Source organism: Anopheles funestus, chromosome 2RL, assembly GCF_943734845.2.
Source record: "Anopheles funestus chromosome 2RL, idAnoFuneDA-416_04, whole genome shotgun sequence".
Taxonomy (NCBI): domain Eukaryota; kingdom Metazoa; phylum Arthropoda; class Insecta; order Diptera; family Culicidae; genus Anopheles; species Anopheles funestus.
In genome coordinates this window covers 97082035-97289745 of record NC_064598.1, presented here as the reverse complement: position 1 = coordinate 97289745, position 207711 = coordinate 97082035, and the positions used below count along the sequence as shown (strand labels likewise).

The 207711-nt window shown below is 43.7% G+C and overlaps 20 protein-coding genes across 43 annotated transcripts; 8 read left to right on the top strand and 12 right to left on the bottom strand.

Moving 5' to 3' along the window:
* Nucleotides 1–13152: 13152 nt before the first annotated feature.
* Nucleotides 13153–16284, bottom strand: LOC125763434 (lipoma-preferred partner homolog). Its single transcript, XM_049426638.1, has 2 exons — nt 16197–16284; nt 13153–16116 (listed from the first exon to the last, which is right to left on the bottom strand). Exon 2 carries the CDS (start codon nt 15880–15882, stop codon nt 14032–14034), a length of 1851 nt encoding a protein of 616 aa, XP_049282595.1. The 5' UTR covers nt 15883–16116; nt 16197–16284; the 3' UTR covers nt 13153–14031.
* Nucleotides 16285–16293: 9 nt separating this feature from the next.
* Nucleotides 16294–17154, top strand: LOC125763593 (rRNA-processing protein FCF1 homolog). The gene is made up of 2 exons (XM_049426930.1): nt 16294–16410; nt 16469–17154. The coding sequence occupies exons 1-2, from the start codon at nt 16408–16410 to the stop codon at nt 17081–17083; spliced, it is 618 nt and encodes a 205-aa protein (XP_049282887.1). The 5' UTR covers nt 16294–16407; the 3' UTR covers nt 17084–17154.
* On the bottom strand, nt 17099–19669 carry LOC125763457 (T-complex protein 1 subunit delta). The gene is made up of 4 exons (XM_049426675.1): nt 19419–19669; nt 18933–18985; nt 18267–18866; nt 17099–18201 (listed from the first exon to the last, which is right to left on the bottom strand). The coding sequence occupies exons 1-4, from the start codon at nt 19522–19524 to the stop codon at nt 17359–17361; spliced, it is 1602 nt and encodes a 533-aa protein (XP_049282632.1). The 5' UTR covers nt 19525–19669; the 3' UTR covers nt 17099–17358.
* Nucleotides 19670–19917: 248 nt separating this feature from the next.
* LOC125763511 (U5 small nuclear ribonucleoprotein 40 kDa protein) lies at nt 19918–21271 on the top strand. The gene is made up of 3 exons (XM_049426776.1): nt 19918–20128; nt 20199–20328; nt 20407–21271. The coding sequence occupies exons 1-3, from the start codon at nt 20012–20014 to the stop codon at nt 21210–21212; spliced, it is 1053 nt and encodes a 350-aa protein (XP_049282733.1). The 5' UTR covers nt 19918–20011; the 3' UTR covers nt 21213–21271.
* LOC125763557 (ubiquitin thioesterase otubain-like) lies at nt 21272–22664 on the bottom strand. Its single transcript, XM_049426854.1, has 2 exons — nt 22312–22664; nt 21272–22243 (listed from the first exon to the last, which is right to left on the bottom strand). Exons 1-2 carry the CDS (start codon nt 22417–22419, stop codon nt 21521–21523), a joined length of 831 nt encoding a protein of 276 aa, XP_049282811.1. The 5' UTR covers nt 22420–22664; the 3' UTR covers nt 21272–21520.
* A 1048-nt stretch (nt 22665–23712) lies between these two features.
* On the top strand, nt 23713–24951 carry LOC125763596 (60S ribosomal protein L9). 2 transcript variants are annotated; one of them, XM_049426934.1, is made up of 3 exons: nt 23713–23804; nt 24213–24464; nt 24551–24951. In XM_049426934.1, exons 2-3 carry the CDS (start codon nt 24224–24226, stop codon nt 24880–24882), a joined length of 573 nt encoding a protein of 190 aa, XP_049282891.1. In that variant the 5' UTR covers nt 23713–23804; nt 24213–24223; the 3' UTR covers nt 24883–24951. The 2 variants fall into 2 exon arrangements, with proteins under 2 accessions (XP_049282891.1, XP_049282892.1); XM_049426935.1 differs by lacking the exon at nt 23713–23804 and adding an exon at nt 23844–23862.
* A 2190-nt stretch (nt 24952–27141) lies between these two features.
* LOC125763395 (protein aubergine) lies at nt 27142–31647 on the top strand. 2 transcript variants are annotated; one of them, XM_049426551.1, is made up of 6 exons: nt 27142–27410; nt 27497–27748; nt 27810–28921; nt 29005–29208; nt 29296–30237; nt 30647–31647. In XM_049426551.1, exons 2-6 carry the CDS (start codon nt 27593–27595, stop codon nt 30909–30911), a joined length of 2679 nt encoding a protein of 892 aa, XP_049282508.1. In that variant the 5' UTR covers nt 27142–27410; nt 27497–27592; the 3' UTR covers nt 30912–31647. The 2 variants fall into 2 exon arrangements, with proteins under 2 accessions (XP_049282508.1, XP_049282507.1); XM_049426550.1 differs by having other exon boundaries at nt 27143–27410; nt 27583–27748.
* On the bottom strand, nt 31336–34546 carry LOC125763520 (malate dehydrogenase, cytoplasmic). Its single transcript, XM_049426786.1, has 3 exons — nt 34290–34546; nt 32567–32932; nt 31336–32490 (listed from the first exon to the last, which is right to left on the bottom strand). The coding sequence occupies exons 1-3, from the start codon at nt 34290–34292 to the stop codon at nt 31855–31857; spliced, it is 1005 nt and encodes a 334-aa protein (XP_049282743.1). The 5' UTR covers nt 34293–34546; the 3' UTR covers nt 31336–31854.
* An 822-nt stretch (nt 34547–35368) lies between these two features.
* Nucleotides 35369–60900, bottom strand: LOC125763340 (E3 ubiquitin-protein ligase Ufd4). Of its 8 annotated transcripts, none has more exons than XM_049426339.1 (11): nt 60682–60900; nt 56581–57215; nt 48643–48782; nt 46994–48570; nt 46772–46908; nt 46096–46467; nt 44723–45227; nt 44259–44297; nt 43723–44063; nt 37605–43633; nt 35369–37507 (listed from the first exon to the last, which is right to left on the bottom strand). In XM_049426339.1, the coding sequence occupies exons 3-11, from the start codon at nt 48780–48782 to the stop codon at nt 37225–37227; spliced, it is 9423 nt and encodes a 3140-aa protein (XP_049282296.1). In that variant the 5' UTR covers nt 56581–57215; nt 60682–60900; the 3' UTR covers nt 35369–37224. The 8 variants fall into 8 exon arrangements, with proteins under 8 accessions (XP_049282296.1, XP_049282295.1, XP_049282300.1 ...); XM_049426338.1 differs by having other exon boundaries at nt 60725–60900; XM_049426343.1 differs by having other exon boundaries at nt 46228–46467; nt 60725–60900.
* A 404-nt stretch (nt 60901–61304) lies between these two features.
* On the top strand, nt 61305–63070 carry LOC125763493 (putative E3 ubiquitin-protein ligase UBR7). Of its 2 annotated transcripts, none has more exons than XM_049426746.1 (3): nt 61305–61555; nt 61627–61771; nt 61841–63070. In XM_049426746.1, exons 2-3 carry the CDS (start codon nt 61640–61642, stop codon nt 62933–62935), a joined length of 1227 nt encoding a protein of 408 aa, XP_049282703.1. In that variant the 5' UTR covers nt 61305–61555; nt 61627–61639; the 3' UTR covers nt 62936–63070. The 2 variants fall into 2 exon arrangements, with proteins under 2 accessions (XP_049282703.1, XP_049282701.1); XM_049426744.1 differs by having other exon boundaries at nt 61315–61555; nt 61622–61771.
* Nucleotides 63071–63166: 96 nt separating this feature from the next.
* LOC125763423 (ETV5-related protein Ets96B-like) lies at nt 63167–73157 on the bottom strand. Its single transcript, XM_049426616.1, has 5 exons — nt 72640–73157; nt 69690–70260; nt 69364–69591; nt 67414–67557; nt 63167–64256 (listed from the first exon to the last, which is right to left on the bottom strand). The coding sequence occupies exons 1-5, from the start codon at nt 72691–72693 to the stop codon at nt 63262–63264; spliced, it is 1992 nt and encodes a 663-aa protein (XP_049282573.1). The 5' UTR covers nt 72694–73157; the 3' UTR covers nt 63167–63261.
* A 3289-nt stretch (nt 73158–76446) lies between these two features.
* Nucleotides 76447–87566, top strand: LOC125763374 (gamma-aminobutyric acid type B receptor subunit 2). The gene is made up of 8 exons (XM_049426472.1): nt 76447–76721; nt 82650–83223; nt 83295–83438; nt 83696–83971; nt 84507–84572; nt 84670–84861; nt 85032–85573; nt 85643–87566. The coding sequence occupies exons 2-8, from the start codon at nt 82852–82854 to the stop codon at nt 87384–87386; spliced, it is 3336 nt and encodes a 1111-aa protein (XP_049282429.1). The 5' UTR covers nt 76447–76721; nt 82650–82851; the 3' UTR covers nt 87387–87566.
* A 76-nt stretch (nt 87567–87642) lies between these two features.
* LOC125763600 (uncharacterized) lies at nt 87643–91092 on the bottom strand. The gene is made up of 3 exons (XM_049426942.1): nt 90818–91092; nt 88828–88902; nt 87643–88753 (listed from the first exon to the last, which is right to left on the bottom strand). Exons 2-3 carry the CDS (start codon nt 88859–88861, stop codon nt 87954–87956), a joined length of 834 nt encoding a protein of 277 aa, XP_049282899.1. The 5' UTR covers nt 88862–88902; nt 90818–91092; the 3' UTR covers nt 87643–87953.
* On the bottom strand, nt 90993–113579 carry LOC125763376 (embryonic polarity protein dorsal). 7 transcript variants are annotated; one of them, XM_049426482.1, is made up of 7 exons: nt 112712–113577; nt 111816–112081; nt 107688–108180; nt 98167–98226; nt 93819–94253; nt 93343–93737; nt 90993–93259 (listed from the first exon to the last, which is right to left on the bottom strand). In XM_049426482.1, exons 3-7 carry the CDS (start codon nt 107710–107712, stop codon nt 91259–91261), a joined length of 2916 nt encoding a protein of 971 aa, XP_049282439.1. In that variant the 5' UTR covers nt 107713–108180; nt 111816–112081; nt 112712–113577; the 3' UTR covers nt 90993–91258. The 7 variants fall into 7 exon arrangements, with proteins under 7 accessions (XP_049282439.1, XP_049282441.1, XP_049282438.1 ...); XM_049426484.1 differs by lacking the exon at nt 107688–108180 and having other exon boundaries at nt 112712–113579; XM_049426481.1 differs by lacking the exons at nt 111816–112081; nt 112712–113577 and adding an exon at nt 108821–109206.
* On the top strand, nt 102370–103963 carry LOC125763471 (uncharacterized). Its single transcript, XM_049426704.1, has 2 exons — nt 102370–103717; nt 103786–103963. Exons 1-2 carry the CDS (start codon nt 102416–102418, stop codon nt 103939–103941), a joined length of 1458 nt encoding a protein of 485 aa, XP_049282661.1. The 5' UTR covers nt 102370–102415; the 3' UTR covers nt 103942–103963.
* LOC125763444 (uncharacterized) lies at nt 103961–106798 on the bottom strand. The gene is made up of 2 exons (XM_049426656.1): nt 104279–106798; nt 103961–104202 (listed from the first exon to the last, which is right to left on the bottom strand). Exons 1-2 carry the CDS (start codon nt 105830–105832, stop codon nt 104002–104004), a joined length of 1755 nt encoding a protein of 584 aa, XP_049282613.1. The 5' UTR covers nt 105833–106798; the 3' UTR covers nt 103961–104001.
* Nucleotides 113580–116996: 3417 nt separating the features above from the next.
* On the bottom strand, nt 116997–144717 carry LOC125763381 (apoptosis-resistant E3 ubiquitin protein ligase 1). 8 transcript variants are annotated; one of them, XM_049426512.1, is made up of 11 exons: nt 141476–141721; nt 140774–141059; nt 135333–136205; nt 122012–122168; nt 120739–121945; nt 120447–120656; nt 120223–120373; nt 119556–120169; nt 119292–119486; nt 119155–119222; nt 116997–119095 (listed from the first exon to the last, which is right to left on the bottom strand). In XM_049426512.1, exons 3-11 carry the CDS (start codon nt 135412–135414, stop codon nt 118993–118995), a joined length of 2787 nt encoding a protein of 928 aa, XP_049282469.1. In that variant the 5' UTR covers nt 135415–136205; nt 140774–141059; nt 141476–141721; the 3' UTR covers nt 116997–118992. The 8 variants fall into 8 exon arrangements, with proteins under 8 accessions (XP_049282469.1, XP_049282471.1, XP_049282473.1 ...); XM_049426514.1 differs by lacking the exons at nt 140774–141059; nt 141476–141721 and adding an exon at nt 141728–142003; XM_049426516.1 differs by having other exon boundaries at nt 120456–120656; nt 140774–141721.
* Nucleotides 144718–147140: 2423 nt separating this feature from the next.
* Nucleotides 147141–147694, top strand: LOC125763620 (uncharacterized). The gene is made up of 2 exons (XM_049426973.1): nt 147141–147252; nt 147333–147694. Exons 1-2 carry the CDS (start codon nt 147241–147243, stop codon nt 147543–147545), a joined length of 225 nt encoding a protein of 74 aa, XP_049282930.1. The 5' UTR covers nt 147141–147240; the 3' UTR covers nt 147546–147694.
* Nucleotides 147695–152124: 4430 nt separating this feature from the next.
* LOC125763469 (neural cell adhesion molecule 2-like) lies at nt 152125–170516 on the bottom strand. Its single transcript, XM_049426702.1, has 7 exons — nt 169189–170516; nt 159609–159974; nt 159390–159521; nt 156471–156623; nt 156183–156370; nt 155981–156100; nt 152125–155841 (listed from the first exon to the last, which is right to left on the bottom strand). Exons 1-7 carry the CDS (start codon nt 169253–169255, stop codon nt 155386–155388), a joined length of 1482 nt encoding a protein of 493 aa, XP_049282659.1. The 5' UTR covers nt 169256–170516; the 3' UTR covers nt 152125–155385.
* A 24084-nt stretch (nt 170517–194600) lies between these two features.
* LOC125763626 (odorant receptor Or2) lies at nt 194601–198156 on the bottom strand. Its single transcript, XM_049426979.1, has 7 exons — nt 197054–198156; nt 196834–196917; nt 196291–196706; nt 196102–196201; nt 195925–196026; nt 195740–195847; nt 194601–195628 (listed from the first exon to the last, which is right to left on the bottom strand). The coding sequence occupies exons 1-7, from the start codon at nt 197267–197269 to the stop codon at nt 195527–195529; spliced, it is 1128 nt and encodes a 375-aa protein (XP_049282936.1). The 5' UTR covers nt 197270–198156; the 3' UTR covers nt 194601–195526.
* Nucleotides 198157–207711: the final 9555 nt, after the last annotated feature.

Here is a 207711-nt window from a genome sequence, read left to right as displayed (position 1 = left end):
AGGACTCTCTTTATCGGACAAAACCACCAACGTACGCATGATTGCAATTCTTTCAGGTTTTTTTTCTTCTCTTCTCTGTGCTGTTGTTACATTTCGTTTTGCTAGCGCGGGAGTTGAATGTCAAAAAAGGGCCAAATACCTCTCTTCTTCAAACTTTCCCGCCAATCCCACCAGTCAGTCAGGCTGGAGTTGAATTGATAAAGTTTTTTCCACATGTCGATCACCACCATACGCCGGCACGCAATTTGTTAATCTATTTGCAAAAGGGGGACGACGGTTTTGGAAAATGCCAACATTACAAATAGAACGCATAGTACGCGTGTGTGTGTGTGTGGTTTTCGGCGCAAACAATCAATTGGAATTTAGTTTTTGAGAATTTGAAGCTTTTTAATCTTTTCCTTCGAAAAGAAATTCTTTTGTTAAGTTGGGAAAATTTGGTTTTCTTTTTTGTTTGAATTAAAATAATTCACCCATTGTGGTGTAACGAAGCGTCAATGTTTCTTCCCTTTGTCTAGTAGCCATCCTAGCAACCGTATACGCTTTATTCGCTTATAACCATAGTCACCATCGACCGTATCATCGAACTACAGCTGGAGGAGAGCGATGGAGAACGATGCAACAATGTCATTTCGACTGTCTATCAAAGCAACCCATCTATCTGTCTATCCGTCTGTCTTGAGCATAGCTGCTAAGAAACAAAACAAAAAAGAAACACACTACCTAAACTGTCAAATCAAAAGATGCGACCACCCACCATCCCCAATCTTGATGCGCAGAAAGAAAAGCAAAAGGGTGAATTTTCGAATCAAAACCGGCACTATGTAAGTGACGTGGCTGTTTCGAAACAGTGTTGTACATATGCGCTCTACAACCCCTTTAACAAATCCTCATACCAACACGCGAATTAACCTGAAATTTCCATCCCTTCGCATGGTTCCAAACCCAAACCCAACCCAGTCTCAAGCCAGCGTTCCAGACGCACCCCGGGAAAACTCCCGCTCCCGGGGTTGGAAAACACGTTGGGAAACACGGGCATCTTTCTGTGTGTGGATCGTACGGTGGCAACACGGGTGGCCACAAAAAAAAAAACCTGCACACCACCTTGCGCATGCGCCAGTTCAAATTTAATGTATGAAATAAAATATAATGTATGGAAAATATATGCGCCTGAATATATAATGTTGCACACACAGCATCCTTCTCTGCCAACCGGAAAAGGGAACGTTTTGTGCCCTTTTTGCTCGAAAAGGAAAACCTCACTGTATCTCTTTCTGTTGCTCCTTCAAGCGAGAGAGAAAGAGAATATAAAGGAAACATCGGGAATCGGAACGTGAAGCGGAAAAAGCGGATCATAAAATAAATTGCACACAACGGACGGTGTAGTCCTGGCGTTGATATGCTCGGTGCTTCTTGCGTCCGTGTGTTGTCGTCGTCGTCATCATCATCGGATCGTATCTTTGTGAGTATGTGTGTGTGTGCATGAATATGGGATCAACATCACAACAACCCGAAAGGGCTGAATGAAGGGAAAGCAGAAAAATGAGGGGGGAAAACAGACGGGAATTCAGAATAGATTTTCCAACAAACGAGAGGGTTGCAAGCGCACGTTACAAGGGTGAACCGAACCGTACAGCGAGAGAGAAGAAAAAAAAAACCCCGAAACGAAACCCCTTAACTGACAGCAATTCCCTTTTTCCCTTTTCCTTCTTTTTGGAAGTGCAAATATGCGCTTTTCCGCTCCCTGTCAACCGGCAAACCCCGGCGAACACGAACAAAAGGTATTCGAATGAGGTGAAAACCGGTGGCGAAAGGATGTAAACGGATGCAATCTGTGTGGCATTGAAAGCAGAAGAAGGGACACACACACACACAACAAAAAAAAACCATAAAAGGGTGTAATGGTTGTGGCTCGTGGCACAGCAGCATATCCCTTTTTCTGTTCGGCTGCTGTACATAAGCAAAATCGTGAAAATCGGAGGGTTAACAAGGACGACGCCACCAGCAGTCTTTGAACTGTGCACACGGCCCGTGCGACAGATGCATGCTTCGTCATATGATGATGAGATAATGAGATCCAACCAATGCGAACCACAATCTCCTTTCCGATGTCTTTTGTGTGTTTGTGTTTTTTTATGCGCTGATTTGAGAGCATTTTTTATTGGAACTACCATTTCCAAACAAGCATATAGGTAAAAGGTTGAATTAAAAATAAAATCCACCATTATGATCCTTGTTGCCAACCCTTTTCCTTTGTCTGAACGCCACCCGAAAAGGGAAGGATTATGTAACCGCCATTTGAATATAAGCAAATGATGTGAATTAAAAAAATGACTTACAGGCAAAAAACTGTTTGTGGGGTGTAATTTTAAAATGGCTTTTCCCGAAGCATCTGATTGGCTGAGGAAGCGTTAGAGTGTGATTTTAAAATGGAGATTTCAAAATGCAAAGATATCACTTTGTGTTCCATTTTTGTACTGACATGCGCTACTGAGCTACTGCTAATAGAGATGAGAATAATAACTCTATTTAGTGAATCAACTCAATGAGTAAATGAGTCGTTATTAGGAGTCCGCTCGTTTAATGATTCATTTTGGAGTCATAAGCGTATAAGTTAAGGTTCGGTCATTTTACTCACTCATGATTGATGCGACTTTGTTGAAATACATTTTTTTTCACTCAAATAGTGCTTTAAATTAAAAAAAGAATAAAAAATCAGAAAAAAAATTTAAAAAAAATTTCAACTTGAAAATTTCATAAGGCTTACCCCTTACGTTTTTTTTGGGAAATTTTGCAAAAAAATGAAATTGATTTATTTTAATGCCAATTGGTTGCAATGTGTTTCTTTTCACTCAAGTAATGCTTTAAATAAAAAAAAGAGTGAAAAATCATAAAAAAATCAAAAAATTCAAAAAAATGAAAATTTACTAAGGCTCATTTTTGCACCAAGTTTTGCCTATAACTCGGTCGGTATCCAACGAACCGCCAATCTTTAACCTGTGGTCGATAGATGGCATCAATGGCTACATTTTCTTCTTGGACAGCCATGCTCTCAGGTGTCCGTGCCAGAAGTTATTCGAGGAACAAAGTTCCTTACCCTGTTTGAGAAAATGTAAAATTTTCCTCATTTTTGAGCAATTTATCAAAACTTATAAATGTGATATATTTTCATGAAAATTTGTTGCAATGTGTTTCTTTTCACTCAAATAATGCTTTAAACTAAAAACGTAATAAAAAATCAGAAAAAAAATTTTAAAAAATTTTTGACTCGAAAATTTCATAAGGCTTACCCCTTACGATTTTTTTGGGAAATTTTGCAAAAAAAATGAAATTGTTTTATTTTAATGCCAATTGGTTGCAATGTGTTTCTTTTCACTCAAGTAATGCTTTAAATAAAAAAAAGAGTGAAAAATAATAAAAAATTCAAAAAATTCAAAAAAAATAAAATTTACTAAGGCTCATTTTTCCACAAAGTTTTGCCTATAACTCGGTCGGTATCCAACGGATCGCCAATCTTTAACCTGTGGTCGATAGATGGCATCAATGGCTACATTTTCTTCTTGGACAGCCATGCTCTCAGGTGTCCATGGCGGAAGTTATTCGAGGAACCAAGTTCCTTACCCTGTTTGAGAAAATGTAAAATTTTCCTCATTTTTGCACCAAGTTTTGCCTATAACTCGGTCGGTATCCAACGGATTGCCAATCTTTAACCTGTGGTCGATAGATGGCATCAATGGCTACATTTTCTTCTTGGACAGCCATGCTCTCAGGTGTCCGTGCCAGAAGTTATTCGAGGAACCAAGTTCCTTACCCTGTTTGAGAAAATGTAAAATTTTCCTCATTTTTGAGCAATTTATCAAAACTTATAAATGTGATATATTTTCATGAAAATTTGTTGCAATGTGTTTCTTTTCACTCAAATAATGCTTTAAACTAAAAACGTAATAAAAAATCAGAAAAAAAATTTTAAAAAATTTTTGACTCGAAAATTTCATAAGGCTTACCCCTTACGATTTTTTTGGGAAATTTTGCAAAAAAAATGAAATTGTTTTATTTTAATGCCAATTGGTTGCAATGTGTTTCTTTTCACTCAAGTAATGCTTTAAATAAAAAAAAGAGTGAAAAATAATAAAAAATTCAAAAAATTCAAAAAAAATAAAATTTACTAAGGCTCATTTTTCCACAAAGTTTTGCCTATAACTCGGTCGGTATCCAACGGATCGCCAATCTTTAACCTGTGGTCGATAGATGGCATCAATGGCTACATTTTCTTCTTGGACAGCCATGCTCTCAGGTGTCCGTGCCAGAAGTTATTCGAGGAACAAAGTTCCTTACCCTGTTTGAGAAAATGTAAAATTTTCCTCATTTTTGCACCAAGTTTTGCCTATAACTCGGTCGGCATCCAACGGATCGCCAATCTTTAACCTGTGGTCGATAGATGGCATCAATGGCTACATTTTCTTCTTGGACAGCCATGCTCTCAGATGTCTGTGCCAGAAGTTATTCGAGGAACCAAGTTCCATACCCTGTTGAGAAAATGTAAAATTTTCCTCATTTTTGCACCAAGTTTTGCCTATAACTCGGTCGGTATCCAACGGATCTCCAATCTTTAACCTGTGGTCGATAGATGGCACCTATGGCTACATTTTCTTCTTGGACAGCCATGCTCTCAGGTGTCCGTGCCGGAAGTTATTCGAGGAACCAAGTTCCTTACCCTGTTGAGAAAATGCAAAATTTTCCTCATTTTTGAGCAATTTAGCAAAATTTATAAATGTGATATATTTTCATGCAAATTTGTTGCAATGTGTTTCTTTTCACTCAAATAATGCTTTAAACTAAAAACATAATAAAAAATCAGAAAAAAAAATTTTAAAAATTTTCAACTCGAAAATTTCATAAGGCTTACCCCTTACGATTTTTTTGGGAAATTTTGCAAAAAAAAATTAAATTGATTTATTTTAATGCCAATTGGTTGCAATGTGTTTCTTTTCACTCAAGTAATGCTTTAAATAAAAAAAATAGTGAAAAATAATAAAAAATTCAAAAAATTCAAAAAAAATAAAATTTACTAAGGCTCATTTTTCCACAAAGTTTTGCCTATAACTCGGTCGGTATCCAACGGATCGCCAATCTTTAACCTGTGGTCGATAGATGGCATCAATGGCTACATTTTCTTCTTGGACAGCCATGCTCTCAGGTGTCCGTGCCAGAAGTTATTCGAGGAACAAAGTTCCTTACCCTGTTTGAGAAAATGTAAAATTTTCCTCATTTTTGCACCAAGTTTTGCCTATAACTCGGTCGGCATCCAACGGATCGCCAATCTTTAACCTGTGGTCGATAGATGGCATCAATGGCTACATTTTCTTCTTGGACAGCCATGCTCTCAGATGTCTGTGCCAGAAGTTATTCGAGGAACCAAGTTCCATACCCTGTTGAGAAAATGTAAAATTTTCCTCATTTTTGCACCAAGTTTTGCCTATAACTCGGTCGGTATCCAACGGATCTCCAATCTTTAACCTGTGGTCGATAGATGGCACCTATGGCTACATTTTCTTCTTGGACAGCCATGCTCTCAGGTGTCCGTGCCGGAAGTTATTCGAGGAACAAAGTTCCTTACCCTGTTTGAGAAAATGTAAAATTTTCCTCATTTTTGAGCAATTTAGCAAACTTTATAAATGTGATATATTTTCATGCAAATTTGTTGCAATGTGTTTCTTTTCATTCAAATAATGCTTTAAATTAAAAAAATAATAAAAAATCAGAAAAAAAAATTTAAAAAAATTTTCAACTCGAAAATTTCATAAGGCTTACCCCTTACGATTTTTTTGGGAAATTTTGCAAAAAAAATTTAATTGATTTATTTTAATGCCAATTGGTTGCAATGTGTTTCTTTTCACTCAAGTAATGCTTTAAATAAAAAAAGAGTGAAAAATAATAAAAAAACGCTATAAATTTCGAGGCGGATCCCATTTCATGTCCTTGAAGATCAGAGTAGCCCGCTTGTTCGCTCATACAGGTTTGATAGTTAGGCAGAGCGAGAAGTATGAGCCAAATGAATGGCTAATTTGGGTATGCGATCCTTAGTTTACAGTGTGGTGTCTCACCAATTATGAAGGTAACTCATCTCACTGATCCCGTGAGCTAGCTCACTATGAGCTACATAAATGAGCTACTTCACATTAGGACACTAAACATTGAGCAATTTAAATAATATAAAAACTTATACTACTACCAAACCAGAATCGAAATTATTATTAGAAACATTTCCACAGAGAAGCGTCTACTCCTCCTTCATGTTGTTTGGTTATGATACATTGCCATTCTGTCATGCTTGATCGATTCATGTAACAACAAAGAAGGAAACCATTCGAGTTTGGCTACAACAAAAAAAAGCTAAAAGAAAACATAAAAATGCGTCCCGTTTACCTCTTCCACACGATCTACCAACCGGACCGGAGTATTGATTTGTTGCAAATCTATACATTTTCCGTCTTTACAGCACACGAAAAAAAATAAGAATCGAACCACCCTTAGGACAAAACATTCAAACTATTCCCCCCAAGGGAGTCACGGTACCACCTTCACTACCCCACCCGCAAAAAGAGGGGATGCTGCTGATTGCCAGTAAATCCTTACGATGCAAACAAGTCCAACACTACCGGCAAGAAGGGCGACTAAACCAAATGTCTATCAACGCAGGGAAGGAACACAACAAAAAACCAAATCATTCCGACACGGAAAATGTGTGCCTTCCGGAAAAGAAGGAAATATAAACCAAAAGCAAGGCTCATAAAATATATATTTATGGTTGACCAGTCCGAGGTTCTTGTTCCGCTTGGATCATGGGAAGGGAAGGGGGAAGGGGGTTGGGGTCGAATGTTTTTTTTTGTTCCGTCCCATGTGGCGTAACGTTGGGTTTATACTTTCCATACTAATCGGATGCAAAGCCTCGGTAGAAGGAAAGCCCATTTCACCAAACGTGCGTCTAACGTGGCACACCATCAAGCCCAAGGATATGTCCAGGCTTTCCAACGCAGGACACCTTTCCCGCAAATCACGACCATCCAAACCTCGGTCCAATGCTGTTCGTCTATATTTCACATCTTAATGTGACATTTCGATTATTCTATGGGATTTAATGTGTTTTATGGCTCTTCACCGGACACAACAACTAGAATCCGGGACCAAGAAATTGGCAATGAGGGTCAAACTAACACCATGTGTGTGTGTGTGGCATGGTAAAAAACGATGGAAGTGAAGATCCTTGTTTTTCCTTTTTTTTGTTTGTTGGGACACTATTGGTAAAATGATTATTGCTAGTGTCGAAATATGAGTGGTTCCAAAGTGGTACGGGGAACGAATTCGAACAAATAGTGTCTACTTGTCCACAATAGCTAGAAGGGGTGGTTAAGAGCTTGCTGCGGTACGCCAATGTCCGCAATGGACATTAAAATCATCCACCTCACGTGCTCGGACACTAACCTCAAGAGGCTTTTAAGTGGAAAGAGCACAGAGAGGACACACATACAGGGGAAAAAACCTCCCCCCCGCAAAACTCCCCGAGTCATGATCTAATTTCAAGTAAATTCAAATAAATTACAACGGAAAAGCTTACCGAGCCGAAATCCTGGCAAGGAAATAAATCAAATCCTTTTTTGACTCGTTTCGCTGATCCTTTAACTGAGATTTATGGCGACTTGGACTTGGGTAGGTAGGCTCCTCAAATCTCGCCACACATCCGCCCGGTCAAGTAGCTCCACCGTGGGCAACTCTCCGTTTGAATGCTGATAAAGCTTGAAATCCCAACTCTTGAAGGGGTGCCACACCAATGGAGATTTCCCCCCATTGTGTTTGTGTGTGTGTGTGTGAGAGAGCGTTTTTTTTTGCCTACATCTCAAAGGACAAAAGGAAACTGCCCGCCGCAAGCAATGTGTCCACAAACGCCTCCTCCGCCAGTGTTCTTTGCCATCCGGGACCGCACTCAAACGAAATTGGTACACGAACTATGTTGGCCCACAACCAACACAAAAGAAAGGTATGATGGATTATTCATCCTTTAACATAATTTTGCACTAAATACACTTCGCTTTTAGAAACGTGTGTGAGACGTCCCGAACATGAATGAGTAATAAACATTAAACTGGAACTCGATGCATGCAAGGGAAAATTATGATTAATAATCAGTAAATATCAGTAACCGGATCTTTTGTGTGATCGAACCCATCAGGCCATTTTTCCAAGGGTCGAACATCACTGAGAATTAATCCCATCTGTAACCCTTTTTCTTCAATGACTCTCGTTTTGAAATAGCATGAAGTTGCGTGAATTGTTCCACCACCGATTCAGCTGCCGATGGACGAATGGAATGGATGGATGTAAACACAATCAATCATTCTACACTGAACTTATAGAGAAGACCATGGACATGTATGTTAATACGTTAAATCGTCGGGTAATGGGAGAAGATGGATAAAGTCGCAAGAATAAAAGTGGAACTCCCTCGCCGAGGACGTTCCAATGTACGGATGTCCTTATATTACACAAAAGGGTTTTAACAACGATATGAACGAGATTTTTCGAGGGCCACATTTTCTGTAGAGACTGAAAGTACTGATGAAAGTACTAGCTCAAAAGTAGTATAAAAGTTCACTGATGTTCCAAGAAAAAAAAGTGGAATTCATTTCAAGTGCGTTACATTAAAGCAATAGACAAATAGATGAAGATTATCTTATGCATCTTATCTTCAACATTATTTCCATTTTAGTTTTCACACTTTTAGAATCCCTGTGGCCGGGAAAACACAGTACTTCTTGGTGTCCATTTTCATCAGAATACTAATAACAGCCCATGCCCAGGATAACAAGGTTGTGCTGGTGATTTCTTCTCTACGATAAGGACACTCACACTGCTACCGGGAGTGAAAGATCGTCCGGTCTGTCCCAATCCAATTTACATAGTAATGAGAGTCCCTTTTTCCCCCCGTACTCTCCACTACGCTGCTGCAAGGACACGCACGTTCAGCTCATTTCAATAATGGACGTCACCTTATCGGGTCCGGCATTGTATTGCGGTCCGAATAATGAGGCCTCCCATTATCGCCCATGTCCGTCATGCTCATTACCAGCACCGTAGCGGACCGAGCGGTTTTTTCCGCCTCCGAAGCTACTCCCAATCACGTCCATGTCGAATTTGTGGACGGCTTTGAATTTAAATCCTCCCTCCCGTGCGAGTGTGTTTCTTCCCTTTCTTCGCAATCGTTCGCTCTGTTTCGTTTATAAATCCTATTCTCATCGGGTTGCATAGCAACGAGCCTTGGACTATAGGCTCGGATCTACAGGGGTGAAGAGAGAAACCTGACGCACACGCAACTATACATGCACATAATTTGAACGACATGTTTTGCTAATGCTCTTGAAAAAATAAATACATTTGTGATAAGTTCCGACGATGGTAAATGCCAACGATGGTTCACTTCGGTTGAAATAGAAAAATAACACATCCGGAAGGGAGGGTAACGAAACATTTGACGTAAATTCGATTTCGGCTTTAAAAAATGCATGTTTTTCTTGTTTTTTTGCCCACCCTTGGACACCTTGAACATCCCTACCGGCTTTACACCACCGTGCCCAGATGTGGTGGATTTTGGTATTACATATTATTGTTAGTACGATAAAGTTTGAAGATTCAGTCGATTGTCATAAATATGAAAACAGGGAAATGGCCTCCCTTGCAGTATGTCTTACCAGAAAAAGGGGAGGTGGTTTTTCTTTTTCCTTTCTTTCCCACCCAGATGGAAATGTTCGTCCGGCAATTCCCCCAGGAAGGAAGATTTTCCAGTTTTTCAATGCTTCAAATGGCTATAAAATCAAATTCCACTACCAAAAAAAAAGGGGACGATTTGAGCCGGTTCAGTCCTGTGGTTGACCCCTGGCGGTTTATGATAATAAATCCTGTTCGTATTTTTTTTCTGCTTCTTCTTTTGTTATTATCAAAGCAGCTGAGAAAACTTGCCATACTTGTCAGCACAACCCAATCAAGAAGGGTGGCATTTTATTCCTGTTTTTTTGGAGTTTATTTAACTTTTTTTACATACTGGAATTGTGTAACAATTGTCAAAATTTGGAAGTTAAAAATTAGATTCCCCGTTTGCCGTAATGAACCTTAGAAATGGTGGAAAACCCCGCTGTTTGAAGTCCACTTCCACTCGACACAATTTTAAGGGATGATTTTTGTACGATACTTGATCACATTTCACTTCGAAAAAATTTCCCAATAAATCAACCAGAACCGTCACACACACACTGAGGTTGAGGTTGAGGAAAAAGGGTGCGGAAGGGAGTTCCAAATTAATCTAACCCAAATCACTTTTTCATTAACCGGTGAAAAGGGACGCCATCTAACTTCATTCCGGACCGATGGCCACTTATTGAAAAAAGAACGACCAAAAAAAAAACGCAAGACACGATTCGATTTGTGGAGAATTTTCATTTGTCGTCTATTCGGTTGGGGGCCAATCAGTAGCGGTGAAAAACCCCGGGACTTTATCAATCGCCCTTTTTTGGCTCGTATGTCCAATTTCAAATTCAACTATTAACACAGGTATTGGCTTCAATATGGAGGGAGGAGGATCGACTCTCCCATCTCCCATCCTGAGTGCACAAGTGATTTTTCCCATTTTGACTTTTTCTTACAAGAAACACAGGAAAACCAGTCCTGTCTTCCAGGACGTTTCGTTTCGGAAATGCTGAAGTGAGCTGAAGAGCGAGCAGCTAAATAAATTTAACTAACATGGATTTTCCTTTCACATTTTCTTTCTTATTAGAAATTCCATTTCAAGCACCATCCTTCATCAACCGTTCCATTTCCTGCCAGCGTCCAAGTCGTTTGGACGGCACCGTTGACCAGTGTTGTACATATAGCCCTCTTCAGCTGGCAAGGTATTGAGATTTTCACCGAAAATCGAAATTGATCGAGCGTATGGGGTGGGTGTGGGTGGACATTTCTATCCTCCAATTACGAACCTTCAAAGGGCCCTGTCCGTTTCCAGGGCGGGGGATTGAAGGTTTTTTTTTCATTCTTTAAAACGTTCTGCCTGTTGTCTATAAAATACGCAACATGCACACAACACAATAGAAAGAAGAGAAAAAATCTACCCATCGCCCATTCTGCTACACAGGATCACATTTCTAATTTCCTAATTACGGAAACTCTTACCCTGGTCTCTTTCACCATCTTCCACACACCTGATGAGCCGATGGTCCGAGTTTCAGGCTTGTTAAAAATACGGACATTTTATGCCCGCAGGACACTCGGGCATTGTGTTTTCCCTTTTGTTGTGAACACGATTCGCCCGATGCCCGTTCAAGTGGACTTCCCGAAGCACACTCAAAAGTCTCGTTCGCTACCCTGTTACCTAAGGACACCGATACCATTTTTCCACCACTAAGAAATTCACTATCGATGCCAATTTGTCCAACTCCTGCTCGTCTTTCTACCATCGCGTTTCGTTCCGATGTCAGAAGTAATGGCCGTTTGACGGCCGTTTTCGTTTAGGACTTTCTGCTTGCTTTCTTCAGGGAAATTTAATTTCAATCTCGAGTGCAAAATTCCTTGCCTTGAGAATGATTACCGTCTTGAATGATCAAAGCTTAATTAAATTTTTCGCAGTAAAAAAGACGCAAATCTTGGAGGTTTCCTTATGAGGACGCTCTACTTGGGCAGCTCCAGTGGGAAGTTTACAACTGAAAGGACCTCCGATCGCAACTCAAACACCAACTACACTCCGTGGAGCGTTTTGGGGCAGCTCTAGGCAGCTGTTTTGCATACAAACAATTCTCAAACATGCGCATTTGAATGTTGGGTAGAAATTTAAAAATAGGAAATAAAAAAAACAGCAACTCACCTCACCAAAGTGTCGTCGTCTCACTCGTCGATATCCAATCACGTCTCCGGTTCGTACGCAACTAAATCATACGCTGGGACGATAGAACGGCCTAACCCCTTCATTCTGGACAGCTTGGTGATTGTTAAAAAACCTACCCCACACCTACCTACGGACAACCCTTCCGCATAAGGATATTCAACGTGCGTTATGTACACCGAACACATCATTGCTACACATCGTTCAAAACCTAAAAAAAAACACACACATTGAGTAACCCTACCACGAATCAGTTTCCCACTGTTATAGCTAACCCCTTTTGCAAAGTATGTAAAAGGATTGGAAAGTTTTAGCATAACACAAACACACATACACACACAGCGAGTGGGAAAAAGGGGCAAACGATATCAGGGAAAGTAAAAAAAAGGACACAACGGGGGTTGTGTTTTTTCCCTCAGAAAACATCCGGAAAAGAGACACACTGCTTATCTACTACTGCTCAGCTTATGTATTTCCACACATTTATGTACAATCTGATTTTTTCGGTTTAAATTCCACCTCGTGCTCAATTTAAATATGGAGGCGTTCTGTTGAATTCTCCCCTGTTTTTTCCGAATAAAAGTCATAGTAGGCATTGCTAAGCATTCAAAAAACAAAAAACCCACGTGCATCCAACCGTTAAATTGCCTTTTGTGTGTGGCATTATGTTCCATTTTAGGGGAAGTTATGTTTGTGTTTTATGGTTTTTAATCGTTAACATAAACGATTAGCACCTTTAATTTGTACAATAAAGTAAGCGTTTGACACGCAGCAAAAAAGGTGTGATAAAAGGTATTGTAGATTAATTTCCTCTACTCGCCGATATGCTAATTGTACGTCTGCGACAATAGGGGTAAAAGTTTGTTTAAACAACCCCTCGCGCAATGTAAATTGGACCGGATGACGATAGCAAAACAACCCTTAATACCGTGCACGATCACCTTACCATCAGCGAGATAGTATATGGTGACATGTGTGTAACATTGCCGTTTATACTAGAATCAGGTGAATGCAATTAGCGCCGTAATAACAACCGTGATTCACATTCCTTGACTCATCATATCATCATATCATCTGGTCAATAGAAAACCCTCGTACGCAAACGACACTCGTATGACAAATGCCATTTTGTGAAGCGGAAATTAATCATCCGCAACACACTTCTTTAGTGCGCAACCAACTCAAATTCTGTGTTGATGTGATGATGTCATCAGGGTTTCATCAGACTATTTGAATTATTTTTTGCCACAGTGTTTATTAAAGCGACAGAAATGCAATATCAACATCATTGTTGCCCTTTTAGACTATTACTTTTTTATGCGACGATGTAACTATCGGTCTGAACTTCAGCACACGCATACAAGAGAGTGACACGAACTGTTTTACGCAAATGTGTGTAGTTGCAACACGCAACGCTTTTTCCTTTGCTACTGACGAATAAATGCATATCTGGACAACAATCCTAGGTCGCAGGAATGGTTAGTTTAAAAGAGTAGTAGAAACACTAGTACTATGCACGGTTAATCCTGTCAACATTGAACCGTTGCTGTCTACAATTACTGATCACGCATAGGGTTTTTTTTGTTTTGTTGTCGTTATTTTATCCCGTAACCCTCCTCCTCCTAGCTAGTTTCGCTACTTCCTGGTAATGAGAATGGTGGTTAAACTTGGTTAAGAAAACAACAGCAACGTCTAGAACCATCTAGTTCCTAATGGACAGCGAAACGGGGTCCTATATATATATATATATCGCACTATATATAATAAAAGCTATAAATACGAGATACGAGAAACAGTGGAATGCATTCAAAAAGTGTGTGGAATGTGTGGAAAGATCATGAACCAGTCGATGATGATGCTTTGTGCTAATTCAATTCGTTTGGTGTGTGTGTGTGTGTGTACACACCAAAAATTTGACTAAAACTTCTTCTCGCCTTTTTTGTTTTGTTTTCGTTGCATCTGTTTTACGCATCGGCTTAATTTTGTGGCTTAACTATCTCTACTTAGCCCTGCTTAAGTACAAAGAGTTTGTTTTGTTGTTGTTTTTGCGATGCGACGAGTTCTTCGGTTTTTGCGCGAAGCCGCACTAGCGTGAAAGTGGTGTGAAATCTGTTCTACAGCTCGGTCGTCATATGGCTGGTGAGGGTTTGCACCCGTTTGGCGTTACAGCTCTTGCAGAGTATGTGATCGTCGAGCGGATAGCAACCGCGCCCTTCCGCTTCGGACGACAGCACCAACCCGCAGTCCTCGCACTTGTAGCAGTTGATGTGGAAGCTGCGATCGAGCGCCACCACGCGCACCGTTTCGTCCTCACCCGGACCGGGCATAATCGGCAGCTTGCAGACGCAGCAGCGGGGCGCAAACTTTTTGTGGAAATCATCGATACAGTGTATCTGGTTCGTGGCGTCCACCGTGAACGGGATGCCGTCCAGCGATTTGCCACAGACGATGCACGTGAAGCACTGCGGATGGTACGGTTTGCCCGTGGCACGGAGAATACGCTCCAGGATCGGCTTCAAGCAGACGGAACACTTTTCCAGCGTGTTCAAATAGTCCTCCTTACAGTACGGTTTCCCGTCCAGTCCGTAGAACGGTTTGCCCTGCAAATTGATCTGACACTGGTGGCACGTAAAGCAAGCGATGTGATAAATCTTGTCCATCGCGGTACAGCCCGTCTTTTCGCCGACGACACGCTCGCCACACTTTACGCACGTGCCGAACGATTCCTGGTCCTGTATCGATTGTACCAGCAGATCCGTGAGCGTGTCCACTTCGGCACCCTTGGACATCGTGTTACCGCCATGGCCCCGGTGCTGTTGCTGCGAGGCGCTCGTTATGATGCTATCATTCGGACTGTTGATACCGTGCGAGTTGACGTACGGCGCGTACAGCGAGTAGTTCGATCGTCCCGACATCTGACTCGGAGGGCGTGGATTGATCGGTTCGTAGATCGACTCGTACGTGGTCGACCCTTGCGAACTCATGCCGTACGTACCGTACAGTGACTGATGGTGCATGTTGTTGGCGTAAATTTGACTTCCCGGAGCCATATTACTGTATGTCTGGCCTCCCGGTGCACCGACACCTCCAGCACCGGGACCCACCAACGTGTACGTGGGTTGCGATTGACGACCCATATGTGGCAGATCGGTAGCTCGCCTTAGCTCGCTGTACGACGAGCTGACCGGACTCGGCGGTGGTGGGAATTCATCATCGTTATCCTCCAAGTTGAGTGCATTCAAAGTCAGCTGGAGTGGCATGTCCTGTGGCGGCGGCGGTGGCAATTCTTCCGATATTTGTCGCTGAGGAAACGGTTTCGATGGGTTCGTGTTGTGCATTATGTTGCTATAGATCAGTCCTTCATTGTTTTTTCCTCCCTGATGTCCGGGATGTGGCGCTCCGGGAAGATTCGAGTACGTTGCGTCCGATGCGTAACTGCCTGCGTACGATGCTGGTTGTGTATTTTCGTACACCGTGTTACTATGCTCCGGGCCTTGGCCCTGGAGTGACTTGGAGCGGTTCGCTTCCAGCGTACGTTTGTGATGTTCCAGCGCTTCTTTGACGTGCTGTAACTCGAGGGCATCATCAAGGGTGACCTTACGCGCCCCCAGCTTACCGCCACGGGCAGTGTTTGTCGCTCCGTTCGTAGCGTTCGTTACGTTTGTGTAAGCATGCTCGTCAAGGTTGGTGGCTTGGCCTTCGAGCAGTGTGGAGAACGATGGTTCACAGTACTGCTTCACGTTTGAGCTTTTCGGGACCTGAGGAGGAACTTGTTGCTGGCCATTTTTGCGCGGTTTTGGCGGCACGGCTGGCCCATTTTTCCGCCCAATCATCACCATTCCCGGTATTCCTGCCCCATTGGGTGGACAGTCCGGAAGACCGGTGCTGTGGTACGGTCTTTGTTGTCCATTCGATTGTCGCAGCACGGAGTTGTATGCAGGAAATTGTTCCTTCAAGTCTTCCATCTTCACCTTTTAGCCTGCTTGTAGAGCTTTAACTGCGAATATCACCTATTTTGCACTACGTGCCGCACCCCAAACTTTTTTTCCGAAGAACAAACTGTGCACTTTAGGGGTTGTTTGCTAGTTCGTGCACGAAAGGGATCCACTGCCTATCGACAAACGCTTACAGACGTGTGTGACCTCAGCTGATGATTAATGGCACTTCCGCACACGCAGATAAAGCGCTCGGCTGGACGGCTACGAAGAAAGAAAATGTTTAGCAAAGTTTTTTGTCTGTATTTATCAATAAATGTAATTTGCTTTCTTTATTTTTTTACCTCTGCGTCAAGTGCCAAAATGACACCTGATGTATGCACCAAGGTGACTAGAGGCTGGTGGTTTTTATAGCACCCGGGCTGGCGGTGAAATGACAGCAACAAATGTCACAACAAACACATGTTTTGGATTGTGGCTACAGCGCGTTCCGGAGCTCATCACCCCTCGATTGGACTACATTTCTCATTTTTTGGCTAACTGAAAGAGAAAATCATGGTATAACCACTTGTTTTAATTGCTTACCTGAATTGATTCACTTGAAACTTGTTTTCAGGCTAACAAAAATCAGCTGAAGAGATTGCAACAGCAACGTTCGGCGCTGCTGCGACGGATGATCAAATCTACCGATGCCCGGCTAAAACCTGCGGACCGTTCCGCAGCGAAACAGAAGAAAAAACGCGACAGTGATGAGCCAAAACTGGTCGAACGACCCCAAGGCAATTCGGCAATGTTCTTCCAATACAACACACAACTCGGCCCACCGTACCACGTACTGGTCGACACGAACTTCGTGAATTTCAGCATCAAAAACAAGCTTGATATCATCAAAACCATGATGGACTGTCTGTACGCGAAGTGTATACCGTACATTACGGACTGTGTGGTGGCTGAGTTGGAGAAGCTTGGACAAAAGTACAAATTAGCTCTCCGCATCATAAAAGATCCACGTTTTGAGCGGTTGCACTGTATGCACAGGGGTACATACGCCGATGACTGTCTTGTGCAGCGAGTTACTCAGCACAAATGCTACATAGTGGCTACCAACGATAAGGATCTGAAACGCCGCATTCGTAAAATTCCTGGTGTGCCGATCATGAACGTGGCTGTAAACCGCTACGTTATCGAACGAATGCCAGACGCTTTCGAGCCTATGGCGTCAAAGAAATAATCCACACCACGATGGTTACTTTAAGGTTTTGTTTATTAAGAGAAGATGCGAATACGAACATTACAAACAAACGATTAATGTGTGGGTGTGTTTTTTAATGATTCCGAATCGTATCCGAAAGGAAAGTGTTCTGCAAGGCGACTTAAGAAGCGTGTATAGGAAGGTGCACATAAATGCGTGTTGGGTGAGTTAAGAATGAACGCATTCGTGGGTTAGTGATGCGGTTATGTGACCGCGCCCTGACGAGTAACTGATAAATACGGAGCTGCTTCTGCTTATTGCATGGTATTCACGATGTCATCTATCTTCAGGATCGAACGCACCGTCTCGGATGCGAGCGTTATCGACGAGATGGACACCAGCAGTGGCTGTACGACGTTCTCCGCCAGGATGTCTGTAATCGCACCCTTGCGCACGTTAATTCCTGCATTCTTCTCACCCTGTGCGTGACGATTACGCAGCTCTGTAACGGTAGCTATCGGGTTCAGTCCAGCATTTTCGGCTAACGTAGAAGGAATTACTTCAAGTGCGTTCGCAAATCCGCGGAAACAGTACGCATCGACACCCTGTAGCGTTTGAGCGTAAGCTGCCAGTTGTAGAGCCATTTCAATCTCGGGAGCTCCTCCACCAGCGATAAGGGCACGCTTCTTCACCAAACAACGCACCACACACAACGCATCGTGGAGGGAACGGTCCGCTTCCTCCAGGACCAGCTTGTTCGATCCACGTACAACGATCGACACGGTTTGTCCCATATTCTGAATACCGGTCACTTTCACGAACTTTGTCGAACCACTGGCCACTTCTTCGACCAAATCCGCGTTCACCATGTTCTCGGCGACGAAATGATCCAGGGAGGCGATCGGTCGACAATGAAGCGTTTTGCAGACAAACTCAACGTCTTCACGTTCAATATCCTTAACGACCATGACCTTGATTTTGTCCAGGAAATGTTGGGCCAGATCCGAAACCGCGTCACGGAGGATTGATTTCTGTACCAGCAGTACGTTACAGCCTGACTTTTTGATTTGCTTGACAATGTTCAGGATATAGGCTCGTTCCTCCTTCAACACTCGATCCATCGCAGCATAATCGGACACAATCACGCTATGATCCATCTAAAAGATGTGGACAAAAGATGATAAGTTGTTTGTGCCTGATGCCTGATCCAATGGGTACTTACATCTGTTTTCGGTGCAGATATGCAGAACTGAATCAAACCAATCTTTGCCTTTTCGACACGCTTTGGCCCATTCATACCCGAAGAGCGTTGTGTGAACACAAGCCCATCGATAAGCTCCGTATCCTCGATAGTGCCACCAAGGCTGCGGATGATTTTTATGTTCTTCAAGTCTACCGACGCTTGGGCGTGTGATTCAGTTACTTTTAATACGGCATCAACTGCAATCGGGGCCAACATGCTGCTGTGCTGCGAGACCACCTTTGAGTTCAGCGAGGTCGATGCACTCTTGATCAGCGATTCACGATCGTTCAGTTCCACCGGGCGGGACATTTCGGTCAGAATCTCCACCGCCTTAGCGGAACAACGTTGAAACGCTTCCGAGATAGCTGTCGGATGGATTCCCATCTGCAGCAGCTTTTCAACCGCCTCCAGCAAAGCGCCGGCCACGACGACAACCGATGTGGTACCGTCTCCAGCCTCCACGTCTTGTGCACGAGACAGTTCCACCAACATCTTGGCGGCTGGATGAATGACGTTCATCTGTTTCAGGATCGTAGCTCCATCGTTGGTGATGGTAACTTCACCATTCGATGCTTGAATCTGTAATGAATTTAAAACGATTCAATTAAAACAATCTCGTACAACAGTCTTTCTCGTATTACTCACCATCTTGTCCATGCCACGCGGTCCCAAGCTGGTGCGGATAGCATCGGAAACGGCTGCAAAAGTTATAAACATAAATGAACCCGGCGTATGACATACGAAGGAACGTATCATATGACTCACAACATTGAGGTTATGTTGTCAGAAAACAGTAAAATAGTCGAAGCAAACATTGGGTAACCAACAATGGCTTCATATTTAGGAAAAGAACTATTGTTTGCCGCTGAGCATCCATAATTTTAGTAAAAATGGTTTATGAATAGAATTTGGCTGATAAATTACTTCGATTTGATGCAGTGAACATGCATAGCACAAGCGAAGAAAGCAAATGTTCTCGAACGATTGCCCAAAAACAAGTTTATTTACTCCATTTCCATAACATTCGAATGGGTTTCTTTAGCTCATATTACACAAAAGCAAAGCACGTGAGCCTTTTCCATACTTCGGCATAGTCCCATTGCTTATTCCACAGATTCCAATTACACCCACCTTTGGCAGCATTGATGTTGCTCAGACGGATGTCAGCCGGTTTGCTTTTATCCTTGTAAGCCTGTCCCTGCGGTTTCATCGCGGTCATTCCCGGTTTCACAACCATCTTCGTGCAGTTAATTTCCTGTTTTTTGGCCAATTAAAACACTAAACGCAAGAATTCAGCGATTAATTCACTGATTAAAGTGCACTGCTACACCGACTTGATTCACCAAACGCGTGTGGAACAAAATCTTCGTTTCATTCCCATCGTGTTCCTACAAACAGTCGGCTGTCATCCAACAGTCGCTGGCACAGTGTCATTTTCAATCGTTTATGGGAAATAAACAGACCTAAATTAACAATTTAGCTATTTAATTTAATTTTTAATTAACAATATTTAAAAGCAAATTTCGAATAAAACATAAAATAGGAGAAAAATTTAAATATTTGTCCGGCAAATTTAATTCAGTGGGGAGCTCTTTTTATAGCACACCAAATGTCATTTAATTGAATGTCACAACAAACCAGAGACGCTGTTTGGCCGGAAAACGTAGTGAAAACATTCTTTTCTATTTGCTGAAAATTTAGAAATTTAAGCTGAAATAACCAACATGAATGCCGCTGCAATAAAACGTCCATCAGACGCGTTAGTTCCGGTAGCAAATGCGAAGAAATCTCGCACAGATATCGTAGCGTACACGGCCAAAGACAAACAACTTCTCGAACAGGTACAATTGATCGTCCGGATTCGGTGGTTTCAATCAAATGGTATTCTAATCTATGTTTTTCCTTTCACAGAATGTTGAGCGTACATCCGGATTATTGGGACCGATTATGCTACTGGAGGGTCATGGTGGGGAGATATTTTCCACCGAATTTCATCCGGAAGGAGAACATTTACTGTCGACGGGGTTTGATCGACAAATTTGTAAGTATCACACAAAAAACAACCAGAACATTAATTTTCGACAACAGTATTAAAATGGATTGTTTCTTTGTTTATCAGTTCTTTGGAAAGTGTACGACGAGTGCGAAAATGTTGGTGTACTGAGTGGCCATTCGGGAGCAGTAATGGAAGCACATTTTTCTCCGGATGGTTCCAACATTTATACGTGCGCCACAGACAAAGTGGTTGGCGTGTGGGACGTACCAACGTGCACTCGCATACGCAAACTGAAGGGCCATACACACTTCGTAAACAGTTGCTGTGGTGCACGCCGTGGGCCGACACTAATCGTTTCCGGTTCGGATGATTCGTCGATCAAAATATGGGATGCACGAAAAAGACACGTCGTGAGCACGTTCGATAACACATACCAAGTGACTGCGGTATGTTTCAACGACACAGCCGAACAGGTCATCTCAGGAGGGATCGATAATGAGATTAAGGTGTGGGATATACGCAAAAAGGAGATTGTATATCGACTGCGTGGCCACACGGACACGGTGACTGGTCTTTCGCTGTCGCCCGATGGCTCGTACGTGCTTAGCAACTCCATGGACAACACATTGCGCATCTGGGACATTCGTCCTTATGTACCCGGCGAGCGGTGTGTAAAGGTGTTCACAGGCCATCAGCACAACTTTGAGAAGAACTTGCTCAGATGTGGCTGGTCGCCGGATGGATTGAAGATTAGCGCAGGTTCGGCAGATAGATTCGTGTACATATGGGACACAACATCGCGTCGCATTCTGTACAAATTGCCAGGACATAATGGTAGCGTTAATGATATCGACTTTCACCCTACGGAACCGATCATCGTGTCAGGATCGAGCGATAAAACATTGTATCTCGGTGAGATAGAAGCTTAATTAGACACACAAACACACTGTCGTTTAAATAAATACGAAGCATTTTTCTCACTGAAAAATTGATCAGGAGTTGTGGTTTGATTTATTACGATTCTTCCGTACATTGTATTTATATTGAGTAGCTTGCTAGTATCGACGAAGTGTAGTATAGTACTGAATGATCCAAGGTTGGCTTGCAGGAAACAAAGAGACATCATAGTAGACACGTTTCGTTGGTATGGTTGGTATGCATCCATGCAGCAGGATATTTATACGCCTTAAATTATGCACCGAACTACCGGCACCAGGCATCCTAGGTTGCGCATACCTTACGCCTGCTGACTGTTGGGGTACAAAATATCGTAATGTCCCGGACGGTACAACAGATAGACGTTCGGTTTGAAGCCATCCGGAAAATCGTGAGCAATCACCTGATCACCGTCGCCCCGATCCATATACTCGACCCGCACACCGGCATCCAGTGCGGAGCAGATAGCGATGATGTGAATGTGATCCGATTCCTTGTACATGGGCTCCACCTCCTGGTGGCAAAACTCCACAATCGTGATGTTACCGTCGATGAAGTTCTGATAAAAGTCGGCCTTCTCCTGCAGATGGCTCGAGGTAATCAATCGCAGATACACGACGACATAATCCGAGTAGCCCTGCTCGTTGAACAGCTTGTGCAGCTCGCTGAGGGCAGTAGCGATGTCATCGCCTTCCGGCTTCACCTTGTTAATCACCTCCATAAACGTTTCATAAAAGTCTTCGATCGTAAACGGTGGAAAGCCGGCCTCCGTTAACCGTTCCCGGGATTTGGATGCATATTCATAGAACTTTTGAAATTCGTCCTTGTTTCGCACCAAATATTCCAGGTAAGCGTAAGCAAATGCTCGGAAAAAGCAGTTCCCATCTGGACGGCTGCGCCGAATCGCTCGGTACTTGGAGGAGAGATCTTTAATTTTTGATATGTAGACAGGATCGTCCAGGTACTCCTGGTTGAGACTGGAGATCGGCTGCGACTCACTGACTAGCGGATTGGAATGAGCAATCTAAAACGGAGGTAGTAGAAACATGAGAAATTGTCTCACCAAGGACAGCAGTGTCGGGCGTCACATACCTCTTGTTCGATTTCGCGCTGTTGTTTTATAATCAGCTCATCCTGATTTTCTTCTGACTTTGCATTTTTGCTGCCGCTGCTGCTGCTGCTGCTCTCCGAGTTGCTCATGGCGTGTAAAGCCAGTGGGGAATCTACCCCTTTGTTTGCACTGTTCGCCTACAAAGTTCCTACTGCGAAATGATCGCAGCGCTAGGACGAGTTAATCTACGACCAGTAGAGAACCAGCAATTACACGTATAATGCCAGACAATTACACAGATAACAAACTTGCACAAATATTTCAGGCTTCAAGCGGCGGACATTTTACCAACAAATACACAGGCCCGCAAAATGGTTGTACAAGAGGTTGGTTGACAGCGAACTTGACAGCGACGGACCGGTTCGGCCATGACGGCTGTTTGCCGGATTTGACCGAGATATCCCCAACGTTTTTCGAATATTCCACATAAATCAGATTTTTTCCTTTTTCAATCACATTTTACATTACATTTTACATGATTGATTTTCGTACAATTTTTACTGGTCACTTCTTTAGAAGCGCTCAATTTGATCAAACACAAGTTGTTCTCTTAACACATAACATCTATTGCATGCGTTTATGTATGTCTTGTTAGCTCATTGATATTAGCTGTCTTTCAACTAAAGAGAAAGTAGTTGTATCTTAACAGCTCTCCTCAAGTTATTCACTAGATACTGTATTCCCAAAGATAGTCAATGCTTTTTAAATGTAGCTGGTGGAAGATCCTTAGTCAGCAGATCTGCAGGTTGATCTCCATTAGGCTTGAATCGTACGCTGAATTTGTTACATTGTACCAAGTTTTACTTCAGTAGTGTTCAGCTTCTTTGACGGCGTGTCCGAAGCAGCTGTAGCAATTGCTGATTGATTATCTTTAAGTGCCGACAATATCTTTAGCAAGAAAAATTGTCCGCAAATACCCATTCGTGCAAATTCATTTTGCAACGCCTTCCAAATGCCCAACGCAAATCGATTCTGTTTTACAAATTCCAGTTGGTAATCCGATATATTTTTGATCCGAACTGCTCTGCAATGAATATCCCACATTCTTAATTCCGCAAACCCCTTTCACCTGCTTAACCTCTGCAGATTCAGAGTCAATCTCGCGGAAATCTTTAACTTCTTCCGGCGTCATATGAATGCATGGTAGAAATCCTGTCTTCTCCAAATGGACTTCCAACCGGAAGCTCCAGTTGGCAAACATTCGTTCCGTTTTTAGCTCATTGATATTAGCTGTCTTTCAAGCAAGGAGAATAGTTGCAATTTAACAAATATTATGCTCTAAAAGCAATATAAAATTAATAAAAGCAAGACGATGGGAATCGGGAGCGTCTTTTTCAAAAAGTTTGCGTTTCCGAAACGCACACTTTGACACAACCAAAATGACCGCCACAGGAAAACAAGCAAACGTCACCGCAGCGCAGGGTTGAAGACAGAACGAACTGTCATGTTCTTTTCCGGTTTGATTCTCTAACGTGTAAGTAGTGTTATTGCCGTGTCGGTTGTTTCTTTTTAGAAAATATCGTGTTAAATAGGTAAACAGGAACGGAAAACATCGCTGAAACGAAACAGGCACTTGTTGGCTACGGAGTGAAGGCAGAAATGTGAACCGTTTCCACGAACAGACGACCCTCTCAGCTGATCAAAAATCGGTATACACAAACGAACGCGATAGACGGAGTCACCGCGCAACGGTGACGAGCGGCGAGGCGTATCTGTCAGACCAGGTCTACCGGAGTTCCCGATCGTGGGGTTGTGTGCTGAAACGTTCCAACGCCTGTAGTGTTTGGTTTCAGCGATGATGCCGGATAATGTTACCATTACGATGTTTGTGCATGCATTCATTTCCGATCGCTAATTTGTTTGTGGATGTGTTTCGTTGCAGATTAGCTTACAATGAGAACCATCAACTCTAACCAGTCGGTGATCATCCCGAAGGGTGTATCCCTGAAAGTGCGTGCCCGTGTTGTGACGGTGAACGGGCCGCGCGGGCAGCTCATCAAGAACTTCCGCCATCTCCCCATCGACGTCTACAAGGTGCACCGCAAGAAGGTGACGGTGGAAAAGTGGTTTGGTTCCAAGAAAGAACTAGCCGCTGTCCGCACCGTTTGCTCGCACATCGAGAACATGATTAAGGGTATGTTGTGTATGAAGTGGACTGTACAGCACACGTAGTGGCAACGTTTAATTAATGTGGGCTGGGTTCATTCGGTCTGATTGCAGGTGTCACCAAGGGATTCCAGTACAAGATGCGTGCTGTACATGCCCATTTCCCGATCAACTGTGTGATCAGTGAGAACAACTCGTTGGTGGAAATCCGTAACTTCCTGGGTGAGAAGCACATCCGCCGCGTGAAGATGCAGTCCGGTGTGACTGTGGTGAACTCCTCCAAGCAGAAGGACGAGCTGATCCTAGAAGGTAACGACATCGAAGCGGTTTCGCTGTCCGCTGCCCTTATCCAACAGTCGACGACTGTCCACAACAAGGATATTCGTAAGTTCTTGGACGGTCTGTACGTTTCCGAGAAGACCACAGTGGTACAGGACGAGGAATAAGTTGTAACATTGTTGTAAGCATACGGAATGAAGCAGAAAACAAAGCGTGGTGTAAACGATGGAAACTAATTGTACCGTGTTTGTGTGTGTTTTTTCTTATTCTGTTTACGTTAAGTTGTTTGATCGAAAGTTGGTGGTGTGGAAAGTGGTTACGGTAAGGAAGATTCGTATCTAGTTGATAATGTTTATTAAATTCAGTTCATACGTAGCATTTGAACATTTGATGTATACTTGCTTGGCCTCAAATATCAACTACACCGTCCGGGGTCTGTAAACAACGTCGAGAGTCCAACGCTAAAATAAACGCAGCTGTTCAACAATATAAATTTTGAGCTGATTATTGAATTTCATGCTTCATGGTTTGTGCAATCAAATGCAATGGTACTTTAGGAATGAGCGATATTTAAAAAATTTCAATTGCTATGCGAAGAATAATTGGGGCGAGTTGAATGGAACATACGTTCATTCATTAATATTCGTCTCATTTTTTGAGATAATCATTTATCTATTAATATAGGATGAACCCCGACAACATTATCTACATAACGTAGCAATGATCATTTGAACGCGCATTCTGTACAAAAGCCTGATTGTGATTGCTATCCCTTTAATTTCCATTCGAAATTCGTGGCATGATTCCACTGAAAAGGACAAATATTAACAATGAACCGAAATTTAACGGTTGTAACTTTGCTTCTAGTCATCATTCATTATTCTTTTATGGCACTACAACCTCAACAGGTCCTGGCCTGCCTGGCTTTTGTATTAAGCCGTAGCATGATAGTAAGGTCTCCATACGGGGGTTTAGTCCTGATAGGATTTGATTCCCTGTCCTTTCGTGTAGAGAGCGGTGCCGCTACCATCTCCCTCACCGGGTCGCTCCCATCCGCCGCATTCGCCTACTTAGGTAGGCCATATAGTTCGTATGGAAATTTTCTAGTCCTTGAATTCATGATAAATTTTCATTGTAACGTATAAAATGCTTTGCCAGAACAACCTCAGAACAGTTAGGAGTAAAACATATATCAAGAAACATATAAACAGCAGTAATATTTGCAAAGTTCTGTACAGAATGCACCTACTTACTCCACGAATAAATTCGTCATGTTTTTTCGCATTTACATGTTCGATTGGAGAGCGACAAAGCATGACTTTGAAGTGGTCTGAGCTTCAAATTGTACTGTTAGAATGAATAAAATTAATAGAAACTGAATTTTAACAATTCTAACTGAATATCATTAGTTAGATATGGAAAATTAACAAATGGTTCTTAAATGAAAATTTCAAATGAATTTGATATTAGGTATGGCCAGTTGTGCAATAGAACAACATAAATAGAACAATACAAACAATCATTTAAAATTTATGGTATACCCTTCGATTTCGTATGATTTGCTAAACGAAAGTTATATCAGATTGTTGTTGCGGGAACAGATCCGGGATGCGAGCTCCGCCGCCGTCCACGCGAAGTCCAGTAACTCCGGAAACTCTGGCAAGTTTCCATTTAGACTGGAATTAGGCGTTAGGCTTTTTCCTGGATTAACCAGGATTAGTTCCTAACGATGGACACGGTGTTTGAACTGTTGGCATATTTTCTGTAATAGGAGGCGATCGATTGTTTCTTGCTGTTTTACTGAATGATCAATATAAGTCTCTATTCTTGGATTGCCGATCGAATTGCCACTCAGAAAAGATTCGTAGACTTGCAAATTCGGTTACAAGTAAAGTTTATTAACAAATTTTCCTGCTTATATACTAAACAATGCATGATTGTGATATTGAATAATGCTATTGCGTTGTTCCAATCATCACTTTAATCCTACATCCATCGCCAGCGGTTTGTTTTGTCGCTACATCCTGTCTTGTCTCAAGTGTATTTTAGGTTTTATTGGTTCCAATGATTACATTTTATCATTACGTACAGCATCTACTGGTGATGCATGTGCATTTCGCGTCTAATCTTTTTCCGTGGCGCTTGTGAGTCGGTTTTCGCAAGTTTCCTTTCCTTGGCATTCGTGCGAATCACTCAACGCATGATTTTATTATTAAGCCTTATCGTTGGTGTCGCCGGAAAGACCTTTCTAAAAAATATTTTGGTCTATCCCTAAAAGGAGCCCATGCGATAAGTTACAATGTTAAGCGTTGATAACACAGATGAAAATGCATAAATTTTCCCGGGCATGCGGACATTGACGCTAGGGTAAAAACATTATTGATATCAGCCGACTGTGTCACCCTGTACAGCACGATGCGCGCATTTAGTTAGGTGATATTTTTCACTGGGCTTATTTGACAATTGGCACGCGGCTTCGGGGAAAAATGCTAGGCGGCAGAAAATACTGCAATTGGACGCTGTTTTAAGCATAGTTAATTTTCCGGTGTATGTTCAATCGAAACTTACCCGCAGCGGTGTGAAGTGTTTATCGTAAGGAAAATAGAAACTAGAATATAGCGCGTGGTGCGGAATAAGTTGTAATAGCAAACTGTACGAAATAGAGCTTCGTTGAAAAGGCGAAGAATTGCGGCAGGTAAGAATAGTGCGGCGGTGTTATTGTACACAGTTCGTACACCACATGAGTACGGCTTACAATTTGGAAATTGCTGTCGTTAGCAGTTTCCGTATGAAATTCGATGCTGTCTGCTTGAGGTGATGGTTTTGCCAACGTATTAATAAGAAGCATTGTGTGCTTGGCTTAACAGGCCGCTAAATATGGCGGACGGGAGACGAGATCCACCGCCGTATGGGCGGGATCGAGTACGCGGTTCGATAGGATCTAACTCACCGTACGAGGCTGGTCGTGGTGGTGGTCATCCGCCCTCCCGAGGAGGTTATCCACCCCAGGGGGCAACATATCATACGCAAGAGGTAAGCTTTTTTCCATTAATGTCAGTTCAGCGTTTAACAAGGGTTGTGTTTGTGTTTTTAGCGGCGCCCGGCATGGCGCAATCCATCTCCCGGTCCAAGCGATGGGCCACCGGGACCAAGCACTTCCGCTGCTGTATCAACGCCGGCATTCAGTACAAACGTTCACGAACCACCACCCCAACCAGCGGCAAGTACCAGTGGTTTGCCATTGAGCCGCCAACATCGACCAAGCGGCCGGGGACGCCGTCCGCTAGCAGATACACTGCGTACCCGTGGACCCGATGCACCTTCCAAACATGGCACCACCGGACAGCCGTTGTTGCTACAATCGAACTACTTCAAGCTGCTGAAGCGCGTCGAATGGACACTGTACCACTATCAGGTAGAATTTGTCCCCCCGTGTCCCAGTCCACGGCTGACGCAGTCGCTCGTTAACGAACACAAAAAGCTTCTGGGCGGCTTTGTGTTTGACGGCATTCAACTCTTTACTGCCTGTAAATTGTCCAGCGATGAGCTAGTGTTGCACTCGCAGCACGACCGCACCGGGGATAAGTACGAACTGCACATTCAACGTGTCGCCGTCGTGGACATGACGGACGAAACTGGCCTCCAAGTGTTGAATCTAATCCTTCGTCGCGCCATGAATGGGTTGAATCTGCAGCTGGTCGGTCGCAATCTATATGATGCGGCTGCCAAGATTCCGATCCGTGAGTACCACATCGAACTATGGCCCGGCTATATGACAAGCATCCGGCAGCACGAAAACGACGTGCTGGTGTGTTGCGAAATTGCTCACAAAACGATGCGCATGCAAACGTGTTACGATATTTTGCGCGAATGTCAGCGGCATGATCGTAACTTCAAGGATGCGTTTAGACGGGCCGTCCTCGGATGCGTGGTGCTGACCGGTTACAACAACAAAACGTACACCATCCACGATGTGACGTTCGAAACGACACCGGAAAGCACGTTCGATACGAAAAATGGCAAGATTTCGTTCCTGGATTACTATAAAAACAAATACAATCTGCGCATTCGTGACGCATACCAGCCTATGTTGCTTTCACGCGCGAAAAAGAAGGACACACGATCGGGCGACAGCGAACTGATGGCACTCGTTCCAGAGCTTTGCCAAATGACTGGTCTTACGGATTCCATGCGTTCGGATTTCAAGTAATGTTTTTAGCCCTGCAATCGTACTATTATTGGAATGGGAATTAACCTTGTTTTTTGCGTTACTTCTTTCACGTCACTAGAATGATGCGAGCGATGGCAGACCACACGCGTTTGAATCCGGATCGACGTATCGAGCGCTTGGAAACGTTCAATCGACGCCTGCAAACCTCACCCGAAAGCCAGGAAGTGTTGAAAGTTTGGCAGATGGAACTCGACCGTCGTCTCGTCGAGCTACCCGGACGATTGCTTCCACAAGAGATGATATTCTTTTCCACTACCTCAAAGTATGTGCGCGAAAAGCTTTTTGAAACACTCAAAACAACGTTATTAATTGCTCTGTTGGTTTTCATTTCATTTTTCCTCTTTTGTAGTGGTGTACAGGCAGGCGAGAACGCCGACTGGACAGCACACTTCCGCGACAATCCAATGTTTGCGACGGTGCGGCTGAGTCGCTGGTATCTTGTTGTGCCTGGCCGGTGTCAGCGTGAAGCGGCCGATTTCCTAAACTGCATGATTACGGCAGCGCGTGGCATGCGGTTCGAAATCAGCAACTGCGAAATGGTCCCGATGCCAGACGACAATCCGGGCACGTACATACGCACATTAGACGCCATCATTAACAAAGACCCGCAGATGATCATGTGCGTTGTGTCGAACAACAAATCCGACCGGTACACCGCCATCAAGAAGAAGTGTTGCGTTGATCGTGCAATCCCGACGCAGGTGATGGTGCAGAAGACGATCACGCCAAAGAGTGGCAACGTGCGCACGTTAATGTCCGTTGCCACGAAGGTGGTCATACAGATGAACTGCAAGCTGGGCGGCGTACCGTGGAAGGTGAAGATTCCGCTGAACGGTTTGATGACGATCGGGTTCGACGTGTGCCACGATTCGAAGGATAAAAGCAAATCGTTCGGTGCGATGGTGGCGACACTCGATCACGATAACCGCGGTACGCCCAAGTTCTTCTCCACCGTAAGCCACCATTCGAATGGGGAGGAAATATCCAACTACTTGCCATTGAACACGGTCAAAGCGCTGAACGAGTATCGGCGTGAGTTTGGTGAGTTACCGAAGCGTATTATCTTCTACCGTGATGGTGTTAGCGATGGGCAGCTGCAGTACATCTACGATCACGAGGTACGCTCGCTGGTAGAGAAGCTAGGCCAAATATACAAATCGGCCGGCATCGAGCAGGAGGTGCTGCTGACATTCTTCATCGTTAACAAGCGCATCAACACGCGATTCTTTGACCATCGGCTTAATCCACGCCCTGGTACGGTGGTCGACAATGTGGTGACGCTTCCTCAACGGTAAGTACTAAAAAAGGACTGCGTCGTTTAAGGGGTTTTGATTAATGTTAAGAGCAGTTTTCATTTCTGTGAAGGACTCTGTCAACATCGCCACTTTGTTTATAGTTTTCATTTTGTAATGCATTTTAATTAGGTAAAAATGAAACAAAGAATCTTTTCTATAGATCTCAAGAACAGTTTAAAAAAGGCGATATTTTGAAGATCTTTTTGTTTACATTTCCTTTGGATCTTCGTTTAAAACGTAACCAAAATGAAATTCATATCCACAGAAATGAAATGACGAGTCGTATGTAGAAATAATCCTTTACAGAAATGAAAAATGTTCTTGTTGTAAATTCGTGTAAATGCCATGCTTTCGATTTCGAGATAATTACTAACATTTTCCGGTGTTATTTTTTTTTTCAAACAGTACCGATTTCTACCTCGTGTCACAGTCGGTAAAACAAGGCACCGTTTCGCCTACTGCGTACAACGTCATCTACGACACGTCCGGGTTGAAGATTGACCATCTGCAGATGCTGTCGTACAAACAGTGCCACCTCTACTATAATTGGTCCGGTACAACCCGCGTACCGGCCGTGTGCCAGTACGCGCACAAACTTTCTTTTCTAGTAGGCCAATACCTGCACCAGTCGCCTAGCAATATGCTTGAAAAAAAATTATACTTCCTGTAGCGAGAAGGTCATTTTCTCATCCAAATGCGAATGGATGGTTTCTTTCTTTTGCTTTCCATTTTTACCTTTGTCATCAACACATTCAACCTGCAAATTACTTTTTGTATGCGAAGAAATAGCGCATACTAGTATGAACTCATGCAAAATGGTATATTAATTTGCGTTAACGAACGTATTTTGCTATTTTTTTTTACATGTCGAAAACAAATCTTATTGCAATGGAACTATTATGTTAAGAATCAAAAATGTGTAGCACATGTACAGAAGAAATGTTGTGAGACAGCTCGATAGAATAAAATCGAATAACGAAGAAAGATAGTTAGAATTAGTTTCTTTGCTCAACGACCCTGTCCCCGCGAGAAGGGGAAATGGGAAAAGGACACTAGAAGCAATCGTGCAAAATGAGAAATACTCTTAAGAGAGATGTATTAACGAATTACGATATATTTTTTTTCGCTTCTTGAATTGTTTTCTTACCTTTATTTTTTGTTTTCCTTTATCGTTTAACAATTGCTTTTTATTGGCGCAAAATGTAGTGTATATTTTCCTAAATTGTTGCAAACTCTTTCTTTCTAATGCTACTGATGGACAGCTAATAGGCCAACCTACCATTTAATAGAAGCAACTCTTTTATATCAGGTGTACGGGGTGCCGGGTGCATAATGTCCCCGATTAACGAGTACTGTAAAACAAAATTTCGAACAATGAAGAAACCCTGCTGGAACTGAAAATCAAACCCTATGGTGCTTCTTTAGTTCTCTCTTTCATCTGTCTTGTTCGTTCTACTTGATACAACAAAAAGAAAAAAAACGGAAAGAAGGTAAAGAACAATTGAACTCTACACACGTGCGTTGTACGTTCCGCTGTCTCGGTTTCTGCGTCATGCGTGATATCAGTGATAGCAGGTGTTCGCGTACAAAATTTTGCTTTACAGTTTAACTAGTCAATCCGCAGCGCACACCGCCATCGCTTCCTCCTTCTCCTCGAGCAGCTCCTTCGCCGTCACGTCCAGCTTGCTGCGCGTGAACTCATCCACCGACAAACCCTGCACGATCTTCCACTGCCGGTTTTGGATCTGGACCGGGAACGAAAACACAATATCCTTCGGCGCTCCGTAGCTTCCGTCGGAAATGACACCCATCGACACGTACTCGCCGTCGCGCGTTCCCGCGAACCAGTCGCGCATGTGGTCGCTGGCCGCCTTCGCAGCGGACATCGCGGATGACATCTTGCGTGCGGCAATCACAGCTGCACCACGCTTCTGTACCGTTTCCAGGAACTGTTGCTTCAGAAACTCATCGTCGGCAACCGCTTCCGGCACGGTCTTGACGGTACCGTTCACCTCCACCGAAGCATTCCGTGCGTCCGGGACTTGCGTGGCCGAATGGTTGCCCCAGATGATGACGTTCTTCACCTTCATGATGCGCACACCGAGCCGGCCGGCAATCTGGGCCTGGGCACGATTCTGATCCAACCGCGTCATGGCGGTAAAGTTTTCCTTGGGGATAGATGGCGCATAGTGCGAGCAGACGAGTGCATTCGTGTTGGCCGGATTTCCCACCACAAGTACTTTCACGTCCTAAAAAAAAAGAAACCGGCAAATGAAGATCAAACGTACGTGGATGGCGGGATTATGATAGTTCTTTCACACGTACCTTCTTGGCGAACTTGTCCAGAGCTTCGCCCTGCACCTTGAAGATTTTCACGTTCGCCGACAGCAGATCCTTACGCTCCATACCCTGTTTACGGGGCATTGCGCCGACAAGGAAGGCCGCATCAACATCCTTGAAAGCGACAGCTGGATCTGCGGTCGGGACAACGCTGACGAGCAGTGGCAGAGCACAATCATCCAGCTCCATCACGACACCCTCCAGCACGCCCATCATCGGTGGAATGTCCAGTAAATGCAGGATCAGCGGTTGGTTCGGTCCGAATACATCGCCCTTCGCTACCATGTACAGCAGCGAGTAAGCGATCTGGCCAGCGGCTCCAGTAACGACAACACGGATCGGTTCGGCAGACTAGAAAGAGAAGTATATGGAGCACCGGAGGATTAGAAAGTGGAGACTAAAGAAATAGACAGGGTGTTATAGTAAATAAGCTTTAGAATGGAACCTCTCCGAACACTTGTGGATCTTCACCGTCGCAGGGCATTATGTTGGGTAATTGTTTATTTATCTGTCATTTTAACACCCAGCCAACTTGATCGTCAAGGTGTAAATTTCGTATTCCAACAGCTTCATCTGTCGTCTATCGCACCTTCTAATTATCGTTTGCCCTTGAACATAAACCAACCGCCCCTTTTCACATTCCGGAAGACAAAAACAACGTAAAATGGTGGTCTTCGTTTATTTGTTTTACCAGAACTAGATTTGTGATTGATTAGCAAACCAGAAGGGGGAAAAATGAATGGAGCGGCATTTCGTAAGCCGTAAAAAATAACAACAATAAATACGACACACAGAGCCGGTGGCGCTGCGAAGCATGCGGCAATTCTATGACGACAATGACAATCGCGGAATGTCGATGATAGCACAGAACGGAGACGGGTGTGCAAGGAGGGCACAAAAAAGTCAAACCAATGACTCTGTGTATTACATAAAGTAATTATTTTCATTCTTTGCATCAATTCAGAAGCAAGCCGGCGTGCTTGGCAGACTCGCATGAGTTTGATAAGTGAATTTTAGAGCGTCTTAATCTTTACCCCAACACCATCAGTACAGGGTGGAAGAGAGAGGAAAGCAGGGAAATGTAAAGAAACAAACAGCTTTCATTATTATCGGAGCAAATGTTGTCGACAGGTCGAGTGTTGTTTCGCTGGCAGAAGGGGCCAAAGGCGACCAAAACGGATCAACGAAATTTGACAGATAATGCCCCACGGAGAAGAAGAATCGGGCAAGGGAGTTGGCATGAACCGCAGGGTGGCATGATTTGCCCCTTTCAGATTGCCGGCTGTGTCTCCATTTGTATGTTTCACCATCGATTAGAACTGACCAACCACGGTTTCTGCCGAAGGTGACCGTGGGCAGGGCTGGATTTACATCCCGTGCGAAGGGAAATTTCCACCACAAGTCACATTTTTTTCTACAACGCAATGGACGGAGTAGTGGATGCATCGTCATCTCGCGAGGAGGCCATGAAGGGTTTCGTTTTTGTCCGTTCTTTTTATTTCCTCCGTTACCATCACTACGCCAACAAACCGGGCTGCTTTCACAAAATATGAGCTCGTTTAGGTCGGTCTGTTCAATTTAATATTTCGATTGTTTTTGCTGTGTGTAAAGAAAAGCGCCATATTTTTCATTTGTCCTTCCTTTTGGCTTATTACATATGGGGCAGTCGTAATACTCGAGGTTGTAATACTACTACGTAGGAGCTTACCATTTTTCTACGATTACAGCAAGTGACTTTTAAAGGGAAATGATAAAATAACAGGCGCACACACACACACACAGACACGTAAACGGAACGGATGGAACAAAACTAATGCCGCAATGAAAGGAACGTCCTTATTGCAGGTGGAAAATATGCACAAAAAAGCAAAAACGATGCGGATTTTTAATCGTAGTAAATGCAGCACACCATCCGCTTGAAGGAACGCGAAATACTTAATTGAGTGTACGGCGAGAAGAGATTTAGTGGTTGGCGGCGCTCTCGTTTTAGTGCGAATTCATGTTCCCCCACCTCTCCGCTCTCTTTCTTTCTCACGCTCTCCATCTCTCTCATGCGTTCCAGTTACAGTGCTGTACACTGAAATGATTACACACGTAGTTAGAATAATTAATTCTTGTGAAAACTATCTAGTTAAGAGTGGGTTGATGTGTTTGAATAACTACCCACCAGTTAAAATGTAAATTTACAAATTAATTCACTGTTAATAAAAACAAACTCTCCCACAATTTGTGTATGCGCCTTTTTGCGTACCCTACTGTAATTTACTCTCTGCTTGTAATGCTCTTTATCTTCGAGAGCAAGAGTAAATATTTTTCACGTCCAATCGATGTAACAATGAAAAAAAAACATTAATTATGAAACAAGGTGGAAACACGGCACGGCATTGTTTGTGTGTACGCAGCATATGTCCATGTAACGATTCGAAATCTAATTGTTCGTACCGTCTCATGTTATCTCCGTCGAAGGTAATAAATTGTTAGCCTCTTTTAACACTCAGCCACATAGTCGGTTGGCCAACATTGTAACAAAAACGAAGAGAGGTCAAAAAGCATAAGCCATTTTCACTCTGTACCGGGCGGATACAATTTCTCGCCATGGGGAACGGAAAACTTGCGGGGGTTTATTTTTAAACTGCGAGAAAACCATCACCACACAGAAAAAGCCGGTAGTCGGGCTCCAATTTTCTCTAGACCATTCGTGAAGTGATGGGTTTTAAAAATAATTTTCAATAGTCAATCATGCGTTCAATTATTATGTGACATCTTGCTTTAAAGATAAACGACCAGTTTTTGTGTTTTATTAATTTTTTTTATTATTTTTGTCTTACTATCCTCGCATAATTCGTGTATTATAGGAGCTTTTTAAGTATGTTGTGTGTGTGTGTCTAGATTCTTGAACTCACGCAACAAGACTGAGACTGTGTGTGTTTTGTGGTTTAAGATTTTAGTGTGTAGAGCATCTGCATTTATTAATTGTGTATCATTATCTTTGAATAGAGTTATAATCAATATTCTTTTTTCTTAAATGTTCCTCATTCATCTATAACATTTTTCTGCTTTTCTTGATTTCTCTTTCTCTTTGCTGTTATATTCTTTCCTAACAGTCTACTTAATATGTAAACGTTACTCCTGTACTTGCGTTCTAGATTTTTGTATTTGCTACGCCGCTCAAACTATTTTGCCATGTGAACCTTCCATCCAAAGAATACTAATATATAAGGGTATATTATATTAATTTTTTTTAATGAAAACTTCAATTCCACACGCCCTTTGGGACAAACGGACACGTGCCGTGCCTGTGCACGAAAACGTGAGTGTTTAAGTGTACTTTGCATTAACTTTTTTTTCTATATGTTTCGAATTCCGGGGCTACGCAAGTAATTCGCCCTCCCCGGGCAGAATTGTTTGTGTTTGGTGGTGGTAGTTATATACAGAGTTGAAGACACCGTACACAGGAGGTTCCGAAACTAGCTACATATTCGTTACTTATGAATTTAGTAAATGGTGTCTCGGATGCACATGAAACCAAACCAATGTGCCCTTTCCCACTTCCTGCTTACATGCGCACGCACATACACAAAACATCTCTAATAATGCCTTGGGCAAAACAGCACACATACTCACAACACACACGCACACATTTTGGGGTTTTTATCTCTTTTGTAAAAGCAATCGTGTGCAACATTTAATGTAATAATCAATCACAAACAAAAGAACTCATAGTTAGTACCATTTTTTTGTCTATTCTGCCATTTTACTCCTTCTTTGCTTTCTACCATTCATCACATACATTTTCACACGCAAAGTTTTCTCTTTGTTGTTTTTTTGTGTTAGTTGGTTTTTTGTTCTATCTATTCGTCCGTAGAATTAGATGAAGAAGCTTTCAGTTATTCATCCATCGCAAAAGACTAACTATAATTTCACATGCAAAACCCTTAACACACTACAGATGCACACGCAGGCACACAGTCACTCATACAGAAAACTACTTTCAGAGTTTTAGTTTTATTTTCAGAGTTAGCAAGAAGGTAGCATTGTGTAGCAGCAATAAGATAAGTGCAGAAGAACCTTATAGTGTGTAACGCAAAGAAGAAATAATTTGCATCTCTGATGGTTGTTCTCTAGCCTTTAAACCTATTTTTTTTACCCAACATCGGTACTTGCAGCCATGCATATATTCAAGAACAAAAAGCTTATTGTTTCTTTTCATTTTTTGCTCTAGTATTTATCGCTTACGTTCATTCATCAATCGTGCCATCGGTTGAATTTGCTTGAACCATAAGCTGTGAGAGAAGGTTTTTAATTGTGTACTGGTTTGGTATGTGTGTATTGTTGTGTGCTCGGTTACTAATATTATAACATCTTTAGCCGGTTCAGCGGATCAAACAGAGGTGTGTAAAAGTAGTAATGAATCCCATTTCATCTAACCATTTGCTTCGCGTAGCGGCGTTTCATCTGATCGTTGCCTACATCTTCGTTTTCCCTTACGCTAAAACACAACATTGCTTAACACACGCACACACCTACTCACTACCCACGTACCCTTCTCTCCGCCCTTTTCTATCCGTTCAGTCATTTTCGCAATCTAATTATGTTTCGCATAACACTACAAACAACAGTTCATAACAACAGCACAGTTTGATTTAGTTCAGATGGAACCCTTTCTCCTTGGTGGCCGTCAACAAACGCTCGCGCAGGACCTGCTCGTTCGGGTAGTCCGGCAGCTTGAGATAGTGCACGCAGGTGTTCACTGACGGATAGGAACCCTCGCCAGCATCTACCTTTCGCACCACCGTGAGTCGCGGATGTAGATTTGCCAAACCACCGGGCGGGAGACTGCTGCATCCGGTGGTGAACTGCAGGAACGCCTTCCTTTCCGATCCATTCATGCCCATCAGCACGTTGACAAAGCGCAGGAAGCCAGGACTATTGATCGAAAAGAGAATTAAACCGTATTACTGATCGTGCTTCACATCACACAGATGGGAGAATGGAAAACAAAAAAAATATATTAAATTCTTACCTTTCCTTGGTATATCCCAGCTTCGGTTCGGTGTAGGTCATGATGTCTTCGCGCGTCCACTCCGGATTCTGTTCACCGCACAGCATCTTACGTATCTCATCCGGCGTAAATGCGGCCAGCTTGTTCAGCGAGAACACCTCACAGAATCCACGGTGGAATGCGGCCAGCTGCCTAGCGATGCCTTCCTGCAGGCAGAATGCAATCGTCAGATTGCAGTACTCCTCCACGTTGTTAATCGTCACATCAATGTTCGATCCGTTCGGTATCAGATCGGCTGACGCGTAGCCGTAGTTCTTCGAGCTCGGCAGATAAGTAAATGTAAGTGCCAGATCCTCCAATGCCACACAGCCCGTTTTGGTGTTTAGCTTCAACTCACTGATCTGCTGGAGCTTCTCCTCCGAGCTGAGCATATCGTTCTGCTCGATGTTTTGCTTCTGCTGCACCAGCTCTTGCAGCTCCCTTAGAAATTGGTACCGTATTGGGTCAATCTCCTGCAGGTTCTCCTGCGACAGTATACCATCGTACCACGCACCATCGCTGGTCGCCATCTTGGACTGGTAAGAGTCCACCAGCAGATCACGATCGCGATCGCTTTCCTCCGACATGATGGACGAGATCATAATATCATCGCTTACACCCGATTTACCGCCGCCGAACAGCGAATGGCTGGACGTACCCCGTGATATGGAGCGACTGTGGCTGAGCAGCTGCAGGAAGCTGTTGGACAGTGGTAAATCGACCAACCGGTTGTCCTGCAACACTTTTGCCAAAAACACACCTAGGAACCAGAAGTAGTTGGACACATATTCGCAGATATCCGAATCTTGTGGTAACGGTGCTGGGAAGAGACCCGTCGAACGGCGCACATAATATCCGATCGGTTTGCTGCCCTCCCCAAGGTCGATCTCGTCCTCAATCAGCTTCGGTTCCTCATCATCACACAGCCACATGCCGAGATCGCTTCGCTGCAGCTCAGCCGCCACGAGCGCGTAGAATTCCAGCGTCGGTCCTAATCCGGTACCTTCTTCTCCGACAAACTCTACCTCTAACACTGACTTTCGATTGCAGTGTACCTTCATCACCTGCTGGGCCCAGTCGAGCAGATTCTCCCCACGGGGCACCTTCACACGTTCGTGTTTCAACCGTCCGACACGGAACTCCTGTTGGTCGGCGTGGCGTGGGCTAAGTCCCGGCGCACGCTGACGTTCCAGACTAACGTCACGTTGCGATTGCAACCAAACGATACTGCGCGACGCACCGAACGCCGTACAGCTGAAGTACAGTTGGCGTGTTTCGAATGGGAACAAGAACGGACAGGTCTGGTTGTACTCTTCGCACCACTTTGGCAAGCTACCGCTGGAAAGGACGAGCGGATCCTGGATCTGCTGCTGCAGTTTGTTCGTGATCTTCTTGCTCATGAACACCTCCGGATTTAGGTAATGGGACTCGACGTCCGGCATCAAATTCTTGTCGTTGTTCGACGGCGCGGAGGCCAGCGACTGGTTGATGCTGTTGAGCTGCGACAGTAACTGCAGTACATCCTCCACCGAACAGTACTGCTGATTGCCGCACGATGCAGGTGCGGACAAAGCTCCTCCGCTGCTGGGGCCTGCACCACCGGTAATCGACGGTGTCCCGGGAATTGGTGAGCTGGGCGATAATGTCGATCCGTGGCTGCGCTGGGAGTAGAGCGAGATGATCGGTGTAGCACGACCCTCTTCTCCGCTACTGAAGTCTTCTTTTCCACCTGCCAACAGCGAAGAGGACGACCCTGGGGTAGCCTCTCGGTAAATGATCGTGTACGTTGGTTGCCAGATTTTGCGGAACTTGTCCTGCTTGGGCATAGATGTCTGTAGCATCAACTCCTGTACGGCACGGAAAATGGTCCAGTCTGTATGTGTCAGATCAACCTCAACATCGTTCACACCATTTATGTTCGGACCGCGCAGAATCAGTGACAGCGTTGGCTGCGGTAATGAGGACATCGTTGCATGGCTTCCCTGTTCCAAAACGTTACACTTGCCAGAAGACGAGGGTTCCGTTGGATCTATCGCATCTGCCGCTACTCGTCCACTGCTACTTCCCGGTGCCGGAATATCGAGATCGCTCGTCTGATTGACATTGGTCTTGCCAGGGCGTGGATCAAACGCAGGAATGAGTGCGGAAAATTGACGTTTCAACACAAACTCATCATCCCAGGATTTTCGCTTTCCAGCCGTTGGGAGTCGATTCTCGAACGTTCGTTCTTCCATGAAGGATAGCAGATTGCGAGATACCATCACTTGCAGCAATGTGTTGCCTACCTCCTCGTACTCATCTTCGTTCTCATCGTCGTCGTTTTCATCCTCAATGTCTTCGTCGTCTTCCAGGTCACCGAGCAGTGTCGGTGCGCGGCATTGCTCCAAAAAGTCCTCCAACGATACTTGCTCACTATCGCTTGAGGTTGAGGTTAGACTCATGGTCAGTGCAGGATTCAGTGGATTTACCTGTCCCACGCCAACCATGTTGTTGGTATTGTTGTTGTTCCCACTGCCACTGTTACCCCCTCCGCCCGGGCCGGACGATGTGTTGTTGTTTGAGGAGGAACTGAACAGGCTCGGATAACTTTGCGCTGTGCTCAGTAGCCCAGTGTGGGTGGAGAGTGCCAGCTTTACCAAGCTCGTAACCGAATTTGGTCCACGCGGGAAAAAGTTACTATTGTTCTGCAATACACCGCCCACGAGCGCTCCGCTACCTCCGCTGCTAATCAACTGATTATTGATCGGCACCGTCTGCTGCGAAGAGGTCGACGATGACGATGGATTTGATGTGGCGTTATTGTTTTCATTGTTGTTGTTTGCGATGGTGGCGGAATTCGAACCACTTCCAGATGTACGTCGACGTGCAATAGCGGCGAAGGTTTCGAGCAGCCCTGGTGGCGGTGCTTGGGCTTCATTCTGCATCGCTGACGCACTATCCGGATGATGATGGTGGTGGTGATGGTGATGCGTGTGGTGATGATGCTGATGGTTATTGCTTCCATTGCCGCTGCTCGTCAGATTTGGTACACTGACGCTCATCGGATTCGACGAGGGCACCACTACGGGAACCACATTAACGCCATCGCTACCGGAAACGGATCCCAACAGACACTCTGCATTGGGATCGTCCTGAGAAGCTCCCAGAACCGTTTCAGTTGATCCGACTACCACTATGTTGTTCTTCAAGTTATTCGTTGCATCACGCCCACCGGTTGACGATGAATCGACCGCCGATGAGAACTGTTTAGCTTCGTTAAGGACCTTCTTGAACGTGTTCACACAAGCAGTAGACCCATTGGATGAGGCGGTATTATTGAACTTCACATCGAACTTATCCGTAGGTGTTTTGGCGCCTGATGAAGCCGTCGCTGATGGTGCCGCTGGATTTGTGCCGGTGCTTGTGCTTGCCACAAAAATGCTATTTCCGTACGATGCACCTCCAACAACGCCGCCACTACCGGTGGTGGTAGTGGCTGGTGGAATTGGAGGGAATGCAATCTTTACGGACGAAAGCAGATTCGATTGGGTGAGCAACTCCGATGAGAGGAAATTGTTCGTGTTGTTTCGAAGCATGTCTACGCCCTCGCGCATCTTTCCCATCATGTCCAGCCTTGTCTGCAGGTAGGATAGGCCAGCCTTTCCGCTGGATGCACTGCTACCGCTGGCCACACTGCTGCCACCACTGCCGCTTGTTAGATTGATTTTATTATTCGTTTCGTTGATGTTGTTCGTTTTGTTATTTTCCTCCGTAGACGACGAAGAGGATGACGAGGATGAGGAGCCCATCAGAACGGGAACACCGGTACCGCTATTGCCGCTAATGTTGCTCACAAACTGCTGACCGGTGCCAGTAGATGATGTTGCTGTAGCACTCTGTTTTGCCGGACCATCCGACAGAGACAGATTCTCCGTAATGGTGGCCAAATCGGACACCAACATCGATGTGCTGCTGTTAATTTGGGACAGATCGGGAATATTGTTACCTCGTTCGCTTAACGATGAATGTACCGTGACGGATACTTCTTGGTTGTTGCTACCACCAGTACCTGAAGTTACTACCGAGGAGGACAAATCGTTACTACTTCCACCGCTACCGACCGTAGCCAGGTCAGAGCGGGCTGAAGAAAGTACATTCTCTGTGATCACTTCTACAGCCTGCTTCCAGGACAGGTTGTCGGCTGATGTCGCCTGTTCGGTGGAAGCAACGGACGATCGGTTTTCGGTCGTCGCATCCGGCAAACTAGGTGTCGAGTTGGATTTTCGGCTGGTTAACACATTCAACGACTTGTCGTACAGCTTCTTCTTACCGGATACAGCACCATCCACCTCGCATTGGACGTTGGCGGAAGATGAAAACTGATTATTGTTTCCACCACCACCGCCACCGGTCGTTATGGAAATGCCGCTGTTGTGCAGATCGTACGCACCTGCTACCAATCCATCGACATTGGCCAGCTTCAAATCATATTTGCCCTCTGCTCCCATACGGTACGAATTGCGCATACCATGGTCCCACTTAACATCTATCCAACCATTATGAATCTCGGCGATGACCGTACCTTCACCGGGTGGATTGCCATCCTGATCGTCCCAGTGCCAGTCTACACCGCGAACGACACGCGCTCCATCGGTGATGTATTTAAGTTGCGAACGAACTTGACGTCGCTCTTTGCGCAACTTTGCTTCGTTCTCTTTGGCTGCCGTTTTGTCCATGTCTTCACACACCGACATCACCTTGCCATAGATTTCAAACCCACTTAGACTCAAATAATGCGTCTGTCCGGATGCGTTGCGTCCGTTTTGATGAATGCGCACATGCCGATAGCCCTGCTGTTCATCGGCGGGACTGTCGATGGGCCAAGTGCACGTGCTGCCCGGTTCCGCCAGACTTTTGTCGTCCGTGTGAGTTAGCATTGTAATCCAGTTGACGCCATCCTTCGACATCTGGAACATCCAATTGCGCAGCGCTGAACGACCATACCCACGTGCGTGCCGAAGCGTGTACGCAGTCGGAATAATGAATATTCCCAGATCGATCGCGAACCACGACTTTTTGTTGTCCTTTGTGTGACAATTTACGCTGACGCTGTCGCGCGACAAGATATCCTCCAGCTTGCCGTACGGTAGCTGTTTGCCTTCACTGCTCGTCACGGTCACTAGACCGTACTGGGCCGGATTCACCCACTCGAGTGTCTTTCCATTCGTACCGATATAGTAGATAATTCCATTCTCATCAAAATCATGCCGATGCTTAAACTGCAGCGAGCCCGGCTTCGCTTCCTTCATCTTCCTTAGGTACAGAAACGATGATCGCTCCATATCGTACCACTGCTTGGCGACCATTTTCAGTAGATATTTATTCAAGTGTCCCACCGTTGCTAACGGTTCCATCTTGAGGTTGCGACCCGTCCGATCAAACAGCGTCTGCTCGCAAGTCGCACGCTCCAATCGGAAGCTTAGCTTTTTTGTCAATATTTGAAGCCCGTAACTGCCGCCTGGAGAGTCGTACATGTACACCGGTAATTTTTCGATGCTTTCCAGCACCGCAACCAACTTCTGCACCAGAATAGCTGCCGTGTTTTTGCCTGTTTTCATTTCACCTCCGTACATACACTTCTTAAAGATCGATAGTCGTTGCTTTTGATATTTGTTCGCTTTGTTGCGGTTCATGCCCAGATCCCAGTAGTTGGGCGAAAGCACTGCCACTAGCGCCTGTACCAAACCGGAGCTGTACATCTCGTACGCACTAATTACACCGTCCTCATTCAGCAGATGTACCAGTTCGTTTAACGCGTTGAAGAGCTTCTCCTGCCAGCTTACGCCGGCACCACTTGGTGTGATCTGCTGTGCTGAGCAGGAGATGAGTGCGACCTTTGACGATGATTGCTGCTCTTCCAACGCGATCTCAATCTGATGCACAATCTTAGCCAACTTTGCTACGGCTCCACGTGGTATAGCTTGTGCTGCCTTGAAGTAACGGTTGTATAAATCACGAGCCAATTTATTAAGCTGTAAAAAGCAGACGGATCGAAAATGTACATGATGATTTCAGTAACAACAAAATATACACTTTGGAGCTTTGTCCTTCGCCACCATACCTGATATTTCTGTGCTTCAGCCTTGCAGCGCATTTTCTTCTTCTTCGTGTTTATCCAGCCGGCTGCAAAGTCTGGTCCCAACGTTGTTTCTGCGGTGAATGTATGTTTTGTGCCCCGATTGCTCTCAAAGATGAAACCGGGCAGCTCGTCCTGTAGGATCGTTACCTGGTGGCCCTCGGAATTGTTGATATGTAGTTGATGTTCTTTTTGACTTTGCAGCACCCAATTGCCGACCGCAATGCGAGCTAAACTAGGCGCCGACAGGATGGGCAGTGATACAGTACCCTGGCGTACAGCGGCACGGGCACGCTGAAGCTTTTCCAGAAATTCTCCACGGTTTTCTAGCAAGAACAGAGAATATAATTTACATTAAGCTTCTGAAAGATTTTTTGAAAATATTTTTGTATAAATGGTTCTTCACACATTTTTGCTCAATACTACATGTGCTATTCTCTTTAATTGTTTCTGTTGCTTTCTGTTAATATTTAGGATCTTTTTTTGTTTAGTATATAATGTTCCACTGGACGAATTCTCACCTTCGTTAGGTACGTTGGGATCGGAGGATTTTTCCTTGCCTAAAAATGTGGAAAACCATGTGTTGCAAAACACGGTTTGATAAAAAGTAGAAAAATAAATTTAACCGAAACATATGGCCAAATAAGATTTAGTGGGACCACAAGCGTAAACGCATATTATTTCTTTTTACAATGCAATGCATATGTTTACGGTAAAAGCGTGTGCATTTAGGCAATTGTATCCGTGGTTGCATTAAAATGAAGCATGATTTTAGGAAATTTAAATGGTTTTAATTTATAATTATACATCTTGTCTACAAAAATGCAACAAACGAACGTTGAAACGACGTTCTTTCAAACTGCCGCTAGACCGCGAAGCAACGATTAGTAAGAGAACAGCGCATTTGTTAGAATGTGGTGGTTTTCTTTTGATGTAATGCCCGCCCTATAGCTTTGTCATGAAGTCAGAGTATAATGCTACTTACCCGTGCTATCACTACCATTCTCGGGGCTTCCACTAGAGTACATCGTCGCGAGTTTACCGTCGAGAATGAACCGGAACCATCCATTTGATCCATTCGAAAGCTCCAGTGCAGCCGAATCCGACCACACATACAAACAATCGCGCCCACGGCAAATGCTCCAATCGTGCCAATGGTAAGCCTTTCCGTGGAGTATCTCCTTGGCGTCCTCTACAGCCACCGTCGAACCGGTAGCTGAAGCAGTTACTACTACCGGGCCACTAGATCCACTCGGTGTTACCGTTACGCTACCGGAACCGGATGCTTCCGTAGACGCAGATTTTGCATCATCAGATGTAGATTTAATCACATCATTATTGTCGTTACCGTCGAAGCTCGGCTCACCCATCAGTGCTTGAACTTTCGTATAAACACCCAACCGTGCGAAGTGATCGAGGAAATCGTTTTGCGTTTTTGACATAAGCTCTTGTATAATCGTAAGCACCACCAGATGGCCATCTTCATCATCCTACAGTAATAAAAAGAATAGAAATAGTGAATTAGTAAACCAATCACGCCTCGGAAAGTGTAACAAACATTTGGTCAAGAAAGCAATAAACGGACAAGAAAACACACACGCAGCAACATCAACATGCACACGCGCGTGACAGATAGTGGTGGGCCAGCCACTTCTGGCAAATACTATATCTTTGCCGAAGAAGGAAAGCAATAACAACAGAGAATCTATTTCACCGATCATCGCAAAGTTTAAAGCAACTGGTCTGATCCACCGTTCGGATCGTGGCGCCGAATAGAGTGCGGTAAGAGGTTAAAGCGCAACCACACAAGGAATACTGCATAATTTCATGGTTCGTTGTTGTGCCAATCGTTTTTATAAACACTACGCAAAAACGCTTGTTTTACTTTTCAATATTTTTGACGCTTTTAGTTACCAAAGAGAGACACACGGGAAACCGACCTTTACAGGAGCTACTATAAATACTATAAATATTGTTATTAAAGATGTTCTCGTAAGCGTATTAATATTAACTTCTGGCAGAAACTAAACGTGCATTTCATTGTTATTAGCCAGCAAAAATTATACAGAGAAAGAATTTATAATGAAATGTTTGTGTTTTTTTATATATAGAAACGGCTGGTTTGCTATGAAATGTGTTGTATTATTTTACAGATGGCATATCAATTGATTATTATATTAAAAAAGCAGCGCTAGTATTTGTTTCGAATCCATCTTAGTTTGATTATTGCAATCAAATCGTTAAGTAACGGAAAAAACGAACGACTGTAAAAATAGCAGTTGGCTGTTTTGGGGATATTTGGGTAATATGTAAATAAAAAAAAAGGATAACAACACAATTCGGGGACTTTATCATTACCGCAATGCTAAGATCTGACCAATTGCTTTGGGTGCGATTACGAGGATTGGTGGTGTCGTTACTATTGTTATTGCTTTTGGAACCGTTCCGTTCTTCATCCGCGTCTTCGTCCGAGTCGGGTTTTGCTCTTGCCGAGATTGGTGGTGGTGTCAACGGAAGTAATGGCGGCGGCGGTGGTATTATGTAGCTGCTAGAATTGCGCCTCTGTCGCTTGGCCTGCACAAACTTGCTCAACCGCTCGGCGCAGCTGTGCTTGGTTAGAATATTATTGCTAACACTACTAGAACTATTACGCGGCACGGTTAGGATCGGCAGAGGAGGCGGATATGACGACGTTGATGGTTGGGTCAACGGTGGCCAGCTGTAGCTAATCTGTGGAAGCCAACAATGGAAAGTTTTAACCCCTTTTTAGTATCGCATCGAACACGGTTACACGGACGACGACCAAATGGAAATTGATTCGCTAACACTGTAAGCGATCGTCGAGCGACGATAGGGAGCCGCGATGGTGTGCACGATTCAGCGATGTATAATTTCGAACAATTTCACCACACAGCGATCCAGAACATGGTTATTAACCGATTTCAAAAAGCGCCATATGTTGGTAGAGATGATGCAGAATCTGTCGGTAAGGAACTTGGATGGAATTAAGTGACCCCTAAATGAAGAAACGCACCTCATTGTCTAGTACGCTCGCGATGACTTCGACCAGTAGCGTGCCCAAGCTTTGCTCGTAGCTTTGCAAACCCTCCGAAGAGCATAGCTTCGAAAGAACTTCCGGTTGAACATACTGGATCATTTTCTTGATAAGTCCTACAAAAAACCAAAAACAAAAAAAAAAACAACGAATTATGAAAGATGTCTTTTCTATACTTCATGTACTTGCTGCATCCCTTACCTAGGCTAGATCTACGCACACTAGCAAGCATTGTGCTTTGGAAAGTTTTGCAGAACGTCGGTAGGAAAAACTTCAAATACACTGGCGCCATCTCTGGGTCGCCCCGTGGTTCGCCCACACCTCCCGCCTCATCACCGCTTTCCCCACACTTCACATCCGACCTTGTAGCCGCCATCATCCATTCTCCCGGTGACTGCAGGATTGAGGCCACCTCTCGATGGCCTTCATCCGGACGTTCGCGTGCCTTATCGAGCGGTGTTTTACCGTCCTCATCGCGCAGGTCCGGATTTGCACCATGCTTGAGCAGCACCTTCGCAATACCGGGTCGCCCGAAGCAGGCCGCATAGTGAAGGGACGAGCTGCGCTGTCCCTTGTTCACGTCCGCTCCCTTATCACACAGAAACTCCACCATTTCCAGCGTGCCGAATGCGGACGCCCAGTTTAGCAGCGTTTGTCCCACATCGTCCATGCAATTGACATCGATACCACCGGACTCGATCGATTCGATCAGTGCCTCGGTGTCCTTGCTGCGGATGCAATCGATCAGCTGACGATGGGTACGCTCCGTACTGGAATCGGCCCGTCTTACTCGCGGCGCTAGTTGACCTTGCGATCCCCCCACACGTCCGAGCGCTTGCCGGCCCTCGAAAAGCAGCAACAGAATTAGGTCAGCTAATCGCATACAGTCCAGCACGCATCGTTCGTCTCCCTTGAACGCGCGTTCCATCGCCTCGAGCAAATTCGAACGGAGCAGATCGTGCGTGATCGAGGGCGAACCGCGGCACAGTGTTGACAGCAGCGATATGGTGGTTGCGATCGATTGGCTCGATCTGCCCGCTTCCATCGCACCTTGTGCCGTCTTTGGTGCGGACGACGACAGCTGCGCGGTTGACGGTGATGATTCCGGGTGCGACGAGGAGTTCGTTCCCAAGCTGGAGGAGATCGCTGCTGTACCACCGCCACCGGATGAAATCTGTGGACCACCGGCAGCATTGCTTAACCGATTGAGCAGTTCCTTCACCAGCCCGTACTCAGCCAACGGTGCAGGATCGACTCCTTTGCGTGTGAATCGATCCGCAACAGAGGCGAAACACTTCAACGCACCATCCGCCACGAGCGGATCTTCATGCTGCAGCAGCGTGCTAAGGCTTTCCACGCACGTTTGCACATTCGCTCCCTGCGGTTCGACCTTCGTGCACAGCCGCGAAACGACCGCCATGGCCGAATGCAGCGTGTCCTTGTGGATCTGCGAACCGCTGTCGCGGATAAAGGTGAGCACACAGTTTAGGCCACCGCCCTCGAATACGGCACCCGCTTCCCGGGTGCATATCAGCTCCAGCACCTTGATACACTGTTCGGCGAGATCGCGACTAGTTCGGCTTTCGAGGTCGGCCACCTCGAGCCGGTTGCAGATTGCACGGATGGCGCCATCAATGGCGACGATCCGGCGGGTACACTCGGAGGACACGTCCAGATAGTACGTGATGGCCCGGGCAGTCACTTCCAGCACGTTTTCCGGCGCTAGCTCGTCAAGGAATATTTTACACAGAGCGGGCAGGAACGTTCTCGGTGGACAACTGCAATATACACGAAGGCAGAGCGTTAGGATTAATCGAATAACGAATGATTTTATCATGGCCATTACACACCTTTCAAAGCATCTATCTACATTATCGGACATTAGCAGGAGCATGCAGAGTTGCTCTAAAGCAATCAGTTGCATATCGCGCTCGTCGCCCTGTCCCATCGAGAGCCATTCCAAAAGTGTTTCCGGATCGACGTCTCCCATCTGGAACAAAAAAAAAAAGATTAAAGACATATTACAAAAAGGGGGCATTAATGGAGTATGGCGTCACTTTGTTGAAGTATATAAAAAAGGAATGCGTATTTTGTAAATCACTTAAACCATTCATGCGTGCAGTGCAACGTGTGTGTGTGTGTGGGTGCTATACCTCCGATGGCACATGGTATTTATTATTATCCACGAAATGCAACCATTTTCCACACGGCACAATGATGACGAAAAGCCTAAGCCCCTGAGCAGACACACACAAGCCGATTTTCGGCTAAGTGAAACGCTGTCTCGCGATCAAGCGCGTTGTGTAACCGATCTAAGTCAGACATCAGTGCTCCAGTGTGGCCACCAATAAGGAACACACACAAACACACGAACAGCGGGCACGAAACTGATGTTGGCAGCTAGTGAAGTAGCAAAACATAACCGACCGTGCCCTGACTTCCCTTTTTGCATAGAAGCACGCTATTGAAGTGATTGTTGCTGTCTTGCGCGACTGTGGTGGTGGTTGAGCGTTGATGTTACAACACAACAAATATGCCCTGCTGCACAAACGAACGCACCGTGTATCATTCCGAGCGCCATAGGGCATAGGAGGAGCTAGCAAGCCTGCAGCGGCACGTGCCAATACGTTTCCCTATCTGCGTTTCTGTGTGAGTACGCTGTGTGAGAAGCAATCACAGCTATTTATATGACAAATATAATCAATATCAACTTGAATGCTTCCTCATTTGCTCACAGCACGACGCCGAAGCTCAAATCCTACCACATCCAACCCATCGTCCCTATATATTATCGGAAAGGAAAATCTCTTCGAAGGTATCAAAAAACTTAGCTTCACGTTCCTTTCTCCTCTGCATTAGATAGTGTAGATAGTGTTGACAGCAAGAAGCTGCAACACGAGCCTAGATCTTCGGTTATCAGCAATAGCATATGGTCAACCGAAGGTCAACTGCTTCAGGTTCACACAACAGCTTGCGTTTCGCGCAAGAACCTTTTGTTGATCAAACTTTATTGATTTATCACTTACATGAATCATGAACGACCTACTATTGGCCGGGGGCACGTACAAGCAGTACTACACCATTGAGACAGTTTTGTAAGTCAAACAATCAAGCGCCCGCGACTCTTCGCGCTCCCGCCGTTTGCCCTATGTTTGCCCCAATTTCAGTGGTCGGAAAACTTTCCCAACAATAAGCCAGATTAAAGAAGTTTGTTGAATCCGTGAACTAGATACATTAGTGAAATGCATTCAAACTTGAATAAGCGTAATAGAAGACAAGCTCTAAGGCACTACGGATATTTTAAGATACATTAATGACACCAGATTGAAGCTGAAAATGTTCGAATAGCAGATATTGCACATGAGCGGCATCGTCGTACCAGATAGATCAGTAATCAATCCGATCGCTATGGCAGCGTTCGTACCGATTATCGATCGTGATCGTTCTAGAGATTTTTTTACATTTATTTTTAAATTTAATTTTTTTAATTTAAACCATTATTTGAGTGAAACGAAACTTATTTCAGCAAATTCGCATTAAAATACATAAATTAATAATTTTTGCTAAACTTCAGAAAAAAAAAACCTAAGGCTACAGCCTTAGGAAATTTTCATTTTTTTAATTTTTTTATTATTTTTTATTCTTTTTTTATATTTAAAGCATCGTTTGAGTGAAAAGAAACTTATTGCAACAAATCCGAATTAAAATATATCACATTTATAAATTTTATTAAATTGCTCAAAAATGAAGAAAATTTTACATTTTCTCAAACAGGGTATGGAACTTGGTTCCTCGAATAACTTCCGGCACGGACACCTAAGGGCATGACCGTCCAAGAAGAAAATGTAGCCATTGGTGCCATCTATCGACCACAGGTCTTTTACCACAGGTAAAAGATTGGCGATCTGTTGGATACCGACCGAGTTATAGGCAAAACTTGGTGCAAAAATGAGCCTTATGAAATTTTCAAAATTTTATATTTTTTTATTTTTAGCTGATTTTTTATTCTTTTTTTAATTTAAAGCATTATTTGAGTGAAAAGAAACTTATTTCAACCAATTCCCATTAAAATAAATCAATTTTAATTTTTTTCCTAAATTTCCCAAAAAAAACGTAAGGGGTAAGCCTTATGAAATTTTCGAGTTGAAATTTTTTTTTCTGATTTTTATTATTTTTTTAATTTAAAGCATTATTTGAGCGAAAAGAAACTTATTTCAACAAAGTCGCATCAGTCATGAGGGAGTAAAATGACCGAAGCTTAACTTATACGCTTATTCCGGGTTTTTTATGACTCCGAAACAAGCTGACCCCTAATAACGACTCATTCACTCTGAGTTGGCTCACTAAAAAGAGTTGTTATTCTCATCTATAGATCGTTTGTGTTGGTGTTTGAAAATGTGTTATAACAGAACCGGACCATGCAGCATTTGCTTTTTGAACGCTTTTTGATGCTTTGTACTTTAGTGTTCATCGAATGTAATTGAATTATCATTTTAATGCAAGTATTTTGATATAGGATCTAATATGATAAAACTTTCTTGTATATTGCCACAATGAACGAATTCATGCATACCGTTGTTACAAGCCTTACCGAACCCTGGCTTTTACGCCCAGCGCTAATGGAGCTTTGTTGTGTGTGCATTCTGTTCTTTCACAATGAAAACGAATCGGCACTTGAAAAATCTTTGCTTGATATGAAACGTCTTCTTCATTTTTTTTTGAGCTCTATAGTGGGCTAATAAAATCGCAGTTGAATAAGCTCTTTTGCACCTTCGCCTTTCCTTGCTAGATAGTAAAAGCACGGGCGCACGTACGTAACCATCCTCTTGTCGATAGCGGGTAAACTACGTAACTTCAAGTCTTAACGCTAGTATTAGCTCGATACAAGATAGTCACACACAAAAAAAGGAATGTTGAAATGAAGATATAATTTAGCAAAACAACAACAAAAAAAACCGAAATACACGAAAACGGCAAGAAAACGCACCGAACAATAATTAGCAGATGCATTAATTGCTGCTTTCTTAGCTACCTCTTAGCTGCCTGTTATGTGTGATTGTGCAGGAAAACAACAAGTTTTCCGGCAAAAAAAAAATGGCAACACTATCTCTCTTCTTCTCCCGATGTCAATTCAACAAGAATCAACATCTTTTTATTGATGCCCATCATATATCGCGTATACCATCATGATCATGCACCACTGGAGCTGGAATTATTGTACCATCAGAACGTGGAAAACCTAGGATGATACACATTTGGAGCGTTTCTAATAATTCGATACGTTTTTTATTCATTGCTTCACATTTTACTTTATAAAAATGAATACATTTGATGAAGCAAAAAGCTGGTGAATCAAAAATTGACAGCAAAAAAAAACTCATAACGATCGGCCTTGACTGGAGAACTTGAGAATAAATTTAGCAACCAATCTAATAACCAAAAAAAAACTAAACTGAAATCGTCGGTCAACAACCAGTAGCAGGTCTTTTATTCTGCAGAGCCAGGGTCACGACGACGGGGCCCAAAAAAAAAGCCATTGCATCCTAATATGGCCCGTAAATGTTGGGGTTCGGTTCCATTTCGTTTGATCAATACAACGTAAAATTCCGTCAAGGATGTGGATGATGATTCGGCCTGTTGGCCGAAGACGCGGACGGATGGATTGAAACGATGGAACACGTAAAACTTCACGTAACTGTCATTGGTATTTTATTTTCTTTTGCCGTGCCTCTTCATGTACCCAATTCCATGTCCCCAGAAGCACCGCCTCGCCCAACGATAACAAGGATCATTGCCTTGGCGGAGGCAGAGAGTTTACGTATTGATTTTTTCCTCCCCAGCGCTTTATTAAATCAATGAAATGCGGTGTCATTGCGAATGTAACCGAGACCGGTGTCACCATCCGTTAAAGCAATTGGTTGGTTTCGGTATGATCGTTGCTTGAGCGGGTTCTACACTATCAACTTTGGATGGGGTGGAATAAAATATTACGCTTGAACCACAGCGCATTAAATGCCGGTTGTCTTTACTACTTCTTACTGCAATCATCTAATCTCACTAGTGATCTTTATTCTGTGTCTTTCAGGGTGATTCAGTGAGACAAGTCTGAATCGATTTAAATATATTTTAAATTGGCCAACTTCAAGATAACTTTTGTTATGCCATTACTCCGATGGTTTAGCACTCGACCATCGTATTCTTTGCAACTTAAAATGAATATTTAACATAAGAAAAGTCATCAAGCACAATGGTACGGCAGTGTTTAGTAGGTTACGGAAGCGTCTCCAATGGTCTGGGAAATGAGGACCATCTCCACTATTAGCCTCATGCTTCTTCCCTGCATCTGCTTGCATAAAAGATCTCTTCCGCGTTTTGTATCTGTCTAGTGGCCGTTTCATCATCTCCTTCTCATCTTCTACCGGTTCACAGGCAGAGCTCAAGAAGCGATTTCATCAACTGCTCACACTTCAAAACCACAGTACTAGGCTTGTCGAAAGCTCGTTTCCCTCTCGAGCGTAGTTAACTGCAACAAGCCAGAGACCACGAGAATGCATATTTCGTGATCATGAATACGGGTGGTAACCGGGTCCATGATGGGCAAACATGACGGCGAATCACTCTGAGAAAAGTTTCCTTTCTTTACTTTAGCCAGCGGGTAAAGGTAAACATCACCATGGGGTCTGGCACCTCGCTAACGAAATGGCAGCACTCAACAGAAGACGGCCATCTTTACTTCCAAGAGACTGCCATTTCGCACACTTCCGGGATATTTCTCCAAAGTCGGTTTCAATCCAATCCAAGAAACCCAATTGACAAAGCGCACCAGACAAATTGATGAAGTTGTGCTAAGCCAACGATCCCGCACGTTCTAGAGTCAGCTTGGTGCCTGGGCAAAAGCTTAACGCTCCTTTGTGCTTGAATGATCTCATAATTTTTGGGTAACATCGTTTCCGAGTGCGCAGAACCGTTTGCCGCACGCTTCAGGTGATGCCAAGACGGAGATGGGTTGCCATAAAAAAAAGCTTACCGCAAAAGTCAGGCCACAGCTGGTTGCGCTCCGAAAGAGGTTGATGTACACAAAATGCCAGATGGAAACAAGGGTAATTTATTAATTCAAACCGCGTCGAGTCACGTTGTTTTGTTGTTATTTTTTTCGCTCTCTCTCTCTCTCTTGTGCTGCTACGCATCATCATTATGTTTGTGTGTGGGAATGGGGGGGGGGGGGGTGAATGGGACAAGATATGAAGGAGCCATAAACGATCTTTTCCCCCGGTTGGAACACATGGACATGGCAGAAAACCAGGCGATGACTAACAACCTTCAATCGTCCACCTTGGAGTAAGAGTGGACAAATCTGCACGAACTGACCTCTCTGTCCCCAGGGGAGGTTTGCTTGATGGCGCTATAATGAAATAGACTGGAGCCCTTTTACACCGACCTTCGTAGGGAATCTCCAAAAAAAAAGCATAACAAGCTCAAGAAAAAAAAAGATAATGATACACAATGTGGAGCATGATGGAAAAGAAAGTTGTCCCGGATGAAGTAAGCATCGGCCTGTACATATACACACACACACCACACCATGGCGAAAGAGTGAGAGTCACAGCAAATGTAAAACAAAACCCTTGTGGATTGGGAATTCACCATGTGGGAGCGCTTACGTTGGTAAGTAAGCATCAAACCCGTTCTACCGACGGGAAGAAGGTCGTTATTGTGCAAGTAGACCACACCATCATCACGATGGAACCACGTTGTTACATTAACAAACGGCCCAAGTTCAGTCCACTCTTACCGTCGCACTCTTCACAGCAAACGCACAAACCAAGCGCCCGAACCGGTCAACCGAACTGTTCCGTCCGGACTGGTGGTGGTGGTGTTGGTGGTTGTGTCGTGAGGTTTATACACTTCTTTGAGGTCGCAAAAGTATGCCGCAGCAGCAAACCTTAAAAAAAAGCAAATTGTTAGTCTTGCGGTTGGTTGCACACACCGCTTGAGACGGCGGAGTTAGTTCTTAAATTCATGGCCGACAACAGAAAAGGGTAAAGTTTTGCATTCGTTGATCGCGATTAAGGGTCACGGAAACGCGTAAGCAGAAAGAGGATCGAACGATGGGGGGGGGGGGGGGTGAGAGCTGTAGCAGAAGACGCGAAGTGGAAGGAAAAAAAAAAGCCAAACAAAACGAGTTCTCAGAGACACAAACGCAATAGTGGTGCGTGTGTGTTCGTCTCCTTCTACAATGCAAAAAAAGGCAACACGGTACGGTACACCACGCAGTAAATGTGCGAATGCGGCCAATAAATAATCCGCCTGCTCCAACTTTAAGCCACACGACCACAGAGCGAACGGTAGACCAGTTACGACCTTCTCCCACTTCCAACACCAGAGTCGTCAGTCAACTAGACAGTAGTAGTTCTCCTATTACTACAAGAAACCGAGCTGTCCCGCTCCGTGCAATGGCGCACTGGCAAAGCTTCCACTGGAGTGGCGAGTCTTATGAGAACCATTGCCCCCATCGGTAAAGAACGAATTAACGGTTAGAACCGGTGTTACAGCAAGAAGCTAAGCGCGCTTACGGCATCTTAAAAACGCCAAAAACCCACGCATTAAACCCCCGGCGTGAAACTGGCCGTGTGTTTTATTGTTTTACGTAAAAAGAACAGTTACATATACATTAGCGTACACGGTTCCACTTCCCACAGAAGGACAGACAGGCAACGTCAACGTCGTCTTATTGTCTTTCGGCGTCTAAGCGTCGTCGTGTAACTGCACACATTGTCGCATTGTGTTGCCGTGTGTCGCAGAACGAAACCTCCCCGGCAGAGGGATAGTGGGAGCAACTGTTTTGACATTGAATTCTTCAGGACATTCCACCCGTCCGAAGCAACGCAGCTGCGCGAACACAATCGAAACACGTGCGTCGTCAATGCGCAACGATCGGTTTGCTGCCGTTCTTAGCGTTGCGCTTGTGTTCCGCACTATGGATTGCTGCGAAATTAGAATGATAGAAACCCGCCAATCTCAGCCGATATCGCGTACGGACTACTGATTGCAGATCCGCCACCAAAAACCACAACCAGTGTACCGTTCTCATGCCCAAGAAGATAGAGTGCGAGTGTGTGTGCGAGCGCATAGGAGTGTTTTGAAATTCGAAGCAATTCATACGCCGCATCAATCAGATGGTTCTTATGCCTTTTCGCATGCTAATGCGCTACACATGCGGCAGAGATTTAGATTCAGAAATCACAACCCCTTTTCTGGACTCTCGTCTTTGGCTCGCTTCCGGTAATGCATACCATCATCCAGCGGAGCCGTTAAGAAACTGTTGCTTTACATGCAAGTAAACAGCGCTGCGCTCTCCCGTTGCATATTGCGAGGTGGTTGGATGATGATTGCGCATATACGTATGTATTTATTTTTCGACCGCGTGTACGGATGCATGCGCTGCTGCGTGATTTTCGTATAAGTAACGCTCGAAACGCCACTCTTACTGGTGCGCTACTACGGCAGTCCCTTTCGATTGTGGCCATCTAACGTATAATACGGTAGCAACAGAGCACACACGCATTTTAATAGAGGCTAAATTGTTAGCCTACTGACGCAACAGTGCATCGGATCATTGGTACGGTGGAGGTGATTGTTTTCTTGAATTTGAGAGTCTTTGTGCCGAAGCGAAGACTAGTAAGGGTTTATCCAATTTCCAAACGCAAAACATAACTGCGTCCCATAACTTTTCTAAGGAGAATTTTAAAACAATATTAGTATAGTTCCGCCAGACTGGACAGACTTACCTTTACACCGCTTTTTGCTGCACTAGCAGCTACAAATTTTCAAAGATGATCCTCGTGTTGTGGGTTGGGGTCTTTGTTGATGTTGGTGTTTCTAAAGTTGCTACGTCTGCAACACAATTTACCGCGCAGGTTTATTCTTATTTCTGCCCTATGTCATGTCGCCGTTGATCGGATTGAACAATATCTCCCCAATAGATCACCTTCACAAAAAGATGATCTGTTGTTGTTGTTTTTCTCTCTCGCTTCTCTTTCTTCTGCTGTGAATCGAGATGCTTTTACTTCCGTTTTACATTCAATTAAGCAGTATGTAACACGATGATCACCCGGCACTATATATTATTTTCACTAAATTTCCACTATTAAGTGTTTTCTTTCCTTTCTCCCACCACAAAAATCACGAAACCCTGCACACTGCACAACAAACACTCACTTCACTCGCACATGTGGCTTTCCTGTGTGTTGGCCGCTATCTTCCGAAACAAACACACACGGAATGAAACGAAAACATTAACTAGCACTCGACCGACGAAAGCACACCGCTGTTCATCGAACGATGAGTTTGAAGAAGGGATGTTATGTTTCAATGTTTCCTTTCTGCTGCTGCAACTCACGAAGAAAGTGATGTTCCGGATCAGCTAAAAAGACCAAAAGAAATACAAAATCAAATTAGTACGGTTACAGTTACAAGCGATCCTGATGGAAGTAACAAAATGGAAGATGGTTTGAACATTCGCTAATTACTTCGCCACCGCAGAACAGAACTGAAAATGTGTCTGACGTACAGGAATCTGTCCTTCACCAAACTGTCAAACGCTTTCCAACGGAATACGCTCGTAATAAATGTGTATATCGTTCTTATTTTTGGGATAAAGCTCAAAATAGCCTGCTTGGATGATGTAGACAGTGAGTATCGTTCACCGTGCGCGCGAATCCCTTCATGTGCGAACATATATTAGTTTTTTGGGGGTTCGTTTCACGACCACTTTACACCTTTCCTGAAGGAACTCTCGGGCGCACAGTTATTGTGGTAAAGTCGGCAAAGCGAATCATGCACGAACGTGCGGTGGGAGGCGATGAAAATGTTTATTTTCATCACTTCGATATAAACAATAAACAGAGTGTGTGTGTTGGTCGCAGATTTTTTGTCTTCACTTTCCGTAGACAACAATCAATCTGAGCGGATCGAGAGGCAACCAATTCAGCCAACAAACAATGACACTAATGAGGATGTACCTGAGCATCTCTTTCTTTTCCCTGAGAGGGATTGTTTGCTCGGCATCGTATCATGGTGTGGCATAAGTAGGTCAGACGACGACGGTGCAAACATGAAATGATGCTCGGATGTTGTTCTGCTATGTTTAATCACTCATAAACTGATGTTATAGTGGCGCCACCGCGATGATGTTGACTTGTGTTTTTCTTACAATCAGTGTTTGTTGCGCGAAACAATGGAGAACATATGATTCACGCAAAACGAGATGTATGCATGAGATTTAATGCGCTTCTGAGATTTGGAGCATCTACTCCACTTTGAAGCTGATCTCTTTCTATTTTTCTATTTCTTCAGAGCGCACTACCATCTGAAGCGATTTGATTGGGGATGGAGCAGAGCCCAACCTTCCAAAAAAAATCATATATCGTGGCCTCCCGAACCAAAATGCAGTGGCCATCACAGCGGCAGGCAAAAGGTTAACTTTCATTTTTCCTTCTTACGTGAGGGATTTTCTCATCCCTCCCATGTTTCGTACGCTGCTAGACAATACCCATCGCCGAGCCAGCCGAGCCGATGTCCCGGTGCGGCATGTAGAAAACCTTTTCCTTCCAATTTTAATTTTCGGTGCTTTCCGAACCGACAAATCGGCAGACCTCTAATAATCGAAACCAAGCCACGGGCATTCGACGACCATGCGGAGATGGGGATTGACTGCCCTGGCTGCCCGCCTGCCCGCCAAATGAATGAATGAAGGTTCGTGAAATATAATTGCATTGTGCGCGGCCATAAATTGCGGCGGCAGTGACGTTACGCAATTGGAAACGTATTGCTCCAGCGTGTAAGCCTTCTCGGTGGTAATCAACTGCTTTTTCGGCCACTTTGAACTGGAGGCATATGGGTGGGGGAAAACGGTGTACAGGGTGTGTGCACGAGATGTTTCCCTCTAACAAATACACCTCGACCGGAAGCAAAAGCGGCTCTGCTAGTGCGAGGTTTATTAATTCCTTCTGCAGCGCACACACACACCCATACGTTCGGTCGTGCGTGATTTCTTTCCTTTCTTTCTGCATTCGCTAACCACTTTCGCGAAACCGTAACCATCCGGTAACGTGCGTAGTTTGGCAGGTTCCATCTTCGATCCATCATCCGCCGGTTGGACCAATCGTTCCACATAGCAGGGTGCAGCCGGGTTGCCACCGAACGACAGCAGTGTCGGACATGAATATTTTGTTCAGTTCACGGTACATTGATTCCAGCAGTGAAAAGATTGTACATGCCCACGGGGGTGTGTTGTGTGTGCTGACTGCTGTCGGAAGGATTTTGCAACATACACACACACACACACCCACACACACGCACGCAATGTTTTGAAACATTGTGCTATCGCTGTGCGATTTTTGTTGTTGTGCTTTTGCCTTTGTTGACTTCATTTTCGCAGCACCACAACGCCAAACCGACGACGTCTGAGTCATTGATGTGGGAGAGATAAAAACTCGAATCATTTCGTCACAAATGTTGAACATTTCATCACAATTACTGTTTCGGCAATTATCTTTTCTATGTTCCGTTTCCATGCTCGCTTTGACGTTGTTATATTTTTCATCCTGCTTCAGTTGCCTATGGTGACTAGCAGCAACTTACCAGGGCCATAAATTTTTGAGTTTGTGTTTCAGTATGCATCCGTTGCTAAGAATCCGTTTAGTACACATTTTTTGTTTGCCTTCAATCAAGAAAAAAGTTACAGAGTGTATGGGAAAACTTGTATCGATTTTTCCGACCGTCCTCGCTGCCTACAATGCTGCGGTATGTACGGGCGGAAAATCAATAATCTATTGTGTGTCAAATCACTTCCAATGGTAACAGCAGACACATTCGCGAATACCGTAAGCAACTGTTTACGAGCAAACAATCTGCGCCAATACCACCTGATACAGGGCCGAGGCAGCGAGCAGGACCACTTTTGTCGTGTTGTGTGTTCGTTCGCCCTTTTCTTTTTGTTGTTGGCTATTTTCGAAGTAGAAGTTTTCTTTCTGTTTTGCACGAGCGATATGTTTTTCTCGACCGCTTCTGGTGCTGTTGGTTTTTCGCCATTTTGAAGGCGGCTGGCGCTACCATGATCCGAAACGGGGGGGTGGCGAACAATCTCGGAAACGTTTGTGCCTGAGCAGCTGGGTACAATTGGAAGATCTGTTTTGCACACACCATTTGCCACCGTGTTTCGACAACAATGACTCAGTGAAAAAACTGCACGCTCTCCATGGCATTGCGCATGAAATGATACAGTGCGGAACGTAAAGTGGGACAGACTAAAGTGTTGGTTGATATTATACCTTCCGGAGCACATATATAACCAAGTTCACTGTGTGTTTTCGTGGCTTTTCATACACCACAACTCGCGGGAGAGATAACCAAACGAATGCACCAATCGTCACTTGCTCCCTTTGTATCGTTTTTCACCACACCACAGCAGAGCAGATGGGGCTGACGTTTCTTTACAGAATTTGACGTGCGCAGCGATAGCATGAAAACGATAGGAAATGGGTTTTTTTTTGCGAAACAGGTACCCACCAGGCTCGCCCATCTAATCAGCACACTGCACGGAGATGATGGATTTAACTGATCTTCTTCCTCTTTGCACTAACTAACCCTTAAAGCAAGCACCAACATAAAAAAAAATGAATGCAGCACTAATCCATCCACTCCTATGTGTTCCTGCTTTTTCGACGCAGAAAGGGGCGATAAAATTAGATCCTGCTTAGAAATGCTCAACCAGTCGCAGCACACAGGCACACACGTCGGAAAATTATGCAAGCTTTTCACACTTTTGTGTGTGTTTTGTCAGCGCCCTGCTACCATTTGCTCTAGAAAACACAAAAACTCGGTGTTACCTTTCCCTTTTTTCGGAAGGGGTTTTTGACTTTTTGTTCGCACCTTTTGCTTCCAGCACACAATTAACGGGTACGAGATGGTGGTGTATCTCGAGCTTTTCGGACGCAGCACGGCTGCAACATTGAACGAACAGTTTGCTAGCGCGTTTGTGTGTGATTCAGAAATAAAAAACCATCCGCGAGTGTGCCTTCCACTTCGGAAGAAAAAGGAATTATGAAGCATTTTCTACTGACCAAAGCCCGTTTATAAGCAGGGGTTGAACCGTATGCTCAAGGTTGTTACATACAGTGGCGTGCAAAATGGTACACCATACGGTTTTTTGTCCCTTCCAACAAGAAACGAATGTTTGTTCCTATTGCATATGAGAGTATCTATTTTAGTGCAGTTTTTGCACTGTAGAACTATATAACTGATTTAAATTTCGCCTTATAATCGTTTTTAACGTGTTTTAATACAACCTCACTGGACGTATTTTACCCGGATTGTTCTTTGTTCTTTGTATCCGAATGTATCAAAACATACCTAGTATGAATCAAAATCTCCCTTCTGCAGACAGCCACGTGTTTGTGATAAAAAAGCTGGTGTTCTATTGTGTGAACAGCTGTAGTTTTCGATATGCTAGAATTCCCTATCAACCTTATGCTTTTCTAAGCAACGGTTGTTTGATTCGGAGCAATGTCCTACCGCCGATTGTTTGACAGTTGTCACTTGCGGATGTTTGGCGCTTGTGGTTCATAATTTCGCGGAAACCTTGTCTGGGAAAATATTTGTAAATCATCTGGAACAGCAATTAACCTGAAGAGATTTTGTGTAGATTGTTACGCATTTAAGTACTGTGAACAATTGTATTATTCGTACATTCCCGTAAAGATAGTAAGTATTCTGTTTCGGATAGAATAATAGAGGAAGCTTGTTACAACGATTTTTTGATCGGAACAGAACAGCTACACATTCAAGATGGAGCAAAAGGAAGACCAGGACACATCGTACGTTACCATGGCGGATATTTTGCAAGAGCAGGAAGAGCTCGAAGAAACATCTCGGGCAGTTCTCGGTGGGTCAGATGAAAAGAATTGCACCTACACTAAGGTATGTAGCGCATAATAGTGCAAGAATTTGCGGCAACAAAAACTAACTCAATTCCCTGTACTTCGCCAGGGATACGTTGGTCGGCAAGCGCTGTACGCTTGTTTGACCTGCGTGCCGGAGGCGCGGGGCGTAGAATCGAAGCGTAGTGCCATTTGTTTGGCCTGTTCGCTGCAGTGCCACGACAACCATGAACTGTTGGAGCTGTACACCAAGCGGAACTTTCGCTGCGATTGCGGTGGCAAACGAATGCCGGAGGTGAAGTGCAAGCTGGAACCAAGAAAGGAGGAAGAAAATAGCCGCAATCGGTATAACCAAAACTTCTCCGGTCTGTATTGCGTCTGTCACCGACCGTATCCGGATCCGGAGAATGATGAGGAAGACGAAATGATTCAGTGCATCGTCTGCGAGGATTGGTACCACTTGAGACATCTGGATGTGGATGAGTTAAAGAATGCGAAGGATTATGCGGAAATGGTATGCGGCGGTTGTATGGAGGCTAATCCGTTTCTGAAGAATTACGTCGGTAAGATAGAGGACACTAGCAAAACGGTGCTAGATGATACGGTTCAGGTGGATGTAACCGGTTTGGATGAGTCGAATACAACGGCCCAAGCTGATCCGGATGTAGCGGGTCCGAGTGAACCTAAGCAGCGACGATTGGACGACGCAAAGGTTCCGGAGGAAGAGCCTAAGAAGGAAAAACCAACCGTGTCATTGGACATTTGCACCATGCCACCTGTCGCTACCGAAGAGGGTGAGAAATCGTACAAGAAAGGAGCATCATTTTGGGTTGAAGGTTGGCGAAAGTTTCTCTGCCAGTGTAAGTCATGCGTCGAGCTGTACAAGAAGCACGAAGTTGAGTACTTACTGAACGAAAAAGACACAGTCAAACATTACGAAGAAGTTGGCAAGCAAAAGCATGGCACGAACGGAACGGCGTACGAACAGGGTATGCAAATGTTGGGCCAACTGGATCGTGGCACACAGGTTGATATGCTTACCGAGTACAACCGTATGACGAGCAGATTGCGCGAGTTCCTAGATCAGTTCGTGGCAAACCAGCAAGTGGTGACGCGTGACGATATTAACGAGTTTTTCGCCAAACTAAACAAGGAGCGTCGTGAGACGGCCAGCAATGGTCCGCCACCTTATTTCTGTCGTTAAGTATTGTTAGAAAACAAGCAAAACACATTTCCAAAACTTTTCTCTCATATGTATTATCGCGCCACTTACTCTCATTGGCTTAACAATTAAAAAAAGTCTACTCACAAATAAAGGTCATAGTTTGTACAAACAAAAGCAATAACGTGTTATACACATGGCCACCGGTAAGCTGTTAAATACTCTTTATTGCTTTTCATTCCGTAAAACAAATCCATCCGCGGGATAGACGGTCACGACCAGAAAGTACCTCTTCATTAGCGGGTAGTTTGAGCAAAACTCGTATGGATTGTGGGGCTTTTTTCGTGCCAGCACCAGTCTCGCCAGTTTCAACCGCTCTGGTTGTACACCACCGTTGAGCTTCCGTTGAAGTAAGGATTCCGATCCACATCATCCGTTACGTCGCCTCCTCCAACGAGCTGTCCACCACCGGGTGGACCCGCATTGTGACAGTTGGGCGAGGACGAGGACGTCCCATTTGGGCCACCGTGATGGCCACCGTGCGCTAGTCCACTATCCATCCCGGTACCACCACCGTTACACGATTGGTTTGTCTGCGCTCCGGATGTACCGTACGCCATGTTGAACAGTGCTTCAGGATCGCACACAAACTTGTACACGTACCGTTCGCCCGCTACCTTCTGCATGATGCCCTTTTCGTAGTAGTAGCGAAGACTGCGCGAAAGCTTATCATAGTTCATGGCGGGACGGTTTTTTTGTATGCCCCACCGACGAGCAACTTCCTCCGGTTCGACCAGCTTGAACTCCATTCCACGACCCGTCCAAGCAATGCACCCAGCACTGGAGGATGGTTCATCGAGCAGGGCCACCAAAAACTGCCACAGCTGAAGTGATCCTCGCCGCTGGTGCAGTGCACCGTTCGAACCATTTTGCTGCAGCGCTCCCAACGGGGAAGTATTCGTTGTCGTGGTAATGCTAGCGATGGAAGCGGACGTTCCAACGGCCCCGGTACAGTAGTCGGTTTCGCTCGACGTTACAATGTCCGCCGGTTGACGGTACGCGTAACCACCGCCTCCAATACTGGACTGATGCAGGAACGGATCGGTCGCATGAGAGCCACCAATATCGCCGGGACTTTGCTGTACACCGTGCGTCCCAATGGCCAGCGAGTGTTGGTGATGTTCGAGGGATGCGGCCGCTGCTACTGCTGCCGATGCCAGATGGGACGTAGAGTCGGGAAAGATCGAGTGCTGCGGTACCAGCTGTGGCGGGGAAGATTGTTGAGTCTGTAGCTTGAGCGACGTGTACAGCGGATCGGAAAACATTCGCTCCGAGTAGGAATGCCAGGCAGCGGCCGCCGATACTGTAACGAGATGGAAGGGGGAAGACAAACCAAACAAGAAAAAAAACGAATCACATCAGTACAAGGCATACGAAACTACGGCGAAGAGAATCCGTTGCGAAATGGTTGAATGACGATAACGTCGACGACGGCTAAAAGCAGTTGCCATTATGCATATTTAATGTCGCTAATAGAGCTGGTTCCCTTCTCGTGCGATGGCTTCAATGGATTTCTTCTTTTTCTCTCTTGTTTCTTTCACAACACTGGCGTATCTTAACCAACCAGCTTAACCTCGGGAATCACGGGATTCAGCTGTAATCGGATTTTCGGTACCTCGGCACAGGTAAAGGTACTACCCACCTTTTGCCAAAAATTCCGTCGGGATTTTGGTGCGCTAACGGGAATGCAAACGGGCTGGCCAATCTGGCCATTGTTTGCGCTTATGCAATTTTAATAGATTGAGAGTCTTTTTTTCGGTTTTTCGCTTTTTGAAATAGCGCGCATTGAAGCGCACAATTCTGCAGCTTGAGATTTCACCCAAAATCGGGACGCCGAATGGACCGAATGGATGGGGATGACTTCAATTAGAAGCTTCATTTCATTTATATCAATTATGTAGACAAACAATTAGCTGCTCGTTTTGTGGCGATTCATTCTACTCGCTTTCCAACCACCCGCCCGGCGTGGTCCCTTGCTTTTAGGCCATTAACGTGGCTTACATCGTTTGGACACGGGGTGGCTTGTTGCAAATTTAATCTCTCCATTGTTTTCCCTACGACCCCTAACCCTTTAGCACCAAAGGGTGTGTGTGTGTGTGTGTTGTGCCCCCAGCTTCGGTGTGTTCCCTAGGGGAAGTACCAGTAGGTTAGGTTCATTGTTAACAGGGTGCTTTCCTCTGATACTCTGATGGCCCGATTAAATGTGTTTGTTGCGTAAACAAGTGGCTCATAAGCGATGTTGTACGATAGCACGATGTCCAAAGGATTTAATCGTAGCAGGAATTTACGTGTCGACCACGATACCCTTAAACCGCCCAAGAAAAGGGTATAGAGCTATTTTATGCTTCACTTCGCTGTACGACCTGGTACGGACTGGTAGCTCGACAAACGGGGGTTTTTTCTCCCGAAAGGATAACATTTTACCACGGACTTTTGAAGGAATTCCTGGAGCTGGAAGGAATTGTGGGGAAGAGCGCGTAGAAGGGTGCTAATGCTAATGAAATGTTTGGCCACGCGTACGGCACCCTGCCGCCTAGGGTGGCGTTTAGTAAGGTGGTGAGAAAATCGGGAAACATACAGGGAAAAACCCCTTGGTGCACCCTTCGTTTGTCTGTTGTGCGGGTGGGCAGGTTGTGCGAAAAGCGGGGAAAGGTTTAATGTAAAATTATGAATAATAAATGGTTCGTAATGCTTGATACTTTCCAGTCAAACAAACTTAGTCGTATCACTCAATTCATCCGTAGGGAGGTCCTCTGGATTTTTGGGAGTAAAAACGTTCGGCAAATGTTGGAAGGTTAGAAACTTCGTAAAGAAAATTCGGTGGTAAATTTTAACAAACGAAGACAACTTCAAACTAGCACAAACAGGCCAAATTAGACCTTAAAAATGAAGTATTATTAGCTCACAGTAAATGACTCTGGTAAAGAGATTTTGTAGTGGAATCATAAAAGTGATTAATTTTTAATAAACTTTTGTCTTAAGCAACACATAAACATAAACAATCAGTAACCTCTATTGTAGTTAAATCTCTTGGTTAAAGAATGGAAAGCTTTAAGCTGCGGGATGTTCCATTAACTCATAGTATACAATTTTTCATCACTCCCATCGGTATCCCACCAATATACCACTAAATTGCTCCTGGTGTAGCTGCTAATCTTTTTCGTGTAAAGTGACACGCTCGCGACGCTTCAATTTCAATCAATCCGAAGCACCTTCCGTTCCATCCCTGCCAGTACGGCAAAAATCCAAAGTTACAAGTATGCAAATATGATTGTTGCCTTTCAATAACCTCTAATCTGGAAAGTCAATCAGATTAATCAAAACCGCAAACCGAAGAAGGTGCATTAGAGATTATTCTTCTCGCGATTAGAGTGAGAGTGTTTGCAATGGAATTAGATTTTACCGTATTGAGTGATAAATTTTCACCACGTCCTGATACTCACGGCTGGTGGGAGGTTTTTCTCACAAACAAACAAAAAATAAACACGCGAATGGGTGTGAGAGGAGTAAAAGGAGAAAGCCACCACTCTATCCCTATAGCAACAGTAGCACAGGATGACACGATCAGGCAATGAATATTAATTCACAATTCATTCTCCCTTCAGGCGTGTCAATTTTCCGACGGTATCGTAGCTCGATATGGCGTTGGAAAGGCGAAATAAAAAATTACCATTTTTTTGTTCCTTACTTTTCAAAATCTACACTCGCGTACGGATTTCGCGGATAAGAACGCGCGAGTACGGTGACGAAAACGAAATCCAATTTGATGGAATAGTGGTGGTGTCAGTGTGTGTGTATGAAATCGACTTCTGAATGAACCATTAACAATACACACCTCTTCATTGAGATCGAAGTGTGTGATGATGTTGAACATATTTTGGTGTTTTCTGCTTTATTCCTTTTGTGCAGTTTTCCACCCATTTCAGGGTTTGTTTGTGTTTATGGTTTTATGCATGGTGGATTAAGGAAGATGTCGCTTTCATGCCATATTTGTCACGCGTCCGGTTCTCCCACAAAAAAGTGTGGAAGGGTATTTGAACGGCCCGAGTCAAGTTGTCGTTCAAGTGGTGTATTTGTGGAATTTCACCTTTTAGATTTCTTGTGCATCAAGCGGGAAACCCTCGTATAAGAATGTTTTCCTCCTACACGCTTTTCTCCGTTTCCTCGCTCAGTTTCCGTCGGTGAGAATTTTACAACAGAATTGGTAGAAATTAAATTATGTGGCAATTTTGATTCGCGATTATTCATCTGTTGATTGTACTCGCGCGTACAATTTTCCTTTACGCCCAGGGCCGTACAGTGTGGGAAATAGAAGGTACTATCTGCGTGAAGTTTCCCCTTGTAGGAACCAATTCGATAGTCAATTTTGGTTACATTTCCGTTCCACGGCAGGGACGCGAGTTCGCTTCGGTTCCTTACTGTAAGGTGGACGTAATTTTTAAGAAGATGTTCTTACTTACCATCGTTTGGTTCGCGCTTCACTAGTTGGGGAGGTGTAGACAGCCGGTAACAGTAGGCGGCCGCGGCAGCAGCCGGATGTGCTGTGGCGGGAGTAGTCGCGAAATCGAAAAACGCCGACCGTTCGTTCCGTATGGATTTCGTCCCTACAAAAAGAAATGACCAAAGGTGTGTTATCCATAGGAAAATGTAAAAACAGAAGCATAAGTCCGTTTGGACATGAAAATGTAACAGATAACATACAGTTTGGTTCTTACTTTCTCTGGAAAACGGTATCGTACCGTAGTAGTAGAGCGTAAAAGATAAAAAAAAACCCATCCTCAAAAGCAAAAGATAGCTTGCGAGATTGCGACAAGATTCAACTTCCGTTTCCATTTTAAGGAGGCGGTTTTTTGTTGTCGCAAGTAACGCGTTTTGTTCGCGCTGTTGTGCGCAAGAAGGATAAGCGATTTGAGACCAAACTAGCAAAAAAAAAGGACAGCATTATAATGCTGAAGAAGTGAAAGATGACACACTTACGGGTGTGTGGGACACATACATGCGCTTTGCGTGTCGTTCTGGCAAAATCTTGTGAACCTACCGATACAGTAGGTATAAGGACGAACAACCGAGAAAGAACCGCCCGCTGTGACCGAATATTAAAGTCCTTTGTGTAATTTATTCTTTGATTATCTTGCATGACGGGAAAAGTCAGCCGAAATGTTGGCGAAGACGCCGCGACAGTTTCAATGGAAAACTGTTTAAGTTTTCTTTTTCATCTCGACGAAGAGGTACTGACAGGTGGGACAATTTTTGCATCTTGTGGCATTGGTTGGGTGATCTGCTGGTGAAAGGTCGAACCGAGCAGAGATCGGTTTAATGTGGGAAAAAAATCTCATTGTTATGTCATGCAGCGAAAAGGTGATTGAGGAAAAGGAACGATTTTTCAGCAGATTTAAACGTTTGTTTCTTTTTAAAATTGAGCTATTTTAAGCAATTTAGTAACGCATCTAAACGATTCCAGCGTAAAAAACGCCTAACATTATGCAATTTTGTTGCTGAAGTTGTGTATTGAATACAAACGCATCCTGAAAGTATGCAATTGATACTTTTAAGATCACAGTTGATCTTTTAAGCTGATCGATCATAGATCCTGTGAGTTTTCATGGATAAAAGAACTGTTTCATAAATATGTACAATCTATTTATTATCGGGTTTATTATCCTTGCAAAATTCTTGCCAAAAGGCTTACATGACATTTTTATTTTAAAATTCATTTTTTTACTGAACTGAACCACAGCCTTTGGCATGATAACCTACAATTTAGCCCTAGTCTCCGGCCCAATAATCCGTCCACGTGTATCCTTTTTTTTGCAATAACCTATTGTTTATTATTAAGTTTAAAATAGCTCAACAAACTCGTAAGCATATGCTATGGTCGATAGTTGATTTAATATGTCCATAGCCCCCGGGGGAGGTTTCAACCGTACCGTACGAAACGATTCGCTACTCACCAGCCCACCGGTTTGTTTGACTGTTTCTGTACTGTTAATTGAATTTGTTTTCGAATAAAATACTCGAACACGTGGACGACGAGGGCAGAAAGGCATCGGAACATTGGGGTTAGGAGGACGCTTCATTTGCGGAGCGTTTGCGGCAAAATGCGGGTTAGAGAAAGAAGGGATGCAAGTATTTGCGTTATACAGCACGGCGCACACACAGTCCTGGTCCGGGCTCAGGGCAACTTTTCATTCAGCAAGCACAGCATTACAAACGTTACAGCGTGTGTTTCGTGGGTAGTGGAAGTGTCAATATTTGAGCGTTCTCAAACTCCAAAAAGCCAACGAGAACGAGTAATGTAAATAATTTACTCTAAAATGGAGCAAAATTATTAACTTTGGCCGGGTTTGTTTTGGGGTGTATATGATGGGAAGCTACACTGGGAGCGACGTGGGACTCGGATCGGTACTTACCGTGCTCGTGGCGCAAGCTGTAACTATCACAACTTTCCTGTATGAAGGTACCGGCCGCTGCTGCCGCTGGTGTCCACGGGAGGTGACCCGGGATGGCGGGCGGTGATGCGGTCAGGTCCCGTGGATGTGGCCCATGATGATGGTGCGGATGATGATGATGGTGATGATGATGATGATGGTGCGAATTGAGCCGATACCCGGAACTGATTCGATAGTCCGGATAGAAATCTGCGTGCATAAAGGCATGAGGTTGGAGTTGTAGCAATTAAATTACCCCGTTTCTGAGGCCATGAGGACGCATGGAAGCTTCCAACAAAGTGTCCTACCGTTTGTGAGTGCCGTGGACGTGGCATTGCTCGCGTGAAATGGATTCACATGCGTTAGCGTTGCGTTTGCAAGCGATCCTGCCGGTTCCGGTGAGGATGGAATGGCCGGGTTGCTACTGCTGCTGCTGCTACCATTGCGCTGATGTGACTTACCATTGTGGGAGAGGGAACCGTTCGAGACGACACTGTTGCTACCGGTACCGGTAGAGCCACCGACACTGGTCACTGCCACTGCTGATCCGGCACGGTTGTCCAGATTGTTGTGCTGCTGCTGTGAATGTATCTGATGATGCTGATCGAGCTGATGCTGCTGATGCTGCTGCTGCTGCTGATGAAGGTGATGCTGGTGAAGAAGATAATTGGCGGCCACGGACGAGGCAACCGGTGAGGAGAGGGAGGTGGATAGGAAATCGTTCGTGTGCTGCGTGTCCCCGACGGTGGCCGTACCGACGACGAGCGTTGTACTAGCGCTCGCACGACTGTCACCCCCGCTGACAGAGAGAATCAGTGCGGCCGCTGTTGAGGTTGCGGCCCTTGTCGCGGTGGATGAAGACGCACCCGTATCGAGGTCCTGCTGTGAGCATAATGTAGTCCGCAAAACCGGGTAGACAGAGAAGGAAGCGCGGAGAATATTTAGTCAAACAGTTCAATCAAGGTTATCATTTATCAAAATCTATTCACCCAAGCACCCTGCAGTGGACTGCTGGACTGGTGAAGATTTCCTTTTTACTTGGGCTATATCATTTGTTGAAATTATGTCAATTTTTTTTCTTTGCTGCTGTTGCTTCAGTTCACGTAATAATGATTATAATATCGTTTGTTTAGCCCAGGTCGTGTTTGGTGCGGGAAATCGCGATACTTGCGCCCTGTCTGTGTCTGTTGCTGGTCCCCTGTTATTGCTTTTACCATTAACGCCACACTGCGGGATAGATGTAACCGTCTTATGTTCTACACCGCAGGTGGTCCCTGCTTGACGTGGCACAGTGGCAACAACGCAAGCAATAACCATCGACAAAAAATCCTTTACAACAATAAGCTTATCTAATAGGCGTACGAAATCGGGAATCTTATCAACGTGAAACTCCGACGAAGAAAAAAAAAAACAACAAGACAAGAGCGCTGCAAGCGCAACATTAGGTTAATCAAATATTAGCCCGATGACATTGCAACACGTTCAATTGTGTTAATCGATCTATTTGCTATTGCTGGAATGGATGGATGGGCCTGCCTTTCGATGACAGTTTCGCAAACCACAAACCGTGTCCCATAAGGAATGGTTCATGAAAAGTTGATTAGGTGTGTGATACGGGACGTCGAAGTCCTGCCGTCGGGAAATTCTCCCTTTTTTTTAGGTCGGTAAACAATGACGTTGCCGCAGTTTGTTGTTGAAGTGTAGTGACACAAAACACCGGGACAACACCCCCGCTGGAAGGAGAGGTGTAACACACACCTTAAGACAATTGTTCTTCGCACGAGGTGTTAACGATGTGTGGTGACGGACCGTTTACGAGGGAAGGTGTTGTCCCTTATGTGTATGTCAGGGCGTTACACATCGCCACCACCATGCAACTGATGGTGATGATGATGACGATGGTCAGAGACACACTCACTCATTAAGTAATTGGCTTTCGATTGAGAAATGACAAACCGAACCTGATGGAGACGCCTGGTGCCCCTGTGTGTGAGGGTTACGCTCATGTCTGTGGAATGAGGTGTTTTGCTGTCCCAAGGGAACCAACACAACCGATATCTTGAACGGGCAAAAATCGAAAGAAATTGCAGTGTGGAAAATTGAAAATAGAATTTCCCGTGCCCGCGAGATTGTGATATCCGCCGCGAGATTGTTTTTGTTTCCGGATCAACCTTCTCGGATGTTGAGTTTTTACGCTCGGGAAAAAACGCGCCATGGTACAGGTTACAATTTTACTGTCTGATCCTGCATTTTGCAATCTTTCAATTGGAGTTGGTTTTTCTTCCATGCTCTTTTGTGTGTTTATTTGTAGCATTGAAATGCGGAGACGCGAGATGGATTTCTTGAAGGAAATGCAATTAGTTTTAGTGTCAAGGAATAGTTGCAGGTGTACACAAGGTAAAGAAAGGTTTGTAGTGTTTTCAAGGTGTTTGGAGGAAGCAATTCCATTCTCATTTTTTAGTTGCTTTCCGGTGAATGACAATTTGACAATGACAAGATTAAGTCGAAAAAAGATTGATATCTACAAGAAATAACTACAAGAGATACTATAATAAAACTAAAACCCCCTTGGATTCAGTGTAAACCTTTTTGAAAAATGCCTGAAAATAATGTTTTAACCGTTGTAAAGCTGGCTTAAAACTTGAAGGAAGGAATCATCACTTTAAGCATCCGTCTTGCGGCCTTCAAATAAAGAATGGCAGGGACGAAATTAATACTCGAAAAATCGACACAATCCGGTCGATATCATTACCAATGCTCGTTCATCGACTTTCAACTCATCAAACCGGAAGAGAATGCTGGGGACTCTTGGCTGATATACGCGCGTGTGTGTGTGTGTGTGCGTGTGTGCCAAAAAAAGATGATGTTGATGACGAGAATACAACCAGTGAGCCATTGCTGGCACAGCTGAAAATCGATAAATTTGCAACATTTTGTCTACATACTGTGATTCCGTCGATTCGCCAGCCTGGTGTGCCAGGATTCGCTATTTTGGGTTGCACTTTTTGGGATCTGCGTGCGTTTATGTGTGTGAGGTTGCCTAGGAGATTGGCACAAATACACACACTGCGATGTGTCACTGTCATCGGAGGAAGATCTACCACTTCCGTTGGACTTTTGTATACGTGAAAGTGAATTTAGGCTCCGGAGCATTTGGATGGTGAGATTTGCATTTGTGTGTGTTTGGAATGTCAGCGTTCAAAGTACATCCTTTATAAATTTCTTAAAAATTAGACAAAATTTTAATAATCAACTTACCAAACGACCAAGCGTCGATTGTATTGGACTGATGCTTTGCGTCAATGCGTTCATTTTCACCTTGCGTTGGAACCCCAAAACAGAATATATTTTGTGTTTATCTTTGTCACAGCTAGGACAGCATTTTACACTGCTTATAAATGGATTCCACTTGTGCTCCACTTATATTTTAATAATCCTTATTCTAGCGCCACATTTCCACACTCACACGTGTGTACAGCTTTTCCGAAAAGCTTTCTTTAAGTTACACAGATCCTTCTGTCACATTAACTTTAAACAACACTTTGTTAAATTGCTTCACTTCACAGTAAAAAAGGCCTGTACCTAGCGTTGCACACACCGCGGCACATCATGTTCCGTAGTACAAGTTTTACTATCAACACACTGCAAACCACCAATCCACTCAACGGTAAGTGATGAAATACTACGAGCAGTAGCCACGTATCACCGAGCAAACGCCATGCTTGCTTCGATCACAATTTCCATTTGCAGGATATGCAAATTTTCACTACCCGTGGCCGGTTGCCTGATAAGGATAAAACGCTTGCATGCCGAGCGTGCGAGCAGGTGAACAGCAGCATCCGCACGCTGTGCTGGGAAAAGTGGGCGGTTCCTATGGAGCTAACGTGCGTTACTAGCAGCAAACCGTTGAGAGTGAGCAAAAATGTTTGCGCAATCGTTTTTCCATCGAAGGTCCACCTACTTGTCTTGCTCGATTGCTGCCTCTCACACTGTAAAGAATGACGGTGGTGGGTCCTTACGGTGGAGCAAATGTTGCCACACATCGCCGATTTCTTCTTCAGCGCTTGGTGCGCTTTGGTTGAGCAAAGTAGCGCTGTGTGATAATGTGATAAAGTGTGCCTTTTTTGTTTGCTTTATTGACATACTTATACACAACAACCACACGATTGCGGCTTCTGCACTACGAGAGCTAAACAAGCTGTTAATAATGTAAATGCAAAGTTATTTTTGTCATGCGGGAAATTCGTAACGATTGCTTTGATTTCTTTTGCGGATTGCATAGGCGTATGCAAAAGTATGCAATTTGTAAGCCACGTAACGCCTAATTTGTCTCTAAAATGTCCTTGTTCAAGGAATATTAAAGAAGTATTGACTACATTCTTTCTTCTTCTTCTTCTTCTTCTTCTTATTCTTCTTATTTTCTTTCCTTAGCAAATTTTAACATAAAATCCTAACTAATCATTTAACTACTGGACATTGCGTAGAAATCGTAGAACAAACAAAAACCCACCGTTACGTAGCTCGTGGTCGACAAAGCAGGGAGTAAAGCATTTTAAATAATTTAGCATTAAAAAGCAGCAAAATTCATTCCAATTTGATGCATAAAATATTAACGCATAAACCGTGAGCTATTATTTTATTTACCTTTCATGTAGCACAGGGTTCCCAGGGTTGTGTTAGGAGCGTGCCGTTCCCGTTTATTCCATTTCGTTTCACCCTCTCTAACGCCCCCTTCCCCCCCGTGGCGTCTCTTCTTCCAGCATGTTGTTATGCTGGATAGAGGTCATCACCAGCACCTGACCACACGGATCTGTTGGTGTGGAAATGTTGAGGTTTTTTGCTGAGCAAAGCGAACGGTTTTGTAGGGATTTTTAGCGTTTTGTTTTTTGTTCCAACCATTTCGCGCAGTGTTTGAAAATGGTTTGAAATCCAACGTACTATATGGTGCTAATTTTTTTTTTATTATCATTATGTCACATCAACGTTCGTTTAGTGCGGGTGATAATTTTTATGTAATAATCGTTTTAAATGAGCTTCGATGAAATTAATCTCATACACTATGCAGCAGGTCAGCGGTTAGGTTTCTGGTCCGGTTGGTTTGTGAATAATTGAGGCCGGTGATCTAAATTTATGTCCTCGGGCTACAGGCACCACATGATGCTGCTACGGAACGTTCATGGGTCACTGACGATGTTGTGTGCGAATCGATCGATTTCGTGACGAGCGGAACGGGACACTGCTGGAGTTGGACATATAAGCCAGAAAATTTAATTTGGGCCCGTTTGGAGACAGAGGGAATGGTAGATTCATGGTCATCTGTTCCTTACTCACTGAGTGTCGCTTTGGGGTGTTCCAAGCCGTTATGTGGAGATAGAAGATGATTGAATGTTTTATGTACGACCTTGGTTTTCTATATTTTAACATAAATACGTAACGGTTTTTAATTAATTTGAATTATTGTTCAACGTTCATTCCTAAATAATTATTTTGTTTTGGAAAGAAAGATTTTAGAATAAATGTTAGTAAATCAATTTGTTGAAGTAATTATATACCTCAGAAATATTTTACATAAACGCAAATTTGTATTATTAATTAGTTAGTAATATTAAACGCAAGTTAATAATATGAAAAAAGTCATGAAAGGTCATGAAGTCAAGACGAATTGTAAAACATTGTGTAATAAGATACAAAATTTGTATTAAAATTTATTTCATATTATCAATTTCATATCTTATGAAATATTCAAAAAAGTTACCAAAGAAAATATAAATAAATAAGAATTTAAAAATTGTTGGTAAAACGCCATGGAAAGGACTTAAAACGGTGCTCGAATCGGTAAGAAAACCATTATTCCTAATCTTATTTGTAACAAACGTTCATTCAATTCTATATGTACCGAATCAGAAATAGCATCCAACAGGTGGTATCGATTGTTCCGCATCCAGCCCCAAGCCATAAAAAACCGTTTACTGTAAAATAAAATTTCCACCATACAAAAATCAATTTCATCACAATTGAATTGTTTTCCATCGTTTTGCTATACCTCATTTTTGGCCATCTTCTGTCTACTGTCGCTTTCCCACCTGTTTGCTTGCTTTGCTAAAAATATAACCTCACAAAATCGGATTCAGGTTCCCGCGCAAAACGGAACCGGCATCCAGCTGGAAGCGAAAAGCACGTGGCATCCACAGTTTTCCCCTCCGAGTGGAAGGATTCACGCGCGCAAAACCATACCCTTTAGTGCGTCGGCGTGCCCAAGGCATCGGGTTTTTTCGCTTCGTGTGCCGCCGTCGTCGTATGCGTTCCTCGTGTAAAGGTTAACGGGATGCTGCGGATGCTGCAAGAAGAAGGTGGCACCCCGGAAACACGACAGACACGACATGAGCGCAAGCGACCGTTGCCGATATGGAGCATGGTACATAATTAATAAAACAAATAAAGAGCCTATGACGGGTGGTGCAGCGCACAAACACACACACACATGCCCAGTAGATGGTGCAGCCCGTGTGGACTAGAAGATCCACTTCATCGACCACACACTATTGGAAAGCTCTATCAGGTATGAGGGCGGGCCGGGAGAAGGAAAAACCACGGCAGACGGTTTTGAATTGGAGCAAAAAGAAAAAAGGGTGTAAGGGGGGGCAAAAAATATGGAACACGAAAAACATAGCAGCCTTTGCACACTCGAATCGTGCCAACGACTACTACGACACAGATGGAATCGAGAGTGAAGTGTTTTTCCGTTCACTGTAATGGTGGTTGGAGGGGTGGAATGGGAGGGGTAGAAGGGGTGAAAAGGTGGAAAGGGGGGGGTAGGCGGAAATGCGAAAAGCATTTCACCTTGCTGTCGCGTTCGACGAAAGGGAGCCCGCGAGCAAGATAGGATGGAAATTGTGTGGGGGTGAGAGTTGGTGGAAAACCCATACGAAGTCAGCATCAATAATATACAGAAAAAACACAAAAACACACACCTACACACAGTAAGGAAGGAAGGAAACGGGACTAAAAACAAAAACTTGCCTTTACCATGCCCACGGTTCTGTTCAGCGAAATGCTCTCCATCATCTCCCTCCTTTTGCTTTCATCTTTGAGGAGTTCGATGGAGGCGCCCGGTGAAGTCGGGCGGGCAAAAACCGAGACGCAAAAAAAGGGGTCCATATATCTTCCGGTATCGAAGCAGCAGCAGTTCTCTTCTCAGTTGCATCGGAGATTCTGACGCGTTCGGACGGACTTTCTTTAGCGGGCGGCTCGGCGTGTTGCGTGTTTGCGTGCGTGAGTTTTTTGGGTTCGTTAAGCAAAGGAAACAGGTTAACCGGAACCGGAAGAGTCTGCACTCGTAGGTCGTGAACTTGGCATACCTGTACTCCTGTTTTTCCCCTTTTTTCCCTCCCCTCCCTCCGCTTGGGAAGATTTTTGCCAATTTCGGGAAGGATCGCGCGTTCGGGCACTATCCCGCGCTCTTTAAAACTTTGATGAGGATTAATTGCACTTTCGTAAAACCGGCATTTTAAAGTGTTGCCCGTGTCGTTGCCCGTTGTGGTGGAAATATTCGAGCCGCGCGCCGAGTGTGACTGTGTCCTACAGTAGCAGCAGCAGCATTCCATTGCTAATAAGCTAAGGGAACCGGGAACTCGTGCTTTGGGAAGGGCCGTTTTGAAGTGAACAAGGTCGGAATAAATGGGTGCGGGAAAGGGGGGAGAAGGAAAGGGATTGCAATTGTGTTTAAGGGTCAAGATTTTGTGCTACCTTTTTTCCCCGGTTCGTCACACTGTTGGCTGTTGGCTGTTCGTTGGCATTTGTGTGTATGGTTCGAATGTGTCTTTTCCCCCGAGGGGAATTAAGCTGTAGGTTGAAATGGAACCAACACCGTGGCACAAAGTACAGGCGGTACAGGCCAACCGGTCCGCTTCTCTAATCCCGGCCAAAGTTCTGGGACTTGCAAAACAGCTTTACGATGTGCCCGAAAAGTTGGGGAGGCGGGGGGGGGGGGGGGCGGGGTGGTGAGTGGGTGGGAAAAGTATCCAATCAAAACTACAAAACGAGATTCTTTAAAAAAAAGATAAACCCCCCCCACTCGGTTGGCATAAAAAGGGAAGCTACGGGTAAATGTAAAAGCACCTTCCAAAGCAAAACCTCGGTGTGTAACAGGACGTGTTTGCACGTTTGATGAGTTTGAGAATTTCTTTTTTTGTTTTTTTTCTTGTCTTTTCTGTTTGGTTAATTTACTAACTGTGATTCGACAGCATTCTGTCTTACTGGGACCGGCCTGGCAGATTAATGTGGGACCGTCACAAATGAGATCAGCCGCTGATTGTGCAGTGCGATTCATTCAATCAATCGAAATTCCATTTCCATTACGAGATGGATACCCGTGGCCTGGGTTAGGTCCTTAGGACGAGCCCTTTAGGTCCTTTTTCCACCGGATCCTTCCAAAACTATTCCAAAAGGATGGCACACTCGTTTATGCATCTTCCGATGCTGCTTTAATGGGCCGCTTTCAAGTGCACTCGGGCTAAATGCATTTAAATTAAAATTCAATTAGAAGGAAACATAGTTTCGCCTACGTTGCACACACACACACACATACACATGTGGCATAACAGACAGTGCACACATCAAGTGCAAAATCGATCGAGCATTGCAAAACGGTCCTACGGTGCGATATGGTACTTCATGAGAACGAGGGGGTTTTCCCTTTTTTCCCGTTTTCCCCTTTTTTTGGAGAACGTGTGCTGTATGATGTTTCCGGTTTTCGTGCACTCGTTGCGCGCCAAACGATGACAGCCAGAAAGCACTTCCGCACGCTTTCGAGAGGACACACACACACACACACGTTGTCACACTGAAGTCCTCCGTTACGACCCGACAAAAGCGACACACATGGAAAGCGGTGGAAAGCACGTTGTACGTGTTGAGCTTGGGCCCCCCCCCTGGCCGGTGTGTAAGTGCAAGGACGAGCACAAGGACGATGGTTCGGTTTGCGCGTTTGCGGCAATTATCTTGTGAAGAACAAAGTGAAGCACGCGCGCCCTGTTTGCGCGCGCGTCCGTGGTTTTTGTTTGGGGGCTGTGGTGGCATTTTCAGTTGACGAGATGTGGTGGCTTCTTTGGCGCTTATCCAGTGCTGGTCTGGGGACCAGACAATCGAAAAACAGAAGATTTGCCACAGCACTGGTAGGTCTTGGAATTTTCCAGGGAGGTGGGGGGCGAAGCTTTTTTACTTTGAAGCTTCCTTGATGATAATTGGCTTTACTTGAAGCGAGTTCAAAATGATAGAGAGAGGGAAAAAAGGTTTAAATAATCATAATTATAATGATATATAGCAAAACAGAGGAGAAATCGTTTCTCTTCTTCCCTCTTCTACCCGGAAAAAGGATGTGTAAGCATTTAAGTTGGCGCGCTGAGAAAATCAAACCCATTTCGGAAGGAATGGTGCAAGCGGGAAGAAAACAAAAACACCGAGTCAGTAGCAGCATGCTACGATGGTACTCCAGGTTACCGATTCAGTCTTTAGTGGTGCTTCTTGCTCGATGTGCTCGCGTTCTGTTTCGAATCGGCAAGGCAAAGAGTTGCGTAAGAGGAAGAAAAGAAACGAGAAAAAGAAAAGAAAACAAAACCCACCAAGCTACGCAAGTAAAACTAGTGGAAAATACCACAACAAAGCAGAGACAATGATGAAAGACAATTCACTTTTTCCCGCCCGCTCCGTAAAGGGGTAAAGGAATGACACAAAACTGCCCATTCGTTTACCTATTGTGGTCATTGTAATTTACGTCGAGTGCTTTTACCTCGCTCGCCACGGTGTGGTTTTCTGGGTGGCGGTTTGGAGAGGCTTTTCAGTAATCACCCTTTCCACTCCGCATCGATATGATTCATTTTTTAAAGTTCGACTTTGGTGTAGGAAGCGTTCGAGCTTCGAAAGACTTAAGTTGCATTGTGACTACGCAATGACATTTATTAAAGGCAATAATTTTGGGTTAAATTTATGGAAGAAAAGATATAAGTATAAACTGATACATTGAACCATTTTTTACATGTTGGAAAATATATTTTACCAAATATTTTGACCAATTTGTTTTGCGGTTTGCATACTTGTAGGCTCACAATCAGTGTGTAGCCACTTTAACGGAAACGCCCACAGGTATGCAATTTCCACATCACGATTATCGGTTTTCCATGAGTTAAGGCGAACAATTTGTTCGCCCGTCTTCTCCACACTGTGCTACGGTCTGGGCTGACTGTTTTCGATTTTTCCCCGTAGTACACGGACAATAGCACACAATCCGTGTCGCACGATCGACAGAAAATTCGTCAAGCATCCGTACCCCTTGGATGGTTGCGAACAATTGTGGGGATTTATTAAGGAAACATTCACCTTCAATCACTGCCATCCGGAGGATGGAGGAAATTCCATCTTCCAACATCGATAATGGTCACACCGTGCCGCGGTTGTATACGGTACGGTTCTGTTTTGTTTTATTGCGGTATATTCACCAGTCGCGTGTTGCAACTGCCATTACACAAGGACACACACACACACAAGGATTGGTCCCCAGGGGCCGGGAAGGACGGGAAAAGAATCTCGCTGCGAATGAAGAAGTTCTTGGGAAAGTAGGAAAAAGAAGAGGAAAAAAACCACAACCAGCACAAGGGGAAATCTGAGATGGTGAAGGCAAAAACCCGGCCACAAAAGAATAAGTAAAGCTCACCGCAGAGCCGAGGGAAAAGCCGTGAAACAAAAGCCCATCGGCCCGTCGTTATGGTGAAATGTTTTTCAACGAGTCAGGCCGAAGGTATGTCTTCGTGCTCGGGTGGTGACGGCAAACGGTGGTGGCGTCCGATGGCTTTAATCCGTTCTTGGCCTAGTACTCGGTGAAGCTGGTTGAAAGATTGGTGTTAACGTGTCACTTTCATCGGTGCAAGGAAATACCTTTAATATGGTGTGATATTTAATTATAATTTCTTGTGGTAATATAGTAAATTACAAAATTTTCCATAGGTTTTTTAAAGCAATTTTTGTGCTTAGAAAATAGTACACAAAGTATCAAATAAGTAATTCTACACTGTCTACAAAGTACATTAAAAAAGTTATTAACCATCCCTCTTAACATGCGATTGACTGTTGAGACTTTCATTAAAACTTGCTCTGGCTAGGCTCTGACTGGGGGGAGTCGAGACAATAACATCATTTCATGGCACTCGAAGTCCACAGTCCGTGTTCAGTCGCCCGTATGTATGCAATTCCTCACACACACGGTTCTATTGTGTTAGTCACGTATATTGGGATGGGTTTTGAAAATGGAGGTTTGCACTTTAACCCTCGCCCATTTCCCATAAAGCTGGCAGGCAGGCTCTGGCTCCGATAGTCCATCTCTTCATCTCGTCCTATTTCCCAGAACGCCAGCAATTCAGTCTTGACATTATCCCTGCAGGGTTGACCTGAAACAAGTCCCCTACGCTTCATGCCGGGTTAAAGGTTGGGAAATCAAGCGTGCGAAGGTCATTTCACTTATGCGCTTTACGGAAACCCTTTGCCGATCACTGTCTGAGGTGGATGAGTTGCCGCTGATGGGTTTTTGCGTGGACAAATCAAGCGAAATCGAGCAAAAGCACCGATAAACTGATGCACAGATTGGATGGACGGATGATGGCCGTATGTGCCGCCACCGCGCCACATATTTGATTGGCGTAGTTGAAGTACACCCTGCATACGAAAGGGATGTGTAACCATTACGCCTTACCTCCGAGCGGTATTCGGAACGGTTTGCTTCAAAATTAATGCCATACCGAAAAACGCACAAGATGACATACGGATGACATTGTCAACACAGGAGGCACAGGATTTTGGTAGACAGTTGGCATGGAAATCGGTGCGTACACGTATTGCCAAATCTCATCAAAGTTTACAGACATATGCTCTGGCTAATAATACAACTCGACTGAACGTGCTATATACTACATAAAAAAGAGAGAGTAGGAGAGAGAGAAGAATGGTGGACAAATAAAAGGATAAAAAATGAAGTATATATACTTGAGCAGAGACTGTCGGCTTTTCTAATGAGGATCATATGACGCCGAAGAATTCTGTGGAATTTATCATTCTTTTCAAGGTGGAATGAAATGCCTTACCCGGCATTATGATTGTGACAAAATAATAGCATTAACTGCTCAAGATAAATCGGATTTTGCATTATATGAGATGATGTTGAAATTGTTGGAATGAGGAAAACATAAAAAAAACGTTTCGAATGAAAACTTTTCCAATAGAACAATAAATTAAGAAGCCAAAATGTATTTAATTCGTTTTACAAAAATATCATTCTGTTTCTATGTACGATTACCTTACTGTTGGCCTTGACCTTGAATTCAAACAAACAAAATTAAAGATTCAATTTGCATCTTTTTTTACTTGTCAATCGCAAAACGATTTAAAAAGCTTTCATTTATTTAGGGCAAGCTTGCTTCTAACTTTTATTTTCGAGGCTCACTTTAACTGAGATGGATTTTACTACTGACTCGTATCATCCAATGCACTTAGGCGCAGAAGTGCATCTTTGCAAATAGTTTTACACGATTTTAAAACTCCCTTCACGCTCTGTTTATTATGTTTGACAGGGGCTCTCTCTCTCTCTTTGTCTCTCGGTTGTTCATAAGAAATTGTTATTGTACAATCCTGCATTTGTAAGTTCTTCCTACAACCTACAACTAATGTATGATTTATGCTTCCCTTGGCAAAATAATCGTTTCTCCTTTTCCTGTCTTGTATTCACGAACTTGCTAAAAGTTCGTTCCGCCATCAGGCGAACCAAGGAACGATACACTACCGAAAAGGATCATGGTGTAATCTGGGATTTATTTTAAAAATAACTTCCTTGCAAGGCAGTTCCTCCCCCCCAATTCCTGGGAAGCCACTGAAACGATGCTGATGGAACGGATCGAGCAGTTCCTGGAGGAGGCGTACAAAACTTTTCCTTTGTAAATGGTGCTGTTTGTTCGAAACCGGTACGCTCCATTGTCCGACGACCGGTCTGCCCGGTCTGGACCGTACGGGGATGGACATTGAAGTTCATCTTAAAAACATGCACCAATAACATTTAGTGTTTTTCTTCGCATACCATTTCGGGTGGATAGGAAAGGATACTTTCTTCCCGCTTAGCGAACCGGCCTAGATTTGAAGTTTGTTTTTTATTCTTGTTGTCCCAGGTTTTTTTTTCGCTTATACAAAATTCTCCCAATTTCATTTTGCGTCCATGTTCGTTCCCACTCCAGACCGAGCACACTTGAACGTTGTTGTGGCACGTGCAGCTCAATCGAAAGGATAAACCACGTTTCGCGGGCTCTGTCAAACACTGCTTACACTCCGTTGTCGTTGGAGCCAGTCGATGGCAACGGCTTACTGCGAGCAGTCGAAAAACGCGTCCTTATCTTTGGTACACACTGTCTGTTCGCCTTGTTCGGTGTGGTTGCTACGATGAGTCGGAAGCCCTGCACGGGCGGTTACGTGCCGTTCGCAATGATGATGGTACTGGTGCTGTTCGACGCCCTGCCACGACAGCTGATGGCAAGTGAAAGTGCCGCCAATCGGAAGTCCGCTCCGAACCAAACGAAGGAGCTAAATCGTAACATTATCAATACGGTGTTCGAACGTACCCGGCCGACCGGTAGTGAGAGACGTGGCCGTGAGGTAACCATCCTTGGGCTGTTCGAGCTCAGCTCCAAGGGTGGTGAGGAACGACGGGAAGGATTCAGTGAGCTGGCGGCAGCACAGCTGGCAGTGCAACACATCAACCGACGAGGGTTGCTGTTGGGCTACAAGCTAAAGCTCATCACGAACGACACAAAGGTACATACATATGCGGAGACCAAGGGGGGTAGCATCCGGATGAACACGTACACATGTATGGTTTGTTACAGTGTGATCCTGGCGTTGGGATTGATCGATTCTTTCACGCACTCTACACGCACCAGAGCAAGCGCATCATCATGGTGCTCGGATCGGCCTGTTCCGAAGTTACCGAAAGCCTTGCCAAAGTCGTACCCTACTGGAACATTCTGCAGGTAATGAAATGTAGCGGAATAAATAAATTGCTTCTCCCCTGGAAGTATAGACTAATAGGTTGTAATTTACGAGTAGAGGCGCCTAAAGGTATGCAACATACTGTTTTGAAATTCCTGTTAAAAGATGAAGAGGTTTATTAAAGCATTGCATACCTTCAGGCGGAATGGATGGAGGAGTAATACACTTATAAAAGTTCTACTACTAAAAGAGACACATTTCTCTCTCTTTCCCACTCTCTCTTTCTCTCATCTCCTAGGTCTCCTTTGGTTCCACTTCACCGGCGCTGAGCGATCGTAGGGAGTTTCCCCTGTTCTATCGCACCGTTGCACCAGACTCATCGCACCATCCCGCCCGTATAGCGTTCCTGATGCGGTTCGGCTGGGACACGGTGGCCACCTTTTCCCAGAACGAAGAAGGGTACTCGCTGGCGGTAAACGATCTCGTGACGGAACTCGAGCGAGCAAACATAACGTGTGCCGCAACCATTTCCTTCGCCGAAACTGACTTTAAGGAACAGCTGAAGCTGTTACGGGTATAAATGTAGATTCTTTCCCCAGTCCCGGAATGGCGTGAAAGAAAAGTGTTATTTTTCCATTTCCCTTTTTCAATACACACCCACCCACACACCTTAGGTTTTTCCACCACTTGTTTCCACTTCAATGCCAATGTTTCTATCTCTCTATTAGTTTCCAGTAGAAAGTTGTTGTAATTTGCTCCCAAATGCCACCACCATACACATGATAATATGCGCTAGGTAAGCTACTCGCAAACATCGAAACTCTCATCTCATTTATCTGTTGTTGCCACACATATACACCCATCCAGTCACCCCAAAACACATCTCTATTTTCTACCTCTGTTCTATCATCATTACCCCATTCCATCCAACACGGTAGTTACAATTCACTGCACTTTACGTTCCGATAAGAATCAGCTTCCGTCCTGAGAAATCGTTTATTATTCCAGCGCTAAAGATGTGCCATTTTCTGTCATTCTCCTTTACCCGTTTGCGAACCACAACCAACCAAAACCTTCATTTCCGACCCTGCCATGCATAAAAAATACAGGATCGAGACGTACGAGTGATTATCGGGAGCTTTTCGCATGAAATTGCTCCTCAAGTGTTTTGCGAGGTAAGCAAGAAAAGGTCAACGTGCACGTGCACGTCGAACGTACATCAAGACTTGCCGCCAATATCGCTAATCCCGGTTTTTTTTGGTCGTTGTACAGGTGTACAACTTGGGCATGTACGGTGCGGAGTATGCCTGGATTCTGCAGGACACATACATCTCGTCCTGGTGGTTATCGGACACGGACTCATCCGTTTGCTCCTCCAAAGCCCTGCTGACGGCGGTGGAGAACTTAATAATCGTATCGAGCTACAACAGTATCGTCGGTATGGGTACGGCCCTGAGTGGATTAGTAAGTATTGCACAACTTCGATCGATTGCCGATAATCGGCCGCATAATCCCAACCAAGTGGTTGGTTACATTTCTTCCCATGTTTGCATGTTTACCGAACCTTGTTGTTTATTTACTGCTTGTGTGCCACGGTGATAGAAGAACCCTTTCCTTGCTGCTTTTCATTCCAGACGAACGACATCTTTCTGCAGAAGCTGCGGGAAATGAATGTAACCGGTACGGTGTCACAGTTTGCTCCCCAAACGTACGATGCCGTGTGGGCGATGGCACTAGCACTTCGAGGTGCGGAAAAGTCCTGGTCCCAAATGGTAGCGAACCGTGTCCATCTGGCGGACTACGATTACACCCGGTATGACATCGCGAAGGAGTTGCTGCGACAGTTCGATCTGCTAAAGTTTAATGGCATTTCCGGCCCGGTATCGTTCGAGGGTGCGGATCGAATCGGGACGACATCGTTCCATCAGATACAGCGCGGTCAGCTGCAGATGATTGCGTTCTACTATCCGAAGAACGCAACGCTGGACTTTGGCTGCCGGTACTGTGTGCCGATTGTGTGGGCCGGAGGACAAGTGCCGATAGCGAAGCGTATTTTGAGGCTGCGCGTCGACACGATCGACCCACTAGCGTTCTATACGGTGGTGATCCTTTCGCTCGTAGGCATCGGGATTTCGGTACTGTTTCTTGGATTGAATCTACGGTTCCGGAAGCTAAAGTGAGTAAGGATAAAGTCTATCGTTGATAAACGATTTCCAAGTAACTTTTCCTTTGCCCTTCATTCCAGAGCAATCAAACTATCGAGCCCAAAGCTTAGCACCATAACCGTATGCGGTTGTATACTCGTCTACACCGCGACAATTCTTCTCGGACTGGATCACTCCACATTGCCGTGGTCGAGTGTTACCTTCTCAACGATCTGTATGGCACGGATCTACTTTCTGTCGGCCGGATTTTCTCTCGCATTCGGTTCAATGTTTGCCAAAACGTTTCGTGTCTATCGCATCTTTACGCAGAGCGCAGGTGGACTCTGCAGAGATAAGATACTGCGGGACACTCAGCTGATCTCGGTAATAGGTGCGCTACTGCTCGTGGATGCATTTGTCGTATCGTTCTGGATGGCGGCAGATCCAATGGAGCGGCATCTGCATAATCTCTCGCTAGAGATCAGTGCTACCGATCGTAGTGTTGTGTTTCTGCCCCAGGTGGAACTGTGCCGCTCGAGACACTACGAAAGCTGGCTGGGAATGTTGTACGCGTACAAGGGTTTGCTACTGATCGTCGGCGTGTATATGGCATGGCAGACGCGAAACGTGAAGATATCGGCACTGAACGATTCGCAGTACATCGGCATCTCGGTGTACAGTGTGGTGATTACCAGTGCCAGTGTGGTGGTGCTGGCGAACTTACTCTACGAAAAGGTAACGCTTGCCTTCGTCATAACGGCCGGCTTTGTACTGATATCGACGACGGCAACATTGTGCTTACTGTTTCTACCAAAGATAAAGGACATTTTCGAGAAGGGTGAAGTGTACGATCCTATCATTCACAGCATGGGGCTAAAGATGGAGTTCAACACACGTCGCTTCGTGTTGGATGATCGCCGAGAGCTTCAGTTTCGAGTTGAGGTACAGAATCGAGTGTACCGGAAGGAACTTGAGCTGTTGGATGCAGAAATTTGTCGTCTAGAGCGGTTACTTCAGGAACGCTCACCACAAAGCTCGCCGCGCTCTTCGGAACCCAACCTTCATGATACGCGATCTTGTGCGATTGCACGAGCGCACGGTTCGAGTGGTCTTCCGATGTTGCTGCTCTCCGTACTTCCACCAATAATTCCACGCGCTAGTTGGCCTTCGGTCGACCCCATGTTATCACCCATGAAGCGTAATATTGCCTTCAGCTCGCAACCAAAGATAGATCCCGCGGTAACGTCAGTAGCTCCGGTTAATAGTAGGGAACGCATCATCACACCTACCAGCCGGAGTGGCGTTGATGAACCGCCCTCACTCGTGACACCGAACGGAACCGGTTCCGGTGTGATGGGAAAGATTAGACACATGTTTACTCCGCGTCTTCATAAAACTCCTTCCGTTTCGATGATTGGAACACCGGGCACATCTACCACGGCCATCCGTAAGTCGGCATTAACGATTTTCAACGAAATCGACACGGAAGACGATCTACCGTTCACCGTACCACAGTCAATCTACACGATCAGCAAACCGAAAAGTGAAGAGCTTAATCTAACAGGTTCTGAGCCAAGGGTTAACTTCGTTTTACCACCGACAGGAAGACGGCGTTCGTCGATCGTTCAACAGGGTGGTCCGGTACGGGAACGTATCCGTGGATCGCCACGATTCCCGCATCGCATCTGTCCACAGACGACTAGCCTTACAGAGCTGGGTATCGAGAGACCGCGGATCAGCTTCCTAACAGTGAAAAGTTGTGAACAGATCCATGGCAAGCAGTGCGATTCGCGTGCCAAATGGAAATCAATGGATTCTTTCTCCAAGAGCATTGGATCGCAATAGCGGACAGCAGGAAAACTCTCCGTGTTGCCATGTAAGTCGTGGACTAATCGCTCAAATGAATAGCTTCTTCATCGTATCATTTCGATGAGGAAGCGCCCGTGTTGTATCGTAGTAGAATCAGAAACGTGTTCGTATACCCAAGAGCTTAACACATTCGTTCGGATGTTATTGTGAAACACTGCGTATGTGCAATCTGCGATCCGATATCCCGAAACCCCACCGGACCAAACAAAAAACATCCAAATACACAAGCAAATAAATTTTCGCGTAATTAGCTCTTATGTATAACAAAAAAAAATATCTCGAAGGATCTTCCTTGTGTTTTTTTTTGTGGTTTTACTTGCCAATGGTCAGTATTGAACGTCCGCAATAGAAAACTTAACAATCGATTAGACAAAATGTCGTCAACACAGCGCAGGTCATTTGATGCTTACGGACTACACGATCTGAAGAAATAGAACGGGGTTTCGGATCGGTTACAATGGACAATTTGCCGATTGCCATTCCAGGCAAACAGAGGACAAACACGGGAAACAGAATGTGTGAGTGTGGTTGGAGTCTTAAGTCTTAATTTAAATCGTTGGTGCTGAGTTTCGTAAAGCTATCGGTCAGGTCCTCGTCGTTGTCGTTTCGATCTGGGAGAGTTTGGCCTTGTTCCTGCTGTGGTTGCAGCTGCTGTGTCGCCAAGAGAGCCTTAAGTGTTTGCTGCTGATTGTTGGCTGCATTTTGCTGGTAGTTACCGGACGTTTGCATGTTTGTCGCCTGCTCCAAACGGTTCAGCTCCGTCGCGGAGAGATTCCCCAGTACGGAACGTATCTCGGACGAGTTAAACACCGGATCGAGGTTGGTAAAGTCAAGGTTCATAAAGTTCAAATCGGACCCCATCGATGGTGGGCCCACGGTCGATTGGTTGTTGCCGGTTGGGATCGTGTTCGTTGTGTTCATGGTTAGCATCGATTCGCCGGTAAGCGGCAGAGAGCCAAAGTTGCCCAGATTGAAGGACTGCTGCTGACTAGGGCCGTTCTGGTTGTGCAAAGGTATTGGTTGTACCCAACCGTTCGAAGGACCGGGCAGGTTGGTTTCGAACATTGGCACGTTGGCGTTCTGTTGTGTTGATGCTGCATTGTTACCGAAATTGGTAGCAAAGGTACCGAACAGATTGCCTACGGGACCGCCCAGTGTGGTGTAGGCGGGTGGGGTAGGTGTCACATTGCCAGGATCCAGTGGTGAGATCGGACCACCGATGCCTGGTGACGGTGTGAGCGTGGACGGTGATCGATCCGGTCCCGGTGAAGTGCTTTGAGTGGAAAGCATTCCTTGCATCGGTTGCAGTTGATATTGGTTGGATGGATTATGATTGGGTGAGTCTGGAATAAAAAAACAACGAAGAGTGGAATTGAATAACTGTGTGAATGAAGCGTTTCGATGAGTTGATCATTACCTCCCGGTTCGTTTTTAATTTCCTCTTTTGGCATCTGTTGGAACCCACTCGCATTGTGATAGCTATAAATGCCTCCTGTTTAAGAAAGAGAAAAGAACATTGTATAATATATTTCTTTACATTTCAATCTAAGCGACATCAAGTCTCATGCATGAATAAAAGCAATTTAAACAAGTATAACCTGCATGCAACCAAAACCCAAAAAATCGTTAGAAAAAGGATTAGTAATGGAAAGCAAAAAAAAAGGAGCAGAAAAACAAAAATTCAAACAAAACTATCATTGCTACACACTTTAGTCTAAACCAGTTAGCTGATGTGAACACCACTCTTAACCGTACCTCTTATGCGGACATTTTCCTCCTGCAAACCTAACCTGCAAATAGGATTACCTGTGTATGGATATAAATCTAAATGCGTTTTTCAAAAAGGGGTCACATCTTATCTTCTTTTCACACCGCCTTTATTTATCTTTTATAAAGATTAACATTTTGACTTAGTGAGGTTGGTTCACCTGTTGACAGAGTAAAACTAATTTTCATCGCTCTGCGATTTCCGGAGACATTACCTCCACGTACGCGTTACACCTAGTAGTAGTAGTAGTAGTAGTATATTTATTGTATTTGGTTTCCTTTCACGCAATTTGCAAGACTTTGTTACTTTAGTATTTTAACGGCATACTTACAAAGAATAATAGTCATATTTACTACTGTATCGTTTTTTCACTCTCTTCATTCCGAAGAGAGCGACCAAATGCCAATTTGTTGATGCTTTTCGTCACAAAGGTGTAACAGATCTATTTGCTCTATATGTGTAGGTTGCCAAATTTCGCTTGATACAGCCAACAATTAACATAAGAAACAAAGAAAACAAAAAACTTCCCTACTTTTTCTACTATTATAAAAGTCAGTGTTTTGTTTTTTTTTAAATAAGTACAATTAAATTTCATTAAAAGACTTCTGATTCAGCATCTGATTCAAATTCACTATCAAAATAAAGAACACACACACATCGGTTCTTGTTTGCCTAGGTACAAGACTGTAAATGTATAAATTCGAGACGACTTCAATGCTACTAAAAACTCTGGTAAACTGCTTCGGCTTCACTGGGTATAACTTGCCTGTCAAAAAGTGACACACCCTGAAGCGATTTATCTTAATCCACATACAAAAATTCAACAACTGCTGAATGTAATCGTAACTCGTCCTGCTCCATTGACTAAATCGTCCTAACAGCAACAATGTTCGTTATTTCAAATTTTCAAAACCTGTTTCAAGGACATGCGCCCTAGCATCCGTAGTCTATTGCTTACAAATCTCACAAATAGATGGCAATGCTGATTTGTATTTCAAATTCTTTAAACGCTAACGGTTTGTATGTTTTATGTATGTTTTTTTTTTACGTTTCGAATGTTAGTTCCCTTTACCGCTTTTTAACCAATTATGTGTGTTTGTATTAGTAGTAGTAGGTACCCAAAATTTCAAATTCTACAACCACCGGCGACACAAATACCAATAGTAACAACAATTAGGAACCAATGAGCCCAACACCTTCGGTAAAACATCCTGGCGAAATTCGCAAGACGCGAAAGAGGATGCTACCTTTGACAAATTTCAAACAACGTTACCAACAATGATTTGTTTTCTACATAATGGCCAATGTGGACGGTTTTGGAACATCTCCAGCGAGATACAGAGAGACGGATAGGACGGTGCAAGAAAATGGTGGACAATTATCACAAAATAAGATGCGAGATAAGCAACGGTAGTGATATTACAGTATGAAGAAATGGAACCATGAAAACCAAATTGGAAGAGATCAAGTGTACGATGAAGAAGCGAACGAATTGTGCTGTGAATATTTGAATAACAAAATGGAACGAAGACCCAAAGACAACACCGGGCGTAATGTGGAGGACACCATTTGAGTGTATGGGTTTGTGCGGAAAAAAGGAAAATGGTACTCCAACAGCGGAGCATGAAGAAAAACTTACGGGGTAAACCGCTCGTCGACGCACTGTGACCGCCAGTGGCGTCCAGCTGCGATAGGTTCGGAATATTGCCCTGTGGTGACTGACCACGCAACGGTGGCGCTACCGGCAAAAAGACATTCGCTGAACTCGCAAGCTTCTGCCGCTTTCTTCGTAGTTCGACTATTTTGTCGATTTTGGGGTTTTTTTTGTTTGGTATCAAGCAGATTTGCGCCCGTGTGCGTGTGTGTATTGTGGAGGGCAGTAACCGAAAAAAAATGCGAAAAAAAAAGAAAAGATTACATTAGTACAGGTGTGCCGCGATGATGGTAACTATGTATATGGTTGATGATCGTGGAACGATTGCTGTTGCGATCGTTGTTGCTATGATATGCACAAGAAATCATTGCTCTGGAGTAGCTCAGGGCATAAAAGTGGATCAAAAATAAAATGTATCAGTTCCTCTCAAACATCACTATCGGTGACCATCCGTGTAATTTGGCTCGGGTGCTGCTGCTGTTGCTGCTGCAGCTGGTTCTGCTGGTTCGCCGGATACTGTTGGGAGGTGGTGATCAGTGGACTTGGTTCTACCGGCGCATAATAGCAGGAAGTTTCATCAAATTCGCTGAGCGCGGCGTTCGGCGCAATCGAGGTGTAAAGTGCAAAGTGTTCCGCCTCCGTCAGATCTACGTTCGGGTCCAGCTGAACGCCATAGTTGCCCTCGACTAGATTCTTTATGCTGCGCGCATCAGCAATCGCCACTAGCTCCAGATTACCGTCCTGAATCGGTACATCCAGCTGCAAGGCACTGACCGCTTTGCGATCGAGCGGTGGCAATGAAGCCGTACTAGCTCGCTCGTACGAATCATTGCCCGGTAGGGAGAGGTGCGTTCCACTGCCACCATTGCGCGATTGCATACCGCCCGTCGGTCCATCACCCTTCAGCGGGATATAGATATAATCCGGATTGGCATCCGACGTTGGTCGGCGGGCACTAACGCTACTCACGCTCCGAGCGACCGGCTTTCCGGCCTTTCGCTTGTCACCCGACGACGAATCGCGTAGCGATCCTTTACGGTGTGGTGACGAACCCTCATTGCCCTCAAAGTCCACCGTTAGGCTTGGTTCTTTGGACGCACCGGATGCGTTCTTGCGATTGAGCGTATTAGTGCTGGCCGTTAGGTCTGATTTGCTTTTCTTGCGCGAGAACAACTTTGAGAAAAATCCCGGCTTTTTATTGCTGTTCTTGGGCAGCGTATTGAAGTCTCCGGCAGGTGCCGTTCCTCCGGCCGTCGAAGAACCCTTCGAGGGTGAGCTGGGTGGCGTCGGAGGAAGTTTCTTATTCAGCGGACTATCGGGAGATTTCATGATAATGATCTGATCGGACTGTGGACGAGGTGCCAAACTGCGCATCGAACCTTTGCGTATGATCGTATTCAAAAGCACCTCGTCGTTGGCATCCAGCGCGTTGTTTTCCTTGTTTTGAACACTCGGTTTGGCACGCTTCGGTGGCAATGGTGGTAGCTTTTCCATTTCTTGCGACTCACGCTTCAGCGAGGTTACATCGATTGTGGGTACATGGAGTGGTTCCACCGCATCGTACACACCCGCATCCAACTTTGCATGCTCCGGTCTCGGTGGAATCGGCGGACCAAGCGTAATCGAGAGCGGATTCTTGAAGGCCCGCTGAAGGCTGGTGTAAGTGGCAGCATCATCAAACACCTCGTCTATGTCCATCGGTTGACCGCCAGGTGATCCGAGCTGGACTGGTACCGTTTGTTCGAGCGTTTTCAACTCCTGCTCCAGTATCAAGTTTTCGCGACGCAACTGATGATCGGTGTAGATCTCGTCCAGTTCAGCCACCTGCTCCAACAGCTCCTTTAAAGTCTGATCATCGTCCGGTACAGCGGCAGAACCAGCAGCAGCAGAAGTAGCAGCAGCAGCAGCGGAGAGTCCATTCGCATTTGCGTCTGTGTTGTGCATGGTGCCATCGGGCAGATCGAACGAATTTGGCTGATAAACATTGTTGTTAGTGTCACCGGTGATCATTTGATTGTCATCGCCTGAGGAACTACCACTGCCGATGGTGTTCCCATTGTTGGCTGTCACGTTGAATTCGTTTCGTTGTATCCATTCGGTCGTTTTCTGGTCGCTGGTTACCGTTTCTGCGACGAACGGCTTATCCTCAACGTTCGGAGTGTCAAGTACGATCACTTCCTCGGTACGCAAAGAGGGACCATTAATGGGCTTAACCACGTGTGTCTGCTGCTCCAGGACCGATCTGTTCGACCCCTCGAGCAGGATGCGCTTGAACAGCTGATTCTCGGGAGAATCGGCGTTGGGATTTTTCATGAGTTCACGATGTAGTGCGGAAAATCGGCGCCTACCTGAGTCTAGTGGTATAAACTGGAAATCTCGAGCATCCGAGTACGTGTTGTCCGATGGTCGCTCCAACTGCACGTAAACCTAAGAAGAGAAACAAAGCGAATATATAATTCTTCCCATTTAACTCTCACTGGCGTTAGGTTTCCCTTAGACATGTGACTTACTCGCACAGGATCACTTATTTCAATCGCTTTGTACGGTGGTGTGCGGAAGCTGATGGCAACTTGCTTGTGTACATCGGTGTGCGAAAACTCTGCATAGTTCTCCCATACCGTAATATTGCCCTTCTTTTCGAAGAACCGCACCTTGATGTCCTCCTTGACCACTTTCTCACAGAGCAGAATGATCTCCTTTCCACCGGACGTCGGAGCACAGCAGTCGCTCAACCGGCAGATGATCAGATCGGACATAGCCTTCTTATCGTAGATAATATCCGACACTACCGGAGCAAGCGGCTCCGTGAAGCGTCCACGCTGTTGACCTTCGAGAAACACCTGGAAGCACAGACGGACAGCGTTAAGGTCGATCGAGCCGGGTTCCTTGGCGTGGCCAAATCCAGCTGAAAGAAAAGAGATGTGGCCATTAGTATCGGAACCACGGAAACACGGGAAACCTCGTCTTCCCAGGTAGTTCTACTCACTTCTGTACGGATCGACCCGAATTTCTTGGCGCAAACGAAGTGCCTCCTCAACGTCCTTCTTCTTCACGCACTGTATACCCAGATTGTTGAACGTGTAGCTCATGGTAGTACTGTTGATCTCAACCGTACAAACGCCCTTCTTGCAGCCCTCCTTACCGACCAGATTGTGCGGATGCGGTTTGTGATCGGGCCCTTCCTTGGTGACGCAGGACACCACAACGACCGCACGTCCCCGGTAACCGTGCACCTGTATGCTGGGGAACGTTTTGTGTTCGGACGTTGTACTGACGCCGGGAATCGAACCGGCCGAACGTCCTTCGCACTCATAGCGAAACCGCAGCGCCTTCGGATGCGGCTGTTCCGTGATCTCCACGTATGGGCGTTGAGTTGCTACTGGTGGCATTTCTTGGCGTATATCTTCACCGATTACGTGAACTGTGGAGCAAATCGAAGGGATAGGGACAATAAGTACACCAAGTTTCCAAAGACACTCGTAAGTAAACAACACTAGGTTAAGTTTGACCGGAACACCAATAGCGCGAATAGCGACTAAGCGCAGCAAATAAGTTTTGTGAGATTTTGGAGAAGATCGTGTCTTTATCTTACAACATAATTATTACCTTCCGGTCGGAATGCGGGAGATGGTTTTTGGATTGGTATTGGTGAAGGTTTTGGTGGAGATAATGGTTGTTTGGTTGGTATTTCTTGCTGTTTTGACGCTGATGGTGGTGATGTGACGGTAATAGTTGGGGAGGAAACTTTTCTTACATCCTCATCATCACCACCAACACTGTCGCCAGTAATGGAGACGGCGGACACAGCGCTGTTAACAACTATCTCAGGATTATTGTGCACAATTACATTGTATAGTCCTGCGATAGGGGACCGTTTCAGATGGTCGAGTTTGTGGAAAAGATTGAGATACTCATAGTCGGACGATGATGTGGAAGTGTCCGAAGATGCAGACGAATTATAACGACGCTCGGTGTCACCGTCGGTGTCGTCACCGTAAGGAGTATGGGTTCGAGTAGCCCCAGTAGACGTAAGGGGATCGTACCGACGAACCGGAAAGGACATTGCTGCTTATTAATTGACTCAAGAGCTTGTAGAATTCTAAATAGAAAGCAGTTTGACTCGGTTGTTGAAAATGCAAAGTGTATTACTGACGACTTTAATTCTCCTAAGCTAGCAAGGATTATTCCACATTCGATTAGTTACACATTTAATTATAGGTTTGCCGGAGCCAAAATGTGTGCGGGTAGGATTTGCGGTAACAAACCAAAAGCTGTGATCAGCATCGATCCGTTCAATATGATCGAGTTTGTTTAATTTGGTACGATGATTTCAAATGTGTAATTTTTTATACTACAGTTGATCTTCTCTCTTGATGCCAGTTGTAAAAATCTTTCTAGAGAAAGAGCACGGAGAACAACTCTACATCTCACAGATTTGCAGCAGATTGAACAGGATAAATTATCCCAAAAATTCTACTGCAACTCTGCATCACTCTCTTTTTTGAAATTTTCGTATTTCTTTTCCGTGGTTTTCACGTGTGTGTGTGAGATCTTTTCTTAATCTCTCATCTGGTCGAGAATGATACAACATAGCCGTACATACATACCAAACCGCCACGGTACATACGGTTCGTGGCAGTGCCTGATTGAATCTGCGGACTAATGGAGAAATCTATTTTTAAACATTTTCATCGCGCTATCGAGAGCCACTGAGTCGTGCGAGACGTTGGTGGCCTGCATCAAGGAGCACGCTAAACCGCCGGGAGTTGCAGCTTTATGTTACGGAAAATTGGACGTTCCCGGGGAGATAGATACACATTTTACATCTGTGCACCTCACTGGGTTAAATTATTTTTAAGAAATTCACACACTAAGGTCGCGCCTGCTACTGGAAAGCGTAGACTAACCGGGGGCAATCTTCCCACAGAATGGAGTTGCTTCGATAGGGAATTGATTTGGAAAAGAGTTTTACTTTTTTATGCTACATAAGGTTTTCGTTCGGTTAGTTACAAAGAAAGCGGATACGAAGAATGGGAAGAAAACAGCATTTCTATAGTGAATAAAGCGAATTTTTGCACAGCACAACGTCAAGAGTTATCTAAGGTCTATACATTTAAGATCCCAAAACTAAGGGCGAAAAATGTCACTTTTACAAATTTGCGAAAAAGATTTATAAAAAGTTTGTTTAGGTTTTAGGCACAGACACAGGTCACAGGAAAAAAATGAATTTTAAAGAAAATTCTAACCGAACCTCCAATGATCACGAATCGTAATGTCACACCGACGTTGGTTCACGTACGACTTGCGGGTACTTGCGTGAGGCGAAAACTGGTACCGTTGGGAATATTGGGGATATGGTAAAATTTTCCAATACTCTTTTTCGGTTTCTCTTTTCCTCTCGCTTGGTGCAGGGGATAGAGGTCACTAGAGACTCTCGCTGTCTCCCGGCGATCAAACATCGTTGAAGCTCTCTTGCTCCCGGTGGACGTTACGTTCTCTTCTGCAGATTGAGGGATCTCGTTTTTGTGGTCGGAAAATTGACACTAACTTCTACATTGGTGTGCGTTTGGTAGAGGAAAATGGACACAAGAAAGCCACAACCTGAAGCAACGTGATCTCGCGTGAGGGCATTTAGAAAGGGGCAGAGGTCAAGAAATAATTTGTTTAACGAGATGGATGTACGTCAGCTTTGCTGTGTGAGCGACAAGAAAGTACGTGTTTTATACTAGCAAAATGAATTAATAAATTAAACCAATTATACTCAACACAAATAATTGATACTGTTAATTCACGAATAAGCTATCTTTACAAGAGCACATGACACATACTCTCCTTTCAGTACCTGATCGATCGCGGATGGGGCGCAGGTGCTTGCGGGAATGATTATCAGAATTTTTCACCACACGTTCGCACACGAGAGCTAAACGAACATGAAACACGTGCGTTCGTGCTGCGCTTGCGACGATGACGGTGATCGGACAACATAAAAATAAATTCATGACATGACAATGATCATCTTCCACGTTTCGCTAGCAGAAGCTGCAGAAGAGTTGGCGTACGTTTCATCGGAACCAAGAGTCAGCAGTTTAAAAAACAGATGGATTTTTTTTTTTTGGCTTGCCAATTCTACTACCCCTACAACCAACAGTGTTGATGTATATAATGGGGATTACTGTTGTAATTTTTTTTTGCTGTTGCTTCCTCCTCTCGGATCTGGATCACTGGCGACAGTAATGCTGCGTAGCAGTTCTGAAAATTGTTTCTTTTCATTTTTCATGTCATCGAATTTTGGGTGACAGGTGCTGCTGTGCGAGTGTGCCATTCGCGTACAGTTTCCTTCGCAAATGTGACGCAATGGGTTCAGGCGGCACAGTAAGCAAGCGGCGGCGTGATCTTGCAAGTAAGACGCCGTCACCGACAAACGAACAGATCCGGCGCGCAATATGGTACTCATGGCACGCCGATAAACACAGACAGTGAACCGGTGTGTTTTTTTTTTTTGGTTTCCAAGAACTGTGGCTAGGGTTTATGTTTTTCAATCCAAACGGCGATGGACGAATGAGTCAGTGCGTGAACAGATCGCATAAAATAAAAACATTTATATCAGACACTAGAGTTAAGCTGTTCGACAAGATGTTGGGGATTAACATTAAAAGTTAAAATCTTGCAAATCCATTCACCAAATGATAATAGGTAGCATGAAAACCTCTTCGTCGCTTGAAAAGTGTTCATTAGATCAAGCACAAAATTATCCCAATGACTAATAGTGCACAACCAGCCGGTAGTAATTTATTTGGCGCTCGGTGCGCCTGCGACATTGAAAGCGAGCACTACTTCCAACTGCAGAACGAAGGATTGATAGCTATCGTAAAGGCTTAGTCATCTTAGGGTTTAGGCAAACACAACACCCGCGTGTAGGAGACATAATAAATCAATGTGCACGAAATAATTACACCACTGTCAAAACAAACTTTTGCTACGGTGGTTTTTTCCCTCAAGAAAATGTTATCCTTGTTTGCAATAAAATAACAAAGCAAAAAAAACACGGATTCCAAAGGTAAGAACAAATTATGTCTCAACTGAGCATTTTTTCTTCTTTTAAATTTTTTCCGTCTAGCCAGATTGCATTGCAGCGTTTCAATTAGGCGCATCCGATATGGTTTTGCGCGGGTGACAAAATCAGAATCGTCTAGCCGAAATGCATTTTTCAACACGTACCACGTGGTAGACCAATGCGACTCGGTCAAGGTTACGTGCTTCTTCGTGTATGAAAGGGAATAATGTGTGTGTGTGTGTCTGTACGGGAATTACATAATAAAACAAGAGCTACTTACTAATATCATCCAACAGATCACTTTCTCCTAAAATTCCTTCTATTGGTAGAAATGAAACATCTGTAAAGCAAAAAAAAGAGAAAGGTAATTATTAAAACGTGCATTGTGTAGTAAAAAGGAATTTAAATTAGTATTAGTATGTGAGAAAGTGAAGAAAAACTTTTGTTTATAAACATGTTGGTGAGTGTCAACGTAAAGAAAATATTCAGGCACATAAACTACGCTCTGTTCCCTCGCCCCACAGTCGGTAATGATCCACTTCGTAGAAAGTGTGGAATGTTAGGAATTTTCCCCACATTTCTCGTGTTTCCACTTTCCCAACAATGCGTACGCGGTAGTGTACGGTAGTGTTGTTATCGATTGGATTGCAAATGGTTGTGAAAGTCGAGGCTTGTTGGAGACCGCGAAAATGGAACGAAAAGGACCTCGGAACTAACGCTGCTAATGGGCGAAAAAGAGGTGTTGGGAAGGAAAAATTCTCACACAATTTTCCCTAGGTGGGCCGAAAGTAGTAATCAACGAATGTCCCCTTTAAACTCACATTTACGGACCCCACGGTCCTGTTCAATGCGCAGGGTTGGAAAGATGGCATGAGTAGGAATTTGGTTCCATGCTTCGTGTCCCACTAATATTTACAGTGTACGACGTGTGGTGAGTACTTTACACTATTAATTATTTAGACATTCTAAAAAGTGTTTTTAATATGTTGAAATTAAGTTGAATGTCTAACAGGATAAGGATTTTTTATATGAAACACTAAATATTTATGTTCAGTTTTTATTTCTTTCGTGATCACATCAAAAAATGTTTGAATATTTAACTTAAAATTAAAACAATAATAAAATATTTTTTAAAAAATAGTTCATAGAAATATCCCCTTATATTTATTCGAACCAGTGTCTGTAGGATCAGTATCGGGTGGATTGATGGTTGCATACATCCGTTCGTTTGTTGACCACAATCTATTTTGCATGGTAACGCGTTATCGATTGAACTTACTCGTTTAAATGTGTGTTTTTTTATCGAGCGGTCGATTAAACCACCGGCCACCATCATATTCTTTCCCCTGTTTGTGATTTGTGCCTGTGTACCATTGTGTAAGGAAAATTCATTTTTCCATTCGTATCAACGACCTTTGAACGAGCCCCTTTGTGTGGTCTGTGTAAGGAAGTGGGTAACAGAACCGTACAAAAGAATCATTATTCAATTGTTTGATCATTTTTTTCCTCCATTGGAATCATAACCTGGAAGCTTTGCCTAAAGCAGTCAAGTTTAAGGTTACGGCAAGGTCGGTTGTAATGGTTTCCTTACATTCCTTGCAATCCCTTTTGCACGTTCCGCGTTACACGCGTTACTATGCGTTACACAAAAAAGCGAACGTGTAGTTGGTATAGCACTTGTTGGAGAAAACACCCGCTTTTCCTCCCCGAGGAATGTACAGGAATGGACCTGTTGTTTGGTATTTTAATTACCACAGAAAAATGACAGCCGACCGACGACCACAGATCATGTCTCGCTGTCAACCAAAACCACTCCCAGTTGGGAAAATATGTGCAGCCGTTAAGAAAATACATCTCGACAGCATGTGGGGGGATCCGATTTTATAAATCTTGTCCTCTGTACACAGACGTGCACGTACTCCAGCATTCCAGATTTTGCACAAAGTGGAATGCATCCCGGCGGGAGGTTCAAGTCAATGCATTTTCACTTTTATTACCAGCCTCGCTCAACGAAGCGAACGATGGAGACGCATGGTGGAAATTTCAACGGAACATTTGGTTGACACCAAAGATGTGTTTCGATGCGTTCGTAATGCGCAATTGAACACTTGTCGGTTAGGTGATCGTGTAAAATGAAAGAAAAAAATAGACAGAAAGAAAGGAATATACCGCGCAGACAAGATTAATGAGGAGTCACTTATGAAGTGAGCGGTGTCTTCTGTTAATTAGCAGCTCGAACGCTGATGACTTCAAAGCGAACCACAAAATGAATGCATTTTTATGCAAAAAAAGGGAAAACACACCAAGATTAAGCGTGTGTTGCATCACATCGCTGCAATATTGCATCCCTTGTCCTTCTCTTTTTTGTGCAATAAAAGAAAAATAAAAAACCTTAATCGGGAAGGAAGTCTTTGTTCTACGCTGGAGATCGTACTTAGATCGTATGGATTTCCTTGACTTTTCGTCTCGGTTCACAGACGACACGCGCGCGTTCAGTAACCCTCTTTTTACGTTCGAACAGCTTGTAGGGATGCATGTCCCAGCACGTGGCATTGATGAAGGAGGGCGGAACAAACGGTGCGCGCAAGAGTGCAAATGCATTTTCGATTTCAACGGATGGCCATAAATTTTTGCGGTTGTAAATCACGGAACCACTGATGCTGGTTGCATCTCCCACCACCTTTATGATGCGGCGCGATGAACAAACTTGAAGAGATATCATCTTCAGACGGCTACTTCCTCGTTGCGGTAGATGGCGATCGAATAAAATGATCGGGTGAAGATCACTTTATAAACCTTCCCTTTAGTAGCACATCTATCGTGTTCCTTGCTTTCATCACAAAGCGATTTTTCCCGATACCAAGCGAAGTAAATCTAATCCACGGTCCAAGGTTCCGAGGAAATGGCGTCCAATATTTTAGTACAACTCGTGCGTACCATTCTCTGCTCTGGTATTGTGTACTAAGCAAAAAAAAGGGGAGGGTGGTACAAGTGTATAAATATAGCAAAACGAATGCTACCCCGCTGAGTGATCTTTGCACTGGATGATCTTGATTCTGCAGAACACACAACACTGCACGATGTCGCATTGTTTTGCTAGATGAAAAACGAAACGCAAAGAAAAAAGAGTGTAATTACTGACCGGCCGCGGGGTTCGAGGAAGCGATCACGTATTCAAATAAAAGGAAAAATAAACACAATCTCAGCACAGATGGAAACGACAACGAACAAACGCATCGGATGCAGTAAATGTTGCTAAACCGGTTCAAGATCAACTGGCAGCGAAGCATCGCAGCAAGTGGTCGTATTGTCGGAACAAGCGCAAACCGATTCGATTGTATGAGCTTTAGTTCAGCCGCACTGCAATAAACGCACAGCGGATGTGCAAACAAAAACGCAGGCGGAAGAGGAATACATAGCAAACGCATACAGAGTCACACCTTTTGTTGACGGACATTATACCAAAGTATCGTGGAAGCAAACAAGGAAGCGGTGGGATCGTGTTAAGAAATTCAACTCCCCCCGTTCGAACCATTTAATTCCTTTCTTTCCTGACGCCACCTAACGTGGGATGCATTAACAAAAAATCAACCACATCGATCATAACCACCGAGACAGACAGACACACACCGGTGTTTTGTGCTTCCTTTTTTGCGATGTTTTTTTTCCAACGGTTCTGCCACAACCTGCCATGAACACGAGGCCTACGGGTGGCGATTAACTGAAGCCGCTTGTGTACAAACAATGGCCGATCGGCAGCGGGACTTATGATATTACAATAATAATAAACATTCTTCTCCTGTCATGCCGGTGCACGATCCGATGGATCATCTTCTGGTTCTGGTGAAAGCATTCGTGCAGTCACTTGCAGGGGATTCCGCAAAGGGGTTGTTTATTTTGCACCACACTTTTTGGTTTATTTTGCACAGTCAGCGCGTGTTCTGGAGGCGATTGACTTATTGAGACAGCGTTCAGAGATGAAGTTGATGGCTTGTACAATTCAATTACAAGTGTCAATGACAGCTTTAAAGTGTTTTATGAGAAAGAATGTTGAACAGTGCAAGAATTTTCTTCTGTTTTAAATCAAAATATGATTCAAAAAATGATTATTTGCAGGTTTTGATTATTAAAATCTCAATTGAAAAGATGGAAAGTTATGCAGTAGTCTTATTTTCCTCATCATCACTGTATACCTTCCTCTTAAGATAACGTACTATCTCAGATGGAAGACGACGCAACAAACGGAACCATTCCCAGAAAGGTATTCTGTGAGGCTAAGAACAAATACTGCCTGGATATAGCCATCCAGCACATGCTCCGGTATTAGCAAACCGTATTAGGAAGCAATTTAGCAAGAAATTCCCCGAGTTCCAACGGGGAACCCTGATCTACCTGTAACCAGCTCAAGTTCGCTCTAAACAAACTGTGCACGATATCGTGTTTACGATAGCGATAACAATCAGGTGGCACTATAAGAAAGCCTTTCGCCCACTGCCAAGGCCACAGTAGTTGCGAAGAGCTGCGGAACGATGGCGCCAACAACCGTGAAGGTAGTCTCAGTGTTCTTGTTGCTGGCAATCGGTGGTACGGAGTGTAATCCTTTTTTCGGAAATAATTATGTGCTTCCACAAGGAGCACGTCTGGCGAATGCTGCAAATGCTGTGGTACGAAATTTGGACGCTGCCCAGACGCAAGTTCGCGTCTCCTTGATCAATCCAACGGCGTCGGAATTTCTGAATGCTGGAGCCACGGCCCTGAGGGAGTACGTCGGCAATACGACGCTTGTGATGGGACAAATGTTCCGAGAGGTGGCACAAGTTGCAGTCGATCGTACTACGGCACCGGCCGTGGTCTTCACCAGGCTAACGCTCGCTGTACAAGGTGTGTCCCAGTGGAACCGAAACCTATCCCAATCGCTGGATGTGTTCAAGCAGGTGTTTAACTACGATGACAATTCCAATACGGCCTCTTATATGGAGTCGTTGAGAAATTCGTTCTCCAAGAACGTCCAGGAACTGTCGGAGGTGTTGGGGCGTTTGGGCGATGCGATTCTGCTAGTTGCTGGACAACCACTAAATACGCAGCAGTTCTTGGAAGTTGTATCTGCCAACGGTACCCTACAGCAGCTGCAGGATGTGGTGGAATCGGCCGTACGTCTATCAGCTGACTATTCCGCGAGTGTAACCAAGCTGGTGGCCGCAGTTCGTGCCGCCAATGACTTCCAGTCCCGATCGTACTCATTGTTGCGAACTAATCAGGCATCGATCAACACCAATGTTGATCGTTACACCTCTGCATCAAATGCATCCTTTTACCGTTTCCTCACAGCGGCCGATTCGCTCTTTACTCATCTGAAAGACACGAACGAAAGCTTCGTCTTCCGTTGGCCACTTCTGTTCAGCACGGCTGTACAGGATAAGTTAAATCTGCTCAACCATTCTATCGATCATCTGACCTGGAACTTAATGCAGCGTACCGCAACTGTTACCCTAAATTTGCAGCGCACCAGTGCACTGTTCAAAGAGGGCAACAACACACTGAGCTACTTGCGTGAAGAAACCGATCTGTATACTCGGGTCATGCTGAATGTGCTGTACGATGAAAATTTCTGTGCAACCGGGTTCGTTACGTCGTTTAACGCGTTACCGGCACGGGTAACTACGCTCGTAGCGGCATGTCTAACTGAGCAGACGAACCTGGAGAGTCAAGGTGCGACACAGCTCGTATCGCTAGCCAACAGTTTCCTTCGACCGTACGTTACTGCCATCTACGGACGACTTAATATCTGTTTCCAGCAGCCGTTCGAAAAAATGACGGAATGTTTAGACAAAGTGAGTAGAATGAGCACCGCCTCAAAAGTCAGCCATTGTTGAATATCTTAATACAATTTCAATTTCAGATTGTTGAGACCATCGACTTCAGGGGAAAGTTCTTCTTGCTCGACCTAGCCAGCCAACTATTCTTCGAACAGGTACAGCAGGAGCTGCCATCCTGTAACGATCGCCTGCTGGAGTTTGTTCGGAACTCTGGACTACGTGAGGCATGTCTGATTTAAAGGAAGCAACATTAGCAAATGGAATGAAACTGTTTGCTTTTATTGAAGCGTGATAAGAGATTACTTCGTCCAACGATTACGATAGCGCGTGCGTTTCTTGCTGTAGATGCACATCTCTTGAATGTTGTGATAGTTCAGGAAGTAACCATTCTGAGCCACACAGGCGTTGAAGTTATGCTGTATCTCACTGTCCACAAATGATTCCACCTGCTTCGCTGCATTGTAAACTCTTCCATTAGCCCAATTATTTTCGTATCCATTCTATGAAAATCGAAATAAAACAAAACAAAAATCGTTTGTTGAAACATTCTAACCGAAGAGCGCAACACGTTCTTACCAACTCCAGACAGTAGTTAAGCTTTCTCGGTGCGTAACGGAAACAAATGTCAAATGCACTGTACGACGCATTGATTGCACCCACAACGTACGTGTCGAGCACCTGCGAGATGATCGCGAACGTTTTCTCCTCGTTTGCCGTCTGCTCTGCGAGGCACCCGTTCACGTGTGCGATCGTAAAGTTCGGGAAGGCCAGTATCTTCTCAATGTACGACTCGGTGCAGTCGTTCGCGAGCATTGGATCGGATGCAACCTGTACGGCGACCTGCGTCATATAGCCGATCGGGGCCGTGATCGAACCTCGCGATTTCCACTGCTCAATGTCACGGTGCTTGTACAGCTTCAGATTTTCAAAGTTGATGCGTATCTTCTGGATCGTATTTTCGAGCGCTTTCTTCAGGGCGATAAAATAGTTGGTGGTCGATTTCGGAAAGGTGGCAGTGGGTATTTTCTCTTTCAATCGCCGATACATATCCTCCTCGTACGTGCGCAGATCGTCTAGTGCCGTCACGATATCTTCCACTACTGTGAGCGACCCATTCAGGTACGTGTCGATCGATTCGTTAAAAGCTTGCTGTGCGGCTAGGGCACGTGCATTGGTTTCCACTGTCCATGCTTCACCTTTCTCGATAACATCCGCCAGCCGGAGGACGTTTTCCTGCAGCTTGTCTGTGGCGGCGAAGATGTCATCCACGGCAACACTCACGTCACGTTGGTCGAAGAGCGCCTCCGAGAGACTTATCGACGCTATTCTAAGATCACTGTTGATCGAACGCATCAGGTTGTGGTTGTACATGCTGTAGTCGAGATTTTGGAGCATCGAGATGCTGTTTACCGAGTCGTATCCATTCAGGTAACGGATAACTTCAATCAGCGCATGCTGTACCGATTCAAGCTCACGTGTAGTAAAGTCTTTGAACGTTGCATCAAACCGGCTGGTCACATTGGTCACATACTCTTGCAGTCCAGTGCTGGCAAGCTGCAAATAGTCCACCGTTGGAACACTCATCTTAAACCGCTCGATGGCGGCTCGGGCATTGGACACGTTATCAACAATACCCATGGTGGTGTTTGTCACTTCCTCGTCGTCTGCCAGCGGATTGTTAGCAGCGCCGGATACAACCGATAAATAGTTCTCACTTTGCAACACCATTACTGCCACCGGCAGCAGTAACACTAAGCGTTGCAAAGTAACGGCGTTACGATGCATTATGTCCACCGTTGTGGGAGCAGTTACACGCACTTGTTGAGCTAACGCGGAACGACCTAATGGGCTAGAAGCAGGTCGAGCTACTTGGATGAGCTCCGGTTCCAAACTGAATAGAATTTCAGACCTAGGTTTGGCCGTAAGCCCTTCAACGCTCCCGTCGATATCATCATTACTCGCGTGAAATAAATGCGCGCTACGTAACAGTGCCACAGTGCAGCAACCAGTAATGGGGGGAGGTGTACTGTGCGATGGGTAGAGTTTTGCGGGACCAACGCCATTATAATCAGTAGCAATAATAACGACCAGCCCCACCATCAACCCGAGCGCTAGACAATTCCTAATCATCGCATCAACACTTGGCCGGGGAGGTATTCTGTTCGTCAGAACGAACACAAGGGATGGGTGTGGAGTCGCATACAGAAACAATCAAAAAAGGCAACTTATTTCACGGAAGGTGATGTTACACATCCGAAACGATACATTAGAACCATTTTTGCGTGTGGCAGGTCAGCTGATATCACTGCAATTATGGGAAATACATTTAAAGACATTATCAAATCTTCCGAAAAGATATCTCTACGCTTGAGCGCAACTGACAGCTTCCGATCGTGAATCAGTGCGAAAGGGCGTAATTTTTCCACGCATGAATGGAAGACGATCATCATCAGCGTGCGGGAATCGCGTGCATTAGAACACAATAGTTGATCATTGAGCGAGTAGTGGTGCTGTCTCAACCAGCGGCCCGATTGCGGTCAACATTCTAGCAAACAGCATCTAGCCGGAGATGCATCCGGCATTGAGGCGAGGTTGAGGTTGGCAATGGGGTTCAAGTTGCTGAAGGGCAACCCAGGCCGCTCAAGGTTAGATGTACATTTTATGTAAATTTTCATACACAATATGTATCGCTAGGAGCCGCCGAAACGGTCATGGTGAAAATCTAAAACAGAAACACGTCTTTATTAGCAGTTGAGAGGCAGAACGCTTCCACGCTTCCACGCCAAGCGCATAAGAGGACTTGAATTGAAAACAAACCGCATTCTTGCTGGGTATTTTTGGGGAGAATTGTAGAACCGTTCGTTTAATTGCTTTTTGTGACATTTGCGTCTTATTAGTATTCGGCAAGTGGCGTACGATATTCACTTTTTATGCTACGTTACTGGTCAGCGGTTGTCGGAAAGTACCGGTAATAAAACTGAAGACAGGAATATTGCGCGTATTTTACCTGTGTAATGGTTTTTGGAACTCCAAAAGAATGGTTGTGCTTTAATGGATTAAGAAATCCCCAGCAAAAGAAAAAAAGAGAAGACTCTACAAAATGATGAAAGAATTGGGTTCTAAAACAGAAACAGAGAATTGAAATTCTCCAATATAGTTTATGTCCAATTCAAAAGATTCAAAGTGAAAAAAGTTCTAATACACAAAAGTGTTTAATTGAAAGAAACAAATTTCAATAAATTATTCTAAAGTGAGCTATTTATTATATTTCATAAAAAAAATAATATGTTCGAAAAATGTTGTTCATTGCATTTCGTTGTTCTTCCTAATGGATATTCAGTCATATCACTCTTCTCATAACATAAACTATAGATGCATGTGTGTGTGTGTATGTGGGAGATATCGGTGGTGTAACTGGAGATGTAATTATTCCCATATGACTCATTTAGGATTTCCCTATCATGATAATCTAATGAGTGCGTTCCCATACAAAGTCATCATGGAGTCTCTCTCGTCTAGTTTGGGAGATCAGTAAAGATATTAGACTGTTTTACTTTCTTTTTAATTTTGCATCGGTTTTAGCATGAATGAGATAGTCTGATAGTGTCGTGACGATCATACCGGATTCATGGTATCTAAGACAATAAATATTAGTAATTCAAGTAAGCCAGAGACGTACGATGTCATACATTGTTCAGCCTGTTAATTAGAAAATAGCTGGAGAAATTCTTAGAAATAAATGTTTTGCTCTGAATGTTACTTGAAAGAACAAATATATAAATAAATATGGTTGTCCTAGGAAATGTGGAAGCTCCCTGACCCATCCCTTGAATCCCTCCAGGGTTATCGGGAAGCAATTTTTAAACAATGATAACAATCGTAAACTACATGATTATCGATTCATGTGAACTACCGTGAACCAGTAAAAGTGTAAGGGAAAGCAAAGAAATGTGCGGATGCGTGATAAAGTAAGCACAAACCATACCTGCACCGTTGACATAACCCTCCATGCTGGTTGTGATGTGTAAATGTATCTATGGTTGCGGAACACTTCAAAGATGATTTCAATAAAATTGGCACCGATCGCCGGGCGAACACTGGAGCACGTAGATGATCAAGTCGTGCTGCTAAGCACGTGAATGCACCACCGATCGGTCGCAAACACAAACACTTGACGAGCTCTAATCAGCACAAATACACTAAGCGGCAGTACAGTACTACCTAAGTAACTTCAATGCAACTGTCGCCACCGACGATTGCGTAAGGAGTTTATGGCGCGTTCAATTTGCGCGCAAACTGTTTACTAATAAAGTTTGTCTTTCTCACTAATAGTAGTGTCTATATCACAATGCAAATTTAACAAATTTCTGTTCTGTTGTTTTTTTATCGTTTCCTTTCAGAAACACACTTCCACCACGACATCATCGTAAGTTTATGGTCGCATATTGTTGACTGAATTAACAAGATCACAAACAAACCTGGGAAAGAGAAAAGACACGAATAACGAACAAGAATGATTTGTTTGCTTTTTGGTGATGTTGCATACAAAATGAGTGTTTTTGATGATACTTCCAAAGTATCGAATACAAAACAAACAAACAAACGAAAATGGAAACTTGGAAAGCTTATTATAAGCAAGCAAACAACAAAATGCGCACTTGAAAACAACATAGAGCAAGCATTACGCACACAAAAACGGGTACGCGCACAGCATGCACACGCGTCCGGTGGAACACAAAACAAACCAATGAACATGGGAAAGAAGGTGTAACATAACAAGAAAGAAAAGAGAAAAAAAAACACACACACACAAAATAAGCTCTCTGGGCACGACACGCAATGAAATGCAGCAAAAAGGTAGTCTGATCGTGCAGGGTGGGGAATCGAAAACCTTTTGCCTTGGTTTAGAGCTTGTGGGCGAGGGTCTTCAGGGTTCTGATGTGAAACAGGTTTACCGTAAGACATGCCAGACAGAGTTTCAATCGCAACAAACACAACATACAAGAATAAAATAAATACGCATTAAAAAGTGCAAAATCACACCAAGAAAACCCGGAAAAAGCAAACCCGGAAAGAGAAAGGTACTACTGTTGGAATATAACGCGCAAAGAAGCTAACCATTTTCGACACTACGTAGAAGCGTTTGGACAACAGGCACACGAACACACAATTTTAAATCACTTTTTTCCCCCCGGGGGTATAAAATTTATAGAACCAATCTCGTACACTCAATTTTGCCACGCGGCATTCCTTATCACTTGCAGCAGGCAGAAATAAAACTCACAGCTCAAAATCCAGCTTCCGGTGGACACTTGACGCGAGTCGCCCGAGTGGCGCACAGCGAAACGAGCTTTTATCAAACCACCGCCACAATCGGGCGCTAACAATTTAAGCAAAGTTTCGATCCACAAATACGAGCACCGGCTGGTCACTCCTTTACCGAACGGATACACTGCGAGGACGAACCCAAAAACTGAACCGTTCCGATGCAGGATGAAGAACTGTCTGACCGTTTGAAATGGTGCGCGCTCCTGAAACAAACTGTTCCGTCGCCGCTGCGGTTTGCGCTTGTGTGTTCTGGCGCGGATCGCTACCGCGCATCACCAGGGAAACGGGGCGGTGTTGGGAGGGTGGGTGCGCGAGGAAAGGAAAAAACACAACGCAACACCGTGTACTGTGTGCGTCCCGTTCTCAAAACACCCCGCACACACTGGTGGTTGCGATGTGATGTGGTACCGTTCAACTGTTCCGGTATCGAAGTGTTGACGACGCGACGATTCAAAGCCGCTTGACGAGATCATGCAACCCACCCTGTGTGTGTGAGAGAGTAGGGGTGAATTTGGGGGGTTGCGACTGTGCGCGAGTGTAGCGGAGTAGCGCGAGGAAGGTACAGCGATCGCGAACCCAGTCCGGAATCATTCAGCTGTCTGTGTGTGTGCGTGTAATGGGGGGAGGTTTGAATCGACGACCATCCCCAACGCTCGTGATTGAAGGGGATGCAATAGGGGTGGATCGCTTAGGGGTTCGAAAGGGGGTTGGACAGGGGGGGAGAGGGTAAATCTTTCCGAGCAAGTTTCTCACCAACACAAGCAGAGAGATAGCCACAACACGCATTAGCGATCATGCGGCTTATGTCCAGCTGGTATCGATGATGCTTCTTGGTTGTTTTTTTGTTGTTGTTACTTTTTTCAATTCGTACTGGAGAAAATAATCCGTGATTGAACATCGGTCGTTTTAGTGTAACGCACACAAACGAAACGAGCATTAGCGGAAGATCTCGACGTTAATAAGAAGCTCGCGCACACACACACACACCGATCGCCAAGATGCTCGAAAGAGTCTGACGATAGTGCGTGAATGTGACGTATCGTGTGTGTTTTGTTGTGGTTGTTGTTTGTCTATCAGGTCACCACCTCTTACCATGCTCACCTTCCCAAAAAACATCAACAGCATCAACGCATAATCGTCACCGGTCAAGCGTATGTCTCGTGAATGGGAAAATCCTTACGTTTGGGTTTTACCGGGCACACGACGACGGCGATTTAAAAGAAGAAGAAAAAAAACCGGGAAGAGGACTGATTAAAAATAAAATGACATTTATGGGACCCCGCAAACCCCAAAGGGAAAGGAATCAACTGGTGCCGAGTGGGAACGCATAGCCCCCATTTACAACCCCTCCTATGATCGTGCACTTATGCTCTGTGGGTGCTCCATTCTTAAACCTGTTGTGTTGTCTCGTGAGTACGTGCGAGTTGTTAAGCGTTTGTGAGCAATTAATTGCGATCCTCGATGTACTGAAAACCGGTCAGTAGATGATCTCGTCTCGAGCGGGGATAAAAATGTATTGTGGACGCAGTCTTACAAAGCTAGAAAAGGGAGAACGTATACGTGCGCATGGTTAAACCGGTTTTGCCCTCTGGTAGGTGTTGCTGGGCATTTCCCAAGGTATTTAGACATATCACGCTTCCTATCGATAAGGATTTATGATGATGCGTGTTATGTGGGCAGGATGAGGGGTTTTAAGGGAAAGTTTGTGTTTTGCGGGAAAATTGTGCCACTGACCGATCGACCGATCTGGGACGTGGGAGGTGTGTCCAGAATGTTGGTTTTACCCACACGAGTATGTATGTCGGTGAGGTAATGATAGGAAATGGATTTTTTTATTTATGTCAGCATTGAAAGGGAAAGGTGGGAAAAACTGACAGTGAAAAGTCAGTTATGGAGGGGATGAAAGATCAGGATCAGGGTTGATTTTTTGCAACCCTGCAACATACTCATAAGAAAGCTTTTGAGAATGGGAGATCTTCAATTAGATTGTGTTTCCAATTAAAAAATATTTTGGGATGAAAATTATTACATTAGATTTATTCGAAAATGTTGGAAGATTATTTTGAAAATTCACAATTTCTGAGATGTCGTTACGAGTGACTCTCAGCGTTAAAATAAATATAAAGAATTAAAAGTTTTATTAAATTTACATTCTTCTAATGCCACGATCAATTAACACTAGAAGTGGCCTCATTCCATGCAAATCAATTCTACGATTCGTCTACAGACTCGAGGGCAGCTTCAGGCAAACTATTATGAAATTCCTTTCCGAATCACAATCGAAGTCTGCCAACGATCGAGAGTTGCAAGTTAGCACGAAGACACCTTTGAAGCTCGTCCCAGATATACACCGAAAAAACCGCGTTGTTGCATAGCCACGGTGTGAATATCTAAAGCAAACCAGCGAGTTGGGGGCCAGGCCATGCAGAGAGTTGATGGCATCCGATCGAAACGGAAGTGATGATTCATTCCACTGGCAATGGAGTGGAATGGGGAGTTTGATTGGGAGAGTTGGGTGTTTATTGCCATGATCAAGTGGTCGATTGGGTTTGGAGTTGGAGAAGCGAGTGAGAGAGAAACAACACACCAAAAAAAAAACATTGTCTATTGCTCATACGGTGAATGGTGGTAGTCAGTGATAAATACATAAACAACGAACGGCAATCGATGAGCTGTAGTTCAAGCGAATTTGTGGTAATTTTTTTTTGTTATATCGCGCTGATTAAATTAAGGTAAATTGCAGAATAGAAAAGAAATGTGAAAGAAATAAAAAAAACTCACTTACCGTCCAAAATGCCAAGTGATGATGAAGAAACAAAAGTACCTCGTCTTTTATTTTTTTAGTAGGTACGTGCACTCTGTTTATGATGGTAGATTAATGAAATTTCGGTAGCCAACACTGCACTCGGCACGCACTCGGTACGCTGCTGTCCTCGAAATACAAACTTCGATAACACACTTCGTATTATGGTATGCCGCCGTTGGTAAGGACTAACCGATCTGCGAAAGCTGACCCAAAGCTGTCCCTTTTCCACCGGTCCACACCCTTGCCTGACCGAAAAAGAAAAAGAGAGAGAAAAAACCCGAAAATCAGTCTTAGAAAGCGTACTGACCTTCGACGTGGTGCGTCAATAAATGTCGGCAATAATTCGGTAAAACCTGCCCACTACACCCCCGCGGGCCACGGGAAATGAGAGTACAAATCAACGATAAGAACCCATATGTCCGTTCAGGGTGCACACTACCGGTTGCTGTCCGATAACTTGGTCGCTCGAGCAGTGTAGCAGCCCGCTTCTAAGCACGAAAACGCGCAAAAGATAAGATACTTGTGTGGCGCGCGAGCCCTTTTCGGGTGGAGTGGCACAGGTGTTGTGCCGACCAGTGAGACGTATACGAGTTTTAACGTCAGCAGGCTGCAGCAGGTGGGTCTTTTTGTTTATTTGTTGATTGTTTTTTTGTTTGGTTGCACGCGGGAAAGTACAACAAACCTTTCCCATCAAACACCGCATTGCAATTGCGTGCATCGGTGCATCAAGCAAACACAAAGTGGCGATTCAGTAGAAAGAATAGGTAACTGGGAGAAAACTTTGAACAAGAAAAAAACCCCATCCCGATCAAGTAATCGACGTGCTTGGTAATTGTTTTGACAGATGAACCTGCGTGTCGCCGTTAATTCCTAACCTGTAAAAATGACGCCGTTTCTAATCTCCCGATGATCGCCGACAGATGATGATGATGGTGCAGAGAGTTGTGTTTTCTTTGTTTGTTGAGACAAAAAATACGCTTCCTATCAAACACTACACTTCCTATCAAATAAACACACTTTACACGGGATCACTTTTATCTGTCAAACGATTGTACGCAATTTGTTCTTTTTAGCCTCAAAGTTGAAAATACACTTCTTCCACTTTGCACTGTACAGCGTAATACGCCTACTAGGATGTTCGGTTCGCTGCTCGCCGGACTAGATCCTCTCTGGTTGACGATTGCAAAGCTTCTGATTCGCTGCCCGTGTTGTTGCTGGTTGGAAAAGTGTCTATAGTCCTTTCTAGCGCACCGGCCGGGTCGGAAAATGCGAGCGGAAAAACTGGCGGGGTCACACACACAAACACAAACACTCGGAAAGGAAAAGAAGCAATATATACCAAAAACACAACCAGCTAGTACGGTAGCCGAACGGGTTGGAGCAGTCGCGCGCGCGTTTACTCGTCCGAGTCACAATTTACACTCACGCGTGTAGATGGACGAGGAAGGGCCGTACCATAAACACCATGTCACATATCGGCGCTAGGCGGCAGCTATGTTGTTACTAACACCGATTTGCGAATACTAACAGTCCATATCACCACTACGAAAGTGGATGCTGAAGTACGCACCGATCTGGAGCTACTGTTGCCCGTGCGCCTTTCTGTTCGTAGTAGTAACAGTCACACTGGTGTACATCCGCGTTTCGCACATCGAATGGATTAAATGTGCGAGACCGCCCTTACCCGATCGCCCTAGCCTAGTGCCTTCCCTTGGGCCCAAGACAACCCCCGATGGTGGTGGCTCTTGCAGCTTTGTGCCCAGCACGTGCGATGGATAGAGAACGTTGCGAGAAATCTTGGCACGTAGGTTTGTTTCTTTCTGCCCCGAGAAATGTCCACTACCAATACTTTTGTGCTATACGACTTTATGATGTCATCATATGTTTGCAACCAGTTTTGCTTTCGTACAGTGTGATGCACACAATTTGGTACGCAGACGTTTTGTAAAAATATTTTTATAAAATTTTATTTTAATTTTTTTTAAATTTCGTAAAGAGTGACTTTATTTATGAAATTATGAAAACTCGTTTTATGACCACTTTGTATTATTTTTTTTTGGTGGAACAATATCATCAAATGAACCACTATTTACAACCACAACCATGCTGCACGCATCATCCGTACGCGTACGCGTAAATATGTTGGCCACTTAGATTCCCATTAGAGAGACGCGGGAAACCTCTAATGGTCGATGGTGTGCGATTGTCTGTGACGCGGGTATGCGTGTATGCGTGAATGGTGCGGCGCTTGCGCATCAACAATACAAAATTAAATCAACATTCAATTCGCCGCGCTACCTGTTTGTTGGCCGCATATTTGCGGGCCTGGGGCTCGATCCGGAAAATCCAGAATGGGTTAGACCCTATCCACGGTTCTCTCTCTCTCCCTCCACTCCCTGCACTGCCGGACGGATCAGTTCTGATTGGTTTGGTAATTGACACGTGTTCGGTGTGTGATCCAAAACAAAAAAAAAATGGAAAAACACGAACGTAACTAAAGAAGAATGAAAATCGACTAATTATTATATCACTTGTTTGTATACAAATGAAACATTTTTTTATTAAGGCATTTTAGGGTCTTTAGAAGTTTAATGATACTCAATTATTTGTGAGCAAGATTCACATTTCACTGATTACTGATGCTCTGATGCTGATGATGAAGGGAAACAAGATCCATTTTATGATGCTCCATATCATAGTAACCGCTGATGAGTGAGTCACCGAGTGATGGTTTGGGGTTCACAAAGTTTACTTAGATTGGTGAATCATCGGTCGAATATCTATGTATTACTGTCAAGGAGTGAAAGGTTGTGTAGTTAAAAAAAAATAATACCGCTTAGTACTTAATGCTGATCCTAGTAGAGGGGCTGGAATTACTTAACAAGAGCATGAATAATAAACTCTATATGCATCAGAGCTAGTAGCATTAATTCGCCTGGGAAATGTTACTTGCTGGTTAGTCATACTTCAACACTTAGGACATGGCGTCAGCGATGTCGCGCCAGGATGACTCCTTACTTCCAAGGAGTCACCTGACCAAAGAAACCAAACAAATACGTGAGGTGCCCATTAGTTGCGAGTGTTTAATATTTTTGCTTATGTTACAATGCTTTTGCGTGAGAATTTATGTTGCACCGGAATTCCGATTGCTTTTTCTACTCCCACTCGCCTTATCACGTTGATTATGTTGCCGGATGACTCATCGCTAAAGAACCGCATGCTTTAAAGTAACGATTCGTTCTTGCCCCGGAGTCCTTTCCAAACAGTTCCACTTTAATAGCGGCGTGAGCTGAGCGGTACATTGACATCATTCTGGTTCGTGATTGGCTGGCGCCCTTGAACGTGCCGAGTTTCGGCGAGTATGATTTTTGTTTTGCGTTCTCGCGCAAAAAACGCGCAAGTCCGAGCATACACCAACACAGACGCTTCATTCATGCTTTTTTCGCCGTACATCGACCGCATGCGCTCGTGGTCGTGTTGTGTGCACACGTGTGCGAAACGTTCTGAGCAGAGCCCGGTTAGAGCATGTCCTGGCAGGGATAGGGTAGGCAAAAGTGTACATAATCCTGGGGTGGATGGATTCCAGGAATTTGTGTTCTGACTAACAGACCTTTCGCTCGCCAGCACGGATGGATGGAATGGGAAGTCGGACTGTCGGTTTTGTAACATAACGCTGATTCACGCAAACCGGTGAAGCTTTTCCATCGCGCAAGGGAAAGTGAGAATTTTTCCTTCATTTCCATCGTGTGTGAGTGTTATGCTTTGCGGGGGCTTGGTAAGTTGCCGGTAATTAGTTACATTTTTGCAATCGATCTTCTTGTCATGCCTAAATCATTAGAATGTCAGTGAAATGCAGCAGTGGGCAGATTATGCATCCTGTGCACTGTTTTGGGGGCTCCGTCAGCTCCCCACCGCGATGTCCTTCACATTGGAAACTGTTGAAAAGAAAACGATGTATACTGCTACAAGCTTTTTTGGAAAGCATTTTCTAAGAACTGAAACATTTGGCAGTGGGACGAAATTTTTGGCATCGAAAGAGCGGTTTGAGTTCCCCGAATTGGATGCTACCGTGGTAGGACATTAAGTGTTGCCGGGTATTTTATTGATTTTACATAGAATTATCGCGTGACATTGAACTTGTATACCCTGGTAAGGCTGGGATTTTCCCGCGGACAGATTTTGTTCTAGTTTCTCCATAGCGGAGTAACATATTTCGAGGAAATATGTGATTTATGCAATTGTTTATGCACCAAAGTTATGTTTTCTCAAGGTTGGATATCTGTTAGGGAGTTTACCAAATTCGTGGAAACTATTAAGATGTTCAAATGTACATGAAACGCAGTCGAGCTAAACCAATGTGTCCAAAAAGCCAAAAAGTCTATGAAGAACATCAAGTTATGGGCTTTTATCAACACTGATTGATAGTTATGGAGATCCGACATACATGATGGTATAAGAACATCTTTCTGCTCTCAATTAAATTGTAGTCTCTATGAAGGTTGTGTCTTAAGCATTGATAACGAACTATTCCCAATTTAATGTTGAAGTAAGCACCAATCAAGTCTAGCACAAGGGGTCATTTTTTAAATTCTTTTCTAGTAGAATTGAAAGGTGTTGAGGGAGATGGAGACATCTTTTCACACTCTGGATTTGATTATAAAAGAATAAAATATTGATAGAAATAGCTTGAGAAATCTGGTGGAATATTTAAAGATAGAGGATAACGAGATGAACGAAAGGAACAGGAAGGACGAGTAGTCGACATTTTTGCATTTATTTACCAATATTTGTTTTGTTACATTCACACGGTTCAATGAAAAGTTGAAAAGATGTTTTTTTAAAATTATTTTTACCTTTTTGGATCTTTTATAATCAAGCAATGTGTCACGAGTGTTCGTTATTTCAAATAATTATTGATTTGTAAGGGAAAACCATAAGAGGCCCTTTAACACCCTGTACACTGAAACGTGACGGAAACGCCATTGAAATATTTCAAGGGTGAAATGAAATGTTTCAAAACGAAATTCAAATGCTGGCACGCTGGTTTCTTTCGTTTACTGACTATTCCTTTGAATTTCTCCAATTGAATATAAGAAACGTTCTAAAGTGGTGATATTATCAAAGCTGGGACTAATTAAACAAAAAACACTAAGCCCACCATTTCCGTTCCTAATCCGTTCGATTATGCACTAATATTTATTTCATTCCTCTCATGCGAAACAGTGTACTGTTCAGACACCTGACTTGCTTCTTTGGAGAGTGACACCTAAGAGATTGCGTTCATCTAACAATGTTTTGTTATTATTATCCTTCCCTTCTCGCACCCTTCCGTAACACTATACCACCGCCCGATCACGCACAAGTTAGCGCACCAAAAACAGGTCGGCATTTTATTGCTTACCGCGATGGTCACACGATGATCAATCAGGTGAAACATCAATTCTGATCGCATTCGCTGGACAAAAAAGTTGCATCTCCCACCTTCTACCCGCAAATGGTTAAGCGCACCGGTGGCAAATTGTTTGTGTATTTGTGTGTGTCTGTGTGTCTGTGTGTTTTTTCTTTTTAAACTTCGAGCTGCTTGCTGGCATGCTGCTACTGGTGTTAGGTTTTACAAATAAACGGTTTCGGCATTTGAAAATCTCACTTCCGATCACGTGTCCACCATCACCATGGTAACTCGAGTAATTTGGATGTTCCTCGCCTGTGTGGGGGGTTTTATACGATGATTTTTGTAAAAATTTCCTTACTTACTCCTCGATACGCCTCATGCTCAATACGGTAACGAAAAGATCGTTCGAAAATGTTCCCATCGATCGGACCACTGTCTGCCCAATATTATTACGCTACTAGTAGGCCCTACTTGTGTTATTATTTGTGTAGTGTGGTTTTGTTTTGCTTTGTTTCAATATATATTATTGGTTTCGTTTACATAGGTTAAATATTTAACATCTAAATTTTGAACTCGAATTAAAAGCATTGTATGTGTTTCCATTATTGGTTCCTTCTTCTTATACACCCTCACAATGAGTTCACCACTCTTTATCAGTGGACCTTCCCCGTTAAACGGTGGCAAACGAGTATTTGATAATTGTATGATAAACATGCGTTTATTAGCCATCAATGACTACCGTTTCGTTTTGATATCGCTCTTACTCACAGTAACTGGAATCGAAATACAGTTTATGGAAAATTAATGGCCTTTCCTTTATGTCAAATGATCCGTTTATTGTTGGATTTATAAGTCCCTCGCCTTTTGTCGTAAAGGGGCATTAAATTTCTAAATATTAGAATTTTTGGGGTTTTTGTTTTGTGTTCGGTTGGTACTAGAAGTAGGTTCACATTGGCGTTTGCAATTAGCTTTTCTTAAGTATCACAGAATCAGCAGTTTTGCTTATATTCGGTTCCAGTGTTAGGTCGACCATTTGTGGGGGAGGAAAATGTGCAAACTGTGTTTGGATTCGCAAATTGATTTGTATTATTTTCTTTTTTTTTTAATTCGGAACAACACTCAATGACTTCTGAGTGGATCACTGTTTTGACACGTAAACGTAAATTTATGGAATGACGATTTCAAAGTAGAATTGTATGCCACTTCGCGCCTATGCTACACACTCCACACTAAATATTGCTCTCAACGCAACGACTAAGCACAGCATAAGCATCGAACGGACACGTATGGTGCAAACTTTGCAACGAGGCCCCTAATGGAAGCGCACACCAGTAGATGGGTGTGTGTGTGTCATATGCTCTATAATCGTTACAAACGAACGCTACTGAACGTTTAATTGGTGTCTAAGCATGTGTTTCATCCTCTTTTTCTCTTTCAAACTTCCCAATCATATTTTCTCTAAAGCCAGAAAAGGATCAGTGCGCTCTTTCGGGTGGCTTTCTGATCCGCATAAATGCAACTAGAGTCAGGACAGGATTTGGCACAGAACAGTTTGGTAATGGGATTGTGCTTAGTGTGTACGCCTTTTTTGCGAACAATCATCCTGAAGATCTTCACTAAACCTGAACGATACAGCGGAATGTAGTAGGTAGGAGAGAAAAAACACAACCAAACCACTGGGAATATTTGGCACCTAAGAGAAAAAAGATTACCGAACGGTGCCAGTTCTGGTATACCCATCGTAAAAGCACAATGCATCCATGTTTAGACCATGCCAAACCCTTCGGTTCCCTCGCTGATGGCGAACATAAGTGCCTTCTCAAACTGCTCGTAGCTTTCGTAGTCCGGCAAGCAGAGTTGGTTGAAACTGAAATATTAGAGTGGGATTAGTATTTCATCTAGTAAGTCTATTTTGCTGTTTCTTACCAAGTGTGAGCCGTTGGAAGATTACCAAATGTGGGAGCTGCTGTTATTTGAAACCTAGGATTCAGCTCCTGGAGTGTAAAGATAGTAAAGTTCTTTTTATTCTCGATTTCCGGTTCTCAAAGATATCGTCACCTTACCTGAAAGCCTCCTGGAGGTAGCTGAGAGCAACCAGTAGTGAACTGAAGTAGACGTGCCATTTCGGTTTGAGAAAAGTTACCGACAGCAGCCCAAAACCAACCAAGAACTCGGCGGAACTCAGCAGAACCTCCGTTTACGATGTGATTCGCGCGGAAGTCAGCGATAGAATACTCTCCCGTACCGCAAAGAAGTAACTGCAAGAAGTATAGTACTCATTAGATCTAGCGATCTGTCTAGTGATCTCGCCTATCTCATGAACCTACCTCCAATTCATTTTCATCAAAAATACTCAACAAATTGTCAGGAATGATACCATTCAACCCTTTCAGGAAGCTATCAATTTCCTCGCGCACATTGTTGCAGAGACGCTGCTGTGCCAACGCATCCAGGTACTGGTTCTTGGTAGCATTTGTAACCCGCACTTTGGCTCCGTTCGGAATCAGCTCGACGATCTTCTGCAGTTGGCCACTTTGGTCATACATCTCTTCCACAAAATACAGCTCCAAATTGTCACTGGTGTCCAGATCCGTTTCGAGAATGTACTTGATCTTCGAAAGGTACAGATCCGGATCGTCCTGCTCGAAGTACTTGTAGTGCACCCGTAGCCCAATCAATTGTGCCAGAAAAGAGCGTGAGAAGCGTGCTCGTACCAGCTGCCGGTAGGTTCCACCGAGGGCCGATTCGTACAGACATTTGCCAACGACTTTGCCCGCAAACTCAAAGTGCTTCAGCTTCAGATGAGGTGGACGGTTCGGGTTAGGATGGACCAGTGCCTGGCGCTTGTCGTGGAATGTACAGAAAAGACCACCACGGGGGTCAAATAGGGCACTGCATACCAGCTCGAACCATTCGCGCCTTAAACCACCCCAATCAATTCCTAAAAGAATATATGTTTTAGCTTCCAGAATTGAAAACCATTGAGTACGTTACCTTGCTCTCCCTGGAATGTAACCTCAAAGTTACCGCACCAATCGGATACCGAAAAGTTTTTGGTCGCCTTCATGCTCGACTCCAGTATTTTGTCCCGCTGCACCTTCAGCGACAGCTTCTCGTGGTAATAGTTGGAATGGAACTTACGTACCTGTAATGTGACGAATTGAAAAGAGCAAACACTAACATAAGCACGCAGGATCAGCTTGTATGGGGTTGCGTACAAGTCGCACTTCATGGTAGAAGAAGTCTTGCTTGTCTTTGAACGTTTCCGAGCCGCCGATATTCTTCAGCAGGAAGTGTGTGAAGGTGGCCGCGATCACGTTACGCTCCTTGGATGCCAACTCGATCTTCGGTTGGCAGCCATCGTCAATGATGAAGATCGCACCGTGACTGTTATTCATTTGAATGGTTGATGGTGGAAGAAAATGGAACTAGAATATAGAAGAGAACAGACAATATCCCCCTCGTTAGTCGTTGCAATAGACCATTGATACATGTTTTAGTTCTACTCACTTTAGTGGAAGGACAAAGGCGAAACGTTGCGATACGCTTGGGAATGATTTTAAGGATCATCTCCTTGATGGTAACTTGCTTCGGTCCAACGTAACAAAGTACTTTGCGGGGCTTGGTCCACCGTTGCTGGCCGTAAATGCTAAAGAGCTTGGCCTCATAGCAGATGTTGTGCTTGCGCGAGGCAATATTCTTGTGCACGAGCGTTGTATCGCTGCTGCTCAGCACGATGATGTCAAAGTCTCCGTTCGGTATCGGGTGAGCTTCGTAGCTTACCACAGCCCGGAGGCACACCGGCTCAGGAAACAGAGCCGTAAGACTAATGCGTGCGTTTACCTTATCGTACGAGAAGCTGACCGCACTACCAAACTTATCACTATGGTTACCGTAGAGATCGAAGATGTCGATGCTGTAACCCTTGATCGGGTCACAGTCCGTCTCAAACTGGCACGTATTGCCGTGCTCATCCCGTGGCTCAATGTGCAGGAAGGTGGGCGCACCGGCACAGCATACCACCGTACTGGCCGGCCGGATCAGTCTCGACCGGCGCGCATCCATTGGTCCCGGAGCGAACGTCTTGACGAAGGGACTGCCCGCGATATGGCTGGACCCGATGAGTACCGAGATTTTGTACTGACCGGCAGTGCGCACCGTAAACTTAACCTTCGCTATGTTGGCATTGTTCGGATCGGTCGGCGAACCGAGCTCACTGATCGTGACGATCTTGCGCGTACCCTCGGTAACCTCGACGAAGAACTGATCCGTATCACAGATGGGATATGCCTGACCGTTGCGCTGGTGGAACCGCACGGTAAAGCACATCGTGCCACCGACCCGTGCCGGATCGGCCCAATCCCAGTGCACCTTACAGTTCGCCGGCAGCAGATACTTCCCGGTCACGTACTGTAACAGCGAGTGGCGTGCTTCCGGTGCGAGTGACGGCTGTGTCATGGCGGCCAGCGTAACCAAGCCGGCGACCGAAACCGACACGACCAGCATACCGCCCCACGTCCAAGCATCCTGATGCTGGCTCGACTTCACAACCGTGGACCACAGGTCGGCTTTTAAGGCTTCCAGGTTGGCTTTGGAGGTTGGCAGTTTTTGTCGCGCGCTAGACCAGATCGGCCAATCCTTGCCGAGGATTTGGCTCGCCCGGGAATCTTCCAGCCAGTACACATCTTCCAGTGCCGTTACCTCGATGGCAACCAATCTGCAATGACGGCAATTTGTTAGACGGGACGGGACTCTACTGGGAAGAGTGTTAGACAACCTGTACCTGGAATAATGATGCTGCAGTCGATGCTCCTTAAGCCACTCGCGAAGTATTAATTTCTGTTGTAGATTCAAGGCAGCTCGCTGAAGACGCTGTTCATCTCCTGGTGGTAGCTCCGGCAGGCGCTCTGGATCTCCACAGCTCGAGAGTGTCGAGATACCTACAAGTAGACCATTAGAAATAGACCATTAGACCCATGTAGTCACGAGATATTGCTATTTTAACCCAATTCTTGTTGGAAGAGAATATTTAGCTACAGAACAGTAGCAATGCGAATGCGTTGCTTACTATCGAACGCATTTAAAGAAATGTTGCCGTAAAGTATGCAAATCGCATGACGAAGTCATCTTTATAGCAGCTTATTAACAGTTGCTTTGATACCATTAGGCGCCACTGGGTGTGTGTCTGTGTGTTCCTTACCTTCAGAACACACAAAAAACATTGCGCTAAATGGCAAAATGGCCCAATCGCAATGTGCACGAGCAATTTGTTTTTCCCGCAGTCATATTGCAATATTGCGCAGTTCAAACGCAGGACGCGTTAGGACCTTCGTGGTTTGAGGTTGCGTAGGAGTAGCCAACCCGTCGCAACCTACAACATTCTAGGGCAGTTTTGTTGTGTCGATATCGGTTCGGTCGTGCTATCACGATGTCGGAAGTGCGTGTTGCGGGTTTGAAGCCCGGTAATGGAACCGGGCCAAACGCCGGGTAATGGAACCGGGTGCACAATGTTTCTCGTTGTGCATTCCCACAGGAGGACCGCTGCACATGAGCGTGTTTTATGGGTATTACGAAATTTAATTTACGCAAATGAAGCCGTTTCCTCGTGGCCGAAGGTGGAGGGTGGTGTGTATTGCATGCTCGTTTGCAATGCAGTAGCAGTCAGCAGTCGACACGGCAACCTTTTGTACCAGTTAGTATACGGCGAAGCGTGAGCGCATCCCGGCAGATCGTGGTGTGGTGGAAAGCAAAAGGTGAATAAAATTTAATTTTATTTTTATTGCTATCCACACACACACACACACCTACAAACATTTCATTTGCTGCGAGGCGGAAATGGTTGGAAAGTAATAATGGCACCAATGGGGTCCAAAAATTGAGCGATTGTTTATGTCTTCTTCTGCACGAACCACAAACTCGCCGGGTGCTTCCGGGTTGTGCGGTATGGTGTGCACGTATTAGATGCATAAAACTTAAAATATGAATTGAAATGGCACATATCGCGAATAATGTGCTCGGGCGGATACGCTACCATTGATTGGAGTTCGCGTCCAAACGGGTTCCACTTACCGGAGCGTGCAGTGAACGCTTTATTGTGAAACTTTGTTGCAGTAATGGGGGGCCATATTATGAGCACGTACGGAATGTGTAATGTTGGCAAACTATTATTCCCACCATATGGTGCCGAAATGGTGCCGTCAAGGACACGCGCTCGGGTTGCCGGGGTGAACACGTTCAATTTTTGTTTTCTTGTCTTGTTGCCCCACCAGTACAAAAAGACGCCCGGTTTTGTCGGTATCAAATTCCGGTTCGCATCGATTTCACGTAATCGTTCCGTTACGTATCGGAAGCAGAAGAATACACACATTTCCAAACCAAACTCCAACCACTGCATTTATTGCCCGATCGATGCGCGCCCACCGTAGCGGCAAAGTGGTTGAAGTGGTGTGGCTTTTCTTGGAAATGGTTTCAAATTTCCGATCCGTTTTTCTGCCTCGCTTTTCCGATAGCAAACCGGTCGGTTAATGGTTTTTGGCCGAAGGGAATACTTAGGCAAAGGTTATCATTTATGTGGAGGACACCCAAGGGTGCCTGTAGTGCTCGATATGGTGTACGTCGATCAGACCGAAACCTGGGTGTGATTGAACGCCGAGTGGATGGGCCCTTTATTTACCTCACGGTAATGTTTTTTTTTCATCGAAGCAAAGAAAAAAAAACGAGAAGATAATATTTTTCACCCGATGCACCATTGTTTCTTTTGTGTTGTTGTGGGTTTTGTGCACATAACATATTCATGGATGGAAGGAATAAAAGTTTACCTTCAGGCCACAATTCGATTTGGATACCGTTTCGAAGCTGAAGGGCACAGTTTGATGGATTTCTTTTCATTAAATATTCTTCATTTCTAAAGGTGATTGTTTGGCGAAAAGAAAAACAATAGAACCGAGCTGCAATTCAATAAGAAATGTTTCGAAACATTTGTTTCGTTTATTAAATTTATATTCTGCATGCTTAACGTCTGAACAACGGAAAGAAAAGAACGCGAACGAAAAGAACTCATTTCGTGTTTCAAACCGGCCGGAAGATGTCGAAGGTTCTGGTGGAAAAACAAAAACTTTTTAATTAAAACTTGCCATACCTGCATACTGCTCGTATTCCCATGCCGTCTTTTGACAAAACTTTTTATGACAAACCGACAGCAAAAAAAAAAAAAATAATAAAGCAAAGAAGGGAAATTCGATTTCCTTCCTAGGCGCAGAGGTGTTTTGCATTTGCTTTCACCATTAGCATGGAAATGGGGGGGGGGGGAAAACCCTAATGACAGTAAAACTACGAACTGCCTGGATGGTGGATATTATGTACAGGTGATCTGACGCCGGAATGACATCTTCGTGACTTGTGGACACAATTTTCCTGGAGGTGCTCTTAAGGGTTGCGTGTCGATGGGAATGTTTTATAAGCAATCGTTTACATCGTTACTCACGGGCCCCAAAACAGTACGTGTTGAATTGCGAAATGAAGCGCGTGTGGAATGTGGTATTAAAATCCAAAATACGTAACCTCACCTGATGGGAATACGGACGCGGATAATGTTGGGCTTTTTGGATCCCTTTTTTCTTGGATTCTTCATTTGATGATGATTTTTGTTTCACCAGTACCAGTCACGTCGCTCAATTACAAACACCTTACCAGAGTACTGCTTTACTGCTTCCCATTAGCGGTAATCTTGATCTTGGGCGAGTTCAGATGTCAATGTCAAGGGTAAGTATTTGGTTTTGCTATCTTGAGAAATAGTGTCTTCGGAGTAGCAGCAAATTTGAACCACAGCCAAAAGCAGGGAATGTAATGAATAATGTAAGGGCCGCGATTGGTAGCAAATCCCTCAAGGAATATCGACTCTAAGGCTAATCTTTCGATCGAAAGCATCGTCTAAATCGACACACCTGTATGCACATTTGTCACGCAACAATCTCCTTACGAGAGGGCTATGGGCGTTTCGTTGCTTGTTTTTTGGTGGTGTGCCGCGTTGGCAACGATAGTAATGGCCATCGATTTATGACCCACCGAGTAAATGGAGCAAATGGAAACCGGAAGCTTCCGGAACCTTCGTGGGCAAACAACAAGTGCCTCGTAAAGAACTTATTGCCCCGCGTTTCGAATCGTTCCCCGATCGAATGGATTGGGGAAAAAAGAATTCACATCAAATGTTACTTAGCTGTAAAGAAATCGTACTGAAGAATTGTTGGAGACCTTATTATGTGGTTGTTTGAATACTTGTTTGAAGACAGTGTAATAAAACAAGCAAAGAAAACTTCCTTAAACTTGTTCGTTGCATGTTGAACAATATTGGGAGTTCAACCACACACGCAAAGCATCAACATTCCGTCGCACGATTATGGGACCGATGAAAAACTGATGGAAAACCGTGATATACAGACTGAAGGTAGCGAGAAGATATGAATCGAGAACTTGTGATTTAAAATAAGTCTCGTACCAATCGCCCAACATGTGGGTTACGTTTTACGAATGCAACGAACAGCGCGAGTGCAACATCACCGCAAACGTGAAGTAACGTCCAGTTTCCAAACAGACACCTTTCCAACGGTTGCACCCGTTTGTTTGGAGGTCATGAGGTGAACGGTTGTACGGAGCAAACAGCGAACGATGCAAACTGGCGCTAACGATCGGATTCAATGCAACTGGGATTGTTGGCCCCATCGGGCGGCATGTCAAGGATGCGTCCCCGGGGCGAATGTACATGCTACAAACTGTATTCCAGCGCCAAAGGTAAAACGAGCGCTTGAAAGTGCAAGGTGTTTAATTCGCCCCGGCTCTGGAAGCCATACTTCGGCACGATTGACTTCAGGACGGCCGGGGGTGGTGAATGCAAGCGGACGGTTTTACGGTATGATTAATTTCAATCAGATTTTCATTCGCTTTCCCCATCCCCGCCATCGGTTTGCAACAAATCCGACATGATTGACGTTGGATTTTCACGAAGCTCAACGGGAGGAAGGGCGCGCATGGTGAAGTGTTTTTGTTAAAGGTTCTTTATGCATTAAGTATCGATCACTTGTATGTTTGCCGTTACGATTTATGTAGAATGAGGAAAGAAAAATAAAGTTTTGAAGAAAGTTTGTGATGTAATAATACACTTTGAGTAAAAGTAATTTTTTGTAACTAATTCTATGTTTCAGTACAAAGGAAACTTTGGACGAGTTAGGGATCATTCTGACACTTAAAAATAATTACAACTTTTGTATGTGATTGTTTGGATTAAATAGTATTAAAGTTTTCCTTCTACAAGGATTATACGTTTTTCCAACTCCACTCCAAATTCTCGAGGAACGACCTTCTGACGAATATCATTGAGAGTTATTTTCTTTGGGGCCTGTGGTAAAGATGAGATGTATCTCTCAAGGTACCTCTCGAAGTTGTCGCCTTTTTGCAGAAGTGGTCTTTTCATGCCAAGAGATGTACCTACATTGTACCGATGAGATCCTCAACTCTGCCAATGTTATTCAATAGCACTTTATTTTAGGGCGAATATCAAACTAAGGAACTGCTCCAATAATTTCGTGACCTAAATTGCCGTAAAGTCTCCTGGCACGGAGTCGTAGTCTTTTTGGTAAAAGCTCCAATAAATGTTAGGTTTATGGAATATTTATTCCATTGAGATATTTTGAGTGGGTTTTGCCTCAGACGTCCATGTCATTGACAAACTTTTTGAATATTTATGAATTCCAAAGCTTTTGTTGCGTCTTTGTGCATATAGCTAATCCTTTTCACACTCAAATGAGTGACACATTGACAGCAATGTGTGCGAGTGCGCTTCAGTAAAGGATCAATTATTCCATTCAATAGTACAACTAACAATATGTACCTCGCTGTGTGACAAAAACGGAAGATTTGCCAATGGCCATTGATCGATGGTGTCGATAGGGTGTTGAGCAAACGCCTTTTAGTCGCTCGCTCGGAGGTGTGCTTTTTGGCAGGAGCTCAAAATTTGGTTTGAAACATTTACCATCATCCAGTTTGAACAGATTCAACCATCAGGCACTGTCAGCTTTTCCTGCTTTTCTGGCAGACGAGATTGGGTAATATTAGGACGAAAAACAAACAAAAAAACACCATGTACCCCAGTTACGCCCTTGTTACGTGGTTTAGCAAGAACGGATTTTCAAAACGACCAAAAAGCTTGTGTTTCACATACGAAATACTTCCAATACGGAACGTTCGGTGTACAGCCGTGATGGTTGGTTTATTTGGTGAATATTTTACAAAACGTTCGTCGTTGGTAGTTCGACAACTCACGGCAATGGTTCGGATGGCCTACCCACACACCCTGGGAAGGGGAGAGAGATTCCGTTGCACTAATCTTACCCATTGCAGTGGTTTTTGAGGATGCTTTTGGTTGACTGCCAATCGAGCGAAACGGATTGAAGACTTTTGCCGCACACCGAACGATACGAAAACGAGATAGGGAAAAATCAAATAAAAAATATATACAAGAGCTACTGCATTTGGCTGCGGTTCATACCGGGAAGTAAAACATCGATCGTGGTCGTTTCGGAATTCCTGCTCCCAATGCGGTAGATAGTGAGCAGTGGGAGTTGAATGTTGTTTTGCAGGTGGTTTCAATAGTCTCGAACAAAATCAATCGAGAAACATTAAATGACTGATCTTCAAGCACATTGGTAGAGATGTGTTATCAAATTGTTTCCTTCCTATTGCTTTCAAATGTTTAAACAAACTGTTTATTTACACTTGCACCTGAGTTGAAACTTTCCAACAGCCAAGATAGTGATAGTAAAGATGGGTCACGGTTAAATATTTGAATTTAAACCCCATCGCGAAGAGCGACAAGTGGCGTCACGCCACTCGTCCAACGATAACAAGAAAGCTTCTATTTGCATCTTAAAAATAGCTTTGTTATTATTGTCATATAAGAGTCGTACTATCAACGTGAGTATAATCATGAAACACTGTAGCTACTCATTCACATTTTTGTTCGGGCTTTGCAAGTTTCTTTCTTGACTGCAATGCGGAAAATCGGTTGATAAACAAGCCGATAGCTATCGATGGTGTACTGCTCACAAATGATATTATTGTGCAATCATTTAAATTGGTATGGTGCGAACATTAAAAAGGATAGCAGCGGCTTTCTTTCTTCTGTCACGCTTTCGTATGCACATTTGATTATGGGTGCCCCAGCTTTATTGCACCCGGTTTTCCTGCTTTCCAGGGGAATGTGACCCGGTCGCTCCATTTTACACACGCTCGTATGAAACCCGATGCTTAATTAAGCGGCCTTCTACAATTTGCATAAATACATCCCTCAGCCGTGTAGCATCCGAAACTGCGAACTGTAGTCCTTTTATTTTTTTCGTTTTTGCATACCAGCCAAAGATTATGACAGACAAGAGACAGAGTGTGTGCCGTGTGTCGGTATTTTTATATGTTGGAGAGTGTTTGGTGTTTGGCACGGCTATAGATGGGCTTCGTGAAGGAAGGTTCGTGAATATGTATGGCCATAGCTATGGGTCCCTCGGGGCATCAAATGGCCCTTTGTGGTTGTGGTGTTTTGTTGACGAGATCCGAAACTTGACAGCGGGACGTTGACAGCAAGAGTGGCTGGAGTTTCTGTCTTTTTTGTTGTTGGTTATAAATACGCTTGTGCTCGTAAAGTGAAGAGAGCTAATAACGTATCTTATCTAATGCATATAAATCGAATAGTTTTTGGGGTGGTGGAAATTCATTCTTTTTTTGTCACTTTGTAGCTTGTGCCTGTTTGTCCGTTCGTCCCTGGACGAGAAACATGGAACGAACCTTTAACCTTGTTTTGTTTTTTCGTGGGCCCAATCGCTACTTCTCATCTCATATCCTGCGCGCAAGAGGGAAATGGTTTCGCTCTTTTTTTTATGGTTCCAGATGAGTTGAGTCAAATAAACAAAAGTATATTCAGAAGTAAAGTAAAAGTAAAGCAAATACCAGCAACAAAAATGGGCACATAAAACTGGTTCGTCGCCATCGTGGCTAGACAGGAACGCTAGCTTCTTAGTGAGGAGTATCATTCGATCAAAAGGATCAGAGTGGGAGTGCGAACGAACAACAAACCGAACAGGACATTAACTGTAGCAAATTACGAGCTTAGTAAGGGCATCAAAAAACTTTTGGGTGACAATTTACCGTTATGGAGGCGAACGCAGATATCAATCCACCTTCCCAGAACCAAAAACCAATGTTGCGAATGTTGACAAACACACAGCAAAACATAATAAAATCTCGTAATGTATATGGAGTTTTTGTTTCATGTAGGTTTTAGGGAAAAAGGGCTCCCCCAAAATATAGTGTTTTTTTGGTTTTTGAGTATCAAAAGCATCAAACTTTGTTTTATTACGCCTCAGGAGTCACTCTGTCTGCATTGAAGCGACCTGCGCGAGTCCCGTGTCCCGTGTGGATGTTATTGTTTGGTCCTCGAAATCGATACAAATGTACTTCAAAGCTTTGACACTGTGAACGGAAAACAGATACTGGTACTGCTGAAGACGTCACACAGCTAATAAATCGATATGATTACGATTTGATGTATGTTGTATCACGGTTGGCCACTTTAAGCAAGGAACGAGCGTACGATTAAAGCTTGTTTGGAGGTTGTTTTTTTTTTGTTTGGTCGTAGTTGTTGCTGCTCCAAATGTGTATAATTTAATCCTTCGATTAGAACCGTTTTGTACCGAAGCTAATGTTACAAGTCAGGTGTAATGGGTGGTGTTAAAAACAGGAAAATTGAAATTAATATGTACTAGATGATGGGGACATTTTTCATCATTATTTGAGCGTACCTGGGGATACCTTCATACTGGTGGTGCGTGCTAAACCACCGTTTCGTTTAATGACTTCGGTATTTAAGTAGTATGACATTTGAATTGATGAACTTAGCGCTGAGGAGAGAAGGTTTTTTTTTTGCGACTTCGTTTACCGCCAAACCAATTTCCCTCTTTTCCATCGTTGGTACGAATGGTTACCGGCATCCGTCCTCAAGGTGTTGTGGAATAGTGGCAAAAAAATAAATCCCATCCCCGAAGAGGTGATTGTACATTTCCACCAATTAGAGTAATTTGAATAATTCACTTCCTGCATCATTTCTTCATCATCATGCCAAGGGAGTACAACATTTGTGCTTTCCCCTTTTTCTCTCTTTCTCTTGCTCACACTCGCTTTTCCTTGGAAACTTCACATTGCCTTTCCTTCTAGCGGATGCGGAATCATTAAACTTTGCCCTTAACAATAACCCGAACACACACTCACGGGCGTGAAAGACCAAAAGCTTGGCACCATCGTGCAGCCCAACCCAAGTAGCTTTGCGTGTGGTGTAAATGGGTTTTCTTCTACTTCTACGGTACCGAATCAAGTGCAAAAAAACACACACATTCCCAACAAGCAGTGAGTGGCACGTTTCCTTACAGTCTTTGTTAGTTTTTTACTTCTATACTCCATCCAGCCGTAAAGACTTGTTGAGCCATTGAGCTTTTCTTTGATTTTTCGAGCCTCGATTTCTTTAATTTGGTTGGCGTGAAAATAAACAAAGCTAATTTCATCAACACCGCCCGTGCGCTGTGTTCGCGCCAAGGTGTTATTGTTGTGCCTCTTGAACTGCCAGTTTTCCATCCACCATCCAACAAAGGGGAACGTTTGTGTGTGCAGGTTGGATAAAGATTATTTGTTTATTCATCAACACCTTGCCCGGAAAGTGGTACCAACAGCGAAGGGAAGGCGTCGATGGAGACGCCTGGTGAGTGATGAAATTTTTGTGATTTTCATACCTTTCGGCACGTGGCACTTGGGTCGTTGGGGAAGGGAACCAAAGGTGAGCAGCTCCACCCGGCAGGCTCGTTATTAATACGGTATGAATCATAAATGTGTGAACGCTGGAGCTGGAGCTGTTGTAAGAGTGTCTGACTGGGAATGTTTGTTTTTTTTCTCGCGTGGAACCATTGTAAGCAAAAAAAAGGGGACTGAAAGCATTCCATATGCCCCATTATACACCCCCCAAAAACTGCTTATTAATGTGGTTGAGCAAAAAAAAGGTATGATGCAGCAAAAAATAAAATGGATAGTTTTGAAAAATTAAATTTGAAACCCAATTCATCGATGTGGATGGTGGAAAATTGAATTTTCTTTCCTTTTGTAATATGAGCTCGAAGTAACCTGAGCACGAAATGCCATACCAGCAAAAACTTACACCGTGTGTCTACATGCCGACCAAAGCCGACCATTCGTTCGTCCGTGGCGGTGAATAATTAATAGAGACAGAGTTGACCGATATTCATTACATGCTTTATATAGCCCGACCTGTGCCCTTTACAGACAATGCTGTAACGTTGTTGTGGCACAAGGTCTGACTGGTGAAGCATGTTCCGCTTTGTGTGTTTTTTTATCGCTACCTCTATCCGGAAGCTCCGGAATGAGTTAAAAAATGAGCCCAATCACAGGAAGGCGGCGAATGTGGAAGGTAGGGCAGGGCCATTTCCTTGCTCGGAATGGAAGAATCATTCCGTGAGCATAATCCATTTGCCAGACTAGAGAAGGCGCAATGATAATGGGTCCGGAAGGAAACAAATGCGCCACAAAGTCTGGCCAGCCTAATGGAGCCCGTGGAGCTGTACTCACTCGTTCTGTGCGACCTGTATGATGATGGTGGTGGTGGTTGTATTCTGCGGTAGCACACTGAAGGTCATCTTGTGATAATCAAAACCAACCTTGGCACTTCGATGTTGGAAGTGTAAAACGGAAGTGGAAAAGTGTGATGAAGGAGAAAGAAAGAGAGAGAGAGAAAAAGCGAGAAAAGTAGAAGAAAAATGTTGTATGGAGGCATTTTTGCTCGACATGTAGTTTATCAAGAAACATATTTTATTCTTATCGTTGTCTTGTTCCAAAGCGTTTTTTTTCTGCCACTGTGTTCAATCGGATGATTGCATAACTTAGACAGTGGTTTTGCTGATAGGCGAGATTTCTTGCTGATTTCTTACCGATAGAAGCGGCAGGTTTCCGGTTTTTTTTTGGCGGCTAAGAAGAATAAAATCTCCGACTGAGATTCTGTCACAGCGTGCCAAACATTCACGACGGGAAAGCCGAAATCCGTCCACACAAAAACGAAAAGCTCGCTTAAAAAAAACGTAAGAGCGAAAACGCATTATTGATCGTCCGATTTGGGGTATTCGTCTCCAAAAAATACGAACCAGCAGGAAAGCAACATTAGACAGCAAAACAAGAAAAAATCGCTTCCCCAGCTTTCTAACGAATGAAACGCTTCCTATCCAAAGGTGTCAAAAGCGCTTTGGCAAAGAAACACGTGAAGACTGTTTATGCAAAATTTATGTCCCAAATTTGTTTATGCTTGATTTCTTTTGTCGAAAACATGCAAACTGCTGGAGGATTCGGTCTGGGAACGGAGAGCATCCATCGCACACCATCCTTCCGCCAAGTGGTATCGCAATAAATTTTATTAGCCCAAATATCGTGCTTCCACCGCTGTGACCGATGACTAGGAAATGGAACGAAACCTGGAACCTAAATTCCGTAGAGTACCCACCGGATTGGGATGATTTATGGTTCAAACTATTTCATACAGTGATTGTGGTGGACAGGCTGGCGTGATTCGTACACCGGTCCGTAAGACGATGGGGGGGGGGGAATAAGCGCCCCGACAGGACACGAGAAACTTGATTGTGTGCATCCTGGGTAGCTTAATAAGTGGCGGATAGCTGCAGTATTTTTGTTTTTTGGCAGTTTTGTGCTGAAGTACGAAACACACGATAAATATTGCGGATAATACACCACACGTAGTGACGATTAGTTTCCATATTGAAGACACATGGCAAGTTTTGGAAGTTGAATCACACTAAAGGGATCATTTTGAGCTCAATCTCTATTTAATGGAGGTAAGGAGCTCTTTAAAAAAGCTTATTAACAACAATACACGATATTGGATCGCTTTTCGAGTTAGATTTTCAAAATTCGCCGTAAGATATCCAATCTGCATTGCAAACTTTCTTTATTATACCTAGCTTGAGTGAAAAGAATTTTTCATAAAATTTAACACAGCTGTCAGTGGGGCTTGATTTAGGAAACTAATAAATATAATAAAATTTCAATTGCTATATGACCCTTAGATAACGAATTTCAACTCGTCATGCAATACGTAATCGCGCAATAGACTGCAGCAGGGAAAAGAAGACTCTGTGGCGTATCTTTATAGCACCATTGTAAACAAGCTATATTTTGTGGCCTAGAAAAACCAGAAATATCACAGTTTCAAAATTAGCATCCGGTCATAATAATGCCCGTCCCAGCATGGTGTGCAATCTTCTGATGCTTTATTGGAGAGTAAGTGCCTAAAATACGGTACAGATAGGTACATGCAAGCGTTCGTTGGAATGGCTCTTATCGGACCGCTTGAATCTCGCTGACTGCATGATACTGCACTTTTTACGGTGACAAACAGAAGAAGAAAAAAACAAACGAAAACCAAAAAAAATACCCACATGATAAAATGTTCGCCCCAGACCGGGGTAAATAGTGAAACAGTGCTCGCCCAAGCGAAGTACTCATATAAGATCGTTTAATGATGAAGGGTAACAAAAAGGCAAAGCAAACTCCACTCCAGTGTAACACTGGCGCTGCATGGAGTGGGCACTAGTGGCAGTGGTGTTACCGCAGCATTTTCATAAAACCCAAACAAAGTGCAATTAAACATGAATAGGAAAGGACGGCTAACTAAGAGCCAACGACGAGCGCCGACGATGCTAAGGATGCCTCCCTGTCGTGCCAATTTTCATGCGCCCCCCCCCCGTGGTGGGATTTAAACCACCATCAACTGGCAGGTGGACCTTTTTCCAATTATCTCTACATGTCGAGTTCCGAGTCTCTAATAGTGTAACTCCGGCACTCCGGTACGATGTACATGGTGCACTCGTTTTGCATGTACCGAGGCGTTGGACAAACAAAAAAGAAAAAAAAAGACACGAGCAATCTACACCACACTCCACACCGGTCGAGGTGAGCAAAAGGACACTCTATTAGCCTGTGAAAAGCGCTTCCTACTGGTTGGGCGATAAAAAATAGGTTGTCCAAACGACAACCAGCAACGAGTGTGTGTTTTTGCGAGGAAGGAAACTCTCCATCACCCGAGCAGGATGTGGGAATATGTAAAACAGGACTCGTGCCCGTTGGTCGTTGCTCGTTTCACTACGCGAGCAGGGCTGACGGATTACCTTCTGCTGGGTAAAACTGCGGCAGCTGGGGTTTGCCCCAATTCAAACGCGAGTGGATAAAAGATTATCGCAATTTGTTCTGAACATCCTCATTCCAGAAGGATGAGTCCGCATAGAATAGACAGCACCCGTAATAGGGATGGTAGCAGGTGCTATCAACGTGTTTCCATTTTTCAATTAAACCAAAAACCCATCCGGGTTGGAGAGTAAGCGCTCATATAAATCAAAGACGGTGCAACTGCTGATCCACAACCAAAGGTTGTTCCTCCCAGCCCAGACCAGATTTCATGTCACAAAAAGACGTGTAAAAGCAAAGCAAAAATGGAAAGTGAAAACAAATCACACTGCAAGGTACAAACCAGTAAATAAATACCAATAAATTCCCTTTGCTTTGGTAAATAAACAATTTTCTTACGGTGAGATGCGTAGGTACAGGCGTGTTTCATAACGCATCGTTTTCCGAATCCGAAATGTTTACAAAATTAATCGCATCAGTTTGTTGCCTTTACTGCCAATCTGACGCAGTGTACGATGTGTGGAAAGATTCAGTAACAGATGATTCATAAGCGACTCGAAGGGCATTGGTGTTGTGTAGTGCACATTAAAGAGTAATTTCCAGTTCGTTTGCAGTGGAATGTGTTTGATCTTTTCATCGTACAAATGGTAAGAGAATGTTGCCTTTGTTTACACATGTTTACACAAGGTGTAAGATGATTCTGGAAAGAATAGAACTAGGTGGGACTATCACGCGGTCGTATATTATGAGTCGAGCGAAGGAAACACAACCGAAAACAAAAGGTAAATCATCCATTTTGAATAACAAATACCTACCAGACGAAGCTGACACCGAATGACGGATGTTGGTAAAGGCAATCGAGTTGATTTCCGATTCTGGAGCCCACATGTTGTACATTGGCCTGGGTGCGTTTCCTTTCGCACTCGCTATCACACAGAGACAACTCTCACGCGCACATACGCAAAAAAATGCCAATGTTTAAAACGAATAATTTTGCGGATTTATCACACGCGAACGATTTTGGTTATTTATTCACGCGCCAATACAAGGTAGTAGTATAAACGTACACTCTCTATCTCCCTTTTTTGCTAGTGCTTCTTCAGCTAAATCTCCTTTTGCGGCGCTAACTTATCGCTTATTATTGGCATGTACGGATTTAAATATGGCACTAGCCACGCTTCCTATTGCTTCACCAGCAACAATGCACTGTTTATTAAAGCTTTCGATTGCGACACGACCACCGACCGCATGCGGCGGATGGTCTGACGATGGCGCTGTTGACAGTTCGCAGCTAGGCACCTTGACATTGTCCAACGCATTCGCGACGGCGACGGGCTCGGCAACAGCGAGTGTAGCGAATGTGCTTTCCCACTCCTGGCCCGATGTTTGATCACTCTTATCACACTGCTGGATGGGGATGTTGATTTTGCGGCTTAAGCCGGTTGCTGTTTAAGTCTATTTTGTTTTGGGCCCGCTGCGGTCACTTAGCCCACGCTAAGTGGTTTTGTTCGATTTTATGCCCGACTGGCCCTTGGCTCTTTTGTTCTGGTGAAAAATTGGGCGTCCGGGGTTCCGGGAAATTGTTTGAACACTATTGTTTCTTGGCGGGAATGTACCGCCGTACTTGGTGTATTTGGTTTGAATTTATATTTTAGCTTTCTTTTTGGTTTGTTGAGTTGATTTGGGTGCTAGAATGATGAGATTGGGGATTAAGGGTACGTTTCAGTGGTTGCGCCGTGGTTGCAATAAGTTGGCATATTGAATAGGCAGTGGCAAGAGCCTCGAATTTATAGGACGAAGGAAATTTGCAATTATTGCGTGTACTATGCCTGTACTAAGCTTGCAAATGAGATGCATTTGAGATGTTTTGCATCTTAAAAAAAGGTGTATGTTTTATGTTATTAAAAAGTATTTAAATGAATACTTCTATTTGAATAAAAAAAACATGTTCCGTACCATTAATGTAAGAACGGATTAGATCGAGAGGAGCGAAGAGTTGCTGAACTGTTTTTTTCACGAGGCTTCGTCTCTCACGGACGACCGAAGTGTGCGAGAACGAGTAAGATGCGAAAGATGAGATCGGGCGGGCCGCTTCGGCAATTATAGCTGTGTAGGTGTGTCGCGATAACGAAGCGGAAGAGATAATGATCGTGAGATAAGGAGAAACTGTGATCAGTATCGATCGGAAGGCAATGCGTATGAGTAGTGAAAAAAGTGCTCTTGGTTTTGCACGTGTTTCTAAGCTGTTTTGTGGTGCTTTTTGTGGTTATGTCCTTTCTCGAACCTTATATTCTATATAAAGAATGATTATTTTATAAATTTGTGTGTTGATTTGATGTTATACAGCGAAGTTTGTTAAGCACGTGTTCCAATCGTTGGTAGCGTCGTTTTCCGTTGTGCCAGCGTGTGTCGATGCTCGCGTGATGCTTAGAAAGTGTAAGTGGAAGATGAATGCGACAGTGAAAGGAGCCAAAAAATCAAAAAACGGTGTTATCTACCAAGCAAATGTAAAATTTTATGCGCTGTTTGTGTTTTAAATCGATCTGATTCTTTTTTCATAAAGAAAATATTGTAGAAAGCTTAAAAAAACGATTAAACAAGCAATGTGAAAGACGCTGTGGAGGAAGCTGTGTTGAGGTAGTGTGTGTGACCTCGTGATTAACTCTTTTGACATGTCATAATTCATCAATCCGGTTTCGGGACTAATGGTATCGTGTGGTTAAGTGAGCGCGGTTAAGTGATAAAGAGATTTGTTCCATCCTGCTCTTACCTGTGCAGGCAATGAACGTTATTGCGTTCTTACTCCAACATTAAGGTTATCATCGTGGCCAGCGCAGTTTGTTGTACGCAAACGACGGAGTGTACGTGCGTGTGAGTAAGGATATTTTAAACCAGTGCGTGTACTATGCGTGCACTGAGCTAGCAAATAATTCGCAGTTGTGTTATGTAGTGTATCTTGAAATAAAAAATGCAAGTGTTGGTGGTGTTTTGCTGAATGTGATAAAGTGATGTCTATTTTTCAATAAGCTTAGTGGTTAATTTGTAAATTTGTGTATTATAAAATGTTGCCATTATAGACGATTTAGTGTTGTTTAAATGTTTAAATTCAAGTGTGTATGTGCGTGTGTCCTCAGAAAAAAAGTGTTGGTTGTTGTTCGGTAAAAAAAAGTTATCTCTTTTTGTGTATTAAAAAATGTGGCCATTGTTGTGTTTAAAAAAAAAATAAGCCGCTTATTACGTAAATTTGTGTAGGTTAGTGTTATGTTTTAAATAATCCAAAGTCAAATTGAAGTGTGTATACAAAAAAAAAAGAAAAAAGAAAATGGCAGTGTGTCAATGCCAGCAAAGGTGTCGCGAAGAAGGTGTTTATGAAATTAAACTGTCCTGCGTAGAAGCTATCTTTTTCATTGGTAAGTAAACCATAATTAAAGAAAATGACCAAAATAGATTAGCCAAATAATTATGCTGTTTAAAACATCAATTTTTAAGTCATTTGCATACAATGTGTTATCTTTAAACTGAATGTCTAATAACCTGCTTCAGCGTAATAACCTCGTTTGGTTATCTTTTGCAGCTATGATAGCATTTCTATCTGTATGAAGCGAAAGTATGACTCATAGTAATTACAGCTTTAAATACCATTAACCGAAACACGTTACCTCGAGAGTGTCCCTTAAGCCATGGAGCGAAGGTTAAACACACTGGCATCTAACCTTTCCAAACACCCAAAGCAGAATTCGCGTTAGAATGCATTATTGTGTAATGCAGGGTTTTTGGTGATGTGTCTCGTTGGCAGTGGTTCAAAATCGGTTTCCTTTGCTTCGAGCGACGCAACTGAAAAGGGGGGTGGGGGGGCAATGGCGAATAATCGCCGAATGGAAAACACGTGTTGAAGTAGCTTGTTATCATAGTGCGGTGATTTATGAGCAAACTTAAAATGCTTTCAAGGGAATTTTGAAGCAAAATGCTAACTTTCTGCACTTGAGCTGTTTGTGTGAAGCGCGGAGCAGACTTGGATTTGGAACACACGCAAAGCGATTTCCATCCCGTGCAGTGGAGCGAACAAAATTGATTGAATTTATAAATGCAAAAGGGACACACAAAAAAAAATGGAGATGATTTTTTGCAAGCTTATCAGCCCCGAATGGAACTGATTTGTCGCTGTCAAATGAGATGGAAGCGTCATCAGCAAACGCTGGTAAATGAGATGGAAAGAAAGTGCCTGCCATTAGCGAATGAAAGCAAACTGCTGACGAAGACATTTTTATCGAATGGAAAAAAAAATGCGAACCAGCGGAAAGAATGTCAAATAAAAGTACGTCAGCTATTCAAGGCCATGGCATTGGATTATCCTTCAGCTGATAAGTGGATAATGGAGAGACAAAAAACAAATAAAAAACACCCCGTTAATGCAATGAAATAGATGGAGTTATTATGATTTTGGCAGGATAAAATGATTCATTTTCTTTGAGTGTTTTGATTCAATTTTCAAAACATGATTCTAACAATTTGTTCCAATTCTTCTTTTTAAATGAAAAAAAATTCTCATAATAGAGTGAGTTTTTGATATACTGTTGAATGGATACACAGTGACAGAAATTTAATTTATTACCTTAACCAAAAACAAAACAAAAAAATAGAACAAACCAACAATCGTGTGCGGATATTCGTGCGGTACATTGACGAATTGACGAAAGGACCGGCGGCACTTGATTGACAGCTGCGAGTGCCTCTGGGTAAATTGGCAGCCAGCAAACAGGAAAGGATAAAAGAAGTGTTATCGGGAATGTTGAAGCATGTGGAGGTGTTTCGCCTATATTTTTTGTGGCACCATTTCCTACACTGATACGCGTAAAATGTTTGGAAAAAACCGCAAAAAAAAAACATTCAACAAACGCGTGACTTCGTTCGCGTCGCGCGTGGATGTGATTTTTTTTTCCGGGCCTGCTCAAAAGATCATCGCCGGTGCAGATTGGCCTCTAACGATCAATCAAAGTCCGTCAACAGGGACAGAAAAGCCGCGAACGAGAAAACACCGTTTCGCTTCGGTGAGTCAATTGTGTGTGTGTGTGTGTGTGTTTAGGAAAAACAAATAAACTAAATGGTCGTAATTTCATTTCATTTTTGCGGTACGAAAGGAAAATTTTCAACGTTGCTTGTAATGGGACAAGATACAGAGGAAATATTTCACCATCGTGCAGGCATATTGATTTCCGATTGGAAGAAATGATTTCAAGCATTACAGCATACGCTTTGCTTTCACACAAGCGGTAGACGAATAAAATTTACCCAACAAAACGCATTTCACGTCATCTCGTCTTGCGTCTTTGCTCGCGCGGCTAGAGTGAAGGAAAAACCTTTCCTTCCACACAACCAACCGGAAGGAAGAGGAAGAAAAAAGCAACAAACACCTTCAAAAAGAATCCTCAGCAGGCCCAAGACCGTCGTACTGGCTAAGAAGAATGTGTATACGCAAGACGAGACGATATAATATACACAATGCGTCGTCGGTGTCGTTTGTTCTCGTTTACCCCTGCTCTTTTTCTCTCTCTCTCTTTCTCACTCTCTCTCTCTCTCTGTGAGACACACTATCAGCACGTTACTGCAGTGTTGTGGCGTGTGCCGTTGTGCGTTGAATGAAATTTTCTCCCAAAATTCGAGTAACACAATCGAGTTTTCCCTTGCCGTTTTTATCATCTCGCGTCATCGCAAAAAGGGGGTGGGAGGGGAGGGATGAATGGAAACAAAGGCCCGTTTTTTTGTTGTTGTGTGTGAGAGTGTGCATCTTTCACAGCATCTTTTGTATTGACCGTTGTGTGGTGTGTGTGTGTGTGGGTAAACAACGCACAGACATGGTTCACAACGTGGATTCGAAGCAGAACAATGTAAAAATTGAAAAAAAAGAAAGAAAAGTGGAAAAAAATTACAAAACTGAAAACAGTGACAAGAAAATGGTGCACAAGAGTGCGTTCTAGCGGATGGGTGAGCGATTTGTTTGGTTTGCATGTTGAAAAAGGGCTGCTGGGTTAATTTTAGTTGTCATTCAGTATGACGTCTACAGTGGGGAGAATGAATTTTGCTTATCTGCATCTATAACAACACGGTGATTGTTTGCTTTTACACTACAAATGTTGAGGTATAGCTCATAATATGTTTGTATTAATGCAGAGTCCACAGAGACAATCTTTCCACAACTCCTATCCATAATTGTTTTTTTTTTATCATTTTTTATGAAATTCGCTTTTAATATTTTTACCACAATATTTCATCACTAAGAACACTGAGCTATCGCACCAAAAAATACTCGCAACACAATTCACTTTTATCACCATAAAATCTAGCCTTAAACTTCCGCACGTAAAATACGCGTTTGTTTTGTTGTTTCCGGTTCATTCACTTCATTTCACGCTCTCTCGAGAGACGATTCACGTGCGATTTGCACGTGGGAATTAAGGATATATAGCGGGATAGCAGGATAAGGAGATTTCACTTTGGCGTTTGGCAGCATCAGCCACCGTAAAGGCACAACAGCACACTGTGAACTAGGGAACGAGAATACAATGCACGGTTTTTTTTTCGCTCCGAAAGGACCCGAAAAGGGGGATGATAAAGGGTTCCGAGGGATTAAAAGGATAACGGCACGGCTGCTCGTTGCCAGTGACTGGATGCCGATGGGAACAAGGACAGATCCAGTCGAACGACTGTCATCCTTTTGATCTTGACACTCTTGAACGAACACTTTGCAGCCCCAACCAAGAGAGCTTAGTAGACGAGGGAAAAGTGTCAGCGACAGCGCGCGAGAGAGAGCGAGAGAGAGAACGCCCCCTTTTGGCTAGGGCCTCTGCAGTCACCACACACACGTTCGCGTATATTTGCGTTTGTTTGTTTGCACGCTGCTTTTCCCTTTTGCGTTTTCCCGGAAAAGGAAGGGGGTTTGTGGGGTGGGAAAACTGTGTACCCGGAAACGGAGATCAAATATCACTACACTGGAGCACGGATACAATCGGGAAGATGGATAGCGAACGGTAAGTGGGCTGAATGGAAGGGACGAAAAAGGACGAAGGGATACGGGGACAAATCGAAAGGAGGAGAAGGAAGCTGTGGGAGTATGGAGAAACGAAAGGTTTTGGGACCGAGTGGAGTTAGACTGGTGGAGGAGTTTTGTTGCGATCTTCCGCGCGGTCAGCTCCGTATCGGACGAACGACTTACAGCGAATGAATGCCGGAGAGCGTGTGCAGCTTCTGTTCTTTGGCTGCGACGACCGGCCAGTCCAATCGCTGCCGCTAAATCGCGACGTATCTCACGCGTTCCGATATCTCTGTTGCGTTTGGATCTTTTTGGAGCGTGTCCCGCAATGGGCTCGGTGGGAGAGCAAGCGAATAAGCACCGCAATTGGGGCCGGATGGCAAAACGGGAGAGCAACAACAGAGAGACACATGCGCGTGGCTGTGGAATGCGTTGAGAAACATGTGAGAATTCGGAACACAATCACATGATGGGTTGGTTGAAAAGTTTCCCAAGCAACCAACTGGTTAAACATTGTGGAAAATGTTCTTGTGATGTGTGATAAGAAGTTTGTGTAAATTAAAGTAAAATGTTTATCAAGAACTGAAACACCCAGTTTTGAGTATTAAAAGTCCAATCATAGCAAAGGGTAGTGTGGGTATGTGTAGGAACTTCTATGCTGTTTAGCAGCTGCTTAAAGGTGCTTTCATGTTTCCTTGGAACTTTGAAGTTCTGTAGTCAATGAAAAATGTTGAGGAACTCAAAATCAGCAAATAGCATATTTTGTCTCTCTCTCTCTCTCTCTCTCTCTTTCTCTCTCTCTTTCTCTCTCTTGATGGGTTTTTAACGACCTCTAAGATTATGCCGGCCATTTCCCGGCGGTTATTTTTACCGCCCAGACCGCCTGACCTCAGTCAGTCTTTGCTACGAGGGCACGGTTCGGGATTTGAACCCGGTCCTGCCGAGTGGTCCGGCTCCGTTTATCACCGGCCGCCCCAGATTTTATATTATATCATGAATAGTAAAAAGCAATAAAAAACTGTTTTATTTTGTTCATCATACAAGTCAATTTGTACTTCACAAAAGATCCAAACATTGAGAGTTTCTAATTCTGCCGTAGCTAGGACTGGGCTAACGAAAGTAAGGAGATTTATATAAAATAGTCAGCCGAGTAGTACCTTGGAATCATAGAATTCTCTTTAAGAGTCGGCCGACCAAGAATCAATAGTTAAGTCTGAGTTAAATTCTAAAAACAATGTTAAAGAAAAAACGATAAAAATGTTGAGCGAAATACTTGGTTTTATGACAAATTTCAGTACAAAAAGGACATATGTTAAACGGAGAAATATACCTAGTAGTTTGCCTCACACTTTTTCCGTCACTCATTACAAACGTGTAAAAACGAAACCGAGAGAACTTTGCACTTCTGAACCACCTTTATCCAGACACTGTTATCAGGAAGGTTGTCATGTTCATCAGCGGTGCTGTTGGAACACGACAGAACCTCACTTTTATTTATGTTCACCAGAGGACAGGGTTCCTGCAAGATAAGCAGCACGCTGACCTGCTTTTAGACGTGAACCATGCTCACCTTCTCTCTGTTGCCTGCATTGGACACAAATGGACATACAAGATAAGGCATTCATGCTTTTCTCATCAAGGAAACTTCAGCTCATGGAAATGGGTCTAAGGGGTTTTTAATCACCCAAGTCTCCGGGGGTAGTTGTCGGACGATGTCATACAACATTTTGATTTGCTGTAATCGATCTAGATCTAGGCATAAATCGTGTATGCGATACACTTCCAGATGATTTAGTGTGCAAACACCTCGTCGTCCGGTGGAACCGACGATTTAGTGTTGGCCGGGAAATTCTTGGTGAGCTTTTGTAAACAAATCGATGTCAACTCCGAAGCGCGTAGCATGCGCATTGACTTGTGAACATCGCTAATGGCAACCTTTGCTACCAATCGAAACCAACAGGTACAGGCGGGACGAAATTGGGGAAAATTTATAGTAGAAAAAGTCATGTTGATGCTACACCTTCTCAACTTTCGAGCACGATAGGTCGATGGGAAGCGCCGTTTGAAGAAGGCGCTGAATGTTTTAACCTAATTGAATTATTCACACGAACCCGGAGCTTCCCGGTTTGATGTTTTTTTCCGCCCCGAAAGCCATTTCGGTAATGTATCGAATCGGCCAAGCATCGCAAACTTTATTTTGATGAAAATGGATCAGATACACGCAAAACTTACCTCTGTCACGGAAGAGTTGTTTGTATTTTCCCAGCTGATTGTGATCGAGCCACTCGTCCACGATGGTTGGGGTGTGCCGTTGCCGTGAACCACCCGCGTACGACGACGACGTCGTGGTGGTGGTCGACGGTCCCAGACGTCCAGCGCCCGGGTAGGATGCGAAAATTTCATAATCTGCCGCATCCGCATTAAACCATCCGTTCCAAATGCACAGCACCAGCTTCGACAGGGAAATGGTAAATGTCAAACTAAGCACAACCGCTACGAGAATTTTAATGCAACGCACTAGCATACTTTGATTGGGTTGGCGAAACGTCCAACAAACCCCACGGACACGATTACCGCATCAATCTTTTTTCGCAAATCGACACACAGCGGGGTTTTTTACGCGTCTTCACGTAGTTTGGAGCACACAGACACATAACAGACACTCGAGCATTAGAGCATAAAAGTGTTTTCGATTTTTCCTTACATCCTGTTGTGGTTGTTTGCTGCTAAATAAACGTTTCACAACCTGAACGACGCCGAACAAATCACTGCCACGCTGGTAGCAATCCACCGACACTTGCGTTAAGCAATTTCGCCATTTTGCTTGTCAACCAAACCCCCTTTTGCTACGAGCCGTTGACGTTTTCTTTTCCGGCAAAGGGCTCAGCTTTTTTCCCGTGGCTCGCAAAATGTTCCCCTCGCCCTCTTGGGGGTGTTTTTTTTATTTGCAGCAAGATATGTTAGGCAACACTGTGACCGGATACTCACGGAATACAGTAGGCCACGAGAGAAAATTCAGTTTGCTCACGGGAGGAGTTCTTTTTTTTATTTGATTGTGAGTTTTCCCTGAGAATGAGCAGATTGTGGGCTGTGCGTTTGCAAACAATAGCACGTGGTGGAAATGTGAAATTAGAACGAACGAACTCAATTTTCTCTCGGAATGTTCTCTCTCACTTGCTCGGCTCACTCAATCTCATTTGGTTTGTCGGAATGTGCCGCCACGACTTTAGATCGGACGGGCACGTGGTCATCTAGATGACAGTTTGTGACTTTAATTTTTTTTAATTATTTCCATGTCTTGAAATAAATTGTTTTTGCAACACTTTGAATACACTTTTCTACTAAAACTGGAAAAAAAATGTCCTGAAGTAATCACATGTTGAAGCTTTTCAACTGTCAAAAGCTCATCTTCAAGGTGTGAAAGTTTTCACTCTTCGTTTCAATTCAAACGTGAAATCTTTCAGGACCCAACCGTCGTCCTGTTACTGAGCACAAAGTTTACAAGGGATTTCTTTCAAATTCCACACACACATCTAAACATGAAGAATATTCAATCTTAGGGAGAAATATCCGGTTTATTCCAGTGCAAATGAATTTCGGGTTATTATGTTGCGTGTCGTTTTGTGTCAATTAATATCCATGCTGTGTTCCGCATCATCCAGTTTCCATTTCCCAGCCGGTTGCGCATCGTTTACAGATAGGTAAGGGGAGCGTAACCCGAGTAGGTGGCAGCAGCCGGAGCGTAGGCAGAGTAGGCGGTCGGTACGTAAGCGCCCGAACTGTAAACCGTGGCAGCGGCCGGTGCAGCAGCATAAGTGTTGTAGGCACTGTATGCCGTCGGGGTGTAGATGAACTGCGGCTTGGGAGCAGCGAAGACGGCGGCGATGAGGGCCAGAACAACGATCACCTGCCGGTAGAGGGAGCTGTGTTATTGGACTGTCACTTCACGATTTCTTCGCTGACAGATACTTACGTATTTGAACATGTTGAGTGTTTGTTTTTGTTGGGATGGAGCTTTCGGGAGCGAGCGCTTAGATGCGTTTGGTTTGTAGTCTTGCGTTTGACTGATGCTTTGGGAAGGATTTCGACGCCTTTTTATAGTACGTCTGAGCCTGAGAAACGTTCGTCACCAATCCGTAAACAGGGGAGAAGTACATAAAGATAAATATCCTTTTGCATTGTTCCCGTGGTTCGATTGGGAACACATGAGCGGTTTGACATGAAGCGTCTTAGAACCAGTTTGTTGACTGGATGATCGTTTTTTTTTCCTTCTTCCTTCCTATCCATTAACAACAAGTATACAGTAATGTTGGGGGCCTGTTTCAGCTCCCGGCCGTTATTGTGGGCGAACGGTACAATGGGCAGCAAGTAAACGTAAAGAACAAATTTTAAGAACGTTCTTTCGAAGCCAACGGGGCCCAGAATGTACACATGAGATAGACCAACCCGGTGGCAAGATCATGCAGGATCTGTTCATGTGTTGCGTTGCTTTTTAATGCAACCGTGCGTGAAAGATCAACGTTCGTTGTGTGGTGTAAAAGATAAGTTTTAAAGTTCAAGGGCAAGATTCCTTTTTTGAGACCAGCCCTATCGTACGGATGCGAAGTTTGAAGCAAACGGTAATTGGAGCAGAGCGCAAAATAATGTCGTTGGCGGTTTAATACTCAAGTCATGTTTGGTTTCAGAACGTCTTGTCGAAAAAAGAGTGGATTATTTTCACCATTTATGAAATTCATAAAACGTTGATTTGTTTTAAATATCATTTGTTTTATAGCAATTGCCGTTCTTTACGATTAAAAAAAAGTATCTGTTTTAAGTTTTTTCTTAATAAATAAAATGACATTTTTTAGTTTTAGTGATGATTTTTTTTATTTTATGGTAAATGTTTTAATTGAATAGCTTTTTGTTGATTATCACTATTAATTTTTGTTATTCAAATTGATAAAAATAATCTATTTTTAATGTTTAATTATAATTTTTAAAAATTAGAATAATATTTTTTTTTAATTAATGCATAATATTAGAAGAAGATTCGTAGTTTATAAATAAAGTCGTTAAAGTTTATCTTAGATAACAATAAAAAATGTAATAATAGTCTGTACAAAATGCTGATGATAGTTAAAGATTAAAATTGAATATTATTGAACATGCAATCTTAAAATAAAAAAAAACTTTAAAGATTAAAAAAAATATTGATTATGGATACTTTAATCTTGAAATTTCCTTTAAAACAAGGATGATATAACTACTTTCGGTTACAAAAGTATAAGAAGCTTATTTCATGTCACTAACTTAAGTTGTCCAGTAACTTAATAGCATCAGATCTAAATCATGTTTAATCGGTTGAATTAAATCGGACGAGATCAAACCCCCGACTACGGTGGAACGAGTACCGAAGCGAGAGTAATGAACCAACCGATGCATTTATTTGTTTATTCTACCACCTTTAGTTGGGACTGGTTTGGATCGTGTGTGTCATCTATGACGCTTGTTTTATCGGAACCAGTTCCACCACTGAACCGAAACCACTCCCCGAAGGAGTGCAAGAGCTCGTTGCTTCGATCCTGCCGGAAGGGTCAACCAGAATGGTTCTGGTGTTTTTGCTATAAAAACCTCCGTGGGGACCACATTTCGGTATCAGTTTTTGTGCATCTTCCAGCAGTGAAACAACACAAATCCAAAACCTTCAACTCAAAATGTTCAAATACGTGAGTGTTTTTGGAGGTGATGGAGTATTTGGATTTTGTTTCTGCTATTTTCAAATTGTTTTCCAAACACTACTTCGCAGATCGTCGTCCTGATGGCTCTGGTTGCCGCCGTGTTCGCCGTCCCGGCGCCACAATTCCTTTACGCACCGTCGTCTTACAGCTACAGCGAAAGCTATCGTCAGCCAGCTGCCACGGTGTACTCCAGTGCCGCTTACAGCCCGATCGCTTACACCAACACGTATGCTGCTCCGACCGCGTACAGTGCTTCCTATCCGGCCGCTTATGTGTACTAAACCCTGGACCTGATGAAGCCTGATACGGAACCAGACACGAATGAATCTCCAAACCGGATGTGGGACGCTCGATCGATCGAGTAGGCCTATACCACGCTAAGTCACATTTCAAGCAAACAATAAACAGCAGCTGCTATTTTTGGGATAAATTAATCTGTTTTTTTTTTTGTTGGTTAGAAGAGTTCTGAATGCGCCATTTTACGATTCTAGAACATTTCCGATCGGGGTGCCATAAGTGGGAATTGATGGTGTAATGCTTATTGACACCTCGGCTTTGTATGTACGGTGCGTCTTTTAAGCCGTTCATTTGTATTCATCCTACACCGCAACCAGTTAAGACAGTGTCCAAAAAAGTATGGCCTTGCTTTAAACTGATCCAAATTCGTTAACATAAAATTCTGCAAACGTGCAAAACTGGCCGTCAACGGCGGCGTTCAAGTGCAAGGTCGAACAAGACGCAACAATGCTTACAAAGAAGGTGTATATACAGCAAAAAAAACAAAACCGACCGCACCGAAGCTAGTCGAATCAGCTGCAATCGAAGGTTGCTTTGATTTGGCTGTTGCGCGAAAGTACGTGTTTACGCCTTCACCGTGGCGTGTAGTAAAGTAGTTCACATTTAGTAAGCCGCTGTTTACCCTTCTCTTTCGGATCAATCGGATTGATATAGTTGGTCGCCTTCTTTAGTTTTGTTTGTTTGGTTGTATTTATTATTTCGTTTCCAATGTTCGTTCGATTTTAATTTGTTTTGTTTTGTTTTTTTTTTTTATTTTTACCATTTCATTTACCACTTTACCTACCACTAGTTGATTCTTTCCTTTTGCTTTTCCCTTCTTTCCTCCAGTACACACTTTTCTTTCTTTTGCATGTATGTTTTTCTGTGTGTGATTAGTTTATCGATGACATTTTGTCTAATTCATTCACATTTTCTACTGCCACATTCTTTTCACCTTTTTCATTTAGTTTCATTTTAATCTTGTTACGGGTGTCTGTCCTTTTTTTCTTTACAAATTCTAAGTATTTTCCACTTCTTCTTCGATAAGTCTTGTTGATTTAGTTTTTTTGTTTGTTTTCGTTTTACATCTTACAACGTAATCGGTTCTGAGATTGTGTGTGTTTTGTGTTTTGTTTTCGCTCATTTTATTTATTTGTTTTTTTTTCTTTCTAATATTCGTTTACACTACGCGGTTTATGAGTATGGGAGAAGGAGGAGAATTAAGAGAATATAGTGTATCCTGTAAATGCTGTTCTGTTTTAGTTTTTTTTCTTCTTTTCTTTGTTGCATGTGGTGTTTGTTATCTTCTTGTGTTTGTTGTTCTTTCTTTTAAACCGTGAATCCTATCATGTGAATTGGCACGATCGACTAAAACAAAATTGAAAAAAGCGTCCAATAAATCTGTACTTCTAGCTGAAGTTAAATCGGCAACAGATTGCAGTAGCATATCTTTGTCACAATCAATCAACCAGATCCATGCCCTGATTCTGCCCGAATCACGCACCTCCCGTACTATCCCGATTCATTGTGATTGTTTAATAATTTGTTGCATTTGATGCAAGGGAGAACCGTTCTGCTTCCGTACACCAATCGAGCGCTCTTGTATTGTTGGTGATAATAATTTTAATTACTAGCAATTAACAAGCACCAGTCGGTTCATTGGCTGTCTGTGTGAAGTGGGGTGATTGTTACTGTTTTTTGTTGTTATTTTATTTTGTTCTACTTTTTCACGCCATTCGTAACGCACCACACTCAACAGTAACGCTATACTATTGATCGTATGTCGAGTGTCCGGTTTGGGGATGAATAATTAAATTAACCCTTGCGTCCCAGTCATGGAAAATGGAACGGAGAATATAATGGGGGGTAGAGGTCATTGCATTTCCTCAGTAATTTTAATCATTTGTGTTTTTTTGTTTTTTATTTGCTATCTCTCCTTTACTTTCGTTCTAGTGTAACTGATCAGTTCAATTTCCTAACGCACCCTTTGCCAGGAGGGGATGATGATGATGAGTTATGGTTGATTTAATACAAATTTTATTTACTCATAATTAACCATCCACGAATGGCGCATTGGAATGGGTGTATTGGAAAGATAATGATACAAATCGGATTAAAACAATAGCAAAAGGAAGCAAAAAAAAAAGACATTATTTTATCTGCGCTGATAAAGCGATGATCGATGTCGTTTACGATTTTATAAAGTGGTTTTTGTATGACAAGTAGGTAGTTTGTTTTTCCTGTGGTTGATTTTTTTATTCACAATTTAGAAAAAAGTAAAACATTTATATGATAAATGCATAGGCGAAAGTGAAGCTCATTACTAGTTCATTTGAAGTACAGTTCGTTAATTTTATGTAGCACCAAATTAACATTCTAATTGAATTGTTTAATGCTTTTTTTCTAAAAACCTCAAATGGGCAAAAGAAAATGGTAATCGACAAGCAAGAAGTATAATTTAATGTAAAAAAACAAACTCACATTCACTATTCATGTTCAATTTACATACACCTATTCACATTCATTATTAGAAACATGCTTATCAATACATCTCACACCTGTTAACGATTTTGCTATCAACATACCAGCATACAAGACAAGCAAAGGAAGCAAGCTCAATATGGCACTAATTATTCACAGCGTACAGTATTTAAAATCATTTTCGCCGAAACATTTATCCATCCCACGGGCCCAAAATGGGTTTTGCCAAATATGTGTACATATTTTGTACAAAAGCGAAACGTTTCGGGTTTCGGTGTGGCTACGGAAACGTAATTAAATGAAAGGAAAACAGGAAAAATGTGAAATCCTATCCCATCCGGGTTGGTAGCGAGCCGCCACCGCGTCTCGCTCGTAATGAATAAATCATTTGCGTGCCGATTACGTGGGCAAGCGCGTCTGAGGCGGCCACCTAGCCGGAAACGAATGGTGTTTCCGCCTCGCGCACGTATCTTTGTTTGTTTTTCTTGTTTTCTAAGGAAAAAACACATCCCACGCTTCACGCGTCTAGCGATGAAAATAAACAAATAAAGAATGAAAGTAGCAATTTTAATATAATTGCACCAACTTTTGAAGTTTTTCTTTAGTTTTGCATACTTTTAGGCGTATTGGTTTGAGTTAGCAAAATGCTCAAAAGTATGCAATTTGCCTGACAAAAGTACATGCGCGCTGGATTGTTAACAGCTTGTTAGGCACTATTAACCAGCTTGCCAACTGTGTGCTACCTATCGCAGTGTAGTTGTTATATGTAGTTGGTCAAATAAAAGAAAAAAACTGATAAATAAATTAATAGTCACTTGTTTCGCTTCCCTTCTTGCACGTTGCGTATATTATTCGAACTATTCGAAACATCCGTTCGCTTAGCGGCCATCGGGTTCAAATCAAACACAACAAAAAAAACAGCAACACACAAACAAGATAAAGAATACGCAAAAAAAAAACGTTCCACCAAAGCGGAAACAGAAAAACCACGCGTGAGCTTTTTTATGTGTCTTACCCTATATTCCGTTTGGATTCATTTGTGCCAATGTTCAATATTTTTGCTTGTCCGGTACTGGACCAACCCGTTGGTCAAATCAATTGGATCCTTTCGGGGGGTTCGGGCTGGAAGGTTTTACCGAATTTAAACGTGCGGCCTGGTTTTCATCCCTCCCTCGCCAGTCCGTTTTTCCCAGTTGGGATTGTGGTTAGTTGGAAAAGGTTTTTAATCGCGATATTCAATTTTCTACCGTTTGTCTTTCTTTTTTTTTTGTTTTTGGTTTGTTGCCTGTTTGTAATCGTTTTTTCTCGTGTTGAAAAATAAAGACTGGATGCAAAACACACAACACGAGAACGTAAGCTCGTCCCTCACCCAGGGGCAAGTTCGCTGTGTTCGTTCGTTTGGGTTTAGGTTGAATCTGGCAGATGTTCCGTTCCGTGTAGGATTTAATTTAAATTTCCTCCTGTTTCCTCGTTTCGTTTCCATCTCGTTGCATGGGGTTAAAAGTCGTCCAAAAAATTTCGCTTCTCACTGTCATCTATCGCAAACAGATCGGACCAGAATATCATAATTTATGATACCCACGATCATCATCAGCATCATCATCCACATCGTCATGGTCATGAAGAAAGCAAAACAGCTCACTTTGAACTTTCATCCTGCGTTGGTGTGTTTCGCTGTATGTATACGGGGTAATACTTTAACAAGCTCAAATCGAAACCGGGGCCAAAGATCGGCCAAGAAGATGGCTCCACAGCGATGCTTAAAATGATAAGCAAAAGTTATTTTAATGCCTTCTCGTTAGCTTTAGCACATCGTCACCGATGAAGTGCAAGCGCATTTATTACGCGCTCTCGAGGGGTTTGGAAGTTTTGGAAGCACCGTGCAAACGATAAGCGCATCTTCTAAAGTTTGTCATTTGTCCACACTTTTCCCAAGGAACGAGAGGGGAAAAAAATATGCGCAAAAGAAAATTTTAATTTAAACTTTATGAATGCATCTCGGTATTAATTGTGAAGCGTACACGATGACACGGCTGTTCACGGGACACGTTTGTGTTTAAACAATATCCGATTTTTTGTTGTGTGATGCACTTTTCCGATGCGCCCCGATGGTGTTTGTGTTATGAATATTGGAAGGATTTTTGGACCGAAAATGGCAGGACAGGGTGAGAAGAAAACCCTCGCTCTGTTCAATTTATTATACGGAATTCCCAGCTTTTTTATTCACTAGCAAAAATTGGTAGAAACAAGCAGAAGGAAGACCAAAAATTGGGTTTATTTAATAAGTGAAATGCAATTATTATATCAATGGGAAGATTAAAGCAAAGGGGGTTATCGTGAGGTTATTCATGGTTTTTGCAGCAGCATCGATGCATTTTCTGTCGGGGAAATTACTGGGTCGAGTTAATAAATATGCCGAGCGCCGCTGGGGACACAAGGGACGTTTGGATAAATTTAATATTTACCTTCATTTGCTCTCTTTTTTCGAACACATGCAAGGGCAATGTTTGCGTTTAAAGCAATGCATTTGCCACAAATGAATTTTGAATGATTTGTTCCTGTTTTTATCTCGCATTCTCGTGCTCAATTCTTGAATGTACGGTTGGCAAGTGTTGACTATTGAGCGACACAAAACAACCAAAAACAAAAACTTCCATTCCCCGAATCTAGATTCGCCTAAAGTCGTTTGATGTTGCTTTGCTTGTTAAGGGGGGAAGGAGGAATTTTTCAAGCTTAAAAAAAAAGGAAAACAACACCTAAAGCTAACATCAATCTCCACTGGGGACAACATTCCGCATGTGGCCTGGCAATGGATACGATCGTTGCAGGTGCGACCGTTTCCTTCAACTTCAACGCCCGGTTGAAGCTTTTGCATAAACGGAATGTAGTGACTCGTTTCCGTTTTAACTACAAAACTATCTCTCTGCATGTTATTTTTTGTGGTCTTTTTTTTACCCCCACCGTATCACACGATAGCGAGCCGTTGTTTATGTGCGAGGTTTCTTCTTTGATAAGGGGCAGAGCTGAACATGAATGCAGATCAGGTGGAATACGGCTCACTCCTGGTGTCGATCTACTGTTTCTGTTTTCTAGTTTCACTAGTGTTGGACTTTTAAATTTATTCATCGTCCGTTGGAGATGGAAAATTAAACCAAAAGAAAAAAAACAGGAAATCAGCTTTGAAGGCTTCAAGTTCCGAGAACGGTCTCTTATTGGTGACATACAAAAAAAAAAGATGAAAATGTGTCATGTTGTATGAATGAGAGAAAGCAAGCCAGAAAGCAGAAAAAAATGAATAAAAAACATTGACAAAAGTTGAGAACATAAAGCATCATTCTACAAAACCTACAGCTGCCGCTCGCCACTCGAAAATGGCGCGGAAAGAATTGAAACCTTTTTATCTAGTTAATTGCATCTGCAAAGTACCACGAACGGCATCTAGATGCACCCACGGCACTGATTGCAGTCACAAGCACCGGCGTATGCTTGTTTCTTGTGGCACTCGAACCGGAACACTGCAACCCCTCCCACCACCATCAAAGGCGGCATTGAATGTCGAAGGATTAGGAGTTCCCTCCTCAGTTAGGGGTGGGGGATGAAGGAAATTTAGCAAGAAGCTAAACCAATTGTTAGGGAATTTATTTTACGCTCGTCTGTAGCTGTTTTCCACCCTTTTGTCGGGATGCAGGTAACGGGCAAACCTTCTCAAGTGAACTCCAGTGTCAAGGGATTATGTGTGTCAGGTTTTTCTCCTGTACAGGCCCGCTATTTCAACAACGTTTATCCGATGGCAACAGAAAGAAACTCAATGCTCAACCTGCAGCAGCACTTCGTCGTCTAATGAGTTGATTCCGTTGATCGTGACCCAGGTGGGGGGAGGGTCCAGAATTTAATAAACGAAGCACATTTTGAACGATAATTGAGTGAAACGGTTTAAGGTTTTCCTTTTTTTCTGTGTGTATTGTTGCTTGCTTCTCCCTTGTGGCCCGTACAAAGGTGGGAAATGGGTTTTTTTTGAGGGGCAAACGGATGTGTCACGGATGCAATATTGTAGCGAGTTTTATGTGCGGGTTGTGTTTGTTTGTCCCTTTTTTATGAGGAAAGTATGCTTATTATACAATTTTGACCGCGTTTTTCTTGTTTTGTTTAACAAGTTGTGTGGGGGGAGGGGTGGTTGACAAATTCGAACGTTTTATAAACAACAGATATCAAAAACACAACAGCCTTGTAACTATTCTAGCTCATTTGCTCCGTTGCTGTACTAGTAACTTTCCCTTACACAAATACATTCACATAAATCTTTTTCGCCGCGCTTTTTCCTCATATTTAGCCGGTGTTATCGTACCACTGGCACTGTTTGCTATTTTCATATACACATAAAACATACGGAAATTTCTTTTCAATATATCTAATCTACTAAGGGATCGATTTCTTTGGCTCTAAGGATGTGTTCTTCTGTGTGTGTGATTTCCTCCATCATTTTCCATGTGTTGTGTACGGTGTGCAATTTTACTTTTTCCCAGTGGATTGCATTGCTAAAGAAAACTAGCGAGCAATCGAAAAACAAAACTCCTAACAAGGTAAATATGTGTTACAAATTGCCGGACTTTAGGGGTTTTCTTGTTGTAGATTGCATACTTTTAGGCGTATTTGCTTATTAAAGTGCCATCCATCCATGCAACTTGCAGGGGTGGAAAAACCTTGTTGAGATTTTCTTTTGTCGCTTTTATTCGCCCTCCAGACAAAGCACCCTCATTCGTAAGTGTATGTGTGTGTATGTGTGCTTATCATGGAATGCGTTTTTCCGTATGGTAGTGCTGCGATGGCTGCAAGACAACATCCCTACTTCTCAATTCCTATTTTCAACAGCTTCGATGATGCATTGCATGGCTTTTTTTGTTCTTTCTAGTGTCTCCAACTTCATCAGTGCTTTTCACGATCGAAAAGAAAAAGCACATACCACACCAAAACGAGTCTAATTTCCGTAAAGTGACACTAAAAACTTTTCTCATCATTTCTGACGTACCATCAACGCGGTTTCATTCTGTCCGATCGATCATTCGCATCAGTGCACCGTGTTTCGGAGCACTTTGTTGGCATGTTACGCGCCATTACGAAACGTGTGGCGGAAGTTTTCCCTTTTTTTCCCGTAAGCGAGATGTGCCAATTTCTCCTACCTTGTTTAATTTCCCGGCGCGGGCTGGCGTATGTGTCGCCACAGTGTGACTGTTTCGCGCGCAAGTCACTGTCGTGCTGTGACGCTTCACGTTGGAACTTAGGATTTATCTATTTCTTTTCTCCACTGGCTGGTTGGTTGGTTTTTTAGTGTAGGGAGCGGTAAGGTGTGTTAGGGGGAATGGTGATCTAGAACCGGGCCTTGGTTAGGTCTGCAAATCGGTGATGCGTGATGGATAGGGCCGTCGGGAGCGCTACGGCCAGGAACCAAACGAACTTGAAGCATACGTCGGTGGGTTTCGCGTTCGCAACCGTTGACCCGCTGGTTCCGTGCGGCTGTAGCGGATGTGTCGAGAACTCCTTCACCTCGGTCCAATCGCTCAGCCCGGCCGCATTGCGGGCAGCGACCCGGATGAGGTACTTGGTGTCCGGTATGAGCTGCACCAGCAGATACGTTGCACCGTCGGCCACATCGAAGTCACGTCGGCTGGCCCGGTCCCACGAGCGGGACTTTAAGTATTCTTCCGTGGGCATCAGTTCGAACCGGTACCCGATCACGGTGGTTGGATCGGGCGGAATGTCATGGGATTTGGTTGCTCCGACGTCGATGTCGAGCGTGTCCGAGTTGACACCACGTAGTTGAAACTGAAGCCCGCATACAGTGGCAGTACCGGTCCCAGGCGGCAAACAGCAACAGGGGAGAGTGAGAAAGGAAATGTCACATTGCGAAATGTGCTTGCAAAACGGCGAAGAATTCGGCAAACGAAAACGGGTGTATACTCACCAGACTCGGTGGATCGGGTTTAGTGCCCTCCTTCAGGTGGATCTCCTGCGACACGGTCCCAAGTTCGTTTTTAGCCTCACACTTGTACTTGCCGAATATGCTGCTGGTTTTTATCATGATCTGCAAAGGTATGGGAAATGGAAAATGTAAAGAATTTTCCCACGCCAAACCAGCCAAACCAGCCAACCACCATGCATTTTACCTGCAGCATCGACACATGGCGCCCGTTGTAGATGATGTGGCTTTTCGGGGTAAGCTTTTTATTGTTGGCCGACCAGCTAAAGTTGGCCGGCGGTTCGGCGGTCGCTTCACACGTAAGATTAACCACCCCACCAACGTAGCCGTACGCGTCCGATACGGATGGTTTCCATGCCGGTAAGTAAGGTTTATCTAAGATTTAGTGTGCGAAAGGAAAGGTTGAATTTCTCGAATCGAGCACTGGAGTTTTTTTTGGTTTGTTTGTTTGCAAAAAAATCTAAAGAAGACGTACGTTTGATGTTGAGTCGAATCGTCTTCTCCTCGAAGCTGCTTCCGGTGGCCGAGATCTGGAACGCTTTGCACGTGTACTCGCCGCTATCGTTCTGGACCACCTTCTTGATGGACATTCCGTCCGCCAGCTTGCTGTAGCGTCCGTTGTTGGAGACTGTGTCAGGCAGGAGGTGGTTGCCAACAAGGGGTGGTGAAAAGTGGTGCGAAATTTAAATAAAGATCTCACGGGCACGCCCGATTCCGGTTCGAAACGGATCGGATCGGAACAATCAAATTGTTGTTAGCATTCAAATTATATGCAAATGAGCGTTGGGTGAGCTGAGTGTTCGATAACGATCGATGGCATTGTCAAGGCGATGAAGGTGTGAATTTCATTTGCATTGTACAATCCTTTCCCCCAGGTAACATTCCTTGAGAAAACTAGCAAACAAACAAGCTGTAGTCAAATGCTTTCCGTACCTAACAGGCAACGTTGTCATGTGAATTGCATACTTTCAGGTGAATAATATATCTACATACGGAAAGCATCCCAAAACTATGCAATCTACATGTTAAAATTACCTTGTTAAGGCATCAAGGGTAGCTTGTTTTGTAGCTAAACTTCATCTCCAATATGTCACTTGAGTTGGTTTTTTGCGTGATCGCTTTTCGAATGGAGACGCCTGGTGTTTGTGTTTAAAAACACAACTTCGGTACAATGTTTACACTTTTGCTGAACATGCGGAAGGCAGCAAACTAGTATAACAATTTTCGCTTCTCACCTTCCAATGCAAACGTCATCGAGACTAATGAGTTTTTCCAACTCGCTCGCACTTTAATGGTAAAATAACAATAATAAAACCAAGACAAAATAGCAACGAAGTGGTTGAGTTTGGTTAAAAGATCTCGCGTAAAGCAAGGCACGCAACTCAACGATGTACAGGCATGACTTTTTGTTTTTCCGCCTATATTAAATGTGGAAAAGCAGCCGCGGGCACTACCGAAGCACCAAACCATTGAAGCGTTGAAGTTTTTCTTCCGGTGGTTGTGGTTCTAGTTCTAGTTCCTTCCGGCAGGAGTTACCCAGAAGCACCCGTTCGTTCTTATCCAGTTGGAGTATTTTGTTTGTGTGTTTTATTTATCGCTCTTCCGCTGGAGAATAGACCAGTGAACGGTGTTTTTTGGTGGCGGTGACGAAGCCGGATGGGTGGTGGCGGTTCATTGTTGCTGTAACAATTAATTTGAGGCACAACTTCTGATGCTTCCAACACAGCTGGAAGGGAGCGTTTCTTGCTTGGCTCGACTCATGATGCGATTTATGTGGTTTATCGTTTCCTACTCCGGGATTCGTCGGGCTTCGGAGTGGAGTGAATCGTCGTCGGGTGAAACACCCGCGGGTTTGAGTCAGGATAGTTGTTGGCAGTAAAAAGTTGTTTAGCTTCTGCACTGCTTCGAGGGGGGTGAGCAAAGAAACAGTGCGGTTTATTTCCCCGGGCCCTTATCCGGTCCACGGGAAGGTGGGGTCGGTTTTTTTGGGGGCTGAAAATTGTAGCCTTTTGCGCTGAAGCGATTGCACCTCACACCGGGAAGGTTAGTTGCTTTGCTTAAGTAGTTATCCAAGTGTTGTTTCACCGTTTGCATCATTATCAGGATCGAGGATATCTAAACAAGCGGGCTATTGCTTCGAGTTTCAAGTTGAGAAAAGTTGGGAGAATTCATTTAAATTCTTTAGCATCGCTGTTAGCTTGCATTGTAATGGGGTGTGTAACCATTTCTTGTGCGTGAAAGTAATAAAAGTTTCTCAACATGATTTCAAACATTTACTTTTTACACATCTAGCACTTACTGGCGCTTTACTTTAAAACAAACCATTTTGAAAAAGTGTTTTTTACCATCGTAAAGCAATATTGTATGATAGTTGTATACTTTTAGGCGCACACACAACAAAAATGACGGATGAACCGCTGACAGGAATATGCGTTTTTTTTGTTTATTTCCTTTGCTTCTCTAAACAATTTTAAAACGCCGATAGCAAAAAAAATCACATAGCATTTTTCAACTGAAAAGAAAACTAAAAAAAAAATCGCATAAAAACCATACAAAAAGGGCTTCCAACAAATGGAGGCATTTTGCTGTTGTTTTGTTAGTAACCACGCGCATGCCATTGTTTGCCGTTGTTACTCGTGCACTCACAGGTTTTACACACAGCATTCAATTTCAATTGCCATGGATAGAACGGTGGGATAAAACCTTTTATGAATCATTTGCTATTAAGAAATCTGTTCTATGTCGATGATGCTTTTCATGTACAAACGAGCACGTCACTGTACGTGTGCGTCACCAAGTGTAGTGAAAAAAAACACTGCCGTGTGCACAGTAAATGTACGAAAGAAAAACACACCCCATCATGATGATCATCATCATCGCCATCATGGGTGGAAAAGCTTTTAAAAACGTTACCCCGTCAACGCTGGGGAACGCTGCCAAACAACCGGTGCAATATGGCAAAGACATCGTTCATATTGTGCCATCCGTACGAAACAATGCATGATTCTTCGCCATAATCATTGCATTCTCTCGTTGCCGGTCCCACCATTTTCGCATCTTGCCGGCATGGCGCGCGCGGCTACAGCCAAAAAGGGGTGCCAATGACAAGTAGACGGCTGTAAAAGATGGCCACCATGAACGGCAGCAATGAAGGGACATAAATTCTACTACGCTGCACATCATTGTACCTCTGCAGGCGATCAGGTGAGAGCTTTGAAAAGCTTCCCGAGTGGAAAAGAGAGAAGGAGAAAAAAAAAATTGGAACAGCAGTCGATGGAACCGAGTTCCGTTGGATACAGTGGTTATGTTTCATTGCCATCGTTTCGTTTGAGTTGGTAGATGGTTGATGACGGAGGAATGGGTGATGAAGAGTGATAAGTAGCACTGAACTTACAGAACAGGGGTTGACCGTTAAAATACCAGGAGACGGACGGTTCCGGATGTCCTTTTACCTCGCAGCGGATCGTTGCGTCCTTATCTTCTACGGCCGTTTGCACGGTGCTCGTATCCCGGAAGGAAATGGGTTCTGTGTGGGAAGTGCAACAAGGCGAAGGACACATCGTTACACGCTGTTATCCTTTTTTTAACAGAGGTCATTTTTCTTATCCCTTACCGTAAACGATCATTTTAAAGGATTTTCGCAGCGCCGGTACTGTTACCCGTCCGTCGGTAACGGTGGCCGTTCCCTCCACATCCACCTCGCACGTCCAATTGCCCTGGTCGGTACGGGCAATCGCTTCGAATATCAGCGACAGCGAATCGCCCTTGTCCTCGATGTGTACACGGCCCTTGGTTTCGCTAATGACGACATTTTTCGGATTTCGCCACTTTAGCTTCACTTCCTGGTTCGTGTGGCTGCAGGTGACCATCCGCGACTGGTTGACGAAGTGGGCCGTCTCCTCCTCTGGTGTCAGCTTCAATGCGTCGCCTACCGGATCCGTCCGTTTCGAGATTTGTTGATTGCCATTAATGGAGGAAGCTGTTTTTGGGAGAGAGAGATGGTGAAAAACAGATTTATTGTTAAAGAAAAACATGGATTGTTTTTATATTTTTAAACAGAAAATAAAACAATAAATTTTGAGTCATCACATCGGATAAGGTGATTCCAACAGATGCTCTTTTAACCATTCTAAGAAGCGGCTGTTCCCAAGCTCATGAATCATCTTCGTTTCATCTCGTTCGTCCGATTAATTGTGTCAATTACGGTTACGGGGTGAAGGTTTGTGGTGCAAGAGGCGAGCGGTGGGAGGAAAAGATTAATTCGCCCGTCGGGGAGTTTTGTGTGGGCTGTACCCGTTCTACGGAATGACATTTTCATGCTTTCGTTTCAATTCTTTCTAAATTCCCCTTTAGCCAAACGACCTTTGGGGTTAGTGCGTTGTGTTGTGCCTCCCAGTGGGAATCGAGTTAATGACGCACAACCCATGTGACAGGTCTGATTAAAAGTGACAAATAAGGTGATAATACTGTAAAGATAGTTTTGTGCCAAATAAATAAAGTTTGCCTAAAAGTATGCAATTCTCATATCAAAATACTTATTTTAAATTTTTTTTTTAATATTGGGTTAAATTTGTGTCATGAGTATTATTCTCGAAAAGAAAAAAAAAACAAGCATTAAAATGTTGTGTGCGCAGGGAAACAAAACTCATTGCGGTCGTAATCATCGCAACCAAGCACAAATAATCACGCGATAATAATCAACAATCAGCAGTTCGATTGTGATGTTAGGTGGTGGTTCGAACTGAACACGAGTGAGCGTAATGGATACTGTGTAAATATGATTGCGGCAGAGGAAATGCAAATGGTGGTGACATCGAAAACTAAGCCACATTAAATAATCCATTGTTATTGGAGTGTTAGCAGTAATTGGGGAGATGTGGAACAAACGAGGACGTCTCTAATATAAAGGAGGGCGTATTAATATATATTTATTTAACTAAACTTTGTGGCGCATCGAATGCAAATGTGATGGAAAATCGAATCCGATTTAATTCGCTTTGATTGTGTGGGTTCTGTGAACCGCAATGAAACAGTGAGATAAATAGTAAACGATTGTGGTGAGCAACTGCTGAGTCCGCTGTCATGTCAGAGGGCATCAGAGGGCGCACAGCGCAAAGCCTGTTTGAAAAGCCTTATTTCTATTTTCCATTTTCCATTTATGATTGTTGAATTGATGTTTGAGCGAAGCTGAAATGCTCGGGTAAGCTTATCTAACGTGACCACAAGAGCTTTAGTGTAGCGTCGAATTGATTTAATTTAAAATCATGCTGCAAAACTCTTTTCGCCCACTTGACCGTCTGATTGGATGGATTGAATTTATGGCAAAACAGCAAAACAACGAATGGTAATTAATTGTTTAACGGCTTGCGAACGGACCCTGTGGTGAAAATAGGGCATAATGTGGTATAATGAACTATATACATACACGTGTGTGGCGTACAGCGAAACCGTACGTGTATCTGACCACCATCGGGCAAACAGCACACCGGAACATGATAGGAACAGACGATCTATAAATTACATTCAACCACCGCTGACCAAGGGAAAGCGAAGCCCACAAAGAAGGCCATGATATGTACGGTGGACGAAGCGTCTTTTCGATTCCTTAAGAAGCATGGGATTTATTTGCTGCTCGGTCGAACGATCCAACGACGATTGTGTTTGGCATTTGAGAGGGAACTGAGGAAGGATGTTGTTACGAAACAGTGCAATTGCATACATCAACGTAACGGTTGCCCTTACGGGGTTTTTGCTGAAGAATGAGACCGTTACGAAGCATAATATGCGAGTGTAAGCAAATGGCCGTTTGTCCAATTCCCAGACTACCTTGGGAAGCCTTGTTTTATGCAGCGAAGAATCTGTAAACAAGTTCTTATTGAGAGGATAACTGGTTTGTTGTATAAAATAGTGAACTCTCGCCTACAAGTATGCAATCTTTTGTACAACATAAGCCTGTTAGTTCTTTACGACTTTCGTTTGCTCATTTGTAGTAACAAGGCTGTCTTCTGGGTGATGTTTAGCCACGTTGAAAGTGTGGCGTGATCAACTATTTGTAACGTCATGTTGTAGCGAAATTAATAATCTCAAAACCCGTTGTAAATTTATCCTTCCAAGTACTGCGGTCTTCCCGCAGGGGAACATTCGCTATATGCATTGTGGCATGTTCTTGCGTTCTAGAATGCGTACGCCGGAAATGAAGCGGTACACGACGCCTTTCAACTGAAAGGTAGAAGAAGGCGTTACGATTGTCCGCTTGGAAAGGTTCTGCAAAAGCTCTCTCATGATGGTCGCAATCAATCAAGGGTTTTTGTTGGGTGGGGTAGGTAAGGGATGCTAAAAGTATGCGGTAAGGAATAGGTTAAGCTGACGAAGCGGAAAAATGAAGCTGTTAGAAGCGGCCACTTCAACTACATTCACAGGGGTGGGGAGAACCCGCATAAGTTTCGTTCCGATTTATCACCCACTCGTTGTCAGTTTTTGTGATAAATGTGTGTGATCATGAAAAGTAGATCTACGAACGAACGAACCCGAAGAGGGTGTGTGGGTGTCTGTCGAGGAGGTGATAACGAATGAGAGGCAACTTTGACGAAGGTAGAAATGAAAGCGATATGTGGTTATGGGTTTTTGGGTGGATTTGTCCGTGTTAGTTGATTGCACCAAGATGAAGACGTGCTGCACAGCAATAGTGTCGTTGCGGTGTTTGTCAGAAACTGCTTATTCACTCCTTACGGTCGTAATTCGACAGCAGAAACAGTTCCCCAGTTACCGGGAATGTCGTGCTAGAAGTCGCGAACAGGAGACGATTACTTGCAACATGAACCGAAAAGGTTAGGAACGGAATGAAGATTGACTTGTTATCACCGAGTCCGCTTGTTTCCGGGAGTTTGACGGTAATGTATGGTACGTGGTGTGGCATGCTACTAAGCATAACCTCTGGGCAGGTTCGGTAAAGCGGGAGTCCCGTCCCGTGACGGGGGTGGAAGGGGATGAGATTCAATTTTCGGATTTGTTCAGAATAGTTTGCATACGCGACGCCTTCGTCCTTACGCTAGCGCTAGCGCTTTGCGCTTTGCGGTTGTGAAGCAGTCTACACAAGTGACAGCTTGCTTTGATTAGCGATGGATGTAATCAAAGTTGGCCTGCTGCAATCCAGAAGCGGACGATAGCGCACTATGGGGCGCATGCATACATCGTGTCGGATATGGAGTTCTTTTGATGTCGCATGGACGTTAGTGGAGAGTTCCCACGTCAAGGATTTGTGCTACCACTCTACAGCAAAAGCGTGGTATGCGTGTATCATGAGAAATACATAGCTGCTAAAGAACGCTGTCAGCATACAGCTCAAGAACTTGCAACAGAGAAGCGAGAAAATCTGCAATATATCGACAGCGGTACAGTGCCCCATTGATGCTTCATTCTCCCCAAGGGTAATTATCACAGTAATCGGGTCTGTATTGTGCTTAGGACCAAAACCCCACTTGCTCATCGATGCGTCGTACGGCATAATAATAACGGCATAGTACGGCATAGTAATAATCATTCCATTCAATGAAGCTCACCCGAGGGAAATGGAAACTTTGACGCATTCTATTGGCAGGTTGATATAATGCTGTACGTCTTAGAACGTATCTAGACACCGTCGGCAGGAATGTTGAAGCATATATTAGACTGAGATTGACGTATCTCTCTATCTTCTCGTTTGAAGATAATGTGCAATCTGAGACGATCGCTCTTCAGATGCAGAAATGTTAGTCATATATACACACACTTGCTTTGGATCATCATAAGGAACTTCCTTTCACCGTATTGTGGAGCAATGGAGCCACACTGCTGTTATGGTTGTTTTGTTATGGCTTTGCATACTTTACGGCGTTTAGCCGAACGCGTTTTTGAAGCTGTCAAATGGGGCCTTCGGGAAAGTTTCTCTTTCTCTCTTTGTGTGTGTGTGGATTCGAAAACTCCACCAGAAACTCAAACCTGTACAGGTTGTGGAGAAAGTTGAGGTAGGCCTGCACCCGGTTGAATAGTTGGAAAATTTTAATAAATTCCTCCAAACTACCATATTCGCCGATGTAATTGGACCAAAGTTGTGGATGGAATGCACATAAACTTTCCTCTGCCATCCATTAGGGGATGGAATGAAAAAACATAAGACCTCTCCAACAAACCGTACCTTGGGAGTGGTCCCAGAGTTTGGGAAGTGCAAAGAAAGAAGAACAAAAGAGAGAAAAAAAATGCAAAGTTTCTCATAATCTTTCACAAGCACATATTACAGAACTTTGGCACCGTGCAAAAGGTAGAGACGGTTTTTTTTCTTCTTTATTTCTTTTAAGGTATATTTTTGATGTTATTTTTTCTCGTGTTTTGTCTCATGTAAGCTTTGAAGGAGCTTTTTTTGGGAAATATTAAATGTACGTGTGTAAGCGAGAGTTCTACTCACCATGAGGAAAACCTTCCTTTTATCGAGTGCATAAAATGAACACGAGCTTATGTTTATCCAACCAGACCGATCAGAAACAGCACAAATATTGTGCATAAGCCCCCCATTGGCGATATGAAACTGGGGTAGGAAATTTGATCAGATATTTTTTTTGCCCTTCGGTTCATTTGGATTTGAACGAGAAATAGGAAAACATGGAAGAAAAAAACACTCTTTTCTTTCCGTTTTTCTAACGGCACTGCGGTGATGTTTTTGGCAGCTTAATGGGAAGAAATGAAAGCAAAAGAAAAAAAGCTCACTATACACTATTTATCACTGGTCGAATGACGCGAGACTACCGCGCTGCCAACGGGACGCTGCATTTACTCCCTTTTTTGGGGAGGTTTGATGTTTTTGCGGCAAAATGGTAAAGTTTTTCCAACCTCGTACTTCGACTCCATCATGGTCAGTTTTGTGCCCACGGTCGAACTTTTTTTTTTTCTTTCTCGCTACCGATGCAACTCCAGGAACAATTCTTTATTTTCCATCTGTTTTAACCAGCTTTCCAGCTTTCAGGAGTGCAGTCGACAGAAAAGCTTTCGCGCAGAAACTTTCAACACAAGCACAACACACACAGCTAAAGGAGTGAAGAAGAAAGTTTTTTGATTAATTCCGATTCGCTCCGTTTCCGGATGGGATGGTTTTAAATATTTAACTGTCCTGTCTCTCGACAGCTCGGCTTTTTTTTTGAGCGTGCCGTTTTACTCTCCAAATCCGGAAGGAAAAGTGATGTATTTACACAACAAAACCCCGATTCTTTTGATCTAACTTCCGGCGTACAGAATATGCAACACAGACACGACAGTGGTCAATGTTTCCGTTCGTTCTTTTTTTTATGTGTTTTTTTTTTCTATGCTGCTCCTCTCACGCTCAAAACCAAACCGAATAAATGTGACCAAATTTGGGAATTGTGCTGTCGTGTTTACACTGTGGCTTTTATAAAAGGCGAACAGAACCCAGAAACAGTGGGGCAGCTGGGGGGATGATGCTGGGTGGTTGGAAAGTTTTATCGCTGTTTCGTATTGGTAGTTGGTGGGAGAGGGATTGGGTAGGGGGATGTGGTCAGTTACCTCCCATGTCCCCGGTATCGTAAGCCGGAAGTTTTCTGGTCCCAAAAATCCTGCACTGGACTGGTGATGAATAAATAATCGTTTAGTTTTAGTCCGTTCGGCAGGAACCGGTGTGGCCTTTGGTGTGGCGCATATTGAGGTAGGTCATGCCGGTTGGCAGCCGTGCCTGAATGTGGAAAACCAAGCACAGTTCGAAGTACCGTTTGGAGTTTCTGGCTGAAAGGGTAATTGGGATTGATAGCAGCAAGATAAATGTTTCTCTAATGGATACACTCTACACATCGCTTGTTCCTGGGGCTCAGCCAGGGCAGGGGATGAAAGACGAGCAAGTTCGGTGTCGCTTGTACCACAAGTCGGCAGTGAGCGTTTTCTTCTGCGATGGCACATATTAAAACGGGGAGTGCAGAATCGTTTAGTTGCAACGATCATCGTGCACACATTAATTTCCGGATTTAAGAAAAGAGCGATAGAAGGCGATATAAATGTGGAGAAAAGGAACAGAAAAAAAAGGATGCAAACCACTCACTTTCGGACACGTGCACACGCTTCCAACCGGAAGCGGTTTGCCGGGGTTTTTTGCGGTGGTTACGGGCGGTCACAGACATATAATTCTTCGCCAGCACACATAAAACAACGAACCCCCGGGTGGGGGGAAAATTTATGTCGAATCGCACCAAACAAGGCACCATGTAGAACAAGAGCTTTCGTTTTTAAAAAATTCATTCCCGAATCATGCATTTTACAAAACCGTTGTCCGACATGAATGAGCAATGAATGGATCTTGCGTGGTAGATGTGGGTTTGAATCTAATGGTTGTAAATCATGGGATAAAAGTGGGCCACACACACAGACAGATAAAAGCAGAACAGAATTTAAATGTGAAACCGTGACTGGTGGATCGTAACGACGCGACAAAGTGCGGTCGTTAGGATCGCTTAGTATCGAAAATCGTTTTCTAGGCCGGGTGCCCCGTGGAGAGAATTCTCTCTTAGCCCGAATAGAATAAAATGAAAAAAACTAACAAATGTTAGTACGGGAAGGTACGCAAAAAAATTAAGGATATGTATGGGAGTTTTTTTTGTGTTCTTTTTTCCTCTAAATTTAGGATGACACATGAAAGATATCTTTGCACGCTGGTTGTCGTTTTATCACAATCTCTACGCTGTACAGGCCGCGTTGGAAATAGGCCGTTATCAATCATGAGTGAGTGGGTTGAGGGAAAGGAACACATTTTTCATTTGCTGGGAAATGAGGCAGGATATCGTTTCCAACGGTGAATCGGTTGAATGATAGGTGAATTATTCGAGGTTGTTAATCAATTTCCGCTTCCGTAGATTTCTTATCGGCGAAGTTACACCGTTCCTGGGAGATGTATTTAAAGCGGAGTCTGTGTAGGTTTTTACCCGTAGCAAACAAAATAATTTCCTAATGATCCGTTTGCAAACAGAGGTTTTGAATAATATAAGATTTTGTACAGATTTGATTACCAAAATGCCTTTTTTCGGTTAACAAAAAAAGTGATTCAAAATCTCTGGAACATTTTCCGGAAAAGTTTGTTTGGAATGAAATTTGTGAGAGTTAGTTCTTTAATCGTATGATGTTCCTTAAGAAGAATTGATGTTAAAACGTTAAACAATCAATGCTATTCGTTTAACGCGCCGTAATGTATGCAATTTTCATTACGGAGCGGCTATTTTAGGGAAGCGGCTCCGTTGTACTAACAACCTGTATGGGGTATCAAGCACTCAAGCAGAGCTGAACCGTCCAATGCTTATCAATCATGCGAACATGATTGTGGCTACATGGAACACGTGATTGGAAGCGGCTCCGCATGCATCCAGCAAAATGTATGCAGATCGCTTGTAAGACCAGTTCTTAGAACTACAATTCAATAACATGATGCCCTTAATCAAACGTTTAGATCAAACGAAGCGAATATGCAGCTTTCTGCGTACCGGAGTTCGCTGTATTTTTTCCTAAGAATTGGAAGTTGCATATACAAAGTTGTTTGTGTGCTATAAAAAGAAAGAAAAAAAACAATGAGAAGGAGCGTATGAGCACAATACTTGTGGCAGTGGATTGATGTTATCAGTGGAACAGAGTCCACGGTCTGGTAAGGATTATTTTAAAAAACTTTGAGAATGCTTTCGGCGAACATGTCTACATGCTCTTCAGAAGATTTAAGATGCTTCTTTCCTTTTATAAATGTAATAATAATAAATTTTATTATTTAAACTTTATATAAAAACGAGATCTTTAGTCTGAAATCAATAAAGATAGAAAATAATTTTATGCACTTGAATAAATCAACAGTGTTTCACAATTTGCAATTCGAATTGAAATTAAAAATGGATAATTATTCAAATGGGTCAACAACATCATTCAACGGTTGCCAGAAATCAAACAACGTTTTCATCTTCCTTTTAACTGATGTATTACCGGGAATAGACTTGAATTGAAGTAACATTTATAATTTAAAACACCTTTAATTTAATTAAAATAAAAATTCGTTGAAAAATTTTATAACACATTTTATATATTCCACTGAATAGGAAAAACAAACATTTTTTACAGCACCGGTACAGCACTCCCTTTGTGTGTAAAAGCCAACATCTGCACCTTCTTTGGCGTCAATAAAAGAAAACACAAACCGCAGTGATAATTCACACATTCGCAGAAGGAAATTATTGCGTCCCAAAAGTGCGAAAGTGGTGTCACCGATGGATCATAAAGAATCGTTTCCGTTCCGTTCGGGCTCAAAAAAAAAGGGTGCGTCTGCCTTTGTCAGCTGTGTGTGTCGGGGTGCCCTAGAAGGGTGCTACCAGAATGCTCCGTACATATGCACCATACTGCACCAAGAATAGAACATAAATTCCATTTGCATATGGTGATGGGGAGGACAAGGGAATTGGGAGGGCGCGCAATCATCAAATCGCGATGGTTGTGTTGTTTCACTCGCCAACGCGTTGCAAAACAAAGAACGGGAGATACGATCGGATCGGGCAGGAATGGGAACGGATGGCCATGACCGTAAACACACTCCACTGGATGTGTGTCGTGCGTGTAACGTGACAATTTCGTGACAGTTGTCCGCGTTAGAAAGGGGAGCAGTACTGTTGGGGTGGAGAAGGAGGGGATGGGGGTGATTTTTGAAACAAAAGACGAAAACAACTCCAATGTCTTTGAGGTGTTGAGGAGAACTTCTGCGTTTGAGAAGGAAAGAAAAACCTCCAAAAAAACAAGAAACTCCATTCATCTTCCTGTCCAACGCGATTCGAGACGCGACAATACGATTAGAGACCCGAACAACGTCTTTGGGGTTGGGGTGATTTTTTTTTGTAGCACCACAATAATGACCTTGAGCAATTGGCGTGTTAGTTTAAAAAAAGAAAATACACAAATAGAACAAAAAAAAACACACACACAAACGACACAACATCTGCTTATCCGTCTGTTGTTGGTTCTGTTTTGTTATCCCTAAGTCCCCATCCCGATAAAGGGCACCCGAAGAAACATACACATACACTGGATGGAACGTTTCCGGGCGTACCAATCCAATTAGGTGCGCGCTTGGGACGATGACTTTCGAGCGTGACCGACGAGTTTCGCGACCTCCACACACCAGGCAGAGGCAAAACACTCACCGGCAATAAGGAGCAGGAAATTGAATCCAAAGTGCATCCGAGTCATGGTAATCCGGGGAGTAATCATTGTCGTACGGCAAACGGGTGTCTGGAGGGGGGTAATAATCCTTCCCTTTTGGCGTTGCTTATTGTTTCACGCTCACTTCACGGGTGGTATAACTCGCTGTAGGAACTGCAAGGAAGCTACTAACTTGTGGCTTCTACACACTCCACAGTTGCATGGTTTGCAAAACAGCTAAATTTTTGGGCAAATATTTCCCTGTGTTTTTTGGAAGAACAAAACGAAAAACACTCCCTCCAACACGTTACAGGATCACTTCCTTGGTAGGAACAAATGGTTGCATTGCACTACTTCGCCTTACACACTACACCCGAATGGCTTATCGTTGGTGGGGTGGGAGAATACGTTCAGTGGGTGGACACGTTAATTGGATTATATTCGATTATCGAATCGTCCTCACAAAAGGTGAGACACACGCATAAATTTAGCACCACTTCCTCGATTGTGTCACCTCGATCGATGGATTTGCTTCACAATTTGGCACGGCCGATGGCACTCGGTGGTTCAATAACCGGCACACACACACACAAACAGCTCTTGGAATCGGTCAACCTGTCTGCCCACAGACACTTAAGATATACACTCACGCAGCGCCTTCAAGATGCACCACTGAACTCGCTTTAATTAGTGAACGAGCATCACCGAACGCACTAACTAACTCACTCACCGCTAGCACCGACTAACTAAGCTAAGCGATGTGAACCCAGACCGAGGAACTCGAGCAGCACACTTGTCGAAATAAATTGAATTATCGTTCGGAACTCCGGGGTTTGAAGAAGTCGCCGCCGCCACGAAACACCCTTGGAAGTGGGTAATTTTGCTCACCATCAATCTTCAATCTTCCGCCCGTCGTTCTGGTTTCGCGTTTTAGACTTTAGAGACCCGATGGATGTAGGACGATCACACAATTTGGATTGGTTAATTTTATTCGATCAATCAATGTACACACACACCCGCACACCCAACTGATGCACTTTCCACCACCTTAACCTTTGGCTTCGCTTTCCCTGCCTCCCTATTTGGCGATCCCGCTTTTTGCCGGACACTTTTGATTAGAAAATCGACATCCACACTTCCGAGCTGATCGCGTGCAATGGCGTAAATACACTCCCGCGCTTCCGTGTGTTTGTGTGTTTTTTTTTGCTCTTCTTTTTGACCCGAGAGTTTACACCGAGTCGACACTCCGTACGAGATTGAATACGGTCGCATCAGTGAAAGGGCCACCATCTCCATCAGAACCGTTTCGCATTATAGTTCGCTTGAGGATGAACAAAAACAACGAGTGAATCGCGTTCACGCCGAATGAGTTCATGCACCGAGCGTCCGAATGAACGCCCGAACATGGCGGATGAACTGGAAGTCGTGACTTGTGTCAGATATACGTCATCGTTACGGCATTTAAAAACGGATTTCACATCTGGAAGACGGATCAACTGTGATAAGGAGTGAGCAACTAGAATTTAGTTGCAAATTACATAATCATCATCTGAATGCTCCTATCCACTTCGTCCTGGAGATGGGGTTTCCCTAGACCGTACCGGACCAGATACGAGATTAGAATAATAATACTACTCCATGAGGGGGAAAATCCTCCCGAGTGCAAATATATACATCTGCAAACTGTATTTTTGTTCCATCTGCGCAAAAGGGCAAATAAACGGAACGGTTCTCTGTGGTGTGAACCGAAACGTTCCTGATGTACACTGGTCAGCTGGTTAGTGGTTTGCAATTAAAATCATTCCGAAAGACAAAATCCTGCTTCTTCGGGTGTATTTTAATGGAGCGGTTGGTGGAAAACTGTGGAAGTGATGAAGATTGAATTTCTATCATTTTAATTACACCGACTTCGCCATCGTCATTCGGCAGCTAATGTGCTGCTTAAGCGAACGTGGACGGTTCTCCTCCGTGTGGATCGATGACCATTTTCGCCCCGATCGAAACCTTTGATGGTAGCAATTAAAATCTTTTCCCTTTACTTATGCATGGTGCGCTTTGATTCTTTACCGTCTCCGTCGGCACTGATTGAAAAGTTGTCCACCGACAACTTTCGCAACTTTCTTTCCGGGCGATCGGGAGCAAAATAGGACCACTTCGCGCCAACCATTTCGGGGTTTCAGGGCGGGAAAGTTTTCGCGCTGTCAGTTTCAGGGACGAGATGTTTCTACACACGCACGCAATTCCCTTTCTTTTTTTTCTTCTATACTAGTCCGATTCCTGATGATGGCGCCATCGAGGCGATCTTACTACAGGCCCCACGAGAGAAAAGGCAAAAAGTTCTGGTGTCGTGAAGAACTTACTGACAGGTGTCTTTTTTTTTTGGTTTGGTTTTCTGTCGCTTTTATCCTCTTCCATGTTGTTTCGTGTGTTGTACAATGGATGTTTCGTGGAACTCTACTGTGCCCATAATACTTCTTCAACCGCTTTTTTTTCTCTTCCCCACCTTATGCTATCGCGAAAAGCGCGCATAAAAAAATGCTTATGCGTGTTGATGTCACAACCGTGTGTCATACAGCGAGAAAGCGGCAATATTTTTTGTTTTTATTATACACCGCCACGTGATAACGATGATGGACGTTAATCGTGCAAGAAGTTATAATAATTCCAACACAAGTGTAGTGTTTGTTTTGCGATGCCTCTCTCTGTGTGTGTGCGTGTTGTCCTTTCGTATTTTCCGACAAGTTGAAAAGACATTTTCTGCCCGCAACAACTGCTATCCAAACAGGTCGAGATCATTGTTGACTCGCATTCTTTTCGCCCAACTCTCTTACGCTTGCTATCCCCCATCTTAACTAAAACAACCTTGCATCAAGCTGGCAGAAATTGAAGTGCGGTATTTTAATGAATCTTTTTACCTTGGCTTTTCACGTCGTTTGATAGCATTAAAGGTGCGAGTATGCAAACAGTCCTCAAATTAGGACGGGGAACGATAATGTCTTATGGACAATGTTTCCTTTTTCTTTTTGGAAGAGCTTTAGACAAGTTGCAATGTGAGGAAATGGCTTCTTGGAACTATTCCCAGGTGACGATGTACTCATTTAATGACTAAAGAAAGTTCAGGTGAATAAAATTCTGTTTCGCGAATTGCATACTTTAAGGCGGAATTCACACAGCGCTCTTAATACAATTGTGTCTGGTGAATTGCATACTTTAAGGCGTTTTAATAAAAATCACCTTAAACACAGCTGATTTTAAAATTAAAATTGCCTTAATAGGTCTGCTAATCGCTACATTCTAACAAGCCTACCCGTTACCTGGGTGGGTAACGCACGACTGCATCATCTTGCACCCAACTGAAATGTATCACAAAAACTTTCACGTGACTGTGCTCTCATCATTTCCTGCAAACCGACATGACAACTGTCGAATGAACGATGGCAGTAGTGTCCAGGAAGTGTCAAGAATGGTTGAGAACGGCGGCGTGCAGACACACACAGAGTAGAAGAGCAATTAGTGTGTGCTTTGGTACGATCCGAAAAACCATTCTCCAAAGCAGTGAAGCGGCATTGTACTCTCCTGCGGAAGACCAAGACTCTTGAAACCAAAGACCCGTGGGGTGTGGGACGCGGTTTCAGTTCTTAGTGTTCCAAAACTGAAACCAACATGACGCAGGACGTTTCCTGGAAGGCAAAATCCTTTCCCATCACTGGGGGGGACATACACAACTGTTACTTCGGGGGGAGAACTGTGAAGAAGATGCTTTTAACCAGTTGCGAACTGGTTCACTTATCATCGTCTCCACAGATACATCATACTGTTTGGAACCTGTTCGTCCTGTTCCCAACCTCGTTGCTGCTTTGTTCTTCGTCTCCCCCGGCTAAAGCGAGCGCTTTGCGAATCGTTCTTCTGTTGTTCATCGGGATATGCAAACGTGTGGTTCGAGTGTGCGAAAATAGAACGCGACTGTACGCCAGGCTGAAAGATTACCGAGGGTTGCACATTGAAAAGAACTATCCCAACAAGCATTGGGGTGTAGTTTTCATTGAGATAACTGTAAATTATTAAGCATCGCTTACGTTCGCTCGGTGGTGAGTATTGTTTTCCGGCTTTCTTCCAGTTGAGAATGAGGAGCGTTTTTTTTGCTTCTTCTGTTACTCACCACACACGGAAGGAACATGTTGAGACGGATGAAAGTTAGTGTTCATGGTCTACCACCCAGCTTTGAGTTTAGTTACTTTTGCCCGTGCTGGTCATACGTGTTTGTGAAGTGCTGAAACAAAAGATAACGAAAGTCACGTAACGCAAATGAAACCAAACCGGAGTAGAATCCTGCGGGAATGCTGTGAACCATTTCTTTCACAATGCGAACTTCGTCTCCATTTTTGCGTGCGTGTGTACTCCAGGGTGGGGAGGAGGGGGGGAGGCGGGGAGGAAGGAGGGATAGCACAGTTATCAAACGGCAATACCGCACACACAGATACAAACGGATTCCATTCCGCTAAAATTGATGGTGTGTATTTTTGTGAGTACACTCTTACACCGGTCGAGCTTAAAGATGGCCGCCTGTGTAGCAAAGTGATCAAATTTATTTTGTACGCTCAAGCCCTCTTTCCAATCATAAGGCTGCGATAGCATTAACTAAACCGATTTGGGTTTTGAGGTCAGACGCAGCAGAAGTAGCAGCAAAAAACAAAAAAAAACCCCTCGCCATTGGATGTCTGCTACATATTTTTTGTTTCATTTTCCATGCACGTTTCGTTCGCGAACTGTTCCGCATTGAGGATAGAGAATATTTGTGCATTTGCCCCCCCCCCACCAAAAGGATGTTCGCTGCGGCCAGTATCCGCAGCACGACTCATGCAACGGAGCCAGCTATAGTGGTTGCTTCGTGCGTCAATGCATGCCGGGGGCTTTCGCAGTCGGGAAAAGGAAAGCCATTTTCCTGAAAATTGGATAATAAATTGAGCGACACAAATCAAATTTAGATACACGGAAAATTTGATCAGGAAAAGTGAGTAAATTCCTGTAAAAAAGGGAGAAGCTGCTCTGGGTGGTTGGAAAATAGCAACCGAAAACGGATAAAAATTCTTGATATGTGTGTCCGCGTGAAGGGTGGTCGTACTGCTCCTTTACGAAGTGGCAAGAAAGGGTGCATTTTCCTTTTCCAAGCGAGAATGGAAAGATTTTTCACACCATTTCCCTGTGCCTTCTTCTGGCCGGCGAATGTGATGGAAATGGAGCGCTACAGCGCTGGGAATGGATGATCAATATTTTAAAAAATCAATTTTACACAAATCTTGCATCCATTTTTATTCGCCGTCGATGGTTTTGCACGGGAAGTCAATCCGTTGGTGTTGGCGCTAGAAAATGTACTCAAAACGTCAATTCTGGTTCAAGAAAGGAAGATGCTATCGTGAAGTGGTTACCGTGGAAACAGATGGTTACCTTCCTATGTTGAAATTTCTATTGGGAAAACACTCACACATACAGGTAAGAAGGAAGGTAACGTTCGACATGTAGCGACCCTGCTGCAGGGGTTGAAATGTCGGTTCAATCTGGTTCGGTTCGTTGAAACAGGTGGTTTGAAGAAAGAAAAAAGGCATTCGAGTATATTTGCATGGTTCCCAGAAAAAAAGGCAAGGAATTGTTATGGATTAATAAGATTTCGTGTATGAGATCGTTGTTAAATGAAAAAAAAATATTTAAGGATTATTTGTAATGTTCAATGCATAACTTTAGGCGCTTTAATAGAAGGAATTTTGATTCACTTCGAACAAAAACCGATATGCCCAATATCTAATTTGCTAAAAACAAACTTCCTTAAGAAATCAAATGTGTATTGGATCTTATTAGTCAGCTTGTTAGAGTCTCGTTCGGGAAAATCCCGTCAATGGACAAGGAAGTAAATAATGCCAAAGTTTTAATGAATGAAAGTTATGGACACAGATAAATGTAAGATGTAAGTTTCCGACAGTCTTATCAGCTAAATGAGTCGATCGAAATCCTCACAAACTATCCACTATCACTGATGCATACGGAATTGAAGTTTTCTGTTTTTTTTTGCACCCATTTTCCTGTCTTTACGTTCCGTTTGTTCCGGCAGCGAAGGAAAGTGTAAATGGACATTTAGCCGGAGCAAAAGGAGCAACAAAAAAAAAGGGAAGTTTTTCCTCATCCGCCTTAAACTGCTTGTCGTGCAGCTGTTAATGTTTTCCATTATTTTGTTCCAACTGGGGCAAAAGCAGAACGAACTTTCGGGTCCATTCAATCGTTTCCGGAGAGCGTCGTGTACGGAGAAAGTCGGAGAAAGTGCATTCCCTGCTCACGATGCTATTATTTATTATCATTTTACAGATGAATTGAATCGCTACTTTGTGTGAATATCCTTTTCCTGCTCAAAACTAAAAAGGATATAAAAAAACCCCCATGTTCAGCTGTGAAATACACTGGAAAGAGTATTCCCCTTTCTTGGGAAAATAACGATACACGAAAAAGGGACAAATTTTCGTTTGCAAAACGAAACTTCACTCTTTGCGAAGAAACACAAAACACCCAGAAACTAGCCCCGGAGCTAAACAGGCTAAACAAAAAAAGGAAAGAAAGCAAACAGAAACAACCGCAAGAAATAGAAACATTTTTCGGGGAGCTAAAGTTTTTACGGTGGCAAAACTTTTAATCTGATCGGAAGTTTTGCAGCCGGCACAGCATGTTCATTTCCCTGCCCAGCCGGTGTCAGTTGTGTGAGCGCACAAAAGTGTCCTACCGTTGGGTGTCTTTCTTTTTTTGCCGCTTAGACTTTACCCCGTAAATGACCTAAAGGGAGAGTTGGATAGTAGGGTTTTGAATGTTCGAATCAATCGATAAATTAGGACACGAGCAACATTGTGTTTTGTCGAGATGCACTTTTATTGGGTGATGTAGATGAAGGTTTTCGTATAGGGGGAAAGAAAATCTCCATGTGTGTTTCGGGGGGGAAATGAAACGAAGACAAGCTGTAAATTAGTGTACTAATGAAGTCATTGAAATGGTAATTCGGGCACCGAAAATGGAAGCACGTGAAAGAGAAATAGGGTCAAAAATTGTGCCCATTAGGCTCTCTTCCCGTACATTTCGGGTTATCATACATTCATTGCAAAAACGGCCAGGCTAGGATGGATGGTAATGGACACTACAGTTTTATTTCCTCATGTCCACATGTACGGCATGTACATCCCTTGGGGCCTTTTGGGGGTGTTTGTGGTGAGCCAGCAGCAGCAGCAGCCGCAGTCCGTCCGGCAATCAAAAGAACGTTTGTGAACAAAACCATACACCACGACCATAAAGCTTCCATGTGGGCAATGTCTGTTTTTTCGGGAGTGCTTTTGAAGCATCCTTTAGCAATGATTCATATCTTCCCTTGTTTTAAAAGGGGTTTTTTTTGTGGGTTCTCCGTGGGCAAAAAGGCTCAACATTCGAGCACGATTTTTGAACAACGCTTTCAAGAACATTAAATGATAAAAATCGTAAAATTCTCCACACATGAGTATGTTCGATAGAAATGTTAGCCCTTGTTAGAGGGAGCTTTTTTCTCTCCTCGCATCCCCTCAAAAAAAGCTTGTTGCAGTTTGAAGTTCCATGAATATTTCCCCCCACAATTTCTCTGGTTTGATAGCGAGAATCGTTTTAAAAACTAAGTGCTTTACCGTTTTCTTGTAAAATGTCGAATTCAATTCAAAGAACAAACTCATTAACAGTCGGCTTGCTCGAATCATCTGTTTCAGTTTATTAGCACGCGTTGGTACGATCGGTCCGCCCAAAACCAGTAGGAAAAATCGATTGTCCTTTTTTTTGTGCAAGCTCCGAGCATAGAATGGAAAACAAACACCCAAAAAAATTCTGCACCACTTTTTGGGGACGAAGCTGATCAAACAATGTGACCGATATTTGGAACGCATCGTATCGTGACATTAGAATGGAATGTTTGAGCACATACACACAAAAAAACTCGACACTCGATGATTGCATTTCGCGAAACGAGCTTCCGGGTTGTTTGACTTTTCTTTCACCATTTGGTGTGTTTTGTTGGTTTTTTTTCTTCCCTCGAACCATGTTACACAGCAACGTTTACACGTTCGGAATCTGCTCGAAACAGCATCCGAAGCAGTAGTGGCCAAGGTAGGTGGAAAAATTCTTTTTGTTTTGTTTTTGCAGACTAATGCAATGCATCCATTGCTAGAAGTTTTCGGAAACTGTCCACTTGGATGACATTTCTCGGCCGTTCGCTCGGTTGTGAGCCTATAAGTCCGCATCGAAGCGATGGAACACTTCTGTCCGCGTTAGACAGTGGAGCGCAAAATTCGGATGATGGCGTGATGATGTGACAAATGGATTCATCAACGCTATCGGACACGACCGGATGATGTCTGTCGTCGACGGCCTTGTAGCCACCAGCAGCAGGAGGATAGCAACAGAAGAAAAAAAATCCGGAGGACACTCTTTTGAACACACATACGACCAAGAGCACATCCAAACCAAACCGGGTGGGATTTGCGATGATCAATTCATGAGAATTGTTGCAATATGTGAGTGATATTGATGAAGGTCGTGACAGTGGTGTTGGTGGTTCGATGCGCCAGTGGTTGACTTTCTTTCTGCGACACCGCCGGATGCTGGATTGCTCATTGAAATGCATTGAATGTGGCAATGCTCCATTGGGCGACCAAATGGTTCGGCCGGTTCGTGACTATCGTGCGGAAATGGCTTCCCGTTGCCGGGTTGGCATGTTTGCCAACCAGCTACGAGCAGGACACATACGATTTGCGATCGACCTCTTTTGGCCCGGGTTTGCCAGCAGGATCATCTTTTGCTCATGTGCACTTCCGAGTGAATTAAAACACATTCCCAGCACACGCGAGGAAATGGTGGAGAATATTTAAATTCCACCTACTTTAGTTTTATCACTACGGAAGGTGGCAAATGTTACGGAGAATTTTCCCCAGCTGATAGTCTTCTTAAAGGCAGCTAAGCAGATGTTTAATAAGGGTTTTAAAGATGAAAATTATCTGCTAAAGGTAGACATTAGGTTTGAATGATTTTTTTTTCAAACACCCTTTACCTTCTTGATATTCAAGTGAAGCATGTGATTAGAGATGAGAATAACAACTCTCTTAAGAGTTGAAGTAAAGTGCGAGAATCAACTCAGAGTGAATAATTCGTTAATATTAGTCAGCTCGTTTAACGACTCATTTCGGAGTCATAAAAAAAAGATTATGAATGGTATAAGTTAAGGTTCGGTCATTTTACTCACTCATGATTGATGCGACTTTGTTGAAATAAGTTTCTTTTCACTCAAATAATGCTTTAAATAAAAAAAAGAGAATAAAAAACATTACAAAAAATTTTAAAAAAAATTACAAATTAAAAATTTCTTAAGGCTATAGCCTTAATTTTTTTGAGTAATTTTGCAAAATTTATAAATGTGATATATTTTCATGCAAATTTGTTGCAATAAGTTTCTTTTCACTCAAATAATGCTTTAAAATAAAAAAAGAATAAAAAATCAGAAAAAAATTTTAAAAAAATTTTCAACTTGAAAATTTCATAAGGCTTACCCCTTACGTTTTTTCTGGGAAATTTTGCAAAAAAAATGAAATTGATTTATTTTAATGCCAATTGGTTGCAATGTGTTTCTTTTCACTCAAGTAATGCTTTAAATAAAAAAAAGAGTGAAAATTGATAAAAAAATGTTATAAATTTGTAACTCACTATCTCACTCTTACTCCCTCTGCACATCTCTACATGTGCTAATGCTGGAAAACGTGTCCACCCTCTTTCAATCGATCGATTCGAACCGCAAAATACATCTCGAAGTATAATTATCGACTTCTGGATCGCATAATCTTCGCATGTGCCATAGCCACAAACCACCTTAAATCTCAACACAAACCACGCATATGGCACGGAATGGCAGGCCAGGTGAACCTGTTGTGATTATTTTGACTTTTGGAACACACGCACGAACACAGTAGCGTGTGAAGATTTACGCACGCCAAGAAATGGTGTACCGCACGGCATATAACAACAGGTTGAAGTTCCGAGCATCGACACACCCGTGTGGTGGAGTAATGCATTAATTTTCTAATTTATATTCATCCCATAGTTCAAAAGTTCGGTTAGGATTGAAAGTTTTCGGGGGCAATCCGGTGGAAAATTTCAACCCGAGTGAAGCAGCCATTAGGGTGCCGGAAAAACTGGGGGACCGTGTTTCTTTGCCGGTGTGTTAATGAGAAGCATTTTCGACTTCATCAGCTTCAGCTAGGAGTAATCCGTGTCGAAGTGTTCGCCACCAACACCATCCCAAGTGTCGTGAGAAGGAGATTCGCAGTGAAGATTTGGGGCTTATGAGGTGATACATCATTCCCTTCCTGCTGTTCCATCTGTAACACTCTGCGCCTTCTTGTGGATGTGAATTCTGGAGTGAAAACTGACAAAATGACAGATCGGGGAATAATATAACACCAACCTAGTGCTGCGACGTAGCTCCAGTCTGATTTCTACCGGGGCGGCTCTGGGGCTGATTTCATTCATATTCATGAGCGCGAATGAACGCGGCCAAATGTTGAAGGGGCTCATTTGGGGGAAATAAGTCCTACCGAAAGTCTCATATCCCCTTTTTGTGCCTTGTGGGTTGGGGCCCCACGAATCACTACGACCGAAGTCTCAGTGTAATGACTCGAAACAGTCAAGACTTTGGCGTTGGTTGGTAGCTTCGGTAGACGAGTTTTGGTATGAAACTTTTCAACCACTCGACCAACTACAGCTTCCACTGCTCCATTCGGGTGGCATGGAACTGGAAGGAGAACTCACCACGTACAGTTCACGCGCGTAATCTCTTCCGTTGATGAGTTTTTAAGCAGTTGGGTGGATTGACCGGGGCGTTGCTATCGATGTCACTCATAATTCAGCTCGCAAATATCGCACACGAAACAAAAACGTGGCACAACGTTCGGTTCTGAAGGGCTCGTAGAACTTAGAAGTTCAACTCAAGAAGAAAGCGCCACGATCTAGTGTGTCTAGCGCCACGCCAGAGTGGTGAATGTAATGAAAGAAGAACTTGAAAACAACTGGCTGCAGCCGAAATGAAACCCTACCCCAACATTACACACACCCCGTTCCCTCTGGTCCTGTGGCCATCGCAAAAGCGATAACAAGTGTGCTAAATCTTTCCACGCGAATTGGCACCGTTTCAAGAGCGGAAGATTCCTTCCATTGCGGTGTGCGATTTGAAAACGTTTCCCTTTCTGCCTTTTGTGCAATTCGATCGCATTCTCGCAGGGCTGTCCGGGGCACAGTCAAGAGTGATGCAGCTTTATAGTTTTTGTGGTAGCTGTGGAGGACAAACAGCGGGGACGGTTAAAAAAATGTTTCCATTTTTCAAGCGCTTTATCGAGTGGATCGAGTGTCAGTCAGTAGTAGGACGCTGTGGTGAGAGTCCAGCACGAAACGTTGACTTTCCTTTTTTGGTGGTCCCTGTTGACAAACTGCTTAAGAAAACTTAAAGAAGCTTCCTACGAGAAAAAGAGATTTAGAAAAATTGCATACATTTAGGCGTATTTTCAAAATAATTCGTTTGGTAGTAGTTTGAGCCTGAAAGTATGCAATGATTGTAACAAAATCATTTTACTTGTACATTTTGATAAGAAAAATATGAAAGCTTGTTTATAGCTTATTTCCCACTCGCTACAAGTTTGTAAACAGGATTCTTTTGGTTTCATCGCATTCCAGCGTCTTTGAGCACACTATTCACTTTCCTCCGTGGACTGTTTATGTCTCGTTGTAAAAGTACGGTTGGACGAAAGGATTTTGTAATTGCCAACCATTTATTCTACTTATAGAAGACTTTACAGGCAAACAATCACTCTAACCCCCGAAAAAACGGGAATGGTCAATCGCTCGAAAGAAGTAGTAGGGAAAAAGTTAATTCAAATACCAAAGTGACGTTTGCGCTCTTTGCGCAAATGTAGCAACGAATCAATGCGGCGTTCAATTCGTTAGAACAAATTGTTCCTTCTTTCTTTGCTTTTCTTAGCAGAGGTTGGTAAATATTATTGCTTGATTGGCTTGTCATCTACTAGAAAAACACGAACGTGCAACATTTAACCGAAAGAAAGAAATAAACTAAGACTGGTGCAATTGAATTGAATGAAAACAATTTTTTTTGTGTATAACAGAGAACTGGCAGTAAACAACATTTTCCACCGAGGCGTTCGGTGGGTTAGTGGGGTTCAATAAGGGGTGGGAAAAACGAAAATTGATTGTAATCAAATTAATTGAGTGGGTTGGCCTCGCCATGTCGGTCATGGTTTATTTTTAAGGAGGCCAGCGCCCCTTTTCGTATGGTTCCCACTCCTACTGCGAGAAGTAACTCGCTCGAGGGCACACGAAAAGTGATACTTTACATTCCCAGCAGCGCGCGGTAATTGTTTGTTCGCCCGATGATGGATTCCCACCAGCTGGGATGGGTTGTTGTGGGTGTTTTCAACGTTGCTTTCTTGCTTCCTTGATCAAGGCTGGTAACAATTACATGCTTTTAATACGTCAAATTGGTATGAGAGCGGGAGGAAATATGCAAAAAGGAGAGGACACACAGATTGCTATCGAATACCGGGTTTTCCGATCGATAATAATTACAGTAATGTTACGGTAAGTAATGATAGATATCTGAAAGATATGTTAGCTTAAGGAACGGTTTCGAGGGGTGGGTGGTGGCGTTGGGGGAAGGAAACATAAAGGATCGTTGGTAAGCCATTGTTATGCTTATCGACCTTTCTATGTACATTTTAGTACTCAGCATGCATCTGATACTTTAATCGAATGCTTGACAAACGTGAAGGCATGTTTTGCACTCTCACACACACCGGTCAAGTACTGGTCTGTGAACCTCTTTTTAAGGCCTTCTAGCCCAGCATCTGGCAATCGCCCAACAATGCTTACCAGTATGTGTGTGTGTGGAGTGTGGGGAAAACTTTAACCCCAGGAGAAAGTATTTCACAAAATCCAGCAAAACACACAGAACACCTTTAGCGATCACGTCTTGTGTCTGGTTTAAAACTCCTCCCGCCCCGGGGGTGCTGTATATGGGTTGGAAAAGTTTCGCCTTTTGCCTTTGTGGTTTGTTTGTGTGCCCTCCATTGTACCACCGTACAATGCGTCGACTTTAGAGATTTTCCCCTCAAGGGAGAAAGAGAGAGAAAGAGAGAGAGGCATAGATTGTGTAGGCCCAAATAGGACCACCGGCGTGTGTGCGTGTGTGAGAGTATATTTCATGTATTAATACCTAGTTGTACAACACAACAATAGCTTGACCGGGGGAGTTGTTTTCCACCATTGGGATAAACGGAAATCGGGCAAAGGCACACAGCAGTTTGAGTTCGTTCGTAAGCTCATTGTTGCCAAAATGGTTCACAAAACCCGCCAGCCTTTGGGTGGGTATTTTGTTGGTGTCTGTACTGCCGTCTGCAGTTTATGCGAACTCAAATGACCTCTTCGAATGTGTTGCAATGCAATTTACTTAACTCGGTTCGGTTTTCCATATTGACCTGAGCATGCAGATAGGACAATCTTAGTCGAAAACCGGAACGCCATTGAGTACAGAGACAGAGTTTGTAAGTTTCTTCTAGTTTTTCCTTAAGGGAATTCAACCATTTCCGCTGGAAAGATGCAGTTACATGAGGGAGTGGATGAGCGGGGGATGTTTTATGCCTGCAGTAAAGAAATTCTTCACCCGGGTAGGACATGTTGGCACCCTTGTTTGCAACATTGAAATGAATATTTGTACTTTACCATCAGCCTGAGGAGCTGTTGACGGTTGCAGACAGATGGTGTTATGGAACTGTTTAAAATGCAATAAAACAAGACAAATAAGAAGGCCAAAGGGAGCGTCCCGATTTACAAATGAATGTGCAAATCGAAACAAAGTTTGAGCACTTTTGATAGGCGTATGATAAGTGACACAGATATAGTGTGGTGGTAGAATTTATAATTTAATTAAAATGTGTGTTCCCAAAAAACCGTAGTCGAACTGTCGAGGATAATATGAAGGATGAGAGATGGTTATGAAAGCTCACCCTCCGTCCTCCCCTAAAAGCTGTAGCTTACATCCTGCACTCGATTCAGCACTTTTTCCCCCCGAAACGAGCTGTGTGATATTTTTGCATTCTGCCCTTTACGAAGCTAGCTCATGGTTTTGTGGTTCAAGATATGAATGATGTTCCCGGTAGCAGGGACTGTTTCCTGCCATCTAAACCAGGCTGTAGTTGTCTACAAGGTTCTGCCTCATCTCTACGCAATGGTGGCGCAATTGTGTTAGTGCAGGGCGAAGTGCAGCGCGTTAGAAAACAGGACAAAACCAGCGCTCCGAAGGCAAGAAACATTGCAGAACTGTGATTGCAGCAACACGTGAATCGACAGATCACTGCAGCTTCGGTACAGGGTGATCAGATGGAGGGGTAACGTCGGAATGAGGGAATTAAAAAGTGACGAGAATATGCTAGACAGAGCGTATGATCCTAAAGTGTCAGTGTTTTTGCCTCATGAATGCTCATTGCACCGTCAAAGACCATCGTCGGAAGTCAAGTATGGGCTAGGCCACTAGGACGACTACGGTACAGTGCCAGTAGTGTCATAGCGGTTGGTGGTACTTGTGCCAAAGGCGAGTAACGCTGTTGGGCGCCCTTTTTCTTTTCACCACACTTTTCACAGCCACAAGCAATGTGTGTGTGCGGGTGATATGATGTGGTCGGCTAGGTTGGGATGATGTGATGAGATGGGATGAAAATTTGTCATATCAGCTACACGTCAGAACATGTGGGACACAGTAACCCAACACGCTTCTCCCCTTTGCCTTTCGTAGCGACCGGGCACAAATTTTCGAAAAAGGTACTCTCGTACTACATTGTACATATTTCATACGCATTTGTGCGTGAGATGAAGCACAGAAAACAGAAGAACCTGCTACTCTGCTAGCTGAAAAGCGGAGTCGTTATCGTTAGAGCTGCACAGTTTGGCGGCCATCGAACCTTAGGTGGGAAATGGGAACCAATTTTACGTTGGAATTGATTTGATGCAATATCCGGCCCACCCATGAAAGTGTCATCGCATGCAATCTTGTGATTTGTGCCATAGTTTATTAAACCGTAACGCGTGCGCCACCAGGCGTCTCCATTCGTTGCGCCACCAGGCGTCTCCATCGCATTGAGCACGTGTTTACGATTATGAGAAATTTCGCAACAAAGGGCTAATGTAAACTGAAACGCACCACGGCACAATACGACCCGACACACATCGTTAACAATGTGAATGGGGGTGTGAAATCGGTAAAACAGTGCCGGATTACTATACTATTGTTGGGAAGTGTGCTCATAACAAAGCTTTCCGCTTGTGTACGGCGTGTTAATTTTGATTCACTGTATTGGTAGCAGTTCACTTACGGAGGAAAAATGGAATTGCAGTTCAATACACGAAAAAAAATTTCATGAACGAATCGCATAACGCGTAAATCGGTTCTTATTTCATTGCGGCAATTGAATTGCATTTTCAGTTTTTGCACCAGAGGAAAATGCAAACCGACAAAAAACTGTTCGATAGTGCATATACCAGCTACTAATGGTGCATAGTGGTGGATGTAGTAAAAAAATTAATAAAAATAAAACCGATGTTCACTGTTCGATAGACCACCGCTTCAAAGCGATTGCCCCGAAGCAATCCCGTACTCCGGGATTTATTTGTACGCCAAATTCACGGGAACTTCAATTAATGGACCTGGGCAATAGAATCGAACGTTTAGTGGAACAAACCAAAAAAACACATTTGTACATGTATATATAAAAAATCTCAATTTCGAACGGAAATTCGATATGGTCATGAGGAATGTTTTTGGAGGTTGGAGGTCAACTGGTTGGGCTATAAAAGAATTGTGTTAGGTTGAAAGGGTACTCGCCCCCTTTTTGGGGTTTGGTGATAGAACTGTTGAATGATTTTCAGCTATATTTGCACTCGTGAAAAACCGTCGGCATTCAAATTAAAATGTTGATTGGTTTAAACGATGACATTAAAATGGAAAAGAAATGCCCATATTTGATTAGTTCGTTTTTTTGTCGTTGACGTGTAATAAAATTTTTAAACTTCTATTTCAATTTAGCTTTTATAGCACGATTTTTTTATTTTTATTTTGAGTTGAAGAAAAATAAATAATAATTTATGGTGAAAAATAGAAAAAGTGATTGTTTAAATACGACTTCAATGCAATAAACGGTCAAAAATATAGAAAGTGTTCATCAACCGGTGCTTTATATGAAAGTTTGCGCATGCGTATAGAATCGTGTACCATCGCTTGATTCAGTACGAGTTCATTCGTTCAGATGTTCATCTTAACGGAACGATTGGAGGCTAAAGAATCAACAAGAGGACCGACATTGCGAGAAGCATTCAGAGGAACCCTTGGTCCCTAATTTCCTATCCCAATTGCCATAAAGGTTGCCTGTGTCAATGCAATGGCAAAGTAATTGATAATGATAGTATGCCGTTTGATCCAAGGTGCAATTTATGAATGAATATCCCGTCGCTTACACCGCACTAAGTGCCAAGCAAACCGTCATGAAAGCGATAGAAGACAGAGAACGTGTGACGCAAGGACGCGAAGCCAAAAACAGCATTGAACGCCGTGGCGACAAGAGCATGAGGCGCCACAATGTCGGCAGTGTGTACTGTACCGTAGGGGTATGTCTTCCGCCCGACAGGGCAAGCGCTGGGAGTCCTCTTCCTGCGGGAAAGGACAAACGCAACCGAACGCCAGACAAAGTGGAAAATCGTTAGGAGAATAACGGCGAAATATGAGCAATCGACCTTCATCGCGCGGTACACACGCGGGGACGAATAATGGTAACGCGTGGACGGGTGCGCGTGCTGGGAAGCTGCAGATGGCGACGGAATGGCCACTGATTGTTGCCCGGATGAAGGCGAACAGAGAAGCTTCTCCACTGTTGATTCCCATTACAACGGCGAGCTAGACGACCGACCATCGGAATGGATCGAAATCGAATCACACCACGGGGTAAGCTGCACTAAAATAGATGAACCGTTCGGTCGTCGATGGACGGATGGATGGATGGTTTGCACGAGAGGACGAATCGGGCACCAGATCAATGATGATTAAAACGATCGAACAGAGTTATGGTACAGATGATGATGGTGGGTGGGTGGATGACTGTTTGTCTGTTTGCCATACCATCCTGAGCCTTGTTGGGTCGATTGGGCTGTGGCAGGCCGATGAGATGATAGATGATGTTGTGTAAATAATGAAACATGAAACTCGCAGGATATTTTTCAACTGCGAGAAATATGCCCAACCCAGGGAGGGTTTTCGGCTGAAATCGTAGGGTTTTATGCTCTTACGTTCGTTCCGTCCTGCCGGGGGTTTTGATGGTTTTCAATGTGTGCTCTAAAATATAATGCACCTAATCCGATCGCAAACCGATAGAGCGACGAGTGAGGACAGAAGCCACCCATGTGAATGTCAAAATGATAAGGTTTTTCCTGGGTAGTTTAAGCAGCAGCTTAAGGGATGCGCTGTTGATAGCATCTTACCATTAATAATGAGCACAGGGTTCGAAGGGTTTGGAGCAGCTAAAACGAGTTCACCCATGGTTTGAGGATTGAATGGGTCAGCTAAGACGATTGGATGTGCATTAATAATTAACCGCAAAGGTAGATTTTCATGCGAACATTTTCACAAGGGTGTCACAAAACGTAACGTGCAATCGGCGTTTCACATTCTCGGGCAAATATGATGATGTCTCAATAAAACTTTTCCAATATGCGGTTAAAACGTTGATCGGTTGGAAAAGGATGTTTGCTTGTTTGTTTTATCTATTCTCGTAAGCCTTTCAAAGGGTTGGAATAAGCTGAAGGTTGGAACAAGTGGGAAGGGTTTCTGCTTCGAAAAGGATGGTTCATTATAACGAGACAAAAATATCCAATGCCAAGACACCTTCCAAGAATTGATAATGAGATTCAGCTCTTTAACGTGATGTATGGAATATTATTTTGTGGGCAGTATTATTTTTATACTTTTGTGCATTTAAACTCATTGAAAATTTTGATTGCAGCTAACATATAAAAACAAAGCTAATATATTTTTGACAGCTGTCATGGTAGAATATATTTTGACAGCTGTCATTGTTTGACAGTTCATGCGGTGATAGTATTTGTTAGTACCTGCCAAATTCAAAAACAGGTTTTCTTTATATTAAACTGACTTTTTCAAGTAAAAAATTAATACTAATCTACATGTTTTGTAAACCTTTTTGTTTTGTTTAGTAGTGTACTAACTCGGGTTAGCCTCTTCACATCGAAATGTTACATCCCAGGGCAGACAAAACATGCAACATGCCTCATGACTGATAATGTCAATTTGTCTTTGTTGATGTATGTGTTTGCTTCCTTTTCCACAAGAGTTTCGTTTTTCCGATCCCTTTTTTTCTCGTTTTAAACAGGATAGTTTCGTTTCGGTGAAAACCTAACAACGAAGGTACGGTGTATACGTCTCCCAAACAGGGATGAGTGGAGTATCACTTCTGTTGCTGCCTATATATATTTATCTTTCTTTTTTTTCACTACCTACGCCTGCAACCTTTACACCCAACGCCGTTGGAAGCAATTTAACACGCGACCTAACAATGGAGTAAGACATGCTAAACTTTTACTATCTTCCCGGCAACAATCTTTCGGCACTTGATGTGCATGGCGGCTTGCTTAGAGTCTTAAACCCCAAATTGAATTTGTTCATTCTCATTTTCGGTGCAGCAGCCGGAAGGACCTCGGAACAGCTGGGACTAGAGACTGGACTGAGACAGCGAAACAAGCGTTCGGGGTGTCGCTTTCGCACGGGGCAACAAACGTACACCCAGAAAGGTGGGAAGGAAAAATCGTACAAAATGGTAGCTTTCCTGTGGTTTTCCAGCGCTGTGCACATTTAGCAAAAGGAGTGAAACTATAAACTGGCAGCTGTAAATTGAAATTTATTTCACTCTTTTGAACAGGGCAAAACTTCATTTGACGCAGTCTGCCCACGAAGGAACGCGAGCGGGACGCGCACACTGGCGCCATACTGCGTTTTCAGCTTCCGTTTTGTTTGGTGAGAAAGGGTTTCCGGAGGGGTAAGGGAAGGGTTTCGGTGAGATAAAATAACCGGCAACACCATCAATGTGGGGTGGCAGGCAATGGTAACCCGGTTCCGGGAGCGTAGCGTGTTGTTCCGTGGCTCGTAATTTATGATAAACAACAATCGAATGAACTTTTGTGCGATATAGCGCAGAAACGTGGGAATTTATAAACTTATTTAAAATGCAGCACATTTATTTGCATCGCGTTGGGGGGGTTGTTGTACCGGGCCAGATGCAGCTCATTTTAATGCTGAAGCTTACACGACAAGCTTAGGCAAAAGTCGACCACATTTCAACACGTAAGCAGCGGCAATAAAAAAGTACGATTGCGAGTACGCTTCGGCAACTACTTTCGGAATAATAAATGAAACACTTTATCCTGTTTGGGCCGGTTGAAAAGCGAAAGCTAGCCTGCATTATATTTAACCAAATTTCCGAGTGGAAGTGAGATTGGTTACAAATTTAACCGACATAACAAAGTTGACATAACAAGTTCACCCATGGCAGTTACTTCCATATAGAAATCGGATTGAATAATTGATTGGTTTAATTGAATTTTCATAACATCACACCGGTTGTTCGCTTCAGCAACGTTTCAGCATGTGCTGTTAAAACAGTCAACTTTTTTCTCCCCCAACATTTCAACAATCGATCACGGTAGCCTTTGCGTTGCACGGTACAAGGTATGAAAGTTTATCGGTCGATTGTGTTGTGTGTTGCTGTCCCGGGTCCAAGTAGCTCACAGTATCCCTTAGCAACTTGGCTGCATCGTTTGAAGTGTTTCACCAGCCCGGTGCAAGCCGAGCAGTTTCAATAACTCCAGCAAAGCTCCTTTTTTTCTCCTGTCTCTCTCTCTCTTTTTCTGTCTATTTCTATCTCCCTCACAGGTCCTGTTCCATGCATGCCAAGTGATTGCAATAGGTTAACTTTGTGCTAAAACCTCGAAGCGATAATGTGGGAATGAGTGTGTGTTTGAGGTTGCTTGATGGATGAAGCGATGAAGATGAAGTGGTAGCGCGCCATTTTACTGCACCATCGGGTATCAAGTGCAAGGCACGTTGTGCACCGGACAAGTAGAACGATGTTCGTAGCTACCCCGTTGATGGTCTTGCTAAAAGAAACAGGACAGCTGCTAAAACTCTGGTAAAAAAAAACTCTTTGTCAAGCAGATTGCATAACTTTAGCCAGTTTAGAATAACGCAAAGTAACGCCTTCAACTATGCAAATAGCTTTACAAAATGGTTTAAACATATTTTTAACAGTTTACATAACGATTTTAACAAGGTTTTTATTCACTGATAGTGAAACCAAGACAAAAAAAAAAAGAAAATACAAAAACAAAAAGAAAAAGCTGATTCTCTCAAGCGAAGCTGTTAGCTGCTGCAATTCGAGTGCATTGAAATCGATATTAGAACTCGACTTTCGTATTTCGTTTAATTTATTTTTTCCCGAGTACATCCTTCGAAATGAAGGAAGGATCCTTTTAAGTGAAGCATTAGTTTACTAATTTATTCAATAAGATCCATGTTCCGTCATCATTCCAGGCGTAATACACTTTTCCCGTGGAGTGATTCTTGAGTATGGAAAAGTTTAGTTTTTGCAAAAATTTGCATTCCTCTTATCACACCAGCCACTCTGATCAGCCTGCTTTTGCTGACAAGGAGCAAGTTGTTGAGATAATAAATTAAATCTTGGCATCAACACAGCTGCTAGAAAGTGTTGGAAATCGGGTTGAACGAGAGTGTGTGTTTGTTTGCCAGGGAATCAAAATTGCTTACCAAAAACCACTGTCCACTGTGCTAAACAATTCGAGTTCGAAAAAGTGATTTTAATTTGTAGTTTGAGGGTGGTGTTTGCTAGCTGTCAAAGTGTTTTTAAGTCTGTTGGGAACTGTGCATCGAAAGTGTCAAGCTTCGGGATGGGATGTATTGTAAGAAGTTTTATTTTTTGTATATTGATTCATGGAAGTGTTGTACTAGATTTGCATATCTCTGGACGTAATTAAGAGTACAGTGTTGCACAACACATTTCATACGGAACAAGTCAGTAGTTCCGATCTGAAGTACCTGTACCGGTAAAAGTTCGAAATTGCTATTTTCGATGCACAATAGCGTACAACCGGTGCTGAAGATCATTCGTGCTCGTACGTACCTGTACCGGGGAAAACCAACTAATCACTCCATCTAAATTATTCAGCCTCAGGATGTCGAGAGATCCAGCATAAGGGTGAAAATAAGGTACCGGGAGGATCATTTATTTCCTTCCTTCCTTCTTCACTGCGGCTCTTTTGCACTGCACCAACCGTGTGTACGAGAAACCATCGCAGGTAAAGGCTAATTATTATAGAGCTTGCCTGCCTAGGATCGCCTTCACCGTCAGCACATGCAACCGAAAACGGTGGAATGGTGAGCTGTGAAATGAATTCGAATTAATCATGCCTCAATGGTGTTGGCGTCACAGGATATGGGAAGGGTTAAAATGAATGTCTTTCGATTCGTTCGAGTCAACACACAGAGACACAATAGAGCTAACGCCATTTAGTTTGTTTCAAGGAAGGGTCAAGTGTGTGTTATGTATAGGTTATGGTGAAAGCGTTCATATTTTCAATTAATATAACAAATAAACCATCAACTGTAATACTCTACTTTTACATACACTAAAGTTTAAAATATTTCATCCACAGTTTAGGGTACAGCGGCGTAACGATACGAGCCGTAGTACTAATTGCTCCGGCTTCTAAATTCTCGAGAGAAATCGAGCCATAAAAGCTTGGATGGATAAGTTAAGTTGCGAGAAATAGATCGCCCGTTCAATTTACCTCCCTAGCAAACTAGCAACAGATTCCGGCACACCCATAGCCCTGACCCGACCGCCAATTAGTCGATTGGTGAAAGTAGCAAAGTTAGTGAAAGCAGCAAAGTACTTGCACGTGGATAGTTAACCTTCCACTCACGGGAGTACGTACGGAGGCCATCAGGCCCCATTAGTCGATTCGAAATATGCTTTAAAATATTCATACCATCAAAAGCATCTGCCAACGTTTCGTACGGTTACGGAAGCTCATTTTCTCTACGTGTACAGTACCACACCTTACCGCGTCGGTAGCTCTATTTTAGCTAGTGAAATGTGATAAATTTAGTCTCGATTGTTTTTGATGCATTGTTGACTGATGCATTGTTGCTGGTATTGTATTATGTGTTAAAATTTGTGTAGATAATAGATGCGCGGTTTTCCACCCAGGTGGGTTTGATGAGGGAGGATGCAAATTAGTTTATGTATTTACGCTCGTTAGCGATACGCAAACAGTACATACACTGACGTGCGCGCTCACCTCGCTAAATCGCATACAAACACACACCCACTCGGGTGCTTCTAAGTACTTGCAATTGCGTCAAGGAAGTTTGAGTAGGGTTGCCTATATAAAGGCGTCTCTGATTTCGGTTAACCGTGGGAAACTTCTTGCCTTGTGAAAATCGGGCGTGAAAAGCGTTCAGGAATGCACGCCGAATCATTAGCCGAGTGTCTTAGCGACGGTGGGTCTGCTGTTGGCTGCGGCCCACTCTTAATGACAAGCATCTGACAACACTTTGAAACAGCTGAAATAAATCAAATTTGCATTCATTATCCTTCCTCCGTCCGGCGGGGGTGGTGAGAGCCTGACTCGGTGTTTTGGCCCGCTTATGAATCCTTATCATTTTCCCGGGAAAATAGAAAGGACAGGGAAAGACAGTAACGTAATAAGCAGCCATGGACCACTGTTTCTACTTCAAAGTCTGTTATTTCGCAAAGTGGTCACGCTATTTCGCAGGTCTACCGTGTACGCCTCGCAGCTTAAAGCTGCCCGTGTCAGGTGTCGGAAAAAGCAGCTTCAAAAACCGCTTGTTTGTGAAACGCATTTCATCATTTCATCTCGCACTGAACCATAACAAATATGATGACTGATTGTGTTTTAAAATCCCGAAAAGTTCCGTTGTAATTAGTGCAAAAACCGACTGCCGCTGCTGCTGCTGCCAGTTGGGGTTTTTGCGGTAAGGTATCCATTAGCTGATTAGTCGAGCAGTACTGTACGAAATACTTGCTTACCACGTGCGTTGTTATTGATTTCTTAGAGCTCGTTTTGAAGGCTCACCTTTCGTCAGTGTGGGGGAAAAACTCGGTACAATATCGGCACGAAATTACTACGCATAATGATGACTCGGTGTGGAAATTCAGAAAATACTTGCCATGCGTTGAGTACGTCGAAATTGTTTGTGTTAACAGTACGCCAGTTCACCGTCAAGGCTGCACCAGACGTGTGTGAGCAACCTTTAGAAGAAAAGTAAAACAAATGTGCGCCACCGATGGAGCCGCCTGGTGGTTTACTTGATGAAATGTAAATTATTGTACGTGTTCGATCAGTTTGCTAGAAAGAAAAAAAAAACGCTATCGAACTGAACGATGATGGTGAACGACGCCGTGTTTGAAGTGAGTGCTGCACGTGCAAGAACCAAAACTCATGATTGATCATATGGTGGTGCACGATGTGTTGCCAGCCTGTCACAAGCACCACGGCAATATTCTGCAGATGTGTCTAGCACGGGATTTTGTTGTTCGGGATGCACAGCCAGGGATTAAACTGAAACGATCGGCCTGGATGCTGAACTCTCGGATAGTTCTCGTACCTATCGTCCCTTATCGGCAGGATTATATTCCGTATAATGGGAGAATGTTGATGGTTTGTAATTTTAGCGTGTCGCTCGGTAGCTTCGGTATATTTTCCTGGAAATTTTAACCCAGAACTGTGGATGTGGTTGTAATGAATTCCCAACTGCGAAGTGATGTGTGCATTTTACCTGGCTGGTAAAGATGATTAATATTTGCATGGAATTTATCTTGATTATCCATTTTAGAGCAATTTCCGGTCTTTACTAACATTCCTCCGCTTGTGTTAGTTTACTACATTCTTACAGATCTATGAACAAACAGTTTGAATTCTCAACACTACTTAGTTCAACCATGCCTAGAGAAGAAATAAAGTCAGGAAATGCCTCAAGTTATTTGCATGTCGATAGCATTCTTCCGGGGTTTTGTCTCTCAGTTGTTTGTTGCAGAATGTTCGACCACACTTATAGCAGTGTCGGTTGTGGAAGCGCAGCGAAGTTTAACAAGACTGCTCGCCCGATTCCGTGCTTGAATGGTATATTTTCGATGCATTAAATTTGCACTCAAAATCAGTGGAAATCAAATTTGTAAACCACATCAAATCGTAGCTGTTCGCCGTTTCCTTCTCGTCCTGCTACAACTAGTTTGTAGCAGCGATTGACAATTACAGTTTTAATTAAACATTTCCATGTTATCCGAGCGTGCCCCCCCCCGACACGGAAAGAGCTGCGTCGGTATTTACGTCGGTTTTTGGGAAACGTTGTAGCATAAGCCGCCCCCGTACCATAAGCTGGCTCTCGCACTCGGAACGCCGAACAGTTGAGTGTATAGTAGTGTAGTGATGGGTGCTCGGAATCGCACCCACGGCTCCGAACCGCTTCCGAGTATAGCAACTCCGGCTCCGCTTCCGACTTGGTTAAAACCACGATTCCGCCTGGAACCGTCCGAAGTCGTTCGGAGAGTCGCCAGCCGGAGCTGTTGGAACTGTCCGGAGCCGCTAGTCGGCAGCCGGAGCAGTCGGAACCGTCGGAACCGTTCGGAGACGCTAGTCGGCAGCCGGAGCTATCGGAACCGTCCGGACCGTTCGGAGCCGCTAGTCGGCAGCCGGAGCAGTCGGAACCGTTCGGAGCCGTTCGGAGCCACTAGTCGGCAGCCGGAGCATTCGGAACCTTACGGAGCAGTTGGAACTGTCCGGAGCCGTTCGGAGCCGCTTGTCGGCAGCCGGAGCAGTCGGAACCGTCCAGAGCCGTGGAAACCGGCCGGAGCCGTGGGAACCGGCCGGAGCCGTGGGATCCGGCCGGAGCCGTGGGAACCGGCCGGAGCCGTTCGGAGACGCTAGTCGGCAGCCGGAGCTGTCGGAACCGTCGGGAGCCGTCGGAACCGTCCGGAGTCGTTCGGAGCCGCAACTCGGCACCCGGAGCTGTCGGAACCGTCCGGAGCCGTTCGGAGCTGCTTGTCGGCAGCCGGAGCTGTCGGAACCGTCCGGAGCCGTCCGGAGCCGTTTCCAAAATTGATGGAGTTATTCGGAAGCGATTTTGTATTTTTGTCGAATTTACCCATCACTAGTGTATAGTGGCTTGCTTGCACGCTGCTGAGCGCTTCGAACGCTGGGTAGAAGTAGTGGCATGGCAGCTTCTCGCTTTTTTTTGTTTTGTTATTTCGTTTTGTGGTCTTGTCTTGTCGATGCTCGGAACTGGGATGAACGGAAAAAAGGATGAGCACGCTTTTTGCTGGTGCAATGGAATTAGAGGCAAAACTTCCATACCCAGCACTACAGCAACTGATACAAAACTGATGGCAAAACAGCATCACAGGAAGGAAACCGTGTTTGTTGGTCATGTTTTTGCATAGTTGTAGCTTGATAACTAACCCCATGGTCATCATCATCATCATCATACCCTTCTTATACCCGGCCACTAGCGGAAGGATATGAATTTGTAAAATAAAAAGCCAAACAATACCCACACAGGAATTCACAGGAAGGAATCGGCTGCCGCACGGTACCCGACGATGTCGTTCCATCATGTAGCGTGCTCATGTATTGTTGGCTTAGTTTCAATTAACATGGAAATGAAGTATCAGCGCAAGCAAGAGGCATCCTCGGTTTTTTGTGCCATTTACGCGAACAAAACGATTATCTATTCTGTTCTGTTTCGATCTTTTTAAACCACTCAAAAGCTGGAACTTATTGCAACGAATCGAACATTTACTTTCATTGTTGGGGAAATGTTTGGGAAAACCAGTCCCGACTACGATAAGGGAAGACAATAAAGCAGCTTTTCCAGTTCTTTGCATCATTTTATTCGCATCGACTAATGCTTCGCGTTGCGGTACTAAACTTGTGTGGGTAGGGATTTAGTGTGTGTGGTGCAATAACTTTCCCGAGCATCAAATGGGATAAAAATGGCTTTTTTGGCTGCTAATGGTGTTTGATGGTGTTGCGTGGTGGTGAATTTTCAAAGCGAATGGAGAGAGAGAGAGAGAAAAAAAAGGCAAAGTTTTAGTTGTACACGCGCCGCAACAGTGTAAAGTAAGAGTAGGAAACGTTGAGCAATTTTTGAAACATTTCCAACGTCATCGGGTACACGTTGCCCACTTTTATCTGTAAGTAGAGGCAAGATTTAGTTTTATTTTACAAGTTTTCTACAAAAAGCTGGAAGAATTGGTGAGTAAAATCTGTAAGTTATTCTGGAAAAAAAACCCTTTAACTCACCGCTATTGGTCGCTGAGCACGTGCAATGATGAGTATTAACTTCTTTCGAATGTGTTCGTCAAAGTCGGGCCAGGCTCCATTGTATATGGCATCACCAATGCCGAGACTCTGCAAATGTGGAAAATGACATCCAAGCGATCGATTGTAAAGCAATTCACCCCAGCAGAGTGCATTCGAAAGCGAACCTGTTCCAGGACCTCGTTGGCATGCCAGTAGAAGGCAAACATCTGCGACAGTATCATGAAGATGTACGATCCAATCATTATCATCTGCGCCAACTGATTGCTCTATTGAGGGACCGAAATGAAACCGAAATGAGTGTGTTCTCTCCCCCAAACCTCCTGTGCTAAAGCACTTCTTACAATGCTAAGAAGGAACAGCAGCGCACACAACATCATCCCGAACGATAGGAACTCCAGCAAACACAGATGGGTGACGAGCGAGTTGAGATCGTGGACGTATCTGTACGAAAGGCCAGCGACGAGATTAATGGCGTTCCGCTTTCGCCGACGACACAAAGGAGAGGTCAATCCCGGTCGGGTCTTACTTACTGGATGATTTGTTTGTGATACTTTAGACACTCCTTCAGCTCGGCGAACAGTGTGCCCGGAGCGCGCCCGGGTGCCGTCCGATCCGGCTGCAGCCGGCCGAGCCGTTGCTTCAGTGCCGCTATCTGGACGAGCGCGAACAGGGTACAGGTTGCGTAGAAGCTGGTGAACGGGATGTACATGCAGCATGCCGGAAAGGTAAGGTAGACCTGCAGTATAAACACCACCTCGTACGTCGGTGTGGCGAGTACGTCTACACCCGGTATCGTAACGCCATACGGTAAGCCGCGCCCGGGCACAAACAGAGGATAGGTCACAAAGCAGGCACTAATGAAGGCACCGAGCCACAGGTTCGATATCGATAGCATACGTCCGCGCCGTGTGTACCGCTCCAGGACGGGTCGAATTTCGTCATTTTTCTGGAAACGCATAAAAGGAGAGTCCAATGCAAACAGCGCATAATTTCGTCACTAATGGTAAACAGTGGCGGCACAGGGCACGTAAAATGTTTGAGCACTGCTGCTACTGCTGCCACGTGGTTCTTACCTCTAGCAGTGTGTACTCTGCGGCAACGCCTTCGAAAAATGTCTCAAATTTCTGTCGATTGATCACGAGGAAGGATGTACGCAACTATTCGTCCCCGCCGCCCCGAGAGGAAAACCATTTTCGGACGAAATGTACACACAAAGATATGATAAGCGGGTGGGCTAACATTTTAAAAGCAAAATTTTCTCCCCCCCTCGGTTAATGGTCACACCACACTTACAATGAGGTTAAAGTACAGCACCGTAAAATATCCGTTGATAATGAGCTCGCTCATATCGCCCCAGGACGAGTAGAGTTTGAGAAACTGCGCCACGTTCAGGATGGCGACCGGTATGCAACCGACCAGGAAGCGTGTTAACCGCGGACGCCGCAAATACGACCAGAACAGCCACACTTTTACGTTGACACCAATTATCGGACACTCTTCGATCAGCATTTTCGTGCGGAGACGTTTTCCGGATGCCAGAATTCCAAGGCGAGCAAGTCGACCCAGGGCCGGTGGTTCCTCGTATTTATGAGCCACCTTTGCCGATGGTAGTGATGCTTTATAGTACCGTGGTGGAAGGTTTTTTTGTGTGTGTATGTTGTTCAAAATTGATTATAATCAAATTAATTGAGTACCATGACTTTTGGAGCAAATGATAGGCTTCACTGACCATGCAATCGGGAAATCGTTTCGGTCGAGTCCGTGGTCACAGTTGTGGCCTTTGCCTTTTGTGTGTGGGAACACAAACAGATGGGGAAATGTATGGATGAATTTAAAGCGCTTCGAACTTTGATTTCAATGGCCATTAAACGGAATTGCGTCGGAAATTGTATCAGCTTTTATCGATATCTCATTACATTCCCTGCTGGGCATGTTTAGGTTTCCTCTTTTGTGGGTGTTCTTTAAAGCACAGCAGAAACACACGAAAGGTGCTGGGAATGTTGGAGACCACGACCTCAACTACCCCCCCAGGATGGGAGTATTCAGAGTAGAGAACACCACACAAAAGCCTCCATCATTTGACGTCGAATGTTTGGCATAACTACGACACGAGACCCAGATCTCCCACGCCAAATCTCCCAAGCGAAAGCATAGAAATGAACCTCGATCCCGGAAATGCATTCAATGCAGCCTGCGGTGAAGTTCTGCTTTTTATTTCGGTCACTTCGGCGAACAAAACAAAACAGCAAAACCCAACGAAGAAACGACACGAAAAAGCCATGTGTTTGTTCAATTGAGGTTCGCCTTTTTTTTGCTCCTGATTCCCCGTTCCTGGTTTAACAAGAGAGGAAGATCGGTAGTCGGTGGAAGAAACTTTTCGGGACAACCGAGTGGGCATGTTCAGATTCGGCCTGTTTTGACGATCCACTTGCAGTTCCTGTGTTCCGTTTTAGTGTATTTCTTGTACCTTATCCTACCCTTTCGGCTGGACATACCGATCGTCTAGGCATGGCAATGTGACTTTCTGCTCCATTCATTCGGAACGTATATATGGTAGTGCTTCGGTCGCAAACAAAAACGGCACATGCACATAAGGGTGGGCAGAAAGAAGGAAGATGACAACAAAAAATCCTGAGAGCTAAAATCCTATTTTGGAGTCTTGCCAGTGCGCTAGAGGGGAGTGGTTTATGCAGGGGTGTAGGCAAGACGTCTACTTTTTTTTAGTTCCTTCCTTAGCTGGTCCAAAAAACCCCTCTAGTCGTAGTAGCAAAACTGCATCTACTTTCACACACATGCACAACCCCAGCATCCACGGGGCCAACGAATCTTTTGACTTTGTTCGACCTGTGGTGTTCCTTTTTTCCTTTTTCTTTCCTTTCATTGCACTGAATTTGCTGCTCGCGAAAAACGAACACCAATAGTGGAACATGTGTGTGTGGTGCGGCGGATTGTCGTGGTAGATTCAAAACCATTCAATTCAAATTACGGCCACCACCATCAACGTTCCCATATATGCATCGCGTTACGCTTGGTTAGCCGCAGGGGAACTCACCCTGTGGAACAGTGGAGTTGATTTTCATATCCCAATAAATTATCGTTCTTTGTCGGGGGTTTTTTTTTCCTTCCCCGGACCCACAGGTCATACAGAACGAGAGCTGCAGAAACGAAAAGACATTGCGGAAGTAGCATATTGGATATTTATGAGACTCAATAGGCAGAGGCATGGTGGCATAGTGGCATTACTGTGATGCAACCGTTTTTAACAATCATTAAATCATATGTACAAAATTGGAAACGAAATCATTTTCGTGTGTGCCTTGAGCTGTTTGCGAATGAACAGAAATGGGTCAGTAAATGTAGTGCTTTTCGGCGGGTTTTGGTTTAGTACGCCTTATGTGGATGTTTTCATGAATCAGTATGATCAGTAAGCAAGGAAAAACACATGACAATATTAAACAAATACATACGAATAGTAACGACTCATCTACTCTCACATCGATGCTTCATGACGGGATGGAGCAATGTAAATGAAACGCCTGAAGGTATGCAATGTGCAGAACAAGAAAGTCTTTATACGAGAGATGTACTAGAGATGATAGTAAGTAAGAGTGTGATGTGTACAATACCCAAACTAGCCAAATGAATATACTTCTCGCTCTGCCTAACTATCAAACCTGTATAAGCGAACAAGCGGGCTAGTCTGATCCGTAAGGACATGAAACGGGATCCGCCTCTGCTTAGGAGATTGGCAAATATATAGACATTTTTTATTATTTTTTATTCTTTTTTTATTTAAATCATTATTGAGGTGAAAAGAAACGTTTTTCAACAAATTCGCATTAAAATAAATCAATTTATAAAATTTTGCTAAATTACTCAAAAAAAAGGCAAGGCTATGTATTAAAGCCTTATGATATTTTCAAATTTTTAGAATTTTTTTATTTTTTCATAATTTTTTATTGTTTTTTTTTTATTTGAAACATTATTTGAGTGAAAAGAAACTTAGTTTAACTAATTGGCATTAAAATAAATCAATTTATTTTTTTTTTGCAAAATTTCCCAAAAAAACGTAAGGGGTATGCCTTATGAAATTTTCGAGTTGAAATTTTTTTTAAATTTTTTTCTGATTTTTTATTATTTTTTTAATTTAAAGCATTATCTGAGTGAAAAGAAACACATTGCAACAAATTTGCATGAAAATATATCACATTTATAAATTTTGCTAAATTGCTCAAAAATGAAGAAAATTTTACATTTTCTCAAACAGGGTAAGGAACTTGGTTCCTCGAATAACTTCTGGCACGGACACCTGAGAGCATGATCGTCTAAGAAGAAAATGTAGCCATTGATGCCATCTATCGACCACAGGTTAAAGATTGGTGATCCGTTGGATGCCGACCGAGTTATATGCAAAACTTGGTGCAAAAATGAGCCTTAGTAAATTTTAATTTTTTTTAATTTTTTGATTTTTTTAATATTTTTCACTCATTTTTTTATTTAAATCATTACTTGAGTGAAAAGAAACACATTGCAAGCAATCGGCATTAAAATAAACCAATTAAATTTTTTTTTGCAAAATTTCCCAAAAAAATTGCAAGGGGTAAGCCTTAAGAAATTTTCGAGTTGAAAATTTTTTAAAAAAATTTTTCTGATTTTTTATTCTTTTTTTAATTTAAAGCATTATTTGAGTGAAAAGAAACACATTTCAACCAATTGGCAATAAAATAAATCAATTTTTAAAATTTTGTCAATAAATCTGCTTAAGGCCTTAGGAATATTCATGAAATGGATCAGTTTATTGAATTCATAATGATTCTATGCCCTTACGACTTGATTTGTGTAGTAATAATTTTTTTTGCATACTTTCAGGCGATACCTCACACGAACGATGCACCCGGCCCCGGACTGACCTGGTACGTATCGCATATAATACACCTAGCTGCTCTCAAGATAACCTCCTGACTAGGTTACTTATTTATCGTGTGTCTATGTCATGTACTTTAAACACTTGCCCTGATGCAAGAGTATTCTTCAACTTGATTTAATGACTTACTAGGTCATACTCTCTGCAAAGGGATCATTCAACTATTGGAGTGGAGTTACTGAACTGAGCGTTACGATTTGTGTAACGTAACATAAAATTAGATACTTCTAAATAGATTGCTGTAATTTAACAGCACACTCTCCTGCTCAAACACTTTAACAAAACTCTAATCAAACAATACATCGAAACAAACTATCAGCCCTGTATCCAATCGTTATCACCTTCTTCCCAATTAAAATTAGTTACACTCGCAGCATAGTTGCATATCGGGATTAATTATAAATCCAATTGCATAACTCAACCACCAGAAAAGCTTCAAATAAAACTTCTAACACACCCACCACACACACCTTTTCAAAGGGTGCCAACGAATTGCCACCACCACTGGCACACTGGGTCTCGCCGTCGCGCTTTTGCGAAAAGGTTCGGTCGCGTGCAGCACAGGATGTTGTTCCATAATTAATTACAATGCGTTACTGGTTCGTTCGTTTTTGGCCCGATCCGGACTCATTCCGGCCGCACCACTGCGACTACTAATCGGTTGTTAGTTTATTTGTTGATTCAAATTTAATGAAACTTCTAATGGGGCAGGTGAAATTGAGCGTACGGGAGCGAACGCGTGCCGCGCGTGCACTGTTGCTTCAGTTGCTTTCATTTGCGTGTCCGTACAACGTTCCGTTGGTACCCGTTGGTAGGGAAGGAAGTTGTTCATAAATTTATAAATTATGCATCCACTGCTCCGTTCCGTCTGCAGGGCTGAACTCCTGAAAAGCCTGGGAAGAGTATTTGTTCCGCTAGCTTTTCAAACTTATTTCCGACTGGTGAAACGGTGTAGCTGGCCGGCTGCATATTGTATGAGCCGAATTTAGCAAAAACAGTTTGCACGGTGCTTAGCACGACGATTGATAAAACATTGATTTCTTGACCAAACAACGGTCGGGGCTTGTCTTTTTTTGGTGGTGATTTGCAAAGGTTGGATTAGCAATAAACGCTACAGTTTGCCACGTACGTTGGTTTGAGTATTTCTTTTTTCCTCATTTCCTTCTTCAGCTCATTTTAAATGCAACACAAATGAGACGTTTGATTGAAACAACGCATTAGTGAGGCTTTAATTTAAACCACCACCAAGGGGAGCCTGTTTAAAGGAAAGGATGCAAAAAAGTATAAGGCGTGTAGTAAGTGCAGTTCCGCGAATTAATTGTCCATCATTTCGGCACGGTAATTTGATTAGCACCGCCACTTTCCATAATCAAATGCAATTTGCATTCCAAGGCTGGGAAACACTTCACCGGTCGTTTCACTTTTCCATGCGGCCAACAGTGGAATTGGTGTTTGGTGAATTTAGCAAAAGTTCGCGCACCACCAAAGGACCAACTTTTCCAATATATGCACGTGTGCCAAGTTGGTTCACATGCCCCCTCCGGTCTCGCTCATGTGTGTGTGTGTATGTGATGGAATTCTTGCGCGATACTCATTTTGCGTGTGACGAAGTGGGTTCGTAATTTGTGTTAGCCAAACTTTGGCACGTGCAGCAGACACCACCACCACCTCTCTTTCTCTCTCTTTCTGAAGCTCTGCCCCTAGAACTATGCAGGAAAAGGTACTTCGCAGGACAATCTTACTGTAAGAATATTAGTAGTTTGTCTTAATTCTACTTTCCTTTCTCACACACCAAACGGTTCACAGGAAATCGTTACTCAAACACGCACTAAAATTCGCAGAAAAGAAGAACAGCCTTATTAAATAGTGCTAACAAGCTCATTCACTGCTTACAAAAAGCTTAATATGGTAAGCAAATTGCATAACTTGAGGCGTTTTTTGACCTTTCCTATCGGTTGGGGCGACAAGTTAGCCTTGAAGTATGCAATCCACATCACAACATGGGAAGAAAACGGAACACAGACAAAGGACGGTTTTTGTGCTCTTGTTAACAGCATGTTAGTGAGTTCTAGCGAATCAGTTGTCTCCTGGGAAGCTTGTTACGCTCGCCACGATCATATGATGCGCATGTTGGTCGCGTTCCAAAACCAAAGGTGATCATTTGCGCAACGGCACGTGCTTTTACACCGTGCATTTCCTTAGCAACCAACAAATAGTCTTGCTCTTGACTGCTATTCCATCCACCGATGGAAAATCAGACAAAAGTTAGTTTTTGGTGCATCGAAACACAAAAGTTCACTTTATTTCGTTAAAAGTTTCGTGATTGTTTCCATTCTATGCCAGCGATGGTTGCATTCCCTGTTCCTGGGGGTGCGAACGAACCCAATACCTTGCATACGTTCCTTTCCATACTCGGCGATTGAAAGCGGAATGTAGCAAAGTTTTGTTGCGATTTCGATTCGGGTGTGGCAGAGTTAACTTTGTCCCTCACACAATCAGTACCGAAACCACTGAAACAAAGCCAAAGCGGGTCGGGTGGGTTGATGGCGATGGGAGTGTTATATATTTCCATGCAATGCGCTAACCATCTCGACTAGGAATCGACCGGGAGTTTGTCACAAAGCGCAAACTCTTCAATCGGTACGCGAAGAAATGCAATCAATCAGTGGAATGTGTACTTCTTTTTTTGTGCATACTCCAGTTCGACTTTATCTGCTCCGAGCATCATTACACTTGTTCTCTTTGATGAAAAGAATGAACGGTTCTGATTACAAATGAGATAGAAACGGATGAAATGGGATAAGCGGGACTGGTTTAATTTTTTTCTCTATCCCCATCCTTACCAATTCACAACTTAAGACTAGGTGTAGTGCTAGGTGGTTGCTTTACAATTTGAGAAAATACACTCGAGAAAGCTGTCACCACCGCATGTGCAACCCGCACTGGACGAGTGGTCTTTCTCTCCTCTACACAAATGCGGTCTTCTCCTAAGAAATGGGCGAAAAAAAAATCATCAACCACACACATGCACACGTGCGAAAGAATCGTCCGCAAATGGAAGGAAAACTGGCACAAACAGATCGAACCAGCAGGCTGCCCGGTAGGAAAATCAATGTTGCTTCTATTGATTTCCAACCCATTTCCAATAGAATAAACGATTCAAACGTTGATGGCAGATACTTACCACTAGAAACAGTTGCTACAAGCACTTCTATATATGGTACGAGAAGCTGGCATTGATGGTGGTGGTCATCGGTTGGTTATTGCCGGGATTTGATGGGTCAAACCACTCGACTGTGGGTAGGAAATCGAGCAAAACGGAACCAGAAACATGCTGTCGTGACTGGTTGCAGCTGAAGAGAGTACAGGATACGTACACATAATGAGATTATTTAGGGGTTTGGTTTTGTTGCTAGTGAGGTTGTTCGTACCGTACCGGGTTTAGCAACAACATTAGCATGTGCCGTAGTACTTCTCTTAATGTTGTGTTTCAATCTGGTATATCGTTTCGGGAATAAGTATATTTACGGTTAGTCTTGTATGCCTTGAGTGAAGGTAATTTTATAAAGTGATCTTTTTGATTTTCTCTTCTTTATCTTGCTTTATTTGAGAAGCAGACAACAGTTTTCTAGTGTTTTATATTGTTTTAAAGGTTACGTTTATTTAAAAAATGTATTTTTGTATTTTGTATTTTTTAACTGTAGTAATAAATTAAATATACAAATGTTATGATATAAAACCAATAAATTTCTTCTAGTTTGATTGTTATAATGTTCGCAAATATCCGTTAGCAATGCCATTTACAATGCTAAAGCGCCTAGAGATATGCAATCTGTTCGACAATTTCATATCGTTACGTCCATCTTAACTGCTTTATTCCATGCATATGGAACGATGCAAAAAAACGCTTGATTTACCCCCAAAGGATGAATATATAGTTTGATGAAAGTGCTAGCACAATTATATTAAAATTACCTAGTAGAATTAAGCTACAGCCCATCGCGTGCAGACACACTCTGAATTGAATTTTACAAACAATTCAATCCAATTTGCTCCCAAATGTATTCTCAAAACCCACCGTTGAAGAGAAAAAAAAACACCCAGTTTTACCGTTTTATGTATCGTTGTGTTCGACATGAAACATGAATCAGTACTCGTGTGTATGTGTTCGTTGCATCAAAATCCATCAAACGTTATCATCGCGCGGTGGAGTGTATGCTGTGGAATAAAAACAACATCGATTGTGCACAACAACATAAAAACGCCCGACAACAACAAAAAAAGGGGGGCAGCGATACTAGAACCGGTGCAAATATAGCTCATGTTTTGCGGTTGTATGACCTGATCCTCGAAGGGATAAGCCGGCGCAGCCAAACAATCGTTGGGCCAGTTTGCAATCAACTATTCATGCGAATTCTGTCCAGCCTTCTTTTTTGCCGTGTGCCGCGCATCATCCGAAACGTATTGGAAAACCCTACCATGTTCTGGCAGATTCCATGATTTGCCCCGAAGCTCGAACTCGACGACAGTATTGCGGTTGCAAATGAAAATGGCTATTGGGAAATGGGTGAGCTATAGTAATATAGTACAAAAAAGCACACACCGAAAAACCCCTCCAACCATAGTTTTGGCCTCGTTTGCTAATTGTTTGAAAGCACATTCAACTATACCGCAAACATGTCGCCCACAGCTTTTTTCCTTCCTTTTTGTTTTTGTGTTCTAGTGTTTTGAAAGAACTCCACTTTTTTTTATTATCAATCCACAACTGTGCCATCGGTGATGTGGTATGTTTTGCGGTGCCAATGCATTATCTATGTGTGTTGGCGTGTGGAGCGCGAAATATTGTGACATGAATAGTGACGATGGGCGCGTGCTATGGGCGCTGATGCTGCGCGGGGAAATCATCTCCAAATCAGATTTATTTGTTGGTTGGGTTGATACGTGGCAGCGTCAGATGTGATGTAGTTTTGGGAAGGACGGATTCTTCTCGGTATATCCGTGGGGAGAATCTGTGAAACGCGCCCGAGATGTGGTTTCATGAAGCGTTAGCGGTGAATAGTTTTTGGGAAGTAAAACATCTGGATTAAGGAGATTCTTTTGGTTGGTTTAATCTTGTCAATGGTTTACTGCAATACAAAACAAAGAGAATTTTCAGGTCTTAACGTTGTTGCAGCTGCACGTACATGTGCATGAATTGTGAGGCATTTTTGGAGGTAAAAATTACTTACTTAATGTAACTTTTTTTTTAAACTTAAATTATTCGCTTAACTTAACTTCCAACCTTAACTGGATGTAATGCAGTTAAAAAATGTTCATTAAATATAATGGGAAACGATAAGAAACATAAATAAATGATTGCCAAACTTGTTCATAAAAGGGTGCATTTGTTTCACCTCTTGCATACTGTCAGGCGCTTTTCATTTAGCGTATTAAGTTCAAATAAAGTAAAACTTATGAGCAGACTTGCGTTATATGATTTAATCGCATGATTCTTACTCATATCTAATTGAGTGTCGAACAAAACCATCTTCCAACACTATATCATACTTAGATATACCCTTAATGATTGCTTAACATGAAACCGCCCAACATAACACGAACCGCTTTTATAACACTAATGCATTAAGGTGCAGATATTCCCATAAAAACAGAAACATGCTATACCGCGTGAAAAATGATGTCACAATGGCACGTAGTATCACACCGGGCAAGGGCAATCATAATATTATGGATTATTGCCGGCACTTAACATCAACCGGTTGCGAGATGCATCTGGTCCTGGGATGCAACTGGTTATGAGCTAACCCGCTTGGGCCCAGAAACCGTTTGAAGTGGTCACGTTTCCATCGGGCGGCTAGAATGCTGCAGTCGTCACACACTGCCAGCTAGATCGCTGGACTTCATTCACCCATGTACGTACGTGTGATGAATGTGCTGCAGCAGCATCCAGCGTGCAATGAACCGTATCAGATGTGTGGTGACGCAGGAGCCGCACGAAACACCCCGATACCCCGATGCGCAACGGACAGAAGAGTGCATTTCACTGCAAAGGAACGTGGAAACATCGTGTATCATTCCAAAGCTGGCACAAAGGCACAGATGAATTGTGTTACTTTGAAAATGCGAATTTCATAAATTGTGTTATGATACCCCATTTCGAACGCAGGGAAGCAGAGACGACAGTTTCGTGTAGTTACTGCTGCGCTTCGGCCCTTGTTACGAATACGCTCGATGCTGCCAAGCAAATAGTAAACTTTTGATGAGTGGAAAAAAGTGTATAACACTTCACTGAGGAGAAGCGCAAAAGTTTAATTAATATTGCACTCTGGTGAATGTTACCGTACAGCAGTGCACTTTAATGGAAACGAAGAGGCAAATTAAAGATAAAAAATGAGCTTGGGGGAAGTTTATTTTCCTTTTTTTTCCCCATTGCCGTGACAGCACGTTCCTATTAACTATGAATGAGAAAATGTTACAGTTTGCTTTAGCAAAAGCTCAAAACAACATTTACTCGGCATCATGCAAAGATGCTAGATTTCAGGGAAAGGGGGAAATTTCAATTAAAAAATTCGCCCTTCCAAGCAGTAACTGATTACAGCAATTCATTCATGTTCGAAGGCAATGCAATCAATAAAGCAACCCTTTAAATAAAATCCCTCCACCGATTGTTACAATATATTGTAAGCCCTTCTTATAGAAACCAACGAGAGCAAGGCTGCGATGGTATGCATCGGAAAGTTTGTGTCTGTATGTGTGGGGAATGTTTTTTCGTTCTCTGTTAGTTCTGTATGAGTAGAGAGTTTGCCGAATCGACAATACGTACGCTCGATTGGAATTCCAATTGATGTCGGAATAGTTTTTTGGCGTCTGATCCTCCAGCACCATTGTGCCGCTGATGGAATCTTCCAAGAAAAAAAAAATAAAAAAACATACGAGGCCATTGCACTGCAACGACTACCGTCTGAGAAAATCACCGAAGAATCACGAATGTCTGGAGATCGCGAAAAGTGCACCAATTGCTGGTTGC

Bases quoted from the DNA above. Each gene is read 5' to 3' on its own strand.
- LOC125763511 (XM_049426776.1), top strand. From the start codon at position 20,012: ATGAATGCCGCTGCAATAAAACGTCCATCAGACGCGTTAGTTCCGGTA. The intron at 20,129-20,198 runs GTACAATTGATC...TTCCTTTCACAG, and splicing joins ACAAACAACTTCTCGAACAG to AATGTTGAGCGTACATCCGG. The intron at 20,329-20,406 runs GTAAGTATCACA...TTTGTTTATCAG, and splicing joins GGGGTTTGATCGACAAATTT to TTCTTTGGAAAGTGTACGAC.
- LOC125763434 (XM_049426638.1), bottom strand. From the start codon at position 15,882: ATGGAAGACTTGAAGGAACAATTTCCTGCATACAACTCCGTGCTGCGA.
- LOC125763376 (XM_049426480.1), bottom strand. From the start codon at position 94,895: ATGTCCTTTCCGGTTCGTCGGTACGATCCCCTTACGTCTACTGGGGCT. The intron at 94,254-94,438 runs GTAATAATTATG...TTTGCTCCACAG, and splicing joins TCCCGCATTCCGACCGGAAG to TTCACGTAATCGGTGAAGAT. The intron at 93,738-93,818 runs GTGAGTAGAACT...CTTTTCTTTCAG, and splicing joins TCGGGTCGATCCGTACAGAA to CTGGATTTGGCCACGCCAAG.
- LOC125763557 (XM_049426854.1), bottom strand. From the start codon at position 22,419: ATGAGCAACTCGGAGAGCAGCAGCAGCAGCAGCGGCAGCAAAAATGCA. The intron at 22,244-22,311 runs GTATGTGACGCC...CCTCCGTTTTAG, and splicing joins AGCGCGAAATCGAACAAGAG to ATTGCTCATTCCAATCCGCT.
- LOC125763444 (XM_049426656.1), bottom strand. From the start codon at position 105,832: ATGATTAGGAATTGTCTAGCGCTCGGGTTGATGGTGGGGCTGGTCGTT. The intron at 104,203-104,278 runs GTAAGAACGTGT...CGATTTTCATAG, and splicing joins TTAACTACTGTCTGGAGTTG to AATGGATACGAAAATAATTG.
- LOC125763600 (XM_049426942.1), bottom strand. From the start codon at position 88,861: ATGCCAAAAGAGGAAATTAAAAACGAACCGGGAG. The intron at 88,754-88,827 runs GTAATGATCAAC...TTTTTATTCCAG, and splicing joins AATTAAAAACGAACCGGGAG to ACTCACCCAATCATAATCCA.
- LOC125763596 (XM_049426934.1), top strand. From the start codon at position 24,224: ATGAGAACCATCAACTCTAACCAGTCGGTGATCATCCCGAAGGGTGTA. The intron at 24,465-24,550 runs GTATGTTGTGTA...GTCTGATTGCAG, and splicing joins CATCGAGAACATGATTAAGG to GTGTCACCAAGGGATTCCAG.
- LOC125763457 (XM_049426675.1), bottom strand. From the start codon at position 19,524: ATGGTTGTGAAACCGGGAATGACCGCGATGAAACCGCAGGGACAGGCT. The intron at 18,867-18,932 runs GTGAGTAATACG...AATTCATTACAG, and splicing joins CGCGTGGCATGGACAAGATG to ATTCAAGCATCGAATGGTGA. The intron at 18,202-18,266 runs GTAAGTACCCAT...CACATCTTTTAG, and splicing joins TATCTGCACCGAAAACAGAT to ATGGATCATAGCGTGATTGT.
- LOC125763423 (XM_049426616.1), bottom strand. From the start codon at position 72,693: ATGAACGCATTGACGCAAAGCATCAGTCCAATACAATCGACGCTTGGT. The intron at 69,592-69,689 runs GTAGGACACTTT...TTATGCACGCAG, and splicing joins GTCCACGGCACTCACAAACG to ATTTCTATCCGGACTATCGA. The intron at 67,558-69,363 runs GTAAGTACCGAT...TTCTTTTTGTAG, and splicing joins CAGCTTGCGCCACGAGCACG to GGACGAAATCCATACGGAAC.
- LOC125763471 (XM_049426704.1), top strand. From the start codon at position 102,416: ATGGCGCCAACAACCGTGAAGGTAGTCTCAGTGTTCTTGTTGCTGGCA. The intron at 103,718-103,785 runs GTGAGTAGAATG...TTTCAATTTCAG, and splicing joins TGACGGAATGTTTAGACAAA to ATTGTTGAGACCATCGACTT.
- LOC125763374 (XM_049426472.1), top strand. From the start codon at position 82,852: ATGAGTCGGAAGCCCTGCACGGGCGGTTACGTGCCGTTCGCAATGATG. The intron at 83,439-83,695 runs GTAATGAAATGT...CTCATCTCCTAG, and splicing joins CCTACTGGAACATTCTGCAG to GTCTCCTTTGGTTCCACTTC. The intron at 84,862-85,031 runs GTAAGTATTGCA...TTTTCATTCCAG, and splicing joins GTACGGCCCTGAGTGGATTA to ACGAACGACATCTTTCTGCA.
- LOC125763469 (XM_049426702.1), bottom strand. From the start codon at position 169,255: ATGATTACTCCCCGGATTACCATGACTCGGATGCACTTTGGATTCAAT. The intron at 156,624-159,389 runs GTAAGTTCAGTG...TGCCTGACACAG, and splicing joins TAACGGTCAACCCCTGTTCT to TCTCCAACAACGGACGCTAC. The intron at 156,101-156,182 runs GTAAAATGCATG...ATACCTTTGCAG, and splicing joins GCCATGTGTCGATGCTGCAG to ATCATGATAAAAACCAGCAG.
- LOC125763381 (XM_049426508.1), bottom strand. From the start codon at position 144,068: ATGCTAGTGCGTTGCATTAAAATTCTCGTAGCGGTTGTGCTTAGTTTG. The intron at 120,374-120,446 runs GTACGCAACCCC...GTCACATTACAG, and splicing joins TCTACCATGAAGTGCGACTT to GTACGTAAGTTCCATTCCAA. The intron at 119,487-119,555 runs GTAGGTTCATGA...TACTTCTTGCAG, and splicing joins TTGATGAAAATGAATTGGAG to TTACTTCTTTGCGGTACGGG.
- LOC125763626 (XM_049426979.1), bottom strand. From the start codon at position 197,269: ATGCTGATCGAAGAGTGTCCGATAATTGGTGTCAACGTAAAAGTGTGG. The intron at 196,707-196,833 runs GTAAGAACCACG...ATGCGTTTCCAG, and splicing joins CAGAGTACACACTGCTAGAG to AAAAATGACGAAATTCGACC. The intron at 196,027-196,101 runs GTAAGAAGTGCT...GTCCCTCAATAG, and splicing joins TGCTGTTCCTTCTTAGCATT to AGCAATCAGTTGGCGCAGAT.
- LOC125763493 (XM_049426746.1), top strand. From the start codon at position 61,640: ATGGAGCAAAAGGAAGACCAGGACACATCGTACGTTACCATGGCGGAT. The intron at 61,772-61,840 runs GTATGTAGCGCA...GTACTTCGCCAG, and splicing joins AGAATTGCACCTACACTAAG to GGATACGTTGGTCGGCAAGC.
- LOC125763520 (XM_049426786.1), bottom strand. The intron at 32,491-32,566 runs GTACGTGTGAAA...CTTTTTTTTTAG, and splicing joins TGGACAAGTTCGCCAAGAAG to GACGTGAAAGTACTTGTGGT.
- LOC125763340 (XM_049426339.1), bottom strand. From the start codon at position 48,782: ATGGGAGACGTCGATCCGGAAACACTTTTGGAATGGCTCTCGATGGGA. The intron at 46,909-46,993 runs GTAAGGGATGCA...GGTTTTTTGTAG, and splicing joins TGTGCGTAGATCTAGCCTAG to GACTTATCAAGAAAATGATC. The intron at 37,508-37,604 runs GTAAGAATTTAA...TTCGATCAATAG, and splicing joins CTGGGATATACCAAGGAAAG to TCCTGGCTTCCTGCGCTTTG.
- LOC125763395 (XM_049426551.1), top strand. From the start codon at position 27,593: ATGGCGGACGGGAGACGAGATCCACCGCCGTATGGGCGGGATCGAGTA. The intron at 28,922-29,004 runs GTAATGTTTTTA...TCACGTCACTAG, and splicing joins TCCATGCGTTCGGATTTCAA to AATGATGCGAGCGATGGCAG. The intron at 30,238-30,646 runs GTAAGTACTAAA...TTTTTCAAACAG, and splicing joins GTGGTGACGCTTCCTCAACG to TACCGATTTCTACCTCGTGT.